Source organism: Mobula birostris, chromosome 5 (assembly GCF_030028105.1).
Source record: "Mobula birostris isolate sMobBir1 chromosome 5, sMobBir1.hap1, whole genome shotgun sequence".
Taxonomy (NCBI): Eukaryota; Metazoa; Chordata; class Chondrichthyes; order Myliobatiformes; family Myliobatidae; genus Mobula; species Mobula birostris.
The window spans coordinates 62610820-62899177 of NC_092374.1; the positions used below are offsets into that span (position 1 = coordinate 62610820).

The following is a 288358-nucleotide window of genomic DNA, read 5'->3' on the forward strand; positions in this document are numbered from 1 at the left end:
GGCACCTCATCTGTGGCCAAGGACATTTTCAATACCTCTGCTAGGCCCCTGCAATTTCTGCACTACCCTCCCAGAAGGTCCAAGGGGACAGACACCTTGTCAAGCCCTAGGGGTTTATCCATGCTAAATGTGCTTCAAGACAGAAAGCACCTCCTCCTCTGTAGTCAGGAAGTGATCCATAATCTCACGGTTATTTAAAGTTCAAAGTAAATTTATTATCAAAGTACACTACATATACAATATGTTACCATATACAACACTGAGATCCATTTTCTTGCGAGCCTTAGACCCTGTGTCTGTCTCCCGAGCAAATACAGATGCAGAAAAAATCTGTTTAAGATCACCCCCAAATATTTCAGCTTCATGCATAGATAACCACACTGATGCTCAAGAGAACCAATTTTGTCACTTGTTATCCTTTTGCTTTAAGTATATCTGTAGAAACCCTTGGGATTCTCCTTCATCCTGAGCAAACTCATGCCTCCTTTTAGGCCTCCTGATTATCTGAGTCTATTTGTTTTTTCCAGGGACAGATAGGAATAAGAGAGAACTTCATATTAGAACTCTGTTGCAAGACAGATTATGAAATTGTTCCTTATTTGTTTCTAATCCGTATGTGAATGAGTTAATGGCAAATTCCTTGTGAATGCTTAGGTGAGAAGAGTATCTCAGTTTCTCTTGCTCTAAGGTTATAATGGAGAGACATTAATTTGACATCAGTCATACTCTAATGATATAAAATAAGTTTAATTGTGCAATGCCGCATTTCTGCTGGTGGCTTTTGGTTTCAGTACCAGTTATATTTCAGAGGATTACCAAACCAACATGAAACAAAGAGCTTGTTTTATGCATGCCAGCAACATGCAAAAGGTCTCACAGTTAAGTATCTATAAAAGTGGCTTGCTATTCTCCAACAAAGCAGGCACTGAAAACCAGTAATGGCATTGAAACTTAAAATTATCCTCTCCACCCAAGAATACCCTGCAACCAGTAGCAACCAGGCTTTCACGTTGCCAAGATCTGGAACCCCTCATCTAATGTTCTTCACCTCTTTATTCCTTTCTTCTAAACCATTCTTTACGGTCTATCACTTTGAGCAAGGGTGAATTCTATCTATTATTAGAATCTGTCTTGTTAATTAACATAAGGTTTAGCCTGGTAACATGGTTTAACAGGCTGAAGCAATTTGGAGTCAATCCTACGATAACATACACTTATATAGCTTTATGTATATGTTATTGTAGGATTTACTCCAGATTGTAAATAGAAAAAACACAAAGGCTCTGTTTGCGGACATTGTTTCAGAAGATTGGCTTAGCCACCAAGTGCAACCTGCAATTACTCACCACGAGCTTTACATGAAATAATATAAAATGGGGCATGAGTGACAAGTGTGTTGTCTTCTATGGCACTTGAGATTTTCCTGAAGACATACACTCGACATTTCAGGAACAGCTTCTTCTCCTCTGCCATCAGTTTGTTGAATGGACAATGAACTCATTAACATTGCCTCACTATTTTTTTCCTCTTTATGATCTTCTTAATTAATTTAATGTATATATATCAATATCTATATAATAGACTTATTACAATATACTTATTGGAGCTTATAGTTTTTATTATTATGTATTACAATGTACTGATGCTGTAAAACAACAAATTTCATGATATATGCCAGTGATATTCAGGGAGGGAGGAGAAGATGGCGACGCGACGCAGCTCACAGTGGCCACTCCGGTGGTGATGTCTGTTATTTGTCAAGTAGGGTGCCGTGCACAATCCTGATTTGATGGAGACAGACGTGAGAGCACGGAGGAATATCTGGTGAAAATTCTGAAATACCTGCTTTGCTGCTGCTGCTACTGTGTGATCCAGAATCTCCAGAGGGGAAGGCCCTGAGTCCTCGGCTTTGCTTGTTGCTCGGTGGCTGGGGTGGGGTCAAAGCGCTCGGCAGAGGATGGTGCTCGGAGAGGCTGTGTCAGAAGCTCGGAAGCTTGAAGTTTTCGGACAGACTCAGAGTCTGCTGCGGTCGGGTGCTTCCAATGGTGCTGCATCAGCAAGTTTGCAGCATTTGGAGGTTCATGGCAGGGAGAGTTTCTCCCTTCTACCGTCTGCGTGAGATGATGAGGCTATCGGGACTTTGAGACTTTTTTTTAACGTGCCCATGGTCTGCTCTTTATCAAATTACAGTATTGCTTTGCACTGTCGTAACTATATGTTATAATTATGTGGTTTTGTCAGTTTTAGTCTTGGTTTGTACTGTATTTTTTGTGATATCATTCTAGAGAAACATTGTATCATTTTTTAATGCATACATTTCTAAATGACAATAAACAAGGACTGAGTGTCTTCATAATCTAATATTAAACCCGATTCTGAATTCTGTAGAGCCAAGGTCATGGGAACCATTGCTTTATGGTGAGTGTGCCAGGTTTAAAAAATGTGTGGGGCTTGTTGGGATATTTGGCAGAGCTTGAGATCATTGGGTAATTGGGCACTCGGCAAGAGCCAATAAAAAGAAAGCAGCTTTAAGAGGAGCAGCCATTGTGGGAGTGGCTGTATTGTAACTGGATGGAGTTAGAGTGGGCAACTAAGGTTTTAGTTTAAGAGCTTCAGTGAGAGAGGTGGAGGCTAGTTTGAAGTTTCTGTCAGGTTTTTCTTCCTTTATTCGTTCGTAGCTAGGGTAGAGCGAGTGGATCCTGGGGAAGTGGTGTGCTCATCTTGCAAGATCTGGGAGAATTCCAATCTCTGATTGCTCCAACTATGAGAAGTGCATCTGGGTGTACCCTTACAGAGTGTGTTAGAGAAGTAGAGTTGGAGCTGGATGACCAACGGATCATTTGGGAGAATGCGGAGTTGATAGATAGGACCTATGGGAGGCAGACTCATTGATAGCTGGGTGTCTGTTAGGAGAGGGAAAGGGAATATGCTGATAGTACAGAGTAACCCTGTGGCTGCTCCCCTCAATAACAATCGTACTGTTTGGATAGAGCTGCATGTGGGAATGACCTGCCGGGGGAAGCCACTGTGAACAGGTTCCTGGCACTGAGTCTGGCTCTATGGCTCAGAAGGGAGGAGGGGTGAAGAGGAGTGCAGTGGAGATAGGGAGTTCAAAAGTTGGTATTGTATAGACCTCTCCCCACTATAGCAACAGAGACACTGAGGAGCAGATCAGGAGGTGCAAAAATAACAGGGTTGTCGTCATGGATAAGTTCAACTTCCCCAATTTTGATTAGTACCTCCTTAGTGCAAAAAATTTAGGTTCGGCCAGGAAGATTCCTGATACAATATGTAGACAGTCCAGGCCAACTGGAGGGGAGCTGTAAGAGATCTGGTATTAAGCAATGAACCTGGTCAGGTGACAGATCTGTTGGTGGGTGAGCATTTCAGAGACAGTGAATACAACTCCCAGATCTTACCATAGCCTTGGACAAGGACAACATCAGATGGTATGGAAAAGTATTTAATTTGGGGAGGGTAAATTATGACACTATTAGGTAGGAACTTGGGACAATAAATTGGGAACAGATGTACACAGAAAAATTCACAACAGAAATGTGAAGGTTGCTTAGAGAGCACTTGCATGGGACTCTGTACAGGTGTGTCCCATTGAGGTAGGGAAAGGATGGTAGGCTGAGATAACCTTGTTTACAAGCAACGTGGAAAGTTTAGTCCAGAAGAAACAAGAAGCATGCTTAAGGTTCAGGAAATAAGGATCTGGAGACTTAAATAACTAAGCCAGGAATGGACGTAGGAGAGCCAGAAGAGGACATGAGAAGACCTTGGTGAGTAGGATTACGGAAAATCCCAAGGCATTTGATACGTAGGTGAAGAACAGGAGGATGACTAGAGTGAGGGTAGGACTAATCAGGGACAAAAGAGGAAAAGTGCCTGGAGTCAGTGGATATAGGGGAGGTCCTTAATGAATACTTTCCTTCAGTATTAATCAGTAAAAGGGACCTTGATGAATGTGAGATCAGCATAGAACAGATTAATGTGATGGATCATGTCAAAGAGGATAGGCTGGAACTTTTGCGAAACATTAGGATACAGTACTTAGGTCACTGGGGCTGGATGAGACATGAGACATGCCTCAGGGAGTTATGGATGCCTGGAGTGTACTGCCTGGTATGGTGATAGGGGCAAATACATTGGAGACTTTTAAGAGATAGGCACATGGATATAAGGAACATTGAGGGATATGGACATGGTGTGGGTAGAAGGGATTTTTGTTTGGGCATTTTTGATTTGGTTTTTAGCTGGTTGGGCACAACATGGTGGGATGAATGGCCTGTTCCTGTGTTGTACTGTTCTATGTTCTACGTTCTATATTATTATAGAAAGTGAGAGAAGAGACTGTTGCAACTTTGGTGAAGATCTTTGCATCCCCCACAGGCCACTGGAACAGTACAAGAAGATAGGAGGGTGGCAAATTTTATTGCTTTGTTCAAGAAAGTTAATAGAAATAACCCTGGTAATTATAGAACATGAGTCTTATATCAATAGAGGAAAACTATTGGAGAAGATTCTTAGAGACAGGATTTACAAGCGTTTGGAGAAGCATAATCTGATTGGAGATCGTCAACGTGGCTTTGTGTGGGGCAGGTTGTGCCTCACGAGCATGATGGCATTTGTCGAGGAAGTGACAAAACAAATTGATGAAGGTAGTGCAGAGGATGTAGTGTATGTAGATTTTGGTAAGGTATTTGACAAGGTTTCCCTTGGTAGGCTCAATCAGAAAGGCAGGAGCCTTGTCCATTGAGGGCAGAGGGAAGAAGTAGATGGAGCATATTCTGCCTGGAGGTTGGTGGGCAGTGGTGTTCCACAGGCAGCTGTTCTGGGACCCCTGCTCTTTACAATTTTTATAAATTACTTGGATGAGAAAGTGGAATAGTGGGTTAGTAAGTTTGCAGATGAGACCAAGGTTGGTGGTGCTGTTGATAGCATATTAGATTGATCCTGGAGTAGGTTAAGTGTTGGGACAACATCGTTGGGTGAAAGGCCTGTGCTGTGGTGTACTGTTCTATGTTCTATGTGTCTATCACAAAGAACATCAGGACATCCCATAAAATATAGAAAATCAAAGATTATAGATACTGGAAATCTGAATTAAAACAGAACATGCTGAAAACCTCATTAGGTTAAGCAGCACTTGGAATAGAATTAACGATATGCTAGTTCCATTTTAGATGCTGCCTAACTTGCAGAGTGTTTCCAGCATGTTCTGTCTTTAGCCTGCTTTAAGGTTTGATTCATTCTAGTTAATTTATTTAATGGTTTGTTGACCATTCAGCAGAACAGTTTGATGAGGAAACTTCAACCTCAGATCTAATTTCTCTTTTCACAGCCATTGCCGAGTACTCCCTGAATTTTCCATTTTTATTAATAAACTAGCATTGTTAATTTCAATCGTGAAGAAAGAAGGTGATCAAAAGTCATTAGATTAGCATGTGGCACATAGATTAGAAGTGTAATAGCTTATGCTGAAATGGGACACAAACAAGGAATAAATGCTGATTTTCATACCATTTTATTCAGGACTTGAGAGACGAGGAAGCATTGATGTCTATGTTCTCCTATTTATGCAATCTAAGTATGACTCCAGAAATCAAATGCACCATTTAAATTCAACCTGTGCAATTGACAGCATTCTTGCACCTTTTAAAAGGGAGGTGAGCAACCAGTGCAACAATGACTGGAATTCAGAGTACAGTTTGTGGAGTTTCAAACAAACATAGACATGGAGCAGGCATCCTGCTTCACAAACTCAGCCCTCAGCATCTCGGTACAGATCTGCAGAAAACTCCAGCAGGAAAATACCAAGAGCAATGAAAGGAGGTGACTGATAGGTAAATACCCAAAATCATTCCCCTAAGTAAGAAGTTTAATAACCTGCTACATCTAGTTTAGAGATACAGAAATGAATGCCCCCTGACCCCTCTGTAGCCCCCAGTATATCCAATCTATAAACCAATTATTCACAAACGCAACTCAGACCTTATGATTGGTAACACACACTACCACAGAGACAATGGTGAGTGGAAGCTTGAAAATAACTGAGCATCAATTGCTATCGGATGTTGGAAGGTCATTGAAAGATTATCGGAAAGTATTGAGGGACAATGGTCAATGGGGACTGGAGATTATTGAGTGACAATGGTCAGTGGGGACTGGAGATTATTGAGTGACAATGGTCAGTGGGTTCTGGAGATTATTGAGGGACAATAGTCAGTGGGGACTGGAGAATATTGGTGGACAATGGTCAGTGGGTTCTGGAGATTATTAAGGGACAATAGTCAGTGGGGACTGGAGATTATTGAGGGACAATGGACAGTGGAGGTTTGAAGATTAATTAGCACAGGAGTATTCTCATCTTCAGCTCTTTTCCTACCCCACCAGTTCTCATTCCAGTGTTTCTTCTGCTTTACAAGCACACTCATATTTCAAACATGCTGCTCTCACGTGTTCCATCCCATGTCGATATCCTTGCACTTTTCTCAAAGAAGCAATACTGCCTTGGTAGCAGGGCTATCCCATTCAGTGAGTTCATTTCATGCCACCTGGCACTTGCACCCATTGGTTCTGGGAAAGTATCTTGTCCTTGCATGGCAGCTAACATAGATCTGCTGTAACCCCGTGGAGATGGAGATGCCAGTGGACGAGTTCACATACCTGCCCCATCCCAGAGATGTCAGATGAGGTTTCCTGTGGGGCAGTCTGAAAGCCAGCGTGATACACCCAGGAGCATGGGGTGGTGATGGTCCAAGGAATCAATGTTGGAAAATGAATGTTCAAGCTGGTGGGAACGGCAGTACACCAAACCATATTATGCTGAAGAGGTTAGACCAGGGGTTTCCGACTGGGGGTCCACGGACCCCTCAGTTAGTGGTGAGGGTCCATGGCATAATAAAGGTTGGTAACATCTGGGTTAGACCATTCTTCGGTGTCATCAACCTAGGTTGGCTGGACTGTGACTTGATCCCCCACTTTCTAAGTGAGAGGTAAAAATGCTGCCTTTGGTAACTTTTCGAGGTACCTCGCTCGTTGTAAAACACTTTGTGCTGTGAGAAGCAATATAGAATAAAACCTTTGTGCTTCAACTGTTGACCTTCCCTTTTAAGAGTAGTTGCATTCGCAACTAAACATGCTGCCACTCATTTATTGTCGCCTGGTTTGTTTATAAACAGATTCCCCCCCCGCCCCTCACCGCTTCCTCCATTAACCACTTGACCTTTCACCTCTTCTCACCTGATTATTCCTCCCCCTTGGGTCCTCTCCTTCTTCCCTTTTCCCCATGGTTCAATCCCCTCTGCCATCAGATTCCTTCCTCTCCAACCCTTGACCTTTCCCATTCACCTGTCTTCACCTGGCACTTTCTAGCTATCCTCTTTCCCCTCCCCCCACCTTTTTATTCTAGTGTCGTCTCCGTTCCTTCTCAGTCCTGAAGAAGGGTCTTGGCCCGAAACATCGACTGTCTATTCATTTCCATAGATGCTGTCAGGCCTGCTGAGTCCCTCCAGAACTTTGTGTGTGTTGCTTTGTGTATATCTATTCTAATTCACCACATCACCGTCTGCATCCAGAGGGATTGCAGATGTTGAGTTAACCGATGAGGGACATGATCTTTCACAGCCTTGTTAAAAGAAATATCCCCAACACCGTCAGCTCATTCTAAGTGGGATAGATTAATGGCCATTGCATTTTGACAACTTAAACCTTTGACCTCCAGTCAATAAATAGCACAGAAACACAAACATGTCAGTCAGTAATTGTAGAAGAACTCCATTTAGATTTTTAGGTCAATGGTTTAACACACCAATATATAGTTTGCAATGTAATGAGGCGCACCATTGACTCACACTCAAACGTGTAATGAAACAATGTTAATCACTCTTAGCAAGGATGATAATGCAACATTCCTAATCCAAAATAAATCTACACTCACCATCAATCAGGAAACAGGTGGAAGTCCACACAAAGGCTACTGGATTCAGTGTAAGAAGATATTTCAAAAGAGGTCAATGGAGTAAAGGCCAAATCTAATTAAAGCGGCCCAAATTGATTTGAACCATGATATTGCTAGCTGAAAATTGGAGGCTTGTTATATCTGACAGTTGATTTAATGTGATGGAGAAGTTAGCAAAAGCCTATTTTTGGGATTAATCCATGGCTGCCTAAAAGAGAGATTCACTTACTCTTGATACAGGAGGCAGTAAGCTTACATGCCAGCAGATAGCTGGATAGGATAAGGACCATCTGCTCACGTCCATCACTTCTCAGCCCCAGTCTTTTGAAATTTCCTATTTATACTTTGATCAGCATGGGCCTCTTTACGGGTCTGTCAGTGAGTCCTGAGAAGCTAACTTTTTAAAACTCTGATTTGAACACAGGATACAAGGGTGTATCAGCCTGTTGGGCAGAAAAAATCACTTCTGATCGGCGCTCATCATGAACTTTACCCCAGCCGACATTCCACTCCTGATGATCTTCCTTATGATAGCCGGGGACTCAGCTGACGGGAACCTTCCCAAAGGTTTGCTTCAGTCACTGAATTGTTTAATTTAAATTAAGTGATTGCTTTGTATTTGGCGGAGATTTCTGTGTACAGTTTCTCAACAACCTTTTGAACTACAGGTTTATGAGTTAATTTATCTGTAACAAACTTGATTTATTTGAAACAAGATGCAATGGTTGGTTAAAATAGCACAAGGCCAGGGAAAAGTGGGACCTCTGTGGCTCATCACAATATGTCTATTGCTTCAGGTCTCCTCTGATAAATGTTCTTTGATTATTTATTACCAAAGTTTATCAGTGTGGAATATTGTGTTAATTATATATTAAATAGAGAATTCCATAGTTTGTTAATTAACTAAAACAAATCATATTTGGTTTGATTGATCTAGAATTGCCAGTCGATCTGTAGCAGGAGTAATGGGCTGGGAAGTTTGCTGATTACAACAGCTTGTCCTGTGTTTTTGATTTTGAATGACCATTAAGTGAACCCCTCTCTTTAAGATGGTATTGGTGAGCAAAACAAAGAATATAACTGAATACTTTAATAATAACATGCTTTCGGGTAAAATTTATGGTAAATGATCACCAGAAACAATGGAGAGGTAGGCAGAGGCAAGGAAGAGTTGAGGGTTGAACGGGCAAAGGTGAGGTGAAGTCGAGGCAGGGCAACGTTGAGGTGAGGAGAAGTCAAGGTCCGTCCACCTAAACCGAGGAAAGGCCCGTGTTTGATCGATCTAAGCACCAGGCTGATTTGGAAAGGTTGGGTACGGGCCAAAACGTGACGGCAGGGCCCAGGCCCAGAACGTATCAAAGCGACAGGGTCCAGGTCCTAGAACGAGGAACAATGTTTGGACAATTTAAACGCCGGGTCAGATTGGAAAGGCAGGGTGTTGGGACCGGAGGAGGGTCCGGCTGTGCTTGCTACTCCGAGGCATTTATTCAGCTCTGCGCTGAACTGGGGCTGAGGCTGTGGCCTGCTCAGGGCTTTGTGTCTGTGGACTCACTTTAGTTCTGAATGCTATTTGCTTACTGTATTTTTCTCTCTGCACGTTGGGTGTTTGATGGTCTTTTTTTTTATGGGCCATTTTGGGTTGCTTTGTTTTGTGGCTGCCTGTAAGGAGATGAAGCTCAAGGTCATATAAGGTATACATATTTTGAACTTTGAACTTTGAAGCCATAAGACTAACATGGAAAAAAGAAGTCTAGATATCCTCTGAAAGAATTATAGGAGAGCAGAAGGGTTTGGTATTAGAGGAAGAAAGTCAAAAGGTGAATTAGCTAAAAGGTAACCCTTATCCATTCCCCCTACCCACTGGACTGAGCAATCGTTATAAGACTACCTTGCTATAGCGAGGTGGAGAGCTCCGGGCTCTGTAGTGTTCTTGACAGTCATGTGTTAAAGCTCACTGCAGACGCCTGGGTTGTTCCGAGGCAGGCAGTGTGGGGAGAGCAGGAGTGATTGGCTCCAGAGGGATAAATGGTTGCTTCAGAGAATATGGACAGAGAATGCTTAACCCTTTCCCATCACTTCGCTTCTTTCAAGAATGCCTGCAGATTGTTCCACTCCTACTAAATGGCAGCCCTTCCCTGGCCTCATTCTGATGTTTTGGGGCATAGGGCAGCCTGAGGTCCCTTCCCACTTGTGTACAGGATCTCTCAAATTAGTAAACAGTATATAAACTCTCTGTAAACAACAGGAATTCTGCAGATGCTGGAAATTCAAGCAACACACATCAAAGTTGCTGGTGAACGCAGCAGTCCTGACGAAGGGTCTCGGCCTGAAACGTTGACTGTACCTCTTCCTAGAGATGCTGCCTGGCCTGCTGCATTCACCAGCAACTTTGATGTGTGTTGTATAAACTCTCTGTGCCCACACTCTAGTGCAACACAAAGGGAATATAGGTGCTGTTTCTCAGATGAGATAAACCCAAGCCCCATCTGCCCCATCAGGTAGAAATGAAACCCCTGGGAATCTTTTGATAAAGAGCAGAGCAGTTCTCACTCATTCTCTGCCTAAAGTTCATCTCACACCCAGCATCAGCGACCCACTCCCTGCTCAGTGCCAAGGTAGACCAGTTGACCAGCCGAGATGCAGCTGAGAACATGCATTAAAGGAGTCTGATTTTGACTCTCAGTTCATCCACACACTCTCCTCCCTGGATCCCACCCCCATTAATTCCCTGGACACTGGATAAGGTACCGTATCCAGGCAGTCAGAACAAGGGAAAAGAGAGATAGGCCACCATGTATGATGTCAGATTTCTGTGGTAAAGGAAGTTAGTGAAAAGAAACAGGGATTGTTTGGGCCATAGTTAAGACCCAATTTTAACAAAAAACTTCTGTGTTCTGTTAAGATTTACTTTGACTCTGAAGGCTTTATAACCAATATTGTAAGTCAGAGAGAAATGTTTAACACAAGCAGTGAAGACAAGTATTCTATAGATCCTTTCAGGACATCCCAACATATTAAGTGCAGTAACTTACCATGTATGAAACACAATAGCCAATTTGTATATCACAACCTCTCATGATCAGAATCAATATTAACAGATCTCTAGTAGATGAGCCGAGTTAATATTATGATCCTCTGCTCCAAATATCTCACGTTCAAACAGACCTACGCACCCTAGAAATTATAGTATTTGACCAAGGTTTGTGTCATTCTATATGTAGGGTCTTGAAAGGAAGGGTGTGTAAGTCAACAGAACTAACTTAAGATGAAATTTAGGAGTTTCTAATTCACAAGAATCTGTATTAATGTTTTCTCCTTTTATTCCTTTATTAGAAGTGTCATTAAGCACATAGGAATTCAATCAGAATCAGAATCAGAATTAGGTTTAATATCACCAGCATATGTTGTCAAATTTGTTGTTATGCAGCAATACATGATAATTAAAACTGTAAATTACAGTAAGAAGTGTGTATTTTTTTAAGCAACACACATCAAAGTTGCTGGTGAACGCAGCAGGCCAGGCAGCATCTGTAAGAAGAGGTGCAGTCGACGTTTCAGGCTGACGAAGAGTCTCGGCCTGAAACGTCGACTGCACCTCTTCCTACAGATGCTGCCTGGCCTGCTGCGTTCACCTGCAACTTTGATGTGTGTTGCTTGAATTTCCAGCATCTGCAGAATTCCTGTTTTTGTTTTTGTATCTTTTTAAGTTAAAAGAGAAAAAGAAAGTAGTGAGGTAGTGTTCACAGGTTCAATTTCCATTCAGAGGAGAAGAAGCTGTTCCTGAATCGTCGAGTGTGACCCTTCAGGCTCTTGTACCTCCTTCCTGATGGTAACAATGAGAAGAGGACATGTCCTGTGAGATGGGGATCTTTAATGATGGATGCCACCTATTTGAGACATTGCACCTTAAATCTGGCTGTCCTGGATGCTGGAGAGGCTGGTGCCCACGATGGAACTGACTGAGTTTACACCTTTCTGCAGCTTCTTTTGATCCTGTACGCTAGATCCCCTCCACGACAGAAGGTGATGCAGCCAGTTAGAATGCAGTCCACGGTGCATCTGTAGAAATTTGGGAGTGTCTTTGGTGACATTCTAAATCTCCTCAAACCTCCTAATGAATTATAGCTGCTGTCATGCCTTCTTTGTAACTGAATCAATATGCTGGACGCAGGATATATTCTCAGAGATGTTGACACACAGTAACTTGAAGTAGCTCACCCTTCTTACTTCTGGTCCCTCTATGAGGATTGGTTTGTGTTCCCTCGTTTTGCCCTTTCTGAAGTCCACAATCAGCTCTTTGGTGTTACTGACATTGAGTGCAAGGTTGCTGCTGTGACACCCTCAACCAGCTGATCTATCTCATTCCTGTACACCCTCTCATCACCACTCAAAATTCTGCCAACAATAATTGTGTCACCATCAAATTTATAGATAGCACTTGAGCTGTGCCTAGCCACACAGTTGTGGGTGTTTAGAGAGTAGAACAGTGGGCTAAGCTTGAGGTACACCGTTGTTGATTGTCAGCAAGGTGGAGATGCTAATTCCAATCCATACAGATTGCAGTCTTCCGGTGAGGAAGTTGAGGATCCAGCTGCAGAGGGAGGTACAGAGGCCTCAGATTTTGGAGCTTTTTGATCAGAACTGTAGGAATGATTGTGTTAAACGCTGAGCTGAGGCCAATAAACAGCACCCTGACATCAGTATTAGCATTGTCCAGGTGATCCAAGGCCGCAGGAAAAGCCAATGAGATTGTATCCACTGTGAGCCTTTTGTGGCGATAGGCAAATCGCAGTGGGTCCAGCTCCTTGGTGAGACAGGAGTTGTTTCTAGCCGCTCCCAATCTCTCAAAGCACTTCATCACCATAGATGTGAGTGCTGCTGGATGGGAGTTCACCCTGCTGTTTTTGGGCACTGGTATGACTGTTGCCCTTTTGAAACAGGTGGGAACTTCCACCTGTAGCAAAGAGAGATTGAAAGTGTCTTTGAACACACCTGGCAGTTGGTTGGCACTAGTTTTCAGAGCCCTGCTAGGCTGTCCATTAGGGCCTGCCACCTTGCAAGGATTCATTTGCTTGAAAGACATTCTGACATTGGACTCCAAGACAGAGGTCAACGGACGCTGCAGGGATCTTCATAGCTGTAAATTTACTCTCCCTCTCAAAGCGTGCATACAAGGCGCTGAGCTCATCTGGGAGTGAACCATCACTAACATTCATGTCAGGTTTCGCTTTGTAGGATGCAAACCCCCCTGCAGAGATGCGATTCTGGAATATTGCGGGTACTATCCTTCAGCTAGGGTGTTGAACTGAGTTCAGACTGATACCCATTTTCTTGTGCAGATCTAAAATGCAAGAACATTGAAAAAGTTGTAATCAATGCCAATGCCAAGGCTCCCTTTTCAGCCTTTTTCTGTGATTCCTTTGTGAAAGGAGAACAACATTGTAATTATTGAATTCAGAGAGTAAGATAATGTAATCTTAGATTATGTTACCATTAAAAGGAGGACATATTACAAGTCTAAGATGACTTAACAGTGAATGTCTCCTTGACTTGATGAGGTTCATGCATGGTAGGGGTAGAGATTTCTGGGGCCCTGACAGACATTTTTAAGATCTTTGTTGGTCACAGGTAAGATGTATATTGGAATATAGTAGAGTGGTATCCTTATTTGAGAGAGCAATGAGGAAAACACTGGTAATTACAGGCCCATGAGTCTGACGTCAGTGCTTGGGTAACTTTCTGAGGAATAGGATTAACATTTGGAAAGGCTGGAGTTAATCAAATACAGTTGGAATGGATTTGTTAGTGGGAGATCCCGTCTTATTAATCTGACTTTTTTTAACAAAGAAGTAATGAAGTGCATTAATGAGGATAGTGTGCTGGATGTAGTCTACATGGAATTTAGTAAGTCTTCGACAAAGTCTGACATGAGAAACGAGTTGAAAATGTCAGTACTCATACTATTCAGGGTGAATTGGCGCACTGAATCCAAAATGTGCTGGTGTAGTTAGTGGTGATATAGAGTTGTTTTGTGATTGTGACCAGAGGTGTACCACAGCGATCGGACTGGAATCTGTATTGTGTATAATTGCGTTAAAGATTGGAATATGATTGTAAGAGGTATGATTGGTTAATGTGTAGATGAAACTAATTCATTTTGGTGTTGTTGAGAGTGAAGAGAATTCTCATAGGGTACAGAATGATGTTGGTCTGCTGTTAACATGGCAGAGCAATGGCATTTGGAATTTAATCCAGATTAGTGTGAGAGGATGTATGACAAGAGGACAGAAAGAAGGGTTGAACATCCACAATATATGTTAGAGCATTAGGGAGAATTGATAGCATACAAAAACAGAGCAATATACAAGTCTGAAAGTCTTTGAAGGTAGTTAATATGGTGAATAAGGTATATGGTGTTCAGGCTTTCAATAGCCAGAAAAGGGAGCCTTGGCATTGACATTGATTACAGCTTTTTGGAGGAAGGCATTTTTGATCTCTACATTTAGTGTACAATGCTTCTTGACCTCTTTCCTAAGCATCCAGTGTGTCTTTAAGGCTACATCCAACAGATTTGATGTACTTCCGGGGCACCTTGGAGGCGATCTCATTGCAACACAGCTAGATAGATAGGATTAAATATTCCCGTTTCAGTCTGATACAGCTGAGAATCACAATTTCAAAGTCTATACAGTCAATAAAGATGTTTTAATGTAATTGAACTATCTATCATTGCCTAAAACTGATGGAAACAATGCTGATTGTGGCCATATGTCTCGTCAGACTCCCCGAAGAAAATGTGGCTGCTGATCAGGGATATGGGTGCGTTTAAGAAAATGGGGTTTCGACTCCCAATACTGATGACCTTGCTGGCAAATGTACCATCTGTAGGAAATAAAATTGAAGATCTCAAAGCTAGGGTGCTCTATCCATTAGGACATTAGGAATGCTTGCATCCTTTGTTTCAAGGAAACCCTGTTAACCCCTTCTGTACCGGATGCAGTGAATCAGGTTGCCGGGTTCACTATACACCATCAGGATAGGACTGTAGAGTCTCACAGAAGCAGTGACTTCTCATGATCATCTCCTCTTGGTGCACAAATATATCAGTGTTGTCCCAATTCTGCTCCCCAGCCCTGGAATATCTCATAATTAAATGCAGTCCATTTTAGCTGCTGTAAGAGATTTCAGCAAACATTTTGTTAGCAGTGTACATTCCACCTCAGGCCAAAGTCAAACAGGCTCTAGATGATCTGAGCAATGGGATCAACATGCACAAAACAGCACACGCTGATGCCTTCACCATCATTTTGGGTAACTTTAACCAGGCCAGCTTGAAAAAGTCACTAAGTAATTACCATCAACAAATCATTTGTAGTACCAGAGGAAACAACACACTGGACTATTGTTACACCACCATCAAGAATGCCTACCATGCGATTCCATGCCCTCACTTCGGGAAGTCTGATCACCTGGCTGTACTTCTACTCCCTGAGTATAGGCAGAGACTGAAGACTGCAGCACCGGTAGTGAGGACCAAGAAGGTTTGGACAAGGGAAGCACAGGAGCACCTACAGGACTGCTTTGAATTGGTGGACTGGATTGTATTCAGGGATTCATCTTCGAATCTGGATGAGTATGCTATAGTTGTTCCCAACTTCATTAAAACCTGTGTGGATGAGTGTGTGACTACAAAAACTTTCTTTAGATTCCCAAATCAAAAGCCAGGAATGAAGCAGGAGGTTCGTCGGCTGCTGAGGGATAGATCTGCGGCATTTGAGTCTGGTGACCCAGGTCTGTACAAGAAAACCAGGTATAACTTTCAGAGGGCTATTTCAAGAGTGAAGAAACAATTCTGAGCGAGGTTGGGGGCAACATCGGATGCACGTCAACTCTGGCAGGCTTTGCAGCACATTACTTCCTGCAAAGCGATATCTAATAGCGTGATTGGCAGCGAGGCTTCACTACCAGATGAGCTCAATGCCTTCTATGCCTGCTTCGAAAAGGAGAATATAACTGCAGCTGTGAAGGTCCCTGCTGCACCCGATGACCCTGTGATCTCTGTCTCGGAGGCCAATGTCAGGCTGTCTTTCAGGAGGGTGAACCCTCGCATGGCAGCTGGCTCCAATGGAGTCCCTGGTAAGGCTCTGAAAACTTGTGGCAACCAACTGGCAGGAGTATTCAAGGACATTTTCAACTTCTCACTGCTTTGGTCAAAAGCTCCCACCTGCTTCAAAAAGGCAACAATTATATCATTGCCTAAGAAGGCAATTATACCAGTGTGAGCTGCCTTAATGACTGTCGTCCAGTAGCACTCCCATCTACGGTGATGAAATGCTTTGAGAGGTTGGTCATAGCTAGAATGAACTCCTGTCTCATCAAGGACCTGGATCCATTGCAGTATGCTTTTTGCCACAATAGTCTACAGCAGATGCAATCTCATTAGCTCTTCACACGGCCTTGGATCACTTGGATGATACAAACACTATGACAGGATGCTGTTCCTTGACTATAGCTCAGCGTTTAAGACCATCATTCCCACAGTCCTCATCGTAAGCTACAGAACCTGGGCCTCTATACCTTCCTCTGCATTTGGATCCTTGACTTCCTAACTGGAAGACCACAATCTGTGCGGATTGGTAATAATATCTTCTCTTCGCTGTGATCAAGACTAGCACACCTCAGGGGTGTGTGCTTAGCCCACTGCTCTACTCCTTCTATACTCATGACTGTGTGGCTAGGTATAGATCAAATTCCATCCATAAATTTGCTGATAATACAATCATTGCTGATAGAATCTCAGATGGAGATGAAAGGAGCGAGATATACCAGCTAGTTGAGTGGTGTCACAGCAACAACCTTGTACTCAATGCCAGTAAGACAAAAGAGCTGAATGTGGACTTCAGGAAAGCTAAGACAAGGGAACACGAACTAATCATCATAGAGGGTTCAGAAGTAGACGGGTGATTCCTGGGCTGGATATCGTGCTCACTTAAGGTGAAGTGTTTTCCATAGCCTCTCCTTTCCTAATGTAGAGATCACTGCAGGACCACTGTCTGGCTTGCCATGCCGGAGGTTACTCACATATGGCCTCTCCTACACTACTGTGTCCATAGCAACGCCTTCTCAAGGTGGCCTTGTTCTTGCTGAGTTTGCTATGTCATGGCATGCCTGAGTGTCCAGAGGTTATAACTGGGTGGGCAGGCTGGGCTCGTCAGCCTTGACCGGCAGCCAGCCAAGAAGAAGGACAACTCCAGTTCCAAACCTGGGCAGATGAGACTTGTTAGCCTTGCCAGGCAGTCTGCCTAGGAAACAGAAATCTCCACTACTCAACCTACAGCCGTGCGGTGGCTGCAGTCGTCGCAGCTCGCCGCGCCATTGTGGAACAGCTCGTAGCCTAGAGTGTGGAATCAGCCTGAGTACATCCATCCTCACCATAAACCTATGCAACGCAGGTGGAAAGAGAAAAGTCCTACACCGATGGAGAAGGGGCACCTCTACAGTCACCAGCGATCGTGCCATCGCTCCTGAGGACTCTCTTCCATCCTGATCTTCGCAAACGAAGAGCCAGCCATCATATACTTACTGATTTAGTTATTTTTTTCTTTCCATATTATCATGTATTGCATTGTACTGGTGCTGCTAAGTTAACAAATTTCACGACACATGCCAGTGATAATAAACCCGGTTCTGCTTCTGTTTCTGAGAAAGTATTACTTAGCTGGTGCTGCAATTTGCTGTTCTGAGGCATTAATTGCCAAAATGTACATAAATTACAATCTCAGAATTAACGCAGAAAACACATCTGGTGAGACACTTCAATATTAACCTTGGTAGAGGATCTGTTGGCGGGCACCTCATCTACATGGGAGCATTGGGCACTTGGACCCAATGGGTATATCTCAGGTGCCTACTTGCCCAAAGACTAGGAGCTTCAAATTCTATCCCTTTGTCCAATTATTCTTTGCCCTTTGTAATGCCCTCCTACTTGCACCACTAGTGAGCTGACATCTAAAGGCAGATATGCCACTTCTCAACCTATAGCAACATGATCCTGGGTAGGATTGAAGCTGGGAAATCTCAGCACAGGAACATCCAGCCACACAAATTCTCTACCCACTAACCGAGACGGATGGTCTTTGACAAAGCCCAAGGGTCTCTTTCTGCGCTTGGTGATTCTCACAGGCTTGGTGTCAACTGAGAATGGCAGAGCTAAAATATTTTCTAAACCAGCAGAGATATAGAAATATGACATCAAGGTGAGTAGTGGGGTTAGGGTGTTGTCTATCTGAATGGCAAAGTAGGCTCATGAGTGTGTAGGGTCTAATTTCATTGTCATGATCCAGGAAACGCCAATGGGTACAGGCCGTATTAATTGTGATGTCACTCAGTGTTAGCTGTTGCCACAGAAATATTAGGTTTATGGTCTAACTAATGATGTAAATATCCATTCTCTGCTCCCTACAGGATGCAGGATACAGCATTCCTGAAATTCTTAGCAATTCCCTCAATCTGAGGGATGAGTGGAAGAGGAAGACAAATTGGATCTGCATGAACAAAAAGGGACATGAGAAATATGGCAGAGGCTTAAGATATGACTTGATGCAGTTCAGGAAATCCCAGAAGCTGAAAATATAACTCTTTGTATCAATTATGCCAGCAAAAAGTGTGAATTCATTGCAGTCCACTCAAATGACCTCAACAACATGTACAAAAATCATTACTAATATAATGCAGGTGCACTGAGATTAATGAGAGAGGGGGGGAAGAGAGAGAAAGACAGGGCTAGAGAGAGAGAGGTAAGAGAACTCTGCAAAGGATTACCATCAGAATAGGCTGATTGAGCTGAATAGCCTGATTCTCTGCAGTATATTGCATGCAATTCTGTAAAAATAAAGAATTAATTACTGTATAAATACTTGATGCACATTCTGAAACTTTCCAAGTGTGGAAGAAAATGCATTTGGGAGTTATGTTAGGTGTTAGAGGAAAGGGAACATTATCCAGATATTTAAGAGCAAAAGTGAGAAATGTAGTGGAAATTGTGTAGATGCAAACAGGAAGTTTCAAAGGGAGATAGACAGATGAAGTCACCACACAAAACTCTGGGCAGATGGAGCACAAATGGAGAAATGTGAGGTCATTCACTTTGCATCCAAGATAAATATACTGGAATATTTTCTTAATGGTGAGAGTTAAGGAGCTGTGGAAGAGCAACAGACTTTAAACATCCAGGTGTTATTTCATTCATTCAATAGATAAAAGCATTGTTGGCAAGGCCACATTATTGTCCATCTCTAATTGTCCAGAGACTTGGAGGCTTGTTGGGCTATTTCAGGGGGCATTTAAGAGTCAAACACAGAGCTGTGGGTCTGGAGTCTTTACAGCCCAAGTGGACGGCAGATTTTTTTCCCCAAAGGACACAATGAACCAGATGTGTTTTAACAACAATCTGTCGTTTCAAGGTCTCCATTACAGATAATAGCTTTCTAATTCCCAAATTTTTTCAATTATCTGAATTCACATTCCCAGTTGTCATGGTGGAATTGGCACTCCTATTCTCAAACTGTTAGCTCAAGCCTCTGCAGAACATCAAATCACAAATGCTAGCATAAAACTGATCAAGCCTGGGACACTAATGACTAAAGTCTAAAGCACAAGCAAAAAAAAAAATTGAAGGTTGTTTTAATTTGAAGATTTTTACATGTTAAATAGTCTAGGACACAGAACAGGCCCTTCAGCCTACAATGTTTTGCCGAACCAATTAATTAGTAATCAAATGGCTAACTAAACTCATTTCTTCTGTCTACACAATGCCCATATTCTTCCATTTTCATCACATTCATTTGCCTATCTAAACAACTCTTAAAAAATCTCTAATGTTTTTTGCCTCTACCCCCACCCCAGGCACCGCATTCCAAGCACCCACCACCCTCTGTGTAATATACTTGCCCTCACATCTCCTTTGAAATTACCCCCCTCACCTTAACTTAGACATTTCAACACTTGGAAAAAGATGCTTCCTGCCCACTCTATCTATGCCTCTCATAATCTAGAAACCTCTATCAGATCTCTCCTCAGCCTCTACCTCTCCAGAGAAAACAACCCAAGTTTGTCCAACCTCTCGTTATAGCACATGCCCCCTAATCCAGGCAACATCTTAGTAAACCACTTCTGCACCTTCTCCAAAGCCTCGACATCCTTCCTATAATGGGGTGACCAAAGCTGTATGCAATGCTCTAGCTGTGGCCTAACCAGAGTTTTATAAAGCTGCAACATTAATGTAGATTGTTACTGGTTCTGTGGCCTCTTGACTGTATTTTCAGAGGATAAATTGAAAGATTTTGACAGTGATTCCTCACAGAGTTCAATAGCAGGTCCATGAAACCAGGGGAAACTGGAACCAGGCAGAAATGCAATCCATGTTAGAGAATTCCAGGGCCTTGGTTTGGTGGTTGCAATGACAGGTTAAACAGCTGGTGATCCCTGCCGTTACACTGCAAATATGCAGCAACTTCCACACTAAACGTTTTAGCTTCTTCCTCTTTGCCATCAGATTTCTGAACAGTTCATGAACTCATGAACACTACTTCGCTATTCCTCTTTTGCATTATTTACTTATTGTGACTTCTTGTTTATTTTATCTTTCTGGTGCCAACAAACAACAAACGTCACAACCTATGTCAGTGATCATGAGCATGATTCGAAAAACAGAGTTGAAAGCCCAAGATCATAAAGTTACTCATTGATTTGGTCATGGCTGCCTTCACTAGCAAGATGAATTGAAAAAACTTTCCCAGTAATGAATGGGCAGTCCTTTATCCCAAAATGGTATCCTCTCCAGTGAGAAGAGACAGTCTCTCAGCATTTTTTCTGACTGTGCCTCCTAAATAAGTGGTCTCAACAACTACCCAGGAAGGACAAGTGCAGATGCACATGGAACGCCTCTCGGTTTTCTTGCAAGTTATGAGGCTTCTTGACTTGGAAGTACTGGGCTCTCATTCTTCATTATTGGACTTAAATTCTGGAATTCCGTACACAACCGTGCTGGAAAGATATCCACTGGAGGACTGCAACACTTCCAGAAGAAGTTCATCATCACCTTCTCAACTGAGAATGGGAAATAATTGTTGGTATTGACCCTGAAGCCTTCATTTAAAAAATAAATCATTTGGGGGAACTGGGTGCTATTGACAAAGTCAGGGCATGCACAATTAGACTGCTTGAGGAACTTAGCTGGGAGGAAAGGAGTCGTCGACATTTCTAGTCAAAACCCTGCAGCCTGGTTTTGATCCAAAACATCGACAAGTCCTTTCCTCTCGCAGATGCTGCTTGACTTGCTGAGTTCCCTGTGCAGATTGTTTGCAGCTCCAGATTGCAACATCTGCATTCCTTTGTGTCTAGTATGTACCGTCTATCTTTAATTTCCCTTAGTGAGTGCCTTCTTGAAGCACTGTAGTCCTTTTTGTGAAGGTACTCCCACAGGGTATATAAGAGACTTTCAGCAGTAAGACCCCACCACTCTCCCTTATTTATTGTAATGAGATACCTTCTCATTATTCTAAACTGCAGTAAAAGGCCAGTCTTACTCAGTTTCTTTGCATTGATGAACCCCTCCACCCTCTCGTCCCAGGAATCAATCTGATAAACGTAAGCAATGTTGTGTCCATGTGAGGGGATGTGGCGCCAGTTTAGTGTGTACTCTATGCCATTGATCCCTGGGTGCTTATTGGTACTTTGCACAAGTACTGCAGAACAAGTGCTCCAGAAACGTGTGGGTCCATTAGTGAAGTGCTAATCTTTCCACTCCTCGCCAAACCATAAAGTTCAAGTATTTCCCTTAAAAAAATTCCTCCATTTGGAAAAGGAGCTAACAAAAATAAATTTTGGATCAATTAGAGGTCCATGAATATTATCATTAAAAATCTGAATTTTTGCTCATTTGGGAAGAATTTTATAAAGTATTAAGTTTAACCTCATGGGATTTTGCCCTGTTTATACACATGAAAACCATATGCAATATAAAGGATTTCTTTCTTTCCGTTGTGACTGCTAAAAAAAAAAAATCACTGAACTCCTCAGCTGTTAAAATAGTCTGCTCTTGGTTTGGAGGCTAAAGTTTACAGACCCAGGAACAGACTGAAACTAGGTCTAATGTTTTCATATACAGGTGTTTCTATAGCCTGCAGCATTGTTGAGGTAGAGTTCAATAGGGTTGCCTTTTAAGTAGTTTGAATCACATGGTTTACTCTCAGTAACCTGGTACCTACAATGTTCTGGGTGATACCTACTTAAGGCATGAATACAATAAATGAGAGACTAAATACAGTATAATCTAGCCTTTATCACATATTTCCATTAGATCATGTGTTACATGAAATATATATCTATAGTTGCCTCCACCCTTACAAATTTTTCCATTTTAACTGCTTTGCCAATTCTGGCCCGTTCCTCATCTCTAATTTTAATCGCTTTACCAATAACAGCTCCCTAATACCAGGGCCCTAACTTTTGGAATTCCCTCCCTTTGCTTCTCCCTGTCTTTAAGAATCTCCTTCAAATCTACCTCTTTGACCCAGCTTTTAACCTGTCCTCTCTTTTTCTGACCCATTATTCTCTCTCTGTCACAGTAGCGCCATAAGGCACCTAGAATACTTCATTAAAGGCATATGAAGTATATAAAAGTTGTTATTCATAACATTTAAAGCTGTGATTTGATGGTTTTTAATTTGGACCATGAATTTCAGTCTTCCAGCTTGCCATAGGAACTTTTTAAGGAGACCAAATTACTTTGTGGATTCTCCAAGATCTATGTTAGAGAAGGAACTGTATGAAAGTTTCGAACTACAGCAATTATCTTGTGCCATTTTTGGTGTAAAATGGCTGGCTTTAATTTCATCTCATTTTAACCTGACGATTTCTTAGACGTGAAAGGAAAAGGGAAACAAAGAAAGGCATAATGATAAAAATTTCAGATTTGCTGCCAGATGAGTTGAACTGTAACTGCTGAAAATGTTTCTAATCTCCCAGCTCCACAGATCAGCAGCCCTTTGGAGACAGTGGATGCATTGGTTGAGGAAGAAGCCTCTTTCCTGTGTGCGGTGGATTCATATCCAGCAGCCGAGATAACTTGGACCCGTAATAATATTCCCATAAGGTGAGATCACTCTTATGACTGAAAGGAGCAGGATTTGGCTTAACTCACAGGATAACGGTAGAACAAAGTTGCGTGAGAGTCAGACTCTGGCCTATGCAATTCTTGTTTTCCTTGAGATTGGGTTGCAACCCAGGGGTATCCTGAAAATGCTACCATTGAGAAATAGGAGCTGAAATAAGCCTCACAGTTTCTTGGCCTGCTCTGTTATTCAAAAAGATCAAGTGATCTTTGACCTTCTTCCCACATACCTCCTCCCTATCCCCATGTTAGTTAGCTTCTTTTATGCTCAGAATTCCAAAATGTGGATATACTTAACACATGAGCATCAGCACACCCTGGAATTCCAGGGATTTATAAACATTCTGCTTATCTTAGTCTTCAATAACCAACACAGATATCATGTCTCTAGCTCTACACACTACAGCCAAGAACTGGTCATTTGGCACATGCAGTTCTAAAAATCTTATTTTTTTTAAAGGAACTTACCTGTCATTCTTCTAAATTGCCAAGAATAGGAGTTTTTCCAACTCAAATCTCCTCAAAGTATAAATTTTGGATAGCAAAAAAGGATATGATAATATTTTAAAGTTACAGGAGCTCTTTTACTGACAATTTCTATTCTTTCTCCGGTATTCAACATGAAAAGGGAAAATTACAGGGTTGCAATTATAGCCTTAGAACAGTATAGCATGGGTGCAGGCCTTTTGGCCCAACAAACCTATGCTGACTACAGTGGCCAGTGTAACCTCTGAGGCAAGAAGTAGAGAAGCAAAGTGAAAAGTAAGCAAATAATTAATATGCAGAACAGTGTTGGGAATTTCTTGGAAATGTCCCTCCTGTCCTAAAGGGCACTCGTGTGCTGGAGCTTTTCTTCTGCAGCTCACTGAATGGATGCTGGCAGACCTTTCACCACAGTTAAGAATATCAAGATGCATAGTAGCATTCCTGTAAGGTGAGAACCCACAAGATATTAGGCCCTTGGATGACAGTCAAGAGTCAGAACTTGTGTCAAATTTCCCTTTCTAAATCCAGAGGGAAGGAAATGATCCAACGCACCAGAGAATGCATTTTTATTCTGATCTTTGCATTTGTCCATTATTCTTCCATGAAGGAATCATTCATTTTTGCCAATTCTTTCTGTTCTCATTTTTTATATTTAACTTCATCTTCAAGTGCCTTCTCTTTCCCCGCTTTTTAATGCAGAATCATTTAGATGTTGCCAGCTTTCATCCCCTGTGTGCCCTGAGCAGTCCTAGATTCTGCGATTTTTCCACAGCTGCTCTGGCATGTGCTCAGAATAAACCAGTCCCGTCAGTCACTGTGCAGGCAGACTCGTTAGGAAGGTGAGAGTTATTGTAAGGGTGAAAAGAGGACTGAGGTGGGGGGGGGAGGGGTAGCTTTAATGAAGTTGTCAGTTCATAAACCCTTCCTACCTTGGAGGTCAAGGTCAACAGATGAGTGCAGATGCCAAGACTAGCAGTCTCCAAATTTCCCTACTTCTTCACAGGTATTTGTGAGCGCGTTTGGTCTTGTTCAGCTTACTAAACAATTCCCTTTGCCTACTGAATTTCCCTTTAGCTTATTGGCCCTCTACACACTGGGTCCTGTTCCCACACACTATTCTGACTCGCTAGGGTCCTGGTTCCTGTATTCCCCTCCATAGTTCATGCACTTCCTTCCAACTCACCTTGAACCATACCGAGTTCACAGGAATATTTATTACTTTACTGCGCACAGTAAAAGTCCAACGATCCACATTCCAATTGCCTGCACTCCTGATGCTTCAGCCTGTGACTTAGCCTTTATAACAGCCGAGGGTCCTGAGTCCAGTGTCGGCTGGGAACAAGACTGTGGGCCGTGCCTGCAGATGATCCTGGGATTGGGCTCCGGAACACTGGAGGTCAGGATTGTGGGTAGTTTGTGGCCAGAATGGCCTGTAGGTCATTAGCTAGAAGGACAAGGCCAGCAGAAGCATAGAAATGCCGCCACATAGAAGTTGTCTCCTAAGCCACTTACCATCTTGGCTTGAAAATGTATTACCATTCTTTCACCATTGCTTGGTTACAATCCCTGAATTCTCTCCCTATCAGCATTACAGGTATTATGGATATACCCTTAAGCAGAATTATAGGTACACCCTTAAACGGAATTATGGGTATACCCACACCTCAAGGGCTGCAGAGGCTCAAAAAAGCAGCTCACCAAAACCTCTTCAAGAGTAACTAAGGCTGGACAATTAAATGCCAATTCAGTCTGCAAACCCTACCTCCCTTGAATGAATGAAAAACATTTGCTTCCCTCAGAGTTATTAGATTCACTGTAAAATGTATTATGGTACTGAGATGTTGCAAAAAAAGAGTAAAATAAAAATCAAACACCTTAAATTGTATTACTGACTGACATTAGAGGCAATATGCAGTGACCAATCAACTAACTGACACGCCACCATCTGAGATACTGGAAGAAACCAGAACACTCAGGAGATGCCTATTTGGTCACAAGGAGAATGTACAAACTTCACTTAGACAGCACCACGGTCAGGATTGAACCAGACTTGCTGGAGCTGTAAGGCAGTGGCTCAACTAGCCGCATTAATGCATCACCCTCTTATCACAGAAACATAGAAGAGTACAGCACAGGAACATGCCCTTCTGCCCACTATGTTTGCACTGACAATAATGCCCCTTTAAACTAATCCTATTGCCTGTACTTGATCTGTACCCTTCTGTCCCCTACCTGTTCATGTAGCTGCCTAAAGACGCTTGAAGATTTTACCCTGTCTCTGGCGGTGTCCTCCATGTGCCAATAACTCTGTGTAAAAAAACTTACCTCCCAAATCTCTTTTAAAGTTTCCCCCTCTTACCTCGAACCTGTGTTCTCTAATGTTCAACATTTCCACCCTGGGAGACTTTCTACCCTATTTCTGCCCCTTATATTTGGCCTGTCAGTGTGTGGGTCACTGTGGCAGGTGGGCAGGCCTGTCTGTCTCATGTGGTGTCCCTCTCAATCGATGAATGTCGGTGATATGGTAGGATGGTATCGTGGTCTGCGTTTATGGATTGCACTATTGTGTTTATTGTCTGTGGTCTTTTTCAGGCTTATGGTTTTTACTTTCTGTGCTTTAGATTGCCCATTCTTTTTCCATTTTGTTGAGTGAGGGGATGGTGCTTGGGGAGGGGTTGATGTTCTGTTGTGTTCTGTTTGTTTTTTTGTGCGAGGGAGGGTTTTTTTTGGGGGGGGGTCGATGTTCCTGTTCCATCTTGTGCAGGGAGAGAGGGGTTTAGGGGCTGATGAATCGTGATGCCGTTCTTTTATTGTGCAGAGGCGGGGGGTGGGTTTGATGTTTCTCTCTGAATGACTTTCATCTTCTTTCTTTGTTTCGTGGCTATCTGGAGAAGACAAATTTCAGAGTGACATGCTTTGATAATAAATAAACCTTTGAACCTTTAAACCTTTTCTTAATTTACAAAGTTCTATCAGGTTGCCCTCACCCTCGATAGTCCAGAAAAAAAAGCAAGTTTAACCTTCTTTAATGATTAATATACTCACCTTGCGGAACCTTTTCTGCACCCTCTCCAAGGCAACCACATCCTTCCTTCCCATTGCGTACAATCAGCACTGCACAGTATACTTCAAAATTTTATGCATTTCAATATGTCATCCAAGCTTTTATGATCAGTGCCCCAACCAATATAGGAAAGCATACTGTGCCTCTTCTTTACCATGTTATCCACTTGTGGCCATTTTCAAGGAGCTATGCGCTTGCATCCAACATATCTCTCTAGGTCAATGCTTCAACGGCTCCTGCCGTTTACTGCATACATAGTTTAGCTTTTGACTTCCCGAAGTACAACATCTCACACTTTATGGATTAAAATCCATCTGAAATATCTCTGCCCAAATTTCCAGTTGATATACATCCTGCTGCGTCCTTTGATAATCTTTCTCACCATCCACAACTCCACGTTGTTCTTGTCGTCTGCAAATGTACTAACTACACCAACTACATTTTCCCCAACATATGTTGTAAACAATGGAAGTCCCAGCACTGATCATTGTTGAACCATTAGTCACAGACGTCCTGTCATGACAATACCCTTCTCTGTCTTCTATGATAAAACCAATTTTAGATCTAGTTTATACTATTCACTATGAATTCCATGAACCTTAATTCCCTGGATTAGTTTACCAAGATGGTCCTTGTCAAATGTTTTGCTAATATCCATGTAGATAACATTCACTATCCTATCCTCATTAATCATCTTCATCACTTCCTCAAAAATTCAGTCAAATTTGTGAGATAGGACTTGACGGTACGAAGCCATGCTGAACATCCCTAATATGTCCATGTCTTTTCAAATTCAAGTAAAACATGTACCTAAGATTATTCTCCAATTACATCCCATCAGTAGCTTATAGTATCCTGGTTTGTTCATGTTGCCCTTCTTAACCAAAGAAAAATATCTTGTATTCTCCAGTCCCTCTGGCACTTTGCCCGTATGTAAGGAGGATACATTAATATCTGTCAAGGCCTCAGCAGACTCTTTCCTTATTTCCCTCAATAACCTGGGAGAAATCTCTTCAGGCCCTTTCAACTTATCCATCTTAATGTCTTTCAAGACAGCCAATACTCCCTCCTTCTGAATACCAGCATGCCCTAGAATATCAAAATACCCCTCTCTAATCTCACAATTATCCACTTCCTTCTCCTTAGTAAATACCAGTGCAAAGTGTTCATTAAGAACCTCACCCACTTCCTCTGTAAAAATATAAATGTATATATAACATACATAAAATACCTTGAGAGTCAGATTAATCCTACTTGACAAGGAAATTTCATGACACCTTTAAGCCCTCCTAAATTTTTGCTTGATTTCTTTGTAAGTCTCACACACCTTCCAAAGTTGCCAAGGAGATGATCAAATCTATTGGGTCCAAATCATGCAAGGAAGGATTACAGAAGGAAAGCAATGGATCAACAATGTGTTTCTCAAGAACAGTTACATGGGTGCCCAATAATTCCTGACCTAGTCACAGATACCCACATGCCATGAAAGAATAAATGTCACTAAGCAAGCAGAGAGCTACTGGAAGAAGCTACTGTCTCCATGAATCACTTCGTGGTATACGCTCAGAGAAGGTTGTGCAATAATGGACTTTTATTCCATAATTTTTTTTGTTTTTTTTTCTTTTGATGTGCCTTATTGCTTAATATTACTTGCAATTGGCAACAAAAAAAACAAGAAAATAACACATAGTGCTTTATGTGGAAATAACGGCGACTTATTATGTCATAAGCTAAATAAAACCATCTGTCGCACAGGTTGCACAGTAACTCCAAGTCTGATTTGGTGTAAAACAGATTGACAAGAATAACAGATCAAGAACTTGGGTGTTATAGAGTCATAGAATAACATAGCATAGAAACAGGCCATTCAGTCCAACTCATCCACGCCAACCATGGTGCTTTTCAAGCTAATCTCATTTATCTGCATTTGGCTCTTACTTCCCTAAGTACCTCCTATCCACCTACTATCCAGATGTGTTTTGAACGTTATTATTTATGTCTTTCAACTTCTAGCATCATTAAAGAATCAACATCATGAAATTGCTATTCTAGAACAGGGAAGGGTGAACACAGTTCATTTGGGGTCTGCAAAATTCAAATAGATTTGGTAGAATGGAAGTAAGTTCTACTTGTCAGATTACCTAAAACAAAAAGGGACAAGCACTCACACATCCCAAAGGGAAACTAAGAGGAAGCCTTTTGCTCAAATGGCTACGGGAATTGGAACTTACTCCCACAGAGAGTGGCTGGGGCAAACAACATTGATGCGTAAGGGAGGAAAGAATGGTAGGAGATGCCAAGAGGAAGAGATGACACAAACTGGAATTAAATGAGATTACAGATTAGAAATAGGCCGTATAGTCCAAATGGTTTGTGCTGATGTTTATAATCCACATGAGCCTCTCCCACCTCGATTCATCTCTGCTCATCACCATCTTCCTTTTTCCCTCATGTGCTTATCAATCTTCCACAGAAATCCATTTCTGCCATTTGCTTTCACAGTGCTGTTTGGTAGGGAGTTTTGGAAGCTAGAATCAACGATGCACAAGGGCTGGTATTATATTTCCCAAGTCAGGCTGGTGCATGACTCGGATGAAAGCTTGCTGCTGGTGATTCATGCCCCTACTGCCTTTGCTCTTCTTGGCAATAGATGGCGATGATTTGGGAGGTGTTGCCAGTCACATCATAGTGCGTAACTGCATTCTGTAGATGGTATACACTGTAGCCACTGTGCACAGTCAGGAAACACACATCAAAGTTGCTGGTGAATGCAGCAGGCCAGGCAGCATCTCTAGGAAGAGGTACAGTCGGCGTTTCGGGCCGAGACCCTTCGTCAGGACTAACTGAAGGAAGAGATAGTAAGAGATTTGAAAGTGGGAGGGGGAGGGGGAGGGGGAGATCCGAAATGATAGGAGAAGACAGGAGGGGGAGGGATGGAGCCAAGAGCTGGACAGTTGATTGGCAAAAGGGATATGAGAGGATCATGGGACAGGAGGCCTAGGGAGAAAGAAAAGGGGGAGGGGGGAAAAACCAGAGGATGGGGAAGGGGTATAGTGAGGGGGACAGAGGGAGAAAAAGGAGAGAGAGAGAAAGAATGTGTGTATAAAAATAAATAATGGATGGGTTACGAGGGGGAGGTGGAGAATTAGCGGAAGTTTGAGAAGTCAATGTTCATGCCATCAGGTTGGAGGCTACCCAGACTGAATATAAGGTGTTGTTCCTCCAACCTGAGTGTGGCTTCATCTTTACAGTAGAGGAGACCATGGATAGACATATCAGAATGAGAATGGGACGTGGAATTAAAATGTGTGGCAACTGGAAGATCCTGCGGACAGAGCGTAGGTGTTCAGCAAAACGATCTCCCAGTCTGCGTCGGGTCTCATCAATATCCTGGCACTTTTCCTTGTAAGTGGAACAAGTGCTACACATGCCCTTACACTTCCTCCCTCACCACCATTCAGGGCCCCAAACAGTCCTTCCAGGTGAGGCGACACTTCACCTGTGAGTCGGCTGGGGTGATATACTGCATCTGGTGCTCCTGATGTGGCCTTCTATATATTGGTGAGACCCGACATAGACTGGGAGATCGTTTTGCTGAACACCTACGCTCTGTCCGCCACTTGTTAAGCACTGTCGGGAATGACTACTACCACTTTGCTGATGATTGACAGGAGACCAATTGGACAGTAAAGACTGGACTAGATTTGTCCCACTTTAATTGGTATTTGTTTATTATTGTCCTATATAGTGTTGGCAAGTGGCCAAGTGGTTAAGGCGTTCATCTGGTAATTTGAAGGTCGCTAGTTCGAGCCTTGGCTGAGGCAGCGTGTGTGTCCTTGAGCAAGGCACTTAACTACACATTGCCCTGCGACAACACCGGTGTCAAACTGTATGGGTCCTAATGCCCTTCCCTTGGACAACATCGGTGGCATGGAGAGGGGAGACTTGCAGCATGGGCAACTGCCCATCTTCCATTCAACCTTGCCCAGGCCTGCGCCCTGGAAACTTTCCAAGGCACAAATCCATGGTCTCATGAGACTAATGGATGCCTATTAAGATGTAGTGTGGTACAGGGAAGAGCCCTGCTTTGCATATCCTGCTTAACAAGATAAAATCCTATGGTGTTACAGGAAAGATACTGGTGTAGATAGAGGAATAGCTGACAGGCAGCGAGTGGGAATAAAGGGGCCTTTTCTGGTTGGCTGCCAGTGGCAAGTGGAGTCCCACAGAAGTCAGTATTGGGACCACTACTTTTCACATTGTTTGTTAATGATTCAGATAATGGAATTGACGGCTTTGTGGCAAAGATTGTGGATGATACAAAGATAGGTGGAGGGGTAGGTAGTACTGAGGGAGCAATGCAATTGCGGCAAGAATTAGACAAATTGAAAGGATGAGCAAAAACAGTGGCAGATAGAATACAGTTTTGGGAAATGTACAATAATGCATGTTGGTAACAGGAACAATAGTGCAGACCATTATCTAAATGGGGAGAAGGTTCAAACATCAGAGGTGCAGAGGGACTTGGTAGTCCTTGTGCAAGACTCCCAGGAGGTTAATTTACAGGTTGAGTCTGTGGTAAAGAAAGCAAGTGCAATTTTGGCATTTATTTCAAGGGGAATAGAGTATGAAAGCAAGGAGAAATGTTGAGCCTTTATAAGACACTAGTCAGGCCGCGCTTGAAATATTGTCAACAGTTTTGGGCCTCATGTCTCAGAAAGGATGTGTTGTCATTGGAAAGAGTCCAGAGGAGGCTCACAAAATTGATTCCAGGAATGAGGGGGTTAACATATGAGGAGTGTTTGGCAGCTTTGGGCCTGTACTCACTGCAATCTTGAAAAATGCAGAGGGGGTATCTCATTGAAACCTATTGAATGTTGAAAGGACTAGATAAGATGGATGTGGAGAGGTTGTTTCCTGTGGTGGGGGTATCCAGAACCAGAGGGCACAACCTCAAGATTGAGGGGCGGCCCTTTAGAACAGAGGTAAGGAAGAATACTTTTAGCCAGGGAGTAGAGAATCTGTGGAATGTTCTGCAGTGGAGGCCAAGTCCGTGGGTATATTGAAGGCAGAAGTTGATAGTTTCCTGATCAGCCGGGGCATCAAAGGATATGGTGAGGAGGCAGCTGTATGGGGTTGAGAGGGATCTGGGATCAGCCTTGATGGAATGGTGGCGCTGACTTGTTGGGCTGAATGGCCTAGTTCTGCTCCTATGTCTTATGATCTTATGGTCTTATGGTCATCTAAACAGGTCATTTCACAACATCAGTATCAGAATGCAGAATAATGTGTTGCAGTTACAGACAAAGTGCAGTGTAGGTAGATATTAAGGTGTATGGCCATGATGAGATGATGAGATAGATTGGATGGTTAATTCGTATAAGAGGTTGAGTCAATAGGCTTACAACAACAGGATAGGTGGAAAGAAGTACCCGATCAATTTCCCAATACCAAGGTAATTGCTGATGTTATAACTAAGCAGGATCAATGAAACTATGAATGTTCCGGATCATAGGTCCTTAGCACCACAGCAGGTTGTCTGGTCCCATTAACTTTGATGTATCCAGTACACTCGGTCACTCTGGTTATCACATGGAGTGACTGAAATGATGGGAGCCTAACTTCTCAGAAGGAGGTCCAGGTGGACCATCCACACAGCAATGTAGGTGGAACCGAGATAGAAATGATTAGGCCTTGCTGTTGATGCTCATTTGCTAGAATCAAATGTTGAGGAAAAAACATTAGTTGGAAGATCAAAGCAAGTACAGCCAATTTCTTCAAGCTTAATATCAGGGGTGAATTTATAATTCTAATTTAAGGCAAGGTTTGATTTAATTGTAGGACCGCAGAAGGTATTGTGGAGCTAACTCTATCTATTATACCTCCATGGACTCTCTAATAGAATTGTAGCTTCTCCTGGTGCTTTCTTTGCTCACTTCAAGTTTATATCAAGTTCCTTTTTCAGAAACCATTACCATCTGACTTGGAAATGTTGAGTTCTAGGTCACAATTTGATGCCTTTAATAGCAATTCCCTTTACTTTGTCTTTGCCAATGATATCTAGTCACCTCAGTCTACCAATCGAAAACGTTTCTCTCATCTTACACTTCAGTGGGATTGATTAGCTCAAAAAAGTTACATTTAATCTTTGCTGCTCTGATGTGAACTGTTGAAAATAAAACTAAAGCAAAATGAGTCTTACCCTGGTGAAACATCATATTGTAGTTATAGAATCATAGAGAAAAATGATATGGAATAAGCCCTTTGGCCCTCTGAGTCTGCAGCAACCATCAGCCACTTGGTTAGTCATCCGACATTAATCCCATCTTTTATCCTGCCATTTTTCCATAAATTTTCCCAAGATTCTACTATTCCCTTGTGACAATCTGGAGGAGGATCACAAGAATGATTTGAGGAATAGAAGACTTAACATATGAGAAGTCTTCAATGTTTCAGAGTTCATAAGGATGGGGGGGTGGTGGTGAGGCAAATCTCATTGAAACCTACTGAATACTGAAAGGCCTGGGTAGAGAGGATATTTCCATTAGTAGAAGATTCTAGCGTCTGAGGGCAGAGCCTTAGAATAAAGGGACATATCTTTACAAATGAGGAATTTCTTCAGCCAGATGGTAGTAATTTTGTGGAATTTTGTTGCCACGAAGGGCTGTGAAGGGCAAGTCATTAGGAATATTTAAGACAGAGATTGATAGGTTCTTGATTAGTGTGGGGGTTAGAGGGAGAAGATGGAAGACTAGGTTTTAAAAATAAAGCTATGATTGAATGATGGAGCAGATTCAATGGGTTGAATTACCTCATTCTGCTCCTGTGTCTTCTGGACTTCTGGACATTCACCTATCCACCATGAGAAATTAACAGTGGCCATTTAACTGATCAACCTGCCCTCTTTGGGATGTGGGAGGAGACCCATGCAGTATGAGTGCTACTCTAGATCAATATGTATGAATGGAGTAACTTTCTCTTGTCTATTTTATGTTATTTGTAGGCTTCTTTAAATAATCAGCTTCAAGCTGGAGACGTTTTTGTTCACGGCAACGATTTTGGGAATTAACCCTCCTTGACTATGCTTGTCACAATTCACAGACCCTTTGACATTCGCTACAGTACAAAAGAAAATGGCCAGATACTAACCATCCACAGTGTTGAAGATACAGATAATGGAGTGTACTGCTGCACTGCTAACAACGGCGTAGGGAGTTCTGCTCAAAGCTGTGGTGCCCTCCAGGTGAAAATGAGTGAGTCTCATACTTTTTCATCTAAACAGAGACATGTGAAATAGAAACAAAAACAAAGATGCTGGCAGAACTCAGCAGATCAGAAAGCATTTGTGGAGAGAAAACAGGGTTAAGAGTCTGGGTCAATGAACTCCCCTTAAGAAATGGAGAAGTGAAAGATAACTGAGAATTAAACTGTGGAGAGAGAGAGAGAGAGGGAGGAAGAGGGCACCAAAATGTTTATGTCAGGTGCAGAACAAAATTCTGAAGATAACAACCATTTTAAAAATCATTAGTTCAAATAAAACGACACAGAAAATAGAAACTGAGGGTACCTGTGAAAAATTGACATGTTTATTTGACATGGTTAGATTTAATATTAATCCTGCCTGTACCCACTGAGTTAACACTGGGATCACTATGGTAACCCTGGCCTGTTCTCTCCACCCTTCTCCTAATCTCTGTGAAAACTTAAGCTAAGATGATTCTTCACTTTTTCTGACTAAGGCCACCATATCCACAGATGCCACCTGACTGGCTGATTATTTCCAGACACCAGATGCTGGAGGAACTCAGCAGGCCAGGCAGCATCAATGGAAAAGAGTAAACAGTCAACATTTCGGGCCGAGACCCTTCTTCAGGACTGGAAAGTAAAGGGAGAAGTCAGCGTAGAAGGTGGAGGGGAAGAGAGGACTGGTTTCACCTATCACCTGCAAACTTATACTTCTTCCTAATGAAGGATCTTGGCCTGGAAACCTCAACTGTTTACACTTTTCCATCGCATTTGGAAAGATCAATTGATCTTTTTCCTCCGGCATTTTGTGTGTTACTTTGGATTTCTAGCATCTGCAGATTTTCACATATTTGTTATTATTTCCAATATTTTTCTGTTTTTACTAATTCCAAAGGGCAATATCTGGTACCATTTCTTAAACTTACATTGGAGATTCCTGGAAACTATAGCAGGTCAAAGACAGAGAGGTCACAGAGTGAGTGGGACAGAGGATTAAAGTGATAGGAAACAGGACTTCCAGCATCTGTGGGATTCTTTAAACCAACTGCTTAAAATCCAACTCACCTCTCACAAAAAGGCTTACGTGTACTTTCATAATGTTCCATCCATTATCAGATATGCTTTAATGCCAAGAAAGTGTACTCATTGTTGCAATGTAGGAGACAATGTGCTCACTACAAGCTCTACAAATGAGATTATAACCAGAACTTTGTTTAATCTGTTCGCTTGAGGAACAGGTATTGGCCAGTGATACCAAGGAGAAAACTACTGTTTTTCTTTGAAGTAATGCCATGGGATCTTTGTGGTTTTCCCAAGAGTCACAGCCAATCTTTAGTTTAGCATTTCACCTGAAACATGACAGGTCCAACAGTTCCACATCACTTCAGATGTCCCTTGTGTTGGGCTAGCGTTGTGTACTCAAGGCAATGGCACTTGATCTGAGAGATGAGAAACAGACAAGATGTTGGAGGAATTGAGTGTATCAGGTAGCATCTATGGAAGGAAATGGTTAATCAATATTTTGGGTTAAGATCCTTCATGTGGACTGAAAGGTAAATGGGAGAGAGCCAGTATAAAAAAGTGGAGGGAAAGAGTGGAGCAAGACGTGGCAAGTGATAGGTGGATCGAGAGGAGGGGATGATAGGCGATGGAGGAGATAAAGAATGGAAGTGGTGACAGAAACAGAGAGGTGACAGGTGGAAGAGGCCAAGGGGTGAAGATGAAGGAATCTGAGGAGGGGAAGGTGGAGCACGGAATCAAATGAGGGAGATTGGGAAGGCAAATTGGAACAGAGGGGAACAAATGGGAGGAGTGTATGGGTGTTGGACAGCTGGAGAGTGTGAAGAAGGGGAAAGAACCAGGTCATGGAGGCTGAGGTGAGTGTAGGAAGTACTGGGTAGATCAGGAAGGGAGAGAAATGGGACAGAGGAGAAGAAGTTCACTGGAAGGTGGAAATTTCAATGTTCGTGGGGTCAGGGTGTAGACTACTCTGGTGAGATGGGTAAGTTATTTGCTGAGATAGTATCACAATATTGAGCACAGTATCACTTCACTTTAGTAAAGTGAGATCTTCAATGAGTTGTTTTTTTCCTTTGTCTGGGACATTTTTTCTTTTAATTTTTTTTTGGTTCTTTCTAACTTTATCATGCCTCACAGTCCCTCCCTATGAATATTCAATGAGCAAACCTCAACTGCTAATAAGATTCCCCAGGGCAGCGCCAGATCTGCTCCTTCCCAGCTTTTCCTGTCACCTGTATTTTTTGGGGTGGTTAAATTTGAGAATTCAGAACATAGGGAATCAGGGGCATATGAAGCTTTGCTGAAATGTAGTTAAATGTGAGAAAAGAAACACTTTGGTCTTAGAATTCCTGATGTGTTGCTCATTATTTTGTGATAACCCTTTGCAATCTTGGTAAACAAGTTAATGCTTCAGCTGTAAGAGCACAACATTGTCAAGTGGACAAGATAACCATTAGTGGAATAGTTTTGCAAAGAGTCACCTGTGCACCTTGTTAAGCATCATTAAATATAATCAAACAATCACCGTTGGCTGAGTCTTCTGTCACTGAGGTCCTAATCTCTGGAATCTCTACCCAACACCTCTCTACCTTTAAGAATCAACTAAAAACATACCCTCAGCCTGCTTTTTTTAAGAAATAGAAGTAGACATAGGCTATTTGCTCCCTTGAGCCATAAATAACTTTTTGCCACTTACTCTCTTTTCTACATTAAGCCCCAAATCTCAAGAAGTTCTCTGTTAAACCTAGTGAGAAGTTATTTTTGTCAGGTGCCTTGAGATTTTTTTTTGCTCTCTTATGGTGCTACATATAAGGTTATTTCTCAGTAATGGGGTCCATTCACTGAGCTGTGGGATGCCAGTTGATCTCAGTCAATGAAAATGGTTGAATTGGCAATGCACCTTCTTCAGCACTTCAGAAAATGGGAGTAGAGAAATAGAGATTGGGAACTTCACTCCTGACTCATAAGCTTTGACCCCAAAGTCAGACAGGCCTGGTCTTAGTTATTGATGTTACTCCCAGAATTTACTGGCAAAGACATGAAGCAAGATGTCAAAAGCTGTTTGATATAAATGGTGACAAAAGAGACAGCTAAATCTGGAATTTGGACCATAAAAACAAACTGCTGAAGCAACCTAGCATGTCAGGCAGCATTTACAATTTCTTGCGTCTCCATTTACATTAAGCGGCTTTTGACATCTTGCCCACTGGCTACATTTCATGTGTGGACTAATGAATATGTAGACTACTGATCTGTCCAGATGAAGGGTCTCAATATAAATTGTTGATTACCCATTTCCCTCCACAGATACTACCTCACCTGTTAAGTTCCTCAGAAGTCTGATCTTTGATGTACATGGCATCAGTCACCTGAAAGGCTCAATACCTTTCTTCTAATTTCTCCTTTTCTTCTTTCCGAACCTTTTTCAATTATTTGTCTTCTTTGATGAGCAACGTTCTGGCAGTCGAAATAGCTTCGTCCTGTTTACGATCACCAGCTCGTATTATTTCAACGCCTTTAGTAAATCTCCCCTTTACCTTCCCTGTTTTAAAACGATCAATCTTAGTTGTCCACAGAAACTTTCCCTTCCACTCCCCCCAACCCACTTCCCTCCCAAATCCTGTGTTTCACTGTGGTAAATCACTATTCAAAACCCTTGAACTTTGTAGGACAGTTTTATAATTTCCTGAGGATAACCTAATGAGATTTTAAAATATAAAGAAATGTACAGAAGTTAAAGATCTGAAATAAATACTGAAAATGCTGAGTCTTTTCTGATACTTTCAATGAGACAAAAGTCTCAATAGACTATTAAAAATAATAAGGAATTGCATTTCTATAGCACCTTTCACAACTTCCAAGATGTCACAAAGTTTTCACACCTGTGATGTAATATAGGAAGAATTGCAACCAATTAGCTTGCTACCAACTTACAAACAGCAACGTGATAATAACCAGATCATCTGGTTTACTGGCATTGGTTAAATCAAAGTCCAAGTCAAGTTTATTGTCATAAGTGCAAGTACATGTGTGCACAGGTGTAACGAAAAGCTTACTTGAACAGCATGACTGGCACATAGCGATAAACACACAACATTCATTAGAAAAACATAAATTAAACATAAATTATACATAATTTTTAAAAGAATGAATACAACTAGAACAAAAAAAAGCCTTCTGTAGTGCAAAGCGATCAATTACTGAGGTAATGATTAGGACTGTGCAGGTTAGTTCAAAATCTGAATAGTTGAAAGGAAGTAGCTGTTCTTGAACCTGAAATAATTCTATGGGATTTTTTATGTGCACCTGGGCTTAATGTCACAACCAAAAAGCAGTGCTGTACTGAGATTGACACTGGCCTGGAAATTCTGTGCTCAGATCCCTGGAGTGGAATCTAAGCCTGAAAATTCTAACTTAGTGACTATGAAGTGTCTTCAGAAAGAGCATCATAGGTACAGAATCTGTACAGTGAGGTTTGAATTCTACATTCAAGTGACTCTATGCTTACACAATGTCTCCTCAGAGCCAAAAATTATTAGGCCACCCACTGATGTCAGAGCTTTGCTGGGATCGAAGGTTGTGTTACCTTGCAGTACCATGGGGAATCCAAAACCAACCATTTCATGGATCAAAGATGAAAATGCGCTGAAGGTAAGCTCAAAAGCCTCTTCTGGACTGTTCAGATACTCAGATCATTCACAACCATCTCTGGTCTAAACACAAAAAGCTGGAGGAACTCAGTGGGCCAGGCTGGATTTATGGCATGAAATAGAACAGCGGTCCCCAACCACCGGGCAGTGGACCGGTACCGGGCCGCAAAGCATGCGCTACTGGGCCACGAGGAAACGATATGATTTGGCGAGTATGAGTCAGCTGCACCTTTCCTCATTCCCTGTCAAGCCCACTGTTGAGCTTGAACGCACGCGAGGTCATTACCCGCGCTTCATCCATGTCAGCGTGGGAAGGAGATCAACTCCTCCAGCTTGCAAATGACGACGGGCTGAAAAGTATGTTTGACATAACATCTCTGCAGGCATTCTGTATCAAAGTCAAGGCTAAGTATCCTGAGATAGCCACAAAAGCACTGAAAACGTTACTTCCATTTCCAACATTTTTCTGCTTAGTGAAGTTTTCTGCAATGAATGCAACGAAAAATAAATTGTGGAATAGACTGAACATAAGGAACCCCCTTCGAGTATCGCTGTCTCCCATCACCCCTCGATAGGACTGTCTTGTTGCAGGGAAACAAGCCCAGGGCTCCCACTGATTCAGCGATATTGGTGTGTTCCAATGATTTTATATGTTCATACGGGGAAAATACGTGCTGTGTGTTTAATATCCAAATGTTACCTAAAATGTTATGATGCTATTGACTTACTTATATAACCATATAACAATTACAGCACAGAAACAGGCCATCTCTGCCCTTCTAGTCCATGCCGAACGCTACCCTCACCTAGTCCCACCGACCTGCAATCAACCCATAACCCTCCATTCCTTTCCTGTCCATATACCTATCCAATTTTTCTTTAAATGATAATATCAAACCTGCCTCTACCACTTCTACTGGAAGTTCGTTCAACACTTATTTCAAACTCCCCTGTCCTCCCCTGATAATTGGCTTATCACTATATTCATGCGAGGAAAATATGCGCTGTGTGTTTAATATTAAATTCGTTAGATAAACCCTTTTAGAAACGAAATTGAGTGTATTAGCCACTTATCACTTATATTCCAGTCGTGATTAACCCCCCCCGAACAGAATCGCCAAAAACAATTTGCAGAAAAAAAAATCGGCAAGTACACGCATGCACACTGGTGCCCACGCAAGGCTTCATGGTCATTGTAGTCTTTCTTGGGTAAACACAACGTATTTGACTGCTACTCTTATCCATTGGCAACCCTACCCGTGCCCCCCCCATTCCCCCCCCCCCCGGCTCAGCCAGTCCGCAAGAATAAAGTCAATATTAAACCAGTCTGCAGTGCAAAAAAGGTTGGGGACCCCTGAAATAGACAGTTAATCTTTTGGGTCAATGGAGAGCCTAAACCTGAAACATCGATTGCCAGTTTCTCTGCATAGATACTCCCTGAACTGCTGAGTTTCTCCATATTTTTGTGTGTTGCTTCGTATTCCAGCATCTGCATCTTCTTTTGGTTTCCATTTTGATCTTCACATCGTTTGTAATGGATTTGATCTTGAACGGATTTCAAAAGAGTTCAGAGATTCCAAAATTTAGAACCTCAGGGAAACTTTTGAATGGTGTCATATCAGATTGTTCTATATAATGTTATTTCTCACTGGTTAAAAGAAAGTATGAAAGATGTACATTTTATAAGTTTAAATGATTTCAAATTTCCCTCGAAGCTTTGTACATTAATGTGTTCTAATGCAGGATTCTTTGCAGCCAAATTTTGCACAGAAGGTTTCCACAAACACTTGTTAGGTAAATGACCAGTTGATGCTGATTTGAGGGAGAAATATCAGCCCAGGATATTAGGGTGAACTCTCAGCACAGAAATTCTTCCAGGCTGGTCCAGTTGCACTAACTTGACTCTTGGGAAGAATGGTGGGAGGGGCAGAAATTGTGGTGGGCAGCGGATGGAATTAAACCAGGTGTGACCTTCACTCTGGGTTGCTGGGGATCCTATATACATGGCATGCAATGCTTTGTGCATCCAGGCATTGTGGTTTGGATCACCTGAACATCTGCATGAGAAGCACAGCCTTTCGGATTCAGTCCCTTGGGGAAGTTGCAGCAATGGAGACCTATTTGGGTGCAAGGCTTTCCCAAAAGAGGCAGGTGCATGATGGGAGTGGCCATCACGATTCTCTAATGGACAATCGGACAAGCTTTTATTCGATCTGGACAGCAACAGAAGTAGTAAAGTACATTTCAAGATGGAGGGTCTCGGCCCGAAACATTGACTCTCCATTTGTTCCAGTGGTGCACTCCACGAAAGAGCACAGGTCAGAAGGAGTGGTGAAGGCCCTGGTCCTGAACTCAAGACCTTTCTCACTGGAGTCACAATACTGAAGTAGTGTCTACAATCAGATAATAACCAATGGCTGACATCACAGTCCAAGGGCCCTCATGCATTACTGCTTGGAGAACCATCCTCTGTGAATTATGCACATGCAGAGATACCAAGCAATTCTGGTTTCAAAGCTATGTCCTGGTGCACAAAAAAGCTGAATTATGTGACTGTATTTCCAGTCCCTTCTTCAGTATAATTGTCGCAGGAATCTCTTATTTCCACAGGCGAGCGCACATGGTAAAATACCCTGTTATCAAGGCAGCACTGGGGGTAGGGGCTTTCAATAAAGATTCCCATTCAACTATGGTAAATCAGAGCAATGAATCCGAATCAGAAAGTAACAAAACATTCTTATTTCTTCTCTATGGTTTAAGGGTTGTATCACATATCAATATGCAATGGGTGGAGTAGGAACATCAGGGAGGAAGACAGTTGGAATGTGGGCAGAAGGAAATGAGTAACTGATGGCATTAACATAATGGGTCAAAGGCCTGATTCCCCACTGTATGAATGTAAGATCCTCCCAAACAAATCATATTATGCACAAAGCCCAAGGCCATATTATAGTGTTACATGTTCCCTGGATAATGTTGGTCCTGTGGCATGGGAGAGTCAAATAGGGAAGAAATTCAGGACAATGTGAGATGGAAAATCAGGGCATTGGATGAGATTTGGCATCAACTGGAGCTGGAATCTGTGGAATCTGTGATAATGGGTAGAGGCAGTGAGCGGGCTGGAGGGATGTGGGAGAGCAAGGGAATATGTAAAAAAACCTAGCTTCCCATTTGACTAAGTTTCTATTTGATGCACAAGAGCACAGCTTTGAAAAGTATAGACAATCTCTAATGAAGATCTGTCAAACTTCACTTGGTTGGAAAATCTTCCTTGTGACCTAGTTTCAAGATTATATTCCAATTCCCATATCATTGGAAATAAAACTCATAAACGACCATCCTTTGGGAGCATTCACATTTTGAGTCCATTGTGTCAGTCTATATTAAACTATTTCCCTTCCAATTAGGTTATTTAATCTGGTTGTGTGCAGTTCTGGATACCTCATTGTAGGAAGGAAGTAGAAGATTTAGAGTAGGTGCAGAGGAGATTTACCAGGATGCTGCCTGGGTTAGAGAACATGTCATATGAAGATAGGTTGAGTGAGCTAGGGCTTTCCTCTTTGGAGTGAAGAAAGATGAGAGGTGACTTAGTAGAAGTGTACAAGATGATAAGAGGCATAGATCGAGTGGACAGCCAGAGACATTTTCCCAGGATGGAAACGGCGATACTAGTGGCCATAACGTTAAGGTAATTGAAAGAAACTATAGCGGGATGTCAGAGGTAAGTTTTTTACAGGGGGAGTGGTGAGTGCGAGGAACACACTGCCAGGGGTGGTGGTAGAAGCAGATACAGTAGAAACTCATAGATAAACATGTGGGTATAGGAAAATGGAGGGCTGTGTAGGAGGGAAGAGTTATATTGATCTTAGAGTAGGTTAAAAGATCAGCAAACATTGTCTTGCTTCAGGACCTGTACTGCGCTGTAGTGTTCCACATTCTAAATTGCATTGAAGTATGCCCTTCTGGCCTTATAAAGGCCCTCCTTGGCTTTATAAGGTTTGTGTGTTTCTTGAACCATCCAAATGACTTTACGACAAGGGACTTCAAAATGTGACTTATTTGCTATTTTCCTTCTCGTAAAGCATGAAAAATTTGTACCTTTTGTTTTGAATGCAATATCAAAGTAATGCATTTGCTCATAGAAGGACCAGCCTCGAACTTCAGTGCTTGAGTCTGGGAACTTAAGAATTCGTACTGTTCAGCTTGAAGATGCAGGAAAGTATCGGTGTTTGGCAAGAAACAGCCTGGGCTTCGAGTATTCCAGATCTGTGACTCTGGAAGTACAAGGTAGGTCTAGTATCAAAGAACGATCTCTCAGGAAATAATTATCCCGATAAGTACAGTGTCCTTTGAACTAACAAATGTAACGCTTTTGTGTTCCTGTTGAATCACTTATTGTGATTAGCTATGAAATTTCTCTTTCCCTTGTTATAATATAAGTATTATACTATATAAAAAGTTAATAAATGGATTAACACCTTAATTAAAATGGATGGGCACAGGAATTACAATGTATTTACTATGAATATGTTTCAGGATCTTTAAATGGGAATATTTTTGAATAATTAACACTCTCTCTCTCTCTCTCTCTCTCTCTCTCTCTCTCTCTCTCTCTTTCTCATTTTCTCTCTCTCTTTCTTTCTCTCTCTTTCTCTCTCTCACAGCACCATTTCTATCCATGACACAGGACTGCTTTTTTTAATCATCACTTAGCTTTTAGGAAAGGGATTAGAATGCCTGGAATAACTGAATACTAATTCTGAATCATTGAATATGTTGACAGTGGTATCACAAGTATAACACATGCACAGGAAGCATATCTTTGAATTAAAACCTTTAAATCATTAGCAGCTGTGCTTCCAGCTGATAGAGCTCAGAATTGCCTCCATAAATCTCCCGGCTTCTCTATCTCCTTCATTTCCTTGAAGACGCCTCTCTGAAACTTAACTATTTAACTCTTGGTTTGATGGTCCATTCTGATCACCCTTTATGAGCCTCTTTGTTAAAGGTCCTGTAAGGTACCTTGACTCATTCTCCTATATTGAAGATGCCTTATGAATCAGACTGTTCCTATCTCTTTCCTAGAACCCATTCCTGGTCCAAATCCATAACCTGATAATCAATAGTCAAAAACTCTCAATCAGTGCAGTATTGCTTTCTGCAAATGTGGTTATTTTATTTTGCACGACAGATTATTTTTCCAATACTTATTTGCTTTTCTCCCTCATTCATTGTGCAGATTTTAATATGACAAATGCAACTGAAAGAGGTATTTTGCTTATCAGCTCAATGCATGTGTGCTGTGAGTGGTGTCACTAATATAGCAGTCACAATTTATTGGGAGAGCTCTTCATAAATAATTGTATACAGGGGTAATATACTCAGCTCCATTTTGCAAAAGACAACAGATAAGAAAATAATGCCGGAAATACTCAGCAGGATAAGCAGCATTAATGGAGAGAGATACAGAGTTAGCACTTCAGGTCAATTGCCTCTCACTGGAAGTGGGAATAAAACATGTTTCAAATGTGGAGAAAGGGAGGAAGGGAAGATGTTTCACATGACAGACTGAGGAATTAAATGACAGTGAAAGGTGGAAAAGCTGAGTATTGACGGGATTTTCCATGTTTTCTGGAGTTCCAGTAGGCAGTATTTTGCCAGTTACATTGATTTACAAGGTTCACTTCTCCCAATAAGGTGCTTTTAATATACAGACAGAAAGTCTGCATCTTGCACTGGCTCTGTACTTGCTGCTTGCTATTCCCTGCTCCTTTTGCATTGGTGTGCTATTTGCAAAAACAGCTGTGAACACGTGGGCTCTTAATGGTTTATGATTGCCTGGATATATGGTATCCCGTTGATATTCATTAGAAATAGTATCTACACTCTAGACATGTGCACCTTCTCTTTTCATCGCCTCAAGCTTTGTGCGCTGCCTCCAATATTTTAAAATGCACTGAGTGTTTATCTAGGGTGTGAAAATCAGCTTGCTCATTTCATAAAATACAAAGATGTCGAACATTTTGGAGCATCACCAACATAATAGAATAGAAATAAAGAAATGGCACAGCGTCCAGCACAGAAACAAACCATTCAGTCAAAACATTCCACATCAGTGCACCTGCTTCGAACAGGCTTCCCACGATCACCCCCAATCACAGAAAATCAGCATATCCCTTTTTTCCTTTTCTCCCTCACATATTTATACAACATCCCCTTAAATATCTCTCTGTTAATTGAAAAGCTCTCTCCCTGTGGAAACTAGTAGCAATAGCGGCGTTTCCTCCGACTGACTTATGGTGATACCCCCCACCCCTGCTTTGTTCTCTCCCACAGGTGGAAACATCTTCTCTGCATCAATCCTAGAGAATCCTTTTACCACTTTGAAGACTCCTGCCCCCCAACCACCATCAGGTCATCCTTTAACTCTCAGTGAGGGAACATGAATGAAAATGTCATTGCAGTAACTATTTGACTGTTCCAATACTGAATTACACCACCTGTGTAATGAATTTTGTTCTCCTTAAAACTATGACACGATAAAAAGGACTCTTGCCCTCACGACCTACCTCCTCATGGCTTTGCACCTTTTTGTCTGCCTGCACTGAGCTTTCTCCGTAAGTGTATCTGAATTCTGTCATTACTATACACTGAACTCTCCCAATGCACTGTTATAATGAAATGATTTCCATAGATGTAATACAAGACAAGTTTTTCACTGTATGACAATAATAAACCAACTTACCATTTTACGAATTTACCAATTTAAATGGGCAGTTCTCAAGGGTTTCTGAAGATTGAACAGAAGTATTTTGGGAATGTATATTCTGAGTGACTGAATATGGTAACTTGCTGCATTGGATTTGAGGCTTCAAACCATGTAACACTGGACAGCAATTAGGGCATCTAAGTACAAAAGTAAACTTTCTAAAGAAGGAAATGATAGCTGAAAGGTGATATGATTTTGACAATGAAATCATAGGAAACAGGCAGAATATCCAGAGGGTCAAAGGATAAACACTAGAAATATTGAAGGTGCATGTTGCAGTGGGAAAGTACAAAATTCAAAGTAAATTTATTATCGAAGTACATATATGTCACTATATATAACCCTGAGATTCATTTTCTTGCAGGCATACTCAATAAGTCCATAAAATAATAACAATAATAGAATCAATGAAAGCCCGCACCAGCTTTGCATTCAACCAAGGTGCAAAAGACCACAAACTGTGCAAATAAAAAAATAAAGAAAGAATAATCATAAATAAATAAGCAATAATATCAAGAACACAGGGGGAAGAGTCCTTGAAAGAGAGACCATTGATTGTGGGGACATTTCAATGATGGGGCAAAAGAAGTTGAGTGAAGTTATCCCCTTTGGTTCAAGAACCTGATGGTTGAGGGGTAGTAATTGTTCATGAACCTGGTGGTGTGAGTTTCTGAGGCTCCTGTGCCATCTTCCTGATGGCAGCAGTGAGATGAGAGCATGTCTTGGGTGGTGGGGGTCTCTGACGGTGGATGCTGTTTCCTGCAACAGTACAAGTAGAGGTGTTCAATGGTGCAGAGAGCTTAACCTGCGATGGACAGGGCCGCATCCACTACTTTTTGTAGGACTTTCTGTTCAACAGCATTGGTGTTTCCATTCCAGGCTGTGACGCAGCCACTCAGTACATTCCCCACCAGACATCTATAGAAGTCTGTCAAAGTATTAGCTGTCATGCCAATTATCCGCAAACTCCTAAGGAAGTAGACGCGCTGCTGTGCTTCTTTCGTAAATGCACTTACATGCTGAGCTCAGGTCAGGTCCTCCGAGATAATAACACTGAGGAATTTAAAGTTGCTGACCCTCTACACCACTGATCCTCTGATGAGGAATGGCTCAAGGACCTCTGGTTTCCTTCTCCAGAAGTTAATAATCAGCTCCATGATCTTGCTGACATTGAGTTAAAGGTGTTATGGCACCACCAGCCAGATTTTCAATCTCCCTCCTTTACTGAATCAACCACCTTTGATTCAGCCTATGACAGTGGTGTCGCCAGCAAACTTGAATATGGTAATGGAGCAGTGTTTAGCCACGTAGTCACAAGTGTAAAGGGAGTAGAGCATGAGGCTGAGCACACAGCCTTGTGGTGCACCTGTGCTCATAGAGATTGAGAGGGAGATGTTGTTGCCATTCCGAATTGACTGAGGAAATCGAGGATCCAATTGCGCAAGGAGATACTGAGGCCAAGGTCTAGGAGCTTATTGATTAGTTTTGAGGGATGATGGTATTGAATGCTGAACTGTAGTTGATAAAGAGCATCTTGATGTATGCGCCTTTACTGTCCAGATGTTCCAGGGTTGAGTGAAGAGCCAATGAGATAGCACCTGCTGTGCATCTGTTGTGCCAGTAGGCAAATTGGAGCAGATCTAAGTCACTTCTCAGGCAAGAGTTGATATTTTTTATCAGCAGCCTTTCAACAAACTTCATCACTGAGAATGTAAGTGCTATTGGACGACAGTCATTGTGGCAGGTTACCATGTTGTTCTTGGGCACCGGTATAATTGTACCCTTCTTGAAGCAGGTGGGAACGTCAGACTGCTGAAGCGAGAGTTTAATGATCTCAGTGAATACTCCAGCCAGTTGGTCAGCTCAGGACTTTAGTGCAAGGCCAGGTACCCTGCTTGGGCTGGATGCTTTCCGTAGGTTCACCCTCCTGAAGGCTGCTCACATGTGGCCTCAGAGACTGAAATCACAGTTTCATTGGACGCAAGTGAGCTTATGACAGTTCCTTCATGTTTTGACAGCCAAAGTGAGCCTAGATGGCATGGAGCTCATCTGGAAGTGATGGAAGTGATCTGGAAGTCATCTGGATGGTCACCTATGTCACAATTTAACTTTATAGCGGTGATAGTATTCAAGCCCTGCCACAACTGTTGATCATCCTTTGTCAATTCAAATTTAGTCTGGCATTACCACTTCACCCGTGAGATGGCTTTCCAGAAATCGTACCTGGATCTCTTGTAATTTCCTTGGTCACCAGATCTGAATGCCTCTGATCTGGCTCTCAGCAGATTGTGGATCTCATGGTTCATCCAGGGCTGCTTATTGCGGAAGACTCTGAATGATTTTTTCCGGACAAACTCACCTACCACTGTTTTAATAAGGTCCATTACAACTGTGGTGTGTTCATTCAGATCCAGGGATGAGTCTTTGAACATGGCCCAGTCCTCTTGAAGACTTGAAGCAATTCTCTGCCACCCGTGACAACCTCTTTGTTGTTCTAATCTCTGGAGCCTTGCTCTTTCGCCCCTGCCTGTATGCAGATGGGAGAAGGACAACCAAGTGATCAGATTTACCAGATGCACTCTGGGCATGGAATGGCAGGCATTCCTTATCTCAGTATAACAGTGGTCTAGTATGTTGGGACACCTGGTGCTACAGGTTATATGCTAGATTAGATTAGATTATGAGGACACACAGTCCTCCTTTATCGTCATTTAGTAATGCATGCATTAAGAAATGATACAATGTTTTTCCGGAATGATATCACAGAAACACATGACAAACCAAGACTGAAAAACTGACAAAACCACATAATTATAATGTATAGTTACAACAGTGCAAAGCAATACCGTGATTTGATAAGAACAGACCATGGGCACAGTAAAAATCTCAAAGTCTCTTGAAAGTCCCATCATCTCACGCAGACGGTAAACCTCCAGTGCCACAAACTTGCCGATGCAGCATTCCGGAAACATCCGACCACAGTGTGACTCTGAGTCCGTCCAAAAACTCCGAGCCTCCGACCAGCTCTCCGACACCGAGAACCGAGCACCATCTCTGCTGAGCGCTTCGACCCCGGCCCTGGCAACAGGCAATAGGCAAAGCCGAGGATCTGGGGCCTTCCCCTCCAGAGATTCTGGATCACACAGTAGCAGCGGCAGCAAAGCAGGCATTTCAGAAGTTTCTCCAGATGTTCCTCCGTGCTTCTCACGTCTGTCCCTATCAAATCAGGATTGTGCACGGCATCCTACCTCACAGATACGATATCATTCAGAACGGCTGCATGCGCTGCGTCGCCATCCCAACTCCTCCCTCCTTATGTTGATTGTAATTGGGCAGGACTTTCTTCAGACAAGCCTGGTAGAAGTCCGTGATGACGATTTGAAATGAGTTGGGATGGGCTGCTTCTTGTTTGGAGATGGCATCATGCAGTATCTCATCCGCTTGATTATCATTGGTCACTGGTGGTACGTAAACTGCAGTCAGGATTATGGAGGAGAACTCCCTAGGTATACAGAAACGGATGGATTAGGACAGTTTAGGACTGGTGAATTAAGAAAATCTGATTCATCATCATAATCTGTAATCTTTATTAATTATTATATTATTAGTGAGGAGGTGATTATAATAATTAAGTACTCCTCTGGCCTCTGCTTCCTCAATAAAATAACCATTCTTTATGGAACTGGTGCATTTAGCCTGAGTTGCTTGTTTTGGCTTTGTGCTTATGATGTTTAAATAACTAACCAGAATGGTTTGATATTCAAGTTCCCACTTCCTGCCTAGTGTTTCCTATACCACGTTCCTGTCCATATTGCCACTCACTGTATATGCATGTTGCTGTCTTAAATGCCGATGCTTTCTTGCACAGTCAGCTATGCTTCCGAAAGTCTGATGAGCTCATAGTTTCTATTGCTATCATTCGACTGATTCATTCCTGTTGCTTCCCCCATTCATGTCTATCTGACCTATATATCAACACACACAAAATGCTGGAGAAACTCAGCAGGACAGGTGGCGTCTATGGAGAAGGTTAAACAGTCAATGTTTGTGATGAAGGGTCTTGGCCTGGAAGTCGACTGTTTACTCTTTTCCATAGATGCTGCCTGACATGCTGAGTTCCTCCAGCATTTTGTGTGTGTTGCTTTGATTTCCAGCATCTGCAGATTTTCTCTTGTTTGTGACCTGTATATCAGCAGCTTAGTCTATGAAAGTCTATTAGCTCTCATATCTCAGGAGAATGGGTGAACCTGCTTCAGCTCAATACAACCCTGGTCTTTATGGAAAACCAGTTTCCTAAAGGAAGCTGGAACCATAGCCAATGGCCAAAACTATTTGAGTAACAGAAAAAATACTTTCACTTATAGAACTCCTTCTTTGTCCCTCTTCAAGACATATCAGTTGGTTTGCAAAGTACTTTTAATATGCACTGTCTGACACAACGGTGCGATATTGACCAATGTAAAACTGGTTGAGGGATGAAAATTGATTAGCTCCAACAGTGCAATGCCCTCTCAACACTTAGTGTCAGCCTCTGGAGTTTGCTGAATCCACAACCTTCCAGGTCTGGAATAAGGGACTTCCAGCTGAGTCACACCCAACAGTGGTATGCTGTTGAATGTTTCCATGGCAACACTCCAGTCACAAGATGTCAATATGTAAAAACTACAATGTACCATGAGACTCATAGTCATCAAACACACTCATGAAGTCACCAACATCACTGCAGTCTTGGTACAGCTATGTGGCAATGGTAAGATGCAATACTGTAGCATCTCCTGTAAGGTTAAATGTTCCCGCCATTCAGTGTGGACCATACAGTGATAACTTTCCTTTAAGATGATTGTGAAAACTTTCTCTGTGATTATCTGACTTGGTACCCTATAAGATGTACTAACCCTCAATAACTTTTCTTTCAATTCATCACAGTTTTTACAAATCAAAGATGGAGCCATAGCACTCATATTTTTTAAAGCAGGATCTCAATCCAAAATAACACACTCAAAATGCTGGAGGAAATTAGTAGGTCAGACAGCATCTATGGAAATTAATAAACAGCCAATGTTTTGGGCTGAGTCCTTCATCAGGACTGGAGAATGTTCATGTCATCAGGTTGGAGGCTACCAAGACTATAGCCTGTTGCATCTAGATAGCCTTCAACCTGATAGCATGAACATTGATTTCTCAAGCTTCCGATAATATCCCCCACTTCTCTCTTCTTCTTTTCCCCACTCTGGTCACCCTCTTACCTCTTCTCCTCACCTGAGTACCACCTTCCCCTGGTGTCCCTCCTCCTTCCCTTTCTCCTATGGTCGACTCCCTTCTGTCGGATTCTTTCTCCTCCATCCCTTTACCTTTTCCACTTATCACCTCCCAGCTTCTTACTTCATCCCCCTCCACCACCCACCTGGCTTCACCTATCACCTTCTAGCTTGTCCTCCTTCCCCTCCCTCACCTTTGTATTCAGACATCTTCCCTCTTCCTTTCCAGTCCTGAAGAAGAATCTCGGCCTGAAAGGTTGACTGCTTGTTCACTTCCATAGATGCTGCCCGATCTGCTGAGTTCCTCCAGCATTTGTTTGTGTTGCTCTGGATTTCCAGCATCTGCTGAATCTCTTGTATTTCTCACCTTTGTATCAACAGAGGCTGTTTGACCTACTGAGTTCTTCCAGCAGCTTATGTTTTACTCCAGATTCCAGCATCTGTGATCTCTTGTGTTTCTGGAGATTCCCATGTGGCTAAGTTTGATAATGTTGCAGTAAATGCAACAGAGCACATCACGATGTTAAAAATGTGATGCAAATAAATAAGGCCACACAAAGCAAGCATAGATGTGGTTTCCTCAAGCTTGTCCACCGTTCAATAAGATCATGGCTGATCCAACTTTCCTAAAGTTCTCTTTCCCCATAACTTTTGATTCCCTCATGATTGAAAATGAATGGGAGTAATGTAAATAAATGACTATTGGAATTGGATTTTGTGTTAAAAGATTATGAAATTTTTTGTTTTGATTTGATGATTGATGCCAGATATGTTGTTGTATAAGTAAGAGGGGTAGGCATAATATAAGCTGTAGCTTCAACCTACACCCTTTAAAGAATATCTATTTTTTTTGTTGTAATTTTGTCCTATAAAATCATCGTTGAAACTGATGCTTTTTGTTAGGTTTGTACTGACCGAAATAAATTTCATGCATTCAATCATTCATTCATTCATCATTCATTCATTCATTCAAAAATCTGTCTCAGCTTTGAATTCATTTCAGGATTCGTCTTTATAGCTTCCTTCAAGGGAAGAAATGCTTCATCAGACTAAATAAGAGTGTCTTTCAAAGTAAAGTAAATTTATTTAATATCAAAGTTCATATGGTGTCGCCATATACAACCATTAGATTTATTTTCTTGTGGACATTCTCAATAAATCCATAATAGAATAATAACCATAATAGAATCAATGAAAGACCACACCAGCCTGGACATTCAACCACTGTGCAAAAGACAACAGACTGTGCAAATACAAAAAGAAAGAAATAATGGTAATAAATAGATAAGCAAGAAGATGAGATGAAGAGTCCTTGAAAGTGAGTCCATTGCAGGAACATTTCAATGATGAAGTTGAGTGAAGTTATTCCCTTTGGTTCAAGAGCCTGATGATTGAGGGGTAATAACTGTTCCTGAACTCGGTGGTGTGAGCCCTGAGGCTCCTATGGCTTGTTTCTGATGGCAGCAGCGAGAAAAGGGCACGTTCTGCGTGGTGGTGGGGGGCCTGATGATGGATGCTGCTTTCCTGTGACAGTGTCACAAGTGAATGTGCTTAATGGTGGGGAGGGCTTTCCCTGTGATGAACTGGGCTGTAACAACTACCTTTTGTAGGACTTTCCACTCCAAGGGCATTGCTGTTTCCATACCAGGCTGTGATGCCACCAGTCAATATACTCTCCTCCAGAGATCTGTAGAAGCTTGTCAAAGTTTTAGATGTCATACCAAATCTCGGTGAACTCCTAAGGAAGCAGAGGTACTGTCGTGTTTTCTTTGTAATTGCATCTATGTGCTGAACCCAGGACAGGGTCCTCCGAAATAATAACAATGAGGAGTTCTGAGCACTCTGGCTCTAGACTCTCCTTAATTAAACATCCTCCCAGCACTTCCCCAGCCCCTAAAAATGTTATATGCTGCAATATGATAGTCCTTCATTTTCCTAAATTCCACCGGGTACAGCCCCAATCTCTCAACCTTTCATCAGAAGAGATGATGATCCTAATAAAGCCTTTCTGAACTGCTTCCAAAATCTTTATTTAAATAAAGTGATTAGAATTCTGCAGAGTACCCTGAACGTCATTTCAGTTTTGTCCTAATCAGATGTAGTAAGATCTCCTTATTTTTATATTCCAAACACTTGCACTCCTGGCACTTAACCCTGTGCATCCCACTGCTCACAGATTGCAAACCCCCTTCACCTTACCCACTGCTTCTGCTCGTTAGTTAATTCTCTATCCATGCTAATAAATTGCGTCCAATGCCATGTGCTCTTATTTTGCAAAATAACCTTTCCTGTGGCAGCTTGCCGAATGTCTTTTGAAAGCCCGAAACTTATTAAATCAACTAGTTCCCCTCCATCACACTGGTTGTTAGTTCCTCAAAGAACTCTAATAACTTTGTCAGGCATGATTTTTGTTTCATGAAGTCACACTGATTCTGTTTGATCAGTGTATGATTTCCCAGATGTTATGCTTAATTTCTTACTAACAATGTTTTTCCAATAATAGACATTAGGCCATCCAGTAGGTGGTTACCTATTTTGTGCCCCTCTCCTTTTTTTTTGATCAATAGTATTACATTGTTTTATTTTAGTACTGTACCTCGCCAAAATCTAAAGATGTTCGTAAGATTTCAGGTAATGTACTCATTATATGAAATACGACTTCTAAGATCCTCAGAATAAAACCTTCAGGAATGGGGACCTATCAGCCTTAAGACACATTATTTTGCTTGATATTAATTCCCTAGTGATGGTGATGGTATTTAATTATACTTCTGCATATTTTTCTTCGTATTAATGGGATGTTAAATGCCAGCAGAGTACAGATAGTAAATGGCATGGACCTTGGGAGTGTTAACAGAGTGACCTTAAGGTGCAGGTTCATAGTTTGCTGGGAATGGTGATACGGGTGGATAAGATGCTGAAGAAGGCATTTGACATGTTTGCCTTGATGGCTGAGGCATTGAGTATAAGTGCTGGGGTGTCATGTTTCAGCTTTACAAAATGTTGGCAAGACTGCACTTGGAGTACTGTGTGCGGATTCGATTGCCACTCTACAAGCAGGATGTGGTAGCATTACAAAGGGCGAGGAAGAAAAGCACTAGTATGGTGCTGGGAACTGAGAGTTGTGGTTACAAGGCTGGGGGACAATCCTATCTGACCCATTAGAAATATATAAGACTATGAGGTGCATAGATAGGGTAGATAGTAAGAGTCTTTTTCCCAGGGTAGTTGAGTCTGAAATCAGACAGTTTAGGTTTAAGTTGAGTGGGGAGAAATTTAAAAGAGATCTGAGAAGCAAGTTTTACCTACAGCGGGTGATGAATAGCTCGAATAACTGACTGGAGAGGAAGTAGAAGCAGATATAATTACAATGTTAAAAAGGCACTTGTGCCATTTAATGGTGGAAGGTGGGATTAGCATAGATAGGCATAATTGTTGCTGTGAGCTGTGAGAGGAAATTGGAACACCCAGAGGCACATGGAGAACATGCAAACTCCACACAAACAGCACCAGAGGTCAGAATTGAACGTGGCTTTGGAAGCTGTGAGACAGCAGCTCCACCTAACTATGCCACTGGGCCAGCCTTCTTTCCAGGGAGTAACACTGACAATTATAATACCACTGATGATATCTGGATGAACTGCAAGTCAGTAAAACAATGCTGGGGTACACAAAACCATTATACCAAGGTGTCCACCATAACTTATTAATGAGGCTTAACTTCTTTTCTTTGCATTGATGCCATTAGGAAGAAGGTACAGGAGCCTCAGGACTCTCACCACCAGGTTCAGGAACAGTTATTACCCCTCAGCCAGGCTCTTGAACCAAAGGGGGATAACTTCACTCAACTTCACTTGCCCCATCATTGAAATGATCCCACAAACTATGGATTTGCTTTCAAGGACTCTTTACCTTACGTTCATGATATTTATTGCTTATTTATTATCTTTATTTTTTTCTCACCTGAAGCTGGTTACCTGGGTTTCATCACCTTAAGTTACAGAGAAAGGTTGAACAAGTTGGGTCTTTATTCTTTGGAACGTAGAAGGTTGAGGGGGGACTTGATAGAGGTGTTTAAAATTATGAGGGGGATAGATAGAGTTGATGTGGATAGGCTTTTTCCATTGAGAGTGGGGAAGATTCAAACAAGAGGACATGAGTTGAGAGTTAAAGGACAAAAGTTTAGGGGTAACATGAGGGGGAACTTCTTTACTCAGAGAGTGGTAGCTGTGTGGAACGAGCTTCCAGCAGAAGTGGTTGAGGCAGGTTCGATGTTGTCGTTTAGAGTTAAATTGGACAGCTATATGGACAGGAAAAGAATGGAGGGTAATGGGCTGAGTGCAGGTCGGTGGGACTAGGTGAGAGTAAGAGTTCGGCACAGACTAGAAGGGCCAAGATGGCCTGTTTCCGTGCTGTGATTGTTATATGGTTATAAAACCTGAGGTAGGGTGTGGCCAAGTACGGTCATTTCTCAATTTCTAGAAATTTTCGGATTATTCTTGTGGTGTTTAGTATTGTGGCTTTCTGGAGATTTACATAGATATTACTGTGTAGCCCTAATTGTTTAATGCTATTGTGTAGTGCCTTTGGGATGACACCAGGTGTAGTAGATAATTACTATTGGGACAACGTACACCTTATTCATGTTCCAAAGTCTTTTAATTTCCTCTTTTAATTTAGCACATTTCTGGTGTTTTTCACTTACTGGTTTCTGTAAGTTATGTGAGTTGGAAATGGCTATGTTATTATTATTATTTCTTTCTTTTTGTATTTGCACAATTTGTGCCTTTTGCACAGTGGTTGAATGCCCAAGCTGGTGTGGTCTTTCATTGATTCTATTGTGGTTATTATTCTATTAATGATTTATTGAGTATGTCCACAAGAAAATGAATTTCAGAATTGTATACAGTGACATATCTGTACATTGAATATAAATTTACTTTAAAATTTGAACTTTAACTTACTCAGAAAGGTAAACAAAATTGCCTATTTCATCTATGCAACACTGTATTTCAATACATTGTGCAGATAAAGTTCCATGTCAGGATCTGCCTTTTAAATTACAAACTCTACAAAGTGGAATCTCTTCAACAAGAGTAAAATTGCTGGGAACAGTTGGTCAGTTTTTGATGAAAACCTAAACCTACTGTTGAATCACTTCTTGTCACTTCTGATGAACAACTGATTCTTAAAGAAGTCTTAACTCAGACAAACCCGTAGCCTCAGGCAAAACCATCCTAAATTCAACTAAGTGCTGAATCCTACTGATTCACTTCAAAACTGGGAATAATTAGAACATGCTAATTTGTCATTTAGGCCTGAATTCAGTATGTATCACTATCACCCCACTGGGCAAGTGTACTCTACTATTGATGAAATGCCATCAAGCTGTCTTTGAAGGGTAATCCTCCCGTCATACCTACCATACAGACCATGAACTCTGATGGTTTTGTGGTGATAAAGGTTACTTGGTGAAGGAATTTGCCCTTCTCTGTTTGAGATGTGATTGAAGAGCAGAACCATACACTGACACTTGTGCTCATAGAGAGGGAGTGAAAGGGCAGTGGAAGATGTGAGCAAATATAGAGAAACTCAGGCAGCTGGGTGGACTGGCAAGGAGCAAGTGATAGAGGTTCTGTTAGAAACAAGGGAAACCCTTTTGAAGTTTAAATCTTCCCTTTGATGGGAGTTTATTGAAACCCTCTCTCACTGCTCCCCCTCTCTGATTTCTCCTGTCCACCGATATTTTTAAAAAAATAAATGAACATTGATTTTGCGAACCTCCAGTAATTGCCCCCTTCACCCTTCCCCATTCTCATTTCCCTCTCTCACCCTATCTCCTTACCTGCCCATCACATCTCTCTTGTGCTCTTCCCCTTTTCCTTTCTTCCATTGCCTTCTGTTGTCTGCTATCAGAGTCCCCCTTCTCCAGCCCTTTATCTCTTTCACGAAACAACTTCCCAGCTCTTTGCTTCACCCCCTCCCCTGCTCCTGAGTTCACCTATCACTTACTACCTTGTACACCTTCCTCCCCTCCCCCCACCTTCTTACTCTGACTTCTCATCTCCTTTTTTCAGTCCTGATAAAGGCCCAAAATGTCCACTGTTTACTCCTTTCCATAGGTGCTGCCTGGCCTGCTGAGTTCCTTCAGCATTTCGTGTGTAGTATGAGGGTTGGTTAGAATTCATGTCACGCCCTCATTGAAACCTCTATTTCTCTGTTTCCCAGCTTGATCATTGCTAGAAGTCAAAGACTTCCACATGGAAAGGGGCGAGGAAAGTTTGCCCATCACTCAGCCCTCAATAGACATATGGAAGGGACTGGCCCCTCCAGGATAGGCAGGTTCTGATACCTGTTTGCTGAACAGTCAGGCAGTTCGTGATAAAGAGACAAATATTCTGGTCAAACACCTGTCATTTCTGGTGAACAGCTAATTCTTGATGAAGCTGTACCTCAGTTACCCGTAGCCTGAAGGAAAACCACCCTAAAAGTGCTGAGTTCTGTTGACATTCCTCTCAAAATTGAGAATTACTGGACCAGATGCACTTGAATTTGTCGAGCTCCCAAATGTGTGGTAAGAAGCTGATTTACATATGGTAATGAAGCGTGCCACCTCCCTTGGAGAAGCAAAACCTTGTCCAATGCATGCATATGCTAGCTGCCATTTAAGATGTGTTGTGCTTTTTATTAATTAAATGCCTTCTTCACTTGCTCTAGTCCATTGGAGTTGGGGAGATGCAAAGGGTTAATACCAATCGCCATCTTCAACTATAGCTGCTAATATTTGCCTCTGTTAAAATCATCACCAGTAATTAGCTAGCCTGGCAATGAGCTTGCTTGCTCTCCATCTGTTTTTAGCCTTGACGTTGACTGCTTGACCATGTTGACAGGACGTTTCCTTACCATCGGTATCATCTCAAATCTCTACAAAACACTAAGTAGTCAACAATTCCATCATGGCACATTAATACGTTCTATGAATTACATCAACACCTCCAACATCCGATTCTCAAGAGTTTTACCATTTGTCCAACCCCCACCCCTAATCATCTGCTTCCCCCACACTCTGCACTAATCTCAAATCATCTATGAACAATGAATACACTCAGACATCAACCCACTCCTGTCACATCTCATTATCTCAGGATGCACTGTTGACTTAAGGGTGAATTATCAATATAATGGTGGTTAAGTATGTGTGGACTAATGTTTCACTTACGAATCTGCTCCTGTGGCTTGATTAACAGCTTTGATTACAGTGCCCACGTTTAACCTTATTTCTTCTCTTCTGGTGTTCTGGAAGATTTACTCGTAACATATTTTTTGTTTCTTTATGGTGATAGAAGGAAATGAAACTCTGCAGGACTTCAAAGGTATCCTCAGCTTGTCCATGTCAACTGTGTCTAGTGGAAATAGATTGTCATACCAGATACATTGCTTTGATGAATTTACATTGTTTTATTTTACATTAAATGTGGCTATCTGCAAAATATTGTAATACCAAAATCAGAAATTCGAAAGCATAAAAGTTGGTCTAAATCAGTAAAATTAGTCAATTAAGCAGAACAGATAGCCTTCATTGAACTGAGAGAATGGAAGTACACTCAGAGGTCACTTTATTAGCTACACCTGTACACCTGCTTGTTAATGCAGGTATCTAATCAGCCAATCATGTGACAGGAACTCAATGCATAAAAGTTTGCAGATCAGGTCTCGTTATTGATCAGACCAAACATCAGAATGGGGAAGAAATGTGATCTAAGTGATTCTGACTGTGGTATGACTGTGGGCACCAGATGGGGTAGCTTGAGTGTCTCAGAAACTGCTGATCTCCTGGGATTTTCATGCACAATAGTCTCTAGATTTTACAGAGACCGGTGAAAAACATATAAAATATTCGGTGATGAGGGAGGTCAGAGGAGAATGACCAGACTGGTTCAAGCTGACAGGAAGGTGACAGTAACTCAAATAACCACACATTACAACAGTGGTGTGTAGAAGAGCATCTTTGAATGCACAACATGTTGAACCTTGAATTGGATGGGCTATAGCAGCAGAAGACAACACAGTTCCACTTCTGTAACTAACAAAATGGCCACTGAGTGTATATGCCTGCCTGGTACTGCCATGTTAAACCTTTGCCCACTCCACACACTTTACTTGAGAGAAAGGAACAAGAAAGCGGCGATTTATTCCTTCAGATTTGTTCTACCAATTAATTTGATGGTGGCTATGAATCTCACCCAAACTAATTCAATATCCTTTAATACTATCTGGATAACCAGACTCCATCATTCTCACAGCAGGCCAGGCAGTATCTCTAGGAAGAGGTACAGTCGACATTTTGGGCCGAGACCCTTCGTCAGAACTAACTGAAGGAAGAGATAGTAAGAGATTTGAAAGTGGGAGGGGGAGGGGGAGATCCAAAATGATAGGAGAAGACAGGAGGGGGAGCCAGGGCATTCCAGGACGAGGAAGATGTCCTCCTTTTTTAAAGAAAGGGGTTTCCCTTCCTCCACTATCAACTCTGCTCTCAAATGCATCTCCCCCATTTCACGCACATCTGCTCTCACTCCATCCTCCCGCCACCCCACTAGGAATAGAGTTCCCCGGTTCTCACCTACCACCCCACCAGCCTCCGGGTCCAACATATTATTCTCCGTAACTTCCGCCACCTCCAACGGGATCTCACCACTAAACACATCTTCCCCTCCCCCCACTCTCTGCTTTCCGTAGGGATCGCTCCCTACGTGATTCCCTTGTCCATTCGTCCCCCTGCATCCCTCCCCACTGATCTCCCTCCTGGCACTTATCCATGTAAGCGGAACAAATGCTACACATGCCCTTACACTTCCTCCCTCACCACCATTCAGGGCCCCAGACAGTCCTTCCAGGTGAGGCGACACTTCACCTGTGAGTCGGTTGGGGTGATATACTGTGTCCGGTGCTCCCGATGTGGCCTTCTATATATTGGCAAGACCCGACGCAGACTGGGAGATCGTTTTGCTGAACACCTATGCTCTGTCTGCTAGAGAAAGCAGGATCTCCCAGTGGCCACACATTTTAATTCCACATCCCATTCCCATTCTGATATGTCTATCCACAGCCTCCTCTACTGTAAAGATGAAGCCACACTCAGGTTGGAGGAGCAACACCTTATATTCCGTCTGGGTAGCCTCCAACCTGATGGCGTGAACATTGACTTCCCTAACTTCCGCAAATGCCCCACCTCCCCCTCGTACCCCATCCATTATTTATTTATATACACACATTCTCTCTCTCTCTCTCTCTCTCTCTCTCCTTTTTCTCCCTCTGACTATACCCCTTGCCCATCCTCTGGGTTTTCCCCCCCTCCCCCTTTTCCTTCTGTCTGGGCCTCCTGTCCCATGATCCTCTCATATCCCTTTTGCCAATCACCTGTCCAGCTCTTGGCTCCATCCCTCCCCCTCCTGTCTTCTCCTGTCATTTTGGATCTCCCCCTCCCCCTCTCAAATCTCTTACTAGCTCTTCCTTCAGTTAGTCCTGACGAAGGGCCTTGGCCCGAAACGTCGACTGTACCTCTTCCTAGAGATGCTGCCTGGCCTGCTGCATTCACCAGCAACTTTGATGTGTGTTGCTTGAATTTCCAGCATCTGCAGAATTCCTCGTGTGTCCATCATTTGCAGTCTTGAATGTTTATAACTAACCCTGAGCACTTTGGAGGGAAAGAATTTCAAATTCCCTCTTTCCTTTGTATAAGGGGGTGTTTCCTGACTTTTCCTTGAAGAGCCAGGATAACTTATTCACATTTGGTCCATCTGGCCTATGCAACAAACAGTTAGGCTGCTATAGTTTCATGGTAGGGGCTCATTGGACCAAATAGCCTCCTTCTATCTTGTTATGAGCTTAAGTCAGTAAGTTGCTTCCAAACTTAATTGTCTTCCATTCACTTTGTGCAAGTTTCCTGTTCTTTTCCTTTCTAAGTGTACATCCATATTTTCATATGAATTTAAATAGAAACTGGACAATGAGAGCTCAATCAATTCTCCAAAAGCAGTCAGAATATCTGAATGTCCATGACTGGAGTTGGTTAAATATTTGCTTTTACTTAGGGAGAGATACAGCATAGAAACAACCCCTTTGGCCACAGAGTCCATATTGACCATCATCTGCACATTTACACTAACCTACATTAATTCTATTTTACAAACAAGAGAAAATCTGCAGATGCTGGTTTTATTTTATTCTAAGCACACCAACTTCTCCCAGATTCGGCCACTCTTCTAGGCAAATTTTACAGGGACTAATTAAGATGCCAAGACACATATCTTTGATATGTGAGGAGATCAGGATTGAACTCACAGAGACGTGAGGTAGCAGCTCTACCAGCTGTCCTACTGTGACATACATGGGTTTTGACTGGACAAAAGATGGCTGGAGTCGCTAAGCATTTTCGTGCAAGTGTGTTTATTCAGTGTGTCAAAACATTCAAACTTACAAAAATTAACAAAAAGAAAACTGCCAATATTTACAAAAAGATGTCTATCAGAAAACATAGCAAATAACTCCATAATTTATCCAGTGTAAACTCTGAACATCTCGATCGATCTCTCTCCCTCTACTTCTGAGAGTGAACCGCCCTTTTTAAAGTTAACTTCAGACTGCGCAGGAATCAGAAAATGATGCACCCCACAATGTAGTTCCATTCATATTACAAAATAAACTGAACTATCTATCTTAAGTATTGTACATAAATAATATAAACCCATTTACACATCCACATTACTAAAGAAATGGAACATTCCTACATGTATGGCTGGAAAGGCATCATAAAGCCAAACACTTTAGGACCCGTTATTAGAATATACCGGGGAAAGACGTTGAAGTGCGCACACTCAGCACAACAACAGCAGAATCGCAAGGCAATGTTTGTGCATGTAAATATGCACGTGTGTGGAGTGCGTTTACTGAGCACTCTCCGTTACAGCCTCTCTGCCGCTTCGGTTAACAGTTCACCTCATTTACTTCCACCACTTCCAAAGATATGTCAGATGTCCCTCGCTCACTTTCACTTACGACTCAGCTGAATCTCTGTTGGGAAGCCCTTCAGACTCTGAATAGGAGCTTATGGGTTTAAGAGCACTATCTGAACAAAGCACCATTTCCGGGGCTGACACTTGTCAGCATTACAGAGGCACATCCGGGCTATCAGAACTGGTGCCCTCTCCAGAGAGGGTGGTGGTGCCAGTAGTAGGGAATATGTATTACAGCTACAAAGACCCCGATTCAATCCTGATCCCAGCTGCAGTTTGCAGGTACTTTGTCTGACCATAGGTTAACTAACCACTGCAAGTTGCCCCTAGAGTGTAGGTAGGTGCTGAATCTGTAGAGAGTTAGTGTGCTGAGAATAAAATGGGATTAGTGTAGGATTGGTTGCTGATCAACGTGAGCTCGTTCAACTGAGAGGACTGGTTCTGTATGGATCTAGGACTTGTTTTGGATGAGACACTGTACCGAGTTCCATCCGCCATCTTGGGTGGTGTTAAAGGCTCCTTGAGCCATTTTCAGAGAAGCTGTGGGCTTCTTCCTACTCTCTCATTTAATATTTATCACTGAATCAACATTATTGTGACAGATTATCAATTAATTATCACACTGTGCAATCCTCTTGTGCACACATTCACTGCTGTGGTCCCCATAAGCAAAAATGATACAGTGTGTACACAGGCAGTGACTTGTGCTGTAGAAATGCACATATTTCTTTAGAAGATGTGTCAACTATAAAAATACTAGCAAGAGAAAATCTGCAGATGCTGGTAATCTGAGCAGCACGCACAAAATGCTGGAGGAACTCAGCAGGCCAGGCAGCATCTATGGAAAAAAAGTACAGTCAACGTTTTGGGCCAAAACCCTTCAGCAGGACATCTAAATAGAATTTCCAAATTAGTGTTATTCCATCAACACAGACAGGACACATGAAATCTGTGACTCCCGTGGATCACCTAGTCAGTGACCTAGTACAGTAGCTGCCCAGGTTAGGGTCCGTGTGGAGAAATGTGGCAGACTGAAGTCTATAGTCCAGAAATAGATTTCATGTTAAAACTGTAACCCTGTGGGTTTAGTGAGCTGCACCAAATTGTTGTTTACTTTTGACTTAATGATAGGTGAGACCATTTGACAGAAAGAGACTGCAGCTATTTTCATCCACCTAAGAAATAAGGCACGCCAATCAGTTGAACAGCTCCCACCTTGAGTAAGGTTAGATTCCCTGGAATTTAAAAGGTTAAGAGGGCAGTTGTCAAGAATACTCTGAAATTGTCAAGATACTAATTTGCATGCATTGAGCAAATGGAGAAAATGATATCTCCTGTTCACAAGAGTGTAAAACTGGAGGTAGATAGAGAAGGGCAGCCAAAAAAGTTCTTTGCACTTTGCTACTAAAAGAAACACAGAGAGAGAGAGAGGATAACATTTTTTTATGTGCGTAGGTCACAGAGTTTGACAGCACAATAGCATAGTGGTTAGCACAACACTTTACAGTACCAGTGACCAGGATTCAATTCCCACTGCTGCCTGTAAGGAATTTGTACGTTCTCCTAAATACCACATGGGTTTGCTCCAGGTGCTCTGGTTTCCTCCCACATGCCACAGAAATACCGGTTGGTAGGTTAATTAAGTCACTGTTAATTGTCCTGTGATTAGGCTAGGATTAAATCAGGAGGTTGCTAGGCAGTGCGGCTCAAAGGACCAGAAGGGCCTGTTCCACACTGTATCTCAAAAAATAAATGAATACAACAACAGCACGGGAGCAACTGGTCACATGCTGTAGATGAGTCATCAGAATCGCAATTATTTTCATTGCCTTAGATATCCTGGAAATCCATTGTTTTGTGGGAGAAAGAGATGTTTCTTTACCTACAAAAGGCAGTGGAGGCTAAGCCGATAAATTAGTTCAAGAAGCAGGTAGGCACAATTCTTCATGTCAAATTGGAGAAGATAGGGTCAGGGCGGTGAAGGGAATGACCAGTCATGATGGTATTGGATGATGAAGCAGGTCAAAATCAATGTAAATCTATTATCAAAGTACATATACGTCACCATATACTACCCTGGGATTCATTTTCTTGCAGACATATATAGGAAAGTAAAGTACAGTAGAATTTATGAAAGAATATACAAAGACTGACAGATGACCTTTGTGCAAAAGAAGGTAAAATGTGCAAATAAAAAGATAAATATTTCATTCTGAGAGTAAGAGTTGTGAAGTCCTTGAAAGTAAGTCCGTAGGTTATGGAATCAGTTCAGAGCTGAGGTGAGTGAAGTTATCTGTACTGGTTCATGAGCCTGTTACTGAACCTAGTGGTGTGGGACCGAAGGCTCTTGTACCTCCTCCTCAATGTTAGTAGCAAGAAGAGAGCATGGGCTGGATGGTAAGAGTCCTTGATGAGGTCTGAAGGGCCAAAAGCCTATTCCTTCTCATTCTTTCTGTACTTGTCTCCCACTTTCCCTAACATCCTGGCAATGCTCCAAACAAAACCTTACTGACTGGAAAGTGGCTGTTCCAATTTCTACAGTAATGCAAAGCAATCTGTAGCTAGTTGTTATTGCAACAGGATTTCTAGATAATTATCTGGGTATTATCACTGGACATAGCAAATTATGCTTCCTACATTACAATAGTATGCAGACTTCATCAGCTGTAAGCACTTTGTGGCATCTTCAAAGATTGTGAAAGCCTTTTGGTTCATACGTTGACATCAATTACACACGGACTCCAGTAAATAATTTTCCCAACTGGTGTTTGAGATGTTTGCAGCATTATTAAGTCTCTCAGGAATGATTTAATTAAGGACCTATAAAATAGTTGGAAGCACATCCCATTGTGAGTCAGAGCCATTTGAAAATGGGGAGAGGGAAATAAATAGCAATCATTCAGTTCATTATTGAGCACAATGGATAATCTGTCAACACATATCCTCATGCTCCAACACCACACCAGGTTCTGACAGAGATGGTGAAAACTAACTGGCCTATAGTTACCTGCCTTTTAGGCCAGTTAGTTCAACATTTGTATTTGGGAAATACAGCTATCATTAAAGAAGAAATGGCGAGGCATCTGGAAAGAAATAGATCCATCAAGCAGGCGCAGCATGGATTCAGCAAAGGCAGGTCCTGTTTGACAAACTTACTGGAGTTCTTTGAGGATATACTGAGCACAGTGGATAGAAGGGAACAGATGGACATTATTTATTTGGATTTCCAGAAGGTGTTCGACAAGGTGCTGCTTAAAAGACCATGAAAGGGTGCATAGAGTTGGGGGTGATGTATTAGGATGGATAGAGGATTGGTTAAATATTAGAAAGCAGAGAGTTGAGATAGATGGGTGTTAGTCTGGTAGATGACCAGCCCTTTAACTGACAGCAAGTCTCAATCCTCTGGTTAGGAATTTGTTGCAGTACTTGAGGTTTGTGCCCTTTGCAGAGCGTGAGCGCACAGTGCAATTATGCCCAAGCTTCTTAGGTAAATGTTGGAAACATTTAACATTATTGTGCATCCTCAGATGTATTTTGTTCCACTTAGAACTGAAAGTAAGCACAGGGCAAGCCAGGATGTCGGGAACTCAGTGAGGTAATATGGGATGGGAAGGACTTGGAAATAGGAATGAGGATTACATACATGGCTTAAGATAGAGAAATAAGTGGAATTAATGCATTGCAGAGAATGTATTAACTAAATGGCACAACGAATTTAGAGAACTACATGTACAGATTGAATTTTCTGCATATATTATCATGGATAAAGTATAATTTTGAAATAAAATAGGGACAATGATTCTACAGTTGAGGCAAATTCTGAACATAGGGTAATGCAGGTCAGCAAGTATTGACAAAAAAGAATGAAGTCAGTTGAAGTAAGCTAAGTCAGAGACAGAAAAAATCATGTCAAATGTATTGCCATGTGCGCAACGGTGGTGGAATACAGGTACAAGGAAAAACTTGCAACAGTGTCACAGGGCACAAGACAATAGTGTAAAAAGCACAACCAGAGAATAGTCAATGTAGTGCAAGAGGATCCGTTTTTTCCCCAGCTTTCTTGATTTTCCCAGCTCTAAAAGCAAATAAAATGTAAATACTGAAAATTTGACATAAAACCAAAAATGCTGGAATGCTCAGCAGGTCAGTCAGCATCTGTGGAGAAACGAAGTTTAAATTTCAGGGCCATTTCAGAGCTGCTGATGTGCAAGGGAGAAGATGGGCCAGGAGAACTTCAGAATAGCCTCGTCTAGGAAGAACTAAATCAGGAGTGAGGATGTTGGCAGTGGGGCCTGACATGGGTAATGCTGTGGAGCCAGTGGTCTTTGCCGAGACTACATTGCCTGCTCTTGCCCCTCAGTCAAGGAATGAATAGAGCAGGGAGAATGGAATAAAATTATTGTTTGCAAATCATTCCTGTTAAATTCACAGATATGTTACAACTTTTGCTGCCTTAGCTCCCTCCAACTGACTGCAATCTTTTTAGTCTAAGCTTGCTGACCTGCATTTCCTCATGTTCTGAAATTACCATAAATGTAGACAAACTGAAATGAAAACAGAAAATGCTGAAAGTAATTAACAGGTCATGCAATAGAGAAACAGTCGATATTAACAGAGATCCTGATAAAAGATCACTGGCCTGTTTCCCTTCCTGCAGATGCAGCCTGACCTAGTGAGCATTTCCAACATTCTCCATTGTGTAAGATTTCCAGCATCAACAGTTCTTAGAAAAAGTAAATGATTTTATTCCATTCATGGATTTGCTGGGTTTAGGAAGTCTCCACCTGAAAGAGTGAAACCATCTCATTTGAAAAATGAAATTGAATAATTAGAGGTTATGGCCATGAACAATAAGAGCAAAACCTCTCATTGAAAGGGTCAGCATGGGGCCTGATGAAGGATGCAACGTTTTTCTGTGCTACATCAGAATACTTAGCAAGTAAAGACATTGAACAGAGCCCACGTGGGTCACCTCACCTGTAAACGATTCAAGGTTGTTTATTGTCACAGCATGGACATAGGCCCTTCCGTCCAGATGAAACGTGCTGACCCAAAACATTGCCTCCCCAGATGCTGCTTGATCTGCTGGATTGGCCATTACATTGTTTGTTGCTCTTGATTCCCAGATCAGCGGTCCCTTGTGTCTCCCTTTGGCCGAGCTCACCCATGTCAAGCACCGTACCCACCTGAGCTGCATATGGGCTATACCCCTCTCAACCTTTCCTCTCCATATACCGGGTCCAATGTCTTTTAAAAACATCTGTGCCCATCTCCACTACTTCCTCTGGCTGTGGAAGTGGGATCCTTGGACTGTTACGGTGATGGGTGGGGTACCAACCAAGTGGGATCCTTGGACATTATTCTTCAGCCATAATGAGAGCGTTCTACTTTATTGTAATTACAGCCCTTCAGGATGCCTTGGGCGTTTACTTGAATCTTACACTGCCAGTTGGGGATAAGGTTGCAGGCAAAACCCAAGTGCAGGAAGGCCTGTCGGTACCAAGTATTCAATCCGTTCTTATGATATTGCCAAGTGTTGGCATGCCGGGGAAGATCTCCTGCCAGCTGAAGCTGAGGAAGTAGTTCCAAAACAATTAAATTTGTTGCAAAATGTTGCCGCTAAAGGTTTGATCCTGGACCCTAGACTCCATATGAATGAGACTTCAAACTGAGGCCCAGTCTAGTACTCTTGATGAACGTAAAAGACTTCATAAACATCACGCACAAAATTCCGGAAGAACTCAGCAGGTCAGGCAGCACCTATGGAAATGAATAAACAGCTGACATTTCGAGCCGAGACCCTTCTTCAGGACTGAGAAGGAAGGGGAAAGACGCCAGAATAAAAATATCAGGGGAGGGGAAGGAGGATAGCTAGAAAATAATAGGTGAAGCCAGGTGGGTGGAGAAAGTCAAGGGCTGGAGAAGAAGGAATCTGATAGGAGAGGAGAGTGGACCATAGGAGAAAGGGAAGGAGGAGGGGACCCTGTGGTAAGTGACCGGCAGGTGAGAAGAGGTAAAAGACCAGAGTGGAAAGAAGAGGGGAGGGCGAGGGATTTTTTTTTTACCAGAAGGAGAAATCAATATTCATGCTATCAGATTGGAGACTACCCAGATGGAATATAAGGTGTTGTTCCTCCACCCTGAGAGTGGCTTCATCTTGGCACAAGATGGACACATCTGAATGGGAATGGGAATCGGAATTTAATTGTTTGGCCTCCAAGGAGTCCCATTTTTGGCGGATGGAGCAGAGGTGCTCGACGAAGCGGTCCCCCAATTTACGACGGGCCTCACTAATGTAGAGGAGGCCACATCGGTAGCATCAAACACAATAGATGACCCCAGCAGATTCACAGGTGAAGTGTTGTCTCACCTGGAAGGACTGTCTGGGGCCCTGAATGGAGGTGTAGGAGGAGGCATAAGAAGAACAGGAGAGTTGGTTAGTAGAGCAATCTCTTAATGACCCACTAAAACAGAGTATATGATTATTGGAGTCATAGAGCCCTATTGTCGGGAAACAGGCCTGTTGAACTAGCTGGTCCATAATGACCAAAATTCCCCTCTAAACTAATCCCTGAGTTTAGTCCATATCCCGTGGAACCTTCCCTAGCTGTGCATCTGTCCAAGTACCTTTTAAATATTAACATAGCTGCTTCAACCACTTCCTCCAGGAGCTCATTCCATACACTGATCATCCTCTGGGTGAAAAAAAAAAGTTACCCCTCAGGTTCCCATTGAATGTCTCCCCTCTCAACTTAAAACAACCTTCTCTAATTCTTGATTCACCAACACTGGGAAAAAGACCGTTCACATTATCATCAGATTCCAGTGTGTGGATGCTTGCTGACCCGAAATTGTCTGCTTTATTTCCTGCATTACAAAGGTGCCAATATTCATCCTGCCACAGCCTGAGGTAATGAAAGATACCCTCTGATTTCAATGAAAACATAATAAAGCCAGCAAGCCTCCAGGCCACTGTTTGAAACGTTAACCTGAGTGATGTTCTTTATATCTTTGTTGTTTATCCCATAGTCCCTGCAAGAATTGTAAAGGCGCCCACATCACAAAATGTCAGCTTTGGTTCCGAAGTGACTCTGCAGTGCAAAGCTACTGGGTTTCCAAGCCCCACCATCAGGTGGTTGGAGAACGGGAGAGCAGTGAGTCTCTTTAGTGCAGTTTTCAATGGTGTGGTTGGTGGTTGCTAGTGAGTCACTCTAATCCTTTAAGCCAGAGAGTACATGTTGTGTTCCTGCACTAGATATTACGAGAATGTGTCATTTACCTTGCAATTAAAGGAATGACATCTGGAGATCCCTGGGTGATAGGCTTTAAGATCAGGCATTGAGTTCAAAATCTCCAAGGGGTAATTTATGGGCAGATCTAATTGTATTCTATTTTGGGAAATGGGTAAAAATTTGAAGGATAAATAAATATTAGAAGGAGCTAGAGAATGAGCTGTCACAATCTGAATGGACCTAAGTACCTCTTCCAGGGCTGTATTGTGTGATGATTTTGAATCCAGCTTTTGCAATATATGGCAGTTTGTGCAGTCAGTAATTTCCCACAGGCAAGAGGGAGGAAAGGCTTGGCTGATTGATACTGGGTTCAGGCAGATGCTGGAAATCCAGGGCAACAGATACAAACTGCTGGAAGAACTCAGCAGGTCAAGCAGCATCTGTGGAAGGGAATAAACAGTCACTATTTCGAGCCAAAACCATTGACCAGGACTGGGGAGGAAGGGGGAAGAATCCTGAATAAGGTGTGGGATTGGGCGAGGGGAAAGAAGTTACAAGCTGGCAGGTGATAAGTGAGGGGGGAAGATGAATGAGTGGAGGAGGGGGAAATGAAGTCAGAAGCTGGAAAGTGATGGATGGAAAGGTGAAGGGCTGAAGATTAAAAAAAAAACTGATAGGAGAAGAAAGTGGACCATGTAAGAAATAGAAGGAGGAAGGGCACCAGAAGGATGTGATGAGAAGGGGTAAGAGGAGGGCCAGAGTGGGGAATTGAAAAGCAAGAAAGGGGAGGAGGAAGAAATTACTGGAAGTTATCCCCACTTTTATTTTGTGCTTTCTCCAGGTCCCCAAGGGGTCAATGCAGAATCGTATCAAGGGAGAGATGGTGGAGTCTAGGCTGCGAGTTTATGTTACTAGACCTTCGCTGTTCACTTGCTTGACCACCAACAAACACAGTGAAGGAAGTTCCACAGCAAAAGCCACTGCTACTGTGGATATCATAGGTCAGTGAAGAGCGCTCCACACAGAATGTCTGTATACGTGCCTTGTTTCTTTTAATAATTTAGTTAGCATCAAACACAGATAGATGTTCTGGGAGAGGAATTTTCCTCACTGCGAAAAGGTGATCGAATTGAATTTTGCGTTCTCTACAGCACTCCATCTACAGCAGGCAATAAATCCCAGATAAATACAGATTTCACAACAGTTCTGGACAATTACAACATCAAAAATTTGTAAGTTGCCCATTCTATATGCAGTCTTTAACATGGGATGAATGCACTGATGAATGGGTGAGATGGTTACAAACAAGAGAAAATCTGCAGATGCTTGAAATCCAAGCAACACACACAAAATACTAGAGGAACTCAGCAGGCCAGGCAGTGTCTATGGAAAAGAGTAAATAGTCGACACTCTTCTTCAGGATCCAATCAGAATGGGTGATATGATCATTTGTTTAATAATAAGACTAGTTGTGGAATTGTACTGGTCGGATACAGAGAGTCGCACAATGGTGACACATTGGCTAATTGTAATGATGGAGGCAATAACACTAGTGAATCACACACTGACTTGACTGAAGGCAGGCAGGTACCATCTGTATGGAGAGTGTCAGACAACATCTGAATGGAATAGATCAAACAGTCTGAATGAAGTTGCTCAGACACTGTCTGAGTGAAGAGGGTCAGACACTGTTAGAGTAGGCAGTCAGACACTGTGGGGAGAGCATCAGGCATGGTGTGGAGAGGGCCAGACAATGTCTGAGTGGAGAGGTCAGACAGTGTTTAGGTAGAGAACGTCAGACACTGTCAGGATGGAAAGCGTTAAACTTTGTCTCTGTGGAATAGATCAGACACTATCTGTGTAGAGAGAGTAAGACACTGTCTGAGTGGATTAGGTCAGACACTCAGGGTAGAGATGGTTAGAGTTGTCTGGGTGGAGAATGTCAGACAGTGTCTAGGCAGAGAGGCTGAGAGTATCACTCTCTGCATGAGATAGTCAGACATTGATCGAATAAAGTGTGTCAGACAATGGAGACTGGATGGTTATGAACTCAGAGACTCTGTTTACCGCAGTTGGCTTGGCATTCAATGAATCTCTTTCCTCTGTCCTTGCTTCCAATTCATTGGCCAACATTGAAGTGTTAATACTCCCCTGGGCAATTAAAAACTTAATAACAACGTATGGGAGGCCACAGACTATTGTTTATGCTCTCAGCTGTGAAGTCAGAAAGAACGGACAGCTGGTAAAGATCCTCACTAATATGTGCCTGGCCATTTTCCATTGTGCTGGCAGCTTCTTAACTTACCTCATGTTTGGCCCTATTTCATGATAATGGTCATTACCTTAGGACGATTGTTTCAAGAGGAAAACTTGTGCAGTAATAGAATTTTTTTTTGGGACCCAGCCTGCAAATGTATTCTGTCTCATTGGGAAAAGACGTGCAAAAAGGTACTTGCATTTCTATGGCACTTCACGCATCTCTTTGACAGCAATGAAGTTCTGTTGGAGTGCAATCGCTCACTTAATCCAAATTTTCCACAGTTAAGTTCTCTCTTTCAGAAACATGATAATGTCCAAACGATAAGTTTTCCATGATGATGAGTGAATACAAGTTTGGCCAAGACACCAACATGAATTCTGTTTTTCCTCTTTGAAATGGTATCATGGGATCATGTTGTGAATGCTATGTCAGTCTTATAGATTCGGTCTGGGTGAGCATTGTTTCTCGAATGTCTCATGGAATTCTTAAATACTTATGGTCCTTGGTGTTGTCCTTCATAAATTCAAATATTTTCTCCATGTCAAACCTCTCAACTTTTCTCACCTTACAGTTCCACGTAAACCCTCTCAACTCTTTCCACCTTAACGTTCCATGTCAACTCTCTCAACTCTTCCCTCCTTAACGTTCCATGTCAACCCTCTCAGTTCTTTCCACCTTAAAGTTCCACATCAATCCCCTCAGCTGCTTCCATCTTAAAGTTCCACGTCAACCGTCTCAACTCATTCCACCTTAAAGTTCTCATTTGGACAGTCTCCAATATGCTCAACTTTTCCCGATGAGAGGAACCTCTCTGATTAAATATCATCCTTGTAAATCTTTGGCACAATTCTATAAATTTCAATTTGCACAAATTCTATAGATTAGCTGAGTCGCATTTTTCTTTTGTATTTAAACTAGATTGTCATTGTGAACCAAGGTGTCATAACCACTCTGTCAATAATTACTGGGAGATTGTACTGATATCCTGCTGAGCACAGTATAAAGGATTGCTGTCTTCTTTACTGCCATAGAACCATACAAAGACTTATAGAAGAAACACACACACTGTGTACTTAAAACAAAAAGAACCAATGTTATTTAATAATAACAAGAGCCAATGTCATATTCATTACCTTAGTAAAATTAGCCAAACATAACTAGAGATGAGGGAGGTATTTCTTTAGCCAGAGGGTGGTGAGTCTGTGGAATTCATTACCACAGGCAGCTGTGGAGGCCAGGTTACTGGGTACATTTAAGGTGGAGGTTGATACTGTAGATTCTTGATTAGTCAAGGTATGAATGGTTATGGAGAGGGGGCAGGGGAATGGGGTTGAGAAGGAAGTGGATCAGTCATGATGAAATGGCAGAGCAGACTCTAATTCCAAAAGGTCTAATTCTGCTCCTTTTTCTGATGGTCCTAATTATCAACATAAATACTAGAATAAGTGGTAAAATCCGGCTGGAAAGATTGAATAAGAAATTTTTCAAGATAATAAGGGGAATTGATAGGGCAGATGAAGAGAAACTCTTTCTTTTGGTTGAGGAATCTAGACCTAAGGGATGTGGTTTTGAGCCAGGCTCTTTGAGGGTGAATTTGGAGGCACTTCCACATGCAATGGAACCTAGAAGTTTGCAAAATTTTTCTGTAGATGGCAATCCCTAACATATCAATTGCTAGCTTAAATCTGAGACCAATATATTTGTCTAATGCAAAAGTATTTGGAGAAAAGCCAGGCCTTTGGAGTTACGTCACCGACCAAGCACGATTCCAGTGAAGCCTGAAATGGCTCCAGAGGCTGAATATCCACATCCTGCTCCTGTGATCCAAGCAACTTGGAGATGTTTAGCCTGGAAGGAATCTGCAGAATGACCTAAAACAAATCTCTAGGTGTCCATTAGTATGGGACTAAAGGGGAGATACTGCTGGGAAGTGTAAAAGATCCAAAGGGGAGCAAACTCAATTAATAAATTTGTCAAGGGATCAGTTGCTGGGTTAATGAGAGAAAAAAGTAGGTTTGGTGACAGATTGAATAGGTTTCAAAGACTGGCGCAAGCACGATAGACCAATGGTTCCCGTCTGTTATGGAGAAGCCTTTGACAGGCTTCTTACAAGAAAATATCTCTTAATACCTTTTAATACCTCTTACGAGGTACTAAAAAGATAGAAACCCTGGTGTGTGTACAAACTTCACCCTGTAGGTTTCCAATGAACAAATTTACACATTGGATCTAATCATACTGATGGCTCTGCCAAGAATTCTCATGTGTTGACCATGTCTACCACCTTAACCAATACCATGTATTGCAACTTGCAAGAATACAATGTATTGGTGGGGGGGATGGGGGAGGTCAGATGCTGATTCCTCTTGCTGTGCCTCTGAACTCATTGTTTCTAATTGCCCTGAGCTGGCTGGCCTCATACTTGACCCATCAGCTTTACACCAGGCACCTTGACATACCTAGATCTTCAAACTTCAGTAAACTGGCAACCAAGATTAAGTATCTGTTTATAATTCCCTTTTATATCAATCAATATAAATTATTTCAGTGAATTTATGTATGTGCATTTTAACTACATTTATTAGTTTTTAATATCACAGTTCCCTGAAAGCAACTTTTAATTTTTGAACCTATTTAATTTTATTTCAGCCGTTTCTAATCAGTTATTTGACACTATCTATCAGCTGTCTAGGGACCTGAGGATGAAGCAGGAGGATACAGGCTCACATAAGGCCTAGTTGCCCCAGTCCAAAGTTTCTGCTTCCAAGGCAGCCCAATCAGAGGGGGCTTGAGGCCACTGAAAGACAAGCAGGCCCAAAAGGTCAAATGCAGCTGCGAAGAAGTGAGCCAGTTTAAGCACAGTCCAAGCCAATAATTTGTCTGACGTTAGTGGAGCCGCATTTGGGCAACCTCCAGGTCTGTGGTGACAATAGCACAAAGAACAGCAAACATAGTGATGATACCAGAACTAAGGGTATCAAGTGCATGTAAACACCACCTCCTCCTCCTCTCCCCATGCCACATAGGATCCTGACTTAGAGACATATTATTGTTCCCTTGTCATGTCTGGGTTGAAATCCTGGAACTCAATTCCTGACCTGACAACACTTATGGGAGAGCCTGCATGACATGGTGAATGGTTTTGGAAGCCAGCTCATCACCAAATCCTAAGAGGAATAAAGGAAAGGGGATAAATACTGGCTTTGCCAACATTACCAGAGTTATTTTTTTAAAGAACTTCTAATAAGTCCATAAAAGATCTCAGAATGTTTTCCTCTAAATCGAGGACCTTCCCATAAATTGGCCAACTTCAACAGTCAGGCCAAGGCTGGGCCTGAATAGCCTGGAACTGTCAATAAAAGCTCATAAACACAAGGAAGTCTGCAAAAGCTGGAAATCCAAAGCAACACACTGAAAATCATGTTAAGGTTGTGTCCTTCACCAATCCAGCGTGTGCCACTGTTAGTGTGTTTTGGAAAAGTACCTGCTATTTCAGTGCAGGAAGAACAGTGTAGCCAATCAGCATGTAGTGGGGCTGCACGTTCACCACTGAAATATTCTATGCACATGATTGTTGATGGAGTATTAAACAAGAGCCTAGACATCTCAGCTGACCTTCTTCAAATCGAGCTGTATGGGGTCTCGGAAGCCACAGTTTAGACTCTCTGGAAGCAGGTGGCCTTGGACAGCCAAGCATTTGCCCCAATAGTTGGCAGCACTCGATGCTCTGAGGTTTCTGGAAAAAGGCGTCGCCCTTCTAAACTGAGCCACTGGGGATGCAACCTACATAAATAGTACAGAATAAATCAGCTGTCAATGTCTCATTGTTCTGCGAGTCGTATAGAAATCTAGAATTCCTGACATTGAAGTTAGATGAATATCTAGAGCCATAAACAGCAGGCACAATTGGAATTTCTGATTTAATTGTTATGTGCAGCACAAAAAGCAGGCCACACAGCCCAGGTGCCAAGACATGACAATATCCAACGAGAGAAAATCCAGCTATCACTCCCTAACATTAAAAGGCATTGCCACTGATTCCACTTAGTTCTTTATCCAGCTCCTCCCCATCAGAGTCTCAACGTATCTCAGCCACTCCAAGTGAGAGTGAACTCCAGATTTTATCAAGTCCTAGACTTGGTGCACATGGGAGTTGGCGGAGTTTGAAGCTGAATGTTTCAGACTGGCTAATGTCCAGTTTAAACGGGAATGTCTTTGTTATTGTTGCATTGATTGAGATACAGTGAAGAACTTTGTTTTTCATGCTGTCAGTACAGATTATTTCAAGGAGTAAGTACTTTGAGGTTGTTGTTGGTTGGCATTCAGTCTGTCTCGAAGGTGACTGGGTGATGATGATCATCATCACAAGCCTGTGTGGGAGGTATGGAAACCCTGAGATACCCAGTCGTCAAGATCCCCCTCTCGGCCTCAGCAGTGTAGTCCAAAGGAAAGCTTATGAAGCAATACATTTGGCACCAGCTTGGCTACAGGAGCTGCCGGAAGGATGTTCAATGACTTCCAGCTGCCTGAGGGCCCCACTCCAGATTTGCTGCCTTCGTCTCTCTGGGGATCTAGTTCACAAGTGGGCCTGCGTGCTACATATGCAGAGGCCAGACCTCCTCCCCATCCTGTGCAGTTCAGCCTGAGTCCGAAAAGAGTTCAGTTTCCATGTGTCGCCAGTGAGGAGGCACTACAGAAGTGTTAAGGATCCGGCCTGAACATTGGGTCGAAGGGCCTCTGCTGGTAGCTCTGGATCACGACAGTCTTTAATTTCTGTTTTCTTTCACCTGGCCATGTGGGTTCTGGCCCAGCCCCTTTCCTTTTCATTTCCTTTCCTTTCCTTTTTGGACTTCCTCCAATTACCTGCTTGTCTCCTCATTTGCACCCACCTTTTCTAATTTTCACTCATTACCCTGTCCATTTAAACCCTGCCTTGACTAGCATCCTCTGTCAGTTTGTCCCAGTTTTGACCTGTGTCGTTCCAGCCTGTCATTGTGACTTCTACCAACCAATTTTGCCTGATTCTGTGTTTTGGATTTTGCCTATTCTTGGACCTGATTTTTGCCTGTGCGCTCTGGATTGTCTGCCCTCGCCTGACTGCCTTTCCTGGTAAGACCTCTGCCTGCCATTTGGATTCGTGCCTGCCTTCTGTTTTTGAAAGACTGTTGCCTTCGTGCTCCCTAATAATCCTGGTGAAATAGTATTCATTGGTCTGCACTTGAGTCCTGCCGAAACTTGACAGAACCCGACGGAACGAACTAGCCAAGATGGACTCAATGGACCCCAACCAGGTACATGAGGCCCTCTCCTGACAGGGCGTGTTGTTAGGGAGACATGAAACACAGTTCGCCTCTATCAACCAGTTGATGGAAGCCTTCTCCGCCACTCTGACCAGCATAGCCTCCCAGCTACAGCAGATTCAGCTGGCGCTGAACTCTAACCCACCTTCTCTTGCTGTGCCATCAGCCCCACAGACTCCAACCCAACCAGCCCGAGAGCCCTGTTTACCTCCACCTGAACTTTACAATGGTGAACCAGACACCTGCAGATCCTTCCTGTCTCAATGCTCACTGATTTTTGAGCTGCAGCCCACTACCTTTCCCACTGATCGATCCCGTATCGCTCATGTTATCACGCTGCTGTCTGGAAGAGCAAGAGAGTGGGGTACGGCTGTGTGGGACAGCAGAGCCCCTTTTTGCCACACGTTTAAGGACTTTTGTGAGGAGATGAGAAGAGCCTTTGACCGTTCCCAGCAGGGACGAGAGGCAACAAGGGAGATGTTGCGAGTTCGCCAGGGTAACCGTTCTGTTTCGGACTACGCCATTCAGTTCCGCACACTGACCGCCACTACCAACTGGAATTCGGCGGCCCAGACTGATGTGTTCCTCTACGGGCTTAGCAAAGAGGTTAAGGATGAACTAGCCACCAGCAACCTGCCTGCTGGCTTCCAAGAGCTGGTCGATTTGGCCATTAAGATTGACAGCCACATAAAACAGCGTCAGCAGGAACGTGATGTCCGGGGGTCACGAAGAACCACCAGGGGGCGTCTGACCTCTTCTCAACCAGCACCCAGATCCCCTTCCCCGAGTCTTCAGTCACTCCCATCCAGCCCAACGGAGCTCATGCAGATTGATCGTACCCGTCTGTGTCCTTTGGAAAGGAGGAGAGTCAGTACCAACTCCTGTCTGTATTGTGGTCAGGCTGGTCACTATGTATCTACCTGTCCCCGTAAAAGCCAACGCTTGCTCGTAAAGAGGGGACTATGGGCGAGCAGTACTTCCTTCCCCCGATTCCCCATCACTCGAACCCTGCTACCCGCTTTTATACTGGCTGAAGGGAGGAGACGTGCCGTTTCAGTTCTTATCAACTCTGGGGCTGAGGGAAATTTTATCAGTTCCAGTTTTGCCGCCAATCTCGGGATGCCACTCTCCCGTCTGAAGCAATCCCTGGAGGCCAGTGGCTTAACTGGAGTGAAACTTGCCATGGTTACCCACCCTACAGCTCCGGTGAGTCTCCTCATTTCTGGCAATCACCAGGAGAGCATTGCCTTCCATGTAATAGATTCCCCCAAAGCTGATGTTGTGTTAGGCCACCCATGGCTAGCTCAGCACGGTCCACACATTGATTTGTCTAATAACAGAGTGTTAAGCTGGAGTCCTTTCTGCCTAAATCATTGTCTGAGTGTTGTTCACGCTGCTCTAAGTCCAGTTCCTCTACCTACAGACGGGTTTCCCGATCTGTCCTCTGTACCACCTGAATATCTGGACTTCAAGCTGGTACTCAGCAAGACTCAGGCCACCACCTTACCCCCACATCGCCCCTATGACTGTGCTATAGATCTCCTTCCGGTACCTCGCCACCTAGGGGCTGTCTGTATTCCCTGAATCCACCTGAAAAGGAAGCGATGGACGAGTATATCCAGGAGGCCTTGGCTGCAGGAATTATCCATCCCTCTTCCTCCCCAGCAGGCACAGGGTTCTTCTTTGTAGCCAAGAAGGACAGGTCCCTGCGTCCTTGCGTGGGCTATAGAGGTCTCAATGAGGTCACCATTAAGAACCGCTATCCTCTTCCTCTTATGTCATCTGCATTTGAATTGCTTCAGGGTGCTTCTATCTTCTCCAAGTTCGACCTCTGCAATGCTTACCATCTGGTCCGCATAAGAGAGGGGGATAAGCATTCAATACGCCATCTGGGCACTAAGAATATCTGGTAATGCCTTTCGGACTTTCTAATGGTCCTGCTGTGTTCTAGTCCATGGTGAATGACATCCTCAGATATGCTGAATCAATTTGTATTTGTGTACTCAGATGACATTCTGATATTTTCTGGGTCCCTCTCTGAACACATCCAGCGCGTCCGTTGGGTGCTCCAACGACTCCTGGAGAATCACTTATTTGTGAAGGCGGAAAAGTGTGAATTTCACCGGAGTTCAAATTCGTTTCCAGGATATGTGATCAGTGCTTGAAGAGTCCAGATGGACCCTCAGAAGATCAAGGCGGTAGAGGAGTGGCCACAACCCGCCTCTCAACGAGATGTCCAACGCTTTCTTGGGTTTGCCAACTTCTATTGCTGATTCATTCGAAATTTCAGCATCCTGGCCGCCCCGCTGACTGCTCTAACCTCCTCCAAGTCGAAGATCACCTGGAATCCAGCGGCTGAGAAAGCCTTTTCTGATCTAAAGACCCGTTTCACCACGGCACCTATCCTCCTTCAGCCCAATCCTACAAGGCAGTTTATTGCAGAGACTGACGCCTCTGATGTAGGAGTAGGGGCTATACTGTCACAGCGTTCAGCAGAAGACGACAAGCTACACCCGTGCGCCTTTTCTCCCCACAAATTTTCGCCCGCAGAACGTGACTATGACATCGGCAATCGAGAGTTATTGGCTGTTAAACTTGCTCTTGAGGAACGGCGGCATTGGCTGGAGGGAACGACTACTCCTTTTCTAGTCTGGACAGATCACAAGAACCTGGAATATATCCGTTCAGCCAAACGCCTCAACTCCCGCCAGGCTCGGCGGTCCCTGTTTTTTGCCTGTTTTAGATTCACCCTGGCCTACCGTCCTGGCTCTAAGATCGACAAGCCTGACGCGCTCTCCAGGCAGTTTCCAACAACCGACGAGGCGCCCGAGGTTACGACCATTCACGCCAAGCAATGTCTGGTCGCCGCAGCACAGTGGGAGATTGAATCTGTGGTCCAGTCTGCCCAGCAGGGTGAGTCTGTTCCTAGTGCCTGCCCTGCTAATCTACTGTATGTTCCCCAGTCTGTCCACTCCCAGGTTCTCCAGTGGGGACACACCTCCAGACTGGCATGTCACCCTGGCATCAGATGCACAATGGCTTTCATCAGTCAAAGATTTTGGTGGCCATCCCTGAGGAAGGATGTTGAGAGCTTCATTTCTGCCTGCCCAGTCTGTGCACAGAACAAGACCTCCAGCCAGCCACCAACTGGTCTCCTGCGACCCCTGCCTGTTCCTAGAAGGCCCTGGTCACACATTGCACTGGACTTTGTCACCGGACTCCCTCCGTCCGACAGTAACACTACCGTTCTTACCATAGTGGATTGTTTTCCCAAATCAGTCCACTTAGTTCCCTTTCCCAAGCTGCCCTCTGCCAAGGAGACTGCCAACCTGGTGATTCAGCATGTTTTCCGTATTCACAGTCTCCCTGTTGAAGTGGTATCCGATAGAGGTTCGCAATTTACCTCCCACTTCTGGAGGGCCTTTTGCAAACTACTCGGGATCAGGGTTAACTTCTCATCTGGGTTTCATCCACAGAGTAATGGCCAGACCGAGCGGGTTAATCAGCAGATGGAGGTGATGCTCCGTGGTGTGACGTCTCAGGAATCTTCCTCTTGGAGTCAGCAACTTCCCTGGGTCGATTACGCCATTAATTCTTTGCCTTCTGCTTCATCATGTTTATCACCATTCCAGTGCTGTCTTGGCTATCAACCCCCCTTATTTGCATCTCAGGAGGAGGAAGTGGGCGTTCCCTCAGCCGAAGCGTTTGTCCAGAGGTGTTCACGGATCTGGAGAGGAGCCCGAAAGGCGCTGCTTCAATCTACAGCCAGAATGAAGCAGCAAGCAGACCGTCACCGCATCGAGGCTCCCCATTACCGCCAGGGTCAGAACAACCCCTTGAAGGTGGACTCCCGCAAGCTGGTGATCAGCCCTTCGGCAGTACGTCTAAAACTACCTCCTACCCTTCGCAGAATCCATCCTACATTCCATGTTTCAAGGATTAAACCCTTTGTCTGCAGCCCCCTGTGTCCCACCCCCAAGCCCCCTCCCCCTCTCCATCTCATCGGTGGCTCAAAGACCTTCACTGTGCGCCGATTACTGAACATTCAACACAGGTCGTGGACTGCAATACCTCTTTGATTGGGAGGGCTATAGCCCCGAAGAGAGGGGTTGGGTTCCCGCTTGAGATATCCTGGATCCCTCTCTCATTAAGGACTTTCATACCCCCTACCAGCAGGAAGGGTGCCTGGAGACACCCGTGGGGGTGGAGGGGTACTGTTAAGGATCCGGCCTGAACACTGGGTCGAAGGGCCTCTGCTGGTAGCTCTGGATCACGACAGTCTTTAATTTCTGTTTTCTTTCACCTGGCCATGTGGGTTCTGGCCCAGCCCCTTTCCTTTTTGGACTTCCTCCGTTTACCTGCTTGTCTCCTCATTCGCACCCACCTGTTTCTAATTTTCACTCATTACCCTGTCCATTTAAACCCTGCCTTGACTAGCATCCTCTGCCAGTTTGTCCCAGTTCTGACTTGTGTTGTTCCAGCCTGTCATTGCGACTTCTGCCAACCGATTTTGCCTGATTCTGTGTTTTGGATTTTGCCTGTTCTTGGACCTGATTTTTGCCTGTGTGCTCTGGATTGTCTGTCCTTGCCTGACTGCCTTTCCTGGTAAGACCTCTGCCTGCCATTTTGGATTCGTGCCTGCCTTCTGCTTTTGAAAGACTGTTGCCTTCGTGCTCCCTAATAAATCCTGGTGAAAGAGTATTTACTGGTCTGCACCTGAGTCCCATCGAAACCTGACAAGAGGAGGTTTGCTGTTGAGGTAGCACAGGGGAAAAGCAATAGCAGAATGCAGAATACAGTGTTAAAGTTGTGGTTGTAGAGAAAGTGCAGTGCAGGTACACACATTCAGTCACATTTCCCATAGTGCTGATGGAGACAGGCCTAAGGATAGGTTTGAACTGCTGCCTGAGGCTATGGTGCACTCCTGTCTCCTGTCTGGGGTTCCAGTCTCAACCCTGATACCCATAAGCCAGTGTCTAGATAGACAACTCCAGTGCAGCACTGAACAAGCACTCCATGGTTGAAGTTGCTGACTACTGAATGAAATGTTAACCGAGATTCTTTCTGGTCTACATAAATACAGTATATCCTGTTACACTATGGGAAGTCCCTTTATTATGGAGGGTTTCAATTCCTAAAGAACTGACCATATCACAACTTTCTGTAATATGAAGTTTCTTTTTCCTGTTATAAACAGAGGTGCATTCCTATGGGATAGTTATTTAGAGATAAAACGGAGAACAGGCCCTTACAGTGCAACAAGCCGCACAACCCAGCAACCATACTGGCAGCCCACCTATTTAATCCCAACCTAGTCACAGTACAATGACCAATTAATCTACTCACCAGGACATCTTTGGACTGTGGGGGAAACCAGAGCACCCAGAGGAAAGAGTGGTCATGGGAAGAGTGTACAAGCTCCAGACAGCACTAGAACTGAACTTTGAACTCTGACACCCCAAGCTGTCATGCTAACCGCTGTGCCAAGGTAGCGCCCTAAATGTTTACTCGTGACGTTTTTCACTCATCTTAAACCAGGTTATCCATGATGACAATGAAGCCAATTGCCATTACTTTAACAGCTAAAGCCAATATTTGACTCAAGGGATGGACAATGCTAGAGGCAAAGAAAAAAAATCTTATTTATAGGCATTCAATTCTGTGGGGAAATAAGATCTGAATATGACATTGCTGTGTCAACTGGATTGACAGTCACAGCTGAGTGCTTCCTTTGCTGCATCCTATCCAGTGCAAGGATATATGAACAAATGCCACAGAGTGCAGCACACTGTGAGGTGTTTTCTCTTGTGGATTTGGAAAGGGATAAGAGATATCAGGAAGACAGATGAGATTCAAGGATTGGGGGTCATGAGAGAAAGGTGGTTTAGAAAGAGTTCGGAAGATAACTGGTTAAAGTGTGTGACTTGGTGGAAGTGAAAGAACCATGGATCAAGTTAGGGAGTGGGCATGAGAGTAGAGCACATCAGAGAAATTGTCCATTCACATATCCTCAGACTGGAGAGAGTGCAGCAAAGGAGGGACTCCACTGTGACTGCCAACCCAATTGGCATCAAATCCAAGAGGGTGCTGATCTACGACCTTCGTTGAGTCGCAGTTCAGATTTAGTTGTGTTTTAGGGTTCATAAGGATGGTTTTGGGGACAGAGTAGGAGTTGGAGATCAGGTTAGTATTTAGAACTATGGATCGGAGAGAATTGGAGGTCATTTCAGAGTCTAAATCTCCACTCCATGTTCGAAGACCAGTGACATGGACGTGGGCATCTGATGTTTAGACCAGCAGACAGTGGACAGTCAGGTCAGTGAGTTGTCAGTGGTTTTGGGGTCAGATCCATGCAGGGAGGCAGGACAAGTTCCATTGACTCCCTGGGATCACAAATTGATGAGACCGGAGTTTGAGACCTTGTATTCAGGGTTCTGTCATTGGCAAGCCTGGTGATCAGTGATCGGCATGAACTGGGATCTGCTGAGCATTGCTATGCAGGTACCAGAATGTGTGGCAAGACTTGCAGGTTGCCCCCAGCACACCCAGGCTGTGTAGGTTGTTAATAACATAAACATTTCACTGTATGTTTGGATGTACACATGACAAACTTGGATCTTGAATCCTGAATCTTGACGTTGAGATGCCAGATCCAAATATTATTGCCCCACAGTATTGAGTGATGAAAAACTAAAAATCAACAGCATTTGTTGTCCCTTTTGCATTTCTTGCTTACTAACTTTCCCACATAAATTCTGCAATAACGAATTTTATTGCGTATTTGAAATTTTTGGAGAGTGATTTGTGAATTCACTAAGAAGGATTTTCCATTATCTGACTGGCTTTGTCCAGGAGTCACCTGTATAATGAAGAAAAGAGTCTCCATTGCCAATATTACAGTACCTGCCTGTCAACAATGTAAGTCAGGACAGATCTTCTGTTCATTGTTGAAGTGGCTGTACACAAATAGACTTCAGCAATTCCTTCATTATAGCTGAGGCTGTTGGCTAAAGGCACTCGATTGATTAGAAAGTGTCTTGGGATGTGGTAAAGGGAGCTACAGCAGTGATAACTTCATTTCAGGCTTGTACCCACAATGACCTTGGAGTAGTTCAAGGTGGTTTAGAGGCACCTTATCTCAACCATACTGCAAAGGAGCTGGTTGGGATGAACATGGGGTGCTTTTTAGCACTGAACCTTCTGAATAAGATAGCAAACTGGCATAATACAATGGAAGCCAGCCAAAATATTTGCTTTCCAAAGTAAGCAACATAAACCAGGCAGCAAAACTCCAAAGTTCTGCAGCTTCTGGCATTAGTATTGAGGAATTACCTGAGGCCAAATAAAACACTAGCTAGCCTTTTTCCCCCCTTCCACCAAGAGTCTGATCCTTTGTAGCAGTTGAACTGTTCACGACCCCATTGCTAACACTTGCCATGGAACACACAGTTCTGACAGTTGTCAATGGCTGTGAGGTTGAAGGACAGAGAACACTAGATGATCTCTGCATTAATTCATCAACTCTATGACCTTAAGAAATGACATTGATATAGTCACCATGGAGCTCTGGAATATTTTGTCTTAAGTGTCAGTAAGATGATTCAGAACTGCCTTAGCAACTCAATTCCTTTAAGTCATATTATGAGCAATATCCAGCCAAAGGTGCTCTGGCAATAGATGCTCACTTTGCATTCTTTGCTTCACTTTACATGACAGTACAGAAGCAGCCCGTTTGCTGTTTATAATCAATTTGAACCAGCTCCCTCTTCTCAGCTCTCACTAGCAATATACCCTTATCTCCCTTGTCTTTAACCAGCTTCCCCTGAAGTATATTTTTCTATCAAGTTTCCTCATCCAGTGGGAGCCATCATTCTTGCTGCACCCCCAGGAGTAAAAAAGGTTCTCCTGAGTTTCCTTGTGAATTTTTAGTGACCATTTATGCCTCAAATCCTGATATCTGATATCTCCTACATGCAAAAACAGTGTCCACCTCATTGGTTTAACGCTGCCTCATTTTAAAGACCTCTGCTGACTCACCCCTCAGCTCCCTTTTTCCTTGATACTTCCTGTCATTAAAATCTATTTTACTCACTCTCATTGTTTTTCACTTCACACAGCATTCTCCATCCAGCCCAGCAGGTAGCTGAACAGGGCTAGAACCTTTGTGATGCTCTTGATTTGAGAGCAGAATAAGAGGGAGAACAGCAACGTGCTGAATGTCACCAGGTGACATCTTGTGCTAGCTGCTGAAGCTCCCTAAGAAGTAGATAATGTAGGAAGAGGTGGTTGAACTATTAAGTAATGTCACTGCTGAAGAAATTCTGGAGCAAGTTAACACACACATTGGAAAACTTACTGGAAGTTCGTTCAGCCACTGAAGAAGCAGTGTGCATATCTAAGCAATCAGAAAATACATTGAAAAAAGTTCACCTCTGTTACTAATACTTCCAAGATTCAAAGTGCATTTGTTGTCATAGTATGTATGTTGTATAAGGAAAGGTACATCGCATCCGGAGTTTCTCTGGTTAGCAGACGGTTTCCCTCCACGCCTCTCTGACGTAGTGGGGAACCGTGTACGAGGCAAGTTACAGCAGTGGTTTTCCATTGCCTTCTGAAGGGTGAGTTTCCAAAGAGATCACCAGCTCGTAACCCAGCACGGATGGAAAGTGTGCAGGGGAGCCAGCTGCTGGATTCGAACTCGGGACCTTTCGTCCCGAAGTCTGGCACTGATGCCTCTACGTCACCAGCACAACCCTAAAATTTGTCTTCTCCATGGACAGGCATGAAACAAAGAAGAACCATGGACCCTGTTCAAAATTCAAAGAAAGACATCAAACACCCCCCATGCAAAAAAATTGCACTAATGGCAAAATAAGCAAAAAAAAAAAAAACACAATCTAAAACACACAATCAGAACATAAGAAATAAGAGCTGAAGTAGGCCATCTGGCCCATAGAGTCTGCTCCACCATTTAATAAGATCATGGCTGGTCTGGCCATGGACTCATCTCCACCTACTTGCCTTTTTCCCCATAACCCTTAATTCCCCTATGAAAAGGCATATTTCAATACTGTTCAGCTCAGTGTTCATTATCTGTAGGCTGCCCTGATTCAAAAATTGCCCAAAAAGAAGTAACTAAAAAGAACATCCAGAACTAGAACCAGAAACTAGAAGACATCATAAACCCAAATTAGAGTCTAAATCTACAATCTGTGTCAATTAAACCTTGCGCTGGCACTATATCCCCAAAGGCATCGAGGGAGAGGGAGATCACTCAAATGCAAGGATCTTCCCTCAGGAACAGCAAACGAGAGAGCTTACCCAGAGAACTGAATCGTAGAACTAATCATTGGTGAAGGCTGTTCTGACCAATGTGCCTACGTTTATCCTCAAAAGAGAAACCAATTACTCAAACTGTACATACTTACCCAGTTCCATTTTGAACGGCACTATTTTCTGCCCTCTCATTCTCAATTAGAGCAACTCACTGAGCCAAACAAATAGTTCCCTGATCTTAAGGTGGTTCTAAAAAGAATGCATTTTAATTCATTTTTCAGATCATCCTAGAGTAGCTTACAGAAAATGAAGTAGCATTCATTGCTGTTTTGTGGAACATGCAGCAGTCAATTTGTGCTCAACAAACTTCCATAAACAGCAAAGTGACTACAGCCAGATCATCTGTTTTACAGGAATAATTCAGGAATAAACTTTTCTCCCAATATAGAGAAAATTTCCATGGACCTTTAAAGATCTGGAAAACGAGAGGACATAAGTTGAGAGTTAAAGGGCAAAAGTTTAGGGGTAACATGAGGGGGAACTACTTTACTCAGAGAGTGGTAGCTGTGTGGAACAAGCTTCCAGCAGAAGTGGTTGAGGCAGGTTGGATGTTGTCAATTATAGTTACATTGGATAGGTATATGGACAGGAAAGGAATGGAGGGTTATGGGCTGAGTGCAGGTCAGTGGGACTAGGTGAGAGTAGGAATTCGACATGGACTAGAAGGGCGGAAATGGCCTGTTTCCATGCTGTGATTGTTATATGGTTATGTCTGCTGTGACCAATATTTAACCTTCAATAGAAATGCAGGAGACTGCAGACTGGAATCTGGAGCAGCAAAACAAGAAATCTGCTGGAACATTGCAGGGTTTGGACAACTCCCTTCCTCCCACAAACGCTGCCTGACCCAGTAAGTTCTTCCAGCAGATTTCCTGTTTATCTTTCTACACTCGCTTTTAAAGTTTCAGCCCAAAAAGCCGACTGTTTATTCCTCTCCAAAGATGATGCCTGACCTGCCGAGTTCCTCCACCATTTTGTATGTGTTGCTCAGGATGGTCAGCATCTGCAGAATCTCTTATGTTTGGGTAATGTAGTTCATTATCCTTTAGCTGCTTCTGAGTGTTTACTGTGGAAAAACTTAGTCCCTGGGTTTCCTATATCACAACACTGATAAAATTCAAAACTAGCTCATTGGCTGTGAAATTGCCTCTGCATCTCTAGGAAGTTGCTTCATGAAGGCAAGCATTTTAAATCTTTTCTTAACCTTCCCCATTCTAAGCTCAATGTTGGGACTGGTTTGCTAAATTTCAGCAAACATACAGCCATTTGGGGATGAAATCGGGCTATAAACTATTTCAAGCAATGGTATCCCAATGACAAATTGATTTGCCACCGACCAGAATTCCCAGCTGGGCAGCAGGTGCACTGAAATGGCCTTTGAATGTGCAGAGCATTTAAAAAGAAACAATTTTTTGATGAATGCATAAAGAAATGTGAGTGCTGACTAAAACCTAGGCTATAAATCAGATCAGGATTTGCTCTTTAAAACAAAAGCTGGAGGCAGAATTTTTGTGGTTAATTGGAACAAAGTTGCTCTTTTTCAAGTTCTCATCTTCAGTGCATTCAGGCTGAGTGCGATCTTGCTGCTCTGGGTGCTCTGTGTCAGAATTTACAGGCTGTGTGAAGGAATATTCATATCCTGGCAGCTGGGCCAATCTTTGCTTAGGTTCCAAAAGAAACCGAGAGCTCTTTCTACAGCAAGTAAATCTCCCGTCAGTGCACATGGAATCTCCTAAAGTTATTGACCATTCGAACAAAATATTAGTTTGAATCTATATAGCACCTTTCAAAGCTCCAGGAAGCACTAAAGTGCTTTGCAATTATTGGAGTAAGTTTTTGAAGTACAAGTAGTTTCCTGAATGCACGACATAACAGTCTATTTGTGTATCACATTTCCCCATAATGGAAAGTACAGATAGGCTGTATAATGCATTCTTTATAATTTCAAAATATACTTTATTCAAAAATAAGATTAGATACAATAAATCATTCAATGACTCTCAATCGTTTACATACGTTTCCCTTCTGGCCTCTACATATCCATACTTTCGGCCATTCTAAACTGTCCTATGATTAGGCTAGGATTAAATTGGGTGGTGTGGTTTGAGGTGGCAGAAGGGCCTATTTTTGTGGTACTCCAATATATAAATAAATATTCCTGTTATTTTGTGAAGTTTAACAGTGGTGTTCACTGGAGAAAACAGGGCCCCTATTTCCTCAGGCAAGAGAATATAGTAGAACTTCTCCTCACTCAGATAAGTGCATTCAAGTCTTGAGTGGCATTTGATCATACAGGCTCACAGACAAGAAAACTTAATCATCGAGCTGTGGCCTGACCGGTGATGCTTGTAATCCAGTGTGGACACAGTGAACTGGACTTGTGATGACCAGGACTGGAAGCTGCAGTTAGTTGTCATTCAAATTGCCACTCTGGGAGAGTGGACCTGTGAGAATCTAACTCAGAAAATGTTTAGCTTACTTTTATTAGATGTTTCTGAACAGGGAAATATTTTTAAAGCTGCTTTTTCATCTTGATCTGTGGCACTGGCTTTTTGAGTGAGAAGTAGGGAGAGGGTGGTGTAGTTTTATCACTAATGAGCAATGGTGGGACAACGTTGGGTGTGGGAAGGGAAAGTGAGTGGAGGGAATAGGCAGTAGGATGGGCGAGGGTTAGTGAGAGGGTAAGTACCAGCCACAGGTAATTGGTGGAGTTGTGGATAGTGAGGAAGGTTGCCAAAGGATACAACAGAATTTAGATGTTGGAAACTGGGCAGAGAAATGGACAAGTGTGAGGTGAGGGGAAAAGTATACAAAAAAGTGGTAGGGCCCTTAACCACATTGATATACAGAGAGGTCTTGGGGTGCAAGTCCATATCTCCCTGAAAGTGGCATCACAAGTGGTTAGCACAAGAGGCTATAAGGCACATTTACTGTACCTTCATCGGTTGGAGCATGTGATATAAATTTTGGGAAGAGATGTTGCAGCTGTATAAAACTTCAGTTAAGCCACATTTAGAGTATTCTGTACAGCTCCGGTTGTCACACTATAGGAAGGATGTGGAGGCTTTGGAGCGTGGGCAGAAGAAATTCACCAGAATGGTCCTTGGGTTGGAGACTAATAAGCTATAAAGAGAGGTTACATGGACTTGGATTATTTTCTCTGAAGCATCAAAGGCTGAGTGTCAGGCCGTATCTCATTGTTGAATTTCTTGTGGTCCAAGCTTCCTGTTGCCTTCATCGGAGCTCTAGTTTTAAATACCTTTAGAGGTATTTAAAATTATGAGAGTCATAGATTGAATAGGTAGTCAGTCATTTTTCTAGTGTAGAAATATCAAATACTACAGGGCATAGCTTTATAAGGTGAGAAGGGAAAATTTTAAGGAGATTTCAGAGAGTGCTTGGAATGTACTGCCAGGGGAGCTAGTGGAAGCAGATAAGGTTGTAGAGTTTAAGAGGCCTTTAGGCAGGAACATTAAGTGCAAGTTTATTGTCATTCAGCCATACACATGTATACAGTTAAATAAGACAATGTTGCTCTGGACCAAGGTGCACAGCACGGTACAAATAACTCACATAAAACACATAAAGTAATATCACCACAAATCAATTAACAAATAAAAAGGTGCATTTATGATACAAGTTAAAAAGTGAATAGTATAACACCACTGGTGCTTCATATGTGATGAGACCTGGGTGGTGGCAGGTAGGTCAGTGGTCTCACAGCCTGGGGAGAAAAGCTGTTTCCCATCCTAACGGTCCTTGTGCTGATGCTACGCTACCTCCTAACTGATAGTAGGGGGTCAGGGAGATTGTTGAACAGATGGGAGAGATCATTGATAATGCTATAGGCCCTGAGTATGCAGTGCTCCTGCTAAATATCTGAATGGTGGAACAGAAACCCTGATGGATCCTGTTAGCAGTCCTTGCAGTCCTTTGTAGGGACTTGTGGTCAGATGCCTTGCAATTCTCATACCAGATGGCGATGCACCTTGTCAGGACACTCTCAATAGTGCCCCTGTAAAAATTGCTTAGAATTCAGCTGGAGGGAGCCTCACTTGCCTCAGTCAGGAAGTGGAGGCGCTGCTGTGCTTTCTTGTCTAAAGAGGAGGTGTTGAGGGACCAGGGACCATTATGTGCATTCTCAGAAACGTGGTGTCCCAACTTTCTCCACAGAGGAGCCAAGGAATAGAGGGACATAGATGGCGTGCAGGTGGATGGGATTGGGTTAGATTAGTATCATAGTTGGTACAGATGTGTAGGCTGAAGGGCCTGTTCCTGTGCAGTTTGTAGATCATACATGCATTGGCCACTTTATTAAGTACACCTGTACAGTTGCTCATTAATGCAAATATCTAATCAGGTACTTAATAAAGTGGCCACTGAGTGTAAGTCCTATGTTCACCTAATAATAAGATAAGATATAGGAGCAGAATTGGGCTATTTGGCCCATTGACTCTGCTCCTAATCAGTGAAACAAGCAAGTAAATCCGATGACTATTTTCAAGGATCACTGCTGAAAAACATGTTGGTTTCTGACTTTAGTCTTATGCCATCAATTACATCCATATCTCATTGTTGAATTTCTTGTGGTCCAAGCTTCCTGTTGCCTTCATCGGAGCTCTAGTCCCTAGTGTATTCTTAATGTTTACAGCTTAGGTTTCTGTTTCAGTCATGTCACCAAGCAGTGCTTTGCTGCAAGTTCCAATTAAGCTTTGTCTGCAAGAACATACCACCCCCCACCCCCCACCCTCCAACACATTTAAGGATGTGGTAGGATATTGCTGGCCTGACCACAGTCTCCTCTGTGCAACCTCAGAAAACCTGATGCTGCGTCACAGGGTCTGGTTGCTTGTACACCTGTCCAACCCTAGCTAGGGCCCCCTAAATCACATGCACGTGCACCCTCTTGAACATTCGTGTATACATACACATGCAATCTCATCCATATACGTTACTGTGCAGTGTAATACATATACACACACACACACACACACACACACACACACACACACACAGAGTCAGATTATTTGTCATTAATGGATAGAAATATAACATATTTCTTCTTTTTCTCTTTCTTGGATTCACTACATCGGCTCTCCCCTGCAACCTGCTTCTTCCCAGAAGAATGGAGGTAAGAGTTTTGAGTTGTTCTGAAAGAGTCACTTTAATTTCCAGGGCAACTCTGTCTGAGTGTGAATGATTTGTTTTAACACAGACAGTAGCCAATTTAACATATGCCAAAGGAACCTATGATTAACAATTCAAACCTGAAATGAGCTAATGGATTTTAATTCATATGAGCTAACTTCATAGGGTCGAAAGTTTAACAACACTGTATGCTGGAGAGAATGCCTCTACTCGAGAAGGTGAAGTTTGTCATCTGTGGCTCTCCAGTCATGAAGCCCAACGATTAGATTGCTTCACTTTCGGCACTAGTGTTTTTATTGGCTGAACTTATTATCCAGGATTAGCTAAAATAAAATAAGTAACATCTTTAAGTGGAATCAAATCAAGGAGTTGGGCTTTGAGCCAGCAGCTGGATGCTTTGTTTTGTTCTTGTTGCAGTTTAGCAGGAGAGGTTACTGCCAGGGCAGGAAATGCTGAGACCACAAAAGGACAGCAGCTTCAGCTGTTTCAAACCAGCATGCACTCTTTGCCTCCCTTCACTTCACTGTAAGGTTACAATCTCTGCATGCAGCACGTATAATAGTGATTGCTTGCCTAAGTCAAAGGTCAAAGTACATTTTATTATCAAAGTACAGGTATGTATACTTTATACAACCTTGAGATTCGTCTCCTTTCAGGCAACCACAAAACAAAGAAACCCAATAGAATCCACTTAAAACAAGAGACCATCCCAAAACCCAGTATGCAGAGAGGGAGAAAGAAAACAAAACGTGCAAACAATCAAAGCAAGCAAACTGCATTCAGAGCTGAAGTTCGCAAAGCCAGGCCTGACTGCAGCTGATCCAGAAGTCCACTAGCTGCAGGCCACAGCCTCAGTCCAGCACAGAGATGAGCAAACCCCATTGGAGCAGCGAGCCCATCTCTCACCTCTGACCCCAACACGGTGGTCATTTCAATCTGGCCAGGTGTTTAAATTGTCCAGCTTAAGTCGGCCCAGCTGGTACATGCCAACCAAGGTGATCATTTAAGTCAGTGCCATTTGCCCACATTAGGCCCATATCCCTCTGAGCTCTTCCCATCCATGTGCCTGTACGAATGTCATATAAATACTGTGAATGGAGCTGCCTCAACTGCTTCCTCTGGCAACTCGTTCCACATACGGACCACCCCCTGGGTGAAAATGTTGCCTTTCAGGTTCCTGTTAAATCAATGCCCTCTTACCTTAAACCTATGCCCTCTAATTCTTGATTCCCCAGCCCTGAGACAAAGATAGTTAGTCCGGAGAAACGTTGTTTCATTTGGTGGTATGCATGTTTATGGTTGAATGACAATAAACTGAAACTGAACTTGAATTTGAACATTCACCCTGCCTATGCCCCCCATGGTGCTATATACCTCTATAAGATCAGCCCGCAGTTTTCTACACTCCAAAGGATAAAGTCCTGGCCTGTTCAGTCTCAAGTCCCTGAGTCCTCGCAACATCCTCGTAAGCCTTTCCTGTATTCCTTACACTTCGATGAGAATGCAGCAGAATTCGATTTCCCATTCCCGAAGGACAAGGAAGAATACATTTTAACCCCTAGCCAGACTGAATTCTGATCCCCAGCAGCTAGAGTTATAGATTATGGAGTGATTACAGCACAAAAGAAAGGCCCATCCTGACCATCAGGTACCTACGTCTACCAATCACCTTTACCACCACTTCACCAAATGCCTGTTCAGATGTTTGTTAGGTGTTAGGAAAGTGCTACCATTTTAAATGCCATGAGGTTCATGAGACACCCACTCACCCCACAGCTTCAACTTCTCCCTGTAACTGTGAAGTCTCAGCCCTACAACACCCAATTCTTCTGACTTCCTCCAGTTCTGCCTTTGTGCATGTTACTGATTATAATTGCTTTGCTATTGGTGCTCCTGCCTTCAGCTCCCACATCTCTTGCCCTACCTTTCCCTCTCATCTTCAAAGACTCTTCTTAAAACATAACACTTTAACCAAGGGACCAGTCTCGTGTTCCAATATCTCTTTCACATTTTGGGTCCAAATGTATTTGCAGTTAAATGTTAAATTTTAAATGCAAATAAACTCGTAGGGTTTAAATTTTAAATCTTGGGCTAAGTCTGTAGTTATTGGGTTTGAGGATCATTCTCAGTGTTATTGCCCAATTTGCAATTTAATGGGTTTAGATGGAATGAAATTTACACAGGATTCTGGTAAAGAAGGCAAGAGTACTCCATCCGAGTACACCTCCTCTCCAGGTAGTAAAAGCTGAAATCTATGTGCCCTCTCCCTTGTTTGTTATCTCAGTATTGTAAATAGGTGTTAAATGTAAACAGAAACTTTCAAAAATATACAGGTGAGAGTGTGGAATGGGTTGCCATCTCAAGTGGTGCATGCAAGCTCAATTTCAACGTTTAAGAGAAGTTTGGATAGGTACATCGATGATAGGGGTATGGAGGGTTATGGTTCCAGTGCAGATCAATGGGAGTAGGCAGTTTAAATGGTTGGGCATTGACTAGATGGGCTGAAGGGCCTGTTTCTGTGCAGTACTTTCTTATGACTTTATGTGATCCATGAACATCTAAAAGCATGGAATTTTCTGTGTGGTAGTTAGTGGAAACTCTGATGTAAGTAAAAAAAACAGTGTGTAAAGCTCTTCTTCCCAGTTCCTACAAGCGGTCTCCTTAACACAAGATGGGTAGATCAGTGAAATCGCACAGGAAATCAAAGCAAGTCTGCTTCATCTTGTAACAAATTACATACTCCAAAATGGAACAAGGGGAGGGCATTCTGCCCCTGAGCACTTGTTCTCTTGTCTTTTATAGGTTCATTATTTGTTTGATTACCCATCCAGTCATATCTTTTTAACGGCTGTGGAATCTAACACTCCTGCGGGTCATATAGGGGCATTTAACCCAATCAAATATGTTTCATAAATGTCAGTTGTTGCTTCTACGATTGTATAGTCAATGCCCTTTTGAAAGTTTTGGTTAACTCTGCTTCCATCATTTCTTCAGTCAGTCATTCTAAGCAATGGAAACTCACTGAGTAAAGATCTCTTCAATCCTGGCAAAGTCTTTTGTCAACACCTTGAAATGCTTGTCTTTTGGTTACGTCCTACCCTAGTTATTTCTTTATGATGATGTGACATATTTACTTACATCACTACCAGTACTAAAGACAGATGCAACACTAAATATTAAAATCCATATGACATTTCACTTTAACGTTTATACAGCTTAACTAATTTTTTAGTCTAGGTGCCAGTCTCTAATGCTTTGTGACAGTGCGGTTAACGCTCTGTCCCTTAAATGGTCTCTTTTCTACCTGGTGAGTTAGATTGCACATATTCTCTGATTTTCTAATGATAAAGTCAGTTTTACTGCTGGAACGTTAATTTTGGTATATTATATAAACTCCTAAAAAAAACTGAGCAGTCATTTCTAACAGCTACATAAAGAAAACTTAAATATCCTTAAAAGTTTCATTGAGCAGTTATTTCTAACAGTTACGTAAAGAAAATTTAAGAAAATATCCGTGAAGGCTCTTTTTCTTATTATTTCATGTTCTCTTTATTTATTGCTATTTACTTATATCTGCATTTGCACAGTTTGTTCATTGATCCTGTTTACAGTTGCTGTTCCATAGTTTTACTCAGTATGTCTGCAGAAAAAGAATCTCAGGGTTGCATGTCGTGACGTGTATGTACTCTGGTGATAAATTTTACTTTGAAATTTGACCTTTTTAATTCGGGATAACAATGAAGGAGAAGCAGATACAAGTGAATGGAAGGAACAGTGTAATGGTGCAGCAGCTAGTGTGGCTGGCACACAGCTCCTGCAACGTGGATTCAATTCGAACCTTGGGTACTTTCTGTGTGACGCTTTGAGCTCACCTGTTCACTAGCTGGGGGTCCTTAGTCTGCTCAGGTTTTCCTCCACAGCCCAGGGATGTGCTACGGAGTAATAGACCACCACAAATTACTCTCAGTGTTTGTGGTTGAAGACTGAATCGGGGGGAGTTCATACGTATGTAAAAGATTAGATTAGATTATGAAGACACGCAGTCCTGTTTTATTGTTATTTAGTAATGCATGCATTAAAAAATGATACAATGTTCCTCTGGAATGATATCACAGAAACACAAGACAAACCAAGACTAAAAAAAACTGACAAAAACCACATAATTATAACATATAGTTACAACAGTGCAAAGCAATACCGTAATTTGGTGAAGAACAGACCATGGGCATGGTAAAAAAGAGAGTCTCAAAGTCTCTCAAATGTCCCATTATCTCATGCAGATGATTGAAGGGAGAAACTCTCCCTGCCATGAGCTTCCAGCACCGCAAACTTGCCGATGCAGCATCCTGGAAGTATCCGACCACAGTCTGACTCTGAGTCCGTCTGAAAACTTCGAGCCTCTGACCAGCCCTCCGACGCTGAGCACAGAGCACCATCTCTGCCGAGCGCTTCGACCCTGCCCCGGCAACAGGCAATAGGCAAAGCCGAGGATTTGGGGCCTCCCCCTCCGGAGATTCTCGATCACACAGTAGCAGCAGCAGCGAAGCGGGCATTTCAGAAGTTTCTCCAGATGTTCCTCTGTGCTTCTCACATCCGTCTCCATCAAATCAGGATTGTGCATGGCCCCTATTTAACAAATATGATATCAATCCGGAGCGGCTGCGCACGCTGTGTCGCGCCGCCATCATCTCCTCCCCTCCTTAGAGGGAGAACAGGCTACAGGGATCTGAGTGAGAAATGGGATTGATGGGGTGGTCAGATGGGATAGCTTAGACTCAATTGGCTGAATGGCTGAGTAGCATTATAGAAAGAATAATATTAGAGAAGCATAAAGTGTGTAAAATGCTATGAGTGCTCTGGGTTTAAGCAATTCAGAAAGGTACTAAACTGACTGAGTGAGAGGGAGGGAGAGAAACAGAGAGAGAGGCTGAGACAGAAACAGAGTGAAATAAATAGAAAGAGAAAAATACATTCAAGCAGAACAGCAATACTGTGTATTGCTGATCCTGAGTACAATTCCTTGTAACAATCCAGTATTATCTGTGGCAAGACCTTACCCCATCCCAACATCTGCTGTTGTCAGACATCAGTTGAAGAAGTGATGTCATCAAGGTGGCTGAGTATCTGATTACACTGAAAAATTCTCTCACATTGCACACTAGGCTGGTAACTTTATATTAACTTCTAAAATATTCACTGTGCTAAATAAAGATTGGCACATTCATACATGGTTATGGGAAATGAAATATTGGGCAAATGTTTTCTAAACCTGCTATGTTGAATGAACCTTTGCAAGGCATCTCAAGCTATTTATATTTTTTTGAGGCTGATAGTTTGCTAAGCAGAAACTATGGTTGAGAATGCCATTTAAAAACTCACTTAGATCTCACATAACTATGGGTAACATGCTTAAGGTATTTTGCAGGCATATAATTAATAGAGAGCTTGGATTTATGTCTATTTTAGTGATTTCCCTTGACTGTGGTGGAGAAGTGTAAATGGGTCTACCCGTGAAGGTGCATTGAATATATTACTTAGGGAAGCTTTGGAATTTAAACTGCACATGCACAGAAATCCCAGAGTTGCAGTTGGTTTCACAGAATACTAACGATAACTACCAGTGATTTCCCTACTATTACAGCTGCTGAGTCAAGCCCAGGGTCTTTCCCAAGCTCTTGTCCACATGTTTTCAATGAAAGTCTCTGTTTCTGATTTCAGATTGTACAAAGGTGACTTGGGCTATTGCAGCACATACCATGGTGAGGTATGTCAAGGTCTCCTGGGGAAAGGCAAGCTGGTTTTCTTCAACTCTTCGTATGCAGATGCCGAGGGTACTCAAGCGATGATGGCCAGGAGCATGTGGGCAGGGTTGGATGGAGTGAGCTTGCTGTGCAAACCAGCTGCTGAGTCACTACTCTGCCATTTCATTTACCAGGACTGCAATCCTTCAGGATTGGGACCTACTCCCAAACCTGTATGCCGGTAGGTGTGTCCCAGAGTTGATTACCTGGAAAGTTTCGGAGCCTTGGAGAAAGAAAAGGATAAAGGAGTTAGTTGTGGAGCACAGACACAATGGGCTGAATAATCTCATTATAATCTTATTCAGAGTTCTGTTACTAATATTAACAGATGATATTTATTTAACATTTGTTATAGTACGACAGGAATTAATATATTTAAGATAAATAAGTTAATGGATCATTTAAATAAATTAATATTAAACTACAATATTCTTGAAGTATCCTTAAGGTTTTATAGCTGGGGATGGTAATGGGGACAAGCTCCCACTATCTACTAAATGCTCTAAATGGCATGCTCCTCACGTAGTCTCTGACAGCCAAGTCCAGCTCCCGGCCTTTACATGAGGCTCACCTACTAAGCCCAGTGGAACCATTTCTACTGACAGGAGGAGGGGCAAAGGCGGGTTACAGATGCCTTAAAACCAGTCGCTTTGGGCTAATGGGGCTCGTCAGCTGTGGTCGGCAGCTCATCTGGGAGAAGGAAGACTGATCTCAAGCCTCTGCTGCTCATGAGGAGGGCATCGGAAGTAAACCACAAGGGAAAATTCCAGAGCTGGAGTCCCCAAGGCAGTCCTACATTGAGTTCGACACTGACTGGCAGGCTCTTGCAATGCTACCGGTGCCAAACTATATCAGTCTCTGCCAATCCTTTGGGTTTATCAGATACAGGGAGAAGAGAGCTCACTACATAGGGAACCTGTTTCTCTCCATCTTGTACTAACAAGACAGCTGGGATGCAAAATCCATGGTCGATCCTGACCAATGGAGGCTTCACGATTCTTGACATATCAAACAGCCACGTTTTGCAAACCTGAAAACTGAGCTTAAAAGAATACAAGTCTGTGATAATGCCATGAGCTCAGGAGGACAGAAACACTTCATACATGACAAAGTACCTTTCTTAACATTTGTGGTACTTGACGTGAGTTATAGGGGAAGTTTAAATAGGTTAGGACCTTTTTCCCTGGAGTGTGGGAGAATGAAGAGAGATTTGATAGAGATTTACAACATTATGAGGGGGATAGATAGGGTAAATGTCAGCAGGCTTTTTCACTGAGGTTGAGTAGGACTAGAACTGGAGGTCAAAGGTGAAGTATTTAAGGGGAACTTCTTCACCCAGAGTGTGGAATAAGAAAAACATTGAAGGTCCAAGTATTTTAAAATCTGAAGTTCGTAATGCAATAAATAAGATGAAGAAAGGAAAGGCAGCAGGTCCTGATGAATTAGTAATAAAACAAATTATTGCCCTTGAAGATTATAGAATTGGAGAACTTACTGATTTAATCAATGACATTTATGAGACTGGAATAATACCAGAAGAGATGAAAAAGTCAGTATTTATCACTCTTCTTAAAGCTGGAGCAATAGGATGTGAATTACATAGGACCATAAGTTTAATGAGTCATATCTCCAAGATACTGCTAAGAATTTTGATGTGGATTTTGATGACGAGAGCTAAAAGTAAGACACAAGCTGAAATAGGCAAAGAACAATGTTTTGTGAAAGACAAAGGTACAAGAAACGCCATATTGATGTTAAGGATACTATCAGAACGAGCTATTCAAGTGCAAAAGGATTTGTTTGTTTTATCGACTACACAAAAGCATTTGATAAAGTGAAGCACAATAAGTTATTTGAAATATTACAGAAAACTCTAGATCTAGATTCGAAAGACCTCTGCCTAATCAGAAATCTGTACTGGGAACAAACTGCCGCTGTAAGAATAGATGGAGAAGTGAGTCAGTTGACAAAAATCAAGAGAGGCGTTAGACAAGGGTGTGTTTTCTCCCCGATTTGTTTAATGTGTACAGTGAAACAATATCACAAAAAATAAGAGACATCTTGGGAATCAAAGTTGGTGGTGAAAACATCAATAATTTCAGATATACAGATGACATTGTGTTAATTGCAAGTACGGAGGAGGAACTACAAAACTTAATTGATATAATTGTTGAAGAAAGTGCAAAAATGGGTCTATCTATCAATTGCAAAAAGACAGAATGTATGGTGATATCCAAAAAGAAGGAGAATCCTATCTGCAGGTTGAGCTTAAACGGGGAAGACATAAAACAAGTAAAGAACTTTTGCTGCTTGGGAAGCTGGGTGATATCAGATGGCAGGTGTGACTTGGACTTCAAAAGAAGAATAGGGATGGCAAAAGACACCTTTACAAGAATGAAGAGTATACTGACCAATACTAAATTAGGCATGACAACCTGCCTCAGAGTACTGAAATGTTACATTTATCTAGTTACGTTATATGGCTCAGAATGTTAGACAATATCTAGTAACATGAGGAAATGAATTGTAGCAACAGAAATGTGGTTTTTGAGGATGCAAAGAATATCATGGACGAAACGAATATCTAACGAGGATGTCATGAGCAGAGCAAACACAAAAAGAGAAGTAATGTATGAGATCATGAAAAGACAACGTAACTTCTTTGGACATGTGATTAGGAAAGAGGAGTTAGAATGCACGATAATTATGGGAAAGATTGAAGGGAAGAAAGCAAGAGGAAGACAAAGACAAATGGTGATGGAGACAGCAGCCAGAGAACTGGAAATGAATACCAATGATTTGATCCACTTGACCCGAAACAGGAGTATGTGGGCTATGGCAGTCAAAGCTCAAACTGGGCATGGCACCTGATGATGATGATGATGATGATGAATAGAAGTTTGGGCAAATATGTGGATGGGAGGGACGCAGAGGGCTCTGATCCAGGTGTGGGTCAATGGGACTAGTAAGAATAACAGTTTAGCATGGACTGGATGGATGGAACAGCCTATTCCTGTGTTGTAGTGCTCTTTGACTTTATGTAGCAAAGGTCACAGCCTCATTAACTAACTAACCACTGTGCAGAAACGATCCAAGATCTCAAACAGTGATTTTGCCAGAGAGATTAGCACTGGCCAGGAATGATTCCCCTGTTCTTCCTCAGCACAGTATCATGCCATCCCTCACCTCTAGCTGAGACAGCAGGCGGGTACTTGCTTTGAAAGTCTCATGCAAAAGGTAATGCTTCCAAAATCCAGCATTTATTCGGTTCAATTTTGTAGTGAAACGTTGGAGCTGGGCTTGAATCCACAAGCTGATAATTTAAGAGATGAGTCTGTGACCCACAGAATCAGAGTTGACTTTTATATTCAGTGCAGCAGAGTGCCAGACTGGATCTCCTCCAACACACTCATTCATTTGAACTCCCGCTAAGTCAGATCATGTCTACATGTGCCATTTCAGAACCTGAACACAGATTCTCGATTGACACTGTGGTTAAGGTTGCCTACTGATGGAAGTACAGGGAGTTCCCCCAGCTAACATGACTCATTTCTGTTTGAGACCATTCATCTGGACTCCATCTTAACCTTTAATTTTGATCCAAAACATCAACTGCTGATTTCTCTTCACAGATGCTGCCTGACTCTGGTTCCTCCAGCAAACTGTTTAATGCCCTGAATTCCAGCATCTTCCATCTCCTGTGTCTCTGCATCAACCCACGAGTCTGGTTAATATTTATTACTCAGCTGGCACTAAAGACAAATCATCTCTCTGTCCTATGTGTGTATCCTCCATTGTTACAGTCACTGCACATAGAAAAATACTTGTTTGCCTCTAAATCATAGTGAGATGTCCTGAAATAGCAAGAAGCAAAACTTCTTCCTTTCTCTAGATCCTTCAAAATATTTATTGTGAAAATAATCATATTAAATATGGTCAACCTAAATATTTGTTGTGTTGTTATAGCTGTTTGTTTCATTTAGGATCAATTGTTATTTTTATAAAGAAAGGGAGCCAAGCATTAAACTTCGTTTTTTTTTTTCTTTATTTTAGTGAGCACTGCCTGGCAGTGAAAGAGCTTTATTGTTACAAAGAATGGCTCTCAATGGAGGACAGTTCACGCAAGGGAGGTTACTCTACAGGTCTGAGTCTACCTGACTGCCAGAAGCTTCCCAGTATACACCATGACCCAGAAGCATGCACCAGAGTTTCCTTTCTTGGTAACTATCATCAATTGAGATGAAGCAGTTTCTCAAACTAATTCACCAAATTTCATAAGCAATGTCAAAATCAGTTAACTGGCTCATTTGGAAACCAAGTGACTATCACAGTTTTGAAGATTTTAGTGGAATCTTTTAGTGGTAGGGTGGAAAGAGATGCGAATAGAAAGAAACTATTCCTGCTGATGGCCAAGTGTAGGGTTAGCAGACATAGTCTATGTATTAGAGACAGACATTTCAGGGGCAAAGTTAGGAATTATCTCTACACACAGAAATGGGGTGGAACTTTGGCATTCTACAATTGGTAAATAAGTGTTTGCTAGTCAAAGACTTTAACGGATATGGAAAAGAACAGGAGAATGGGGTCAGGTCACAGATCAGAAGTGATCACGATAATAGCAGAACAATTTTTCTAGGGTTTTAATAACCTCCTCTAATCCTTATGTTCCACTAATTATGAATAATTTCATAATTATTTTCCATTTATCCTTGCAGACATGAAGAAAGGACTCATTACCAGTGAGTAAATAAATTGTGCTTGATTTTACATTTTACCAGTTATTGTTAACTATGTTTCTGTCTGTACTTATGAAGAGCAGTTAAATATTGGAATAATTATTACACAATTTATGATTAGAGTTGCTTTTAGTTTTTCATTCAAATAGTTTTTTTGTGCATGGTAGGTCAAGTTTATTGTCATTTAACTATATACACGTATATAACGCACAGGCATATATAGAAATGAGACAACATTTCTCTGAACTGTTTCATGCAGCCATAGAGTTACATGTAACCACAGGGGCTCCACTGACTTAAATTCAGTGTCTTGCCAGCTCTAACAAAGTCTTCAAAAACCTCTCAAAATCTATGTCGTTGACACTTGTCTCAGTTCCTGTCCTCTATGAAGCAACTTACACATTATCACTGCATTAAAACAAAACAGTGAACATAAATTACAGTTACTCTGTGAAAACAATTACCTTGCCTGGGTAAACTTGGTGGGAGTATTTCAGAGCTAAATATGTGCAGTAATTATCAGTCATGTGAGTGAATTGTGGAGCACAATCTCTAATCTTTTTCAGCTGTTTCATGTTTTTGTTGTTATGTATCTTACTGGGCTGATTGCTCTGAACAACATGGCTTAATGAATTTATGCTGTACTGGTCTTGATGCTTTAACTCATTAGCCTTGATTTAAGATATTCCAGTGATCTCCATCTATGCAATTTCCACCAACACCATAACCTTTGGAGGTCCCCTTACTCCATCAATTCTGAACTCTGACTCAGTCCCAATTTTCATGGATTTTATTGCACCACTACTGCAACTTGCCTCGTTCCTCAGCTTTCAAAGTTTTTCCCAGAGCAACTCAGACTCCCTTTCTTTAAAACTTGAATAATTGACTGAGCTTTTAGAAACTTGCTCAGAATCTGATTTTTATTTGGTACTCCCTAGGATTTGTCACATTAAAAGTGCAATAAATAAGGTTTTTGTTTGTTATATGGTTTATCCTAATGCTAACATATAGTAGAAAAGAAAACAAAATAGGTTTCAAACTATTGTTTCTTTCCTATGAACTGCTTCACTTAAGGCATCATTCTAATCCAGCTACAGGAAAATCTGGTTCTGACGCAGGGTTCCAAACTGGATCTTTGATCATTCCTTTCCCCCCTGCAGATATTTCTTAAACTGCTGAATTCCTCCAGTAGGTTGTTGCGCCAGCTACAGGAGATAATCGAGTAAATGGTTCAAACCCTGAACTGAAATGGATAATTTCCTTTCGAGTTCTATCATTTTCAGGGGCTTGGGAAGCATCTGTTTGTGCAGTGAACTTTGTCTGTGGTTGTGTGTGTCTGTCTATGGTTGAACACCCTAGCTGGGCAGTCCTTCATTGATCCTGTTATAGTTACTATTCTATAGGTTTGTTGAGTATTCCCACAGGAAAATGAATCTCGGGGATGAATATGGTGACATATATGTACCATGACAATAAAATTTAGTTTAAACTTTGAACTTTGTTTCTGTGAAGGTGCATGAACAAGTTTGTCTGTGAGTAGGTTGTGTGTGTGAGCAGGTCTCAGTCAGTGCGGTGTGTTTCTGTGTGTCCAGATATATGTTTGAGCGTACGTGTACCTGTGTGAGTGTACGATTTTCTGTGAGCATGTGTGAATGTTTTTTCTGTGTCTGTGAGGTTTTCCTCTGTAATAGTGTGAGCGAGCGTGAGGCTGACTGATAGGTGGTTGTGTTTTGGCCAAGTGTGAGGGCTGAGTGAATGAACACAAGATACATGTTAGAGTAATAGATGTTCCCCTGCCAGCTGGACAGACCGTCAGGATTGCTTGATTGCTTTAAAATAAATTCCAAATGGAAGAGATTCCTCAGTAACAGTGACAAAAAGAGAGTTCACTGTGAAATGTGTTACCTCCTCTGGTAGGAGCTGAATTGCCCTGGTTACTCTTGGAATACATTTTGCACCCCCAGAATATGAATACCCTCCATGATTTATGTATTTAGCAACATAGAGCTTCATGAATAGGCTGTTGTGTATCATCAGAGTTAAAACAAAAGCATCAGTCTTCTGGGCTTCAGTTCCCCAGCCTCTAACTTCTCCGTTTGATCAATGTATTTCTTGCAAAAAACTTACATCAGATCCCACTGTGAAGTTCTGCGTAAGTTGGCTTATGTGAGGTGGAAGTTCACCAACATTGCCCGCTGGGTAAGGATTATACAGATGCAGTTTGGTTCTGGCTCTGTGTGAATTTGGATTCACTCCAACTGCCAGTAAGAAATACTCTTAAAAATGACCTCATGTCTGAAAATAAAACTATTGGAGCAAAGATACTTTTGAAGTCAGGTGTAAGTTGAACAACTCGACTGTGTCAAACTCGCTCGAATCCTAGCTTTTCCTCACAAGTGAAACAGTGATTGAGGAACTCTAGTGGATAATATGCTCAACCAGCCACCCCCAACTCTGCCTCCTGTGCAGTGGCAGTATCTGACAATTATGTGATTGTTGCAAGTTAGTTGTGAAGTTAAAGCCAAACTCCATCTGCCCAATCACAACAGTGAGGAGAATTTCAACATAACAGAAACAAAAGGGATCAATCAAGCAATCCTGACGGTCTGTCCAGCTGGCAGGGGAACATCTATTATTCTAACATGTATCTTGTGTCCATTAAAATCAACATTCAGAAATAATGCTTAGTTTATAGAGACAATCAAACAATCCAGCACAGATACAGGCTCTTCAGTCCAATGAGTCCCTGCTGACCAGCTAGTTCCAATTTCCTGCTTTCAACCCGTACCCTATATTGCTCTCAGCCCCACCCCTCCACATGTCTATTAAAGTGCTTCTTAGAAGGTGGCAGGGTAATGCGGTGGTTAGTACAACGCTTTACAGTACAAGTGGCCCAGGTTCAATTCCCACTGCTGGCTCTAAGGAGTTTGTACATTCTCCCCGTGACCGCGTAGGCTTCCTCCAGGTGCTCTGGTTTCCTCCCACAGTGCAAGACATACCAGCTGGTAGGTTAATTGGTCATTATAAATTGTCTTCTGATTAGGCTAGGATTAAATCTGAGGATTGCTGGGTGGTGTAGCTCGAAGAGCCAGAAGGGTCTATTCCACCTGTATCTCAATCAATAAGTAAAGAAAGATGGTACTATCATATCAACCATCTGTTCTAGCAGTTCGTTCCATATACTGTACTCACCACCTTCTGCATGAAAAAGTTGTCCCTCAAATCTCTTTTAAACCTTTCCCCTCTCACCCTATATTTATGCTCCCAGTTTTGGTGTCTCGTACCCTGGGAAAAGACTATGTCATCCACTGTATCTCAGCATTTTAAACATTTCTATAAGGTCGTCCCTCATTCTCCTACATTCTGGCCAACCTCCCCCTGTAACTCAGGCCCGCGAGTCCTGGCAAAATCCTCATCAATCTTTTCTGCACACTTTGTAGTTTAACTACATTTCTCTTACAACAGGGTGACCAAAACTGTACACTGTACTCCAATTGTGGCCTCACCAATGACTTACATAACTGCAACATAATACTCCTAACTTCAAGACTCAATGCCCTGATTGATGAAGGCCAGCATGCCAAATGCCTTTTTCACCACCCTGCCTATATGTGACGCCTCTTTCAATAAACTATGCACTCGGACTCCTAAGTTGATTTTCCATTGCACTCCCTCGTGCCCTACCATTGATAGTATAAATCCACGCTGGTTTGACTTTCCAAAATGTATCCCCTCACATTTATCTGTGTTGAAATCCATTTGCCACTCCTTAGTGTCTTTCCCTGAAAGATCAATATCCCCTTGTAATCTATGATACTTTTTAACACCTTCTGATTCCATATTAGTTTACTGATCAAGCTTTGTGCTTTCATATCTGTGGTACTTATATAATTTATATGCTTCTACTTAATTTTAAATATTTTTACTTTCTTCCCTATTTCGACAGGGATGTGCTACAGTAATAATGGGAGGTTTTACCAGGGATCGGTGAATGTCACAGCATCAGGCATACCCTGTCAGAAGTGGAGCGAGCAGGTCAGATCTGTGGATATTTTAGCAAAGATTTGATGCATGTAATTGCATAGAATATCAGCTTCAATTAATGTCACCATTCATTACTTTCCTCTGCTAATCTTCTTTATTCAGCTATAGAATTCCAATTCACATATTTATGCTCAATTATTTTTTTCCGTTGATCTAAATCCCACTTGGAGGCACATGATAAAATAAGCCGTAGTCAGCATGGTTTCCTTAAGGGAAAATCTTGCCTGACAATTCTGTTGGAATTCCTTGAAGAATTAACAAGCAGGATAGACAAAGGAGAATTGGTGTATGTTGTGTTCTCAGATTTTCAGCAGGACTTTGACAACTTGCTACACATGAGGCTGCTTAAGAGCCTATGGTAGTGCAGTACAACAAAGATACTAGCACGGATAAAGCAGTGGCTGAATGGCCGAAGGAATAAAAGGAGCCTTTTCTGGTTGGCTGCTGGTGACTAGTGCTTTTCCACAGGTGGTTGTACTGGGGCTGCCTCTTTTTACGTTATGTGTCTATGACTTGGATGATAGAATTGATGGCTTTGCAGCCAAGTGTGTGGATGATATGAAGATAAATAGAGGGGCAGGTGGTTTTGAGGAAGTAGAGAGGCTACAGAAGGACTTAGGTTAGGAGAATGGGCAAAGAAGTGGCAGATGGAATATAGTATAGAAAGTGTATGGTCATGTTCTTTGGTTGAAGAAATGAAGGATAAACTATTTTCTAAATAGAGAGAAATTTCAGAAATCTGCGGTGCAAAGGGAATTGGGAGTCCTCGTGCAGGATTCCGTAAAGATTCAGCATAACATTGTGGGCCAAACGGCTTGTTCCCATGCTGTACTGTTCTGTTAGTTTGCAGTTTGAGCTGGTGGTGAGGAAGGAAAATGCGATGTTAGCATTCATTTCAAGAGGACTAGAATATAAAAGCAAGGATGTAATGTTGAGGCTTATAAAGCACTGGTGAGGCCTCACTTGGACCATTGTGAGCAGTTTTGGGCCCCTATCTAAAGGATGTGCTAACATTGGAGAGGGTTCAAAGGAGCTACACAAAAATGATTCCACAATTGAAAGGCTTGTGATATGAAGAGCACTTGATGGCTCTGAGCCTGTATTTACTGGAATTCAGAAGAATGAAAGGTAACCTAATTGAAACCTATTAAATGGTGAAAGACCTTGATAGAGTGGCTGTGGAGAGGATGCTTCCTATAGTGGGGAAGTCTAAGGCCAGAGAACACAAGCTCAGAGTACAGGGGTGTTCTTTTAGAATGGAAATGAGGAGGATTGTTTCAGTCAGAGAGTGTTGAATGTGTGGAATTCATTGCCACAGACAGTTGTGAGAGCCAAGTCATTGAGTATATTTAACGCTGATGGATTCTTGATTGGTCAGGGCATGAAGGGATACAGGAAGAAAGCAGAAGATTGGAGCTGAGAGGGAATAGGGATCAGCCATGATGAAATGGCGGTGCAGACTCAATGGGCCAAATGGTCTGCACAGCTTTAGCATTAACCTATAAATGCTGCTGCCAATATGGAATAGCCTGCAGTTTAGACCCTCAGGCTTGGTAACATTGCTACAGACTGTATAAACAGGGTGATAAACCTTTGAACCCTGGTCTTACTGAGGAATGAATAGCCATCTTATTCTTGGCCTTCTAGTGGAAGTATATGTTGGATCCCCTAAAACTTTTGCTCCTATCTAATGTTCTGATGAAAGTGGAAGAATATCTGGGTCATTTTTTTTTTTTGACTCAACTAACCAGAGTGTCCAATTGGCATTGAGAGTCAATTGGGGCGGAACAGATCCTGGGTTCAATCCCTTATTGAGTGCCTCATTGTTCTGCTTCTTGGCTTCCTCCTCCCCATCTCCTTGTACCAGTCGAGAAAACAATGGTTCGAGGAACTGCCCAAAAAGAAAAAGGAATAAAGGGGAAATAAGAGAAGTGGGAGTGTAGTTTGCAAAGGGTCTATTTTGATATAGTTCCATTTCTCTTTCATTCATGTCACGCAGGCCTTGTTTTTTTACATTGTGTGGAATTCATGGCTGACTACTCTAGCCTTGTTAATAAAGCAAACAACTGTCTAATTGGAAATAAGTTGGGGAGGCTGCATAACGATGTGAAGTTGAAAGGAAAAGTTTGATGTGCTGGAGAAGAAGTGGGAATGGAAAAGGTTCGGGCAGAGCACAAATGCCAGCATGGAATAGTTGGTGTAGACAGCCATTTACTGTGTGGTAGGCACCATGTCGTTTTCCATATAATTTATTGCTGATTTCCTCCAAGAGGACCACAACCTGGTTCTGGTTTGGAGGCTTGTGTGCCTCAGTGACCCGGAGAGCTATGCTTTGGCTCCTGGTAGGGTCACCCATGCCAGCAGGTCAAAGGGTAGAGGCCAGACTAAGAATGGTCCACTGGTCCTCCAGGTTCAGGGATTCTGCTCAGGACTAACAACCATGACTGGTCAAACAAAATGGCTACAGAAACAGCAATGAAGAATCCTCCTACATCTGATTTAAAACAAGAAGGCTGCGAGAGGAACAGCTAAGGATTTCCAGAGTGAAGGCATTTTACTACTCGGGGTAAAAGAGAGGCAAGACTGAGCAGGCGCATGGTGTCAGCCAGTAAAGTGGGAGAAGTTTAAAAAGAAGACCGCCATATCCAGCAGGCAGCATTCAGAATGGGCAGCAGAGTGAGAGGTAGCAGAGTGATAGGGCTTTGGCTCAATGGGCTTAGGCGGAAACAAGGCGAGGTAGGCTTACATGTGTTAATTGCAGAAAGGAAGTAGTATGTGTGAGAGGCCGGTTTTCTGTGCTCGGTGTCAGATGTGGGAGGTCCTGAAGTCTCCCAGTCTCCTGGATGGCCATATCTGCACCCAGTGTGTCTGATTGAATTTATTGAGGATGTGACTAAACACATTTTTGAAGGTAGATCAGTGGATGTAGTGTTTATGGCTTTCAGTAAGAAATTTGATAAGGTACCCCATTCAAGGCTTATTGAGCAAGTAAGGAGGCATGGGATCCAAGGGTACATTGCTTTGTGGATCCAGAACTGGCTTGCCCACAGAAGGCAAAGAGTGGTTGTAGACGGGTTATATTCTGCATGGAGGTCGGTCACCAGTGGTGTGCCTCTGTTCTGTTCTGGGACCCTTACTCTTCATGATTTTTATAAATTACCTGGATGAGGAAGTGGAGGGATGGGTTAGTAAGTTTGCTGATGACACAAAGGTTGGAGGTGTTGTGGATAGTGTGGAGGATTGTCAGAGGTTACAGCGGGACATTTCATAGGATGCAAAACTGGGAAGAGAAGTGGCAGATGGAGTTCAACCCAGATAAGTGTGAAGTGGTTCATTTTGGTAGGTCAAATATGATGGCAGAATATAGTATTAATAGTAAGACTCTTGACAGTGTGGAGGATCAGAGGGATCTTCGGGTCCGAGTCCATAGGACGCACAAAGCAGCTGCGCAGGTTGACACTGTAGTTAAGAAGGTATACTGTGTATTGGCCTTCATTAATCATGGAATTGAACTTAGGAGCCTAGAGATAATGTTCCAGCTATATAGGACCCTGGTCAGACCACACTTGGAGTACTGTGCTCAGTTCTGGTCGCTTTACTACAGGAAGGATGTGGAAGCCATAGGAAGGGTGCAGAGGAGATTTACAAGGATGTTGCCTGGATTGGGGAGCATGCCTTATGAGAATAGGTTGAGTGAACTCGGCCTTTTCTCCTTGGAGTGACGGAGGATGAGAGGTGACCTGATAGAGGTGTATAAGATGATGAGAGGCATTGATCGTGTGGGTATTCAGAGGCTTTTTCCCAGGGCTGAAATGGTTGCCACAAGAGGACACAGGTTTAAGGTGCTGGGGAGTAAGTACAGAGGAGATGTCAGGGGTAAGTTTTTTTTACTCAGAGAAGTGGTGAATATATGGAATGGGCTGCCAGCAATGGTGGTGGAGGCGGATACGATAGACTTTTGGATAGGTGCATGGAGCTTAGAAAAATTGAGGGCTATGGGGAAGTCTAGTAATTTCTAAGGTAGGGACATGTTCGGCACAACTTTGTGGGCCAAAGTGCCTGTATTATGCTAGGTGTTCTATGTTTCTATGAATAGGAAGGTATTCCAGAGTCTCCATCTGTGACTTGCTTGACTGACAGTAGTGAAAACTGAGCTACTGGCGTGATGAAGGAAGCCCTGAACATCGCCAGAGATGGAGGACCTTCATTGCTGCCCTAAACAGCAGCAGTGTAACAGGCAGTAGTGGCTGATTTGTCTAAAATTCAATTGAACTCAAATTGTAATTCCTGTAAAGATAGTCCCCCAGAGGAACTAAGTATAATGGTCATTCCATTAAGGTGTTTATCCTTACGTGATAAGACTTTGTGCCTGGTCCTTTACTGTGCAGTTTGAATTGATTAATGGTGTAATTCCTTCTCCCACCATTCCCCTATTACAGGTTCCCCATTTCCATCGGAGGCTGCCAGAGGTATTTCCTGAACTAGCAAATTCCGACAACTTTTGCCGTAACCCAGGAGGCGAGAGTGAACGACCTTGGTGCTATACCATGAATCGAGACATCCGGTGGGAATTTTGCAACGTGCCTCTATGTGTGAATGGTATGTGTTGCAATGTACACTAGGGCAAAGCATAACTGAGAGCAACAACCAAGAACTTGGGCTAATATCCAATTAATCCTTCAGAAGTGCACAGAATAACATTTCATTTGTCAGAAATAAAATGTGTTACCAAAAATTGTATCTGCCATGCAGAAATAAGGGAAGTCAAAGGTTGTAGAAACATTTTTCACCAGAGGATTGAACAGAAACACTCAGCTGACAATCTCAGTAATTTACTGAAGGCATCTGTGGAATCCTCTTCCAAGTGGATGGAAAATATCATATGGAATCGTCCTGGGGAAGAGCAGAGGATTTTCCTCCCATGACCTCAATTGACGTACAGTGCCTATAAAAAGTATCCACAGTGTCCCCCCCCCCCCCGGAAGTTTTCATGTTTTATTGTTTTACAACATTAAGTCACAATGGATTTAATTTGGGTCTTTTGACTCTGATCAACAGAAGACTCTTTTGAGTCAAAGTGAAAACAGATCTCTACAAAGTGATCTAAATTAGTTGCAAATATAAAACACAAAATAATTGATTGCATAAGTATTCACCCCTTTCAAGTCAGTATTTGTTAAGTGCACCTTTGGCAGCAATTATAGTGTTGAGTCTGTGTGGATCGGTCTCTATCAGTTTTGTACATCTGGACACTGCAATTTTTCCCCATTCTTCTTTACCAAACTGCTCAAACTCTATCAGATTGCACGGGGATCGTGAGTGAACAGCCCTTTTCAAGTCCAACCACAAATTCTGAATTGGACTGAGGTCTGGACTTAGACTTAGCCACTCCAGGATATTAAATTTGTTGTTTCTAGACAATAAGATTTAAGACATAGGAGCAGAATTAGGTCATTCAGTCCATTAGGTCATTAGGTCTGATCTGCCATTGCATGATGGCTCATCCTGGATCCCACTCAACCCCATATACCTGCCTTCTCACCTTATCCTTTGATGCCCTGACCGATCGGGAAATTATCAACTTCTTCCTTAAATATACACATGGACTTGGCCTCCACCGCAGTCTTTGGCAGAGCATTGCACAGATTCACTAGTCTCTGGCTAAAAATATTTTTCCATACCTCTGTTCTAAAGGGTCGCCCCAATTTTGAGGTTGTGCCCTTTGGTTCTGGGTGTTCCCACCATAGAAAACATTCTCTCCACATCAACCCTGTATAGTCCTTTCAACATTCATTAGGTTTCAATGAGATCCCCCCACATTCTTGTAAATTCCAGTGAACACAGACCCAAAGCTGCCAAACGCTCCTCATATGTTAACCCCTTCATTCCCAGAATAATCCTCGCGAACCTCTTCTGGACTCTCTCCAATGACAACATCCTTTTTGAGATATGGGGCCCAAAACTGTTGACAATACATTAAGTGAGGCATGACTAGTATCTTATAAAGGCTCAGCATTATCTCCTTGCTGTTATATTCTATTCCCCTTGAATTAAATGCCATTATTGCATTTGCTGCCTTTACCACAGACTCAACCTGTAAATTAACCTTCTGGGAGTCCTGCATAAAGACTCCTAGGTTCCTCTGCACCTCTGATGTTTGAACCTTCTCCCCATTTAGAAAAATAGTCTATACTATTGTTTCTTTTACCAAAATGCATTATCATACATTTCTCAACACTGTATGCCATCTGCCACTTTTTTTGCCCATTCTTCCAATTTGTCTAAGTCCTGCTGAAATCACATTGCTTCCTCAGCACTACCTACCCCTCCACCTACCTTCATATTATCCGCAAACTTTGCCACAACAAGCCCTTCCTGTGTTGTTTTGGCTTTATGCTTGGGGTCATTGTCTTGCTGGAAAACAAATAATCTCCCAAGACACAGTTCTCTTGCAGACTGCATCTAGTTTTCCTCCAGGATTTCCCTGTATTTTGCTGCATTCATTTTACCCTCTACCTTCACAAGCCTTCCAGGGTCTGCTGCAGAGAAGCATCCCCACTGCATAGTGCAGCCACCACTATGCTTCAGGGTAGGGAAGATTTTTTTCTTTTTTGATGATGTGTGGTATTTGGCTTTTGCCAAACATAGCGTTTAGTCTAATGGCCAAAAAGTTCAATTTTGGTTTCATCAGACCACTGAACCTTCTTCCAACTGACTTCAGAGTCTCCCAGATGCTTTCTGGCAAACTATAGCCAAGATTTCATGAGAGTTTTTTTTTTCCAACAGTGACTTTCTCTTTGCCACTCTCTCATAAAGCTGCAACTGGTGAAGCACCCAGGCAGCAGTGGGACATGTGCAGTCTCCCTCACTCCGCATCTAAAAGACTAATTAGAGCAGAAATGCGTCAGCAATACTCCCTCACATGGGCAGATTTACAGCTGTGTCATATTCTTTCCATTTCTTGATGATTGACTTAGCTGTACTCCAAGTAATATTCAGTAACTTAGAAATTTTTTTGTACTTGTGCTTTTCAATAACTTTTTTGCAGAGTTGCTTGAAGTGTTCTTTTGTCTTCATGGTGTAGTATTTGCCAGGATACTGACTCCCCAGTAGTTGAACCTTCCAACTACAGGCGTATTTTTACTACAATCATTGAATCACCTTGACTGCACACAGGTGATCTCCATTTAACTAATTATGTGACTTCTAAAACCAATTGGCTGCAGCAGTGATGATTTGGTGTGTATATTAAAAGGGGTGAATACTTATGCATTTGATTATTTTGTAATTTATGTGTGTAATTAATTTAGATCACTTTGTAGAGATCTGTTTTCACTTTGACATGAAATAATCTTTTTCTGTTGATCGGTGTCAAAAAAGCCAAATTAAATCCACTGTGATTCAAAGTTGTAAAACAATAAAACTTGAAAACTTCCAAGGGGGGCGGGGTGAATACTTTTTATGGGCACTGTATAAACAGACTATTAATAAAATGATGTTCATTGCTAAGTTGCTGTTTGTGGAATTTAACTGGGAGCAAATTAACCTCCGTGCTGTTGTCTTACAACTGGAAATACACCTCTGCCTCAATAGCACTTTGGAATGTTTTGAAGGCCTGAAGGGTGATAGAGAAATGCAGGTACTTTTTTAAACTTCTCCATACAAAAAAAAACTAGGCTGCTTCCAACAAGTGTAAGAATCATAGAGAAATGTTCACAAGCAGCAGGAATGGAAAAGAAAGCCAGTTGTGGGCTCAGACAGATGCTATAATGGGCATTGGATACTTCAGATGCAACCAGCAGCTTTGGGAATGTAGTGATGGTTTTAGTTAAATCAAAGAACATGCAATGTTAATATTTTAATATGTGAGCTGATTGCAGTTAGTACAGAAAGCAAAAGGCAAGCAATGCACGGCAGTGAGATGTAGGTTGTCCAGTGTGTGTTACCATGCTTGATATGGGCTGTTCATCAGAAAAATACAAAAGGAAAGACAGGCACTTTTAACAATAGGAGAAACAGGCAACTAAAGGGTCACTCAAACTTTATGATGAGTAAATTGTAATAGTTAATCCCAGAGCAGAAACTCAAATGGAACAGAAGCATTTTTTCACAGAAATTGAATAGAAACCTAAAACTTTCTTCCACTGCAAAAATTGCTGAGGTTAGGAGTCAACTGAAAAGAATTATTTACAGTGACTAATAAGTTTTTGTTTGGACAGGATTTCATGGTGAGTACATGGTATTAAAGTAAACAATAGCAATTTTCCGCCACTGCCTGTACGGAGTTTGTACATTCTCCCTGTGACTGCGTGGGTTTCCTCCGCGTGCTCTGGTTTCCTCCCACAGTCCAAAGACATACCGGTGGGTAAGTTAATTGGTCGTTGTAAATTGTCCCGTGATTAGGCTAGGATTAAATATGGGGAGTTGCTGGGCAGTGTGGCTTGAAGGGCCAGAGGGGCCTGATTCGTGCTCTACCTCAATACATACATAATCGAGTTCAGTAGTGCTGGAGTTTGAACCTATAGGCTGAATGTCCTATAGGTTATAATTGGTTCAGTTGCCACACGAAATTTGGACTCATGCCTGCAGGTCATTATTCAAGATAACACTCACAACACGCTGGAGGAACTCAGCAGGTCGGGCAGCATCCGTGAAAAAGATCGGTCGACGTTTCGGGCCGGAACCCTTCATCAGGACTGTAGAGGGAAGGGGCAGAGGCCCTATAAAGAAGGTGGGGGAAGGTTGGGAAGGAGAAGGCTGGTAGGTGCCAGGGGAAAAACCAGTAAGGGGAAAGATAAAGGGGTGGGGGAGGGGAGGCAGGGAGGTGATAGGCAGGAAAGGTGAAGAAGAAATAGGGGAAAACACAATGGGTAGTAGAAGGAGGTGGAACCAAGAGGGAGGTGGTAGGCAGCTGGGGGAGGGGGCAGAGTGACATAGGGATAGGGGAAGGGAGGGGGAGGGAATTATCAGTAGTTGGAGAATTCGATGTTCATACCAAGGTTCAAGATTCAAGATTATTCAAGATTCTAGCACAATTATTTAACCCTCACAGTACCATAGCTGAGGTTAAATTGCTTACAGTGTACTTATTGCTTTTCCAATCTGTTTCTTCTTTCCAGTAACCTCAGCATCAGGAGCGAACCCGAAAGCAGACACAGCAAATATGCCCATCACTTCTGCCACTTACTCCCTGACCATTATCATTTCCATCATCTCAAGCCTTGCAGCCTCCGTCCTGTTAATAATTACAATTTTTGCTTGCCACCGTCGCCAGAAGGAATGGCAGACTAGAAAGAGGTAAAAGGTTTATTTTCTTTCTGACATCAGAGCAGGGATCATGAGCAGTTTGATAATCCATTTGCAGGGAGGTTATGGTGAACCTTCATAAGTTATTGACTGCAATACTGGGTCCAATTCTAGGAAGGTTTTTATTATATTTAAATCACGTTAACAAAGTCTATTTGACTTCTTTGCATTGGCAGGAGAACTACTGGATATGGTATGTTTAGATTTACAAGAGATACTTGATAAAGAACCACCTAATAAGTCACTGCAAAAGAAAGGGATCACAAAGTTGAGGGCAAGATACTTGCAGGGGTAGAGGATTGGTTAATTGACAAAAGCGAGGTTCGAAGGTTCATTTTATTGTCAAAGTATGTATGTACTATTCAACTCCAATATTTGTCTTCTCAGTAAATAGGAGGAACAAACGGGTCAATTTCATGGTGTAAGAGGTGGAGTACCACAGGGTCCAGTCCATCTTTTATTACCTTCATATGTGAAGGCACTGAGTGTATTGGATCCAAGTTTGTAGACAATACAAAGTCAACTGGGGAAATAAATAAGGAGGATCTTTAAATGCCTCTACAATGAGTAGTTTAATTGAGTACTGAAAAAAAAGCAGATGGTGCATAAACTGTGGAAATGTGAGATTGTGTTAGCAGGAAGGAAAAAGCAGATTATTATTTAAGTGTTGTGAGACTAACAAATGCTGGTGTGCAGAGAAATCTGAGCCTTTGCTTAAAAAAAAATGTGGAAAGGTACCAGGTACATTCAGCAAGCAACAGCAAGGCGAGTGAAATGGCAGCCTTTACTGCAAGAGGGCTGGTGTTCTGTAAGGAGTTTGTACACTCTCCCCATGACTGCTTGGGTTTCCTCCGGATGCTCCAGTTTCCTCCCATAGTGCAAAGTCGTACCAGCTGGTAGAGTAATTTGTTATTGTAAATTGTCCTGTGATTAACCTAGGATTAAACTGGAGGATTGCGGGTGCCATGGCTCAAAGGGCTGGAAGAGCCTCTTCCGTGCTGTATCTCAATAAAATATTTTTTTAAAAAATCACTAGGTCTTGTTGCAACAATACAGGATTTTGGTGAGTCCATAACTGGAACACTACATAGAATTTTGACCCATTTTTTAGCAAAGGATATATGTGCTTTAAACACAGTTCACATAAGGTTTGATAGATTAATTCCTTGGATGAATGGGTGATCTTATGATGAAAGGTTAAGTGTAATGGCTCTATATTCTCTAAGGTTTTTGGAATAATTAAGGCAATGTTATTGAAAGATGCCCATTTGCAACTGAGATATGAAGAAAATACCGCTCTCAGAGGATTGAGGAATTTTTCGAGTTCTCCACACCAAAGAGCTGGAAGGTGAGACTGTATATTCAAGCTGAGGCTGTGAGATTTTTGAATCACATGGGATCAAGCATTATTGGAAACAGATTGGAAAGTGGAATTGATTGCAAGAATCAGACCAACAATGGTCTTATTGATTCATAAAGAGGGATTGAGAGGCCAGGTGGTCTGCTGCTGCTCTTATTTCTATAGTCCTTGAATTACGCAGAAGGAGGAGCGTCAAGGTCTTGGTGAAGGTTCGGAGAACCATTCCCATTGCTGAGGGACTGAGGAGAAAATGGAATTGTTGGTGTGTTTTGCTCTACTGCAGTATGTTAAGAGGAGTATTGTTCAAAATTGTGACTCTTTCTTAAAGTCAAAGTCATAACAAGATATTTCAATCAGCAGGATGATCCAGAGGTCACAGATGTGTCAAGAAACATTTATTTATTTATTGAGATACAGTGCAGAATAGATCCTTCTGGCCCTTCGAGCCGCACGGCTCAACAACCCCCAAACTAAACCTAGCCTAATCACCGGACAACTTACAATGGCCAATTAACCCACCAACCAGTACGTCTTTGGAATGTGGGAGGAAACCGGAGCACCCAGAGGAAACCCACGTGGTTACGGGGAGAATGTACAAACCCCTTACAGACAGTGGTGGGAATTGAACTCGGGACATCTGTACTGTAAAGCTTTGTGCTAACCACTATGCTACCATACCACCCAGATTCTAACATGACAATTCTTCATAGTGTATTGAACTTAATGCAATGAGTTCTTATAGTCCGGGAGAGTGACTTTTCCATCGGAAACAATTGAAGAGGAGGAACCTGCAGGGACATCAGGAAAGAAAAAGCAGCGATTGGATCAATTTAGCACAGGGACATGGCAGGTGCCATTAAGTGGAATTGTCTCCTGTGATGTAACATCCTGATTTGTCAAAATGGATAAATCTGATCAATCAACTGATAACAAGTTCACATCAAACCTAGAGTTTCCTTGTTTCTTTCTTTAGAAAATTCCAAATGCATTCACCCTTTTTGTCTTCCAGTTACAGAGGAAATGAGACCCCGACTCTTCCAGCTCTTCCTTCAGAGCTGCTTCTGGACAGGCTTCACCCCAACCCAATGTATCAGCGTCTGCCTCTTCTTCTCAATGCTAAGCTACTGAGCCTCGAATATCCAAGGAATAACATAGAATATGTGCAGGATATTGGAGAGGGAGCCTTCGGAAGAGTGTTCCAGGCAAGGTGAGCAGATCTCCAATCTTCAGTACGGGAGAAGTTGAATTCTTATGTGAAAAAAGAGAAGCATTTGTATTTTAATGGTGCTACACACATTCCAAACACTTTATAGGTAATTAAATACTTTCCAGAAGTGCACCTCTGTTGTAATATAGAAAACATTGCAACCATACTGCATACAATAAGCTCTCACATACAACTCTGTGATAAATCTCAGCTATTCTGTTTGCCGTAACATTGTGTGAGATTTAAAATTGAGCAGTTATGACAAGGATAATTCCCTTGGATACAACAATCCTTCCTGACCACATGAGAGAGTAGAGTCCCTTTAACTTGATGCCTACCAGCTCCACAGACCTGAGTTCAATCCTAATTATAGGCAATTTTTGTGCAGTTTGTGTGTCTTCCCCGGTTATCACATGGGCTTCCTTTGCGTGCCTTGGTTTCCTCTCTGGTGCCAAGGTCATGCCAGTTGTCAGGTTAATTGACTGCTGTAAATTGTCCCTTGTGTAGATGAGGGGGAGGGGGTTCAACAGGAATGCAGCAGGTGAAGTAGGGTGAGCGTAAGTAGATGATTAGCCGGCCGGCAGTGTTGTGGCATCCGCACCAGATTCCAAGGCAAGTGGTCCCAGGTTCAAATCCAGCTGGCTCCTTGCACGCTTTCCATCTGCGCTGGGTTGAGCGTTGAGCTGGCAACTTGGCCTCATTTTAAAAAAAAAACAGACAGATGCTAAAGAAACAGCAAGGTTGCCAGCCCATCTGCCACAAGACACTGAGAGGAACAACAAGTAGGTGACTGGCAGCAGCATGGACCAAAGGGCCTGTTTTGGGCTGCACAGCTCCATGAGTAAAAACGTCACTGGTCTGTCCACAACTATCGGATCATCCATCCCATTACCTACAGCTGCTCCCATCCACTTGCGTATAAAGCAAAGTGAACGTCACTGGTTAACTGCTTCATCCATTTGGTGTATGTACTTAGGCCAAGTTCCATCAGCTCGAGGCAGATTGCCAGTTGAGTCATTGGGCTTGTCAGCCAAACTGCCTTACAAATCAAGACATTCTGGCCTCTGTCAAGTGTAAAGGAATTTACTCAGGCTGCCATGTGCTGTCTTCAGTTACAGGGTCATGTCCAGAACTGCCAGGGTGAGATTCATCAATGCATTCCACCATCGATTAAACTGTTGCGTTGTTTGAAACATGGTGCCAAAGTGACTCTGGTTTTATATTTTCAGTCAACACCCCCTCAATGCTTTCAGGAAGTATGAGCGAATGGGCCAAGCTTTGTTCAAAGTTCAAAGTGTATATATGTCACTATTTACAACCCTGAGATTCATTTTCTTGTGGGCATACTCAACAAACCTGTAGAACAGTAACTATAACAGAGTCAATGCTGTTCTAACAGAGTCATAGGTAGAAGCTTAGATTCATATAGCTCTTCAGCACAGGATATCAAAGTTGCTGATTATCCCTATCAACATTAATCCCAGTTACACCACTAGCTCTGTATCCTTCTGTGCCATGGTAATTCAAGTACTCATCTACATACTTCTTAAATGTCATGAAGGTATCTGCATTGAGCACCTGTTCAGGCACACATTCCAGATATAAAACACCCTCTGTATGCAAAAAATCTCTTCTTGGATCCCTTGTACTTCTCATCTTAAATAAATGCCCTCTTCACTAGATACTGTATGCCCACCAAGAGAAAAGACTAGCCTATCTACTCCCCTCATAATTTTATCTACCTCTATCAGGTCACCCTTCAGCTGCCACCGCTCAATGGAAAATAAACCTAATCTCCCTTTGTAACTATAATGTTCCAGTCCACATTGTAGCTGTTCTAATACATAGGATTTCATTGAACTGAAAGGAGGTTATTTGACCAAACAGATGGAAGAAAGACTTTCATTTAGTTAACTCTTTTACCTCTGTGGCACCATTTCCAGAAACAGAATATTCCAGAGCATTTACAACTGACAAAATATTCTTTAAAATGTGGTCACTGCTGTCATATGGGCAATATGGCAAGCGATATATCCACAGCAAATTCTCACAAAGAGCAAAATGAGAATGGTAGAAATAATCTTTATTTTTGGGGGTTGTTTGAAGGGGAAATATTGAGCATAATTTCTCTGCTCTTCAAGGTAAAGTGATCGGATGTGAGGGTGGCATGGTCTTCATAGAGTATCAAATCCACATGAGGGCATCTTCAAAGGGGAGTACCCACTAAGTTCTGCTCCGGCCTAAGTTTAGCCCAATGGCATTGGTTTTGCGCCACCTCAGCTTTTTTATGCTGTATTTTTAAAAAAAGATACTGGAGGAATTCACTGGGTCAGACAGAATGCATAGGGAGAAATGTACAGTTGACAATTCAGGTTGATACTGTCCGCCTGAAATGTTGACTGTCCATTTTGCACCATACATGGTGCCTGACCCATTGGCTTCCTCTAGCATCTTGTTTATTGTGATCCTTCTTTCAGCATTTGCAATCACTTGTGTCTCTGTCATCTCATTACCATGCCCTGAGCGGTGGAGACAGTTACGCTGGAGGCATTTGAGATGCTTTGGATAGGCACGTGGATATGCAGAGAAAGGAAGGGTATGTACTGTATGAACAACTAGAAATGACTGCTGTATTTCCGAACTCATGATTCACTTGCATGAGACAGAGGTAAACACTAAACTGAGATGTCACAATGGCAGTGGAAGTTACATAGATCTACATGGAAAAACAACATTCCAGAATGTTTATTTAAATAAGCCACAAAGTAAATTGGTGATTGTATAGAGATTAGCAGACAGTTGGGATTGATGGAAACTTGTTCCTCTTATTTGCAATTGCAATAATATTTTGGCATCATTTATAATGCAGTAAAATATATGTTGATCCCTCAATACTTTGCAACCAGGCAACACTTGATACTGAGTCACATCAATTAAATCAGGCAGCTAAAGAATTTGATCAGCAGTTGCTTCCAATTAAACATCTCAGAGAAGGAACAGCACAGTGAATTGTAGAAGTGGACTTCTGAACAGGCAAACTTTGCTGAAGGTGTTGCTGCTGGAGGAGAGTGGAAAGGAAATTGGGAATGAACAAAAGATCAGAATTGGAGGAAAGTGGAAATCTCAGAAGAGTACTAAACTGGAGGACTTGGAGTGATTGGCTGTTAAAGTGCTGCAATTGCATCGTGCTGGACTAGTTATTGAATGTTGCAGAACAGGAGGATGAAGACTGAAAATAAGAGTGAGAACTTCCCCTTAGCTGTGGTACAAATGCTAATGGAAATTAACAGTTGGTGGAATGACGTTTACTGGTCTTGAGTGCTTTCCCGGCATATATGATGAATAAACTTTTCTTGGACTTCCTGGGTACAGATATCATGAATGTGGCAGAGTTTGTCATCGAAATGTTGGCTAAAATGGATACCTGAGCCCAGCTGTAAGCCTGAGAAGAGTTTATTTGCTGGCCTTGGTTTCTGCAGTTCTGGTAGGAACTGCAGGCAGGGGATGAAGAGGAAAAGGGAGAACACTAATAGAAAAAAAATTGATGGTGCACCAAATGGGGATTGGCAGAGTGGATTAATAACAACAGTCAAGCAAGTCTAAGGAAAGATTGATATTCATTCTTGATGCATGTCCTTGTAAACACCATGTTCTTACAAAAACATTGTCTTCTAAGAAAATGTTGTATTATTGCATACTGCTATGCATAATTATTTGCATTATCAGCCTACATTTATATGGCAAATTTGACAAAGTGAAATGTTTGCAGATTGTTATCAGTCTAAATTTGACACCAAGTTGCACAGGGAGGTATTAGAGCGGATGAGTAAATGCTTCGTTTAATACCAACATCACTTGTTCTGTAGCAAAAGGCCAAGCTATTAATGGCCCTGTGGCCATTCTCAACCCCCACAGAGTTGTTTTCCATTTGTACTTTACTGCTGGACTATCCAGACCTTCCAAATTAAAACTCAGTTTGTTTAGCCCTTTAAAATGAGGTTGATTCCACATGTTGAACAAAGGTGAGGGTAGTCACCCTTCAGGCTCCTTGGTTGCCCAGCAGCCAGCAATCCTGATACTCCGTGAATCTTGGCTGTATAAAGATTCAGAGTTATATGTCCTGCGGCGTGTGGGATTGAGAAATTTATGTTCATCAAATATTATGTCAAATGCCTGATTCAGACTTCTTCAAACTATACTGTTCGAGTAGGAAGTAGCCCTTCAGACAGTTTCTTGTCAGTGGTTGAAAGTGCTCCTGCCAAATCAATTATTTATGAGTAAGTGTAGAAACCAGAGTTATTGACCCGACAATCACTAGCGTCTGTGGAATCTCTAGATTCATTGCACATTCAGGAAGTCCTTAACCATGACAGTTACCATGTATTCCTTCTGTCTCTGCCTGGACTCCTTGGAGACTATGGGCTTCAGTCCCAGTCCAATGATGTGATGGACATTTAGCACAGTTGCTACCGGAACACAATACCGTTATCTTGTGAGGCAAGCACAGGCTTAGAAATGTGGAATGGATTGGTTCTGCTAACTCTTGAAATATTAGGGTATTTTGTCAACAGTTCACGATTACTAATGCATTTCCTGTCAATTCCACAAAGGTCATCTCGGACAGATATTTCCAGTAAGGGTAACAGTGCAGTGGACCATCTTCTGAGGTGGCTCTCCCGGCAAAATAGTGAAGACATGTATGACAGGTGCCAAAGCAGAACATTCCATTTGAGTCAGAACATTGACTTATTTAGCACAGAAAGAGGCCACGCGAATCATTTTGCTTCTCCCAGCTCTCTGTGCTATCCAGTTAGTTCACTGTCTCCACTGAGCTCAGCTTCCCTCCCTCACTGGTAGACAATAGTTACTGGGTGTGTCACCCGTCTGCAGCAGCTGTGAAGGTTTCCTCAACAGCATATCTTGGATCTGTGACTCCTGTCACTAAAGTGAGTGGCATTGCTGCCACTTCTCCCCCAAATCACACACCTCCCTCACTTGGAAATGTATTTCCATTCCTTCATGGTGTCTGGGTTGGAAATCCTGAAACTCCACACCTAACAGCAGTATGGAAGCACCTTCACTATGCAGACTGCAGTGATTCAAGAAGACAGCTCTCTGTCTCAGGGGAATCAGGGGTGATAATGGCAGCAATACACAGATTGTAAATGCCCCATTTCCCCGGTCCTTCCTTGTGGCTCTGCAAGTTGTTTCCCATTCTGTATTTGTCCAAGTCTGTGACTGACACTAAGTCTGCTTCCAGCACCTTTCGCACATCAGAACAATTCAATATTACGAAAAGCAAATGATTTCCATTATCTGCTCTTGGTCACCACCAGCAGCATGAAGTTCAAAAGATGTCCCTAACATCCCAAAAAAATTAAAGAAATGAAAACAAGAAATGGAAGTGGATCAGCATGGATGAGATGGGCCAAAGGGCCTGATTCTGTGCTGTAATTTTCTATGAGCCTCTGACTCTAAGAAACCCGAGAGAAAATTAATGTTCTGCTTAAACATCATAAAAAGAAGAAAAAGGATCTGGTGCTTTCCCAGCATGTATGACAAATAAACTCTTCTCGGGCTTTCAGCCAAGTACAGGTATTAACTTTAACTGAAGTTTCGATGACAAACCCTGCCATCCTCATCAGGGATGATTCCATGTCTAGTCTGGCAATATTTATATCCCCGTTGTCTGTCCCTCCTGATTGGCTAGTCCTCATCCAATCAGGTTTACAATCAAATTCCAGTTCTTAGAGTGAGACCTTCGTCTTTGTTGAAATTCTTTTTCTCTGGTTTTACTTCAATGGCTTCCTTCACCAGGCAGTCCCAAAAGTCATTGGCTCAGCACTGTAGTTTTGTCAAAGTCAATCCTATGGCCATTGCGAATGCAGTGTTCTGCTACCACTGATTTCTCCAGGTAACCCAAACAGATACACCTCCTGTGCTCCTTGATATGCTTTCCACTATACATCCCATCTAGCTGATATATGCTGCTCCGCATTCACAGGAATCCTGTAAATGCCAGCCGTCCTGAGTCACAGGTCATCCATAACCTGCGTAAGCTGTGATTTCAGCTTCCTTACGGGTTTATGGGTGGTATTAATCTGGTATTTCTTCAGGATCCTGGCGATCCTTCCAGAAACCGTGAGAATATAGCTGGTAGTGATGGGTTCTCCCTCATCGGGAGCTCAAGTCCAGGAGGGATGGACTACTGGGGTATATAATCCACCAAACTAGACATGCCCAGGCATCATCCCTGATGAAGATGGACTGAGTTTGTCATCAAAACAACAGTTAAAATTGATACCTGTACCGGCTGGAAGCCTGAGAAGAGTTAAATCGTCATCAAGTGATGCCATTCAACAGTACACAAGTCAAGTCACTTTTTATTGTCATTTCGACCATAACTGCTGGTACAGTACACAGTAAAAACGAGAGAACGTTTTTCAGGACCATGGTGCTACATGGAACAATACAAAAACTACACTGAACTATGTAAATTAACACAAAACTACACTAGACTACAGACCTACCCAGGACTGCATAAAGTGCACAAAACAGTGCAGGCATTACAATAAATAATAAACAAGACAATCTGCACAGCAGAGGGCAGTAGGTTGGTGTCAGTCCAGGCTCTGGGTATTGAGGAGTCTGATGACTTGGGGAAAGAAACTGTTACATAGTCTGGTCGTGAGAGCCCGAATACTTTGGTGCCTTTTGCCAGATGGCAGGAGGGAGAAGAGTTTGTATGAGGGGTGCGTGGAGTCCTTCATAATGCCGTTTGCTTTACGGATGCAGCATAAGGATCAGAGGAATTCTCCTGCTCACCCCACTCTGCTATGCTCTCTCTGGTAATCTTTCTCTGCAGTCCTCTCCACCTTCTTATTTCATACATCCTCTCTTTGTTGCTGTTTCATCACATATCTCGAGGACATTTACAAGTTAGTGGCCCCATTTCTTACATGTTCTGAGGCTGTCAATTTTATTCACTTGTCCATAGCCCCTCATGAGGTGTCATCAGCCCTGTTCAATAACACCTAGCCCACCCCTCCACCTGCAGCCTTGCCTCTGTTTTATCAATGGCCTGTGTCTTACTCCAAATTTATGATGCCACAATATCAACAGCTTCCAGCTGATCTTATACTAAATCTACAGCAAAAGGAAGAAGGAGTCTCTAAGGAAAGATCAGATGCATTGTAGTGCGGAGTGGCAGGGCGTGCTATCCCACCTGTAATGCTTCAGTGTTTCAGTCCTAGCCTGGCCCCATGCTACTCAGAGGGGGTCACACGTTTCACCACAGGCAGGAAAGGAATAGAAGGCTGTGTTTCCTCTTTGATGTGGGATTAGAAAGCAAATGTTGGCTGTGATTGTGAAGTGTAGATCAAGGTTTCTACGGGAGAGGAGAGTAACAGACAGTGAATTTCACCAAGCTCCACTTTCGGGGACTGGCAGTCAATAACACTCATTCACTTCAGTAAAGTAGCTCACTGGCTGGGTGATGCAAAATGATTAAACATTAGTCCTTCAGTATATAAAAAAATCTTAAAACTCTGCTTTGAGGCCAATGATTTTAGTATCACTGGAAAGGAACCTGTTGCCATGGAAATACTTCCTGTCGTAGTTACTTTAAGCCTGAAATCAACCCTCATAAATTTTACTCTTAACAAGCAGCCAACTCTGGCTCTGCAAAATACTAGCTTTAGCATCACAGCTTAACCTTAAATTGGTAACATATATTACAGCAGTTCTGAAGGTAGATTTTGACCCAAGAACAGGAAGCATTTGATGCTCTTGGTATTGAACAGTTTAAAGTCAATTGAAGTTTAAAGTCAATTGAAGTTTTACAGCTCAAGAAAAGATAATGACAACTTGGATTTAAGTTTTGCATTTAATATACTACTAAGTACGTCAGAGTCACCTTTTCATGCAAGTTTCTGCTGTCAATCCCCGTGAAGAGATAATAGAACAAGTGGCCAAATGCTTGTTCGAAGAAATGCATTTTAGAGAGAAACCAAGAAAAAGAGAAAGCAAGGAAGTGAGTTCCTGAAAGTCACTTGAAAAGACAGACACTGATGTTGGTGCAATTGACATTCAAAGGAAGGAATTCGTGGGGCGCAAATCTTGGTGGAAGTTACTAAACTAATAAGAGTTAAAATTATGGAGGTAACTGGAAATACTATTGCTGGGTTGGGAGTCACTGTAGATTATTGAGCACGGGACTAATAGGACAAGGGCTACAAAGTTTTGCATTAGTTTATGTTCATACAGGATGGAAACCTTCCAATGCTCATGTGAAGAAATCAAAGATGTTGTATGAGTTTCAGTAACAGACATACTGAAGCAAGTGTGGGATAGGTCACAGAATCAAGATGGAAAAAGGACATCGTGGCACTGAAGACAACATAGAGTAGAAAAGCTTAGGCTAAACGGACGAGTTCAGTCTCAGACAAAGACTTGTGAAACTGGTAACCACCAAATGGAGTTTGTGGGCCAGGAACTTGGCGGGGGGGGGGGGGCGCAAACTAAACAATGGCTTCTGCTTTCCTGCAACATAATGGAGAGATTTCTGCTCATTTAGCCTGAGACTAAATCACTTACTAAGTCAGAGGTAGGAGAGGGGCTAAGAGAGGTGGTGGTGGGATGTGGGCTGGCATCATCAAGGAACTTCCAATGATGCTGTCAAGGGTAATAAGTTAAGCATTTCACTACCTTTCTGGGTTTGATGAGCCAAGCTCTATTTATGCATCAGTCACATGTTCCCGGATGGGCGTGCTTTGGCGTATCCCACGACTAGCAGAGGGTGATACCGGCACTAAAAAGAGCAGTCTTAAATATGAATTTGGTAATGCCTATCCCAAGGAGCTGGATCAATGAGTACTTACAAGGCAAATTTTTGATCTGCAGTGGAGTCAAGAATTACAGTGAGTGAGAAGGCAAGGGATGACGAGACCTGGATTAGATTAGTTGTGATCTTATTGAATAACAGAGAATTCATAAGGCACCAAATCATCACCCTTTCTCCTATTTCTTTTATTTTTCTGAAAGAAACACCTCTGATGGAAGGAGTGTCTTCATTAAACACTCCCAAGTCCCTCGGGCATCTTTTAAAGCCTGGGAAATAGAGGTGAGGAAGTAAGTTGAGAAGAGGCCACAAAGGGATATAGGGAGGTTGAGTGACTGGACAAGGATCTGGAGAACACAAATGTGGAGAAATAAAAGAGACCATCTAAATGGTGTGAGATTGCAGAGCTCAGAGATGCAGAAACATCTGGATGTCCTTATGTATAACGGACAGAAGGTTAGCATGCAGGTGTAGAAAGTTATTACGAAAATTAACAGTATATTGTTTATTGCTGGAGAATGGAATAGAAAAATAGGGGATTATGCTTTGGTTATTTTGGGTATCAGTGGAACCACTTCTGGAATTCTATGTACTGTATTGATCATCTTATTTAAAGAAGGATATAAATGTGCTCGAAGCAATCGAGAGAAGGTTTACTGGTTTAATGCACAGAATGAACATGTTGTCTTATGAGGAAAGGTTGGACGGGCTAGGTTTGCACCTGCTGGAGTTTAGAAGATCCTGAGATCTTTTAACAGAGTAGAGATGGAGATGTTTCCTCTTCTAGGAGAATCCAGAGATAAGAGTCACTTTTTTTAAAATAAGGATTGCCTGTTGATGATAGAGATGAGGCAAAAAAAATGGTTTCTCTCTGAAAGTCAACTTGAACATTTCTTCCTCAAAGTGTGGTGAAAGCAGAGCCTTTGTATCCTTTTAAGGCAGAATTTGATGAGTACTTGATAAGCAAAGGGTGGACGGTTACCATAGATAGGAAGAAATGTTAATTTGAGAGTTGTAGTCAGAACAACTATAATCTTGTTGAATGATGCATAAGGCACAAGGAGTGAAAGGTCTACTGCTGCTCCTACATGTTTATTTTCTTATATTTAGCAACCAGAAATGCATAAAAACAAAAATAATCTTCATCAAAGTTTCTTGTTGCATAATTTAGCATAAAGAAGTATAACGCAAGCTATATCACTTGGACTATTTAAAGATGAGGTAGGTAAACATTTCAAAGATTAGGAAATCAAGAGATATTGAAAACAGGCAGAGCAGAGGAATTGGGACAGACCTGCCATAATCACATTCATAGACAGGACAGGCTTGAGGGTCGAGGAGTCAACTCCTGCTCCTATTTCCTAGTTTTCTGGTAAGCTTCAGATCAATCAGTACTCAATAGACCTAGAGCATAGAAATTGTCTTTGGTTGCATGTGCCAAATATAAGATACATTGTGGGACGCTTCTGAAATTCTGGAGTTCTGTTCAGTTAACTTCAATGAATACCTTAAGCTGAGTACTACAGCAGATCCTACACTATTGCTTGCAAAATCAAACAGGTGGAGGGACTCAGGGCAGTTAGCATCTGACAAAAGAGATTCAGTATATCAGAAGGAAAGGGGGGAAGATGTAGGGAAATGGGGATGGATAAGCCAGCAGCTGGTAGCTGAACGATGGAACTTGATGAGGTGGGGCCAGCCAGAGTCAAGTGGAGGAGAAGGGAAGGGATGATAAAGGTGCACAAAGGTAGAGAAAACCTGGTTGGAGAGGTGGGAGTGGGAAAGGAACATGGTCAGTGATGGTTTCCTCAGGGTTACCATTGGGCTGCAGGCTATCCAAACAGAGTATGAGGTGTTATTCTTCCACTTTCTGTTTGTCCTCACCATCAGAGAAGGACAAGGACAGACAGTCAGTGAGGGATTGGGAAAAGAATGTAAAATGGCATGCAGCTGAGAGCTGAGGGTGACCACTGCAGACAGAGAGCAGGCACTCTGCCGAACGGTCACCTACTCTATACTTAGTCTCATTGACATCAAGGAAGCCTCATCTTGAAAACCAAATACAATAGACCAGGTTGGAGGAGGTGCACGTGAAATTTTGCTATGGCTATTCAGATCCTTGGGTGGTGGTGAGGGAGGAGGTGAAGAGGCAAGATTTGTACCTCCTACTGTTACAGGGAAAAAGGACAGGGATAGAGAGAGGTGGGTGGGTGGATCAGAAAGTTACGGAGGGAGCAGTCCCTGCTGAAAGCAGAAAAGGGAGAAAAGGAAAAGTTGTGGCTGGTGGTGGGATCCTGGTAGAGCTGGCAGAACTGTATGCAAAGGCTAGTGGGGTGAACGGAGAAGATCAAAAAAACACAATCTCTGTTCTGCCTAGGGAGACTGGGAGGTGGGTGTGGGGATAAGTGGGAAATGTGTGAGAACTTCATCAACTATGGCAGAGGGGGAGTCATATTTCCCAAAGAAAGACATTTCAGAAGTTCTCAAGTAGAAAGCCTCACCTTGAGAACAAATGTGGTGGGGGTGGACAAAGTGACAAAATGGTATGGCATTCTTACAAAGTAGCTGCAAGAGTCTGTGGGTTTCTAATTGATACCTGCGGCTAGATTGTCTCCTGAGATGAAGACAGAGTGATTCAGAAAAGGAAGGGAACCCTCGGGGGGGGGGGGTGGTCCATAGAAACATAGAAAATAGGTGCAGGAGTAGGCCATTCGGCCCTTCGAGCCTGCACCACCATTTATTATGATCATGGCTGATCATCCAACTCAGAACCCCGCCCCAGCCTTCCCTCCATACCCCCTGATCCCCGTAGCCACAAGGGCCATATCTAACTCCCTCTTAAATATAGCCAATGAACTGGCCTCAACTGTTTCCTGTGACAGAGAATTCCACAGATTCACCACTCTCTGTGTGAAGAAGTTTTTCCTAATCTCGGTCCTAAAAGGCTTCCCCTCTATCCTCAAACTGTGACCCCTCGTCCTGGACTTCCCCAACATCGGGAACAATCTTCCTGCATCTAGCCTGTCCAATCCCTTTAGGATCTTATACGTTTCAATCAGATCCCCCCTCAATCTTCTAAATTCCAACGAGTACAAGCCCAGTTCATCCAGTCTTTCTTCATATGAAAGTCCTGCCATCCCAGGAATCAATCTGGTGAACCTTCTCTGTACTCCCTCTATGGCAAGGATGTCTTTCCTCAGATTAGGGGACCAAAACTGCACACAATACTCCAGGTGTGGTCTCACCAAGGCCTTGTACAACTGCAGTAGTACCTCCCTGCTCCTGTACTCAAATCCTCTCACTATAAATGCCAGCATACCATTCGCCTTTTTCACCACCTGCTGTACCTGCATGCCCACTTTCAATGACTGGTGTATAATGACACCCAGGTCTCGTTGCACCTCCCCTTTTCCTAATCGGCCACCATTCAGATAATAATCTGTTTTCCTATTTTTGCCACCAAAGTGGATAACTTCACATTTATCCACATTAAATTGCATCTGCCATGAATTTGCCCACTCACCCAACCTATCCAAGTCACCCTGCATCCTCTTAGCATCCTCCTCACAGCTAACACTGCCACCCAGCTTCGTGTCATCCGCAAACTTGGAGATGCTGCATTTAATTCCCTCATCCAAGTCATTAATATATATTGTAAACAACTGGGGTCCCAGCACTGAGCCTTGCGGTACCCCACTAGTCACCGCCTGCCATTCTGAAAAGGTCCCGTTTATTCCCACTCTTTGCTTCCTGTCTGCTAACCAACTCTCCACCCACACCAATACCTTACCCCCAATACTGTGTGCTTTAAGTTTGCACACTAATCTCCTGTCTGGGACCTTGTCAAAAGCCTTCTGAAAATCCAAATATACCACATCCACAGGTTCTCCCCTATCCACTCTACTAGTTACATCCTCAAAAAATTCTATGGGATTCGTCAGACATGATTTCCCTTTCACAAATCCATGCTGACTTTGTCCGATCATTTCACCGCTTTTCAAATGTGCTGTTATCACATCCTTGATAACTGACTCCAGCAGTTTCCCCACCACCGACGTTAGGCTAACCGGTCTATAATTCCCCGGTTTCTCTCTCCCTCCTTTTTGAAAAAGTGGAGTTACATTAGCCACCCTCCAATCCTCAGGAACTAGTCCAGAATCTAACGAGTTTTGAAAAATTATCACTAATGCATCCACTATTTCTTGGGCTACTTCCTTAAGCACCCTGGGATGCAGACCATCTGGCCCTGGGGATTTATCTGCCTTCAATCCCTTCCATTTACCTAACACCACTTCCCTACTAACATGTATTTCGCTCAGTTCCTCCATCTCACTGGACCCTCTGTCCCCTACTATCTCTGGAAGATTATTTATGTCCTCCTTAGTGAAGACAGAACCAAAGTAATTATTCAATTGGTCTGCCATGTCCTTGCTCCCCATAATCAATTCACCTGTTTCTGTCTGCAGGGGACCTACATTTGTTTTTACCAGTCTTTTCCTTTTTACATATCTATAAAAGCTTTTACAGTCCGTTTTTATGTTGCCTGCCAGTTTTCTCTCATAATCTTTTTTCCCCTTCCTAATTAAGCCCTTTGTCCTCCTCTGCTGAAATCTGAATTTCTCCCAGTCCTCAGGTGAGCCACTTTCTCTGGCTAATTTGTATGCTTCTTCTTTGGAATTGATACTATCCCTAATTTCTCTTGTCAGCCACGGGTGCACTACCTTCCTTGATTTATTCTTTTGCCAAACTGGGATCCCATTTCTTGGGATTTATTCTTTTGCCAAACTGGGATCCCATTTCTTGGGATTTAACAACACTAAAATACAAAGAACAATAACATTGTGAAAGAAATCTAAAGTAAAACAGGAAATGCTGGAAATGTTCCATAGGTCAGGCGGTTTCTGTGGAAAGGGAATCAGTCAGTGGAATCAAGAATAGTTGGAGTATAACTTTCTCTGTTATAAACAACTTGATTTTTTGCAACTTTTCCCAATTCTGAAACGTAGTTTTTGCAGCCTTGCTTTAACGATTGTGCCAGGAAATAGCACGAATTATATCTTTATAAACAATTCTTCATTGTTATTGCACTACCACAATGACCAGACTTCAAACATTCTTAACTGGCTGTAAAATACTGTGGGATGTCCCAAAAGATTCAGGTTCAACAAAAATGCTGTCTATGTGTAAGTCTAACTTTTTTAACATCTTCTAACTGGATTGAATAACAATTCATGTTGGAAGGCATACAGGTTTGTCTAGCATAGCAACACATGGAGAAGAGACATCCAGCTGAACTTTTGTTGTCTGACTCATGCAGAATTTTTGGCAGACCTACAGCTCATGGATTCATGCAGCAGAGAAAATGGAGACTGAACTTGTTAGTGTACTGGATCTTTGAAGGAAAACCCACCCTCCCCTCCCCCCCGCCTGTTCCCCATTGCCCTTACAAGCACCATTGTTCCTTAAAGCCAACTGGAGAATGGTGGGTTCAATTAAAGTATGAAACGTGATGAGAAGAACTGTGAGCGAGAAATTGGGCTGAAGACCAGAGCTGGTTTGCATTGGGCTAAGTTGCATACCGCCCAAAACGGTGCGCATCTCAAATTACCTGATGGAAATGCTGAGCTGACTGTATAAAATAAAACAAATCAAAGATAAGCCAACTAGTTTGTACAAATGTGTTTAGGGAAAAGCAGTTTCCAGTGCTAGGAGAATGATTCACCAGTGATTTTGGTGGGGGGACAGAGGGGAGATAAATTTAGATGCAGTGAATTGCTGTGATCTGGAGTGCATTCCCTGAAAGATCATTGAACGCAGATTCAAGGGGAAGTTTCATAAGGCATAAGATTTAAAAACAAATGTCCAGAAGGAACCTTAAAAACTCATGGGCTAGTGAGATGAATTGTCAAGCTCTTACAAAGGGTTGGCATGGGCATGATGGGCCGAACAATCTCCTCCTGTGCTGTAAGAACCTTCAAATCATTAAGTGAAATATATCTCCCTCATCTCACGCTGATGCTATTTGGGAGGGGTTTTACTAGATTCGCAGCAGGGTGGAACTGATGTGAAGAGGCAGAGGATGGGGCGGTTGGCGCACAAGTAGTGACAGCTTGTAGGGAGTTTGTGAGGAAGGATAGGCAGACGACAGAGCAAAGATGCACTAAGACTGATGGTTTGAGGTGTGTCTGTTTTAATGTAAGGAGCATCATAAAAAAGGCAGGTGAACTTAGAGCGTGGATCAATAAGTAGAACTATGACATTGTGGCCATTACAGAGACTTGGCTGTCTCAGGGGCAGGAATGGCTGCTGAATGCGCCAGGCTTTAGATGTTTCAGAAAGGACAGGGAGGGAGGCAAAAGAGGTGGGGGTTAATTAAGGATAGTGTCATGGCTGCAGAAAAGGAGGAAGTCATGGAGGGATTATCTACTGAGTCAGTGTGGGTGGAAGTCAGAAACAGGAAGGGGGTAATAACTCCACTGGATGTTTTTTATAACCCCCACAGTATTAACAGGGACATCAAATAGCAGATAGAGAGGCAGATTCTGGAGTGGTGCAATAATAATAGGGTTGTTGTGGTGGGAGATTTTAACTTTCCTAATACTGACTGGCATCTCCTTAGAGCAAAGGGTTTAGAAGGGGTGGAGTTTGTTAAGCGTGTTCAAGAAGGTTTCCTGATGCAATATATAGATAAGCCAACTAGTGGAGAGGCTGTACTTGATCTGGTATTGGGAAATGAACCTGGTCAGGTGTCAGATCTTTTGTTGGAAAAGCATTTTGGAGGTAGTGACCATAACTCTATCTCCTTCACCATAGCGCTGGAGAGGGATAGAAGCAGACAACTTAGGAAAACATTTAATTAGGGTAGGGGGAAATATAATGCTATAGGTAGGAACTTGGAAGCATAAATTGGGAGTAGATGTTTTCAGGGAAATGCATGGCAGAAATGTGGCAAATGTTCAGGGAACATTTGCATGGCATTCTGTATTGGTATGTTCCATTGAGGCAGGGAAAGGATGGTAGGGTAAAAGAACCATGGGTACAAATGATGTGAAAGATCTAGTTAAGAAGAAAAGAAAAGCTTACAAAAGGTTCAAGAAACTAGGTACTGACAGAATTCTAGAAAATTACAAGTTTGCCAGGAAGGAGCTTAAGAATGAAATTAGGAGAACTAGAAGAGGTCACGAGAAGGCCTTGGTGAGCAGGATTAAGGAAAACCCCAAGGCATTCTACAAGTATGTGAAGGGCAAGAGGATGAGCTGTGTGAGAATAGGACCAATCAGGTGTGATAGTGGAAATGAATGCATGGAATCGGAGGAGGCAGTGGAGGTACTTAATGAATACTTTGCTTCAGTATTCACCACGGAAAAGGACCTTGGCACTTGTGGGGATGACTTACAGTGGACTGAAACACTTGAGCATATAGACATTAAGAAAGAGGATGTTTCTGGAGCTTTTGAAAAACATTAAGTTAAGTAAGTCACCGGGACAGGACGAGTTATACAGCAAGCTACTGTGGGTAGTGAGGGAGGAGATTACTGAGCTTCAAGTGATAATCTTTGCATCATCAATATGGATGGAAACAGGAAGGGAGCAGGGGTGGCCAACCTTTTACATTCCATGTGTCAATTTTTTCACGCACGAGTTCTATATTAACATATTTTTACAAGAACTGTGGGGGTACAAGAGTTGTATGGCACATCTAAACTCGTGTGTGAAAAAATTGACGCATGGAATATAAAACGTTGGCCACCCCTGCATTGGAGGGTTGCAAATGTTGTTCCTTGTTCAAGAAAGAGAGGTAGAGGTAATCTAGGAAATTACAGACTAGTAAATCTTATTTCAGTGGTGGGCAAGTTGTTGGCGAATATCCTGAGAGGCTTGATTTATGAGCAGATTTGGAGGGACATAATCTGATTAGGGATTGTCAACATGGCTTTGTCAAGGGCAGGTTATGCCTTAGGAACCTGATTGAATTCTTTGAGGATGTAACAAAACACATTGATGAAGTTAGAGCAGTGGATGTAGTGTATATGGATTTCAGTAAGGCATTTGATAAGGTTCCCCATGCAAGGTTCATTTAGAAAGTAAGGTGGTAAGGGATCCAAGGACACCTTGCTTTGTGGATCCAGAATTGGCTTGCCCACAGAAGGCAAAGGATGGTTGTAGATGGTTAGTATTCGACATGGAAGTCAGTGACCAGTGGTGTTCTGCAGGGGTCTGTTCTGGGACCCCTCCTGTTTGTGAATTTTATAAATGACCTGGATGAAGAAGTAGAAGGGATGGGTTAGTAAGTTTACTGATGATACAAAGGTTGGGGGTGTTGTGGATAGTATGAAGTGGCAGATGGAGTTCAACCCAAATAACTGTGAGGTGATTCATTTTGGTAGGTCAAATATGATGGCAGAATATAGTATTAATGGTAAGACTCTTGGCAGTGTGGAGGATCAGAGAAATACTGGGGTGTCCATAGGATACCCAAAGCTGCTGTGCAGGTTGAAGGCATATGGTGTGTTGGCATTCATCAACAGTGGGATTGAGTTCAAGAGCTGTGAGGTAATGTTACAACTATATAAGACCTTGTGTTCAGTTCTGGTCACTGCTCTACAGGAAGGATGTGGATACTATAGAAAGAATACAGAGGAGATTTGCAAGGATGTTGCCTGGATTGGGGAGCATGTCCTATGAGGATAGGTTAAGTGAACTTGGCCTTCTCTCCTTGGAATGATGGTGGATGAGAGGTGACCTGATAGAGGTGTATAAGATGATGAGGGGCATTGATCGTGCGGATAGCCGGAGGCTTTTTCCTAGGGCTGAAATGGCTAACACAAGGAGGCATAGTTTTAAGGTGCTTGGAAATAGGTACCGAGGGGATGTCAGGGTTAAGTTTTTCACACAGAGAAATGTGTGGTGGGTGCGGGGAATGTACTGCCAGCAGTGGTGATGGAGGCTGATACAATAGGATCTTTTAAGAGACTCTTAGAGAGGTACCTGCCGCTTGGGAAAATAGAGGGCTATGCAGTAGGGTAACTCTGGGCAATTTCCAGAGTAGGTTACATGGTCAGCACAACATTGTGGGCCAAAGGGCCTGTAATGTGCTGTAGATTTCTGTGTACTATGTTTAGCGAAATTCAGTACATCTGTGGCAATGATATACAACTTAAACATAAGTTATAGTTAAAGTGAGTTAGTGACTCCTTTTTTAAAATTATGTGCCTGGAAATTCAGCTCAGACATTTTTTTCTCGACATCATATAATTGAACATCAAGTACTTCTGGAGTAGCTTTCTATATTGACCTTTTGCAGATCACCTCTCGTCACTGCAGAAATTTGACTGACCACATCCAGAATTTTCAAGGCTCCTTGCAACTCATGTTCTCAATATTATTTTTATTTGCAGTTTGTCTTTCTTTGCATATTGGCATTTGTCAGTCAACACACATCAAAGTTGCTGGTGAATGCAGCAGGCCAGGCAGCATCTCTAGGAAGAGGTACAGTCGACGTTTCAGGCCGAGACCCTTTGTCAGGACTAACTGAAGGAAGAGTTAGTAAGAGATTTGAAAGTGGGAGGGGGAGATCCAAAATGATAGGAGAAAACAGGAGGGGGAGGGATGGAGCCAAGAGCTGGACAGGTGTTTGGTAAAGGGGATACGAGGGGATCATGGGACAGGAGGTCCGGGAAGAAAGACTGGGGGGGGGGGGAGAACCCAGAGGATGGGCAAGGTGTATAGTCAGAGGGACAGAGGGAGAAAAAGGAGAGTGAGAGAAAGAATGTGTGTATCAAAAAATAAATAACAGATGGGGTACGAGGGGGAGGTGGGGCATTAGTGGAAGTTAGAGAAGTCGATGTTCATGCCATCAGGTTGGAGGCTACCCAGACGGAATATAAGGTGTTGTTCCTCCAACCTGAGTGTGGCTTCATCTTTACAGTAGAGGAGGCCGTGGATAGACATGTCAGAATGGGAATGGGATGTGGAATTAAAATGTGTGGCCACTGGGAGATCCTGCTTTCTCTGGCGGACAGAGCATAGGTGTTCAGCAAAGCGGTCTCCCAGTCTGCGTTGGGTCTCACCAATATATAGAAGGCCACATCGGGAGCACCGGACGCAGTATATCACCCCAGCCGACTCACAGGTGAAGTGTCGCCTCACCTGGAAGGACTGTTTGGGACCCTGAATGGTGGTAAGGGAGGAAGTGTAAGGGCTTGAATTTCCAGCATCTGCAGAATTCCTGTTGTTGGCATTTGTCAGTCTCTGCTTGTTCATGTACAATTTTTCAAAAAATTCTATTGTACTTCTTTCTTTTTCCTGTAAATGTCAGCAAGTAAACCAATCAACACACATCAAAAGTTGCTGGTGAACGCAGCAGGCCAGGCAGTATCTCTAGGAACAGGTACAGTCGACGTTTCGGACCGAGACCCTTTGTCAGGACGTTTGTCCCTCGGCTCGGGGGGACGTTTGTCCCTGGGCCTGGAGGGGACGTCGGTCCCTGGGCCTGGGGAGATGCTGGTCTCCGGGCTGGAGGGGACGTTGGTCTCTGGGCCGGAAGAGGTTCCATTTCCACTCGAACATCATATTAATATGAGAAATTGGCTGTGTTAGATACATGCTTTTTTCTAGAGCTACCTGACAGGGACAATGGTTAGAATACTGCTCTCACCAGGGATGAGGTCAAAAATAAATTAAAACTTACGTCACAGAAATAGTCCAGTACAGATTTCACGACCATATGAGAAACTTCATAGCTATGCAGACCAAACCTGCTCACAAATTCTTGAAAGGCCAGCTGCCACATAACACATTCCAGCCAGCTTTCAAAGCTGTCAAGCACTGACATTGAGCTGCAAGAAGGAGGTGGGAGGGTGGAGGGTTCAGATGGAGGATAATATTTGGGAAGGGAATGGGATGAGGGAATAAAGGAGAAAAGGGGAGTACCTGGAGAAAGGAAGGGTGAAGAAGGGAAAGTGGGATAGAATTTGAAGGGAGGAAGAAAAGCAGATGGTGGGAGAGAGGAGGAGAAAGGAGGGAAAGAGGAAGCAATATGAAGGAAGTGAGGAAGGAGGATGGGAGGGAAGAGGGAGAAGGGATGGAAAAGGGGAGAAATATGAAGAAAAGGTGAAAGAAGGGAGGAAGGAGGAGGGAGAAATGGAGGAGAGAGAAAAGAAGGAGAATAGAAGAAGAAGAGGGGAGAGAGATGGTGGGAGAAAGAGGAGAGATAGAGAAAAGAAACAGGGAAGAAAGGAGAAGGAGAGGGAAATGAGGCAAGGAATGAGGAACAAAAGTAGGGAAAGGAAGATGGGTAGGAAGAGGGAGAGAGGGAGCACAGAGTATTAGCTATAACCTCTCCCTTATTTACGAGTTCTGACAACCCTACTGTGGAGGGCTTTGGAAAACAAGAGTTGGATAGTTCAAACTAAGTATTGCCAGACGAGGAGTGAGTAAAAATCCAGAAGCTCAGGAGTATTAGGGGAATAATGCCAGCAACAGAGTTTAACTGATCAGGTTTTGAGTGTGAAAGAGGAGAGACTGGTGAGGAGAGCACTGGAATTTTTTAAAAATTGGAATTGTCAATGATAAAAGTGACAATGGAGCTTTTGGCAAGAGCTGATGAAATTGTTTCCATCTTGTAAATATCTAGTGGAAGGAAATTTCTACTCATCCAATACTGGATGTTGGCAAAGCTAATCCCTCTGCTTTTCCAGACAGCTTTGCCAACATCCAGTATCATCTCTAATGAGGAGTTGAGAGAAGACTGGAAAGATAATCAAACAGGGTCAGGCCAAACTATTCAGCTGACTTGTATGAGAGGGTTGGATGGATTTGGATATTAGGAATACTTGCACTGATCTATGCTACTGCTTTTAAAAGCTCTGCATGGTTCCTTAAACCATACATACAGTGAAAGGTGATTTTAAAAAAAAAAGACCAAAGCTTGAGTATATCTTAATGGCCATAAAAAGGGATTTCATTAAGTTCCTTACCCTTTACACCTAGAAACATCTGTTTTTCTGGTTTTGATCCTAAATGGGATCAAATGTCGAAAAGATATGTTTACCAGAAATGTCCTGTTCTGCAGTTTGCTAGATGAAGTCAGACATTCAATACAGTTTTAAGTACACCATATTTGGTTGCTTCACTCTGGAGCAGTATGTTCTGACAGCTCCAAATACTGACCTGGCATGTTAACTCTAAATACAGGCGCAATTCATGTTCCTGTATCTTTTGACACACTAGTTATAATAAGATTTATTGTGGTGTTATGGGAATTTGGAATCTGAATAAAATATGATAGCATAATTTCACTCCATTGTTGGTAAATTATTGAACAAATATCCAGAGACCTGGACCACCATGAAGATGATGTAAATTCAAATCCTACTCTATTTGGTGGGGGATATAAAATTAAGCAATTGAGTGGATCTGGAATTTAAAGTAAGGATGTTGTCAGCAAAGGAGACTGTGAAACTACAAGATTATTAAAAGGCCCAAAGTGTTTATGGAGAAGATGTTTCCTATAGTGCAGGAGTTTAAAACCAGAGATCCCAGCCTCAGAATACTGTAGAGGGATGTCCATTTGAAATGGAGATGAGGAGGAATTTCATTAGCCAGAAGCCAGGAGAGTGAGGAGATAATTGATCAGAGTTATAGGGAAGTAGTCACCCTGAAGTTGCAGGAGGTGGGTGACTGTCAGGAGGAATGGAAATGCAAACAGGCAGTTAGAGCAGAGGACACCTGTGGCCATTCCCCTCAAAAATAAGTATACCGTTTTGGATACTTTTGTGGGAGATGACCTCCCAGAAGAATGCCATGGTGACTGGGTTACAGGCACTGAGCACGGGTCCGTGGTGCAGAAGGGAAAGAGGGATAAGAAGGGAGCAGAAGTGACAGGGGACTTGATAGTGAGAGGAACAGACAGGAGATTCTGTGGACGTGAACAGGACACCCAGATGGTATGTTGCCTCCCAGGTGCCAGGGTCAGGGGTGTCTCAGACTGCATCCACAACATTTTGGAGAGGGAGGGAGAACAGCCTGATGTCTTGGTACATAGTGGTACCAATGACATAGGAAGGAAAAGCAAAGAGGTCCTGAAAAGAGATTTTAGAGAGCTAGCTAGAAAGCTGAGAAGCAGAACCTCCTGGGTAGTAATTTCTGGATTGCCACCTGTGCCACCCGCCAGTGAGGATAGAAACAGGATAATTTGGCAGATGAATGCATGACTGAGAAGCTGGTGCAGGAGGCAGGGCTTCAGGTTCTTGGATCACTGGGGTCTCTTGGGGGAGGTATGACCTGTTCAAAAGTGACGGGTTGCACCTGAACCCGAGGGGGACCAATATTCTCCCGGGCAGGTTTGTTAGATCTGTTGGGGAGGGTTTAAACTAATTTGGCAGGGGGGTGGGAACTGGAGTGCTGGGGCTCAGGATAGGACGGGTGGTAAAAAAAAGTAAAGATAGCGTGCAGTCAGACTGTCAGGAAGGGCAGGCAAGTGATGGGACATAGTCACAGCCAACAGGGTGAGTATCATTACATTAGGGATACAAAATCATAAAGACGGTACTCAAGGTGTTGCATCTCAATGTGCAGAGTATAAGAAATAAGGTGGATGATCTTGTTGTACTATTACAGATTGCCAGGTATGATGTTGTGGCCATCACTGAGTCGTGGTTGAAAGATGGCTGTAGTTGGGAGCTGAATGTCCAAGGTTACACGTTATATAGGAGGGATAGGAAGGTAGGCAGAGGGGGTGGTGTGGCTCTACTGGTAAAGAATGGCATCAAATCAGTAGAAAGATGTGACATAGGATCAGAAGATGTTGAATCCTTGTGGATTGAGTTAGGAAACTGCAAGGGTAAAAGGACATTGCTGGCAGTTATATACAGGCCTCCTAACAGTGGCTGAGAGGTGGACCACAGACTACAACAGGAAACAGAAAAAGCGAGTCAAAAGGACAATGTTATTATAGTCATGGGAGATTTTAACATGCAGGTCAATTGGGAAAATCAGGTTGGTAATGGATCTCAAGAGAGTGAGTTTGTTGAATGCCTAAGAGATGGCTTTTTAGAGCAGTTTGTTGTTGAGCCTACTAGGTGATCAGCTGTACTGGATTGGGTGTTATGTAATGAACTGGAGGTGATTACAGAGCTTAAGCTTAAGGTAAAAGAACCCTCAGGAACCAGTAATCACAAAATGATTGAGTTCATTCTGAAATTTGATAGGGAGAAAGTAAAGTCAGTGGAAAAAGGGAAATTACAGTGGTATGAGAGAAGAGCTGGCTAAAGTAAACTGGAAGGAACTGCTGGCAGGGATGTCAGCAGAGCAGCAATGGTGTGCGTTTCTGGGAAAAATGAGGAACATAAAGGACATGCGTATTCCAAAAGTGAAGAAATACTCAAATACCATAATAGCACAATCGTGGCTGACAAGGGAAGTCAAAGCTGATGTAAAAACAAAAGAGAGGGCATACAACAAAGCTAAAATTAATGGGAAGATGGAGGATTGGGAAGTTTTTAAAAGCAACTAAAAGAATCATTAGAAGGGAAAAGATGAAATATGAAAGCAAGCCTGCAAATAATATGAAAGTGGATAGTAAAAGCTTTTTCAAGTATGTAAAAAATAAAAGAGAGATGAGAGTAGATATAGGACCACTAGAAAATGAAGCAGGAGAAATAATAAACAGGGACAAGGAGATGACAGATGAACTAAATGTGTGGAAGACACTAGCAGTGTGCCAGATGTTGTAGTGTGTGAAGGAAGAGAAGTGGGTGCAGTTACTATTACAATGAAGAAGATGCTCAAAAAGCTGAAAGACCTAAAGGTACATAAGTCACCTGGACTAGATGAACTGCACCCTAGGGTTCTGAAGGAGGTAGCGTTAAAGATTGTGGTGGCATTAGAAATGATCTTTCAAAAATCATTGGACTCTGGCATAGTGCCAGAGGACTGGAAAATTGCAAATGTCACTCCACTCTTTAAAAAAGGAGGACGGCAGCAGAAAAGAAACTATAGACCAGTTAGCCTGACCTCAGTGGTCAGGCTAACTGACACGGGACAAAATAGGACAAAGTCAGCATAGTTTCCTTCAGGGAAAATCCTGCCTGATGAGCTTATTGGAATTCTTTGAGAAGATTATAAATAGGATAGATAAAGGGGATGAAGTGGATGTTGTATATTTGGACTTTCAGAAGGCCATTGACAAAGTGCCACACATGAGGCTGCTTACCAACTTAGATCCTGTGGTATTACCGGAAAGTTACTAAGATGGTTAGAGCATTGGCTGATTGGAAGAAGGCAGCGAGTGGAAATAAAAGGATCCTTGTCAAGTTCGCTGCCAGTAACTAGTGGTGTTCCGCAGGGGCTGGTGTTGAAACCGCTTCTTTTTATCCTGTATATAAATGACTTAGATGATGAAATAAATGGCTTTGTTGCCGAGTTTGCAGATGATACGAAGGTTGGTGGAGGAGCAGGTAGTGTTGAGGAAACAGGTAGGATGCAGAAGGACAGATAGGTTAGCAGAATGGGCAAGAAAGTGGCAAATGAAATGTAATGTTGGAAAAATGCATGGTCATGCACTTTGGTAGTAGAAATAAATGTGTGGATTATTTTCTAAATGGGGAGAAAATCCAAAAATCTGAGATGCAAAGGGACTTGGGAGTCCTTGTGCAGAACCCCCTGAAGGTTAACTTGCAGTTTGAGTCAGTGCTGAGGAAGGCAAATGCAGTGTAGGCATTCATTTCAAGAGAACTAAAATACAAGAGCAGGGATGTGATGATGAGGCTTTATAAGGCACTGGTGAGGCCTCGCCTTGAGTATTGTGTACAGTTTTGGGCTCCTAATCTTAGAAGAGATGTGCTAGTATTGCAGAAGGTCCAGAGGAGGTTCACAAAGATGATTCCAAGAATGAAAGGGTTTTCATACAAGGAACATTTGAAGGCTCTGGGTCTGTACTCACTGGAATTTAGAAAAATGAGGGGGGATCTCATTGAAACCTTTCAAATGTTGAAAGGACTAGACAAAGTAGATGTGGAAAGGATGTTTTCCATGGTGGAAGAGTCTAGGACAAGAGAGCACAGCCTCAGGATAGCGTGGCGTCCATTCAAAACAGAGATGCGGAGAAATTTCTTTAGCGAAAGGGGTGGTGAATTTGTGGAATTTGTTGCCACATGCTGCTGTGGAGGCCAGGTCGTTGGGTGTATTTAAGGCAGAGATTAATAGGTTCTTGATTGGACATGGCATCAAAGGTTATGGGGAGAAAGCCGAGAACTGGGGTTGAGGAGGAGGGAAAAAAGGATCAGCCATCATTGGATGGTGGAGCAGACTCGATGGGCCAAATGACCTAATTCTGCTCCTATACCTTATGGTCTTATAGTATGGAATTTGTTGCCACAGGCTGCCATGGAGGCTAAGTCATTTGGTGTATTTAAGGCAGAGGTTGATCCGTTCTTGATTAGTCCGGTTGTGAAAGATTACGGGAAGAATGCAGGAGAATGGGATCAAGAGGGAAAATGTAACAGCAATGATGTAATGGTAGAGCAGACTCAATGGATTGAATGGCCTATTCTGCTCCTATTTCTTATGGTTTAATGTTTTTTTTTAATTTAAAAAAAATCTATGGTTCATTAGCCCTTCTCTGATCTCACCAGTTGGTGATAGCAGACCCACATTACTGCAGCTGATTCTTAGCTACCCTCAGAAATGGCCTCAGGCATTCCAGGAAGGGCAATAAACGGGGGGGGGGGGGATCAGTGATAGCCTTTTACCTTAACTAAATACGTAAACATGTCTGCAGGCAGCAGAATTATAAGAGTCAAATGGTAAATGCTTTTCTGCTGAGTATGTGGTATCAGTTCACAGGATAAGAGTCCAACAAAAATGTATCTTGCTTTTCAATAAAATTCAAATTCCTTCATAATATGTGTTAAAGACTAAAGCCCCCTAATGGAGACAGCTGTGTGAATGATGGTAGAGTATCATCGGATTGCTTCCTTTTCTATTTATACGGTATATTTGCTGGGCTTGTTACCATGGGAGTGCTGTGCCTTAAACACAAATATTGTTCAGATCTTCAGGGTGACAGCTGCCATCATTGCTTCAGCTGTGGAGTGAGCTGAGTACGGTATTTCCAACTTACAACCAACAAGCCCACCACAAAGGGAGGTGTTGGTAAGAGATGACCTCGATTATTGCTAATAAAATCAATCTCAGTTGTCTCTCTCTCTCCCTCAGTCGCCAAAAGTCAACTGGATAAACTGCAGCTCTGCAATTTCCATCATTATATATTTTTTTATTTCCCCCTTAGAGAGTTTTTGCTGCTTATTTTTAGATTTTTATTCATATTCATTCATTCAGGTCATTTATTTTGGGTATAAAATGTTAGCTCAGTATTGGATCAGTATACCAAAGTCCATCGTCAAAAAGCTTGATCTTTTCAAACAGATTGCCCCACAATTTACATCCTTAGTCAGAGGATTGTCAATAATAAATGTAAAAAGAAGTTGGCTGGGAACATTTTAGCAAGGAGTGGATAAATTAGGGAACTCACCACCACAAAATACAAAAAAGATACAAATACAAGGTTGAAGAGACATTTAGGCAGGTACATGGATAAAAAAAAAAGGCCAAGCAGGACAAGGGGAAAATGCAGGCAAATGGGACTAGCTCAAATGGGCTTCTTGTCTGGCATGGACAAGATAAGCTGAAGGGCCTGTGTCGTAGAGAAGTACAGCCCAGAATCAGACCTTTTGGCCTATCTAGTCTGTGCCGAACCAGTTAAACTGCCCACTCCCATTGACTTGCACCAGGACCATAGCCCTCCATACCCCTACCAGCCATGTTCCTATCCAAACTTCTCTTAAACATTGAAATCCAGCATCTCATCTCACACTCTCATGGCACTCTGTATAACCCAATGACTCTGTAACTCATGCAAGCAATTGAGGAAAATATCACAGTTGCAATTAAAAGGAGCCCAGGTCATCAGAAGAAAAAAGACTGAGATAAATGGGGTCAGCAGGAAGGTTGTGGGTAGCAAATACACCAGCATGAATCTGTTAGGCTAAATAGCCAGTTTCTGTGTGGTAAATGATGTAACCATCAGATCTGCTAACTGTACAATAATTTCAGTTCTATTCTAATTCATATTGGGCAAAGTAACCAAGGTGATCTATTTGTTTTGTGTCCCTATATCTCAGCTTAAATTTGTCTTAACGGCACTATCACATTTTCATACAATTACAAGATGTGGTGGTTGCTGCTCAGACCAGGAGGTAACATCTTTTCCCATTTGCCTTTAAGAAGGTGGTGATCAGCTGCCATCTCGAACCACTGCAGCATCTGCGAGGAAGGTAAACCTTCAACAGAATTGCATAAAGTTCTGGGATTTAGACCCAGTGGCAATGATGTCTGAGTGCATATATTTTCAAATTAGGATTGTATGTGAGGTGGAACTGAAATTGCTAGCATTACTTGGGCTTCTGGTGCCTGTCCTTCTAAGAGTTAGAGGACACAGGTTCGGATGGTGTTGTCAAAGAAGCCTTGGTCAATTGCTACAGTGTATTTTATGCCCATTTGCACACTGCAGCCACTGAGGGAGACAGTGAAGGGTCTGTCCGTTCACACCATCTTTGAAAGATGAGCCAGCTAGAATGTCAGCCTAGGTTTTGTGTCTGGCTTCTATTCTTTGGAGTGAGACAACATTTTACTATTTACTAAACTCTACCTAAAGCTGGGGCAGCACGGTGGTGTAGTGGTTAGCACAATGCTTTACAGTACTAGTGACAAGGGTTCAATTCCTGCCATTGTATGTGTTGTTGCCTGAATGACGTCACCAGAGAAAAGTACTGGTAGAAATGAAGCAGCCTCTTTATTCAACAAATTGAGATACAGCAGGCATCATATTGAGACCCTTTTTGGTAGAAAAAGGTCTGCTTGGCTCAGGACTACACAACATTTTATATGCTAAAGATCGAAGGGAAGTTCAAGACAATTCAAACAAATCCATATTTATAATGCTTCCTTTGAACTGCACACCCCTTTCACAACTCCCTCCTTCACACCCACACTACAGACACCCAAATACACATTTAAATCAGCATTGTCTACCCATTGTTCAGAGTTGCATTTCAAATTTAATCTTCAATGCATATTCAGATCTGAAGGTTGGTCACTGAAGTCAATATTCACTTTATGTCCCAACCCCAAAAGCACCCTAATAATCTGTAAGGAGTTTATACGTTCTCTCTGTGACCACATGGGTTCTCTCTGGGTGCTCCGGTTTCGTCCCACAGTCCAAAGACGTGTCCAGTTGGTGGGTTAATTGGTCATCGTAAATTATCCCATGATTAGGCAAGGGTTAAGTCGGTTGCTGGGTGGAATGATTTGAAGGGATAAATTAATAAATAAATAATGCTAATGAAGATAATATCATATTATTTGCTAATTTCCTATGGGAGCCAAGTTTTTGATGCCTTTCCATAATCTGACATTCAAAACTGTAGTAGAGTATTCTAACAACAGCAAGACAACAACAGATTGCCTCTTCCTCAATTCATCAACCCAGAATGCTTTTGTTTTTTACTTTCCTTTATGCTTTCTACGCTTGCGCTTACAAATAAATTGACCTATTGTGGTCTTGCTCCTGCTCTAAGCCGCTGTTAATTCTGTTCTGCCTCTTCTGCGAGGTCTAAGCCTGTGCACTCCCCAATGCCAATTATATTAAATCATCCTGACCCTCTCTAGTTCCTTCCTCTGCAGGGTTAATATAGACAAACTCTTCGAACTATTCTTGTCTAGGAATTATCCCCTCTCTTACCAGGATGGACTGTGTTTTAACATGCTCTAATCTTCCCCTTAGCTTTACATTTCCTAATAGGCATTATAACCAACAAAACACTTGCCGAAGGAAATTCACCATCAAAGTTCAACAGCCAGTTCACAAGAATACTACAGCGTCTATTAACAAACCAGTGCCGCTAATCATTTGGATGCAAGAGAGGGCTCAGAGTTTATTTAAAAATTAAAGGATAAGAAAATGACAGAAGCCACAGCAAATTCTCCTGTTAAAAGATTAATTTCCCCTAAAAGAAGCAGACAGTATAGTTAGTATAATTTCGACCTCCTTCACTTGCAGCCGGCCAGTTGTCTGGCTTGATTGACAGGATAATTAACCAAGCATTTCCGCTCTGACTATGAAGAGCATTGTTATTATTGGTAACGAATAATAATAGTAACACCAAAATCTTGCTTTAGGATACAAACTCATAAAAGACACCATACCTTACTATAACTACAAGCCCGCTCCAATTTTAGAGTCAGAGTCCCGCAAATTATATTACAACTGATCCTTTATTACAGCTAGGACAATCCATAATAACATAATAATACAGAATAACAAGCAAGAACAACTTACTTAATAGATATAGTCATTCCAAACACACAGAACATACGGAAATCAATAAGTGAAGAACATCAGAAATACGTAGAATTAAAAGAGAAATTTGAAAAACTTATGAACATGAACAGGGTATACATTGCCCCAATAGTAATAGCTACATCAGGTATCATCCCAAAGTCACCACACAACACTTTTAAACAATTAGGCCCACACAGCAATATTTATGTAAATCTCCTGAAAGCCACAATACTAAACACCACTAATACAGTCTGAAAGTTCCTAGCAATTGAGAAATGAGTGTGCTTGGCTATGCTGGTGCCTCAGGTTTTACTAGCTGGAGCGGAGTAAAAAAGTAATAAATAACAATAATGTCGATTGAAGGGTGGATAATGGCCAGGATACTAGTTAGAACATTTCTGCATTCTGTGGCATCAGGAGATATTTTACATCCTTCAGGGCAGCTGGGATCTTGACTTAACAATAGATAGTGCATCTGCCCTTTCCTCCATATTACATTGAAGTATCAGCATTAATTCTGTGCTGAGGACTCTGGAATGGAATCAAAGTTGAAGGTGCCATACTCTGATGCTCCTAACCCTGATGCTCGTCCCATTCCTCCCCTTGCTTGCCAGCTTGTTTTCTCCTTCTCTTTCATCAGCTCCATTATGAAACACACCCTTTGGCTACTTCTTCTGCCTTGCCAACAGATATTTTTCACTCCTTTATTCATTCCCTCACTAGGGAGGACACCAAGAAGTCAACGTACCAACTGGGACCCAACAGTCATGACTTCATCAACAACTTCTTTTCTGTGTTAGGTGGAGAACTAACAGGATGCAGCTGGAAGCTATTACTAGAACAGCTGGCTTCCAGATTTGACCCTGAATATTGCTCAGAATACAGAAAAGACTTGGACAAATTAGGATGCTGGAGGTAATCCAGCAATTTTCCAAAGGCAAATGCTGCTCCAACAGTTTTGATTCACCAGTCAGTTGTTGTAAGATGGACTAATTTTATTTTAAAACGCAAACAAAAGGAATTCTGCAGATGCTGGAAATTCAAATAACACACATCAAAGTTGCTGGTGAACGCAGCAGGCCAGGCAGCATCTCTAGGAAGAGGTACAGTCGACGTTTCAGGCCGAGACCCTTCGCCAGGACTCCTGACAAAGGGTCTCGGCCTGAAACATCGACTGTACCTCTTCCTAGAGATGCTGCCTGGCCTGCTGCATTCACCAGCAACTTTGATGTGTCCTGCCTGATTTTATTTACCCATTTTCTAATGTTGGTGAGTTGGATGAGGTGAAGAATGTGCTGGGTGGTAGAACAAACAAGCTACTAGCACCCAGACCCCTCACTGTCCTTACATATATCACCGGCTGCCAAATATTTGCAGGCTAACTAGTTGATCTGGCCAGATATTCAGTGCATATCAGCTCCCAGTGTTCCATAATGTTGAGACAGGTAAGGGCTCCATATTCCAGGCTTTCACTCTTTATTAGCCTGCCTGAGCATCCTCCACTCTCCATTAACCCTGGGGCAGAGTCTCTTCATCCTTAGACATCAAGGAATACTGGAGGACATGCATTTAAGTTAAGAGAGGTTAAATTTAAAGGAGATGCGTATGGCAGGATTTTTACTTAGAGAGTTGTACGTACTGAGAAAGAGCTGCTGTGAGTAATGTGGGAAGCAGGTATCAGAGTGGCATTTAAGAGGTTTTTTGATAGACACATAAGTATACAGGGAATGGAGGGATATGGATTATGCAAGGCATGAAACATTTGGCATCGTATTCTGCCCGGACATTGTGAACCATGGATCCTGTTCCTGTGCTGTACTCTTCTATGTTTTGTAAATCGCTGACGCCAATTTTGATTAGGACAATATGGTCCAATTTTAATCCTCAAACTGAAAAGCTCACATTATATGAGTCATAATAAAAACAGCAGATATTGTGAACAGTTGAAGTAAGCTGTGGAGAGTTGTAAACTTAGTCAGCTCCATCATGTGCACTAGCCTCTGTAGTGTCCAGGACATCTTCAAGGAGCAATTCCTCAAAATAGTCATAGTCATAGTCATACTTTATTGATCCTGAGGGAAACTGAGTTTTGTTACAGTTGTACCAACCAAGAATAGAGTATAAATATAGCAATATAAAACTATAAATAATAATATGCAAATTATGCCAGGAATAAATATATATATATATATATATATATAGTTATATACAGTTACTGCAGATATATTTATGGTAATTCACAGGTTTTTTCTCTGTTATTATGTATATGTTAAAGACAACAAATTTCACAACATTTTCTGATGATATTAAACCTGATTCTGACTTGATAAGTGTTATCCCTGGAAATGTTTTCTCTCTACAGATGCAGCCTGCTCCATTCAGTATTTCCTACATCTTGAGTTTGTTTGTCCACGATTAGTAGGTACTCACTTTTCCCTGCTGAGGGTTGCAGACAAAATTCTGGTACTTGTGAAGCTGCAATCAAAAATTGGTCTGATTGATTGTCAATAGAGACTGCAGTTTAAGCAGGTTGAGGTGAATATTCCTCTCCTCAAGATCAGTGAAAGCCCCATTCCCATCATCATCATAACCATCTCCATTTTCAACACAAACTTATGATTTAGGAGCAGGAGTAGGTCCACGGACCCCTCAGCTCTGCTCCTGGCTGACCCTGTGCCTCAAGACACCTCTGCCCAATCCTCATATCAACTGAATCACACGGTGTTCTTTGCATATATTCAATGACAGAGCCTTCTGGGATATGGAAGTATAGCGATTGACAACTTTCTGCACAAAGGAAAAGGAATTCCTCTTTGAATGTGCCTGGATTGGCTGACCCTCTACCTTCATATAGGATCCCTTAGTCACTACCACCGTCCACTGCAGCATCACCTTCCAATGCATCACAGCTGTTTCTCTTTACCTCCATCATCACCTTTCCCGTCATCAGACAATGTTTACACAGTGGATTCCAGTTTCTTAGGCTATTGGTTAACCGGGGCGGCAGCTTATTTGGAACAACTCTTAAAGAATAAAACTAATTGAGAAAATAGCCAGAACTCTCTCCGTTTATTTGGGCCACCATGCCACTTATTTGGGGCAGGAACAGTATCTAATTAGCTTCAGATGTTTGCATTGGTGTGGCCTTTAGATACTACACCGTACCTAGGGCGAACAGTTCTTAAATAACGTCAGTTGCATATGCTTGTATTCAAAGAGCAGTGACTCTTATCACTGATAGTTGGCAAGAAATAGGCAGTAAGAAAAGTCAGAACTGTTTTGCTCACTGTGGTTTCAAGATTTGAGGCTTGGAGATGTGAGAAATGGACAGGAGAGAGAAAGAAGCAACTTAATTACTTCAATAATTCAGGAACTATGAAGAATTTGAAGGTATTAATGATCATCTTCGTTACAATAAAAAGACAGATTTGGAGAATGCAATTATGGATAGGATTGAATGAAAACAGTCCGTTAACTACACTAGTTACCTACACTTACTTTGTTCACTTACAGTCAATCTAAAGAATGCATATACTGGCTGAGTTCCTCTATCAATAAATATTAGGAATTAATACACAGTCTTATAGCACTGTAGTAGTATTGATAGTGTTCCATTTGTTCTGTATTTCATTTAATTACATAACTTGTTACTCAGTCAAATGGTAGTTTAGCTTTTTTCCATGAAACTTGGGCTTATAGGGGCAGCTGCTTAATTGAGCCGAAATGTATTGATTCCAATGTGATTAGGCAGAATCAGGAACTCACTGTAATCACTTTCTCATTGTATGCCCCAGTGAAAGGGGGAAATCACAGCACAAATCCCAAGCTATCCAAAGAATATGCTGAGCCACATCTTGCTGGGAATAGATAGGGGGTGATTGCATCAGCCATTTTCAGGACTGGAAATATATTTCTCCATAACTTCTGCCATCTCCAACAAGATCCCACCATCGAGCACATCTTTCCCTCCCCCTGACTTCCTGATTTCCACTGGGATCGCACCCAGCGTGACTCCCTTCGTCCCTCCCCACTGATGTCCCTCCTGGCACTTATCCTTGCAAGTGGAACAAATGCTACACCTGCCTGTACACCTCCTCTCTCACGGCCCCGTCAGTCCCTCCAGATGAGGCGACGCTTCTCCTGTGAGTCTGTTAAGATCTTCTACTGTATCCAGTGCTCCCGGTGTGGCCTCCCGTATATCAATGAGACCCGGAGTAGATTGGGAGACCGCTTCACCATGCACTTACTTCCCAACCACCAGAAAAAGAGGGATCTCTCAGTGGCCATCAGTTTTAATTCCACGTCCCATTCCCATTCCGACATGTCTATCCATGGCCTCCTCTACTGTCACTATGAGTCAACACTCAGGTTGGAGGAGCTACAGCTTATATTCCATTTGGGTAGCCTCCAACCTGATGGCATGAACATCGATTTCTCCAACTTCTAGTAATGCACCTCCCCTTCTCTATTCCTCACTCCCATCTCCCTCTCTCACCTTATCTCCTTACATGCCCATCGCCTCCCTCTAGTGCTCCTCCCCCTTTTTCTTTCTTCCATGGCCTTCTGTCCTCTCCTATTAGATTCCCCCTTCTCCGGCCCTGTATCTCTTTCACCAATCAACTTCCCAACTCTTTATTTCACCCCTCCCCCTCCCAGTTTCACTTATGACCTCGTGTTTCCCCCTCCCCTCCCCTCACCCTACCCCTCCCCCCCATTACCCTGACTCCTCATCTTTTTTCTCCAGTCCTGCTGAAAGGTCTCGGCCCGAAACGTCGACTGTTTACTCTTTTCCATAGGTGCTGCCATAGATTTTCCTGAGTTCCTCCAGCATTTTTGTGTGTTTTACTTGGATTTCCAGCATCTGCAAGATTTCTATTTGGGCCTGCTCAGGTAAAGCAAGCAGACTTCCTTATTGTGAGCTGGTTGGGTTCTTACAATAAAACTGAGCTTACGACAGACTCCTATTGTGTTAGTACAGCATGTACTGCAGGTTGGCTATTGTTCTCTGGCCTTTCTACAACTTGCTACAGCTGGCTGAGTCGCTAGGAGGTCTGAGGAAGAGCAATGAGAAATGCCTTCTGATTGTCCTCTTTGCCACTGGACACAGGGCTACAGCTGCACAATATCTCCGTGCAAATAGTGGGAATAGTATTGAGAAATCACCAAAACCAGTCAACGGTATCAAACTCCAAATAAACAATCCTCCCAGAAGCAACGCAATAACAATTATAAATTATATAAGTCTGTAAATTCAAGATAATTCACATTATATAAGAATGAGGGAAAATGTAACGGCTGTATTTTATCTAATTGCTTTTCAGATATAGCTGACGTCAATGTTGTTGAGAATTGTGGATCCTAGCTTTAAATTAATGGCAGGGAAAACATTTATGTCTGCATTAGAGCTTGTAATGAAAGTACATATGGCAAGAGGAGGGCCAATAGTTTCAAAGTAACAGAGTCATTGCATCGTAGTTCCATGAGGATGGTGCAGAATTTATATAGTCTATAGGGGAAGCAAGAAACATTAATGAACCTTGAACAGATGCTCTTCCACATGACTTGTGGCCACAGTGAAACCAGAATAAAAAATAAGCACCAAGTGATGTTAGCAATTCTAAAAGGTCACGTGCAAGCGAAGCAAGTGGCAAGGGATCCCAAGTCTGTTCGTTAGCTTTCTCAAAAGCCATAAATAATTTTAACCAATATTTGCTAATGTGAAGATTTATTACGTGTTTACATTTCTAGATACCCTGTTTAAAGATGAGCCGAGTTTCAAATCCAAACTGCTGCACATGACTGAGGCAGCCCTTTTACAGCTGTGAGACCTTCAGGGGCCTCTAGACCTCCATCATTAATCTACAGACTAATAAATCTTCACCCTGGTCCGTCATTGGTTTAGGAAAGATGACTATGTTAACAAAATAGATTATTTTGTTAACATAGTCTCCTTTCCTCAACCAATCCCAATTTATACTGGACACCAGTTCTCTTGTGGTGAAACTTGTCATTCATTTTCCTGCTTTACAAGAAGCATGACATGGAACATAGAATACTACAGCACAGAAAGAGGTCCTTTGGTCCTTTGGCCCACAATACTGTGCCGACCTAATTAAGTTAGTAATCAAATGCTCAGCAAATTCCTTCTGCCATGTCCTTCCATACTGTCCATATGCTTCCTTTTCCTGCACATCTCTTGAATGAATGGCTCTATCATATTTGCTTCCACCACTATCCCTAGCAATGCATTCTAGTCACTCTCCACTCTGAGTAAAAAATATGCCCCGCACATCTTTAAACTTACCTTATCTCACCTTAAATGCATGCCCTCTCATATAGACATTTCAGCCCTGAGAAAAAAAGATAGCAGCTACCTACTATATTATGGCTCTCAAACCTCTATCAGATCTCCCTCAGCTTTTACCATTTCAGTGAAAACAACCCACATTTGTTCTTATAACAAATACCCTCTAATCCAGGCAACATCCTGGTAAATTTCCTCTGCACCCTTTCCAAAGCACATCAGCACTGTTAAGGGTTTTGCCGTTAATGGTGAGCTGTCCCTTTTCATTTGGTCTCCCACAATGTAACACTTCACATTTGGGCCAGGTTATGCTCCATCTGCTATTTCTCCATCCATACATGCAAATGATCTATATCCCTCTGTACCTTTGTCAGTCTTCTATGCTGTCCACAACACCACCAACCTTCGTATTGTCTGCAAACTCACTAACCCCTCATCTATATTCTCATCCAGGATGCAACCAGCAGAGATCCCAGTATGGAATCTCTATTGTTATGAGATGCACCCAACCACACGGCTTCTGGGATTTAGACACTCAAACTCCCTGGAGCACCGATAGCTGACGCGGGCCCTTTAGGTGCTCGTGACAGTTCCGCTAATTGGTAATCATGTTCTGAGTGCCAGGAATTGAGTATTTAAGGAACTCCTGAACTGTGGTTCAGGGCTCAATCGCAAGCCTACTAGTGACTTTGTCTAGTGTTTGTTTGCTGCGCCAATTCTCAATCCAGATTGAAACTGTGTCTCGATCCTAGTCTCGGATAATCCAGCATTTGGGTCCAAGCCCTCCTCGTCAAGGAGGCTCGTCACAGTACGATTCAGCCAACATGGACCCGGCGGGGTATCGGAGCCTGTCGTTTGCTGTGGCCAGCCATAGCAAAAATATTTCCAGAGAGAGCCCAGAGATACATGACTTCAAGATCTCCGTGAGCATACTATTACAGGGAGGAAGCCAAAGGCGCTCAGGTGATGCTGTGGGTCACTCTGAGGAACCAGTCCATCTTCCAACCCTGGAGAGATTCTACAGTGACCCAGGTTCTTGCCACGGTTTCCTCATCCAGTGCTCATTAGTAGTTGAACTCCAGCCATCTCGGTTCCCTTCGGAGCGTGGGAAGGTGGTCTTCGTTATCTCGCTTCTGTTTGGAAGAGTCCTGGCCTGGGCCACCGCACATTGGGAACGGAGGTCAGAGATTTGCCCAGATTTGGAGGAAGTCGTGGCCACATTGAAGATGTTCCATCACTCCACTGGAGCCAGCCAAATGTTGGACCGGCTGATGAAAATTCAACAGGGTGGACTACATGATTGAATTCCAGACCTTGGCCCTAGACAGTGGCTGGAACGGGGAGGCCTTGACCACACTATACCACCACGGACTCTGAGATGAACTGAAGGATGCTCTCGCCTTGGGAAAAGCAGCTGAGGACTTGGAAGTTCTGATCGATTAGTCCATTCATCTTGATAATCATCTGGCAGAGCGTAAGTGAGACTACATCGAGAGGTCGAAGAGGGCTAGCGTGAGCCCAGACTCATCGCATTGTTGCTTCATCCCCCAATCTCGGACTGTGACCAGTCCATCTCCTGCTCAGGACTCTGTCAAGCCCTTGCAAATCGGTCATATAAGAATCTCTGCCAAAGAGAAGGTTCCGCCATTGGAGTGGACATTGCTGCCATTACTGCAGGGAAGCATGTCACCTGTGGGCCGAGCGCCCTAAGCCACAGCTGTCGGGAGAACTGTTCAGACCGTCCAGTATTGGGAGAACTGTGATGGCAGTAGCCACTACTGCCAGCCTCATGGATTTTGGTGTCATGCTGAGGACAGAGATCTGCTGGGGTATGAACTGACGAGAGGTGAATGTCTTTCTCAGACTCTAGGGCAGCTGAAAACATCCTGGACTTGGGGACCACCCATCAGCTCAATACAGCACTGTTTCCAATTAACTCTCCCTAATCCTGCCTAATATTCTTGTAATTTGCCCTGCCACATTTTAATACTCTCTCATAGATCCACAGTTACTCTTCTCTATAGCAATCTTAAAAGTTAAGGAGTTGTGATCACTGATCCATAACAGTTCTCCCACTGAAAGGTTAGTCACCAGGCCAAGTTCATTACCCAACACTGGGTCCAGTATGCCCTCTCCTCTTGGACTATCTACATATTAATTTAAGGAAACCTTCCTCAACTAACATATTCTGCCCATTTAAACCTCTTGCACTTAGGACGACTCAGCTTATATTAGGGAAGTCAAAATCACCCACTAACACAACCCTGTTGCTTTTACATTTTTTCCTAATCTGCCTGCATGTATCTGTTCCACCAATGCTATGGTGAGAGGGTGGTATGGTGTCTATAGAATAATTCCATCAGAGTGATTATGCCTTCCTTAGTTTTGCATCCTACCCATATAAACTCATGGATGAAGCCTCCATTATTTCCCCTCTGAGTACAGCTGTGACAGTGTCTCTGATTAATAGTGTGTCTCTCACAACCACCCAACCTCCAACAATATAGCTTCCGATCTATCTGTTCTAAAACATTGAAACCATGGAATATTAAGCACCCATTCTTGTTTCTCTCTCAGTCAAGTCCCTGGATTGGCCACAGCAGCATAGTTTCATGTACTGATCTGTACTTTACATTCACCACCCTTACCCATAATACTCCTAACATTAAAATACACAACCTTCAATTCGTCCAACCCATTGTGTCTATTATTTTGCTCTGTTCTTACTGGTCATGATGTTTCTCTCAATCCCTCCACTTTCTGTCCTGGTGCTCTGATTTCTATCTCTCTTGCCAAACCCTCCCAAATAGCACTAGTGAACTTCCTGCTCAGGATTTTGGTTCTCCTCCAGTGCAGTCTGTTCCTATTGTACAGATCTACCATTATCATGAATGTAAATTCCCCGCCCTCTGTCAAAATTCTCATCACAGACTCATTTAGCCTGTCTCTGCAATTCTCTTGAGCAGATGAAGTATTCACACTTGTTCCTCAGCCTAGACTTCTGAACATCTTCATTTCATCGTTGGTACCAATGGCTTCAATCACTGTGTGCCTACTCACAGCGATTCTTTTTGTATTCTTCCACCTTACTGCATCAAACTTTCCTTGGGAGCCATCTCATTCATCTACATGAATGGTTTTCTTCTTGTTCTCATTTGTTGACCTATTTCCTTGAATTGATTCAGACTACTTGGAGTTCAGTTTCTCTGAATCTTTTTGGTAGAGGGTAGTTCAGGGAGAAACTGGTATATCATCAGAGGAAGAGGACAGGAAAATGTCATGAGAGAACTAGTGCAGGAAATCCAATAGATAATTTGCATTGCAAACACTAACTATCAGCAGTATGACAATGACCAGAAAATCTGCTTTAGTGTTGCTTACAGAGAAGAAACAATGATGGAAAGCCCCCAGAATGTCTTTACTGTCTTTCAGTGAAATAATATTGTGGGACTTCTATTTTCATTTGAGAAGAGATATGAGCCTTTATATGATATGATGCTCGAAAGATAAAGTCTCTGACAGTACGAGAGTAGAGTGTCTGCCTAGGTGTCTGCTCCCAAATCTCTGGAGTGTGACTGGTACCCAGCATCGTCACTCTGTACTTCCAAGATAGCCACGACGACGACTTTCTTGAGTCAGCATCTCATGGAGATACCTCCTATAGTGGGGTGAGATGTGCCAGTGAGGTATTGGGCTGAGTTCACCATTCTCTGCAGCACCTTATGCCCCTATGCATTCACACGAAAGAGAGGTTTCTGCTTAACAGGATGCAATGCCAGTTTATTTAATTATTTAGAAAAAACCTCTGCTGTAAGATCACAAAAACGTAGAAATTAACAGTTATTCAACCTAGTGTGTCAGTGGTAGATGAAACGAGCTATTGAATCTAATCCTATTATCCATAATCTTCTCCTTTACGCATATAAAAAGGTTAATCTAGGCACTTCTTCAACCAAGTGCAGGTTTTGGCTTTGACTTCCCTGAACTTCTTCATCAATTTCTCTCTAATCCTTCTACCAATTATCTAAACATGTGCCTCCTAGTTAGTAAAGATTCAGGACCTCACAGATATCAAATAACAGCCTTACTATGTTAATATGAAGCCCAAAGAGAAAGGGAAATATTCAGCTAAAGAAGTATCTGTACAGAAGGCTTAAGTGGGGCGTTGTTGTACAGTACTAACATCCGATTTGAGGTTGACCAGACACAGGAGCACAAACTGCACAACCTTGGTCAGCAGCAGAGGGAAACTCCATCTCTGAGGATGGCTGGGCTGTAAACTGTCAGCCTGCCAGACAGCTGTCTAGTGAAGATGATACAGCACAGGGACTTTCCATTTGCTCAACTTCGCTTGAAAGACTATTAGTGAGGCAGGGCTGGTGAGTACATGTAAAAGCCTGACCTGAGCAATGATCATCCATTCTCAGAAGCTGTTTGTTGAGCAAATAAATGGATGTTTACTTAGAAATTGTGGGCATTTCTCCAGGCGGGGACTCTCCAAGTTTGGGACTCCTACAGGAGTGACATGGCGATATAAGGAATTACAGGGTTACGGGGTAAGTTTAAATAGGTTAGGACTTTAGTCTCAGGAGCACAAGAGAATGAAGGTGAGATTTGATAGAGGTGTACAACTTTATGAGAGGTATAGATAGAGTAAATACAAACAGGCTTTTACCACAGAGCTTAGGTGAGTCTAGAACTAGAAGTCATAGGTTAAGGGTGAAAAGTAAAAGGAGTCAAAAGGGATGAGGGAGATCTTAAATAGATTACTTACATCTGTATTTACTCAGGAGATGAACTCGGGATCTATAGGAGTGAGGCGAAGCAGCAGCAAGGTCAGGGACCCGAGACAGATTGCAGAGGAGGAGGTGTTTGCTGTCTTAAGGCAAATTGGGGTGGATAAATCCCCAGGACGTGACAAGGTGTTCCCTTGGACTCTGTGGTAGGCAAGTGCAGAAACTGCAGGGGACCAAGCTAGATACTTAAAACATCCTTAGCGACAGGTGACGTACCAGAGGAATGGAGGATAGTTAATGTTGTTCCACTGACTAAGAAAAGCTCCAAAAATAAACCAGGAAATCACAGGCCCGCGAGCCTGACATCAGTAGCGCAAAAGTTATTGGCAGATATTCTAAGGGACCAGATACAGTATAAGAGTATTTGGACGTGTATGATGGGAGTCCTTAACAAGTATGGTTTGGACCCATATGCTGAGGTACCTGAAGCAAGGTTTGAGGCATGGTATCAAACTGGATCTGAGCACAAGACAAACTCGAGACGTTGTCACTGGTTGGCTTTCAATTGAGCACTGAACAGCAGTTCAGGGGCCCCTTAAGTACTCAACACGATTACCAATTAACTGGATTGTCCTGAACCCCTAAAGGGGCCACACCAGCTATCCGTACTCCAGGGAGTTAGAGTGCCTAAATCCCGGAAGCTGGCACAGTTGAGGGAATCTCGTAACAGGAACCTCTCCCCTACGGCCAACTCCTGATGACTCTGTCTGTTTGCAGAGACAGTGGAGGTAATTTTTAATGAGAGCTGGATCCAAAATGTCTCTTTCAGGCTCCTCCCCAGGTCCGAATCCTTCACAATCCATGAGGTGTTGCCGAACACCTAGAAAAGTACATGAGTCCAAAAGTCTTCTCACTGTGTAGATCTGTTCCCCATTGATAAACCTGGGTGGCGACGGAGCCGATGGTGGTGGGGCCAAGGGGCTGGTGCAGACAGACTTTAATTTAGAGATGTGGAAGGTGGGATTGATCTTTAGGGTCTTGGGGAGCTGCAAAGTGTAAGCCACCAGGTTTGCTTTCCTCGGGATTTTGAAGGGTCCAATTAACTTGGGCGCCAGCTTTCTAGACTGCACCCAGAGAGACAAATCATGAGTGGACAGCCAGACCTTTTGCCCAGGCTCTAAAGCAGGTCCCTGTCTTCTCTTTTGGTTCATCTTGGTCTCCACTTCAGAGTAGACTCCAGGAAAATCTCTCTTTCCCTAATCCAATTTTGCTTGCAGCGTTGGATGAGATCCTCAGCTACAGGGACCCCAACCTCGGCCTCTTGTTCCGGAAAGAAAGGCAGACGGTAACCAAGCTGGCACTCGAATGGTGATATCCCATGCACCGTGCTGTAAGATTTTATGGGTGACCTCTGCCCTCCTCAAATAGTCACACCATTCATCAGGTCTTTCCGAGGCCAGACATTTTAGGGTATGTTCTAAATCTTGGGTGGTCTGCTCTGTCTGGCCATTGGACTGTGGATGAATCCCAGGGAAAAGACTTGCTGTTGTCCCTATCAATTTACAGTATGCCCTCCAGAAGTGTAATGTGAATTGTGGACCATGAACCGAGACATCGTCCGCTGGGAATCCGTGGATCCTGAAGCTCTGGTCCAGGACAATTTTGGCCATCTCTGTTGCAGATGGTAACTTCGCCAAGGCAATGAACTTTCAAGCTTTTGAAATCCGATCGACAACTACCATGATGGCAGGTCATCCATGACAAGCTCCATGAAGATGTGTGCCCAGATAGGGGGTGGAGGAGCCCTTGAGGTCGGGTATGTGGCTCCTTGTTCTGAGCGCTCACCTCGCATGACTGCATGTACTGCCGAACCTCTTTCGTCATTCTGGACCACTAATACTTCCTCTTGATAAACTCAAGGGTCCTGGCAATCTCTGGGTGTGTGGTCGTTCTCAATGAATGCCCCGTTTGGAGTACCTGGAACGAGACAGAACTTGGAACAAACAGACGATCCTGAAGACTATGGTTAGAAATCCCCCTTTGCACTTGGGCCTTGTGAACAAGAGCATCGATTCCCCAGTGAATTGTTGTTACCATCCTGGCTTGGGGCAAAATGGTGGTATGCTGCTCCTTTTGTTTTGGTTCATTAAACTGACGGGACAGGGTATCAGGCTTCTGGTTCTTAGACTCCGGTCGATAGGTCAGGATGAATTCAAAGTGGTTAAGGAACAAAGCCCACCTGGCCTGCCTGGAATTCAGCCTCTTGGCCTCTTGAATTTAAACCAGGTTCTTGTGGTTTGTCCAAATGATAAAAGAGTTCTTAGCCCTTCTAGCCGATGACACCATTCCTCCGGTGCCAACTTAACTGCAAGAAACTCCCAATTTCTGATGTCATAGTTCCTCTCTGCTGGAGATAGCCACCTGGAGAAGAATGCACACAGGTGCAGTTTACCATCTGAAGGTGATCATTGAGACAAGATGGTATCTACTCCAATGTCTGAGGCTTCCACCTCCACGATGAAAGGAAGGTCTGGGTTAGGAGATGGGAGCTGTTGTGAACTGCTGTTTATGCTCTGCAAAAAGCAGCCTCTGCTTCAGTCATCCAGATAAAAGGGTCCACGGATTTCTTAGTTAGCACTATCAGCAAAGCGACCACTGAGCTGATGAACTTCCAGTAGAAGTTTGCAAACCCCTGGAGTCGCTGGACGTGTTTGATACTGAATGGTGGTGTCTAGTCTCTGACTGCCTGGGTCTTTGTAGGGTCCATCCTGAGATTGCCATTGGAGATCATGAAGCCAAAAATGAAACAATCATCATGTGAACCTTGGACTTCTCCAACTTAACATAAAGTCCGTGGTCTAGAAGCCTCTTCAAAATGTCCCAGACATCAGCAGCATACTCCTCTATGGACTTCTAGAAGATTAGGATATCATCCAAGTAGATGAAGGCATACTTACAGAGAGCATCCCGGAGCACATTGTTTATAAAGGCCTGGAAAATGGCTGGAATATTCACAAAGCTGAAGGGCATAACTAGGTACTTGCAGTGTCCTGTCAGTGTATTGAATGCAGACTTCCACTCACCACCTTCCCGAATACAGACCAGATTGTATGCACTCCGTGGATTGAGTTTTGTGAAGCATCTTGAAGGCCGTATTCATGAGTGGAAGAGAGTAGCGATTCTTGGCTGTTATGCAATTTAATCCCCTATAATCAATGCACAGTCGCAGGCTCCCATCTTTGCTTTGTATGAAGAAGAAGCCTGCACCAGCGGGTGAGGTGGAGGGCTGAATGAAGCCCGTGGCAAGAGCTTCCTTTATGTTCTCCTCCATTGTACTTCTCTCTGGGCCTGAGAGTCCGTACAATCGACCCCGCGAGGGATAAATTCCGGGCAGCAGATCTATAGCACAGTTGTAGTGTTAGTGTAAGCACAAAAAGAGAAATCATGTATGAGATCATGAAAAGGCAACGTAACTTCATTGGACATGTGATTAGGAAAGAGGAGTTAGAATGCACGGTAATTATGGGAAAGATTGAAGGGAAGAAAGCAAGAGGAAAGCAAAGACAAATGATGATGGAGACAGCAGCCAGAGAACTGGAAATGAATACCAATGCTTTGATCCACTTGACCTGAAACGGGAGCGTGTGGGCCATGGCAGTCAAAGCTCAAACTGGGTATGGCACCTGATGATGATGATGAGTGTTGGTGTGGTGGAGGAGTCAAGGCCTTTCTCTTGTTGAAGACCTCTTCCTCATCCTTGTATACAGAAGGTATTTTGACCGAATTGGGTGTTGTATCTCCTCTGCTCCTTCCTTTGAGAACGACTGCGGAGGCTTCTTAGGTAGCAGGGGTGTCCTCTTCCTAACCTTACAATTTCCTCGTAGAAACAGTGGCCAAATCAGAGTATAAAATCCCTGTATGTATGCTCAGGCAAGCGCAGCGAGCCATTGCAGAAGGTTCTTGCTCCCTGAACTGGTCTAATTTTCTCTCTGCCAGACAATTATCAAGACAGATAGACTAGTTGATCAGAACTTCTAAACTCTCTGCTGGCTCTCCCAAGGCATCCTTCAGTTCATCTTGGAGTCCATGGCGGTATAGCATGGCCAAGCCCTCCTTATTCTAACCACTCCCCTGAGCCAGGGTCCGAAATTCGATCACGTAGTCGGCTGAATCTTCATCAGGCAGTCCAACACTTGGCTGGCTCTGGTGGGGTGATGAAACACCTTCCTCATGGCAGCCATGCATTCCTCCGAATCCAAGCAAATCTCTGACCTCCATTCCCAGGCCAGGGCTCTTCCAGTCAGAACAGAGATAATGAAGATTTCCTTTCCACACTCTGAAAGGAATCGGGACAGCCGGAGTTAAATACTAATGAGCATTGGACGAGGAAACCGCGGCAGGAACCCAGGTCACCATCGAATATCTCCGGGGTTGGAAGATGGGCTGGCTCTGCAGAGCGACTGACAGCCTCACCTGAGCAAGTCTGGCTTCCTCCCTGTAATAGTTGGCACATGGTGACCTAGAGGTTGTGTATCTCCGGGCTCTGCTTTGAGATTTTCTCACTATGGCTGGCCACAGCTGATAGAAACATAGAAAACCTACAGTGCAATACAGGCCCTTCGGCCCACAAAGCTGTGCTGAACATGTCCTTACCTTAGAAATTACCTAGGGTTACCCATAGCCCTCTATTTTTCTGAGCTCCATGTACCTGTCCAGGAGTCTCTTAAAAGACCCTATCGTATCCGCCTCCACCACTGTCATCAGAAGCCCATTCCATGCACTCACCACTCCGCGTAAAAAAAAAAAAAATTACCCCTGACATCTCCTCTGTACCTACATCCAAGCACCTTAAAACTGTACCCTCTTGTGCTAGCCATTACAGCCCCAGGAAAAAACCTCTGACTATCCACAACATCAATGCCTCTCATCATCTAATCCTCCGTTGCTCCAAAGAAACAAGGCCAAGTTCACTCAACCTATTCTCATAAGGCATGCTCCCCAATCCAGGCAACATCCTTGTAAATCTCCTCTGCACCCTTTCTATGGTTTCCACATCCTTCCTATAGTGAGGCAACCAGAACTGAGCACAGTACTTCAAGTGGGGTCTGACCAGGGTCCTATATAGCTGCAACATTACCTCTCGGCTCCTAAACTCAATCCCACAACTGATGAAGGTCAATGCACTATGGTTCTTTCTTAACCACAGAGTCAACCTGCGCAGCTGCTTTGGGTGTCCTATAGACTCGGACCACAAGATCCGTCTGATTCTCCACACTGCCAAAAGTCTTACCATTAATACTATATTCTGTCATCATATTTGACCTACCAAAATGAACCACCTCACACTTATCTGGGTTGAACTCCATCTGCCACTTCTCAGCCCAGATTTGCATCCTATCAATGTCCCACTGTAACCTCTGACAGCCCTCCACACTATCCACAACACCTCCAACCTTTGTGTCATCAGCAAATTTACTAACCCATCCCTCCACTCCTTCATCCAGGTCTATATAAAAATCATGAAGAGTAAGGGTCCCAGAACAGATCCCTGAGGCACACCACTGGTGAATGAACTCCATGCAGAATATGGCCCATCTCCAACCATTCTTTGCCTTCTGTGGGCACGCCAGTTCTGGATCCACAAAGTAATGTCCCCTTGGATCCCATGCCTCCTTACTTTCTCAATAAGCCTTACATGGATTACCTTGTCAAATGCCTTGCTGTAATCCATATACACTACATCTACTGCTCTACCGTCATCAATGTGTTTAGTCACATCCTCAAAAAATTCAATCAGGCTCGTAAGGTATGACCTGCCTTTGACAAAGCCATGCTGACTATTCCTAATCATATTATGCCTCTCCAAATGTTCATAAATCCTGCCTCTCAGGATCTTCTCCATCAACTTGCCAACCACTGAGGTAAGAGTCACTGGTCTATAATTTCCTGGTCTATCTCTACTCCCTTTCTTGAATAATGGAGCAACAGTCACAACCTTCCAATCCTCCAGAACCTCTCCTGTCCCCACTGATGATGCAAAGATCATTGCCAGAGGCTCAGCAATATCCTTCCTCACTTCCCATAGCAGCCTGAGGTACATCTCGTCTGGTCCCGGTGACTTAAACAACTTGATGCTTTCCAAAATCTCTCGCACATCCTCTTTCTGAATATCTATATGCTCAAGCTTTTCAGCCTGCTGTAAGTCATTCCTACAGTTGCCAAGATCCTTTTCCGTAGTGAATACTGAAGGCAAGTACTCATTGTGTACCTCTGCTATCTCCTCCAGTTTCCCTGAACATTTCTTCTGTACATTTCCCTGAGAACATCTGTTCACAATTTATGCCTCCAAGTTCCTGCCTCATATATCCCCTTACTCCAATTAAACACTTTCCTAACTCATCTGTTCCTATCCCTTTCCAATGCTATGGTAAAGGAGATAGAATTATGATCACTATCTCCAAAATGCTCTCCCATTGAGAGATCTGACATCTGATCAGGTTCATTTCCCAATACCAGATCAAGTACAGCCTCATCTCTTGTCGTCTTATCTATATATTGTGTCAAGAAACCTTCTTGAATACACCTAACAAACTCTTCCCCCCCCCCCATCTAAACCCCTCGCTCTATTAAAATCTCCCACCACGACAACCCTGTTATTATTACAGCTTTCCAAATCTGTGTCTCTATCTGCTCCTCGGTGTCCCTGTTACTATTGGGTGATCTATAAGAAAACACCCAGTAAAGTTATTGACTCCTTCCTGTTCCTAACTTCCACCTACAGAGACTCTGTAGACAATTCCCCCCCCATGTCTTCCTCCCTTTCTGCAGCCGTGACACTATCTCTGATCCACAGTGCCTCGCGCCCACCTCTTTTGCCTCCCTCCCTGATGAAAGGCTCCAATACCCCATTGGTTCCATTTTGGCTGAATCGTACTGTGACGAGAGTCCTTGACAAGGATGGTTTGGACACAATGCTGGGATATCCAAAACAAGGTTCAAGACACGGTAGCAAACTGGATCTGAGCACAAAACAAATGCTAGACAATATCTCATATAGGCTTACAACTGAGCACCAAACCACAATACAGGTGTCCTTAAATAATTTTTGGTACCCAAAACACGATTACCAATTAGAGGGACCGTACTGAGCCCTCAAAAGGGCTGCACCAGCTATCCACGTTCCGGGGAGTTAAAGTGTCTAACTACTGGAGGCTGGTGTGGTTGGGAGTGTCTCTTAACAGACGTGGACTAATGATGGATAGTCAGCATGGCTCTGTGCCTGATAGGTCATGCATAACCAATCTTATAGAGTTTTTTGAGGAAGTTACTAGGACAGTTGATGAAGCAAGACAATGGATGTTCTCTACATGGACGTTAGAATGTGGGACAAGGTCCCACATGGGAGATTAGTCAAGAAGGTTCAGTCGCTTGACATTCAAGATTGGGTAATAAATTGGATTAGACATTGCCTTTGTGGGAAAAGCCAGAGAGAGGTAGTAGATGGTTGCCTCTCTGACTGGAGGCCTGTGATTAGTGGACTACTGCAGGGATCAATGCTGGCTACGTCGTTGTTTGTCATCCACATCGAAGACTTGGTTAATAATGTGCTTAATTGGATCAGTAAACTTGCAGATGACACCAAGATTGGGGTGTAGGAAGAGTAAGGAAGACTATAAAAGCCTGAATGGTAGTGAGGGAGGAGGTGTGGGGGCAGGTGTAGCACTTGTTCTGCTTGCAAGAATAAGTGCCAGGAAGAAGACAGTGGGGAAGGATGAATGGACAAGGGAGTTGCGTAAGGAGTGATCCCTGCGGAAAGTGGAAAGTGAGGGGGAGGTGGGGAAGGATGTGCTTGCTGGTGGGATCCCATTGGAGATGGTGGAAGTTATTGAAAATTATGTGCTAGACATGAAGAAATCAATGTTTATGTCCCTCCCCACTGATCTTCTTTGTGTCACTTATCCTTGCAAGCAGAACAACTGCTACACCTACCCCTACACAGGGCCCCAAACAGTCATTCCAGGTGAGGCAACACTTCACCTGTGAGTCCGTTGGGGTCATCTACTGTATCTGGTGCTCCCAGTGTGGCCTCCTGTATCTCGGTGAGACCCCATGTAGATTGGGAGACCACTTCACCGGGCACCTATGCTCCGTCCACCAGAAAAAGTGGGATCTTCCAGTGGCCACCCATTTTAATTCCACTTCCCATTCCCATTCCGGCATGTCAGTCCTTGGCCTCCTCTACTGTCGTGTTAACACTGCACTCAGGTTGGAGGCGAAACACCTTATATTGCATCTGGGTAGCCTCCAACCTGATGGCATGAACATCGATTTCTCAAACTTCTGTAATGCCGTCCCCCTTTCACCATTCCCCATTCTCATTTCCCTCTCTCACCTCCCCCGGGTGCTCCTCCCTCTTTTTTTTCTTCCATTGGCTCTGTCCTCTCCTATCAGATTCCCCCTTCTCTGGCCCTGTATCTCTTTCATCAACCAACTTCCTAGCTCTTTACTCCACCCCTCCTCCCCCACCCCCAGTATCACCTTGTGTTTCTCCCTCCCCTCTCCCCACCTTCTAAATCTGACTCCTCACCTTTTCTTCTCCAGTCCTGAAGAAGGATCTCAGCCCTCAGCCCGAAACATCAACTGTACTCTTTTCCTAGATGCTGCCTGGCCTGCTGAGTTCCTCCAGCATTTTGTGTGCACCGCTTGGATTTGCAGCATCTGCAGGTGTTATCTTGTTTGTTATTGGAACTTTGATCTGTGTTTTCGTTGTGGCATCATTTAATTTGTTCTGTTCTTCACTGGAATGTCATCCCAAATTTTTTTTCTGCTCAAACCTTGAGTACGGCTTGAATCCAAGGCCTTCTGATCTTAGGTCACAGAACTATCTACAGCTGACAATGTCCCAAACTCTGAAGAGAACTCACTATTATTCTGATGGATTAAAAATGATTAATACCAAAAGATAATCCATTTGAGGAATTAGTTTAATAAACTGCAGGACATCTACATTAGATAATTGACAGCTTTATTGGCAAAACTTATCCCTAATGATTATACCTTTCAAAGTTTCATGTCTTCATGTCAAACCACTTCACAGCTGAAATCCATCACATGACATTAAGTCATAATTAAATAGGCATCATTTCTCCGATTAGCTTGACTGCAATGTATCAGATGTCAGCCTTGTTTCAATGAACAGTGCTCTCACCCTAGGTCAACTGGTTGTGCTTTCAAATCTCATTCCAATGACTTCATCAGAAACTGCATTTACTGCACTGCCAGTACTTGGGATCAGATGTCAGACAGCGATCCCATCGTGCCCTGTCTAGTGAATACAAAAGACACGGCCATTTTCCCGGTGTTGAGGGCAATACAGTGTGCTGCTTCTCAGGCTTCAATTTGAGCAAACTGGCTGCAAAGACTATAATTACTCAAAGTGCAAAGTTTCTTACTTTTGAAAAAGGCAAACAAAGCATCAGCCATGTCTCTAAGTCTTTGCATACAATATGCAACTACCAGTATTGGAAATAGTTTATTGTCACATATTTCAAAGTTCAAGCAATATATATTATCAGAGTACATACATGTCATCACACACAAACCTGAGATACAAGTCCAGAGAACAGTAAATGTAAGCAGGATTTGTGAAATGTAAACATCAGAAACTGTAAATGGTAAACAAACTGTGCAAATTCAGATAATAGATGGCAATAAATAACAAGATGAAAGAGTCCTTAAACAGACATCCCACCTCTCCCGGAAATTCCGGGAGTCTCCTGCATATTAATAGTGGCTCCCTGATGCCTGCAAATTATATACAATATCACAGAAATCAATTTTTTTGAGAGCGAGTGAGAGAAAAGCAAGAGGGAGCATGAGAGAGAGCATGCGCACGAGAGACAGCGAGAGAGAAGGCAAGCAAATGAGAGCGCACGAGCGAGAACGAAGGCAAGCAAGCGAGAGAGCAAGAGACAGTGAGTGAGCGAGAGCAAAAGCAAGTGAGAGAGAGAGAGAGCACGAGTGAGAGCGCGCCATTGCAGAGTGTTCCAAAAAAAAATAAAACGTACGTCACCCCAGACTACCCTAAAGTGTACCCCTGCCTAATAGGGGTCAAAATAACGACAGTGTTGCTCGCTGCACTGTTTGCAACAATGACTTTTCTATTGCCCATGGTGGGTTAAGACTGTAAAAGACATGTTGAGGTGAGTTTAACAGGTGTCATTCATTCATTAGCATAGCTAACGTTATTTAAACTAGCTGGCTTGCTGCTAAGGAGCTACTCTATTGCAGACATTCCACCTCTCCTGGAAGTCTCCCGCAAATTGATGGTGCTATCTCCCTGAAATGAGTTTTTGCAGGGTGGCATGTCTGCCTTAAATGAGTGTAGTTATCCTCTTTCGTTCAAGAGCCTGATGGTTATGGGGTAGTAACTGTTCTTGAACCTGTTGGTGAGAGTCCTGAGACACCTGTACCTTCTACCTGATGACAGCAACAAGAAGAGAGCATGGCCTGGGTTCATTTATGAGGTTTTATGAGGTTCCAGAGAAAAGTTTCCAAAATATTTCACTTCCCATGTTAGTTATGTAACCCCCCAAGAAAGGTTTCACTGCTAATGTAAATGATTTTCTGTAGCAGCAATATTTGGGTTACGGCTAGAGATAAGGGGGGCTTTGGAACGTGCGCTGTCCAATGAAGGAAGTGTTTTTTCTTGTTGTGTGCCCGCAACCGAGGTGATCTGGGTCTTTTGTTCGGCGGAAGATGAGGAGAGAAGATGCCAGAAAGGAGAAGTTGTAGACACAGAAAGGAGAGGACTTGGAGTATTGATGAAGCCCAGGGAAATTGATTGGAGGACCAGCAGAAGGGAAGCATGAGCTCCTTCTTGTGCACATTAGACTGTTTCATTAAAATGGGCCCTTTTCTTTTTGTTTTACTTTACTAACTCTTTAGTCAAATTAGGAATTATAAAGCTAATTCATTTAATTGCATATGGTGTACTCTCTGTTATTTCATGGTACTGATTTGTAAAAGGGTAACACATCACACAGCATCCATGCAAACGGGAGATTTTGCACCTCAGATCTCACACGTTTGGCGAGGCCAGAGACTGTCTCCTCTAGACTAACACCACCCGCCGAACCTAAGGGCTACAATTGTGGGGGTATCGCTCCGGGATTGATTTTGTTGGAGCATTGAACCAGTGGATTTGAGCCTTTGCTAGTGTTTAAGTCTGTGCTGGTATGGATGCTGCCATGGATGAGTGGTAGTGTGCATCCACTGGGTTACCGGTAATGAATGTGTGTGTGTTGAGCGGGGTAGATATTCGTACTCCTGACGAATTGTTAATCGACTTTTGAGTATTGTTGAAGCTGTAGGCAAAGTTATGATTGTGGGGTGGAAATTTGATAAAATGGAGGGCACAGACTTTGTTTTAGTTCAGACTAGCGCTGACGTAACGGCAGTGGAACTGCCTGGTACTATTGGGGCCCCAGGAGAGGGGAGGCCGAGGGCTGTCCATACTTTCTGGGAGGAGGGGAGTGTAGCAGAACAGGCCGAATCACAAGTCGAGATCTCCCGTGGCTGGGGGCGGAGACTTCAAAGACAGGGTTCTCTCGTTTCTGAGGAGTGGTTGGATTTGGAATGTCTAATTAGTCCCCGTCCCCCAGTCAAGAGTGAGAGTTCTGAGTTGGTATCAGCTTACCTCTCTAGCGAATAAATGGCCCAGTGCACAGGCAGAGGGTCCTAGTTACTTGAAGCTAAAAATATTCTCTGGAATAGTGCCCACCGCCAAGGCGGAAGAGGAGTATGAGGCTTGGGCACAGCAGACCTCTCAGTTGTTAGGTGAGTGGGTGCTCTGATGACGTAAAATGACAGAGATTGGTTGAGAGTTTGAGGGGGTGGGCTGCTGACGTTGTGAGAACCATAAGTCCCAGTACCTCATTGCCACATTGCTGCCGCTTACATGCAAGCACTGGAAAATCCGTTTGGCACAACAGGAGGCCCAGCGGAGCTCATGACGGGGTTTCAGAACATGCGTCAGGAGAAGGGGCAGAAGCCTTCTGCCTACATCTTTCGCCTAGAGAGGTAGCTAAGTTGCTTGCAGCGCAGAGGAGCCATTCAGGCGGCTGAGGTGGATCAGTTAAGAATGGACCAAATAGCAAAGGGCGCCCAGTCCCAGGACCTGATTGCTTGGGGTCTCCGACTGCCCCCTCCTTCATTTGTTGAGCTGATCAGAGAAGTAGAGGAGGAAGAGAATGCATCGGAGGCGTGGGGGGGGGCTCCCTCAGCAGGGTACTGTCTTCCCCAGGCTAACGCCGCCAACCATTCCTAACGGTTACAGTTAGAACCTCCCAAGTCTGGTTGCATTCTTTGTTTATGTAGTTTCTCAAATGCCTGCCTATCTCTTTGGTAACAATGGGGAACAGAGCATAACCAATCATTTATTTGCTAAGGGAAAAAAAGGGGAAGTACAACAAGATCTAGGTGTCCTTGTTCATCAGTCACTGAAAGTAAGCATGCAGGTACAGCAGGCAGTGAAGAAAGCTAATGGCATGTTGGTCTTCATAACAAGGGGAGTTGAGAATAGGAGCAAAGAGGTCCTTCTGCAGTTGTACAGGGCCCTGGTCAGACCACACGTGGAGTATTGTGTACAGTTTTGGTCTCCAAATTTGAGGAAGAACATTCTAGTTTTTGAGGGAGTACAGCATAGGTTCACGAGGTTAATTTCCGGAATGGCGGGACTGTCATATGTTGAAAGATTGGAGCGACTGGGCTTGTATACACTGGAATTTAGAAGGCTGAGAGGGATCTTATTGAAACATATAAGATTATTAAGGGATTGGACACGCTAGAGGCAGGAAACATGTTCCCGATGTTGGGGGAATCCAGAACCAGAGGCCACAGTTTAAGAATAAGGGATAGACAATTTAGAATGGAGTCGAGGCAAAACTTTTTCACACAGAGGGTTGTGGTTCTGTGGAATGCTCTGCCTCAGAAGGCAGTGGAGGCCAATTCTCTGGATGCTTTCAAGAAAGAGTTAGATAGAGCTCTTAAAGATAGCGGAGTCAAGGGATATGGGGACAAGGCAGGAACAGGGTACTGATTGTGGATGATCAGCCATGATCACAGTGAATGGCGGTGCTGGCTCAAAGGGCCAAGTAGCCTACTCCTGCACTTATTGTCTATTGTCTATTGAAAAAGCATCAGAATTCAGAATCAAGTTTAATAACCCAGGCATATGTCATGTAATTTGTTTTGCAAAAACATCACATTGCAAAACCTAATTTAAATACTACAAATTACAATAAGAACTATGTATAAAATAAATTAAATAAATAATATAAAAAGAGAGCAAGAAAAAGGAAAAAACGGTGAGATAGTGCTCATGGGTGGGTTCATCGTCCGTTCAGAAATCTGATGGTGGAGGGAAAAAAACAGGCTTCTGAACCATTAAGTGTGTGTCTTCAGGCTCCTGTACCTACTCCTTGAGAGTGGCAATGCCAAGAGAGCATGTCCTGGGAATCCTTAATGATAGATGCTGCCTTTTTGAGGCATCATCTTTTGAAGATATCCTCGATACTGGGGAGGCTAGTGCCATCATGGAGCTGGTTGAGTTTGCAGCTTTTTGCCAAACCTATGCAGTGACCCCTCCATACCAGCCAGTGATGCAACAAGTCCGAATGCTCTCCATCATACATCTGTAAATGTTTTCACGAGTCTTTAGTGAAATATCCAATTGCCTCAAACTCTTAATGAAATAAAGCCATAGCCATGCCTTCGTTGTAATTGCATCAATATGTTGGGCCCAGGATAGATCATCAGAGATGTTGACACCAGGAATATAAAAGTGCTCACTCTCTCCACTGCTGATCCCTCGATGAGGACTGGTGTGTGTTCCCTCAAATTCATCTTCCTGAAGCCCACCATCAATTCCTTGGTCTTACTGCTGCTGAATTCAAGGTTGTTGTTATTCAACCAACTGATCTATCTCATTCCTCTATGCCTCCTCATCACCATCTGAAATTCTCAAACAATAGTCATGTCATTGGCAAATTTACAGATGATGATTGAACTGTGCCTAGCCACATAGTCATGGGTGTAGAGAGAGGAGAGAAGCAGGCTGAGCACGCGTCATTGAGTTGCACCAGTGTTCATTGTCAGCGAGGAGGAGATGCTATTTCTGAACCGCACTGATTGTGGTCTCCCAGTGAGGAAGTCAAGGATCTAGTTACAGAGGGAGGTACGGAGACCCAGATTTTGAAGCTTGTTGACGAGAATCAACACATGATTGTGTTGGATGCTGCCTGCAGCAGCCTGATGTAAGTATTGTTATTGCCAGGTGAACCAAGGCGGAGTGGAGAGCCAGTGAGGTGGCATCTGCAGTAGACCTATTGTGGCAAGAGGCAAATTACAGTGTGTCCAGGTACTTGTTTAGGCAGGAACTGATTCTGACCATGAACAATCTCACAAAGCACTTCATCACAGTAGATGTAAATGTAACAGAGTAATAATCATTGAAGAATAATAATTGAAGAAGCTCACCCTGCTCTTTGGCACTGGTATGATAGTCACCCTTTTGAAAGAGGTGGGAATCTCTACCTGCAGCAGTGAGAGGTTGAAGATGTTTTTGAACACACCACGAGTTAGTTAATACAGTTTTTCAGAGCCTTACCAGGTACACCATCAGGGCCTGATGCTTTGCAAAAGTTCACCCTCTTAAAAGATGCTCTGAAGTCGGCCTGCAAGACAGAGGTCACAGGGTTAGCAGATGCTACAGGGATTCGCACAGGTGTAGCTTTACTCTCCCTTTCAAAGCATGAGCTCAACTGGGGAAGAAGCATCATAGCCATTCATGATGTTAGGTTTTGCCTTGTAGGACGTAAAAAAAAAGAGCAGGGACTTTATTGTGGCTTGACCATATTCTCTGTGGCGCGAAGCACCGCTGGTCTGTGAGTAAGTTGCTGAGTGCCTCGTTACAAAGAGTTGTTTTTGTTCCCTTTAGAGCCCCTCATCTGCTGCAGCACGAGTCCTCCACCATGGTGGCTGTGAAGATGCTGAAGGAAGAAGCGTCACCTGACATGCAAGCGGACTTCCAGAGAGAAGCAACCCTCATGGCAGAGTTCGACCATCCAAACATCGTCAAGCTATTAGGTAACTCCTGCGAGTATCAGCTCTAATGAGAATGTAATCACACAATTTGATACCGAGCCATAAAAGGCAGATGCTCATCAAAAGGGTGAACAAAACTATAGGCTTTGAGGAGCATCTACAAGGTAATAAATAGACAGGCAGGTTCAGGAAAAGAATTCCAGTTTAGAGTGTAGACAACTAATGCAAGACCAAATGATCTTAGTATGATGAAAGATTGATGGACAGCATGAGCTGAAGGGTCTGTTTTTGTGCTGTTTGACTCTATCATAACAGGGGGAGAGTGGGTGAATAAGAGTCAGTAGCCTCTTTATCAGGTACACCTGTACACCTGCATGTAAATGCAGCTATCCAATCAGTCAATCATGTGGCAGCAACTCAATGCATAAGAAGCATGTAATCATTGTCAAGAGGTTCAGTTGTTTGCTCATACCAAACATCAGAGTAGGGAAGAAATGTGATCTAGGTGACTTTGACTGTGGAATGATTGTCGGTGCCAGAGAGGGTGGTTTGAGTAATCGCAGAAAAAGCTGTTCTGGAATTTTCACACACAATGGTCTCTATGGTTCACAAAGAATGGTGCGAAAGGCAAAAAAAAAATCCAGTGAGTGGCAGTTCTGTGGGCAAAAATGTCTTGCTGATGAGAGAGGTCAGAGGTGTATAGCCAGATTGATTCAAGCTGATGTAAAAGCAATAGTAACTCAAATAATCATGTGTTACAACAGTAGTATGCAGAAGAATATCTGAATGCACAACATGTCAGATATTGAAGTGGACGGGCTACAGCAGCAGGAGATCATGAACATATGCTCAGTGGCCACTCTATTGAGTACAGGAGGTACCTAATGAAGCGGCTACTGGGTGTATTTAGGAATTCAAAGTTCAATGTATTTATTATCTAAGTATGCATGCAGTAAACAACCTTGAAAATTATCTTCCCACAGATAGCCACAAAACAAAGAAAATCCTGGAACCCATTGAGGGAAAACATCAAACACCCCCACCCCCAATGCATAAAAAATCCAAATCATGCAAACAGCAAAAATAGTGGAAAAACACAATATAAAAACACAAAATGAAAGAGTCCATGCATATTCAGCGCAATTCGATCTAGCACTGTGTTGCTCACCTTCCGCAGGCCACCTCAATCGAAATTGTAAAAAATAGCAACAAAAAAAGGAACGACCAGAAACCAGGAACACATCATAACATGAATTACAGAGTCTAATTCATAAACTATGTTGATTAAACCTTGCGCAAGACTCAAAGACTCCACCGCAATGCTCTGGCAGCAGCGAGTGAGAGGGAGGGAGACCATTCAAATGCAGGGACATTCCTTCGGGAACAGCAAGCGAGAGAAAGAGGGGGAGTGAGGCCTTCACACACAGATACCTTCCTTTGGCAGCAGCAAGCGAGAGGCTGTTAGAAAGTGCTGAACATCCACTCGCCTTCTGCTTGATGATTTCAATCTTCCTCGACGCTTTAATTGGCGAGATGGCGAGAAATGAAGTCAATCACAGGCTCACACCCCGTTACCAGGCCCAACAGAAGCAGAACCACATCTGAAAGAAAAAAGAAGATATAAATGTGTGAAAGAAGTGGTTTTGTGAACCATTTGGAGGATGTCGCCCTTGGTCGCATTATTCACCGGCAATATCTTCTTCCAGATCTAGATTTTCTTGCAATTTATGAAAATTATGAGGTCTCCAGGCAACGGCCCATGATGCAGATGACTGAACTTGGACCTTCCAGGATCCGATTGGTCTGTGTGCTCATGCACTTGGCCATTGTCTGCTGTATGAAGTCTTCAGCTTGGCTCCATTGAGAAATTTCCAGATACAAAGACAAGGCCACGGAGATGGATGGTCTCAGCACCACATAAGAACAGAAAAATTAGAAGCAAGAATAGGCAATTATCCCCCCGCCCCCCCCCCGCACCATGCCAAATAAGATCATTGCTTCAAAAAGAGCACAGATTATCCTTTACCTCAGCACTACTTTGCTGTATCATCTCCAAGAAGAGCAAGTCGCTGAATGCACTCTGATGCAACTGGCGAAAGGAAAGTGCAAGTTAGGATCAGGGCAGGAGAGTATTAGATACTTACGTGCAAAATGGAGACTGACGCTGGAAGGCTTGTAGAAGAGCTTCAGCAGCAAAGGCTGTTACTAGAAGGTGGTTGAGGGGAATTAATGTGACTTTCTTAATTCTGCTGAAGCTTATGACCCAGTGCTTTGGATTACATTCCAGTACAGTGCTTAATTGATTTCTAAAGCTATTTAAGCTATTTGTAAGACAAAATGCAGATCTTATGCGGAGTCACAGCTGTTCTGCTTGGCATTTGGAATTTACAGAGGGCCCAGACCCAGGGTCTGTACAGTTGCCATTCTTTGTAGCAAAGGAGAAGGAAAAAAATGCATCATCAAAACTAATGTTTCTGCACTGACACTGTAAGCCAAACCATTGCTAATGATGAACACAATGGCAAAGCCTGTTACTTTGACAGCTGAGAGGGATTGTGGAATCCTTCTCGAACCTGACTCTCCTCAAAGTTCATCATCATCCTCCATCTGCTTCACAGCAACATGAATAGCTCCAAAGGGTCTGGCACCGATGTGAGTGGAACAGCACAGACCGGGGTCAAACATGGCTACGCCAGACCTTTACAGGGTTTCGACTCAAAATACCAACAATTCCTTTCCTCCCACAGATGCCGCTTGACTCATTAAATTCCACCAACAGGTTGCTTGTTGCTTCAGATTTTGTCATGTCTCCGTTGAACAGGAAACTGTTCAGCATGTGTCTCTTCCACTGCAGAACCAATGTCATTCCAACCTCAGTCACTTAGCTGGAGTATAAAGACAACATTAGCATATCAACCCACTCAGAGGCCAAGCTATTAGCAAAGTGGACTCTCCATGTTAATATCCAGAAGGCAAAGTTCCTTTACAATCCTGCCCGGTTACTTTAAACCATCCACAAACAATTAATATCTATGACAAGACCTTGGTCAACGTAGATTATTTTCCATATCTTGAGAGCTACCTCTCCATTTGGGCAAGCATCAATAACAAAATTCATCATCTCCAGTGTGCCAGCCATATGGAGTGTCCAAGCGCTCATATCCTGCCACAAAGTGTGTGATCCGCGGAGAGTGAACCTCTACTCTCTTGGACATACTACTCAGCAGGTTAGTCAAGGCAATGGAGGAATATACCAACACTCCCTTCACAAATCTCTTGGTATTGTTTTGTGCATGGGAGGGCTTTGATGTTCTTGTTGCCATTTGTGTGATTTTTTTGTTCATGGAGTGGTTGATGTTTTTCTTTGAATGGCTTCCATGCTTTTAGTGTTTTGTGGCCATCTGGAGAAGGCAAATCTCAGAGCTGTATACTGCATACATACATTGATAAAAAAAAATGCACCTTGAACTTTGAACGTTGAACCTTAAACCTAATTACAGGGTAAGCAAACGGGGTAACAAACTCTCCCAGAATATTGGTTACTATCAACCAGCTCCAACTGGCAGGCTACGTTCTGAAATTCCTGAAGTCAGCTCTCCAGCAAGTGATTCATGGAACATTAACCAAGATCTCTCTTATAAAAAAATATAACTTCCTCAATACTGGAACACTTGACTGCAAATTACTCAGCCTGGTGGATTCAGGAAACTATTCAGCACCTCGGATCTCTTTGAATGGGTGCATATGCAGAACAAGTACAAAGGGTGCACAACAATTCACACCGACCATTCACCCACCCATCATCTCCACCTGCCCCACCTGTGGCATAGGGCTCTTTAGTTACCTACTTTGGCCATGACAGACTGCCAAAACCAGATGAAATGATCCACTCAAGAACCCTAACACTGTAGATTTGAAAGGTATAGTGGCTCACCTATTCCAGTAGAAGTAAGGCCATGAAAGGTTTTGAATATACGGCTTGAGATGTGGAAGGTCAAGATGCTGTGTAATATGGATTGCGAGCAGAAGGTGATGATTGAATGCATTTTGGTCTAAGCTGGGAGAAGTGCAACTAATTCCCAGCACACTTAGGGTGGGAATCTAAAACTTAGCAAGAAAAATGACTTTTTTTTCTTGCTTATGTATGCAATGTCAATGAGGTTCTTCTCATTTAGTTCATTACACAAGTTCAGAATGGAACACAGGAACTTTGGAAGCCAATTTGTCCATAGCAAGCTCCCAAAAATAACCCCAGAACTGGTTTCTAGTGTGGTTCGTTGCAGGATAAATGTTGAGCTCCCAGAAATTCAGGAGAGCTTCCCTGCTTTTCATTGAAACTGTGACAATAGTAACCTTTATATTTATTTAAGAAACATATGACCCCACTGTTTATAGTTGTACAAGGAATGGCTTTTGGACTCGGCTGTGGAAATTACCATAGCCTCGTATGGTAGCTACAAGAGCATATATGTTCACCTGTAGTTACACTTTGTCTTAAGCCGAACCCCTTTCATTCTGCAGTTTAAAAAACACAAACAGGAATTCTGCAGTCCTGACGAAGGGTCTCGGCCTGAAACGTTGACTGTACCTCTTCCTAGAGATGCTGCCTGGCCTGCTGCATTCACCAGCAACTCATTCTGCATTTGTTTGGATGAAATATTCCTATCTTAGAAAATAATATTTATTTATTTATTGATTGATGTACAGTACAGAGCAGGCTCTTCTAGCCTTTTGAGCTGTGCTGCCCAGCAATCCCCCAAGCTAACCCTAGCCTAATCATGGGACAATTCACAATGTCCAATTAACCTACCAATCAGTGGGTCTTTGGAATGTGGGAGGAAACTGGAGCACCCGGAGCAAACCCACACAGTCACAGGGAGAATGTACAAACTCCTTACAGTCAGTGGCAGGAATTGAACCCAAGTTGCTGGTACTGTAAAGTGTTGTGCTAACCACTACACTACCATGCTACCCAATCAGTAAGTTCAGCCAAGATGGCATCATTAAAAACACTATTAAATGCAGTAATAATGATGAGCGAATTTCCAAGATCATGGAAACAATTATGTGTTTATTATTGACAGAAAATTTGAAAATAAAATCCAGCTGATAGGAGTCTGATAAAATGTCTTCATAACAAGAAGAATTGCTTGTCCACTTGACCAATAAATAATCCTTGTTCGCCTAATAAAATCTGCTTTAAGGTCACAATAACAAAGATCTTCCTACATAGAGGAAATAGCTTCATCATTGAAATGCAAATTTAGGCAACAGTGGGATCAATTGTTTCAGTGTCAGGAACATTATGATGAGAGTTGTGGTTTATTGGGATGCATCCTTGCCTGTAAGTGATTGGAAAGAGGAAGGTTAGGGTAGTGAATAGGTTGGGGTGTAAGATTATGATTTAAAGGCACATGTCTGTAAATGGCTACAAATGTCAGTTTCCATTGACTTGGGCCTGATATTGGAGATTTCTTTAACTGGGATCTACTTCAACGTACTTGTGTTATGAAGGCTAATTCTGCACTGCTGTAGAAAACTAAAGCTCTATATAAAAGAATTTCTGGCCCCATTTCTTTTTTTAAACTTTCGCTACTCCAATACTCTTAATCCCTTTACTATGTCTAAACTGAGCCACGTTTAGTGCTGGACAATAGAAATGTTCTCATATAAGTATTGGGAACATTGTTTTTGGTGTGTATATTGTTTCTGAGTGAATGTAGAGTAGATAGTCACAGTCTTTATCCGTGAGTTGAGAAGTCTTAAACTAGAGGGTGTAAGTTTGAGGTGAGATGAGAGGCATAAAGGAAATCTGAGAGGAATGTTATTTGGTAGTTGTTGTATGAAATGAGTGACCAGAGGTAGTGTTAAAGGAGGTATAATTATGATGCTTAAAAGGCATTTGGACAGGTAGTTGGACAGGAAAGGATTAAAGGAATAGAGGCCTAATATATGCAAATAGGATTGGTGTATAGACATCGATTGGCATGAGTTGGGCTGAAAGGCTTGTTTCTGTGCTCTACAACTCTGTTGACTCATCTGCCACTCAATCCATTTTCATGTTTTCTTGTTGCCTCCAGATTTAACAGCCCATCAACTAAATTCTGCTATCCATTATCCTGAGGTTATGCAAATATCATCCCCGTCACCCATCACTTCTGTGCTCAGTGACCTACAATAACTTCTGCTCAAGCAGTGGCTCATTTTGCATTCTTTTCCTTGCTTTCAAATTCTTGCCCCCCATGGTTTCCTGATCCCTGTAATCTCCTCCCTCTGACAACTCTGCCCTTTTCGTTCATGCCTTCCATTATCCATGAACATAAGTATTGAACTATTGAACGATAGGCCTCCTCTTCCAAGGCCCTGACTTCTGAAACTCCCTCTCCGCAGACATTTCCTCCTCTCTACTTCTTGTTCCTCCTTTAAACCTCACTCTTTGCCCCAGCTGATGGCCATTTGCCCCAGTATCTCCTCATGTAGTCTAATCCATCCCCCACCATTATTTTATAAAACTGCTCTTCAAGCCTGTGGGAAAATTCTACAACGTTATAAGTGTGGTCAAAATGAAGGTGTTACCAAGGGCAAAGAAATGATGCACTGGAGCATGTCCTCTGAAAAGAATTCCCACAATTCACCTCTTTGCCAGCAGCTGCTATTTCAATGTCATAGGTGCTGTGTCTGAAATTGAGCTGTATTGAATTTATGAAATCTACTTTGGGGCTAATAATGTTGGTGGTTTAGCTTCCAGTTTTGAGTGACCTGGGTTACTTTTCCCAAAGTAAGGGAAAATATCCTGAAATACTTCTTACCAGAACTGTAGGTATTATGATCAACCTATGTTTAACTCCAGTAAAATTTGAAGGGAGAGATGAGAAGAATAGTCTTTCTTCTAATGAACTGGTGCTCACAATATTCCATAGGAATTGCCTGTAATGGTGTCTGCAGTGGATTTAATGGTAACATCTCTCAAAAGCTGTGCACTTAGTCTTTAATGCTGGGAGATGCCAAGTTAATTCGGGTCCCTCAGCAAAGGACTGAGGGTAGCTAAATAAAATGCAAGCAGTCACAAATAGTTTTAAATTGTTGAGTTTGGGTGATTAAATGAAATTGCAGCTGTTTGCTGCCCATTATCACAGAAAGGAACCCTGGTCTCTAAGGGTGCCATTCCAGTGGTGGCAGTGACAGTGGCAGTGACTCACTGCCAAGCCAAGTTAAAACAACATATGGTGATTAGTGCAGCCATCTGAGGAGATAATTCCTTGACTACAGACACGAATAAATACAATCACATCACTTTATACCTAGGACACCAGAGAAAGCCTCTCAATGCAACTGTGCCTTCCTTTCTCCTTTTAACAACTGGCTGTTAAGGTCTTATCAGCAAATGACAAATGGTGCCCAGATGTTCATCTTTATTTTTTCAATGGAGTTGTGCAGAACTCTGGTTCCAAGGTTCTAGCTGTGATCAAAGACAATTTCCTCGAGGATTGCACTAGGAGTGATCCCTGAGATTAAATTTAACGGAAAGGTGAGCATTTCTAGAGCATTTTCCACCCTACTTCTGAGAGCCTTTCAGACATTAAGGTTCTTCTGAGGTGCTGCATAATTAAAATAAACAATGCTGGAAACACACAACAGGTGAGACAACATCTGTAGAAAGGGAAACAGATTAACAATTCAGATCAAAAACCCTTTATAGAATGAAGGGTCTCCATCCTAAAAATGTTAATTCTGTTTCTCTTTCCATGGATGCTCTCTCCTTTTAAGACTTTCAGTATCTTAATATGTTTGAAGGATAATGCCACATTATAAATTCTATATGAGTAAATTGTTGCTCTTGATGCACAGCCTTGAAGAGATAGCATTGTTTCCATATCTCTGGTTGTTTATATTTATTGGCTGAGTTGCTGCCATGAACTTGGAAATGTGCTTGTTGTGGTTACTCCCTGACCTCAGCACCAGCTATCATCTGGCCTTCAAGCCTGCTAAACTTACTCTATCTCAAACCCATCACTGACTTTGTCCTTTTACAGTGTGAAAACTGTTGAAGCACTGGCGATTGTAACAGGTAGAACAAAACAAAAACAACCCCTAGAGGAACTCAATGGGTCAAGCTGTATCTGGGCTGGGAAATAGACGATCAAATGTTTTCAGTCAAGACCTTTCACTTCAACCCAAAGCATGGCCAGTCCGTTTCCCTCCGCAGTTGCTGCCTGATCCACTGTGTTCCTCCAGCAGATTGTTTTATGTTCCAGATTCTGCACACACAGTCTCCTGGGTCTCAATTGTAACGGGGAGTTTAGGAACCAGTGATCATATAAGTAATTAAGAACAGAACCTCAAGCCTGCCTCACTATTCAGTGAGATCACAGTGTTTATCCCTATCTTAAATATACATTAAGAATTGCTTAGTCACAGATTTAATTGGCCCAGCATCATTACCACAACCATCTATGTCTAGAATGTAACCCAAATTCACTCCTTTGGATGATGCTTCCTAATCTTGGTCCTTTCAATCCAGAGGAATAGTTTAAGGGTTTAAAAACAGAAGAATTAGATCATATATCCCTTCAAATCTGCCCGGTCATTCATCAAGATCAGAGCTGATCTTTTGCATCGCTGCCATTATCACCGTATCACTTAATTATGTCCTGCCCAAAAATGCATTATTCTCAGTTTTGAATGAACATTAGAATTCAACTTGTACAAGTTTCAGAGGTAAAGAATTTCAAAGGTCCACCATGGAGTGAAAAAAAAATTCTTCTCAATCCTACGTTTTCTACCACTTATCCTGAATCTGTGCCTCTTAGCCCTAGACTTCTCAACCAAGAGAAAGGTTCTCCCTGCACCTGAACTGTCAAGCCAATTCAATTTCACTTCATCTATCTCATCAGTCCTTATTAACATTCGGGAAGCTTCATTCAAATTGCCCCATAACCTAATACAAATCAAAAGCAACATTACAGATGATTGAAATCTGAAGGAAAAGCAGCAAATGGTGGGAACGCTCAGCAGGAGAGGCTGCATCTCTGCAGAGAGGAACATAGTCAACCTTTCAAATTGTAGATCCTTCATCAGAGGTGAGAAAGAGAGAATTTCAGAGAGGATGTGGATGGAATGAAAGGAAAACAGGGAATTACTGTGCTTGGGAGACATGGCAGTGCCTTACTGGCAGCAAAACAATCTACTAACTACTCTATTAATTACATTGTTTCAGGACAATGATCACTGCAATCAATAGCTTGTAACTTCCCTTTCGGAGTTGAGTTTTTAAACTCCCTGTAAGAACAGGCATCTCTATGGTGTGAACTGAAGTCTTGATGGTGTAGTAAGGTTGCAGCATGGCGGGTACGAGCCAAATTGAGGTGCCAGTGCCCAGAAGCGAGGAACGAGCCAATGTTTGGGCATCGCTAGAGTGGAACTGGAGCCAGATCGAGACAGCAGGTCCCAGGCCCAAGAGTAAAGGAATGAGCTGATGTTTGGCTGATTTAAGTGCCAGGCCAAATTGCAAAGTTTGAGTATAGGCCGAATCCAAGCAGTGGGGCCCAGGCCTGAGAATGCCGAATAAACCAACGTTTGGCCATTACTGGAGTGGCCTTGGGGCCGAATCGAAGTAGCAGGTTCCAAGAGCACGGAATGCGCCGATGTTTGGCTGATTTAATCGCAAGGCCAGATTAAAAAGTTCGGGGTGTTCTGGCTGGGGTCGAAGGACGGGCCAATGTTCAGCTCACTGCTCCATGAGGTTTACTCATCTCTGTGCTGAACTAAGGCTACGAACTGTAACTAACGGGCTCCTGGATCCGTTGCAGTGATGAACTAGCTTTGTGGCTGTGAGCTCACTTTCCTGAAATTTAGTCTGCGTATTATTTGCTTATTTTTTATTGTTTGCATGATTTGTTCTTTTTTCACACTTTAGGTGTATGATGGTCTTTTTTTTAATGGGTTCTATTGGGTTTCTTTGTTTTGTGGCTGCCTGTAAGAAGCCGGAACTCAAAGTTGTATATTGTATGCATTCTTTGATAATAAATGTACTTGGAACTATGAATATTTTTGATAGATTACTGCACGGGTTAGTTATAGACAAGTTCATCTGATTAATGGTTAAGTGGAGAACGTAAGGGGGAAACAGCATAAAGAAAAGCTGTGAAATGAGGGCAAGTAAAGAGGTAATATCATTGAAAAAGTCTAAGTTCTACAATGTTGAATTCTATAACTTCTGAAGATCAGTTTCTCTATCTGTCATCCCTCTGTGGTATTGCCTTGCATTTTCTCTCTGTGAGTACAGACTAACCTACTTCTGCTGGATATCTCCTGACTCCTTCTCTTCCTCCTGACTCCTCCTTTTCCTCCTCTACCTGTTGTCCTTTGACTATGTTGCCACAGGCTCTGCCTCAGCATTTTCCTCCGGACTCCTCTGTTGCCCACCAACTGGTCCAGAAGAACCTAGGCCTGCTGAAGGACTAAAAACATCAAGAAATATAAGCAGGAGCAGGCCATTCAGCCTGCCATAGCTCCTTAGTATGATCACAGATGCTCTTTTACCTCAGTGCTACTGTCCCCATAACCCGTCGAATACGAAACAATCCAAAAGTCCATGGGGTTCTGTCCAGAAATTACTCAGCAACTAAACCAGTTGGGAAGATAATTCCAAAGACTCACAATAGTTAAGATGAAGAAATTGCTTCCCATTCCAGTACTGAGTGACCCAACTTTTATTTTGAGAATGCGATCACTTTATTTAGACTCCCCAGGCATCAGTTCATTAACAATTGTGTGTGTTTTAATGAGACTATCCCTCAATAATTTCTCAATCCAATTGCCCTCATTGACCTGTTAACCAGGCAATGCTGTAACCAACTGAATCACGGCAGTGTCTCGGACCATAACCCATCAGAAATATTTCCTAATTCCTATCCATCCCACCTCCACCCTCTCTCCTGCTTAAAACTAACATTTTATTTTCATATCTAATCAAGGGTCTTCAATCTGAGGCTACTTTTTTTTCCACAGAAGCTATTCTCACACAGGAAGATGTTATACCCGAGCATTTCCTGCTCTCACAAAACAGTGGAGGAACTCAGCAAGTCAGGCGGCATGTATGGAAGGAACTGAACAATCAACATTGCAAGCTGAGACCCTGAGTCTCGAAGGATCTCGGCCGAAACGTTGACTATTTATTCCCCTCCACAGATGCTGCTTGATTTACAGAGCTCCTCCAACTTTATCCGTGTGTTGCTCAAGACTTTCAGCGTCTACAGAATCTCTTGTGTCTCTGATTCCTTGCTGTCTCTCTCCACAGGAGTGTGCGCCATTGGAAAGCCAATGTGCCTGCTCTTCGAGTACATGGCGTACGGTGACCTGAACGAATACCTGCGCAGGCGGTCACCAAGCAGTGGCCTCACGGTCAGCCACAGCAGCTGCGCTGAGTGGACCGCGGGCCCAGGTGGCCTCCTGGCACCCCTCAGCTGCGCCGACCAGCTGAATATCGCCAAGCAGATCTCAGCCGGCATGAGCTACCTGTCAGAGCGCAAGTTTGTTCACCGGGACCTGGCAACCCGGAACTGCCTGGTCGGAGAGAATCTGGTGGTGAAGATTGCTGACTTTGGCCTCTCCAGGAACATCTACTCCGCTGACTATTACAAGGCCAACGAGAATGATGCCATCCCCATCAGGTGGATGCCTCCAGAGTCCATATTCTTCAACCGCTACACCACAGAATCTGACGTCTGGGCTTATGGCGTGGTCCTTTGGGAAATCTTCTCATCCGGCATGCAGCCCTACTATGGAATGGCGCACGAGGAGGTGATTTACTACGTCCGAGACGGCAACATCCTGCCCTGCCCCGGGAACTGCCCGCCGGAGCTGTACAACCTGATGCGCCTCTGTTGGAGCCATGTGCCCTCAGACAGGCCGAGCTTCGCCAGCATCCACCGCATCCTGAAGCGTATGCACGAGAGGATGGCAACTGTGCTCCCGGTCTGACTCACCTCTGGCCTCCGTACTAGTGTACCCTGCGAGATTGATGAGTGTTGTATCAGCTGCCCTGATAGCCTGACCATGTCTAACTTTGGACGGTGAGAGCACGTGCCATGCCAACCAGACACTTAGATACTCTGACCCCAAAATCTCCATTTCACCAGCTGGGGCCCTGCACTATAGAACCAAGACACTCGAGTTCGAGCTGAATTTTACAGATACTTCCCTCCTAATGTCTGTCTGGAACATGTTCTGCAATTATTATAGGACTTTCAATAAGTTCTCCATGATGACATTTTATGAAGGGTTTCAATAAAGAAGAAAAGGGGAACTATCTCCAATAGTGGGACGTTCAGTAATCGAACGATCCTAATTTATAATATTTGGCAAAAGTTTTGGGGGCAAAAACTAAGATTTTCTTCTGGCAGCAGATTGTTCCAACCACGATGAAAGGGACTTAATGAGAATTAGAAATGTGCCAGACAGGATATCATATGGGTTCTGGCAACAGAGAAGGCAGTGAGTTCTTTCAAAGGCAACATAGCCACTGTGGGCTGAATGGTCTGTATTGTCAGATTCTGTTACCTAGGTTGAATTTATCAACTTTGAAATTATTAACCACAGTTGCAATTTTAAAATATTGGTAGTATTTCTTATTCAAAAATAAATATTAGAGGAAAAGGTATTTGTGCAGGTGAATTTCCGCTGGAAAAATTTGGCCAATTTTCAGAGAGAGAATTACCCCAATATAGAATCGAACTGTTAGATTAGTGTTAAATGTTTAAGCACTTGCTTACATTTCAGAAAGAACAGGCCAAATTATAGAAGTGATACAATGGACAGGAAAAACCTAGCAAAGAGTTTCTAGTCCCTATGATGTTGTCCAAAGAATAATGAGGGACTGTTTTGAACACTTCAGTCAGACCCAGGTATCAGGGAGTTGAAGAGCAAAGCCATTTTAGTCCAGGATATTGAACAAAGTATAGTTTTGTTAATTCCCTGTTATCCTTACACGGGATGTGTCCGGCATTTATTGGCCGGCCCTCCTTACCTTCGAACTAACCAGTTGTTACACTTTGTTACACAAAGTCGGCTGCATTGATGTTGGTCTGGAGTTATGTATTCACCAGACTAGAATTTCATTCCCAAAGAAGGAGGACACAAGTAATGATTTATTTTATTTAGAGATGCAGCACTGTAAGAGGCCCTTGGGGCCCATTGAGTCCACACCACCCAATTATACCCATGTGACCAATAACCTTCGTCTTTGGACTGTGGGAGGAAACCAGAGCTCGTGGAGAAAACCCAAGCAGTCACAGATTCCTAACGGACGGCGGCAGGAATCTTTCAGATTTTGTAATCTCAAAGTTACCACTAGTGAAATTAGATTTGTAATGAATGGAGGTTAAATTCCCCAGAGCAGAATTTGAACTCCCGCACCAATACTCCAGGTCACTGATTACTCACCTGTGTGAAGGCACCATTTTGCCCTGTTTCCCAGATAGATTGTTTTTTCAGATTTCCTTTGCTTTCTTGGTCACCCAAAGTAGCCTCAGGTCCTCTCAAGCCACTCATGACTTAGAGATAGCAGTCAGATTGAGTGATGGGTCACTTGACTGCCTGAGGGTCCCCAAGACTGGACCTCTACATTATTAATAAGAGGTTTATATATAGAAGGAATAGGCAGACAACACAGCAACACAGCAGCTATTAGAGTTCACCTTCTCTACAACAGTACTGTGTTTAAGAAAAAGAAATTAAATCATATGGAAATCATTTGCCTTCCTTTCAACAATAAGGTGTTGTGGACACAAAAGGAAACCGTGGCTTGCAGAGTGTCTGGGAAAAAAGAGCCTTTACAACTTGACCGTTCCCATTGATTCCACTTGTGAATAGCTGTATTTATTCGTGCCGCGACTGAGTGCAGCAATTAGCATGAAAGCTCAACTTGCACCAGGATTCCATAGGCGCTCCGCCTGTTAAAGAGCAGAGTCTGCAGAGTAAACGTGTAGACATTCTCTAGAGATTGCGTAGCTGGTGACAGAGGAAGAATCGCAACTCCAGCCCAACCGGTAGCCTCTGTATGAAACAAGCTTTGTAAAATGAGAGTGTTATCCACTGTGCGATGAAATTTCAACGTTCTCTGCTGAGTGCTATGCACATTATTGGCTTAACAGATCCCTCCATGCACACTGGGTGCGAGAGGCCACATGGAAACGTACATTGGTTTATTACTGTAAATGTACCGAGGTACAGTGAAAAACTTTGTTTTGCACGCCGACCATCAGGTCAGTTCACGGCATCAGTATGTAGAGATAGCACAAGAGAAAGGCTTAGAATTTAGATGTTGGAGAGTAAAACGATTATAATAAAAGATATGAGTAGATCTGTAGAAAGCAGCTTCATGCACCACATATCTTCCAGATTGCCTGCAGCAAGTTACTTCATTTAATGCAATGCAGCATAGTTCTCTGGTGTGTCAATTTCTGATTTACAGAGGTAGTTTGCTAAAGAGTACAGTACATGTTTCCCTGATTTTGTTGCTTCAAGTGTTTGGATCAATTTTATGTTGAGGATTTGTACTACGTAATAATCCTCCATTTATGGCACCTTGCTCTAAAAATAAGCCTGCCTTTACAGGAGGGTGCTGTTTCAGTTTCTATCAGGAGTTCTGTGTCCTGACTCTGTGGAATTCTGGAATCGCAATTGGTTTATTGTTGTCATATATACCGAGGTAGAGTGGAAAAACTTGTCTTGCATACTGTGATACGGATCAATTCATTGCATTGAGGCAGTACAACATACAACAATAATAGAACGCAAGATAAGGTGTAGCAACTACAGAGAGAGCCATCACAGTTTTGTAGGAAACTGAACAATCAATTCACGTGTGGCAAATTCCCAGAAGGAGAACATACTAATGGCCAGTTAATTTCTTTTTTTCAGTGATGTTGTTTGAGAGGTAATTAAGGAAATATCCCTGTCATACTTATTTGGAATAACTATTTTGGGATCTGTTATGTCTACCCAAGTGCTTCTGGTTTAACATTTCCAACTAGCAGCAGCATCTCAGTGCTGCAACAAAGTGTCTTCTTAGCTCTTTGTGCTTGAGTAGAACTTAAAAATACGATCTGCCAAGTGAGAGATGGAGGTACAGCTGTACTTTGCACAGTGTTGTCCTCCATATCCAACAAGGTGTTGGCTTAGGCAATTCAGCTGTGTAGGCTAGAAATCTAAAGAGAACAGAAAAGTATTTCTCTGAGTGGAGACGACCTTTGCAATGAAGAGAGGGGATGGATTCACAAGTCCTGACGCAAGGTTTCAAACCAAAATGTTGACAATTCCTTTCCTCCCATGAATGCTGCTTGAACTGGTGAGTTCTTCCAGCAGATAGTTTGTTCCTCCATTCGGAATGATGGCGCTGTCTTGTGGGTTATTCTGCTTCTCCCTACCACATCCTTCTGAGAATACACAGCATGTTGATTCAGTAGTGACAGATCTGAGTTACAGAGTGCTTCACTCACCTCACTACAATTTAAATACGTGCAAGAGTAAAGACCCTCTGCTCTACACTACTAATGACTGTGCTTCAGACCCAATTTTACCTAGACAGGACAGGAGGCAGACAACTGGATTATGTTATCAACTGGATTGCAGTATGGTTATAGCACTGCCATCAGTCTTCAGCCAAGTACAGCAAATTCCTTAACATAAACCAAATCTACTCACAGAACTGTGGCTGCACGTAGTACAGGATGAGGAAGAGAGCACGGTAGCACAGTTCTCTCAGTCTGCAAAGTGGCGAGAGTATGGATATTAGACTAAGCCCTCTGCACATTTCATCTGTTTCTAAAGGCTAAATTTTCCAGCTTAGGCAGATTTTGCTGCCACCTCTCCAGGTTTAACTGCACGCTTCCTCTTCTATTTAGAGCCAGCTTCAACACAAACCATTGGTCATTTTGGACTGAGATAAGAGAAGGTTCTTCACTCATTGGCTCAGATTTTACAGGGATGTACCAGCCAGTCTGTATGGACTGACTGGCAATTCTCAGCAAAAGTATTGGCAAGCTCAGCATTCCTATTGCGAATGCAGAAGGCCCTAAACGCCAGCCAAGTTCCACCTCCTGTCTGGACTCTGTGCGGTGTTAATGCTACAGAGCTCTTTAGGCAGTGGGCCATGATCTTAGACACTGCACCAGGTTACACCTGCTATTTAATCAGAATGAGACTTTTTCAAGTTGAATAAAAGCAGGAATGAGCTATGCTTAGTTAATGATATAATATTTTTCTTTGTTCAAAAGCATTTCTGGTGATTTTATTTTTTAAATTTCTAATATTAGAAATCAATTGGTTTATTTTGTAAGTTTCTAAATGTTTCTGAATGTCAGGGGATTGCAAGGCTTTGAGAAATCTTAATGACTTTGACAGGCAGCAAGCCGGGGGACAAGACTTTGCCGTCAAGCAATGTTTTGTGGGCAGGGTATACCCTAACCCACATTGCACCTGGTCCTTGTACAATCCAAAGCCTTGCTGTTCAACTCTAGGATGAAATCTGCCCGCAAGATTAACTATTCATTCACACCTCTGTATAATTTATACATTATTTGATAATAAATGTACCTTGAAACTTTGAAACCTATATTCAATGTATACACTCTCGAGCACTGATCAATGGAAGATGGGAGGGAGAAGTGGTGTCATGAGTCAGATGTGCTCTTACTGAAAACTTGCAGGCCCATGTGACACATTCCTGCCTCTGTTTTTAATCTCACTTATTCTTTAATTACAGTGCACTGGGTGCTTTATTCTTACATGGATCTTACTGAATTATACAGCAGGACAGTTTATTGCTACTTGGGCACTCCAAGTTGTGGCAATTAGCTTTTCATTATAGTAAATGCAACTCCTTACTCTTCTGATGAACACAATAAAGATGAGACCAACACGTTGACCTGTAATGTAAGGGATTATGGGCTCATTCATGATTAAAATTAATTGGTGACTTTGCAACTGAACCACCAGTTTCAATATCTTCATTTCATACTGTAACACGATACTTATTTAAAAATTGTCAAACTTTATAGTAAAACTGTCAACACAAATTGGATTTGATTTTTCAAAGGCTTAGTAAACAATAACAAAACCTTTGAATATTTTATTCCTTTGAAATAAGTTCCAATAAAATTGATCTCTTTTAAGTATAGCATTCTGTCTCATTGGTTAATATATGCACATCAAGCTCCATTCAAGTGACGTTAAGCTGAGAGTCTGTGATAATTATTCATATCCACATTATTTACAACAATCAATTAACCTTCCTCTCTATTCATTTTCCTCCCTCCTGCCAGGGAAGCTCTGGTCTTTATGTTTATGATCAGAAATCAGAAATGTGGGATTACAAAAACTGGGTTCATGCTTGGAAATCAGCAGTGGACACTGCAGCTGAGAGTATAACCAGCAGAGAAGAGAACAGGCTAGGTCCTTGAGCAAGACTAGGAGCTGAAATAACAGGAGTTTAGCGTAATGAATGGGTTCAATGAATGGGAAGGGAAATATGTCTTCCCAATGTAAATCTAGAGTCCATAAGTAGAAAGGAATCATTATTAATTAGTTGTCATACTGCTTACAAATGTGGATTATTTTAAGTATTTCAGAATAGTTGGGCCTTTGCCTGACTTCTAGGCAATGTCCTCAACATAGTAACTGTCTCACCACCAAGATAAAGGTTTATAGTGCAGTTGTCTTTTCATTTACAGATTATGGGTTTGATACATGCATCCCCATTTTCTACACATTGAGGAACTTCTACACTATATCTTCACTCTACACTGTCTTCCTTGTCCAGACTCTTCCCACCCACTTTGCTGACCCCACTTATGCTCTATACAATTATGATAGTTTCTAATTGTCTAATCCCACATGCACCTCTTCCAAAGTGGTCCATTGCATTTAGTCCTCACAGTGTAGCCTCCTCGACATCAGTGAGACGACCATTATGTAAAGCACCTGTGCTTTGTTGCAATGGGATCTTGAACTCTTGTTCATGTCATTTCAACTCCCTTCCCATTCCCATTCCATCAATGACCTGTCTGCCATTAACCTCTTTCAGTGTCACAGTGAGGCCAAATGCAGACTAGAAGAACACTTCATAGTCCACTTGGATAGTCTTCATCCTAGTGGTATGAATATAGAATTCTCCAATTTCAGGTAACCCACACCTGTGTTTGTCATCTACTCCCACAGTATCCCCAAACTCTCTTTCCTTTCATTCATCTTATTCATCTGACTCCATCTGTCAAACATCCCGGGAAAATAAATAAAAATTTCACATTCCATGTCATTTATTGCTTCAAGGCAGAAAGTCAAAGTTGGAAGACTCCTTTCCAAGCAGAATTGTTTGGTTGTCAATTTGTAGTTATTTGTAGAGAAAGACTAAGGAGCTGGTGGTAGACCTGAGGAGAGCTAAGGTACCGGTGACCCCTGTTCCCATCCAGGGGGTCAGTGTGGACATGGTGGAGGATTACAAATACCTGGGGATATGAATTGACAATAAACTGGACTGGTCTAAGAACACTGAGGCTGTCTACAAGAAGGGTCAGAGCCGTCTCTATTTCCTGAGGAGACTGAGGTCCTTTAACATCTGCTGGACGATGCTGAGGATGTTCTATGAGTCTGTGGTGGCCAGTGCTATCATGTTTGCTGTTGTGTGCTGGGGCAGCAGGCTCAGGGTAGCAGACACCAACAGAATCAACAAACTCATTCGTAAGGCCAGTGATGTTGTGGGGATGGAACTGGACTCTCTCACGGTGGTGTCTGAAAAGAGGATGCTGTCCAAGTTGCATGCCATCTTGGTCAATGTCTCCCATCCACTACATAATGTATTGGGTGGGCACAGGAGTACATTCAGCCAGAGACTCATTCCTCCGAGATGCAGCACAGAGCGTCATAGGAAGTCATTCCTGCCTGTGGCCATCAAACTTTACAACTCCTCCCTTGGAGGGTCAGACACCCTGAGCCAATAGGCTGGTCCTGGACTTATTTCATAATTTACTGGCATAATTTACATTATTACTATTTTTCTATTACTATTTATTACTTCCATGACTATTACTATTTACTAATAGTAATATTACTATTACTATTTCTATTACTATTTATTATTTATGGTGCAACCGTAATGAAAACCAATTTCCCCCGGGATCAATAAAGTATGACTATGACTATTTACCTGTTTACTGCAGAGAATTGACACAGGAATTTGAAGATAGACCATGAGATTTTTTTCCCCATTTATTTTACTGTATAATGATGTAAAGAGATTCCAGGTGCTCAGATCTACTGATAAACAGACTGATGCATGGTTTTAGTCTTCACTAAAAATAATGAACACCTCTATTGTTCTTTACGCAGTATGAAGAGCCAAAGAGGAAAACAAAACCAGCATCCCCGTCAATGCCCTTCCATGCTAGCAATGAAGAAGCAAAGAATTGCATTAAAAAACAGCTGTCACTTCCCTGTGTTTTACCACCCCCCCCCACCCCAAAATGTACTACTTTTGAAGCATGGCTATTGACACAAAATAGAAGATGGTAGCCAGTTCATTCATAAGAGATCACATAAACTCTAGAACACTCACTGTCAGGTAACCTGCTTTTAGCAATGGTTGTTGGGGGACTAATTAGCCAGGTCATCCAGGAGAATTCCCTTACTCATCTTCAGAATAATGCCACAGGATCTTTAGTATCTGCTTTCCCTATGCTAAGCCATCCAATTTGAGGCAGAGTCAGAACTATCACTTCAAATGAGCCTTATTTTCAAATTCCCTCAGGTCATTTTGGGCCACAGTTTAGCATTTCATCTAGCGTTTGTAAGATATGGCCCCTCTGGCAGTCAGCAATCCCTCAGCACTGCAGTCGAGTGGCAGATCAGGTTTTTGACCCTTTGTTTCCGAAGTAAGACTTCAACTAACAAAGTTATGACTCAGAGGCACTAACACTATTGACTATGGTTCCTTGCTAATTATTAGGCAACAGGGTGTCGCTAATGTGGAAGAAATGCACAGTAACCTCAAACAGCAAACATGGGGGCATTATGCTGTTTGTAGTGAATAAACTCTGCTGGGTCATCTGAGATGATATACTACTTGAAGCAGAATCCTGAAAGCTTTGCATTTCTATGTGAGCAAGATAAGAAAGATAAGAGCCTCCTCAACTCCTGGGACATGGAAAATCTTCGTGCTAGGCAGCATAAAAGTTCAAATGCTAAATTGCATTTGAGTGGAGGTAATGCTTCAGTATTCCAAAACATAAAGGTTTACCTGTCAATGACAAATTATGCTCTGCGAACAGGCTTACTGAAATACAGCCATCATTACCAATGGCTGATTTCACCCATATCATTTCCATGAACTCCGCAGATTTTCATGGGAATATGCTGGTTATTTATTATATTGCATGAATGGACATTTCAAATAAATAGCCTCTAATTGCCATAATTATAGCGGCATCAAACAAGGTAATGGAGCCTGTTGTCCTACATTTTTCCTAGCTTTAGAGAGGTGAGCACTTGTGATCAATGTCTGCTAAACGTGTCCTTCTTCGACATTGGTGTTTCTGCTTTCTGCTCTCTCTACCTTAAGCCATCGAAATAGAGGCAAGAGGCAGAATAACCACTTCAATTATTTTCAAATTCCTCCAGGATCTTGGTGCTCTGGGTCTCTGTAATCCTCTCCAGAAATGCAATGCTCTGAGGTATTTGCTCCCCTGTAATCTTCCATGTGCATTCTATTTTTCCACCGCTCTCCTATTGTCAGGCACCAAGGCCCTGCGCTCTGGAAATCCCTCTCTGGCTCACAAACCCTTCCTCCACCTCACTCTTCCCCTTTAAAACATTTCACAAAACTTACCTCTTTGAAGAAGATCCTCTCCATCTGTGCCAAAATCTTCTCATGCCGCTCAGAGTTGAATTTCTCCGAATAATATTTTGCTGTACACTTTAGTATACTTAATCATTCCGTGACAAAATATAAATATACCATGTAACTAAATTCTGATTGTTGAGACATATGATGGAATTGGAAGTCATGTTGCTGCATCAATGGTCCAGGTCCTTGGATCATAGTGCAGTTGTCTAACCACTGTACGTATTACCAAGCCATTAATCAAAACTTTCTTAAAGGAGAGGGTTTGAGATTGTGATTATGCTTGTGAAGAACTGCCTTTTATATTGTCTTTGAATGAATTTAATGTTAAATCAATTGTTTTTGATGAAACCCACTAGAGAAGGTAGTATCTCTGTAACTGTTCTATTCTTTAATCATCTCAAGCTCTTTGATTAGATCACCCCTTAATTTTCTAAATTCAAAGAACAGGGGAGGTTGTGTGGTGGTTTAAGGGAAGTACATAAAATTATAAGAGACCAAGATATAAGGGGCTTTTTTCCTTAGCCCTTACGGGGTATAAATGCAGATCATTGGCAGAAGGATTAGAGAGGAGATGTGGAAGAACTTTTTCACTCAAATAGGGATGGCAGCCAGGAACTAATTGCCCAGGATGGAGTTAGGGTCAGAAAGCTTTGGAGGAGATTGTAGTGTCATAACCTAGAATGAAATATACTTCAGAAGTTTTATTTGGCAGGAATCAGCATGTTGGGAGTGAATGGTCAAAGATCTCAATGATCTTCTGAAATGAATTTACACCACTGGTCTTAATAACATAACCACTTGTGCAACTATTAGGATAATGTTTGTTTTTAGCTCTACTGTTGATTGGAATTGTTATTTTTGACTATTACTAATAAAGATCTGAGACATGCTCAGATCTGTAACTGCATGATTACTCTCCTTTGCCAGAATGGAGATAATTGGCTAATTTCCTGGTGACACATTGCTATAGAAGACTGAGATGGGTTTTATGTAAATAATTAGCTTAGTTTAATTCCTTCTGTCATACTTGGCAAAATTAACTATTAATTGGAATGGTTGCATAAGTTCAGTTTCTTTGAAAGACTAAAGAACTACAGATACTAGAAATCTAAAACAAAAGCAGAAAACACTGAAATTACTCAGCAAGTCATGCAGCATCTGTGGGAAGAGAAAACTAGTCATTTCAGAACTGATTAAGGGTTTCTGACCTGAAACGTTGACCCCGTTTCTCTTCTTGCGGATGTGTTATGTTTCATTGGCTAATCAGTATTTGATTACACTGACGGTTTGCTGCAAGATATTGGCCATGTGCTCCATCATATGGCCCACACTAGCTGCAATTCATTGGTTGATGTCAACAGGAACACTGTTCTAAATGATGTCAAATCTTTCGTCAATCCTTGTACTTCAAAGACTAGACCAGGCATGATGGTACACCACATTTTGATTTTTGTGTAGCTGGAAGATGTAGACCTGAATATGTTTATATAATGTTATCTTTCTTGAGGTTTTTTTGGTAAATTCTTTCCAGAATAAACTGGAGCAATTTGAATGAATAATTTTAAGCCAGGTGGCTCAACATCTCCCTCACTCTACCATAAAGTTATCATAAAGCTAAGGACCCATTTTGGTTCAATGAGGGCAGTGTGCTGCTGGGGTACCAACCCATAAATATAACATCATGGGACAAGCATACATACTTAACAGCAACAGCAGATTGTAATAGTGGCAATGCTATTAGTAAACAACATTAGCAAGGATTTGGAAGCCTAAGGTTTCGGGGCTCTGGAGACAGGCGGATCAAGGGTCGGTGTCATGGCAGGAGACCCATGTGTCGTTGGGGGAGTTGGAAAATCTACTGCTGTGGGCCCGAAGACCCAGGGTGCAGTTCCTCTCGTCCAGGTGACTTATGTACCTTTAGGTCTTTCAGCTTTTTCTGCAGCTTCTTCTTTGTAATAGTAACTGCACCCACTTCTCTTCCTTCACACTACAACATCAGGCATACTGCTAGTGTCCTCCACAGTGAAGACTAATGCAAAATACTTATTTAGTTCATCAGCCATCTCCTTTTCCCCAGTTATTATTTCTCCTGCCTCATTTTCTAGTGATCTTATATCCACTCCCATTTCTGTTTTATTTTTAACATACTTGAAAAAACTTCTACTATCCACTTTGATATTATTTGCTAGCTTCTTTTCATATTTCACTTTTTCCCTTCTAACGATTTGTTTAGTTGCACTCTGTAGGTTTTTAAAACCTTCCCAATCCTCTGTCTTCCCACTAATCTGCTTTCTTGTATGGCCTTTCTTTTGCTTTTACAATGGCTTTGACTTCCCTCGTCAGCCCTGGAAGTTTTACCACGAGTATTTCTTCATTTTTGGAATACATATGTCCGGCACCTTCCTCATTTTTCCCAGAAACTTACGCCATTGCTAATCTGCTGACATCCCTGGCAGCAACTCCTTCCTGTTTACTTTGGCCAACTCCTCTCTCATACCACTGTAATTTCCCTTACTCCACTGAAATACTGCTGCATCAGACTTTACTTTCTCCCTATCAGCTTTCAAGTTGAACTCAATCATCTTGCGATCACTGGTTCCTTAGGGTTCTTTTACCTTAAGCTCTCTAATCACCTCTGGTTCATTACGTAACACTCAATCCAGTATAGCTGACCCCCTAGTAGGCTCAACGACAAACTGCTCTAAAAAGCTATCTTTTAGGCATTCAACAAACTCACTTTCTTGAGATCTATTACCAACCGGATTTTCCCAATTAACCTGCATGTTAACATCTCCTATGACTACCATAACATTGCCCTTTTGACTCGCCTTTTCTGTTTCCTGTTGCAACCTGTGGTCCACCTCCCAGCCACTTTTGGGAGGCCTGTATATAACTGCCATCAATGTCCTTTTACCCTTGCAGTTTCTTAACTCAACCCACAAGGATTCAAAATTTTCCAATCCTAGGTCACATCTTTCTACTGATTTGATGCCATTCTTTACCAGTAGAGCCACATCACCCCCTCTGCCTACCTCCCTATCCCTCCGATATAACGTGTAACCTTGGACATTCAGCTCCCAACTACAACCATCTTTCAGTCACGATTCAGTGATGGCCACAACATCATACCTGGCAATCTGTAATAGTGCAACAAGATCAACCACCTTATTTCTTATTTTATGCACATTTAGATACAACACCTTGAGTACCAAATTTGCTACCATTTCTGTTTCTGCATCCCTAATGTTTTGATACTCAGCCTGTTGAATGCAACTAAGTCCCATCACCTGCCTTTGTGAAGGCACACACTCGTTCATACAATTCTTAATGAGGCTGGTGATGGTCGTGGCATATTCATTCAGATCCAAAGATGAATCCTTTAATATGGCCCAATTCACCTAAGCAGTTCCTGTAAATAATCGTACACCTCCATTGACCATACTTTCGCAGTCCTCACCACTAGTGCTGCTGACTTCAGTCTCTGCCTATATGCTTAATGTAGAGTACAACCAGGTGATTGGACTTGCAAAGTGCGGGTGCAGGATGGCACTGTAAGCTTTCTTGATGGTGGTGTAACAGTGATCAAAGGTGTTGGCTCCTTTGGTTCTGCAGGTGACATAATGTTGGTAGTTTGCCAGAGAGCTGGCCTGCATGAATTCCCCCACAATGATCGGGAAGGCATCAGAGTGCACTGTATCATGCCGATGCTCAGCTCTCCAGTGCTAGCTTGACCTCAGCCAGAGGTGGAATGTACACGAGTACAAGGATACGTGGCATAAAATGTGTCCAAGTAAATTAAGACCAGATTAATATCGGTGGGCGAATATAAAATGAAGAGCCTCCCTAATAAGAAGACAGTAGAGTATTTTGAAATAAAAATATAATAAGGAATAGTCAGCACAGATTTCAAAAGAAAAGTTTTCAGTTGGCCAGCTCTGAATTTTCTGAAGAGGTTACAGAAAGAGTAGATTATAATAATGTACTAGATGTAATTTATCTAGATTTTCAAGAAGTCATCGATACAGAAACATAGCAACATAGAAAATAGGTGCAGGAGTAGGCCATTCGGCCCTTCGAGCCTGCACCGCCATTTATTATGATCATGGCTGATCATCCAACTCAGAACCCCGCCCCAGCCTTCCCTCCATACCCCCTGACCCCCGTAGCCACAAGGGCCATATCTAACTCCCTCTTAAATATAGCCAATGAACTGGCCTCAACTGTTTCCTGTGGCAGAGAATTCCACAGATCCACCACTCTCTGTGTGAAGAAGTTTTTCCTAATCTCGGTCCTAAAAGGCTTCCCCTCTATCCTCAAACTGTGGCCCCTCGTTCTAGACTTCCCCAACATCGGGAACAATCTTCCTGCATCTAGCCTGTCCAATCCTTTTAGGATCTTATACGTTTCAATCAGATCCCCCCTCAATCGTCTAAATTCCAACGAGTACAAGCCCAGTTCATCCAGTCTTTCTTCATATGAAAGTCCTGCCATCCCAGGAATCAATCTGGTGAACCTTCTTTGTACTCCCTCTATGGCAAGAATGTCTTTCCTCAGATTAGGGGACCAAAACTGCACACAATACTCCAGGTGTGGTCTCACCAAGGCCTTGTACAACTGCAGTAGTACCTCCCTGCTCCTGTACTCGAATCCTCTCGCTATAAATGCCAGCATACCATTCGCCTTTTTCACCGCCTGCTGTACCTGCATGCCCACTTTCAATAACTGGTGTATAATGACACCCAGGTCTTGTTGCACCTCCCCTTTTCCTAATCGGCCACCATTCAGATAATAATCTGTTTTCCTATTTTTGCCACCAAAGTGGATAACTTCACATTTATCCACATTAAATTGCATCTGCCATGAATTTGCCCACTCACCCAACCTATCCAAGTCACCCTGCATCCTCTTAGCATCCTCCTCACAGCTTACACTGCCCCCCAGCTTCGTGTCATCCGCAAACTTGGAGATGCTGCATTTAATTCCCTCATCCAAGTCATTAATATATATTGTAAACAACTGGGGTCCCAGCACTGAGCCTTGCGGTACCCCACTAGTCACTGCCTGCCATTCTGAAAAGGTCCCGTTTATTCCCACTCTTTGCTTCCTGTCTGCTAACCAACTCTCCACCCACACCAATACCTTACCCCCAATACCGTGTGCTTTAAGTTTGCACACTAATCTCCTGTGTGGTACCTTGTCAAAAGCCTTCTGAAAATCCAAATATACCACATCCACAGGTTCTCCCCTATCCACTCTACTAGCTACATCCTCAAAAAATTCTATGAGATTCGTCAGACATGATTTTCCTTTCACAAATCCATGCTGACTTTGTCCGATCATTTCACCGCTTTCCAAATGTGCTGTTATCACATCCTTGATAACTGACTCCAGCAGTTTCCCCACCACCGACGTTAGGCTAACTGGTCTATAATTCCCCGGTTTCTCTCTCCCTCCTTTTTTAAAAAGTGGAGTTACATTAGCCACCCTCCAATCCTCAGGAACTAGTCCAGAATCTAACGAGTTTTGAAAAATTATCACTAATGCATCCACTATTTCTTGGGCTACTTCCTTAAGCACTCTGGGATGCAGACCATCTGGCCCTGGGGATTTATCTGCCTTCAATCCCTTCAATTTACCTAACACCACTTCCCTACTAACATGTATTTCGCTCAGTTCCTCCATCTCACTGGACCCTCTGTCCCCTACTATTTCTGGAAGATTATTCATGTCCTCCTTAGTGAAGACAGAACCAAAGTAATTATTCAATTGGTCTGCCATGTCCTTGCTCCCCATAATCAATTCACCTGTTTCTGTCTGCAGGGGACCTACATTTGTCTTTACCAGTCTTTTCCTTTTTACATATCTATAAAAGCTTTTACAGTCCGTTTTTATGTTCCCTGCCAGTTTTCTCTCGTAATCTTTTTTCCCCTTCCTAATTAAGCCCTTTGTCCTCCTCTGCTGAACTCTGAATTTCTCCCAGTCCTCAGGTGAGCCACTTTCTCTGGCTAATTTGTATGCTTCTTCTTTGGAATTGATACTATCCCTAATTTCTCTTGTCAGCCACGGGTGCACTACCTTCCTTGATTTATTCTTTTGCCAAACTGGGATGAAAAATTGTTGTAGTTCCTCCATGCAACCTTTAAATGCTTGCCATTGCATATCCACCGTCAATCCTTTAAGTGTCATTTGCCAGTCTATCTTAGCTAATTCACGTCTCATACCTTCAAAGTTACCCCTCTTTAAGTTCAGAACCTTTGTTTCTGAATTAACTATGTCACTCTCCATCTTAATGAAGAATTCCACCATATTATGGTCACTCTTACCCAAGGGGCCTCTCACGACAAGATTGCTAATTAACCCTTCCTCATTGCTCAAAACCCAGTCCAGAATAGCCTGCTCTCTAGTTGGTTCCTCGACATGTTGGTTCAAAAAACCATCCCGCATACATTCCAAGAAATCCTCTTCCTCAGCACCTTTACTAATTTGGTTCACCCAATCTACATGTAGATTGAAGTCACCCATTATAACTGCTGTTCCTTTATTGCACACATTTCTAATTTCCTGTTTAATACCATCTCCGACCTCACTACTACTGTTAGGTGGCCTGTACACAACTCCCACCAGCGTCTTCTGCCCCTTAGTATTACGCAGCTCTACCTATATCGATTCCACATCTTCCCGGCTTATGTCCTTCCTTTCTATTGCGTTAATCTCTTCTTTAACCAGCAACGCCACCCCATCTCCCCTTCCTTCATGTCTATCCCTCCTGAATATTGAATATCCCTGAACGTTGAGCTCCCATCCCTGGTCACCCTAGAGCCATGTCTCTGTGATCCCAACTATGTCATAATCATTAATAACAATCTGCACTTTCAATTCATCCACCTTATTACGAATGCTCCTTGCATTGACACACAAAGCCTTCAGGCGCTCTTTTACAACTCTCTTAGCCCTTATACAATTATGCTGAAAAGTGACCCTTTTTAATGCTTGCCCTGGATTTGTCGGCCTGCCACTTTTACTTTTCTCCATAGTACTTTTTGCTTCTACCCTCACTTTACACCCCTCTGTCTCTCTGCACTGGTTCCCATCCCCCTGTTGTGAACTAACTTCCTCACGCCTAGCCTCTTTAATTTGATTCCCACCCCCCAACCATTCTAGTTTAAAGTCACCTCAGTAGCCCCCGCTAATCTCCCTGCCAGGATATTGGTCCCCCTAGGATTCAAGTGCAACCCATCCTTTTTGTACAGGTCACGCCTGCACCAAAAGAGGTCCCAATGATCCAAAAACTTGAATCCCTGCCCCCTGCTCCGATCCCTCAGCCACGCATTTATCCTCCACCTCATCGCATTCCTACTCTCACTGTCGCGTGGCACAGGCAGTAATCCCGAGATTATTACCTTTGCGGTCCTTTTTCTCAACTCCCTTCCTAGCTCCCAATATTCTCCTTTCAGGACCTCATCCCTTTTCCTACCTATGTCATTGGTACCTATATGTACCATGACCTCTGGCTCCTCACCCTCCCACTTCAGGATATCTTGGACACGATCAGAAATATCCCGGACCCTGGCACCAGGGAGGCAAACAACCATCCGGGTCTCTGGACTGCGTCCACAGAATCGCCTATCTGACCCCCTTACTATCGAGTCCCCTATCACAACTGCCCTCCTCTTCCTTGCCCTACCCTTCTGAGCTACAGGGCCAGACTCTGTGCCGGAGGCACGGCCACTGTCGCTTCCCCCGGGTAAGCTGTCCCCCCCAACAGTACTCAAACAGGAGTACCTGTTGTTAAGGGGCACAGCCACCGGGGTACTCCCCATAGTTCTCCATGTCAGAACAATGATTAAGATCAGAGAATTTAGTCAAAGGACAAGCAGAAAATCAGTTTGCTAGTTGGTTTCAGGACAGAAAGCAATGTGTGCCAGATATTTACAGTGAAAGGAGTTGGAGTGCTGTTCTATGTGGATCAGTGCTGGGACCTCTGCTGTTCACAATAAACATTTATAATTTAAAGTTAAGTGTTGATAGCTCTGTTTAACACAGATAAATGTGAGGTGGTATATTTTGATAGGAAGAGTAAGCAGTCATTATTATATGTCTTTCTCAAAAGCTTGAAGGCTGTTTGTAATTGTTCTAACATCTGTGGAATACTTTGCTCCTAAAAGGTCGCTGAGCTCAGCAGAACAAAAATAAATTGTTGCTCTTCAGAAAGCCAAACTACCTTGTCCTGCTTTGTTCTGGATTGTACCAGACATCTGGATGTGCACTGCATGTTTGAAATCTTCAGCTGCGCTCAAATAGATAAGGGATCCTGCATCTTGGTACAAGTAGATTGGAGGAATTCCAGTGTAAAAGTTCCCCTTCACTGCATTCACAGAGACTCTGAAAAAGTTGAAAGGTTTACTCACGCCTCTGTCAATACATTATTGTTATCAGCTGGGCCCAGCCCACATACTCTCAACCGTGACTGTGTTCCCATAGCAACACACAAAACTTATTTTGTTTTTCTCCCAAAGAAACTTTCAGCGATATGATTTGTATTTTTCTATGCTTATGGAAATTGCAACTCTGACCCAACTGCGCCGAGTCAAATACTTTTGATTTGCTGGTTTCTCTGCCTTATTCACCACCCACCCCATCCTTCCCGCCACCAGACACACACACAAATGGCATCACCAGCTCCCATTGTTATGTAGTACCTTTCTTTGTCTTGGACAATATTCTTGTCTTGGATGTTTTTATTGTGATCACAAGACACTGTTGGACATTGGTAACATAGAATTTCACAAGTCCAGTTCATTGGTGAGACTGACTAAGGAGGAGCTGCATTGCCACAGGCCGCTTGTGGCTGTCGCCCAGGGAGAGTACACCGAGGTGGTATGGGAGAGTGCAGTGGCTTCTGTGGGTGCAATAGAATCTGTACTGGGTTGGGGCCTGGCCCCTTATGTCTGTGTTGCTCTCCAGTATTTGTTCGGTGGAAGAACAGGACATCTTACCATCAATCTAAAATCATGCTACTCAGGGACTTGGGCTATATTATGATTTTCTTTGTGACTGTATGTTTTTCTGAAATCATAGCTATGGCTATGTGCTGTTGGTAATGTGTTTTTCACCTTGGCTCCAGAGGAACACATAAGAGCATAAGAAATAGGAGCAGGAGTAGGTCATCTGGCTCGTTAAGCCTGCTCCACCATTCAATAAGACCATGGCTGATCTGGCCATGGACTCATCTCCACCTACCTGCCTTTTCCCCATAACCTTTAGTTTCCCTACTGTGCAAAAATCTATCCAACCTTTTCTTAAATATAAGAGGGGTGATTGATAAGTTCGTGGCCTAAGGTAGAAGGAGTCAATTTTAGAAAACCTAGCACATTTATTTTTCAACATAGCTCCCGCCTACATTTACACACACAGTCCAGCGGTCGTGGAGCATACAGATCTTGGACCTCCAGAAAGTGTCCACAGCAGGGGTGATTGATAAGTTCATGGCCTAAGGTAGAAGGAGATGAGTTATACAGCTCTCGTTACGTGCACATGCAGTTCAACTCTTTGAGTGATTATGCAGAAAGTTTGAAGTTAATAACTCATCAGTTAATAACATCAGGGTGATTGATAAGTTTGTGGCCTAGGTAGAAGGAGATGAGTTATTAACTTCAAACTTTCTGCATAATCACTCAAAGAGTTGAGCTACATGAGCATGTAACGAGAGCTGTATAACTCATCTCCTTCTACCTTAGGCCACAAACCGATCAATCACCCATCTGCAGATACTGAGGTCCAAGATCCGTATGCTCCACGACCGCTGCACAAAGTGTGTAATTGTAGGAGGGGACTATGTTGAAAAGTAACTGTGCTAGGTTTTCTAAAATTGACTCCTTCCACCTTAGGACACGAACTTATCAATCACCCCTCGTATTTACTGAGGTAGCATCCACTGTTTCATTAGGCAGAGAATTCCACAGATTCACCACTCTCTGGGAAAAGCAGTTCTTTCTCATCTCCATCCTAAATCTACTCCCCCGAATCGTGAGGTCATGTCCCCCAGCTATAGCCTCACAACTTTCCTGCCTCTATCTTATCTATCCCTTCCATACTTTAGTATGTTTCTATAAGATCTCTTCTAATCCTTTTGAATTCCAGTGAATGCAGTCTGAGGCAGCTCAATCTCTCCTCATAGTCTAATTCCCTCATCTCTGGAATCAACCTGGTGAACCACCTCTGCACTGCCTCCTCAAGTAAGGAAACCAGAACTGCACGCAGTACTCCAGGTGTGGCCTCATCAGTACGCTGTACAGTCACAGCATAATCCCCCTGCTCTTACATTCAATCCCTCTAGCAATGAAGGCCAATATTCCATTTGCCTTCTTGATAGACTGATGCACCTGCAAGTCAACCTTTTGTGATTCATGCACAAGCATTCACAAGTCCCACTGCACAGCAGCATGCTGCAATTCTTTACTATTTAAATAATAATCTGCTCTTCCATTTTTCCTTCCAAAGTGGATGACTGCGCATTTACCAACATGGTATTCCATCTGCCAGACCCTTGCCCACTCACTTATCTATAACTCTCTGCAGGCTCTCAGTGTCTTCTGCACAATTTGCTTTTCCACTCAATTTAGTATCACCAGCAAACTTAGATACACTGCATTCGGTCCCCTCTTCCAGATCATTAATGTATTTTGTGAACAGTTGCGGGCCCAGCACCAACCCCTGCAGCACACTGCTCACCACTAATTGCCAACCAGAGTAACATCCATGTATCCCAACTCTCTGCTTTCTATTAGCTAACCAATCCTCTATCCATGCTAATACATCACCCCCAACTCTATGCATCCTTACCTTACGTATAAACCTTTTATGCAGCACCTTATGGACGCCTTCTGGAAATCCAAGTAAATAACGTCCATCTATCCACTCTGTCCAAGTAAATAACATCCCCACTATCCACTGCGCTCATTATATCCTCAAAGAACTCCAGTAAGTTTGTCAAACAGGATCTGCCTTCGCTAAATCCATTCTGCATCTGCCTGATGGATCCATTTCTTTCCAGATGCCATCCTTACTATTTCTTCTTTAATGATAGCTTCAAGCATTTTCCCAAATACAGATGTTAAACTAACTGGCCTATATTTACCTGCCTTTTGTCTACATCCTTTTTTGAACAGTGGCGTGACATTTCCCATCTTCCAATCCACCGGGACCTGCCCAGAGTCCAGAGAATTTTAGTAAACTATCACCCCCAAAGCCTCTACTATAACCTCTGCCATTTCTTTCAGTACCCTGGGATGCATTCCATCAGGACCAGGGGATTTATTTATTTATTTTTAGGCCCACCAGTTTGTTCAGCACTACTTTAGTGATACTATTGTACTGAGGTCCTCACCTCCCATTGCATCCATAACATCTCTGTTTGTCATGTTAGGCGTGAACTCCACTGTGAAGACTGACACATAATAGTCATTCAAAGCCTCTGCCATTTCTTCATTACCCAATATCAATTCCCCCTTCTCATCCTCCAGGGGACCTATGTTCAACTTAGCCACTCCTTTCCTTTATATAATTATAAAAGCTTTTACTATCCATTTTTGTGTTTTGTGCTCGTTCATCTTCATAATCTAGCTTCTCTTTCTTTATTGCTCGCTTAGTGGTTCTTTGTTGCTTTTTAAAGTCTTCCCAGTCTTCCAGTTTCCCTCTACTCCTGGTGAATTTGTACACACAAGCTTCTTTTATTTCCTTAGTTATTCAAGGCTGGCTCTCCCCAACTTTACTGTCGTTGCTTTTAACTTGAGTGTACTTTTGTTGAGCACTGTGAAAAATCTCTTTGAAAGTCTTCCACTGTTCCTCAACAGTCCCACTATATAGCCTGTGTTCCCAGTCTACACTAGCCAAATCCTCCTTCATCTCATTGTAGTCTCCATTGTTTAGGCATAATACACCAGTTTTAGATCAAACTATTGCACCCTCCATTTGTATGAGAAACCCAATCATACTGTAAGCACTCTTTCCAAGAGGGTCCCTAATTACGTTCGTACAAGATCACTAATATTACATGATTCATTGCACAGGACCAGATCTAAGATAACACATTCCATTGTAGGTTCAGTAACATGCTGTTCAAGAAAGCCATCACAGATGCATTCTATGAAGTCCTTCTGAAGACTGCCTCGACCAACTTGATTCACCCAAACTATGTGCAAGTTAAGGTCCCCCATGATAACTGCTGCTCGATTCTGACATACCTCAGATATTTCTCTGTTTATTGCCCGTGCCACTGTAATGTTATTATTTGGTGGCCGATAGACAATTCCCACTAATGATTTTTTCCCCTTTACTATTCTAATCTCTACCCAGATGGATTGAACATCCTGCTCCTTAGATCTTATTGTCTCTCACTATCACCCTGATCTCATCTTTAATTAAGAGTCCTACCCCACCTCCTTAACCCTCCTGCCTATTCTCCTGTATTACCTGATATCCTTGGATATTTAATACCCAATCCTCTCCACCCTGCAACCACGTTTCTGTAATTGCCACTAGATCATACCCCTTTGTACTGATCTGTGCCACAAGTTCACTGACCTTGTTTCGAATACTGCGGGCACTCAGATAAAGTGCCCTGACACTCATTGTGCTTTTAAAATCTTGTAATCTTTTACTCTTTTGCACTTGACGTTTCTTTACTCCAGTCTTACTTCGCTCATTTTTATCTTTGGCTTTTACTTTATCTTTATCCACACTTTTTTTTTACTTTATCCATACTTCTCCAATCTGTGAACTCACCCTTTACTATTTAGTTAAAGCCCTATCCACAGCCCTAGTTATGCAATTCACTGGGATCCAGGTCCCATCACAGTTCAGGTGGAGCCCGTCCCATTGGTACAGCCCCCTCCTTCCCCAATACCGGTGCCAATTTCCCATGAACTCAAACCCACTTCTCGCCCACCAATCCCTGAGCCACGCATTTAACTCTCTAATCTTCTTGACCCTATGCTAATTTGCACATAGCTCAGGTAGTAATTCCACCTTTTTGGTTCTGCTTTCTAATTTAGTCCCTAGCTGCTCAAATGTTCCCTCAACAGAACCTCTTTCCTCATTCTACCCATGTCATTGGTACCCACACGGACCATGACAACCGGATCTTTCCAGTATCTGCAGGTCAGATAAGGTGTCCTGAACCCGGGCACCAGGCAAGTAACTTAGCCTTCAGGGCACTCTATCCTCGCAACAGAGAACTTGCCCTGACTATACTATCCCCATTTACCACTACAATGGCTCCCTGAACTAAGGTGCCACAGTTAGGTTGCTCATTCTTCCTACAGTCCCACTCTCGTCCACACAGGGAGCAAAAATCTCAGACTGTTGTACAAGCTCAAGTGCTGAGGCTCCTCCAGCACCGTCTCTTGGATCTCACTTGCAGTCACACCCTTTTGTCCCTGACTACAGACTGAATTTGAGGCAGCTAATCTAATGGGTGTGAATACCTCCTGAAACAGAGAACCCAGGTAACTCTCCCCCTCCCTGAATGCCGCAGTGTTTGAAGCTCAGATTCCAGATCGTCAACTTTGAGCCTGAGTTCCTCGAGCAGCCAACACTTGCTGCAGAGGGGGTCACCAGGAACCACAATGGAGTCCACCAGCTCCCACATCATGCAGCTACAGCATATCACCTGATCCTGCATCATCCCTACTTTATTTAGTTAGCTGTAATTTAGTGACTTTATTCAACCACTACAAAAGCCTTACCTGCTACTTATCTGTGCCTCCCCCGCCAGAGCCTCAATTTCCCACTCTTACACTGGTCCACTCACACAGTGTCTGCTCTGCTTTGACCCTGCTTTACTTTTATTTGCTCCTGCTAATGAATCATGAATCGATTGGTCTGCCGCTAATGCTTCAAGCCCCACAAAACATTTCTTTTTTAAACTCTTCTCCCCGATCTGTGCAAAGCTCTCTCTCTCTCTCTCTCTGTGAATCAATTGATCTGCCCCTAATGCTGTTTTATTTAGATGTATTCATGTCAGATTGAATGATAATTGAACTTAAACTTTTTTCTTCAAGTGTCTATTGGGCTTTCCTCCTGCTGTTCTTCCTCTGGGAGCTGCTTCCATTCTCTGACTGGGAACTGGAATTCCCAAATGGATATATCGGTGATTATCTTATATTCAAGGCTCTGGCATTGAATCACAGCTTCTCTACATCTACTCTGTTTAATTGTCATTGTTTTCAAGAAAAATAAACCCCAGCCCTTTTAGTCATTCCTGATAGTTCCAACTACCCCTCTCCTCATCAGTTCTACTGCAACACAAAAGGTGCTGGTGAAATTCAGGCAGCATCTATGGAGGGAAAGGGACAGTCAGCATTTTGAGTTGAGACCCTTCTACTGTCATTCTTGTAAATCTTGTTTATTTCTATTCTTTCACCATTCATGACCATAGTACATTTTCTGTCAGCTTGTACAGGAGAGTCACATTAATAGTGATTATTTTATATGAAGCAACACATACAAATTGCCAGAGGAACTCAGCAGGTCAAGCAGCATCTGTGGAAATGAATAAACAGTCGATGTTTTGGGCCAGTACCTTTCTTCAGGACTGAATATTTTATACGACTGTGTCCAGCCTTGCTCACACCTGAGCAAATTAAACCTGATTTAAACATGATGAGAGATTAAGCAGGCTGGACTTGGATGCTCTTGAGCTTAGAAGGATAAGAGCTGATTTTAATAAACTGTAGACAATTCTTGAGTTCGACTGGGGAGATGCAGTGTTGATTTCTCCCTTGGATGAGGTCATAGTTTCAAAATGGTTGGCCATTCCAGACAGAATTGAACAGGAATGTCATTTCAAAGTCAGTCGTAAAACTTGGGAATTATTTACCCTAAGGCAGTTTATTATTGTCACGTGCAGTGAAAAACTTTGTTTGCTTGACATCCAGACGGATCATTGCATCCAACTACATATCAAGGTAGTACCAAAGGGAAAAAAAACTGTCATTGAGCATATCCAAGAGATTTAGTTTTTTAGATATTGAGGGAAACTCTAAATTGGCCAGAATACTGACACTGAGGTAAAAGATCAGACATGGTTAATTACAGTAATAAGTGAACAATATTGGCCAAAACATTAAGGACAAACACCTGCTCATCCTGGAAAAAATGCTCCTGATGAAGGGTCTCGGCCTGAAACGTCGACTGCTCCTCTTCCTACAGATGCTGCCTGGCCTGCTGTGTTCACCAGCAACTTTGATGTGTGTTGCTTGAATTTCCAGCATCCGCAGAATTCCTGTTGATTAGAAAAAATGTTACCTGGGAGATCAGATATTTTAACTAAATCTATTACTTCAAAAGAATGCCAGGATTTGCCTTGTAATGAAAAACAGGATATTTGTACCAGAACAGTCATCTTTCAGCAAGATTGATGAACAGCAGCCCGATTGCCTTAGCAAAGTCCTTTGATCACAATACCTTATCCCCATAACGCTTTATGCCTTCCTTGTTACACGTTGGCAGTGACCACTCAGCCAGTGGCAGTGGTCTACAGCAATAGGTCCAAGGGGTTTCTTTGAAACCTTATTGATTTGATAAACTTTTATTATGTACTACGCCCAATAATATGGCTGTACAGGATTTCAATGACACACAATGCAATAAACATTGTGTCATTGAGATGAGTTTTGTGTGCCCAGCCCTGCACTAATAGAGTGCCCTCTCATCCATCTCCTTATCGTGAGTTGGAATGGTTTTGAATGGGGTGTTGGCCAGGTCCCTGTATGATTTCAACTTTGTCCGTTCACCATTATGAATCCAATACAAGAATATGTTTCTCAACTGCAGTGGGGTGCCAAGGAGGATGGCTTCCTTAAGATTCTCTGTGAGAACACGTTCATGGGAATCCCTTGGCTATGACTGTGTACCTCCTGCAGCATGCCACATCTGCAACTGATGATGCCTGATTTTTATCGTGCTGCTCCTCTCGCTGTCGTCCCTCAGCCACTGACTGGATAATCCTGGAATCAATATTCCACAGGGTTCCACAATCCACATCCACATCACCTGAGAATAGTTTAAAATAAGCCCAGTGACTAGATCAGACAGCAGGACTTCACCTTGAGAGGACAGAGGCATTCTCACCTGGAGTAAGTACTGGCGGCACTTTCATTGTAGGGATGCTATGTTGGAATTAATGTTATTTGTCCAGGCGTCGGTGGGATAGGCTTGGTCACCCAGGTTTCAGCCCTTGAGTCAGTGCTGCCATTGAAAAAAAAATATGTGAACTCCCATGATAAAAAGTCATTTACATTATATTTCCCCATAAACAAATTATATTGAATATCTTCATATTTTTTGTTTTACTTCATATTTCTAGCATCTGCGGTATGCATATTGCTTTAAGAGAAATAAATCAATATTCCTGTTTTTAAATTGTTCACTGATCTTATAAATGTACATCAGTATGTAGTTTCTCATTGCACTGAAAACACATTCTAAGTATCTGGATGACCTGTGATTCCAAAGCTGAGTTTATTGTCACACACACAAGCACAGTTGCAATGAAAAACTTACTTTCAGCAGCAATTACAGGCACATTGCATCAGATCAGCAGCATTCACAAGCTAAAACATAAATTATACATAATCTGTGCAACAAAACATAATTAGACAAAAAAATCACTACATTGTGTGATCAACATGATCACAGTGTTGCTTTACCAAGGTAGCGATTGAAGTTGCTCAGGTTGGGTTAAGAAGCGAATGGTTGAAGGGAAGTAGCTGTTCTTGAAGCCTGTGGCGTACAACTTCAGGCTCCTGTACCTCCTGCTGGATAGTAGCTGTGAGAATGTTGCCTGGATGGTGGGAGTGTTTGATGATAGACAGTACGTTCTTATGGCAGTGCCTCGTGGTACATATTACCAATGGTGGAGAGGGATGGGCCCTTTGATATATTGGTCTGAGTTCACTGTTCTTTGGAGCTTCTATGTTCGTACGCATTCAAATTGCTGTACCAGACCATGATACAACCAGTCAGCATACTTTCAGCAGTCCATCTGTAGAAGATTGATAGAGTGCTTGGTGACAGGTAAATGGATCAGAAAGGCTTAGAAAGTTACTGGCCAAACACTGGAAAATAAGGCTTGTTTGGATGGGCATCTTGGCTGGTATTGACCAGATGGGCCGAAGAACATCTTCCCATGTTATAACTCTATGACATGCCAAACCAGCATGAGAATGGAGTTAATTTAAAAGTGACACATTCCTTTTCATAGTCTAATGCACATCATAATGGTTATTTGGTGACAGATTATGTCAACTTGTATGTTGACTGGTTTCAGTCTAACCAGCCATTAGACTAATGACATAAACATAGGTTCTCAGATCCTTCTATGGCTGTTTTGTAAATAAGTTCTGAGACAGCCAGCCAGATTATTATAAATCCTATTTAGTTCACTAATTCTCTTAAGGAAAGAAATGTACTATCCTTACTTGGTCATGTCTAAATTTAACTTCAGACCTACAGAAATCTGGTTGGCTCTTAAACTTCCTCTAAAATGGCCCAGCAAGCCACTCAGTTCAAGGACAGTTAGGGATGGGTGATAAATGCTAGCCTTGCATTGCTGCCCACCATTCTGTGGTAGAATCAGAAAAAAACACATTTTCTCAGTCTTAAGAGTTTTTGTTCAATTAAAATTTTAAAACATTCATCTGACAATGACATGATTAAATTGAGCAGTTATAATGTACTTTTGAAAAATGTTTTCATGTCCTCAGCCCCTTCCAAACACCTGAGTGTTTCTTGTGAATAAAAATCAAAATAAATTTGCAGATGCTGGAAATATGTGGTAAGATGCCAGAAAACCTCAGCAAGTTCTAATGAAGAGAACAAATCTGAAGTTACTCAATGTCTTTGTGTGGGGTTATGATCCTAGGACAACACACAATAAACTGTGTGAACACAAATGTCAGGCAGCATCTCTGAAGGGAAATGGACAAAGTTTTGGGTTGAGATCCTTCACCTTAACCTGAAACGTTGATTGCTCCGTTGGCTCCATAGATGCTGCCTGACCTATTGAGTTTGGTTGTGTTGCTCCAGATTTCCAGCATCTGCAGTTTCATGAGCCTCCACTATTATTCTGGGAGCTGACTTCAGATGCTGCTCCCTGAGAATTTGTGATGGACCCAGTTTTTCAAGAGTTGTTCAGTCACTTGTACTGATGAAGTATCTCTCCCTGGCCTCTAGACATTTCAGCACATCTTTTCAAAGAAAAATCAGAAAACAAATTATAAACTGTTTATTTATGTAAAGTTAACATAAAGGATTTTCAGTGTTTGTTTTTAAAGCACTCTGGGACCATCTAAGGCCAAGAAAGACATGCCTTTATAAGCTCTTGGAAACTACATTCATCTGGGGATTAAAGCAAGTCCACAATTAAGAAAGGTTGAGGGAGACAGAATTTCAAGTTAGTTCAGCTTTCAAAAATAGAACCATGAATTTTGAAACCAAATCACTTATGGTTTAATGACTGGAATAGACAATGATAATCATCTTTTTAACATTGGTTCTAATTTCTAACTTGAAGAAACTTCTGCAGGTACAGTAAATTGAGTGTAGGGAGATGCCGACAGAAAGAGAGCTACCAAAACATGGTAGTTATATTGTGAGGGTGTTAATCAAGAGGCAAGTTACCAAATTCTAGTTTCATTTTTCATAAAAATACCCATCACGGTATTTTATACTTCAGTGAAGGCTGAGCGATAGAACTGTACCACTGCAGCAGGATCAGGATGTGCGAACTTTGGCTGGGTTACTTATTCTAAGTCCTCACTATAAAACAGAATAGTTGCACCTATGGAACGTGAAGCCCCAACTGCTGCAGCAGACTGATGCCCTGTGAACCAATTGCAAGATGTCTCATCTCAGCAATGCTGGGTAGCACCTACAGGTAATGCAGAGGGCACATTCCTAACAAGAAATTCTGTTAAATTTTGCCTTCATAATTTTGTTCACTAAACAAATTGGAATGAAAAGCTACACCCAGAGAAGGAAGTACTGGTAACTAGCAAAACTTCAAAGGAGAATATATTCTACTTATTTATTTATTGAGGTACAGTGCCAAATGGATCCTTCTGGCCCTTTGAGCTACACCACTCAGGAACCCCCGATTTAATGCTAACCTAATCACAGGACAATTGACAATGACCAATTAACCTACTAACGAGTAGCTCTTTGGATTGAGGAAGCAAACCAGACCACCCAGAGAAAACACATGTACCCCCACAGAGAGGATGTACAGAGCCTTACAGATGACATCGGATTTGAGCTCCGAACCCGGATGCCCCGAGCTGTTGAAGCATCACAGTATGCCCTCTTCTCATCATTACCATCAGGTAGGAGGTACAGAAGCCTGAAAGCACACACTCAGCGATTCAGGAACAGCTTCTTCCCCTCTGCCATCGTATTTTTAAATGGGCATTGAACCCATGAACACTACCTCACTACTTTTTTAATTTCTGTTTTTGCACTAATTTTAAGTTAACTATTTAATATACATCTTTAAACTTACTATAATTCAATTTTTTTCTCTATTATCATATATTTCATTGTACAGCTGCCACAAGGTTAGCAAACTTCACAACATATGCTGATGGTATTAAACCTGGTTCTGATTCTGACTCTAACTGCTTTGTTACTGTGGCGTCCAAAGTGAAGCTTGTCTACTACTTTTTATTCCTTCGAGCAATACCACTCTTGCAGCCAATGTTAAAAAGTTGCTTTGGATTTAATTTCCTTCAGGTCAAGTGAATTTGATCTTTAGGAAATACTCAATCAGCATGATTCACAAAGCAATGCAGACATTAAATCAGAAGCCTCGAACTCACTCAGTTCTTACTTCTCGTACAGCTGAGCTAAGAGATCCTTATGCCACCTGTGGAAATAGGTGACTCTTTGAAAGTGTTGAGTCTCAGCCATAACTACTGACTGAGGCCCAAGATACAGGGAAGAACCAACGGCAGAATGAGTCCTGATGAAGGGACTTGGCCCGGAATGTCAACTGTTCTCTTTTCCATAGGTGCTGCCTGGCCTCCTGAGTTCCTCCAACATTTTGTGTCTGTTGCTTGGAAGAATGAAAGGCTTGCATTTCTAGAGCAACACTGATGACTTCAGGACATCCACGGGGTTTTAAGCCAATCAAGTACCTTTATTTAAGCTGAAGGGAACTCAGCCATCAATTCACACATAGCAAACAAAAATGATCTGATTTGTGACACAGCAGGAAGAATTCCAGACGGGAGCTATGGTAAGTTTTACACCCCCGTGTGTCACACATAGTCTTTCCCATCATCATCACCAGACTCAACTTTATGGACACTCTTTAGAAAACCTTTTTTGGTTGGGGGAGAGAGAAAGTCTGTCATATAATTACAGCATGAAAACTTGCCTTGAAATGGCACATTTTAAACATTGATGGCAAACGCTATAATGAAATGATTAAGCTCCTTTAGTGGGACTCTGGAGTATTTTGAGCCTGTAATCACAGTCTTCTGCATGCATGGAGATAACCACAGCTGATTGCTGGGCGTGTTTTTACTGCTTGTCCTCCTTCATGATAAAGAAGTTGTGTCCACTAATTTTGGGGAGGACTTAACTTGAAGAAACCATATTTCAGAATTATTATTATTACCACTGACACATGTCATGGAATGTGTCGTTCAGCAGCAGCGGTACCGTGCAAGACATAAAAATGACTGCTTGAGTTGAGTTGTTCCCTGATCTTGGCAATTCACTTGCAAACGTTTTATCACCATGCAAGAAGACATTATCAAGGCGCTGTTGATTGTGGTGTGTCCTCAGACCGCTTGACCTTTATTTACTTTTCAATCAGCTGATTGGACATCATTTTGGAAAGCTAGTTGTGATGTGGGCACAAATTCAACCGGGCATCAGTGAAAGTCATGGTGCAAGTGAACACACAGTATGCAAGAGAATTCCTAGAAGCGTGGTTTTCCGAGAACAATTCTGTAAATGAACACGTAGACCTCGATCCTATTTATGAGCCAATGTGGGCAAAATTCCTGACCACAACGCACGAAGTTCACCACACAACCAATCTGCGACGAGATCTCCTCCCCACATCATAACTGAGTTTCCGAAATGATGTCCAATCAGCAGAATGAGAAGTATATAAAGCCCAAGCATTCAGAGGCCACACCACAATCAGCAGTGTTCTGATGATGTCTCCTCGCATGGTGACAAAACGTTTGCAAGTAAATTACCAAGATCGGAGAACAATTCAACCCAACCATCAACCAACCGAGCTACACATCTTCCGAATTATTTCCATAAAAATGACTATAAATTACAAAAGTAAATAAATATTACAGAAGAAGAATAATGAACTATTCTTGGACTATTCTGATGGTAGAAGGAAAGAAGATGTTTCTAAAATGTTGAGTGTAGGTTGTCAGGTTCCTGTACCCCTACTCCAATTATAGTAAGGAGAAAAGAGCATGTCTGGGATGGTGAGGGTTTTTGATGATGGATGCCACCTTCCTGTGTACCATTTCTTAAAGATGTCCTCATTGGTGGTGGGGATGTGCCCGTGATGGAGCTGGTTGAGTCTACAGCACTGCGGCCTCTTTCAATCCTGTGCATTGGAAGATGGTGATGCAACCAGTCAGAATGTTCTCCGCCGCACATCTGTAGACATTTGCGAGAACCTTTGGTGGCATCCCAAATCTCCTGACACTCCTAATGAAGAAGAGCTGCTTCTTCATGATTGTATCAATGTGTTAGGCCCAGGATTGATCCTCCAAGATGCTGACATTCAGGAACTTCAGGTTGCTCACCTTTTCCCCCACAGTCGATGACGACTGGCACGTTTTCTCCTGACTTCCCCTTCCTGAAGTCCATAAACAGTTCCTTGGTTTTGCTGACATTGTGTGTGAGGTTGTTGATGCAAAACCATCAATCAGCCAATCTATCTCACTCCTGTATGCCTCCTCATCATCTTCTGAAGTCAGACACCCTCAGGTTTCCCTACATAGATGCTGCCTGATCCTTTGAGTTCCAGCAGCACCTCATGAGATTATCACCAGAACACTTATTCCCAGCTATGGACAAGCATTTTACTTTGGCTTCTGATCTTAATGTCAGTCATAAAGTGAGGATAAGCTCAAAAAGGATTCAGATTTGGATTTATCTCTCATATGTACAATGAAACTTATGGTGATAGGCATCATTTGCATTAACAGCAAACACACCTAAGGACGTGCTGGAGGCAGCTCACAAATGTGACTACACACTCTGGCAGCAACATAGCACGTCCACAATGGTCAACAGAACAACACAGAAACACAAGACTGAACATAACAAACAATAGAAGAACAACAGCAAAACAAGCCCCTTTCTTATCTCCAACCCTCCGTCCCACCCACCCACCCACACATGGACTGTTCTCCAACTCCAGGACAGGCCCCAGTCAACAGTCCCCAGGCTTTGGCCATCAGACTTTCAACCAACCTTCAGATTTCAATTTCTGTATTGACCCCAGACTAACCAATGACAGGACCCCAAACTCCATGCTGTGAACTCCAGACTCACCAACTGACCAGCCATCATGCCTCCTGCTTGCAGAGATATTCAATCCACTGACCTGGGACAGTCCAACATCCACAGATATCCTTCATCCCATATTCACATTACGGGTTTTTGAAGGCAGAGTAGAGGCTTAAACTCTGGATGTCCTTCATCACCTGTCTACGTCGTTGCCCTTCAAATGCAAAGCAGAGGCATAGACACCAGATGTCCTTCATCCCACGTCATGTCATTACCCTTTGAGCGCCAAGCAGAGGGCTAGGCTCCATATGTCCTTCATCACCTGTCCATGCCACCGGACATCAAAGGTGGAGAGCGGAGCATAGGCCCAGATTCCAGATGCCTTTTGTCGCCCATCCATGTCACGGACACCCAAACATGGAGTTGAAGCCTAGGCTCTGGCCTGATCTCTAACTCCTCCACATCTCTGGCCCTAAACTCAAATCTGACCCCTAACTCCCCACTTTCCCCACTTTGTCTCTAACATCATCCCTATGAACTTAAAACCAAGTCTGAGCCTTGATCTTGACAGAGACCATAGCTTGGCTCCATTTTGATCAGGAACAAGGCAGAGCAGAGGAAGGCAGTCAGGAGGACACTTATCAACAAGAGTTAATGAGCTTGTGGTACACTGGGAATTACACAGAATATGCCAAATGAGTTGGTCATTCAGTTCAACAAGTTAGTTTCTCTATTTGAGCCTTCCTTAACTTCCCTCATCTAAATCTTTTATAGTGGACCTTTACTACCCTAATGGGGCTGGTCTTCCTTTTAATATATCTACAGAATTCACTTCAATTATTCCCAGAAGTATCCATTCTCACCTCTGTCAGGGTAAAGCGGTCTCCTCTGAGCTCCCTGTGATGGAGTAGTTTCCTGAACAGAGTTTTCTCAGGAACTTACAGCCTTTCCACCCACTGTGCTTCCTCCTTTCTTCTCACTCAGCAATAAAGGTTCGTCCCAAATCACTGTGAAGATTTAATAATTAGTCCGGATACAAGATTAGTGCCCCTGGCTGAGTTACTCCAGAGGGTTGCAGACAGCGGTAGCACTCAGACTGCTTGGCATGTAATATTGGTATTAGCTTCCTGCTCCCCCCACCTCATTCATATGCCAACTCTACACCTTCCTCCAGACTCTTGTCGGGACGCCCTGTCTGCTGGCACTCAGCCCAGGTAGTACTCCCTGCTTGGCACAGCAGACTGGAGTGGGAGAATGAAACTTGACAGATTTCAGAAACCATACCCCGTGCATTTGTTGCACCCTGCTCTTCCAGAGGTAAATAACACCAAGTTCAAAATCGAAGTCATGAGTCAAAATTATTTCCATATGCACAGGTACATGTATGTGCAGGTGCAATGAAAAAAAATTCACAGCAGCAGCACAGACACCAGAGCGTCAAATACACAATGCTGAAAAATATAAGTTGTATAAAAATTATACAAGAAAGAACAGAATCAGAACAAAAAGAGCCCAATATAGTGCAGAGTGGTAATCGTGTAACTATGCTGAGATAGTGATTAGGATTGTTCAGGATGGTTCAAGAACTGAATGGTTGAAGGGAGGCAGCTGCTCTTGAACCTGGTGGTGCCTGATTTCGGACGGCAACGAGGAGGCATCCAGGAATGAGATAGATACACTGATCCCAGTGATGTTGCATCAACCCACTCACACTCAGCCCAAGCAAGAGCAAGGAATTGATTGTGGAAAGGAAATTCCACAGAACACACACCAGTCTGCATTGAGGGGTCCGTGGTGGAAAAGGTAGGCAGCTTCATGTTCCTGGATGTCAATGGCATTGAAGGTCTACTTTGCGCCAAACACAGTGATGAAACAGGAAGAAGGTGCACGGTGGTTTTACTTCATTAGGAGCGTGAGGAGATTTGATATGTCACCAGAGACTCTTGCAAATTCTACGGAAGTACACTGGAGAGCATTCTGACATTCCATCACGGCTTCGTAAGGACACAAATACCTGCACAGGGCGATAGACTCAACCAGCTCCATCGAGGGCTCAACCCTACCCCCCAGTGGGGACATCTTCAACAGGCAATGCCTCAAGAAGGCAGCGTCCATTAAGGTAACACTTCCACCCCATCCTGGAAATGCACTTTTCACATTACTACCATTGAAGAGGATGTATAGGAGCCTGAAGTCCCACACTCAACAATTTGGGAAGAGCACCTTCCCCTCTGTCATCAGTATTCATGAACCCATGAATACTACTCATTACTCCTTTTCTTGCACTGTTTATCTTGTACTGTATAGTAACTTTTATGTCTTTGCCTTGTACTCTAAACACAAAAGAACAAATGTTACGTCATAAGGTCAGTGATAATAAGCCTGATTTTGATTCTGATATTCTATACACTTGCAAGAAGATGGCAAGGCCCAAATGTTGCCTCTTGAAGTATCACACCATGTAGCTACTTCTAATGGGGGGGGGGGGGAATATGCCAGTGATGTATTGGATTAAGTTGTCACTCTCCACAGCTTTTTACATTTCTTCGTATTTGAGTTGCCATATCACACCAGTCAGAATACCCTCAAAGGTACATTTCTAGATGATTGTGAAAGTGTTCAGTTCAATGCAGCATTTGTTTATGTCGGTGACCTAATTAATCAAACTTTCTCTTTATTAATTTCCAAACATGGGTGCGGTTAGCAACAGCAATACTTATTAACAATACTAATTGCACTGGGAAAGGATGTGAGGAGTGAGTTTTCTGCCAAGTTAGTTGGCAGCCAGCCACATTTGCCATTGGACTGGAGTTCTGCATGAGCCAGTTTGTGTAAGCATGGCCAAGTTTCCTTCACTTAAAGATGACAATGAATGAATCATTTTTGTTATGAGAATTGGCTAGGTGGTCAAAGCAACCCTCCACAATCACCACCTCTGAAACTGGTGTTTTATTTCCTGATGGCATTGAATTAATTGAACTTAAACTGCAGTGGAGTCATTTGAACTCACGCTTGGATTATAATATAGGGTCTGGTATGCTAACAACCCTGTCACTGTATGCCAAAAAATAAGACATTGAAGAAATGGAATGCCTTTCTCTTTACACCAGTACATTGATGAGTACTTGAGCCTTGACTAGCTTAGCTGTCTAATCTTGTGCTGGAAGGTGGGGTGAGGGTGGTTTGCTCTTTGTTAACCTGTAGAGACTCAATGGGCTGGTTAGCTTCCTTAAGCGTTGTAGGTGTTCCATGATAGTGCTCAAAGATGCCAAGCTGATGGTACGGTACATGCACCAAAGCAATGTGGGTGCATTCAGTGCTACCGCATTGTCCTGTCTGCAGGGAACCACCTACAGGCATTCTACTGGCTGTGCAGTCCTGATAACAGAGCCATACAGCAAGAAAACAGCACATTCAGCCCACCATGTCCACACTAACCAGAGGGCAGCCGTCTGTATTAACCCCTTCGTCCACCACTTGGCCCATAACGTCAATGCTTGGCAATTCTGATGCTCATCTAGATGCCTCTTCAGTGCTGTCAGCAACTTCCTTCACCTCTCTCTTAGTAGTGCATACCAGGTTCTCACCAATCTTTGTGAAAGAGGTCCCCCTCAGATCCATTCTAAAGCTCGTACTCCTAACATTAAATCTATGCCCTCTGGTCTTATCTGTCTTTGATAAAGGGAAAAGTTGCCTGCAGTCTAGCCTATCGATACCCCTCCAAATTTTATACACGTCACTCATGGCCCATTTTAGCTTCCTCAGCTCAAGGGAGAACAGTCTCTTCTCATAACTAAAACACTGCACATCTGGCAATATCCTGATGAATCTCCTCTACACCTTCTCCATCACAATCACATGCTTCCTATGGTGCGGCGACCAGAACTGCAAGTGGCACTTTATAAAACATTGGTCAGACTTCAGAGCTGGAGTATAACTTCACTGCCCTTGGGTTCACTGACTTACCTAACAAAAGCTGCATCCCATATACCTCCTTAGCCATGTCACCTGCCTGCCCTGCCACCTTCCAGGAGATTTGGATCTGCTCTGCAATACTCCCCTAGCTTCCTTTAGTAATGCAGCGCCTCATATTTATCAAGATTACACTCGATTTCTCAGCTCATTTTACAAACACAATGATCCCTTCCTACAGTGGTAAATACCACAGCCCGCCCCGCACTCTCTCAGCACCTCCATCTATATCTGTATTATCTCCAAACTGACTAATCATAAAACCTAAATCAACTTCCAGATCATTCATGTATATTACAAGCAGTAAAGGCCTCAGCACTAGTCCCTGTGGAAAACTACTAATCGCAGGTACATAATCACAAAAACAATCCTCTACAATTGTCCCATCTCCTGTCATCAAGACAATTTTGGATCCAATTTGTCCATTTCCCCTGGACTGAGTTGGCCCTAATTTAGGTGACCTTCCAAACTACACTAATCCCAGTACATGGTGGAAAAGCACATGCATTGGGGACCAGAGCAACCTCTGCAGACATTGTCAGCACTCACTCTACCCTAAATCAAGACTCAGGCACTTCGCGCTTGTTTCTGGAGGTTCTTGTTGAGAAATATCCTTTAACCAACACCATTAAATTCACAGATCATACTGTCACTTCCACAGTGCTATCAGTGGGAGATTGCTAATAATCTTACTGTATATACAGCTGACAACCTGACCAATCTCATATATAATGATTGTATTAAAGCCACTCTCAAAGATTTAAAAGGCAGTGATATATATATTGGCGAGACCCGACACAGACTGGGAGATCGTTTTGCTGAACACCTACACTCTGTCCGACAGAGAAAGCAGGAGCTCCCAGTGGCCACACATTTTAATTCCACGTCCCATTCCCATTCGGATATGTCTATCCACAGCCTCCTCTACTGTAAAGATGAAGCCACACTCAGGTTGGAGGAACAACACTTTATATTCCGCCTGGGTAGCCTCCAACCTGATGGCATGAACACTGACTTCTCAAACTTCCGCTAATGCCCCACCTCCCCCTCGTACCCCATCTGTTACTTATTTTTATACACACATTCTTTCTCTCACTCTCCTTTTTCTCCCTCTGTCCCTCTGAATATACCCCTTACCCATCCTCTGGGTTCCCCCCCGCCTTGTCTTTCTTCCCGGACCTCCTGTCCCATGATCCTCTCGTATCCCCTTTTGCCAATCACCTGTCCAGCTCTTGGCTCCATCCCTCCCCCTCCTGTCTTCTCCTATCATTTTGGATCTCTCCCTCCCCCTCCCCCTCCCCCTTTCAAATCTCTTACTCACTCTTCTTTCAGTTAGTCCTGACGAAAGGTCTCGGCCCGAAACGTCGACTGTACCTCTTCTTAGAGATGCTGCCTGGCCTGCTGCGTTCACCAGCAACTTTGATGTGTGTTGCTTAAAGATTTAAAGTGCATTTATTATCAATGTATAAATTATACAACCTTGAGACTTATCTGCTTACGGACGAGGCAAGAAACCCGAAAGAATCTAATTTTAAAAAAAGATAGGCCATCACCCTAAGTGCCGCGAGAAAGAAAAAATAGCACAAATCATGCAAACAATAGAAGGAAGCAACAGCATTCTGAGCCAGATTGAGTCGATAGAGCGGAGTCCAGGAGTAGGCCCATAGCCTCAGTCTCAAGTTCATCATATAGTGGGCAAGCTACCGCGAAGCTCGCAGACACAAACCATACAGCGGCGGGAGCAGACTCACGGTCTCGGCGTCCTGGAGCGAGGAGTAACCATCACAGGGTACGAGTGAAAGAGGCCCAACTCTTGCCTCCGGTCCCGGCACCCTGCCTTTCCAGTCTATCTGGGCTGACGTTTAAATGGTCCAAACAATGGGTTGTGTGCCCGCCGGACCCCGGCGTGGGGCCCAGAGCTCGTCGCCCAGCCAGAAGCCTTTCTCTACCTCTCTAAGTCAGCTGGGTACTTAGAGCAATCCATCCTTGCATCCGGTTTAGATGGATGAACACCAGAGCTTCGCTGCCTCGACTCTTACGTATATGTGACCACACTCAGTTACTTGAACATTGTGTTTATAGGATTATTAATAAGTATTGTTTCTTTATGCTTAGTGTTTTTATTATGGTGCTCCAGATCCCGAATAACAACCTCTTTGTTCTCCTTCACACTTTGTACTGAAGAATGACAATAAACGACCTTGAATCTGAAGTTTGAATTGTTGCTGCTTTTCCCTCAACAGTGCCCGCACTTTTGAAGCTACACTGCAGTGAAGCACTTTGGGAAGGAATGTAGGTGGCATTTTAAAAAGGCAAGGCCTTGGGCGTGACAATCAGCAGTTCCTTTAATTGCTTACTGTCCTTCGGTTAGTCCAACTGCTTCATGTGAACCTTTAATCACGTAAATCGAACAATACTAAGCTAGATCCAGCACTGAGTGAAACCATACACCTCATAAATAATGTCCTTTGTCCGGGTGCCCCTGTACTGATGTTGTTCAGTGCCTAATGGCTTCTGTAACATGAGTACACCTATCATGTTGCCCCTCAGGTCCAAGCAGGAGAAATACTCTGTTCATGCTGTGTGTGGTCTCCTTCAAAGAGTCCTTCTCCCTTCTTTTCTGGCACTCAGCAGTTTTCTGGGCTGCTCCCCCCTCTGAATCACAACCCAAAGACAGGACACCCTGGAAGGCAGTGGTATGGTCCACAGCCATTGGCCGAAGTCACTGGGAGAAAACACAAATCAGATCAAAAGAAATGCCTTGAAGGCCCACCAGTAACCCACGAGAAATGAGTCAACTGGTAACCAGGGCGTGGTGAACTAATCCTTTAAGTGACACTGGTACAGAGTTCACTTTCTGTTATTGGCATGAGCAACAATGCAGCCAGTCCCATTCTCGACATGGAGTCACAAGAAACTGCAGATGCTGTAATCAGGCACAAAAAGAAACCCAAACTGCTGGAGGAACACTGTAGGTTAAACATCAGAGCAATGGTCAATGTCCTGATTCAAAGACCCTGTCTCAGGCTCTGGAGCTAACTTGTCTCACTATGGTAACAAGGAGCAGATGCTTCTTCAGCATGATGGACATGGGCTAAGAGATCATCATTGTAGAGTGTCGTATTACTCCAGTCATTTTATGGGTTAAAGCACCTATGGATGAGTATTCCATTGTAAGTCATGTACTCGGTTAGAGTTCTGGCAAATATATTTCCACGCTCTATGGGAAGGACAATTGGAAGAATTTGGAAAATCATTTAACCAACAGACCATAAAGTGACAGAGTGAAACGACCACAGCAGTAAAGCAATTCAGATGCTGAAAGACTTTATATGTTGAGCTGTTCTGTTGGGCTCTTCTATTTACATTTGTTTCACTGGTGGCACGTATGAAAATGTACTGACCAGAGGGAAACTTATTAAAGACTGAATGGAATTCCAAACAGCAGCAGTCAACATGGGAACTGTGGATATGTTTTAATAAAGACCTGATCATGAATTGTACAAGTATCTAATATTAGAAATCAGAACAAGCCATCAGAAGGCAGCACGTGTAGCAAGGAACATAGGTTAGCTTCAGGGAATTTAACGATGTTAGCATTCACTTCGAGAGGACTAGAATAAGGATGTAATGTTAAGGCTTTATAAAGTACCAGTGATGCCTCACTTGGAGTATTGTGAGCAGTTTTGGGCCCCTTGTGTAAGAAAGGATGTGCTGACATTGGAGATGGTTCAAAGGAGGTTCACGAAAAAGATTCCGAGATTGAAAGGCTTGTCGTATGAGGAGCATTTGATAGCTCTGGCTATCAAATAGTGTTGGCACGTGGCCAGGTGGTTAAGGCGTCGGTCTAGTGATCTGAAGGTCGCTAGTTCAAGCCTCAGCTGAGGCAGCGTGTTGTATCCTTGAGCAAGGCGCTTAACCACACATTGCTCTGCCAAGCTGTATTGGCCCTAGTGCCCCTCCCTTGGACAACATTGGTGATGTAGAGAGGGGAAACTTGCAGCGTGGGCACCTGCCGGTCTTCCATACAACTTTGCCCAGGCCTGCGCCCTGGGAAACCTTCCAAGGCGCAAGTCCATGGTCTCACGAGACTAATGGATGCCTATTTGATAGCTCTGGGCCTCTACTCACTGTAATTCAGAAGAATGAGGGAGGACCTCATTAAAACCTATCGAAGACTTAAAGGCCTCAATAGAGTGGATGTGGAGAGAATGTTTCCTATGGGGAGAATCTGAGACTAGAGGACACAGCCTCAGAATACAGGGGAGTCCTTTTAGAACAGATTAATTTGTTTAGCCAGAGAGTGGTCAATCTGGGGAGTTTTGTTGCCACAGGCAATTGAGGTGGCCATCACTGGATATGTTTAAGGCAGTGGTTAATAGATTCTTGATTAGTCAGGGCATGAAGGGTTACAGGAAGAAGGCAAGAGATTGGGGCTGAGAGGGAAAACGGATCAGCCATGAAGAAATGGCGGAGCAGACTTGATGAACCAAATGGCCTAATTCTGCACCTATATCTTATGGAATTTAAGGGGAATAATGTTCCGAGCAAGAAAGATAACCATGGTACTGCATTTTCTTCTACATTACTGAAAGTGCAGTGCAAGTTCAAAAGCTTTAGAGGGGTATGGGCCAAATGCAGGCAAATAGGACTAGCTCAGTTATTCAACTTAGTTGGTAGCAACCAACTAGGCTAAAGCAGAGGTTCCTAGCCTTTTTTAATGCCATGGACCGATACCATTAAGCAAGGAGTCCATGAACCCTAAGTAGGAACCCCTGGGCTAAAGGGTCCACTTCTGTTCTGTATAATTCTGTAATCCATTGTAAGTTACGCAACATCAATTAAAGATAAATAATTGTCTCAGAGTCTTTTAAGAGCCTTTTGGATAGGTACATGGAACTTAGTAAAATAGAGGGCTATAGGTAGGTAAGCCTAGTAATTTCTAAGGTAGGGACATTTTCGGCACAGCTTTGTGGGCCGAAGGGCCTGTATTGTGTTGTAGGTTTTCTGTTTCTATGATTATAACCAGATTATTTGAATACAAGGCCTTAGACTGTTAACAACATTGTTTAGCATACACCTTTTGCAACTGTGAAGAAAGATCAAGGAGAGAAATCAACCACTAATTATGATAACATGTTGGGAATAAAATCAACATGTCCCTTTTAATCAAGCTAAAACTATAACCCATTTCCAACCAATAGAAAGAAATATGCAGCTTCCCCACAACTAACACTCTGATCTTCAAAACAGCATTGAAAAAGCAGCACAATTTTTCTCTGTGAAGAAACTTAAATTTGTAAATATCTGGTAGGAATCAACTTCTCAATCCAGTGCTTTAACTAAGAGGGTAATCATTAAATGGCTAATTGGATCCTCTTATTTAGGGTTATCCTGGATGGATGGGCCCAGCACAGTCAAACTCCCAGTCTGTTCAGCAAAGATGAATTACATGGGATTTACAGTTCAGAATTGGGCATTCATCCTGACTTATGAAGCACTACTCAGGCTGCTTCTTCCCATCATTTCAACACTTACTTTTACTTCTATTTATGTAGTTATTGAATCTATTTTGTTTTAATCTTAACATCCTAAGGAACAGTTGTATTATTGGGTGGCCCCACAGCTGCCTCTGGAGTAGTCGCCAAGCTATTTTGAACTAAACTCTCAAAAGCACCAAGTTGTGCGGTTTCAGCCCTTTGGTATCATTTTCTAATCTATTCTCCTTGTACATTCCCCTTTATCTACACTCTGACGTCACCAAAGCTGCTCCTCATGCCCCAGCCAGACATTAGTTTGCTTCCCAGTTACGGGACTGGCTGCCTATCATCTGCATTAATTTGGCCTCTTTACTAGAAGCAAAATCCTCAGGATAAGAACATAAGAAATAGGAGCAGGAGTGGGCCACCTGGCCTGTCAAACCTACTCCACTGTTCAATAAGATCATGGCTGATCTGACCATGGACTCATCTCCACCTACTGGATTTTTCCCCATAGTCCTTAATTCCCCATCTAAGCAAAAATCTATCTAACCTTGTCTTAAATATATTTACTGAGGTAGCTTTCACTGTTTCATTAGGCAGAGAATTCCACAGATTCACAACTTTTTGGGAAAAGCAGTTCCTCATCTTCATCCTAAATTTACACACCCAAATCTTGAGGCTATGTCCCCTAGTTCTAGTCTCAGCTATCAGTGGAAACAACTTTCCTGCCTCTATCTTATCTATCCCTTTCATAATTTTTTGTTTCTATAAAATCTCCTCTCATCTTTCTGAATTTAAGTACAGTCATAAGCGACTCAGTCTAACCCGCCCATCTCTGGAACCAACCTGGTGAACTTCCTCTGCACCACTTCCTCAAGTAAGGATATTTCAATATTTTTTCCAACATTTGCAGGCAATTCCATTTGTTCTTTAAGAGCCCACAATTCATGGCCCTCATGATGATGGATTTTGGATGTACTGTTTTTCTAGATTGGCCTTTGTTTTTCTACATTGCTTTTGACTTGGTTATTGTTAAATGTAATTTTTTTCTGCAACCCATGAACTTAAATTAGCACTAAGGACACAGGTATGGAATCCACTGCTATCTTCAGTCCCAGTTGTTGATTGGAAACTCCTAGTTTTCTGTCAAAAACCTTGTCCATTTTTGCTCAACTGGACAAGTTAATCTGAAAGCACAACTCTCCCCTTCAGCAAAAGGAGATAGTCTACTGCTAATGGTCAGACAGTATGGTGCAAAGTGACAGTTTGAAACTTAAAACCAGACCTCTTAGGGGTAAAGTTAGAAAACATTTCTATATGCAGATTGGGAGAACTGCCTCCTGCAAATGGCAGCTAATACCAGTTGAATGATTTCTGAGCATAAAATCTTGGGTAAGCGAAAAAAAACTAATGCAGCATCTGGCAAAAGAGATGGGGAAGAGTAGTGATAACTTAGAGATATAGCATGGTAACAGCCCTAGTGGTCCAATGAACCATGTGACCAATTAATTTACTATCCATACATACTTGGAATGTTGGAGGAAACCAGAACACCCAGAGGAAACCCATGCAGTCACAGGGTGAATGAACAAACTCCTGACAGAGAGCAGCAGATTTGAACCTTGGGTCGCTATCCCCATAATTGCACTACGCTATCCACTACATAATCTTGATGAGTGACCAAATGGCTTATTCCTATCCAATCTTACCGTACATTGTATGTCCCAACATGTAGTGTAAGTTTGCAGCCGTTGAGTAACTAGCACAGAAATGAGAAACACAAATAACGTGTAAACACATTTACAATCCAAAACCAAGGAATATTTTTTATTTTTTTGTATATATACAAATCAAAGGTAAACATCAATGGGAAGTTTAAAAAATTATTGTAACTAATTCATTTGCTTTGATCCTGATAATATTAGCATTTTCACTGTTAATGTTTACATGAAGACTGTAAAAAGCCTTACAAGATTTTTTTTTTAAACTTTCAATGGAGTTCATAATGCAAGTGTTCCACAAGTGTTAATTATTAATATCTGAGAAATGCTGCATAGTTTTCATATCAATTTAATATTGGTGAAAAGGCTTTGTAAATACAATCTTGGAAGTTACACTACAGAATGTTAGAATGCAGTTTGTTGCAAATGAAATGAGTGGGAACATTCCTCTCCTCTCTTCTCATTCTACACTATGACTTCGCTGGAAGTCTATTGAAGAACTCAACTTGTACACAGAGGCCCTGTGCATATGCAGAAATAGTGAGGAAGGAATTCAAAGGCACTTCCGGTAAAACATCGCCACTGAACTGGGAAAAGCACCAAGGAATTTCCCAGTCCAAGATTAGCATTGTTTTTGGAATATAAAGCAACAATTCAAGTTTTCATTTAACAACTGCTGAGAATAACAACTGAATGCATTCAATCATACTCCATTCCAAAACTATCGACTAGCCCTCAGCTAGCATCAGTACCTGGTGCAAACAATATGGCCTTATTCTGACCTACCACCACCCCAAACAGTGCAAACCTTTACTCCACACAGTCCAATGTTGCCTTGGTTCCTGACTTTAAACAGATGGACTTCATTCACTCTTACTCTCCTTCTGGAAATGAGACTGGATTAAGATGTAACACAAATCAGATTCTGCCAGTTAGGCTGGAGAACAAAGGAACAGTTGAGGGCTGAAATGTCTGAAAGCACTGTTGCATTTATTAATGGAAAATTAAAACTCAGCCTGGCACAAATTGCAACTACATCAATGCTCAAGACCTGGTTACAGTAAGACTATTGTGTTCTTTAGTGGTGAATTATTTCCGTAGTTACATATAATTATCAGTACCACCATTTGACACTACAGGTGCAGAAGTTGCACAGTACTGCCTAGAGCACTTTATGCATTTAGCAGTAAAATATTTACATAGCTCAGAACCTAAAAAGCACTAACTGACATAACTTAGGGAAACTACTTGGAGTAACAATCTGGGTTCTGTAAACTACATTGTCTTTGAAAAACAGATTGCCAGGTTAAAGAAAAGTCATAACTTGCATAAATTGTACCTAATCCTTGAAACATACAAAACAATTAGCTAAATTTGTGAGATACAAAGAGACACTGTCAACATTTTAATTCCTGATGTATTATTTAATGGAAATACAGAGCCAATTATTGCTACTGCATGTTATATGTTGCAGGAATGCACATGATAAAGCATCAATTTACAGATTCCCAGCATTTCATCCGGGTAAACAAAGCCAAGCACGTGATTGCCAAATTAACCACTTTAGAAGCTTTTCCATGCAACCCCAAAACCAATCAAATGTCACCGTATAGTAGCTAGATTTTGTTTCCAATTGCTCCATTCATTTGAGTGCAAAAGAAAAATAACTCCACCGAGTAGTATCAGTACACGTTTTCATCTCGCACAAACAGGGTGATTAGTTCCGAGTACCCTTGGATCACACTGAGGAATTCATTCCAAAGAACTGCTGTATTTCCAGCTTATGTCCAACTCATGCACCACCTAGTATTTAAGAGATTCTTTTACCTTCTAGCAATATTCTCATTCCTGAAGTTCCAAAATAGCTCAAAACTAGGAAACTACAAGGCACCTAATGTAGGGTTCACTGAAAGGATACCTGTAATTATTATGAAGGAGAATGCACCAAATATTAGTTAGAATGTACTTTGGCACAAATGACATAAAACAGATTGGCAGGGCTATACCTTGTCAACTAAAAGATGTTACACATATTAACGACACATTTCATTTACCCAAAAAGCTGATGGCGCATCAACCTGAGGCAACTCCTTTAGCCAACACACACAGAACTGGTACCTGTTCATGAGAAATCAGAAACTCACCTATACTTTTCAAACATGTTATTTCAAATGCAGATATCAGACCATATTAAATAGTTCATCTTTATACGTATATTCACAAAGTGTTTTAGTTCCATTTATAAATTGTAATAGAGTCATGAATATGAAAAGCTACATTAGCAGCAATTAAGAGTTAATAATGTCAGCTAAGCTTCAAACAATGAACTGTTTAGTCAGGAGGTTTAAATGGTAGACAAATTGAAAATATTTCATTGGAATGAATTCAATTGTCAATACTGAATCAATATCTTTATATTACATGTTTATAACCTATTATATGCTTACACTGTATAAACATGTGTTTGGAAAGCCAAATTTTAGAATTGAAACAATTGACTAATAGGGACTTTTAAAACAAGAAATAAAGCAGGCACGTGTCAATTGTTAATGGCTTACAAAGTTTGCAAGTCCCAAAAGAACAGCCTCTACTGTCTCCCAAGCTCCTGGGAAAGCTTGCCATAAATTGAAAGCTCTCCTTGCCTTTAAAACAGAACATTGTATTGAGTGGGTACTGACAAGTAACAATAAAATACTGAACTTTGCCTGCTATGTAATAGTCCATCCTAAGCATGCTAATGGGTTGAATAAAATAAGTTTATTATGTTTTTACAAAGCCTCAACTTCTACAGCTAAATGCAGTTTAGCAGGTAACATAACACAAGTACTTAGGACTCCAACCCATAACTAACAGCTGAATCACACTAGGTCCTATTAAAAGAGAAAATATTTGTCAACAACCTCTTGCATTAGTTTGTGAATTGGTCCTGGTGCTAGTGTAGCATTTAGTCTTTAGGGGTCCACTTGTGTACATCTAGGTGGTTAAATATCTTGGCTATCTTGTGACGGACAGCCCCTGGGCCTCCAGCTACACCATTGAATGGTCATTGTGTATCCCGCTCAGGATGGTGTGGTTAAGGGAGGAAGCAGAACGGTCGGAGCCTTCGGCTGCGCCATTGCTGCCCTCATTCCGCTGGCAGCAGAGGATCTGCTTGAAGGTGGCACTCATCTCCTTGTCACGGTAGGAGTAGATGATGGGGTTCATGGCAGAGTTGAATTCAGCCAGCAGGAGGAAGAACTTCTCATACGTCAGGACATTGCAGTCAGGGCAAAACACGTCGAGTAATAGCAAAACCAGTCCCGGAGTCCAGCAGATGATAAACGCCCCTAAACAGGAGGAAAAACAAACACTTAGTATTCCACTAAGAACTGTGGCATGACTACTGAGCCCAACTGGTCCATGCCAGTGTTCATGCTCCACATGTCACTGGTGAAGCCACACTTGCAGCACTGTGCTCGTCACCTTGTGATGGGAAAAGCATGGTTAAACTGGAAAGAATGCAGAATAGCTTTACAAGGAAGTTGCAAGGAACAGAGGAGTTGAGTTATATAGAGATGTTGGCCAAGCTAGATCTTTATTCCTTGAAACACAAGAGAATGAAGGGAGACCATATAAAAATTGTTAAAAATTATGTGAAGCATAGCTAATTTGGATGGTAGCAGCTTACCTGCGTCCCCCCGCCAAAAAAACTAGGGGGTTAGGTTTAGGCTGAGAGGGAAAAAAAGTTAAAAAGGGCCAGAGGGTCAGCTTTTTCCACAGAGTGGTTACAAGGAATAGGCTGCCAGAGAAAAGGCTTGAGCCAAGTGTACCATAGTATTATTTCAGAACTTGGATAGGTACATGGAAGGTTAAGGCTTGCAGAGAAATGGGACTCACTGGCTGGCACCATGGTCCTCATGGAAGTGATACTGAGAGTTAGAATATTTATTATATAACAGTTACTGTGAGAGAAACATCCCAAGAATTAAGATTTCTTTACTTAACCAAATATAGTTGTTGAAATGCACATCGTAGGTGTATCCTTGTTCGTGATTATGCACTAAGCAGAGACAAAAAAAAAGGCCCAAAACCCAACTCATTCATGCTGATCAAGTTCCCCATCTCCTCTGCCTGCGTTTGGCCCACATCCCTCCATAGAATAATACAAGGCCAACAGAACAAAACTGACAGGAAGGGAAATGGAGAGACTCCTCTTTACTGTCGCAGTGGTGATATAACAACTTACGTCAATTCACAACCAAATCAGGTCCTTCACCTTAAAAGTTAACTGTGTTTCTCTCTCCACAGCTTGTGGATTGAACACTATTGGGCAGTGTTCATTGCTCATGACACAGAGGCCAGGATTAATAATCCAGGCCTTCAAGTCATAACATGCCAAATACAGAATATAAATTCTATTATTTAAATAATCTAACACTTAAACTCGAATGATGACTGGTTTCCATCAGGTTTGCTAAAATTTGAGGATGATTTCCATAATAACCTGGTTTACATTCAATCATAGGGCCACAGCTCTCAGAGTTTAATCTTAACTACCTTCTGCAATGCCTAGTAAATGAATCAGATTACGGGTAATACAGGATAGAACTGGGAGGCATCTCTGTGACGTCCTTCACTGCAAAATTAAAGGTTGCAATCTCCCGGGAGTGCCCAACAATGCCCTTGTCAGAAACAAGTAATTTCCACAATGCTCATAAAGGTTACACAAAGAACCAAGGATTTAACATGTTTAAAGTACAAAATTCATGCTGGATGTACAGGAAAAACTCATGGGAATGCTAGGTCAAATCTTCAGAATGTTGCAGATTACCTAGAAGGACATTAAATATGAACATACAAAATAGAAGCACATGTATGTTAGTGGGCTCATTGAACCCGCTGCACCATTAAGAGTATGACTACACTGATTATAACTTCAAATCCAAATTCTCACCCCCCTCCAGTAATCTTTCACTCCCTCGTTTAATATCTCTGCTGCAAAAGTATTCTGCTTCCATTGTTCTTTAAGATATCGTAACTCGGGGAAAATGCCTTGTTTCATCTCATTCCAAAATGGACAATCCCCATTACCCCCACTTCTAGTTTCTTCCTCAGGAGGAAAGAAGACCCCACTCACCATGACCACCTTATCAAAATCACTCGGGATCTTATATGTTTAATCACATCCCCTCTCAGCAATCTAAACTCCAATATACAGGGTTTGTTCAACACACACCTATTCTAAGTATTAATCCAGTACATTCCCCTGGACAGCCACCAATATATTTACATCCTTCATTAAAGGAGGAGGCAAATACCATGCATGAACTTCTTGCTGAGAGTTCACCAATACTCTATATAACTGAGGTATAACCTCCTTGCATTTATATTCAATTTCCCTAATAATAAACAACAACATTTTCCTAATTACCTGCAGTCATTACATACTAGGTTTTTATGCATGAGGTCCCTCTGTAATTCAGCAGTACAATTTCATGACATTTACAGAATACACTTTATTCTTCCTGTCCATATGGACAATTTTACATTTTTGCACATTATACTCTGTGTTCCAGTTCTTTACCCAGTCACATAAATTATCTATATCAGTTTGTAAGACAGGCTAAAACTTGACTTTCTATCTTTACATTAAGAGCAACAATTCTTCATCCAGCTCACTAGTAAAATCTCCAAATCTACTATTGCTTCCTCGGCCTTCCATTGTTTATTAGTTCACTTTGACAACATGACACCTGAATGTAATCCTGTTGCCTGACTCAGAACCAATCAATGTGGTACGCTTTTTGTAACATTGAACCAAAAGACTTGTTTACATCTAGCCTTCCTTCGTTAATTAGCCAATTTTCTCTTTATGACAATATATTACACCTTTCTCATGAGCATTTATCATATTTAACAACCCTTGAATTGACATCTTGTCAAATGCCCTTTAGAAACCATGTATAGTACAGTCATTAGTTCCCCCTTTATCCATAGCATCAGGCTTATTTTCAAATGATGCAACAGCACAGAAGAGGCCCATTGAGCCACAATCCCCCAATTCAAACTGGAACAATTCATTTGTCAATTATAAGCCTATGACCCTTCCAGTAATTGTTTCAGCAGAGATAGGTTAAATGTTAAAAGCAGGATAGAAATGTTAATACTAGAAGATTGTGTGTGTGTGTGTGTGTGTGTGTGTGTGTGTGTGTGTGTTGGGGTGGGGGAGGGGCAGGTGGTATGCTCAAAGGAAATTTGAGGCAAGTGTTTTTTTTCTAATTTTGTTTCTCTTTTCCCCCCACAGGGAGTGGTAGCTGCCTGGAATGGGCGGTCTCAGGGGTAATGGTAGAAGCAAATATGTTAGTGGCATTGAAGAGGCTTTTCGATACAGGGATACAGATATATGGATCCTTTATGGCAGAAGGGATTTCGTTTAATTTGGCATGATGTTTAGTACAGACATTATGGATTGAAAGGCCTGTTTCCGTGCTGTACTATTCTATGCTCTAGTTCCTTTCTAAGAACATGCAATAATATTGCTGACTGACTCTGTTCAAAGCAGAATGTATGTGCCACTCCAGAAACTTGAATAGGAATCTAAACTGATTCTTCACTGCAGGACCCATGAAACACTGTCCTGACAGAATTGCTGTTTATCTCCTCACAGCCTTAAAAGACAATAAACCAAGTCCCTTCAACCTATTCAGCCAGTCAGACAAAACAATGCACAGAAGTACAGGCAAGGCCTCCTGCAGGTCATGAGACCAATGCATACTTCTCTACAAACTGAAAAATAGGATTGGACAGGTTTGTGAAAGCTAGCTCTGCAGGTTCACAGCTGCATTTCCTGCATTGCAACAATGTCTATACCAGAAGTATCACACTGGCTGTAAACCACTGCAAGCAGTCATCATCTTATCTGCGCTCTTTCCCAAAATCATCGATCTACAGCATTCCTTTTATTGTTGTCGATTTGCGATATTTTAGTTGTGTTTAGATGGTCGGCTTAGTTACTATACGACAGCAGTTATTGGTCTGCAGAATTCAAATTCAGGCAAGTAAATTGATGTTGAGTTATAAAGGAATTATCATTTAAGGCCACAAAACCAGCGGATTGTTGTAACAACTTGTTTGGATTTCTGCTGGGTCAACTTGCGTGCTACCAGTTCCTACCAAATATCCTCTGATATGGTTCATCCGACATCTTAGTTCAAGGGCTGCACACTCCCATTAACAACAAAAACAAAACCAAATCTTAAACCATATGTTGCTGAGATATTTTTTCTTCAGTGCCTTGGGAGATTAAAAACACCGAAATCCCATGTTTCCTTTTGCAATCAGTGACGCAAATGAGAAGACATCAGAATCCAGCTGCACATTTTTGTGTTGGTGCTTTGAAAGATTGTAGTTATGATCCTAAAAAAGTAGCTGGTCAACTGAAGCCCAACACTGCTTCGAGCTGAAAGCCAAGAGCAGAGGCGTTATTCCAGCAACACAATCCCCTGTACTCCTTACTAAAAGCAGGGGTCCCCAATTTTTTTGCACTGCGGACTGGTTTATTATTGACAATATTCTTGCGGACCAGCCAACCGGGGTGGTGGTGGTGGTGGTGGGGGTGGGGGGGGGTAGGTAGGGTTGCCAACGGACAAGAGTAGCAGTCAAATACGTTGGGTTTACCCCGAGAAAGACTACAATGACCATGAAGCCTTGCGCGGGCACCAGCGCGCATGCGTGTACATGCCGATTTTTTTCTACAAATCGTTTTTGGCGATTCTGTTCGGGGGGGGGGGGTGTTAATCACGACCGAAATATAGGTGATAAGTGGCTAATACACTCAATTTCATTTCTAAAAAGGTTTATCTAACAAATTTAATATTAAACACACAGCGCATATTTTCCTCGCATGAATATAGTGATAAATCAATTATCAGGGGAGGACAGGGGAGCTTGAAGTAAGCGTTGAACGAACTTCCAGTAGAAGTGGTAGAGGCAAGCTCAAAGTTGTCATTTAAAGTTAAATTGGATAGGTATATGGACAGGAAAGGAATGGAGGGTTATGGGCTGAGTGCAGGTTGGTGGGACTAGGTGAGAGTAGCGTTCGGCATGGACTAAAAGGGCCGAGATGTCCTGTTTCCGTGCTGTAATTGTTATATGGTTATCTAAGTTACTTATAAGTCAATAGCATCATAACATTTTAAGTAACATTTGGATATTAAACACGCAGCACATATTTTCCCCATATGAACATATAAAATCATTGCAACGCACCAATATCGCTGAACCAGTGGGAGCCCTGGGCTTGTTTCCCTGCAGCAACACGGTCCTATCGAGGGGTGATGGGAGACAGTGATACTTGAAAGGAGGCTCCTTATGGCCAGTCTATTCCGCAATTTAGTTTTCATTGCATTCATTGCAGAGATACGTTGGAAATGGAAGCAACATTTTCAGTACTTTCATGGCGATCTCAGGATATTTAGCCTGGACTTTTCAGCCTGTCGTCATTTGCAAGCTCGAGGAGTTGATCTTCCCGCGCTGACATGGATGACGCGTGCGTTCAAGCTCAGCAGTACGTGGCAGGGAATGAGGAAAGGTGCAGCTGACTCATATCGCCAAATCATATCGTTTCCTCGCGGCCCGGTAGCACATGCTTTGCGGCCCAGTACCGGTCCACGGCCCGGTGTTTGGGGACCACTGACTTAAAGTATCAAGTGCAGGGTGTCATCAAGTTTTTCACATCTCATTTCCAAAACCATCCCAACCTCGCAGCTTTCACCTTCCACAAACCAAAGGTCATCCGATTCCTTCACCCCCTCTGCACCAACTAGAAACCAATTCTATTCACCCCTCAGCCCTGTGGCTTTCTGAACTACACCAGCTCTCAGTAAAGCAGTACCACAAGTTTAAAATTCTCACTTCTTTTCAAATGCTAACCACATCAGGTCTTTGCGATCTCCTCCTGCCCTGTAGCCTCATTCACTGAATCTCTTCAGACAAGTGCTAGCTTACTGGAGAGAAGATGGCGATTAGCTGGGATCCTTTCCAAGAAACCTGCAGGGTGGAAGCCAAAGCAATGGGAAGAGGAGATGGCCACATGGCACCAAACTGACCACATGGAGACAGTGAGAGAATGCTCTGAGAGTCGTCACAGACATGTTGGCCTCCTATGTCATAAGGAAAAGCAGCCAATCCTAACAGGTTCCAGATGACAGGCGTAAAACACTGCACCCACACTCCCAGTTTAGGGTGGATGTACCTGTACAACTACTCAGTAAATAAGTGGAGGGGCTGTGTGTGTGCCTCTCTTGGCATAAACTTGAGAGGACCTTCCACGGAAGATGCAAGGTACATTCAGAAACAAGGGGAAATCTGCAGATGCTGCAAATCCAAGCAACACATACAAAATGCTGGAGGAACTCAGCAGGCCAGGCAGCATCTATGGAAAAAAACCAAGTGTACAGTCAATGTTTCGGGCCGAGATTTTGACTATACTCTTTTCCAAAGGTACATTCAGCCTGTTTTTCCAGGCTGGTTTCAATCACCTGAATGATATGTGGAGCAAGAGAGGAACTTCCAGACACAATCTCTCTCCTCCGAATGAGAGGTTATTTCATCTCAGATCCTCCAAGGAGATCAAATGCTTCAATAGGGTGGAAAGTTTATGTATGGTGATACATGCGATACCTCAGTTGTAGGAAAGATCAGGAGTTACTTTTGCCCAAGATCATTGCTCAGTTTCTCATTTTATGATAGCCAAACTGGAAGACACAAAAAGTTGTTTTTACTACAGCTAATGTTGAGAGAACAGAGTGATCTAAAATTAAAAGATAAGCATTAGTAACTTCAAACAGCAAAAAGGAAACATAAGAATGTATTAAAAGGTGAAGATATAATATAATCCTTTGCCACACATGCTGCAGAACTGCCTGTATATCAAGTTCTGCTTCAGATCAATAACATTACAAATTGGAAAATAACACCGGATTCGTCAGCCTCTTTATTGCAAGTTTAAGGCTTGTGACAACCTACAACCACAATTTACACCGTTCACAAAGATCTCAAATGCTCTGCAAGCAAACGTCAACTAGAGAGCAAGTGATTAAAGATAAAACAGAGTCCTGATGAAGGGTCTCTGCCTGAAACATTGGTTGTTTATTCCCATCCCTAGATGCCACCTGACCTGCTGAGCTCCACCAGCATTTTGTGTGTGCTGGACTTCCAGCATCTGCAGATTTTCTCTTGTTAGCAAAATATAGAGATTCACCAAGATGTTTTCTGGGATGAAATATTTCAGTTTGGAAGACAGACCATTTTCCTTTGTTTGGAAAAGTTTGAGGGGTACCTAAAAGAGGCAAACAGAATTTTGCGGAACATATGGCAAATAGTAGGAAACTGTTGTGAATTTAATATTTGAATAACTGTGTGTGTATGTAAGCATTCCGGTTCATTTAAATAACTAATTACAGGTTATATGTAAAAATACATATGTCATCACGCTACCACATGATAGGTGAGCACCCCATTTAAATTAAACTCGAACTACACCCGTATTTTTGGACTCCAGTAAGCTTCTTTGAGTTAATTTTAGGTTTTGAAGTTACAAAGCATAACATTGTCAATGAGGATGGGATAATTAATTACTGGTTATATGTATAAAAATACGCTAATTGCCTACTTCATCATGTTACCACTGATGCGTGCGCCTCACTTCAAGTAAACTTGAACTAGACCCCTACCTTTAGACTCCCTTGAGTTCTTTGAATTAATACAATGCTTTGAAGTTACAGAACATAGCAGAAATATCCCTCAAAGCAGTGTACCTATAGCCACAGGCTTAGGGTAAAGGGCAAACTGTTTATAGTGGATTGCAGGAAGAACTTTGTCACCCAGTGGGTGGTGAATGCCGGAATGTACGGCCTGAGTGGGTGAATGAAGAACAGACTCTCACAACATTTAAGTATCATTTAAGTGAGTAACAAGGCATCCAAAGGCTGCAAACGAATTGCTGATACGGGATTAATCTCCAGATGATTGATCTTAACCCAGAACATCAACTGCCCTTCTTCCTCCACCGATAGTGCCTGGTCCATCGGGTTCCTCCAGCAGTTTACTTAATGTGACGGGTCCCGGATGGTCAGTGTGAACATGATGGACCAAAATGTCCATCTGTGTTGTATGATTATAAGGACATTTAGTCTGGACAATAAATGCCAGTCAAAAATGACTGAATCCCATGTCGTTAAATGATGCTAGTTGATGCCCAGGAATCCAAGAGATCCTTAGCATGATCACAGAGCACAGGAGGAACCTCTTCTCACCTCTCAGTATGAAGCCAACCTCATCAACAGTGCAACCTTAAGGCCGATTTCATGGGAAAGTAAAGTAACACCTACTTCACAAAAGGTGGTTGCTGACAAATCACCGGAATTTCCAGGCAAGTAGTCTTTCCAGTAATACATATTCAGCCTGCATATCCTAAAGCTTACACAGAACTGCATCTGATTCAACTCTTAAAAATGATGTTTTTTATTTAAAAAAACTTTGCAGGGTCAAGGCGCCAGCTGGAATTTAGGAGCCTTTTGCCAGTACTCTGAACATCACCCACTTGCTGGAAATGGAAAATGATTGCTTAACATACAGTAGGAAAATAATTACCGCTCTTTAACATAGAAAATTCTGGATAAACACAGCAGAGATGTGCCAACTGGATCAATGCCCCACCTTACATTTACTCCAGATAAGATTAGTGATCTCCAGTGAAGTATCCACAGACTGTGCACACGTCTAAATTGAAAGCTTAGCAGAAGGGGAAAAGCTCTTATCTGGCTTCATCCCAGCTTCTGAACTTTCAAATATTCTAAAGATTTTAATATTCAGATTTACAGTGGTTCTTAAGCCTGGCTTTCATCACCACCTCAACAATCTCCTCTGGCACTACAGACCTTCCGGGTATGCATGCATGAAATTCTGGTCTCAATCGTTTCCAAGTTCTGCCTCCCACCCCTCCATCAGCAGCTATGCCTTCAGCCATGAAGACCCCAAGCCTTGGAATAACCTCAAAGGGTCTCTGAATATACAATTCTTTTTTCATATACAATCCTTTATAATCTTGAATGTCATTTTTTGCTGTATATCATGCCCTGACCAACAAAGCATAGCGAAATCAGAATACAAGTAAATATAGATAGCAAATAAAGTTGTTCTTTGATCCTTACACAACTCTTTGCCCACGCCTCCTGCTATCCCCTTGTGCATCCTACTGGATGCAGTCTCTACAGTAATAACGTTACAAACAGAAGATCTGCAGATGCTGGAAATCCAAAGCAACGCACACAAAATACAGGAGGAACTCAGCAGGCCAGGCAGCACCTATGGAAAAAAAAGAGTACAGTCGACGTCTCGGGCCAAGACCCTTCAGCAGGACTTCCCCATTGATGCTGCCTGGCCTGCTGAGTTCCTCGAGCATTTTGTGTAATGTAATGTTAGTTCACAAAAGGAGGGGAGCAAAGATGACAGTTGCTTGGTCTTTTTGTATTAGCCACCAAATCAGGCATTTTCCATTTTGTTTGAGAAATAAAATTTCACCCCATGCCTTTGTCCATGGGAAAGGAATAACTAGAACAAGGTTTCCCTCTCAACTTCATCCTCTCAAAGATTTGAGAATTTCTAGCAAATCTCCTTTAAATTACAAGAAATTATATCCCACTTTGTGTCATGTTTCCCCATCACCTTGCAACTGGAGCGTAGAAATAGCCCGATCAGCTCTTGTGAAGTTTTAGCAGCTTCCTGACAGCGTTTTGATCATTCCTGCAGTTTCATACTTGATGGGTATCATCGGATAAAGTGATTCGGGGGATGACCAAAGAGTGGAATTTACCAAGTAGATTTGGTGAATGGCCTGAAAACAGATGATACCATTCTTCCCTTGTACACAATTCACCTTCAGGTGTGAAGTTAGCAAAAGCCTCTACACAGAGTCAGAGAGATCTGGAGCTCTCTTTAAGTTGTAACGGGTGGTTAAGCTAACTTGTAGTTTTGAATCATAGATTGTTATGCAAAGAATCTTAAAGGATATGTGCAAAAGACCATAATATTATTTGATCTCATTATAGAGGTCCTCCTTAGGCTGTGAACTCCTAACCCATGAGCAAGTGCTTGGGAGGCCAGCAGAGCAGATGGAGATGGATTGGACAGCTTCTGCAGGGTGGGAAGGAGTCATTCCCATGTGCCTTACCTCCCTGTCCACCCTCTAGCTAGCTACAATACTCAGGGGTGGGAGCCGAGCAGAGCTGAGGGCGCTAAGCAAGCTTACACGCTCACTAATCACCTCAGTGAGACTGGCTGGTGGCCGCTCCCTCTGTGCCTGTCGGCTCTCCCATCGCTGCTGTTTCTGTTTGTTGCTGACTTGCAAGAAGAATATTCCTCAGAAATGGAACCCTGCTGTAAACTGATACCCACCTGTTTGGCAGAACAAGTTTGATGGGCTGAAAGGTCACCTGTTCTTTTGTTACCATCAATGGAACTGACATCAGATGAGCATTTTTTTTTAGTATCCATTGATGAAATATTCAGAAGCTTAAACTTTAAAATTCTAATTATAAAGTAAGTGAAATTTTGAAAGTACATTTGTTTGGTCTGTTACAACTTTGACTTCTTCTGGCTGGTGCCCAGATTACAGTGGTATCAACCACTAGATGGCATTCAGCATTACATTGGTTGTTTGATTTGTTAAATACAGGCCAGTTCTCCCCATGGTCACAAAATTGCTGCTGCATGGTAGAGTTGATATGGCACAGAAACAGATCCTTCAGTCCAAATTGTCCATACTGACCAAGGTCCCTGCCTCAGTGATTCCCATTTATCTACAATTTCCCTCTATCACTCTAAACCTTTCCTATCCAGGTCCCATGTCAATTGTACCCAGCTCTACCACATCCCCTGGAAGCTTGGTCCATACACCCACCACCACCTGTGTGAAAGACTTCCCCCTCCGATTCCCTTTAAAACTTCCCCTTCTCATCTCCCCATAGGCTTTAGACTCCACTACCCTGGGATAAAGACTCTGACCTTACACTTTATCTCTTCACCTCATGATTTTATAGATCTCTATAAGGTCCCCCGCCCCCCCCCCCCCCAACAACCACTTTCACTCCGGGTAAAACATAGACCCAGCACTTCCAGTACCTACATGCAACTCAAGCTCTCCAGTCCCAGCAACATCCTTGCAAATCTTTTCTTCGCCCTTTCTAGCTTATTTACACCTTTCCTATAGTGTGGTACACAGAACTAAACACAACATTTCTGGTGTGGTCTCACTAACATATTGTACTGTAGTAATGTGACATTCCACCTGTTGTCCTCAATATGCCCTGTCCAATGAAGTTACGCATGCTACACGCTTTCATCACCACCTTGTCTAATTCCTTTGCACTTTCAAGGAACTGTGTATGGTTACTGAAAGATTTCTTTGTTCTACAACACTGCCCAGAGCCTTGTCATTTACTGAAAAGTCCTGCCCTGGTTTAATTTTCCAAAAAGCATTACTTCATACATGGGGTAAGTTAAATTCCATCTACCATCCTTTTATCCACTCTCCACAACACCACTAATTTTGTCATCATCTGCAAACTTAAGAGTCATACTCAACTAAATCATTAAACATAGATAACCTGCCTATAGAACTCCACAGTGGATGGTTGCAATAGAAGCTCTAAAGACCTCATCCCTGGGAGAGGTTGGATACACCAAGAGAACGGACTACACCTGGGACAGCTTGAAAGACTGGCTCGGGGCAGGGGACTCTGGCAAGCTACCGTCAGGAGCCTGTGCCTCAGTAGAAGTGATGGGCTTAAGTAATTAAGACCCACCTATGAACTTACTTTCAAAGACTGTACAGCTCATTTATTATTATTAGTTGTTTTTTTGTATTGGCACAGTTTGATGTCTTTTGCACATTAGCTGTTTATAGGTCTTTGCATGTAGTTTTCCATTGGTATTATTGTGTTTCTTTGTTCTATGAATTCCTGCAAGGGTAGGATATGGTGACAAAGATGTACTTTGATAATAAATTTACTTTGGACATTGAACTTCGACAAAAAGGACTGATCCCTGTAGCACACCACTGATCACAGGCCTCTGATCCGAAAAGTAACCCTCCACTACAAGCTTCTTGCCTTCTATCACCAAGAGGATGTTGTATCCATCAGGCTGGTCCATCCAGGATCCCATGCAATCTACAATGTGAAACCTTGTCAAAGCCTTGCTAAAGTCTGAATTGACAACATCTATGACCTTGCCTATCAATCCTCCTGGACACCTCTCCAAAAAAAAAAAAAGAGATTGATTTCCTATCCACAAATACTTTATTACCTAGAAATTAATTTTAAAGTGATTGAAGGAAAGTAACAGGGTTGTCAAAGTTCTTTACAGAGAGAGTAGTGGTTGCAAAGAATGCCCTGTGGTGGAGGTACAGGCAGATATATTAGGCGCATTTAAGAAACTCTTAGATAGGCACTTGGATCATAGGAAAATAAGGAGCTGTGTGGGGTGGGAAGGCTTAGATTGATCTTAGAGTAGGTTAAAATTTGGCACAGCATCATGGGCCAAAGCGCCTGTATTGTGCTGTTAATTCTACAGTCTATGTTCGTGTTATGTGCACCCACACAACTAGCAAGTTTGCTAATGAACACAATCTCAAATGTTGTTGATATTCATGAGCTGAACATAACTCAGTAGCAGAACAGATAATAACCAGAAGACGCAAGAGTTAACCCAATGGGCAAAGGAAAACAGGCGAAAAGAATAATGCAACCATTGTGATCTGGAACCTGTGGCATGAAAGGGTAGTGGAAACAAACTCAATTGTAACTTACAGAAGGGAACTAGAGCTATACTAAAAAACTGAGTAAAGAATTTGAAGTCATTGGAGAGATCTTTCAAAGAGCTGGCATCAGCACGAAAGGCAAAAAAGCCCCATTCGAAGCAGTGTCTTTCTGCAACATGCAATGGGGAGGGTGCACATAGTTAACTCAGGTGATTCCAGGCAACACACAGAACTCATGCTGGGACTTCTTTAAATAAGCCATGTTATTCATTTCATTGCGCAAATGGAATGCGAATGGATTTAGGGTGAAGTTGAGTAGGCAGGACTTTGTCCCTTGCAGTGCCGGAGAGTACAGGGTGAACACAAGGGGCACAGGTAGGGATGGGGAGTCAAGAACTCAAGGTAACAGGTTTAAAGTGAGAGGAAAGAGACTTAAAAGGGAATTTGAGTGGCAACATCTCCCTCCACATGCAGAGGGCGGTCAGTATATAGAATGGGCTGGTAGAGAAGTGGTTGAGGCAAGTTCATTACAAACCATCAAAAGACAGTTGGACAAGTACTTTGCTACGAAAGGTTTATCAGCATGCTGTATGACTGACATTCCTGCTAAGATCAGTGGCTGGGTTGGCACAGAATAAAAATGGGCATCTCTGCTGGTCAAATAGACTACAGTGGAGGAATAGATAGCAAAAAAAAAATGGTCAGAAGATATGCTGGGGGGGGGTGTGGAGGATCTAAGGGATTCTTTTAAGGCTTTGAAGTGGACTGTGGGATGAAGATTTGGTGTTCTCTTTCCCAGACTCTCACTAAAGGTTTAGCAAACCCTAAACTTTAGTTCTAGAATATTTGCAGAGATCCCTGGCAAGGGAGCACATCTAACACTGTAGTACCACCTCAGTACTGCATTAGTCTGTTGGCCTTGGTTGATTTTTATACTAAACCTGAGCTAGCCACCTGCACGCATGCCTTTCAGAGAGTGAAGTCACAGAAGTCATGCTGTATGCTGTGACTCTACAGGCTCTCAAGGCCTTCACTCCAATATCACAAACAAGTCACTATTGAGATACAGTGTGGCATAGGCCTTTCCAGCCGCACCGTCAGCAATCTCTCGATTTAACCCTAGCCTAATCACAGGACAATTTACAATGACCAATTAACTTCCCAACTGGTGTGTCTTTTGAGAAGAAACCCTCACAGTCATGGGGAGAATATACAAACCCCTTATAGGCAGCTTCCTTCCATTAATCAAGAACTAGCATCGCACTAAATTTTTGGACAAGGTTACCTTTCTTGCTCCAGAACTCATAAGCACCTTCTCATCATCCCTTTCTTTGCACAATGTACTTTTTGTAATTTATAGTAATCTTATATCCTTACACTGTAATGACTACCACAAACCAACAAATTTCATGTCATAAGCAACATTAATTCCGATTCTGAAATTCATGAACTGAAAGTTGTCCTCATTTTCTAAACAACACTCATAACACACTGGAGGAACTCAGCAGGTCATTTTCTAAAGTAGTTTCTTTTTATTACCAATGAGCCATGTATTGACATCTGGGGAATGACTGCACAATCGTTGTCCCATATGGTAGAAATCTGACCCATTCTACAGCATTGTATCACTATGCAATGTAGCAATAAAATAAAAACACATTAGAATTACAAGTCACTTCCTCTTAAAATGATTAACTTAGCTGCATGATAGATACACAGACTGATCTGGAATGTGAAGGATTTAATGGAAAAACAGCTGATTAAATGGAAAATTTGATACATATTAGTTGGAATGGTTGATGCCTCAGGGAACTGGGCCTCAAATGACAGGGAAGACTTGCATCTTTATAACTTTTCTCGTGATCACCGCACATCCTATCAGAAGACATTTCAGTTGTATTTTTGAAATACTGTGGCTGTTTTAATGCAGAAATGTGGCGACCAATTTGAGAACAGCAAGCTCCCAAACAACAGCAATAGTAGAATTGACTATGACAACAACTTGATTTAGTGAAGTGAAGGAAAATATTTATCAGAGCACCATCTGCTCTGCCCTGTTTTTCAGGATGATGGAATGGAACCTTTTCCATACAGTAGATTCGATCACAATTTAATCCCACTCGGATAAAGATGGCATCTCCAACAATGTTGCACTCCCTTAGGATCGCACTGATACGTCAGCCTAGAGCAGGGGCTCCCAACCATTTTCATCCCACGGACCAACACCATTAAGGAAGAGGTCGATGAACCCCAAGTTGGGAACCCCTGATCTAGAGGTTTATGCTCAAATCTGAGTAGTGGGTCTCAAACACACAAATTCTAAAAACCACCGGTTAGCTGTATTTGACACAGAGTACAATAGACAATAGGTGCAGGAGTAGGCCATTTGGTCCTTCGAGCCAGCACCGCCATTCACTGTGATCATGGCTGATCATCCACAATCAGTATCCAGTTCCTGCCTTATCCCCATAACCGTTGATTCCGTTATCTTTAAGAGCTCTATCCATCTCTTTCTTGAAAGCATCCAGAGACTTGGCCTCCACTGCCTTCTGGGGCAGAGCATTGCACATATCCACCACTCTCTGGGTGAAAAAGTTTTTCCTCAACTCCGTTCTAAATGGCCTACCCCTTATTCTTAAACTGTGGCCTCTGGTTCTGGACTCACCCATCAGCGGAATTTAAAATAATTGGACGTTATAGCACACAAGTCCAATAGGCCTATAAAGCATGTGCTAACTGTTTGAAAGACCTGCTCAATCTCATCCTGTCTTTACCCTTTTACTTCAGAACCCAGTGAATAAATTCCGTTTCAATACACGTCTAATTGAGAAACCACCTGGAATCTGCTCTATGCTTGATACCATCTAGAGCTTAAGAATCCTTCATGTGAAAGAAACATACGTTCCTTAATCCAATTAATTTTATGACTTCTGAATATTGTTCCTTTTGCAAATTGGTCACTTTCCATCAACTTGCTATATTCTGAACATCAGTTAAACTTTCCCCTAACCCCTCTGCTCAAGAATGATGTATTCCATGGGGTTCATTATACGACGGAGCTGGGGAAGAGAAGGTGGCAGAGTGATACAGGACAGAGAGAGCCCCTTCGGCCCACAATGGCCAGGACAGCCATCAATACTAATCCCATTTACTTGGAATTGCTGGCTGGGGAAAACAGGAAAAGGGAAACAAGCCGAACTTAACAGCCAGAAACTCTTCAATAAATTTATTACAACAGAGGAATATGTGCTGCAAACTTTGGGCTTGTCTGACGCAAACAATGATCATGCTTCTCCAGGCAACACACATCAAAGTTGCTGGTGAACGCAGCAGGCCAGGCAGTATCTGCAGGAAGAGGTGCAGTCGACGTTTCAGGCCGAGACCCTTCGTCAGGACTAACTGAAGGAAGAGTGAGTAAGGGATTTGAAAGTTGGAGGGGGAGGGGGAGATCCAAAATGATAGGAGAAGACAGGAGGGGGAGGGATGGAGCCAAGAGCTGGACAGGTGATAGGCAAAAGGGGATACGAGAGGATCATGGGACAGGAGGTCCGGGAAGAAAGACAAGGGGGGGGGGACCCAGAGGATGGGCAAGGGGTATATTCAGAGGGACAGAGGGAGAAAAAGGAGAGTGAGAGAAAGAATGCGTGTATAAAAATAAGTAACAGATGGGGTACGAGGGGGAGATGGGGCATTAGCGGAAGTTAGAGAAGTCGATGTTCATGCCATCAGGCTGGAGGCTACTCAGACGGAATATAAGGTGTTGTTCCTCCAACCTGAGTGTGGCTTCATCTTTACAGTAGAGGAGGACGTGGATAGACATGTCAGAATGGGAATGGGATGTGGAATTAAAATGTGTGGCCACTGGGAGATCCTGCTTTCTCTGGCGGACAGAGCGTAGATGTTCAGCAAAGCGGTCTCCCAGTCTGCGTCGGGTCTCGCCAATATATAAAAGGCCACATCAGGAGCACCGGACGCAGTATATCACCCCAGTCGACTCACAGGTGAAGTGTCGCCTCACCTGGAAGGACTGTTTGGGGCCCTGAATGGTGGTAAGGGAGGAAGGGTAGGGGCAATTGTGCCTCCAACTTCCACCCTGCCCTTAAAATCACTTGTCCACCTCTGTTATCCTCTTGTTTACAACTAATTAAGATTTTTTTTAAAAAAGTGTGGGCAATATAACAAAATAGAAAATATAGCAACCAAATCCAACAGTGCAATGAGACAATGACCAGATCATCGCTTTAAATCATGGAGTGAGAAAAATAGGAAAGGACCCTGGTGGGAACGCAGTGAATTTCTCAGTATCACACGTCAGTCTTAGCTCTTTCATCCCAATATTCCTCCATCACCATTAAGTGGTTCCATCTGGATCGAAAACCCCCTTCCAAAAGAACATATTGATTTTAATCCTATTAATCATAGCTCACACTGATTAAATATGGAAAAAATTACAGGATAACATTTTCATTTAGTTGGTAATGTTTACATTAAATCTAAAAGAAAATTTGAAATATTCAAATCTTCTTTTAGATTTAACATAAACATTGCCAAATGGAGTCAAGGCTCTTTTTAAACTGGCACTCAGAAAATCTTTCAGATCGCGTATTTACATTATTCGTGGTTGTGCCCAGAAGTAGATTTTCCTTTACAATGTACTGCAAAAATTTGGAAATCTGCTCTGAGTAAACACTATGCAATGATACTCTGCAGGTGTTCTGAAACATACACGTTGGAAACACTAGCCAGACACCGAACATTAAATGAGGACAAATTTTGGTTCTGCTTTGAACCACCTTCTATAAAGATTAAAGACAACACTGTAGCCTGATCAACCAGATCTGATCACATCTCCCAATAACGGCAGGCTGCAAGTCTACTCACACACATTCTGCATTAGTGCAATTCCGATTAGCGCTGATGCAGAGGATTCCTTAGGCAAAATGGTCATGGATAGGTCTTACTTCGGTGGATACTTTAAACTTCCACATGGATTACCTTATCAGGTAACAGCAGGCAATTCATCACCTCCTGCTTCTTCAACTACTCCCTAACTCCTCCATTGTCTTCCGTATATAGTTTCCATACCAAGTATTTCCTCTCATCTTAAGTAAATGCCAGGCTGTTCACAAACTACTTACACTTACCACCAGGCTGCCCTCAAGCCAGTGTACAGAAACCCAGCAGTAACATTAGTGGACTATTTTATGAGCTGGGTTAAGATCAGAACTGATGAGTAAAATCATCCCAGTACAGTGGTTGAGGAACCTAAACTCATCTATTTAAATATATCAGCACAATAGGCATCAGTAATAGTTACCACAAAACTATTAGCTTATCACACACACACAGATGCAAGTCTCATGTGGGCATGGGTCAATGACTGAAGCTGGGCTGGTCTGGGTTCTGGAGTGGAGGTGGAACGACGTCCTATAAGTTCCATTCCAGTGAGGTATAGCACTGCAGCAAGAAAGAAGGATGGGGGTATGATACTGTCTCACTCGACACCAGTCTGTACTCAGATTGGGTCTGTAGTGCACTCATTTGTTAGATACAAGGTTGCATAGTGCAAAGCTGATGTAAGATGGAGGTGTGCTTCCATGAACCAAGTTTGAGAAGGGAGCTTCATGGTCAAGTCTAGTCGCTTTTATTGTCATTTCAACCATAACTGCTGGCACAGTACACAGTAAAAACGAAAATGTTCCTCTAGAACCATGGTGCTACATGAAACACAAAACTACACTAGACTACCTGAAACAACACAAAACTACACTAGACTTCAGACCTACACAGGACTACATAAAGTGTACAAAACAGTGCAAGACAGTACAATAATTAATAAACGAGAACAGGCACAGTAAAGGACAAATTACAATATAATAATAAATGATGTAATTATAAACAATGTAAAACAATGTTTTAGCAGGAATTGAGAAAGAAATGAGCAAAAATTGCAAAGGGAGCGGAGGGGTGTGTGTCTCTGCGTGTGTGTCTGTGGGCGTCAGACTAGACTAATGGCTTGGGGGAAGAAACTGTTACACAGTCTGGTCGTGAGAGTCGGAATGCTTTGGTACCTTTTGCCAGATGGCAGGAGGGAGAAGAGTTTGTATGAGGGGTGCATGGGGATAAAGGCTATTGAGAGAACAAAGGTCATGAATATTGATACTGCTGCTTGCATTTCTCGGAGTTGACGCACAGTGAAGGTCACGAACTTTGAGCTTCTCAGTGAAGGGGATTTACGCTGCATTTTAGGGGCTGGCCACGAGGAGGAGCTAGTCAATGCCAGCCCAGGTAATGATTCATCCTCTGGCAGTCTGCAGGGAGACCACTGTAGTTACCATCACCCAACTACAACATGAAGGTTGTACCTGTACATGCACTTGATCAGAGAATAAGATACAAGTTGTTGCTGTTGTCTAATTCACTGATACACGCAGAAGAACAGACCTTGCACTGATTCTCAAAATAAAAAAAACCTATACTAACCTGCTCATGGCTGAAGTCTTGAGAACATTTTATATCACAACCCTCAAGTGCTAACTATTAAAGCAGGCAGACACCAATTCACAATGGTGCATTGAATCTTGACATTTAATGAACTAATGTTTGAAGGGAAAAACCTCAAACCCACCTGAAATCTCACAATCCAAATCTGATTTATTATCACTAACCTATAGTGATTTTTTAAAATTTTGTGGCAGTACAGTGCAGTACATTAAAAACTATAAATGACAATAAACAATATATACAAATCAAATTATCACTCAATCCCAAGGGACTTCCCAGGATCATTGTAAAAGCTCAATTGTTTTATTATTGTTGTCTATATAGAGTCTGAACCAAGTAATTTCAGACCCAATATTAGTCTGGGTGACATACAACTCTCCTCCAAGATGATCTGGGGAGAGGCAATAAGAGATGGACAACAAATACTAGCAGTACCTTAATTCGTGAAAGTAATGACTGGAAAGCGCAGGGTCCTCATTTTCAGTCTGTTGGATCTTACTGTGCAAAAAACAATGCCTGCACTTCCTACATCAGATTCGAATGCCTGTAAATGACTCTGAGGCAATGTATGGCACAATGCAAGTGCAAGACTTTCTTTAATCGCTGCATTGTACAGCAACATATTGAGAAGGAAAGCATGCTGCCTCCCACACACTGAAGGAATGTCATGTCAAAGGTCACAGTTCTGGCTGCCTATGCAGAAGGCAGAACACAAACCTTGCACTGTGTGCAGTCGACAAAGAGCAGATCTTGAGTGCTCTGCGCTGCTGAGAAGTTTTGTTTAAAACGTGGCAGAAAAATGGCTTCTAATGCCAAGGCTGTGCCAAAAGCTTGATGAATTTCACAAGCAAAATTACCTGGAGTTTTCTGTTCATCACAGAAAATTCCCAAACATGTCAGCATTGAATTATTTATTGAAAGATTAGCTATATCAGGTCTCCAATCTTTCCACTACTATAACGGCACCCGGGCAACCAATTCCAAATTCCTTGGCAATACACGTCTGCACAAGGCTGCCACAACTGAATACATGTCTGCATCAGTGCAACATGCACTGAGACCCCAAGTGTTTGCATGTCCTTCAATCAAAATCATTGCACTTTTTAGCACTTCTGTCCATACCTCTTGTAAGCAATTATCAAGAAACTGCTTCCCATGGTACAGGCACCAGCAAGCACAGGTTCATGGTCACTGGGAAAGGAGCCGAGAAAAGAGATGAACAAGTTTGTCTAGTGAGCTACAGCCTTCTGAGATGCATTGTCTAAAAAGGCAGTTAAAGCAGATCCAGCAATAACTTTCAGGAGGACATCAGAAAAACACTTGAAGGGGAAAATATTGCTTGGCTGAAGGGAAAGTGACTCACTATAAATGTGCTTTTATTTAAAGTGAAATTAAGAGTACTTTCAAATAGTCCAGACCTAAACAAAGATCATGAATTTTCATTAATGCAATTTCCTTTTCAGTCTTGGAAAACTGGAGGCAGAAGAGCAGTCAGGGTTACAATGGAGTGCTACTTTTGCGATGATTAAGTTGATACGACACAATTTTTCCTGAACATTGCAGTTCCTAATTGGATCTTCTGGGTTCTGTGACCGTATAAATAGGACAATAGCCTGAAAACCAGTTCATATAACCAACACAAAATATGCAGATAGGGCATGTAAAGAGACATGCAAATTTAATGTGGTCCTTTATCACAAGAGAGATGGAGCATAGACAGAGGCACATCTCATTACAGAGCTTTGTTTAGGCCACATTTTGCACATTGCCTAATTTTGATCTCCTTATTTAACAATATACTTGACTTGTGGAAAAAGGTGTCCAGAGAGGTGCAAGACCCCTGGTGACGGGGCACATCGTGTTCATCCCAGAGCAGCTCACTCACCTTCGGTCCCAACACTGGACACTCAACCCTCATCTGTGGCTCCAGGTAGCTGTTTACATGCAACAGAGGCCACACCCCCGTAAACTGCTTCGACAGGTGGGCTAAACCAGCTGAGGGTAGCCAGCAGCCTCATACCTCAGTGAGATAGGGACATGCCTGTCCTAGCATGCGAATTTGACTCCAGTAGACTGGGAGGATAAGATCTATAGTGAGATCCAAAGGCCAGGAAAGCAGCACTGCAACGCTCCATGTACAGTAAACAGCATGACAAGGCACAGAAGACATCATGGTCATCCACTGCAACCAAGGAAGACCCCAGTTTGTCACACTTGTTTGTATGACTGGACCCGGACTTCTGAGGTCGAGAGTGGAACTGCCCCACTGCAACAGCTTTGCCACTTGAAAAGCTCTTCTGCACAGGATTCCTGTCATCATCAAATGCGATGGACAACCACCAAAGGAAGGAAGATTTATTAGATTAATTGAAGATGAACTGGATCAATACCCGAGGAAACAAAGCATTCTTATTGAAGCATACTGATTCTGAGAGAGCTTGTCTAGATTGGTTCTGTAAGAATTATAGAGCTGGGAACAAAGTCTCTGGATAAAATTGACAAGAGTAAGATGTAGCATTTCTTCCTCTCAGAGTTTGGAGTTCTTAAAATCCAAAGAGCCATGGAAATTGAATCATTGAATGAATTTAAGGCCAAGTCAGATTTTTGGAATCAAGGATTATGGGAACCAGGTAGGGAATTGGCAATGAGCAGATCGTATTGAATGCAGAACAGGCTCTTGGGGCCAAATGGCCTACTCCTGCTTCCATTTCCAATCTTCCTGGACATTGTCCAGTCTGCTGCCACCCAAAACACACCATCTATTAGATCTCTATGTGTACTGAGTGGCCACTAATATTATTTACATCCAGTAGGAGACTCTGTGTCTCTGTGTGTCAAAGAAAAGTCAGTGGTGGCCAAATGCAGTGCAGGTTTGATGGGTTGGGTGAAACCCATTTCTCTTTTTGGCCACTTTGAACTTGGTCAATATAGAAGGTTGGCCAAAGTTTGTCCACTGATGACACCAGACTAAGTAGTTTAGGGGGAAAAAAGTGCACAATCATTAAAGAGACAAGAGACTGCAGGTGCTGGAGGAATTTAATGGGTCAGGCAATATCTGTGGACCGAAATGGACAGTTAATGCTTGGCAGTTGACAGCCAGCATCTTGTTTGATGCTGAATGTTAAACAAAAAAATGCAATTGGTACATCAAATTTTAGAACATAGGGAGGGCAGAAATAGACAACACAATAGGAGGAAAAGGCAATCAGGAGTGCCTGTGATATGTTAAAAGACTTAAATATTGCTGTTCTAATTTAACTAAATCTTCAATCCCCTATTGCCCAACAGAGTACTGAGAACACTTGAAATTAATTAGTAAGAGTAGCACAGTTTCACACGGCTGTTATTAAAGTCAATTTGAGATACCACATACAGAAATACTAAAATGTCCCATAGATCAAAAGCATTTTTAGGGGACAGGTGACGGACAGGGAAATTTCATGGTAGATTTTATCTTTCAATTCAATATTGTCTGTCAATGGCCTCATTCCACTCCATGTTGTGGAACTGAACCATATTCATGTGATTGACTGGGAAGTTGCCCGTGACATAGGGAAGCCACGTTTAAATAACAATAACATTAAAATCCAACTTACCTCAAGAGTTTTGAAAATACAAGTTAGGTCATGTGTTCCACAATGTTGATATATTTCTAGGCAACAATTACTTCATGTGCCCTTACAAAAGGTTAAATGATAAGTTCCATTGTTTAATATCAGAATAAATCAATACCGTAGAACAAGCAGACAATAATAAATCTTGTTCCTCCTGATGATCTATAATCACTGAACAATTTTAAACTTTGCTTATTTCAGCATTGTTGCAAATCTCTGCCTCTAATCTCATTTCAAACTGAAAAACATTTCATTGCACAGGTTGTCTGGATAAGTCTTGGCAGCACTCCATAAACAAATACGCATTCTAGTTTATACAGATCCTTGCTGGCCGGATAACAGACCTGACCTAAACATGACTGGTGCACATCTGAACAAAGAGTGTGGAAGTCTTAAGTGAAAACGTAAAGCAGGGGATGGAAAGGCCTTCAAATAATTTTTATTTCTTTGATGTCGATTTGCTTCAGCCAGACCAAACGAATACAACTGGAAACCAACTATCATGTGAATGCTGTTGGGATAAGGTATCAAAGGAAGAACGAAAGCAGAGTCAAAAGCACCTCAGCAGGGGGAAACCGGGTTAAAAATTGGATAGGAACATATGGGAAACAGGCAGAGGAAGGTGTAACATCAACTGGCAGATCCAAACCTGGTGGACAACTCAATGTCCTCTCACCGTACTCCCAGTTTCTAGTCATGTTCCCACAGTGAAAATGATGCATCTTTCCAAACCTAATAGCAAATAGTTTCTAGCTCACAAGAGGGAAAACAAGCAAATCCATCCCGGTCAACTATTATGCATCCTCTGGAGAGGCTTTAAGATAAGGCAAAGCAGACGTGGGCAATGTGGCTCAGTGCTGGTCCCACACTACACCAGTGAGCCAGGTTCAACCCTGACTTGTGTGGTATTTACACCTTCTCCTTGGGACAACCTGAGTTTCCTTCAGATGCTCCTTGCTGGAAGAGATGTAGGTTAATTAGCCTCTGGAACTTTCCTCCAGCAGAGAAGCAGATGATAGAACTGAGGGGGCTTTGGTAACATGGGAAGAGTGAAAAGTGGAACTGTAGGATTAGTGTAAATTGTCCACGTGGAGTTGAAGGGCGAAGGCCTGTTTCTGTGCTGTATTAAGTCTATGACAATAACTTTCTCTGCAGACCATTGAGATTTAAAAAATCTGGACTCAAGACAATTGGCAGCCAGCACAAAAAATAAAAAAATGTCAGCACACCCTTGATATCTGTGTAGTGGCACGGTGAGTTAAAAATGCATCTTTCATCACAAGTAGGTTGTATTAATTAGCCTGAAGATTGACAGGCACAGTTAAAAATATTATCACCCTGCTGCAAGATCCCCATTCAAACATATAGCTCACGGATCACGCACCAGGTCTAACCAGAGTACAAACTGGGGAGTGCGTATTCAACAGCAAGACTCAGGCAGTGCTTCCAAGCTGCATGAACTTCAGCTAAAGCCAGAGCAAAGTGACAAAGGGTTAAAGAAAGATGAGCTTTGTCAAATGGATGTTGAAACACAGTGAAATGTGTTGTTTGTGTCTGTGGTGAACACATTCTGAAGATAGATTGGGGACAGTGAGTGCCACCACACTTCTGACACTAACATAGCATGCTCACAATTTACTAACCCCAACCCCTATATCTTTGGGATGTGGGAGGAAACTGGAACACCAGGAGGAAAACTACATGACTACGGAAAGAATGTACAAACTCCTTACAGACAGCGACAGGAATTGAACCTTAATCACTCGTGTTGTAAAACATTGTGGCAATGACTGTACTATGATACCACCATACTTAGTCTCCTCAGGTCCCATGTTCAGTCATAGGTCCATGCTGGGAAAGCTGTTGTCAAAGTGTTCCAGGTAGAACTATTAAGTTTAGCCCAGATTTGTGGTCACTTTCTCTGGAGATACTGGGATCGCACCTCACTTAATAAAAATAAATCTTGCTTCACAGTGTGCAGTATTGCCAAAGAAGCATCTTCCAGATACGCTGTGAAACTGAGAGCTGATCGGCTCTGATGATGCTGTGGTGAAACAGAGAAAGAGATACAGCATGGAAACAGGCCCTCATTCCAAGTCCATAGCAACCATTAACCGCCCATTTAAACTAATCCTACGTTAATCCCATTTCATTTTCCCCCACATTCCTCATCAAACTCTCCCAGACTCTGCAACTCACCTACACACCTGGGCAATCAACCTACCAATCTATGTGTTTGGGATGTAGGAGTAGATCCTTATAATCACAGGAACACATGCAAACTCCACACAGACAGCACCCAAAGTCATGATGGAGTCTGGGTATTTGAGGTCAAGAGGCAGCAGCTTTACTAACTGTACCGCCATGCCATCCAGACTGGCCGGTGCACCAGGGAAGACTTTCTAATATGACAATATTTATTTTCCAACCAAAGTAACAATCCACTCACATCAAGTTGCTGGTCGTAGGAGCATGTTGTGTGTAAGTTATGCGCTTTTTATCCCAAAACATCCACTACATCATAAATATTTCATTGGCTTCCAGCTGAATTGAAGTTGTGAAAACTGTTAAAAAAATTCAAACTGTTCTCCTAGATGTTGGGGAGGATTGTCATATTTAACTCATCAAGATCATGGGATCTAGCTACACTAACTACAAACTTCTTCTGAGGAGAAAACTTTGGAACAAACGTAAACCAATATTTTCACTCCAATCCCAGCCCAAAAATATTTGCACAGCAAGTTTAAAAAAAACAAGAAATCTTTTTGAAGACATCAATCATTGGCTTGGGCGGGGTGGAAAAAGATGTCTTACAAACTTTAGGATTTCACTAAATATCATTCAAAGATGGACCAATTTGTAACTAGCATATCTGGAAAAGCAGTTTGTTCCAATAAATAAATACATTTAGATTATAGTGCAAAAATACATAAACATCCGGAACCTTTATTTGTATGGGCTACTTAGTCACAACTTCCACTCAATTTCAGCTGCGAGATGTTGCCAATATGCCAAAATATCCATCAGATATTTTGATATCCTTCAAAGAGAGCAGTGCCATGTTAGGTTCTTTTATTAAATTTTCACAGGATTTAGTTTCTCATTGCATTAGTCAAAGTGCACAATGTGGGTGATTAAAAGACTTGTTGACTTAAATAAAAAGCAGTCAAAAGTTTCTCAATACAAACCTCACAGCTTTCTGATATAGGACAAGTGAAGACTGCAAGACTGAAACAAAAAACAATGCTCAATGGTGTGTATAAACTAGCTAACAATCTTATAAACAGGATAACCACATATCTGTAATCTACACCCAGTAACTATTTAAGAATTATAAAATCTTGTAGCTGTGGTAAACCATGTATATATGTTGTAACTCCGTTACCTGTCTGGACACACCCCTCGGCTGACTGCCCCTGTGGCTCCTCCCACAGTGTCCTGTATAAAGGTATTCGCCTTGCCCCTCCACCTCAGTCTGGGGGCAGACACTCACTATGGAGGTCGTATTGTACAGCGAATAAAAGTCCTTCAGTATTTTACCAAACCTCAGTCTTTTGGAGTAATTGAAGGTACTTCAATTTTATTTGCTGTACGGTGGCCGGGTGGATAAAACTCTCCGTGCTGCCTGTATCAAACAGGCAGCTTGTCCTGTGCCCCTCCACCAGAATGTCCATCATTGACCTTGCGAGCTGGTGGGGAGCGCTTTGGTTGAGGGTCATGGAAGCCAGGGTGGGGTTGCTGTCTTGGTCCGGCGCGGTGGGGTGGTCCGTGAGCACCCGTTGGTCGTAGGCGGTGGGAGGTGGCGCCGACCAAGATGGCCGCCCCATGTCTCACACGTGGTGGCGGCGTGCAGGGAAGATGGCGGCCCCCATGTCTCGCACGTGGTGGCAGTGTGCAGGGAAGATGGCGACCCCCACATCTCGCACGTGGTGCTGCTTGATCCCGCTCGCGGTTTTGACTTACAGACCTTGGTGAAGTGGCCCTTCTTTCCGCAGCTGGAACAGGTAGCTTGTCTGGCTGTGCAGCGTTTCCGGGGGTGCTTCTCCAGTCCGCAGAAGTAGCACTTCGCGGACTCACGACTGGCTGCAGCCGAGGTCGATTCATCGGCGGGTTGCGGGGTCTGCGGCGCCCACAAGGCCATCGGGGGATCGCGTGCCTGGAGAGCCTCGGAGTTATGCAGAGCGGCCTCCAACGTATCAGCCAGCTCGATCGCCGAAATTAGGGTAAGATCGGCTTTCTCCAGCAGCCGCTGGCGCACGTACGCTGACCTGGTCCCCGTGACGAAGGCATTTCTCACTAGGAGTTCTGCATGCTGCGCCACCGTCAGCTCCTGGCATTTGCAGGCTCGCACGAGCGTCCGTAGGGCCTGGACAAACTCAGCACTCGATTCCCCGGACCGTTGTTGCTGTGTCGCTAAGCGATGCCAAGCATAGACGCTGTTTATCGGTCGCAGGTATTGTCTTTTGAGTGCGTTCATCGTGCCGTCGTAGTTCGGCTGGTGTCTGATCAGCGAATAAACCCGTGGACTGACCCTGGAGAGTAGAACTCTGCGCTTCGCTACGGGGTCGGTCGCTTTAATCTCCTCTAGATACGCTTCGAAGCAGGCCAGCCAGAGTTCGAAAGCGTTTCCAGCATCAGGCATTTGCGGATCGAGGTCTAATTTTTCTGGTCTCAGGGCCTGTTCCATGTTTTAAAACGTACAGCGAATAAAATTGAAGCACCTTCAATTACTCCAAAAGACTAAGGTTTGGTAAAAAGCGTGACAATGAAGTATGATGGGCCCCTCCCGCCAATTACTGTCATAAATCCCGTTTTGTAGAGATGTGTCACGTACCCCGCTACTGACCACACACACACACACCGACCCGCACATCCCACCCAACACCATGCCAACTGCCACTTGCGGCCTCTCCACCCTCAGGATCCCTCCCCCACCGCTGTTTGCCAACCTGACTCCCGAATGTAAACCTGTGGCAACTAAAAGCAGGAGGTACAGCGTGGGGGACAGAGCTTTCATTAAGTCGGAGGTGCAGCGGCTGCTCAGGGAGGGGGTCATTGAGGCAAGCACAAGTCCTTGGAGGGCGCAGGTGGTTGTTGTTTGGAACGGGGAGAAGAATAGGATGGTCGTGGACTATAGCCAGACCATCAATAGGTTCACGCAGCTCGATGCGTACCCTCTACCCTGCATCGCGGATATGGTCAATCAGATAGCACAGTACAAGGTGTACTCGACCATAGACCTAAAATCTGCTTACCATCAGCTCCCCATCTGCCGGGAGGACCGCTCTTACACCGCCTTCGAGGTGGACGGCAGGCTTTATCAATTCCTGCGCGTCCCCTTTGGTGTCACGAATGGTGTATCTGTCTTCCAGAGGGCAATGGACCGGATGGTGGACCAGTACCAACTGAAGGCCACGTTCCCATATCTGGATAACATCACCATCTGCGGTCACGACCAGCAGGACCACGACAACAACCTCCAAAAATTTCTCCAAGAGGCCAAATCTTTCAACCTCACCTATAACAAGGACAAGTGTGTATTTGGGACCACCTGACTTGCTATCCTTGTGTGTGTTGTGGAGAATGGAGTCATTGGCCCTGACCCCGACCGTATGCGCCCCTTGTTGGAACTCCCTCTTCCCAATACCCTCAGAGCCCTCAAAAGGTGCCTGGGCTTCTTTTCATATTACGCCCAATGGGTCTCTAACTATGCAGACAAGGCCCGCCCCCTGGTCAAGTCCACCACATTCCCCCTCTCTGCCGAGGCCCACGCGGCCTTCAACCGCATAAAAGGGGACATTGCCAAAGCAGCAATGCATGTGGTGGATGAGGCCATTCCCTTCCAAGTAGAGAGTGACGCCGCCGACTTTGCGCTGGCTGCTACCCTCAACCAGGCAGGAAGACCAGTGGCGTTCTTCTCCCGTACCCTTCAAGGCCCTGAAATTCGGCACTCTGCAGTACAGAAAGAGGCCCAGGCCATAGTGGAAGCTATTAGGCACTGGAGGCACTATCTTGCCGGCAAAAGGTTCACCCTGCTAACTGACCAGCGCTCAGTCACATTCATGTTTAATAATCAGCAGCAGAGCAAAATCAAAAGTGATAAAATTCTGAGGTGGAGAATCGAACTCTCCACTTACAACTATGACATCATGTACAGGCCTGGGAAGCTCAACGAGCCCTCCGATGCCCTATCCCGGGGAACATGCACCAGCGCGCAGATCGACCGGCTATACGCCCTACATGTAGACCTTTGCCACCCGGGAGTCACCCGGCTTTTCCACTTCGTGAAAGCCCGGAACCTGCCTTACTCCCTTGAGGAGATCAGGATGATGACCAGGGACTGCCAAGTCTGCGCAGAGTGCAAACCGCACTTCTACCGACCCGAAAAGGCACAACTAATCAAGGCCACCCGCCCCTTTGAGCGACTGAGTGTTGACTTCAAGGGCCGCCTTCCCTCCACCGACAGCAATGTGTACTTTCTTAACGTAATTGACGAGTACTCGCGGTTCCCCTTCGCCATCCCCTGCCCCGACACCACTACCACGTCAGTTATAAAAGCCCTGCGCAAGCTCTTCACTCTGTTCGGATACCTATGCTATATCCACAGTGACAGAGGGTCCTCATTTATTGAGTGACGAGCTGCGCCAATATCTACTGGCTAGGGGAATTGCAACCAGTAGGACCACGAGCTATAATCCCCAGGGGAATGGACAGGTAGAGAAGGAGAATGGCACGGTGTGGAAAGCCACACTCTTAGCCCTCAGGTCAAAGGGACTGCCGGTCTCCCGCTGGCAGGAGGTCCTTCCCGAGGCACTCCACTCCATCCGCTCCCTGTTCTGCACGGCCACCAATGCCACCCCTCATGAGCGGTTCTTTTCTTTTCCCAGAAAATCGACCACTGGAACCACCCTACCATCTTGGCTGATGTCCCCGGGGCCAGTGCTGCTCCGGAAACATGCGAGGAGCAATAAATACTCCCCGATAGTCGAGAGGGTTCACTTACTTCATGTGAACTCCCAGTATGCCTACGTGGTTTTACCTGATGGGCGGGAGGACACGGTCTCCATCTGCGACCTGGCGCCCGCAGGAGCTCCGGGCCCCTACCCTGAACACTCCGTGGTGACTATTGACCCCGTCCCCACCAATGTATGTACCTACGAGACACCGTGCACCCCAAACCCTATACAGACACCACACGACACTCCCATACCGGGCGCGATGCACACACACGAGGGATTACCGATGCCTAACGTGCTGGCACCTGAAGTCAGGCCGGAGCCAGCACAACCGCCATCGCCGGTGCTACGTAGATCACAGCGACGGACTCGACCACCTGATAGACTTAACCTGTAAATATACTTCTTGTAAAGATTCTCAGTCACTTCACCCCACGAGACTCTTTTTAAAAAAAAAAAGGAGGGGTGAATGTGGTAAACCATGTATATATGTTGTAACTCGGTTGCCTGTCTGGACACACCCCTCTGCTGACTGCCCCTGTAGCTCCTCCCACAGAGTCCTGTATAAAGGTGTTCGTCTTGCCCCTCCCCCTCAGTCCGGGGGCAGACACTCACTGTGGAGGTCCTATTGTACAACGAATAAAAGCCTTTCAGTATTTTACCAAACCTCAGTCTTTTGGAGTAATTGAAGGTGCTCCAGTAGCCACACAAATCTTGAGGGGATTGCAAAGAGTTAAAGTTGGAGAATGAGAAGAAGGGGTTAATTGAAAGTTGAAAGTGCAATGAAACACATTGGCCCAAAAATTCTTTGGCAGCTGGAAGCACTTAAATTCAGTAACGTTCAGCAGATCAGCAAATGATTTATTTATTTATTTATGAGAGACAGTGTAGAATAGGCCCTCCCGGTCCTTTGAGCCCAGCAGCCCCCCCCCCCGCCCATTTAATCCCAGCCTAATCATGACCAATCTGCAAATGCTTTGCAAGACCTATCAATTTCTACTGAGCACAAAGCATGAATTCAGGAGTCAGAACTGAGTATCAGATGGGTGAGGATGAAAGTGGCTGAAGGATTTATTGGATTGCAGGGCAAATTGTGATTGGCTGTTCGGCATTAGTAAAGTTGGAAAGACCAGGGAGAGAGCAGCAGGACAAGATTTGAGTTCAAGTCCCAGCACAAAACACAATGGATTATCAAAACCAACCGGAGAGCAGTGAAAGTCTCCTTCTGCAGGAGTGCTCCAAGCTTTGTGTGGGACATGATAGGAGAAAGTCTTTATTAATAATCTTCATTGGGAAACAAGATGAGCACTGCATCTCCTGTTTCGTCAAGAGGCATAACCAAATCTGATGGAAAAATATAAACTTCGGTGTACAAACTGTACAACACTAATCAATTTCCTGATAAACTTCTATTACACAGTGTAAGTAAATACGCCTACATTCATATACTTAAATCTCAACACTCGATATTCCCCACACTCAAAGCTCTGCCTGTTTACCCCTCAAAGCTCAAAAAGCTTTTCAGAAATGATTGGAAAGGATTTAAGAAACCAGGAATATTTTGGGAGAGCTTGCGAACAGTGGGAACTAAAATCTAAACTTCTACTGGAGCTAAAGGAGCAGGCTACTTTCAACTTAACACGAATCAACTGTCCACACCAAAAAGTGTAACACATTTCCAAAATTCTGCTAACTGCCATTAATCTACACTGACTAGTTAACATCTCTCTCACTTTCATCACTCAAGTAGATCCAGCAACATTATACAGATCAGGAGTTCCCCACCATTTTTTTATGCCATGGAGACCTACCGTTAACTGAGGGGTCCATTGACCCCGATTGGTAACTCCTGATCGAGAAGAGCCGAGTTGCTCTCTTTATGCCTTCCTCCTACATTCATCCCTCAATCAACTTTACTAAAGCAGATTAGCACTGTTGTTGGGACCTTGCTATACATACATTAGCTGCAATGTTAATGTTTCCTACAGTACAATTGGTTTTGTAGAACAATTGGCAGTAAGTAGATCTATGCAGGACTTAGTGTCACTGAACTACAAGCAATGGATCATTTGCTGCTCCACAGAGGAATCAACTAGGTGTCTGTGGGTCTGGAGATGGACATTAGCCAGGCTGGGCAATGATGTCAGATGGTCAGATGGAAAATTAGGTGGGCTTTTATAATCATTCAGCACTTTTATGGTCACCACAACCAATATTAGCTTTTTGCTCCAGATTGATTTATTTAACCAAACAAATGTACACTAAACTTTCTCTTTTATTTATGCACCCTGAATCCTTATGCAACTGGCAAATGCATCTTAGAGTATTCATTTCATTTTCTTAATCAAAATGCAATGTAAGCATTAAAAAACTTTTTTTTTTAAAACTGTATTTGCACTTAGGCTAATGCAGTTGTAGGTTGACTAGCAGCAAAAGCTTTTGAAGATTTGGCATTTCATGTGATGCTATGTGCAGTCATTTATTTAATGTAGCTGCATTTACCATTAATATCCTTAAAGTGTACAATTTCACAATCAGAATCAGGTTTATTATCACTGGCACATGTTGTGAAATTTGTTAACTTAGCAGAAGCAGTACAATGTAATATTTGGCAATATAGAAAGAAAAATAAAGTATATATTATATTAAATAGATTTAAAATAGTGCAAAACAAATAATATAAAAATGTTGATGGGTTCATGTTGTTCAGAATAAGGCATTGTTATTTTAAAGGACAAGCATGTTCTGCAATTTTCTTAAACATTTATGCATGATGTGGGGTGTAATGTTCTTTTGAACAATTCACATAGAACTGGTAGTCCCCATGGTTGAGAGTGTACTGTACCTCAATATAGGAATGGGATTCCAACTTGTAATTTTCTAGGCTTTTACATGCCAGTGAAATATCACTTACATTTCTGAAATGCTATAATATTAAATAATAGAAGCCTTATGTCAAAACATCAAGTTTCAGCACTTACGTTTCAGTGTACTTATCTTGCATACAGCACTGATCAAGTTTGTCATCTGACTGTACATATATACAAACAAATGAAACCGCATTCTTCCAGACCATGGTGTACCAACAAAACTTGTATCCCAGACAACACACAAAGCAAAATATTATACAAGTTAGTAACAGACAATCCAAAATGCATGTAGTAAAGCGGAGCACAAGTAAACAGTTCACTGTTCTGGTGACGAGATCTTGGTGGTGGCAGGGAATTCATTAGTTTCACAGCCTGAGAAAAGAAGCTGTTACCTAATCTGGCAGCCCAAGACCTGATATCCCTGCACCACCTCCTTGATGGTGGTGGGTCAAAGAGATTATGGGATAGGTGGTAGGATTTCTCAACAATGCATTGGGCCCTTCATCTGCAATGCTCCCAGTAAATGTTACAAATTGGGTGGGGGTAGGGAAGAGATCCCTGAGATTTTTAGTTTTTTCTCTTCTCTATGGGGTCTCGCAACCTGATTCTGATTCCTTGCAACTTCCGTACCACACGATGATGCAGCCAGACAAGACACTCTGGGGGAGGGAGCCTTGCACACCTCAGTCTCCTCAGAAAGTTTAGACACTGCTGTGCCTTCTTGACTAGTGAGGTGGCGTTGTGGGTCCAGGTTAGACCATCTATTACATGCACACCAAGGAACTTTCCCTTCTTCACTCTCTCCACAGCACAGCCTGTGACTTCCTGAAGTCCACAATCATCACTTTTGTTTTGTCCACGTGAAAACTCGGGTTGTTATCCTCACACCATTTGACAAGCCTCTCTACATGCTGACGAGGCCAACCACTGTAGTATTACCAATGCATTTGATGACATGGTTTGATCTGGACCAGACAGCACAGTCATGAGTCAGCAGTGTGAACAACGGCAGGCTGAGCACTCAGCCCTGGCCCTAGAGGTGGGGGAGACACCAGCTGCCAACTCAAACTGACCGGGGTCCTTCCATCAGGAAGGTCAAGATCCAGTTACGGAGAGGGATGATGAGCCCCAGCAAGAACAGTTTACCCACCAGCCCGAGGGATGATGGCATTAATTGCTGAGCTGAAGTTGATGAACAATGACCTGGTGTAAGAGGCATCGTTTTCCAGGGGGATCAGGGCAGAGTGGAGGGCCAAGCCTATGACATCATTAAAGGACTGGTGTGAGCAGCACGTGAATTCAAGAGGGTCCAAAGTATCTGGAAGGTGGGAACCATCTGGCCAAAGCACTTCATGAATGTTGCGGTTAGTGCCACTGGGCAGTAATCATTTCGGCCACTTACCCTTGCCCTCTTGGGCACCTCAAAGTCTGCAGGGACAGTGGACTGTTTCAGAGAAATATTAAAGATGTCTGTTAAGACTCCTGTTAGCTCGGCTGCACAGTTCCACAGAATCTGACCAGGTACTTTGTCTGGCCCTGCAGCTTTGATGGGTTTACCCCAACTAGTCTTCCACAATTCTGCTGCAGCCAGACAGTGTGCCTGCTCCTCAGGAAGAGAGGAGGCTTTCCTCAACGTCACACTGGTTACATGCATAGAAAGCATTCTGCCCAACAGGAAGGGAGATGTCACAATCATTGACACACAGGGTGGACTTGTAATCGGGTTAAGGTTGTATACCTTGCCCCATGTGCCACGTGTCCCTGCTGTCACAAAGGTGTCTGTGCATTTTCTGTACATACTGATAGTTTGCTTTCTGATGGCAAGGGCGAGCATGTCTCTTGCTGACCTTGGTTGTCCTAGCCCCAATGTGAAGGCAGTGTCCTAATCCCTAAGCAGTGCATGAACCTCCACAGTCAACCACGGTTTCTGGCTTGTCCTAGCAGTGTGTTGTTTAATCACAATAACATCCTCAATGCACTTTCCAATGTTGCTGGTCACCAATACATTCATCAATGTGACATGATGATCATAGGTAGCCACCTCCCAGTCCGTGCTTTGGGAGCAGACTGGCAGCGCTGAGGTGACACCTTCTGACCAGGTCCTGATCTCCCTGTGAACTGGTTTGACTTGTTTAACCAGTAGTCTGTATGCAGGGATTATCAAAATGGATACGTGGTCTGAGTGCCCAAGGTGAGGATGGGTGCAGCCTTGTAGGCTCCACAAACATTGGTATAAACCAGGTCTGATTTATTCTCTCCTCTGGTTGGAAAGTTGACATGCTGGTAGATCTTTGGCAGGACTGTTTTTAAGTTGGCGTGATTGTAGTCATCAGCAACAATGAAGACAACAGCTTGAGCAGCTTCGAGGCTGCACTTTGCACCATAGATCTCCTGCCATGCTTCCCATCACTAGCACAGGGGAAGTGGAGGGGGGATGTAAACAGCAATAACGACACTGGCAGTGAACTCCCTCAGTAGGCAGAAGGGCCTGCACTTCACCATTAAAAACTATCTGTGGTGAGCAAGGGGCCATTACTACTGAGGCATTCACACACTAGTTCTTATACTTGTCAACACATAGACCTCCTCCAGGAGTCTTGCCAGAGGTCACAGCATTCCTGTCCACTCAAAAGGAGACTAGGCCTTCTAGCAAATGCAGTGCCACAGCCCATCTTGCGATCTCTACTGCCCAAGAACAAAGATGGACACCATCCTAACTTGGAGATAGACTTCAATCACTGGATCCAAATTCTGGAGCTCCCTATCCACCACTATGGGCAGCACCCTCACTGGAAGGGCTGCACTGATTTATGGAGGGTGTTAGGCATGATGAGTATATCCTGGCTTTGAACTGACATACACTTCATGGGAGGAGATGAAAATAATTATGACTTTTTCTTTTAACTTTCCAAGCAAAAATCAGTGCACAAGTCATTTTACTGAGAACGGAATCATTAATGGCTGGCAGAGGACAAAGGAAATTCACAAGTCAAAAGCCTCATTTAAAGCTCCATGCTGCTCGAAAGCAAGGCTGGAAGTAAAGTCGGACAATGCACTAACTGTGACATGGCAGCAAAGTATATTGGCCAGGTGTCAATCCCTACATTCTACAACTTATTAGCAACTCATGCCAACACCGTTTCAGCTCTAGCCAATGTAACCTTACCTCACATACTTTGTCAGCAACCTTTATGTTAAAGACCTTTGCAATTTATACCCAGCAATAGACAATTGTAATGCACTTTAGATTGGGCTCTTATCCCTCCTTCCTAGCTAATATCATCCAGATGTTCAAAATTGTGGTACAAAATGAAGGATTGCTAATTATTTCTTTATTACAGCTTCTTTAGCAAAGGCCCCAAACAAATTCACAGTAGCGTTATGTAAAACTGTGCCTTGGGCAATGGAAGATTAGATAACTGGAAGCTTGATCAAAAGGTGGCATTAAAGAGTCTCTTACAGAATTATACAACTGTAAGACTATGGAGATAATTCCAGAATTCAAAGGCCCATGCACCTGAAGGCATGGTCACCAAATGCGGAGCAATTAAATTGGACGATAATCAAGAAGCTAGTGTTGGAGCAATGTGGAGGTCTCTGACAGTTATGAAATTGAACAAGATCTAAGAGTTGAAGCAAGGTCAAAGATTAAGGTTGAAAACATGCACAAATTATTTTATAACTGAGACAGTGTTTAAATGGCAGCCAGCATATGTCGGCGCACACTGGGGTGATGGGTGAGTTGGCTGGAAGTGAGTTTGGATGACCTTAACTTTAAAGATAAACACCTTTTTTTCTACATACATAATAGGTTGATTAAGCATTCCTGTTCATTTAAATAATTCATTCTGGGTTATACACGCAAATACTTGAATAGCATACGTCATCACGCTACCACGATACGTGTGCGCCTACTTTAAAGTAAACTCGAAGTTAGACCCACATTTCAGACTGCTGTGTCTTCCTTTGAATTATTTTTGAAGTTACACAACATAACATTGGCAACAAGGTTTTTTTTTTAAAACAAACCTGAGATGGCTACCGACCCATTCAAGCGTAGCGACATGTTCACATTTTTAAAAAGCACAGTGAGAGCAATGGCAAATTTAAAATAAAGAACAGTCCAGCATGTGCAGAGATATAACCATGTAACAATTACTTATAACAAGATGATCTAGTTTAAAAAAAACAGTGCAGCACACGGCAGCATCAGCATGGCAGAGATCCTCCAGCATTTTGTGTGCGTTGCTCGGTTTTCAAGCATCTGCAGAATTTCTCTTGTTAGTGCAGTACGTGTTCTTTGGAAGGGAAGACAGAATCCAATTTTTTAAAAAGGTCAGAAAACAGAGGAATTCACAGGTTCATGAAGAGTGACTACTGGGTGATAATAACAATTTTAAAAAAGCAGAAAAGGCTGGCCACATTCAAAAGATTGATAAGTTTGATTACACCTCCGGTAATTTGCTCATGTATACTGAGCTATTGGATCAATATTTTGAAGCAAACGAAATAGCCAATGGGAAGCAAGTGCCGATTTTGTTGAGTTCATTGGGTTTAAAGAAATACAATTTGCAAAGTCTGACTGCTCCAACCAAACCAACAGAAATGAGCTTTGCTGATATTGTCAAGGTAATGCAGGAACACTTACAACCAAAACCATCATTATTGATTGCCGAGTGCTTTAGGTTTCATAAGTGGAGTCAAAGAGGGGAGTTCATTTCAGCATATGTGGCTGAATTGAAGAGATTATCTGAGCATTGTCAGTTCAGTAATGGGCTTAATAAGGCACTATGAGATCACTTAGTGAAATCTTAAAAGAAAGCATTCAAAAATGGCTCCTATCCGAACCACAAATTGTATTTAAAAGAGCAGTTGAAATCGCTATTTCAGTAGAAACCGCAGACAGCGATGCAATTGAGTTGCTGTCAGGAAAGAAAGTGAGTGTGAACAAAATTTAACAGAACCAGTCTGGACAAACTAATTGTGTTACTGTTTTGGTGGGGGCTCACTTTCACCAAACAGCTGCAAGTTTAAAGGCAAAATTTGAAGAAAATGCAACAAAGTAGCACACATACAAATAACATGTTGGACAGACAAAAACAAATGGACTGCACAAGAAAGAGAAAAAGATAGAGCCAAGTTGCAGTTTTAAAACGAGCACTAATCTGCACGCTTATACTGGAGAAAAGATGACTCCTGTGGGAATGACATTAGTGACAGTGAAACACAACAGTCAACAAGCCACATTGAGTTGTATGTGGTAAAAATAGAAGGAAGGACCAGCAATGTGGGGACATGATTGGCTGAGACAACTACCCCTTGATTGGAGATCCATCCACCATTTGCAAACCACATCCACTACAATGAAACCAACTGAAAGCAAACTAAGAAAGTTATTGCATAATGCCACAACTGTCTTCATGCTGAACACCATGAACTGTTGCCCAGAGGACAAACAGGAATTGGTGCCAACTTTTGTGCCTCTGGTTGCAAAGCATATTGGAGCAAGGAAGGACCAAGCTGTTCAGAGGAATCTTAAAAGCAACAAAAGCAGTTGTTAATCAGACAGTTACTTGTGGACAGCTGGAAGAGAGTTCAAGGAGCTTTAGGAAACTTGCGAGCATTTGGCTTTTGTGAGTATATAAAAAAACTACTATGCATGCATTAGTTATTGATTGAACTTCAAGTGGGAGACAAAAAGCTGCTTGTAAAAGTAGATACAAAGACCAAAGACCAGTTGGATGAACAGAAAACCAAGAAGAAAGGAGTCAATGGAGATACGAAAACAGAGGATTCATCAGATGAAGTTTTGTATGAGGAAATCAAGAGAAGATATCAGATCATAAAGGGAACAATAGAAGGATTAATAGGAGAATATTTCAGTGAACTAAATGTACCATCACAAGATCAAGATGTACAAACTAGAAAAAAGAAGAAAGGTGGCCAGAGCTGTCAGAACCACTTCTTGTAGATTCAGAATCAACTCCTAAAACCACCATGGAGGAGGCCCCAGAACCTGAGATTGTATCAGAGCCACAAATCTCACCAACCAAGAGATCATCCCAAAGATTAGGAAAGCCTTCACAGCGATGAAATCTTTAAGCCCGAATGGAATAATTTAAAAATTGATGATGCTGTGGATGTCTGTATATAGTAGTTGTGTATATACAAAGATGAATTCTCAGTTGAGTTGGAGTTTATAGTTGAATAGGGAGGACAGTTGTGTATTTAATATTTAATGTTTTCGTAATCTTGTGTGTGTATGTATATATACACAACTGTCAGGACTAACTGAAGGAAGAGTTAGTAAGAGATTTGAAAGTGGGAGGGGGAGGGGGAGATCCAAAATGATAGGAGAAGACAGGAGGGGGAGGGATGGAGCCACGAGCTGGACAGGTGATTGGCAAAAGGGATATGAGAGGATCATGGGACAGGAGGTCCGGGGAGAAAGACAAGGCGGGCGGGGGAACCAGAGGATGGGCAAGGGGTATAGTCAGAGGGACAGAGGGAGAAAAAGGAGAGTGAGACAAAGAATGTGTGTATAAAAATAAATAACAGATGGGGTATGAGGGGGAGGTGGGGCATTAGCGGAAGTTAGATAGATATATATATATTTATATTTTGGTTGGTGAAGCATTCCTGTTTATTTAAATAATTCATTATGGGTTATATGTATAAATACATGAATTGCATGTCATCACGCTACGACATGATACATGCATGCCTCACTTAAAGTACCACAAAGTTAGACCCACATTTTGGACCCCTATGTCTTCCTTTGAATTAGGTTAATGTTTTGAAGTTACAAAACACATGTCTTATTCTGATTTTAAGTAGTGTCTCAAAATTTAAGTTTATCCTTGGGTTATAATTTCAAACAAGTCAAAGCAAAGTTGTGGAAATACTCCAAATACCAAAGGGTTTTCATAAAGAGATCTTCCAACAGGACTTATAATACCAGGGCTATTTAACAAAAGGACCAGCAGGTAAATATTTGAAAAGAAAAAAAAACAAATGTGGGGTGTTAGGAAAGAGCAATGGGGGAGTGGGAGTATATGGAGAGAACTTGCAAAGAGTCATTACAGGCATGACTGGCTATAGTGTCCATTCTGCAACATCCAGGACTTCATGACATGTGGTTCTTTAACTTAGTTCTACCCAAGAAGGGATTTATCTTTCAAGCATTGCCCACTTCCTTTTTACAATTTGCTTCTGTGGCCTCTGACAGTTCAGTCATGATCATAACCAGTACCATTCTCATCTTCAGTTGGTTCATTTGTTATCTCTGGCCACTGACCATCCTGCAGTAAGGGTGCATAGTCATTCCACAGTTATGTTCTTTGTAACTAGTGGCTACCACTGGAAAATTGCAGCAATGCCTTCATCAGATACTCAGAAATGTCACTTTTGATACTTTCCTCAAGGACAATTGTCAAAGTAAGGGACGCAGTTTGGCGAGCTAAGGAAGACAATGATGTGAGAGAGAAAATAGATAATGTGGCGCTTTCAGGAAGATAATTAGCATGTTAAAAATAAGAAGTTTCTGGTAAAAGAAAATTACAGGGAAAGAACTCATTGGAATTGTTTGAAGAATTTTGTTTTATGTATATCTAAATATGTCACCATTTGGCAGGCTCTGTAGTGGTTTTTAGATTGGTAAACATTTAAAGTCAGAGCAAACGCACATTTCTTCTGCCCTTGCATCATTATCTTCTCCAATTTACTTACTTCAGTAAGCCATTCAGCCCATCGTATCCTTGGAGGCTCCACAGACATCACATCCAGTCAGTCCCTTGTGCATCCCTATATTTTCTCGTACTCTTGTAACTTTCTCTCACACATGCCCCAGCTAGCCTTTTTGCCATTTTCCCATACCAAAGATAACTAACCGGAGTCTATAACTAACACATCTTTTGGGATGCGAGAGATTCTGGTGCATCTGATGCAGTCACTAAGTGATACAACTTCTGTACAGCTAACTAATACAATGGGAGGCTGTGCTCACTAGCCATTGAATGCATCACATTGATCGAGGACATTGGGCCAATCTCAGCCTGTACAAATAATTTCTAGCCGCTAAACTCTGTAATTCTCTCCCAAACTGCCACCCTACTTCCTCTAGGGTGCTTGTTATAATTTGTCGTTAGCCAAACCTTTGGTCACAAATGCACATGTGCTAAACCTTGTTTAAGGATACTTCTGTGAGATGGTCATTTACATGATTTAAAACTGCAAGTTACAGCATTGCTTCAAGAAACCACAGTTTTAAAACTTTCCACTTAGTTTTCACATTCATCTCCATGTTAAGCTTTTCAGTGACATGAGGGATAAAAATTTCACCTCTAGCAGCACACTTTTTAATAATTAATATTACTTAACAGTTGTATTAAGGTCGTCAGCCTTGAAGGATCAAGTCATTTCACTAATTACTCTTTGGTCGGCAGAAAGATGTTCCAGAGGTAGTCTGGTAAATTGGAGACCTTGTTTGAAGTTGCATATACAGTATCAGTCTGTACATGCAGCAACAGACGTCATCCACTAACAGCACAGTTACATTGGTCATTCTCACTAACAGCAAAAAATGCACCATATGCTGTTACTAAATGTGCTCCATCAAAACCTTCTCAGCTTAATTTTGAGGGCAAAATACATGCATAGTTATTCCTACGCTGTGTAATTCCACTGCTGGCATTTGACTGACCTTCTGAGATCCCTTTGCCCATCAGAAACATGACCAAACCCTGGGCTCCACAACAGATTAAAAACAAACTCACCAGCAGTCACATCACTTGACAGCAGCATGCAATGATCAATCCTATTACTCAAGTGTTCACATGTCTGTTCGTATGAACGATTACATAGACCCATGCCAGTTTGGTGTCAGCAAGAACTTATACTGCATTGGTTTGAATAATGCACATGTCAAAATGAGCCACTGCACTGGATCATAGCCTTTACTGGTTTTGGGAAAGTTGATGTTTCCATTCATCTAACTATTAGACATGAACTTTGAACAAATCCAGTCCCAGAAGCCTTCTGCTACAGTGCTTCGGTGAAATAAAACACCAGATCCTAGCTTCTGTGCAAATCCCTATTTTTTTTTTCCCTTTTTGGATCTTAGCTTAAGTTGATGGCTTTTTCTACCTTTTTGCCCATTGCTGATCGGACAATGCATTCTCATTCGTCAACTCTACTCAGCAGACAACCCTCAATCTTTGGAATCAAAGATCATGGGCTACAGTTCACTTTAGAGACTTTGACACAAGAACCCAAATTTGCACTCCGGCACAGCATGGTGGAAGCACTACACTGATGGTGGCGGTGTCTTTAAGATAAGATATCAAGTCAAGACTCCTACTATTGAGGCTGTAAAATATCCCATTGGTAATACCTTGAAGGAGAGCAAGAGAATTTGCCCCAGCAAGCTAGTTTATATCTATCCCTCAATCAACTTCACTAAATCAGGTAATCTGATTATTAACACATTGCTGATACAGTCTTGACCCAAAATGTTAACCACCTCTTCATCTCCACTGTTCTTCCATCAGTTTATTTTGTGCTAAGTTAACACTGAACCATCCCCAATGACAACAGCCCAAATCTGGTGCTTCCACCTATGCCAACTAAGTGATCTAAGGCAGCACTACAAGTACAAACAGATAGCACAGTATGTCACTGCCCCACACCAAAACAACAGTTCTTCTAAATGAAGGCATTTGTTTTATCGCAATGTCAAACAAGGAGTTGCTTCCAAAGCTTCTGACAGGATCTGTTGTTAAACAAACTCAAATTATCATGCATGACACAGTACTTACAGTACCAGGCGCTTGCCAGGCTGATAACAAATGGCAGAGGAAACAGCAATTCCTTTAATCACTTTTGGACCAAGACCAGGGGATGGTGTAACTAACATCTCAATGCTCAGCTTATTCTATGTTTAGCCTCAAACTCCACATTGAAAATCCACCATGAAGCTAGCTTCTGTCATCCTGGAATGACAAAGCATTCCTGACATCTCTCAATTACGCCCCACCTTCAGGTAGCTATAATCATTAAACGCAGTTTTGGTCTCCAAATTTGAGGAAGGACATTCTTGCTATTGAGGGAGTGCAGCATAGGTTCACAAAGTTAATTCCCGGGATGGCAGGACTGTCACATGTCGAAAGATTGGAGCGAGTGGGCTTGTATACTCTGGAATTTAGAAGGCTGAGAGGGGATCTTATTGAAACATACAAGATTATTAAGGGACTGGACACGCTGGAGGCAGGAAGCATGTTCCCGCTGATGGGTGAGTCCAGAACCAGAGGCCAGAGTTAAAGAATAAGGGGTAGGCCATTTAAAACGGAGTTGAGGAAAAACTTTTTCACCCAGAGAGTTTAAACGCAAACAACAGGAATTCTGCAGATGCTGGAAATTCAAGCAACACACATCAAAGTTGCAGGTGAACGCAGCAGGCCAAGCAGCATCTGTAGGAAGAGGTGCAGTCGACGTTTCATGCCGAGACCCTTCCTCAGGACTAACTGAAGGAAGAGTGAGTAAGGGATTTGAAAATTGGAGGGGGAGGGGGAGATCCAAAATGATAGGAGAAGACAGGAGGGGGAGGGATAGAGCCAAGAGCTGGACAGGTGATAGGCAAAAGGGGATACGAGAGGATCATGGGACAGGAGGTCCAGGAAGAAAGACAAGGGGGGGGGGGGACCCAGAAGATGGGCAAGAGGTATATTCAGAGGGACAGAGGGAGAAAAAGGAGAGTGAGAGAAAGAATGTGTGCATAAAAATGAGTAACAGATGGAGTACGAGGGGGAGGTGGGGCCTTAGCGGAAGTTAGAGAAGTCGATGTTCATGCCATCAGGTTGGAGGCTACCCAGACGGAATATAAGGTGTTGTTCCTCCAACCTGAGTGTGGCTTCATCTTTACAGTAGAGGAGGCCGTGGATAGACATGTCAGAATGGGAATGGGATGTGGAATTAAAATGTGTGGCCACTGGGAGATCCTGCTTTCTCTGGCAGACAGAGCGTAGATGTTCAGCAAAGCGGTCTCCCAGTCTGCGTCGGGTCTCGCCAATATATAAAAGGCCACATCGGGAGCACCGGACGCAGTATATCACCCCAGTCGACTCACAGGTGAAGTGTTGCCTCACCTGGAAGGACTATTTGGGGCCCTGAATGGTGGTAAGGGAGGAAGTGTAAGGGCATGTGTAGCACTTGTTCCGCTTACATGGATAAGTGCCAGGAGGGAGATCAGTGGGGAGGGATGGGGGGGACGAATGGACAAGGGAGTCAAGGGAGTTGTGTAGGGAGCGATCCCTGCGGAATGCAGGGGGGGGGGGGGGAGGGAAAGATGTGCTTAGTGGTGGGATCCCGTTGGAGGTGGCAGAAGTTACGGAGAATAATATGTTGGACCCGGAGGCTGGTGGGGTGGTAGGTGAGGACCAGGGGAACCCTATTCCTAGTGGGGTGGCGGGAGGATGGAGTGAGAGCAGATGTACGTGAAATGGGGGAGATGCGTTTAAGAGCAGAGTTGATAGTGGAGGAAGGGAAGCCCCTTTCTTTAAAAAAGGAAGATATCTCCCTCGTCCTAGAATGAAAAGCCTCATCCTGAGAGCAGATGCGGCGGAGACGGAGGAATTGCGAGAAGGGGATGGCGTTTTTGCAAGAGACAGGGTGAGAAGAGGAATAGTCCAGATAGCTGTGAGAGTCAGTAGGCTTATAGCAGACATCAGTGGATAATCTGTTTCCAGAGACAGAGACAGAAAGATCTAGAAAGGGGAGGGAGGTGTCGGAAATGGACCAGGTAAACTTGAGGGCAGGGTGAAAGTTGGAGGCAAAGTTAATAAAGTCAACGAGTTCTGCATGCGTGCAGGAAGCAGCGCCAATGCAGTCATCGATGTAGCGAAGGAAAAGTGGGGGACAGATACCAGAATAGGCACAGAACATAGATTGTTCCACAAACCCAACAAAAAGGCAGGCATAGCTAGGACCCATACGGGTGCCCATAGCTACACCTTTAGTTTGGAGGAAGTGGGAGGAGCCAAAGGAGAAATTATTAAGAGTAAGGACTAATTCCGCTAGACGGAGCAGAGTGGTGGTAGAGGGGAACTGATTAGGTCTGGAATCCAAAAAGAAGCGTAGAGCTTTGAGACCTTCACCCAGAGAGTGGTGGATATGTGCAATGCTCTGCCCCAGAAGGCAGTGGAGGCCAAGTCTCTGGATGCTTTCAAGAAAGAGATGGATAGAGCTCTTAAAGATAGTGGAATCAAAGGTTATGGAGATAAGACAGGAACTGGATACTGATTGTGGATGATCAGCCATGATCACAGTGAATGGCAGTGCTGGCTCGAAGGGCCGAATGACCTACTCCTGCACCTATTGTCTATTAACACCAAGCACAAAGCAGAAGCTCAACCGGAAGGCCTAAAGTATGGCCAGGGTGGAAGATTTTAGAAAGTATTATAAAGGCACAAAGACAGGCAAGATCATCAGAGAAGGAGTTCCAGAGTGGAGGCCATTTTCAGCTGAAGGTGCAGCCACCAATGGTGGAACAATGAGGTTCATGGGACGGTTAAGAGGCCAGAATTATGGTAACCTTAACATAATGAAGGTAGGAATTTAAAAGATAGGAATGAAGTCAGTAAAACAAATCCTTCAGCCCATCTCATCCATAGTAACCAGGATGCTCATCTAATTTGTGTACATTTAGTCTATTTTCCTCTAAAACTTCCCTATCTGTGTGTCTTTTGAATGTTATTGTAAATTATGAAGGAATTAGAAAATAAGTGTTTGCAATACAACAGTCATATTGGCTGATGACAGCATTAATATCACTTATGACCACTAATTCACTTCACAACCTCTACCACATTAGCAATTTCATCTCTCCTCCATCCCCCCCAACCCCACTTCCCCTCACCTGGTCTCCCCTCTCACCTGTCAATTTGTACTCCTTCCTTTCCCTGCACCTTCTAATCTAGAGTCTGCCCCCTTACTTTCCAGACCTCATGAAGGGTCTTGGGCCCATAACGTCAATTATCTGACAGCTGCCAGAGGTGAACCAATTAAATTCAGAGCACGGACATTGTGCAAGGTTTGTAAAGATTATACAGTAGGAGGTAGGCCAAGAGGGGATTTTAACATCAAAATCACAAATAGAGCAATGAGGAAATGTGATGGTGCAAGGAGGAGCATCAGATGCAAGGTAAACACATGGGTGAAAGGTGCTGGTTTAGTAAACATCAGTGCAATGAAGCAGAGGGATGCCTAGCTGCAAAATATAAAGTAAAACAACATTTTAGCTTTCAATTCTGCACGTCCTTCAAGATTGCACAGAATTGTTTATGCTGAGCAAGCTAAACAATAGCAGATAAGTTATGGACAACTTGATAAATAGCACTGAGAAATGTTTTAATGATGAAATTTTAAAGGATACTGTACATCCCTGACCTATGTACAGTATTTCCTGTGCCAAGAACCTTGCCTGATGGAAAAGACAGGACTGCATCCCTGAAGCACCTTTCACAATCTCTCAGGATGTTTCAAGGCACAGGGACACAAGAAAGCTGCAGAGGGTGATGAACTCAGCCCAATTCATCAAGGCACATCCTTCCACACCTTTAGCAGTACCTACATGAGCTGCCCCATGAGAGCCGCATACATAAATGATCCCCACCACCCAAGCCATTTTCTCACAGCTATCACCGAAGGAGTGCAAAGCAATATGCTAAGGTTACAACAACAGAATACCAGAGAGCAGTAGAATTAAGAAACAGAGTGTGGCAGCACCACTGGGAAGGGGATGTGAAAGAGGTGATTGGTTCAGGAGTCTGTTAGCAGTGGGGAAGAAGCTGTATTTGAGTCTGGTTGCCTGGACCTGTAACTGACAGAATCCAGCCCCTCAAATCTGTTCCATCATTTAATTAGACCCTGATTAAGTGGCCCTCAGCTCCTTAATGAAACATTAGCTCTGTTTCTCTTTCCACAGATGCTGCCTGACCTGCCGAGCTTTTCCAGTATTTTCTAGGTGATGCCATCCTTTTGCAGTTGCCATCGGGCAGAAGGCACCGAAGCCTGAACTCCCACACCGGGTCAAAGAAGAGCTACTTCATTTCAACTATTTGATTTCTGAACTGACTCTCAAAATCCTAATTACAGTTCAGCAATACTGTGCACAGTTCAGCAATCACATTGCACTGAAAAGTATCCTCCAAGAGAAGTACAACCTTGCTGTGGTTTGGAGGCTTGTGTGCCTCAGTGACCCAGAGAGCTATGTTGGCTCGAGTCCGGACTTTACGCTTAGGGTTACCCATGTTAAACAGATCAAGGGGTGGAGAATGGTCCAACCTTTGACTAAGAGTGGTCCACTGGTCCTCTAGGAGACTAAGGGGAGTTTAGCATAGGACTAAAATTCCTGACAGGTCAAACAAAGCTGTTACAGAAACAGCAGTAAATAATCCCTCTACATCTGGGTGCAACAGTATTCCTGAGTCTCCACCCAGGACTTGCCTGGCTGACAGCAGTGAAAACTGAGAATGACAGCAATACAGAATGGGAAGCAAGCAAGCTTGCACTAACATGGGCCTTCCTTATTCCAATTCTGTTCTTTCTATAAAAATTGAGCGTAATTTATTCCTAGCTTGTGTTTTTTGTGTGAATGCTGCTTCTGTAATGCTATATGCCTGTAATGAAGCTGAAAGTAAGTTTTTCATTGCATCTGTTTACATATATATTTGTGTATAGGGCAATAAACTTGACCTTGACTGCTTCCTAAAGCACTTCCTTAAATTCATTCTTCTGACATTCATTACCCATTCTCAATTGTCGTTAAGTAGTTGGAGGAGTAGACATTTCCTAATGAAATTACTCGGTAGCCTGTGGGGCACTTCCCAAAGAATGCTGTTCTTTCAAGGTGCAAAACCATTGAAAAGCCCTAAATTGGATTGTGAACAGCAAATTTTCACAAACAGTAATGTGTGATAATGACGAGATAACATGCTAGAAATTTGTTCACACGTCTCCAATACAACAATGGTTTGGTGCTGTTGAAAAATTGGTTTAGCTCAGAAATATTCTGAGTATTTTTGTGTCAACGCCATAAGGGATTTCATTTCCTCAATCTTCAAAGGGATCTTCATTCTCCCCAGCTACTTATTCAAGTATAAACCTCCCTTCAGTAACAGCTATTTCTAAAGTCGAAAGTTGTCTGCAGATTTTTTTCCAACTTTGTTGACCTGAAAACTGACCTTTTATTCCCCAGAACCTTTGTGTGTAAAAGGACCAACTTTCAAATTGGATTCTTAGCCCTTCCCTAAGATGATCACAACTCAAGTATACACTCGCGTCAGCCTGAATCACTTTGCCTGTGGAACCAGGGTCATGATCACTCCCAACCTCAAGGATCTCTGCCACCTCTCACAGCTTGTTTCTTGCTAACACTAAGCTCCCTCCATACACAAAAATCATCCGCTCAACCTTCAGCACACAAGCAGGCAAAGTGGACCAGGCTTTTCACTGTACTGCTATGCCTACCCCGAAGTGGAAGGGTTCAGAAACAGTCCTGTTATTACAGACATGCCTATGGAAAACTCCTACCCAGGGCATGTGGCCATAACCCCCTGAAGGTCCCCGTGGTACCTAGAACAGTAAACATTTTCTTTTATGAGGCTGTCGAGCTTCCTCTGACCCCTCATATCACTTTTCCAAACCCATCTCATTAAGTAACATCACTTCTGTGGCTGGATGGGTGTTGCTTACATTGCAACACTTTACGAATTGCCTCTAAAATTTGCACACCTTGAGCAAATGCAAGAAATTTCAAGGCAGACAGGAAATGCTGATAGTGTCAGCTTCAGCATGGCAAGAGACAGGGAACAAGACAACAGTCCATGTAACCGGTAGAGGAATTTCTCGGCTTTAACAGTGCTTGGTGACTCATCCGTTCACTAATAAAAAAATAACATGGACAATTCATTTTAGTGGTGTGAATAAATTCTGACCGGTGGACTGAGCATAATACTCCCAAGGAGACACAAGAGGCTACACGTGCTGGAACCTGGAGTAAAGCAGAGAGTTGGATGAACTCGGTCAGGCAGCATCTGTGGAGGGAAGGGGACAGTCAGTGCTTCTGGTCGAGAATTTTCACTGGGACTAAAAGAAAGGTGAGCTAGGCAGTAGAGACAGGGGGTGTAGAGGATCTATGTGATTGGGTAATGGGAGAAGGGGCAATTCTCTCATTCATTGTTGAGATAATTCTACCTAGTTTTAAGCCTCTTCCAAAAGCTACTACCTCTGTACCAGACTGGAGCATCAGCTATTAATGCACTCCATTCTCTGCACTGCAACAAAAATTTAAAAAGAAATTAAACACCTCCCAACGTTTGAATAGCTGCAAATTTGCTGCTTACTGCCAGCTATAATTTTGGCATTTTAAATAATTTGTTGAGGTGGAACTTTAACCTAAAGGACAGACAGGAAAAGGCAACAAGCCAAAGGAAATAATAAACATCAATGAACCCTGGCAAGCCTTCAGTCGGATAAGGAAACACTTACCAAGCACTATAGCAACAGTCTTCAACAGGCTCATCATAGTGTCACGGTTTCTGCGGGGTCCTGAACTGTGACGTGACATCCTCATAGTCCTCTGACGCACATAGACAAAGATGTGGGCGTAGAGTATCACCATGACAACAAAAGTGACCAGGTTGAAAATGGCCCAGAAGACCAAGTAGGAGCTGCTGTAGAGAGGGGCCATGGTGGAGCAGATCCTGATGTCGCAGAGGCAATTCCAGCCCACACTGGGGATTGCGCCCATGACAATCGCCATGGTCCAGATCACAACAATCACCACCACCACCCGGCGGTTGCTCATCCTGGTGTGGAGCTGCATCCGAAAGACTGTGATGTGCCTCTCAATGGCAATCGCCAGCAGGTTGGCCACGGAGGCAGTGAGGCTGGTGTCAATGAGGCCCTGACGGAGCAGCCACGTGCTGACAGTCAGCCTGCGGGTGTTGGGTCCCGTGTTGAACATGAGGTAAAAGTACGCCAGGCCGGCAAAGAAGTCCGCGGCCGCCAAGTTGGCCATTAGGTAATAAATAGGGAAGTGGAAGCGACGATTCACATAGATGGCAATCATTACAAGTAGGTTGGCAAGCATGATGAAGATACAGACTGTGATGCCCAGGCCCATAACCAGCTTGCTGACTGCATTCCATTCTGTCGCTAGGTGCTTCTTACTGTTGTTGTAAAAAAATGCAATGCTTTCATTGTAGTAACATTGTTCTTCCATCTTGGCAGCCTAGAAGAAAAATGACAAGAATTTACTGCCAATCGTAAGAATTATTTGAATCATTACAGCAATTGCAACATTTGACCTTTGCTTTACAAGTTAAAAAACTTGCAATATTTTCTTTCCGATCTCCTTCAGATTCTTGTTGGAGCATTATGGTACCATGTCTATATTTTGGACACCAGACAGACTCAACACTAATACTTTCCAGCCAAGCCACATACTCCGCAATTCTCCTGGATATCCAATAACAAGTTGTCCACATCTTGTTGGAATCAGACAACTCCCTATGTACATCATAAGAAACTGGAATTTGTCTGGGTCACATGTCCCTCCAGCGTGTGGCTTCATTCATTAAAATAACAGCTAATTATCTACCAACAGCACTACATTCCTTCCCAATTCCCAAAGCCCTTGCTTCTTCCAGCAATTTAAAGCATTAACCTTGGCCTTTAATGCAACTCACATCTGCATTTACAAGAAGTTTGAAAGCTTTCGGCAGGTCAGGCAGCATCTGTAGAAACTTAGAGGGCCAACATTGCTCGTCAAATATGCTTGGTGAAAAATGTTAACTTGCTTTGCTTTCCACAGATGCTGCCTTCCAGCATTTCTGGTTTTTGTTTCAGATTCAAGTATTTTCAATGGCTGGGCGACAAGCCTGTGTGGATGAAGAATCCCAATGATTCACGGCCAAGGGGTAGAGATATTTTTCTTATTCGTAAATGGTTGGCTTTGCGGCCTTGCTCTGGCATCACTAAATGAAATTGCATCTTGCGATTGAAAGTTGATGCCGTCTGTCTCAACAAGGCTACCTCTCATCCTTCTGAACAAGTGCGAGTACTAACCAACCTTCATTTCTCCTCAAGCTGGCTGAGAGATGATCTCCTTTAGTATGAAACATTTTATTTCAAAAATTGACAAGCAGATAAAAATACAAAAATGTTATAGCAAGGTAAAGAGGTATCACAAGGTAAATGACCAAGACCAAACCACTCTCTAACTGGCCTTAATCATGACCAGGAAAAAAAAATGACAAATTGCTGGAAGAATTCAGCAGGTCAGGCAGCATCTGAAGAGAGAAATGGATAGCTGACATTTTGGGTTGAGACACTTCATCTGGTTTAGATGAAAGGCCTCTACTCGAAACACGGCTGGTTCATTTCCCTCCACAGATGCTGCCTAATCCGTTGATTACCTCAGCATTTTGTTTGTTGTTTCAGATTCCAGCATCTGCAGTCTCGTGTCTCTGCTGAAAAGGAAATCAATCAACAGTGCGGAGGTCAAATTACAGGAAGGTCAGTTAAAGTGAGAGAGAAAAAAAAGTGAGAATTCACAGGCAATAAAATAATTTGACATTATAAAAACCTTCAACATACGCAAAATACTGACATGTGATTGAACAATTAAAAAAGGATCCTTTTCTTGGTTGAAGGGATTGTTTTGCTTTCCAATAAAAAAAATTGATCTCATTGTTCAACGGCCACTGACGCTGATTTTCTACTCTTAACTTGGTTAAAAGAGCATTTAATGTGTAAATTAATAAAGTCTTAAAAATAACAGTAATGCCAAGGATAATACATTATTTGCACGCAACTGTCAGTTGAGTAACTCAACTTGCCTGTTCAAGTCCCAAAAGGACTTTACAGTCATGACAGGGAAAACATTACTTCCCCTAGAAAGAGTTTAGACCTTTGCAATCCCTGAAATTCAAGTGGAGAATAAAAATGTCCCTCACTCAGATTCTCCCACAAGTGGCACAAGCACATAATTCCTACAGGATGCAAATGTAACCCTCTCACTGTGGCTTGTATACAAACTTGGCTTGTTAGCTAATGCTGCTAACAGCCACAGGGTTCAGCAGTAAGAAGGCTACCACACATCTAGTGTTGGTATGGCTTGGGGTCAAACAAACAGGAAAGTTGGGAGGTTCCAATTGATTGTAGTGAATGCTGTGTAAATACTGCCCCATACACAGTTACTGTTAGTCAGGAAATGACAGATCATACACCGGCATAAAATTACAAAAGTATATTTACTAATTTTCAACTTTAACAGTTAACAGAAAAAGAAAATTAAAAAATACAGTGATACCACTCCAAATGTTCACACAAGCGTTGGAGCTCCTTTCTATAGTCGGGATACTTCACTTTACTCATGGCGCTGAATTCCCATCACCAACCAACCGCAGGTAGAACTTCCCTTCTTAAAACCATTTATCTGCACAAAGCACTCCTTGCATAGGGGCTCCTCTTCAGCTGGGATCCTCCAAGCATCTTCCTTTGTTACCTTCCACTCACCTCTCGACCCAAGGACCCGCACCCCACCAAACCCAGACTACTGTCCTTCAGACACCTGATCCTGCATAGCTCTCTAGAATCTTCCATAACATCTCACTGGGCAGAATGTCACGACACGATACCAAAACAAACCCAACTGGCTGACATAACATTCCTGAATTGGACAAAAAGGTTCCTTATCTTTAGCCAAAGCCAAAACACTAGTTTATGAAGTTTACTTCCAGGACACACTGCGTTTGCAGAAAACTGCTAAAATAAAAATACCTCAGCATAACAGTAGCAATCTTAACCAGGGCATGACACAAAATAATGGGGTTACCTCCCTCTATTGCTTCATAAATCAAAATCAAACATTCAACTTAAGTGCTGCATTGAATCAGACATCTGGCAAATTAAATCATTATGTGACATGGGTTGAGCCCAGTTCTTCCACTCATTGCAACCCAATTTGATTGATCTTGCTCAATCCAGAGAATTTCTGCATACCTTCTCTGTCAATTTTGTCCCTATTCTTTTCCCTGCAGGAAACTTTGCCATCCTCTCCTCAATAACAAAGTACAAAGCCTTTTTTATTGTTTTCTTGAGGACAAAGAATAACACAGACATTACGAACATGGCTAAAAGTCAAATCACTGCAAGGAAAGAGAGAAGAGAAACTTGTGTCATGAGGCCCAGTCAGACCTTTGCATCCACACCATTTGAAGAGTTAATTCCACCCCCACCGATCAGTTCATCTGTGGATTTAAGGGTGGTCACATGTCTAGAGTTAATCTAGATGTTTTTCCCATGCAACAGTATTTCAATCTCTGCCACTTTTTCAGACACTGACCAACTTGTAGTTGGGAAAAGTTCCCAACTCCCATCTTTTCCTGCTAATAATTACTTTAAACCAATCTCCCCTGGTTACGAACACCACCAAAAGGAAATAATGGTTTCCTGTTCACTGTCTAGGCTTTACACACCTCACTTCAAATTCCTTTCAGTCTCCTCTGTTCCAAAGAGACCTGGTTTATCAGGTCTTTCTTTACAAGTGACATTGTCCAGCTGTGTCAACATCCTTGAAAGTCCCTGGTTTATTCTTCACTCCACCAGAGAGTCAGAGTAATACAGCACTGAAATAGGCATATCGAGACAACTTGGCAGTGCAGCCCATCTCCATCAACTCCCATTCTACTTATGGCTCATATTCTTGTAACATCAATTGTTTTCCCTCCTCCTTTCACCCTACTCTCCAGATGCCTGAACACTTTCCTGATGTAGTCACTCATTTATCCTCCTTTCTACCTGGGTTTGTACTCTCTACACAATCTCCTTTACATGAGAGAAATCAAATTGTTTTGTAATTGGATTGCTAAATATTTTTCAGTCCATGGGGAGAACACTGAGCTTCTTGTTGCTTCTTTAATTTTCGATTCCACTCTGACTTCCCTTGGCCTCTTCCACCATTCCTAAGCCCAACCAGGGCAGAAGCAGCATGGAGGTGAAGTGCAAGCCCATGATCGACTCCATTTCTCAGCAATCTCGCCAATTAAAACGTCAAAGAAGATTGAAAATCATCGAGGATGAGAGCAGAAGGTGGGCAAGTGTTCAGCGCTGTCAAGTGTCAAGTCTCTCTCTCTGTCTCTCACACATATACACACACACACACACACACACACGCTCGCTGATCCCGGAGGAAAGTCCTTGCATTCAAATGGTCTCTCCCTCTCACTTGATGCTGCCGGAGTCCAAGGTCTTGGGCAAGGTTTAATCGACGCAGTTTGTGGATCGGACTCTATAGTTCACAGTATGATGTGTTTCTGATCAGTTTTTTTTTGTCGCTATCTTGTGCGATTTCGATTGGGGCAGACTAGCTCCCTGCGGCCTGAAGTTAATGTATGACACAGTGCTAGATTGAACTGAACTGAGCTAAACTGAATATGCCTGGACACTTTCGATGACTTGTGGGTTTGTGTTTTACATTCTGTGTTTATCTCTCTATTTTATTGCCATTTGCACAATTTGTTTTTCTCCTCCCCCGCCCCCCTGCCCCCGCATTGGGGTTTTGATGTTTTTCTTTGATCAGGTTCCATGATTTTCTTCATTTCATGGCTGACTGTAAGACAACAAATCTGAGGGTTGCATCTTGCATATGTACTTTGATAATAAATGTACTTTGAATCTTTGATAACTAAAATTGTATGCAACTTTCAATCTGTGACACTGCATTTATAAACATTTTTGCGCTACTCTTTTAAAAATATTTCTAGTACTGACTGCCTTATGTCCCAATTAATAAAGACAAGTAATTGAAAGTTTTAAAAAAAACTGCACAGTTGGGAACTTGAAAAGCAGAAAAATCTGGAAGCATCCATCCTTTCTCAAGCATTTCCGCTTTTATTTCAGATTTTCAGCATTTGCAGTTTATTTATTTTCAGTGTCAGCTCAATAAGGTGCTGAATCAGAGTTCACTTTCACAGCCAAGTGTCTCCAGCTCATCCTACATGGATTCCAACCAAAATTCCACCTGCTACAAATTTGTATCTACCCAAGCTCAGGTGTACAAATTCAAACATTCATGAAGCACCATCCTACGTTCAATGCTATTCATCAACATATACTGAGTGGCCACTTTATTAGGTATCCCCGTTCCTAATAAATTAGATACTTGCATTAATGAGCAAGTGTATATCTGTATCTAACAAAATGGCCACTGACTACATGTCTGTAATGCACAGATGCTGCCTAACTTGTTGTGCGTTTCCAGCATTTTGTTGAGACAAATGCTGGAATGTGGAGCATTACACAATTAAGGCAGGATCTTGGCCCAAAACATCATTTCGCCCATTAATGCAGCTCCACCAGCAGAGATCCTTCATCAGATTGTGTATTGCTCCAGTATTTTCTACTTCTGTATAACACAACACCTCTACGCTTTCTCAACTAACATACCCACCCCAAACCTGCTAATTCTAGACCCAAGTTTCAAATATGACAGCTTTGTTTACAAAATTGTCCACACTGCACAACTTATTCATCTGCCCCAATCGATTACTCCGTATGTGCCTGGTAAGAATCTTGTGCGAAACTCTCCATGACCTACTGAATAAACAGCAGAGCACACTTTCGAATGGACTCATTCAGCTTCGCTGTCACAAGGATTGTTACAGAAAATCTTTCCTACCAAATGCAACAAGCATATACAACAGTTCATCCCTGTGCAACAGAAGAACACACATCATAGTACAATAGTCTGTTTTATTATTTTGTACATTATTGCACATTGGTACATTAATGTGTATACTATTATTCTGTATTTTCTTATTAGTTAATAAACACACTGCTAAGTGAGTTTTGAAATGTTGCTGCTGCAACAAAACAATTTCCCACTTGGGATCAATAAAGTACTTATTATTATTAAACTCATCTCGTATTTAATACAATTCATCACATCAGCATTGCATTGTGCTTGATAAATTAGCTAACAACATGAAGGGTCCCCTTACATGCATTCAGGGACCCAAACAGTCCTTCCAGGTGAGGCAACACTTCACCTGCTAATCTGTCGGGGTCATCTATTATATCTGGTGCTCCCGATGGGTCTCATCAATCAGAGGCTGCAATGCAAATTGGGAACTGCTTTGTCAAGCATTGCTGCTCCATATACCAAGGGCAGAATTTCCCAGAAGCCAACCACTTTAATTCCAATCCCAAATCCCATATATCAGTGCAAGACATCCTCTTTTGCCACAATGTGGCCACCCTCAGGGTAGAAGAACAACATCTTGTCTAGGTAGCCTCCAAACTGATGGCATGAGCATCAATTTTTCCTTCTGGTATTTTCTCCCCTCCCGCTTAACCTCTTCTATTCCCCACTCTGGCTTCTTATCTCTTCTCCCCCCCCCCCCCCCCCCGTGCCCACCCCCTCCCCTTTCTCCCATGGTCCACTCTCTTCTCCTTCTCCAGCTCCATCTTTCCCACCTACCAGGCTTCACCTATCCCCTTCCCCTTCTATTCTGGCTTCTTTCCAGTCATGATGAAGGGTCTCAGTCCAGAGTATTGACTGTTTATTCATCTCCACAAATGCTGCACGAGGACCTAAAGCCGTGTTCTAGTGCAGTACTGCCCTGTGGAGGTGTCCACAATTAGATCACACACCAGGGCCTTGTCTACTACTCTATGGAATAACTTGAAGAGCAGAGAACTTCTCCCTGGTATATGATGAACAATAATTATCCCTTTAGAATATCAAAATACCAGACCACCAAGGACTCCCTTATCTGTATTTGAGAGAGAGAACTCTGCACATACTGGCTGCCATATAGCCTATATTCAGAAATGACTGCAATTCAAATATTGTTCATTGGTTGTAAAGTATTTGGAGACTTTCAGAGCATACAGCACAAACTTTGCTAATTCCTTCATTCCCTGATTCTTGCTACTCATCTCTACTAGCTGTGTCTTCAGTGGCTTACATCTTTTACCAAATCCATTCGCCTCCTTTAAACGTTCCACAAAAACTATCCTCCCTGACTTTGTTCCTCTGCATCTGGGCTAGCGTAAATGGAAACTTTCAAAAGTGAAAAAAATCTGCAAGACCAGGGGAATGATTGGGAGACATGTGAGTAAATGAATGCTCCTTTCAATGGCAGAACCATAGAGCACTAAATGACCCCTTTCTAGGTTTTACAACTCACATCAATGGGTGTACAAATTCTTGCAGAAGCACTCGCCATCTAGCTGGTTATTTCTTTAGTTATTTAGAGACATAGCATGTAATAGGCCCTACGAGCTGCGTGCCCAGCAACCCCCGATTTAACCCTAGCATAATCATGGGACAATTTACAGCGACCAATTACTTACTAACCGACACATCTTTGTACAGAGAAGGGAAACAGGAGTACCCAGACAAAACCTACACATTCCATAGGGAGGATGGACAAACTTTTTTAAGAGGATGTTGGGATTGAACTTCGATGCCCTGAGCTGTGTAGCTTTGCACTAACTGCTATGCTACTATGGAACCCCATTTCTAATCTTCAGCTGCTGCTTTACACTGCACGTATTCTTAATGACTTATAAGTCCCAATCAGATTACAAGCAAAAGTAAGCAACTTAGAACACCCCAAGTTCCATTGTACAAAAGGTTTAAAACTGAATGCAATTTGAAAAGTTTTCTGTCCACTTCCATCAATTGCATCAAGGTGGCTAATCTCACCTTCCAACTTTTGATCGGTAGCCTTGTGGTATGCAGCACATTACCACAAGGGGAGGGGAGGAGAGGAAGGCAGCGCGACGCAGTGCACATGGCCGCTCTGAAATGATATCATTTTTGTTAAATAGGTACCATGCACAATCTTGATTTGATGGAGACAGACGTGAGAAGCATGGAGGAACATCTGGAGAAACTTCTGAAATGCCTGCTTCGCTGCCGTTGCTACTGTGCGATCAAGAATCTCCGGAGGGGAAGGCCCCAAATCCTCAGCTTTGCCTATTGCCTGTTGCTGGGGCCGGGGTCCAAGCGCTTGGCAGAGATGGTGCTCGGTGTCGGAGAGCTGGTCGGAGGCTTGAAGTTTTCGGACGGACTCAAGAGTCGGCTGTGGTCGGGTGCTTCCAGGGTGCTGCATCGGCAAGTTTGCAGCGCTGGAAGCTCATGGCAGGAAGAGAGTTTCTCTTCC

General features: G+C 42.8%; 2 protein-coding genes across 5 annotated transcripts in view; one reads left to right on the forward strand and one right to left on the reverse strand.

Moving 5' to 3' along the window:
* Window positions 1–8388: 8388 nt before the first annotated feature.
* Window positions 8389–189822, forward strand: musk (muscle, skeletal, receptor tyrosine kinase). The gene is made up of 17 exons (XM_072258156.1): window positions 8389–8533; window positions 22994–23120; window positions 33790–33941; window positions 38477–38604; window positions 42746–42890; window positions 68672–68796; window positions 69716–69875; window positions 90895–90901; window positions 96637–96900; window positions 100773–100939; window positions 101435–101458; window positions 105402–105490; window positions 109939–110098; window positions 114619–114796; window positions 117175–117372; window positions 172651–172799; window positions 184057–189822. Exons 1-17 carry the CDS (start codon window positions 8449–8451, stop codon window positions 184737–184739), a joined length of 2841 nt encoding a protein of 946 aa, XP_072114257.1. The 5' UTR covers window positions 8389–8448; the 3' UTR covers window positions 184740–189822.
* Window positions 189823–227506: 37684 nt separating this feature from the next.
* The window catches only part of lpar1 (lysophosphatidic acid receptor 1), a 107051-nt gene continuing 46199 nt past the window's right edge, over window positions 227507–288358 (reverse strand). For all 4 annotated transcript variants that reach the window (XM_072258155.1, XM_072258151.1, XM_072258154.1 and 1 more), the window contains 2 exons: window positions 279669–280413; window positions 227507–230709 (listed from right to left, as the gene is read on the reverse strand). In XM_072258155.1, coding sequence (XP_072114256.1) covers window positions 230411–230709; window positions 279669–280404 — 1035 coding nt within the window. In that variant the 5' untranslated portion in view covers window positions 280405–280413 and the 3' untranslated portion in view covers window positions 227507–230410. The remainder of the gene's footprint in view (window positions 230710–279668; window positions 280414–288358) is intronic.

Coding starts and splice junctions, on each gene's coding strand:
- musk (XM_072258156.1), top strand. CDS start 8,449: ATGAACTTTACCCCAGCCGACATTCCACTCCTGATGATCTTCCTTATG. Junction 101,459..105,401: donor GAAGAAAGGACTCATTACCA/GTGAGTAAATAA, acceptor CTATTTCGACAG/GGATGTGCTACAGTAATAAT. Junction 172,800..184,056: donor AAACATCGTCAAGCTATTAG/GTAACTCCTGCG, acceptor CTCTCTCCACAG/GAGTGTGCGCCATTGGAAAG.